The following is a 288,358-nucleotide window of genomic DNA, read 5'->3' on the forward strand; positions in this document are numbered from 1 at the left end:
TTTTACCACACCCCTTTTTCTATGTAATATATACGGATTGTGCATGTATTGAGTTAGAGACTCCTTGGACGATTATGTTTTGTAAGCGGTTGACGCATCTCTCTTATTTGCAAATAAATAATCAATAAACTGTTAATTGTGCCGAGAGTATTTCATCTCTGTACTTCCTTCTTAAAGAGTTCTGATCGATAAAATTACCATCACACCCATTCTAATGTTTTGTATTTATTAAGATATGTCTGATATCGTCTACTAGCTTATGTAATCCAATCGTCAATGTAGTTGGTAAAGTTACAGTAGCTAGCTAGCAAATTTGCAGAGGAAGTAGCTTGTAGTTAGCTGCCATCATTGCCGTGTAATGCTTGTCCTGATAGCTAGCTAGCAAAGGGGCATTTAACAATGTTGATGTAGCTTGGTATGGCTAATTAAATTGTTAATTTGATATGTGGAGTAAGTTAAGGTTGATCTACTACAGTAATTTTAAATTAGACTCTGGACATCTCTATAACATCAACAAAATGTGATGGGTGGTCATACTGTATGTGATTAACATTTGTAATTTAAATATTGTTTGTATATTATTTAGTGTTTGTGTATTTCAAGGAATTCCTTTTCAGGATGCATTGATTTATGCTTCTGCACTAGGCAGAATAATATAAACAGTGTCTCAAAGTAAAATATTGCATCTTTTCCCTCAATTTTTAAGTTGCATAATATAATACTTAGGGAAATTCCAACACTCATCGAGATTTTGCAAACTCAAAAGACTTGTACCAAACTTTCAACACATAAACATCAAAGTGTAAAAAATATATGATATTTATTAGCAAAACATTACACCATCCGTTTTCAGTAGCTGATTTTGTATAAATAAAGTGGACATAACCAACTTGCCACCTTTCTGCCACCCCATGTAAAAAGTTCTAGAAATGCCACTGGCCCGTTCAGGACAACACTGCCCCTTTAACCCAGTTGAAATCTGCTGCTTAAACCTAGGTCAGTACTATACCGCTAACCTGGGCCAACACTGCAACTCCAACCTGGGCCAACACTGTCCCTCTAACCTGGGCCAACACTGCCCCTCCAACATGGGCCAACAATGCCCCTCTAACCTGGGCCAACAATGCCCCTCCAACCTGGGCCAACACTGCCCCTCTAACCTGGGCCAACACTGCCCCTCTAACCGAGAGCTAAGGTGGTTGCAGTACCCAATTTGATACAGTTTTTAACCTAGGACAATAGGCTCTGTGCACAAGCGTATGGACGAAGTTCAGCTTTAGCCAGATGTCGGCATATAAGTTTCCAGTTTACTTAAGGCGATCACCTGCGTCGCCCAAAATTTCAGTTTTTAGTTGATGTCTCCAAGACCTGCCTAAAATAAGCATTAGTGATGTCCATCGAATTGTTGATGCCTGGTCCCTTGCTCTAACAAGCAAGCGGAACAAGGGATTCAAACTCTACATATCGAGTTATCTGCACAACTACGAGGGTAAGTAGTTTACTATGGCGTAAGCTAGTTAGCGATTTGTTCCTTTTTAGTGTAGTATTAGGCAAAAAAAAATCGCATTTTCTGACTATTTCTAGTCTAGCGTTTGAAGCCATTGAATGGCGCAAGCCATATTTTATTAAAAAGAGGGCATTCTTCTGATTAAAATGATGCCCCACTTGTACCTTGAAACTTAAATGAGTCACGTACATTGTATTTCTTTTTTTTCGTACAACAGCATCATTCATCTTGTTGTGAGTTTAGGTGTTTACTAATGCGGATGAGTATTAGTAAGTAAACCGGAAACTGCAATGCAGAATTCTAGACAAAAGCGGAAGTTCGTTACTGCTGGTGCACAGAGCCTATACTGGGTTACATGACAACAATGTTTCACTATTCCCGTTTGATAATGACTATTTAACATAGGGTTAGTGGGACAATGTTGTACTATGTGATGCAATCAATTTACCCCAGAAACACAATGTTCAATGAATACAGTCTGATACTGACTATTTATGCTCCGACCATATTGACATTTTACTACAGACAACACCAATTTAACTTGTGAAAACACCGTCCCTCTACCCCAGTCTAATACTGATTGTTTAACCTAGCGCAATAATGATTTACAAAAAAAAAACATTGACGTTTTACCAGTGGTTTACTAAGTCTACTTTTAGTCAAACAACGTTCCGGTTCGTATTTTAGGGCATGCCTTATTAACACATACATTTTCATGAACATAGTTTAGTGTGCGATTTGTCCGTTCCTGCCCTTATTTTATCTCAAGTCAAGCACTGCTATTTACCCCAAATAACACTGCCACTTTAACTCAGGACAATGCTGACCATTTAACCCAGCCCACATTTCAAAACAGCACAGTCAAAGCATTGCGGTCTGGATTTGGAATGCAACAAGGATCACACCACATCTCCTTCCAGCCCCTGTAGGCAGAGGGCAGTAACCTACTGTGTATATCTGAAAGAGACCAGATTGATTGAGCGATTTGAGATCTGAAGAAAATGAAAAATCAAGTGGATTCTATTTCGGTTAGTGATGTTGTGGTAGAGTGGCAGAGGTTGCTAGCAATGCCCTATTAAAAACAAACAGGAAATATTTAAATGGTTGTGTATCAGCTCCCAAAGGTTTTCTTCTGGACAGATGAACTATGCTCTCACTGTTTGACGAGTGTTTTTGTGTTCCTCAACGACTTACTTCTAACTGCAAACACAGTGAAAAACATGTGCGCCTTCTGACCAGAGATTTAGGAGTAGTTACCATCTTTTAACTTGTTTTCTTCACAAACACCTTACTCGAAGTATAACATCAGAACGTTCTAGAAAGATTATTCTGATTAGTTCGCTTGATTACATGACTAGGCATGATAATTAGTCAACAGTATTCACTACTTTAAACAGGTATCGTTATTGCCCAAGACATTGCACAATCCACATTAACATTTGCTACATGTTATATATAAAAAATATATATAATAATAATATATATGTTATTACACAACACCTGTTACAGCACATTTTTCTGCGACCGCTAAAGGTTGGGTATTTAGAGATTTTAGAGCAGGCTAATGATATGGCACGGAGGATTAATATCAAACTTCTGATTATCAACATAGTGTAAACACTGTAAAAAAATATTCAGCAATTATTATGTAACACATTTATCAAACAGGTTATATGCACTGATATAGACTACTGTTGCATTGAATTGCTATTATCAAGGCCTACTGGTAGTGAAATCCCCCGGGCAAATGTTTTAATGACTCATCGACGGTGGGACTTTTCTTAGAGACTTGCCACCACACACTTGTTGCAGCAATAGTCCCGCGAGAGGGATGGATGACCCTACTGCTCCCAGTCCCAGCTGTCAGCTGCGCTCGCGCACCGTTTCTGATTTTCCTACTCTGTCCACGGTACCATGGCGTCCACGGAGGAGGACGGCTCGGTTGAGGAGAAGGAAAACAACAACAAGAAAAGAACAAAAAGTGCCATTGCTGTCGCATGGCTAACATTTTACAACATCGCCATGACGGCCGGGTATGTGGATTATTTAGCCCTATCGCTGATTATAAAGTTGCCACTCCCTGAAAATTTCGCTATGCACCGGAGTGAGCAAGCATGTGTTGCTGTTTATAGGTCTGTGGCGACTCTGACAGTGCCCATTCTTTTGCCGAATTTAGTGAGAGACAGCACCCGGACAATTTCAAGAGCGCTACAAATAAAATGAAGGGGCTTGATGGAAAGGGTGGCCAAGCGGTGACAATCATTCTTTCATAATTTTCCAAATTTTTGTTAGAATAATGTGGTGGAAGTGCGGCCCCCGGAGCAAGTCCAGCCTTTCCAAATACGGTCGATTACACGGTGTCAGCGTCATGCCCACCACTACTTTGATAGTTGCAGTGATAAGTATAGCCGGCGCGCTGACACTGGAGCTCGGGTCTGTGGGATTGAAATGCTAAATTGGCAGATTTTAATAACTGGAAGTTTGTGTGTTACCAAGCGCCCGGGTGCAATTAACAATTATTTTACTCATGTTAACCTATTTTTTTATTACTTCTTATTTACTGTAATAAGTTCGACGATTTATTAGGCTGACATGTCTTACTTATTTTTTATTGGTCTTGGTTTAACCAAAATGTAACTTTTAATATGAGTTTTTGAAGGTGCCAAAATTACACTTTTATGGAGATCACTTGCACTTATTGAAGGCCCTTTCATTATTTGTCTGCTCCAAACTAAATTGATATTTTGGTTATTAGATTTCCAATTGGGGTTGTTGGCTACCAAATTGCCCCCATAATGTAGGCAGAAAGCAAGCTTTTAGTTCAGATATATTCAAAGAATTATTAATATACTGACCCCATATTGATCTAGTTGAAACTATACATTGACATTTTAAACATATACATATTTCATATGTAATATATATATCTACATATACAGATACATTATACATTTTTGTTATTGAATAGTAACTGTTTGTAATTGAAAACCTAACCCAGTTAAACTAAATAACTTCAAATAAACCCTAATCAATCATTGTCAAGAGAGAAATGTGTAATATACTGCTCATTAACAACATACTCTCAGTTAATTAATGGGACTGGTAAAGCACTGTTTCTTTTTAAAATAGATTGTGTTTTTGCTGAAATTCAATTAGAGTTATGCAACCATTGGCAATATAGACAAATTATTTCTACATAAGTTGAGCACCTGATTGATCTAGCACTTGAGGTGAAACAGTGAACAAAACAGTAACCACTAGGCTTCAGTGGTCACTACAACAGCTATACCTGGTCAACCTGATTTAACAGGAGCACATTCCTTTACAACAGACAGTAGCAATAGTGTATGGAGCAGTAACCCTGGTCAATATTGAACATTATCGGTGGAGTGACTGATTCACTCACTTCAACGAGACTGTTCACCCATGCATACTGTATCAAAGGACTCAAATGTATCTAAATCAGTGATATCAAAATGTAAGTGCGTTATCAAAATTTTTGACCATTTGAGGAAAGTTGTGACTTTGTTTTTCCTCTTTGCAAATGTTTATCCAAATTAGTATCCTATGACACACATTATGTTTAGCCCACAGCCTAATTGCAAGTAATGTTTTGAACATAATTTCACCCTTTTTTCTACATTTATGTTTTCTACATAATTTCACCCTGTTTTCTTTTGTAGGTAGGGCTGTCACAATTATGACATTTTAGTTGATGATTAATTGTTGCACAAATAATTGTGATTAACAATTTAATTGTTTATATTGTAAATTGTATGCCACTATTATAGTGTAAGCCAAATATATATTTTTCTGCATACATTTTAACTCACATTTTCTAATTAGGAAATATCAATGGAAATGACAAAAATATTTTACACAGGCTTAAGTGTTTTTTCGATCAGAGTTAATGCGACAAATAAGCAACTATTAAATAATAATGTTGCGAAATTGGTACAAAACTAAACTAGGTTTAATCATACTGATTACTGAAATTAACATACTGAAATTAAGAATGAAATACGTTTCAGTAAATTATTTGTGCCTGTAACTTCCCACATAGTTCTTCAGCACCCATGTGTTAGACATCCTAACTGATGGAAATGCGACAGCCCTATTTTGAGGTCTATATTCTGTAATAATTATTTGGCCTATAGAACATGTGAATGCTGACAATTAAATGTAAATACATAACCCCTTCACAGACGTCATCACAGACAATAATTCTGGAAACATAGGGACTGAACCATCTATCTACAGCAGGGGTGTCCAAACCACAGCAGGCTGTGTGTTTGCAGGTTTTTGGTTTTTCCTATAAATTGGTTCCCAGTTCACACTTACTCAACCAGATGAGGGTAGAAACTAACCAATTAGTAACCTAATTAGTCAATCAAGTACAAGGAGAGTGCGAAAACCTGCAGACACACGGCCCTCCGTGGAATAGATTGGACACCCCTGATCTACAGTCATGGCCAAATGTATTGGCACCCTTGCAATTCTTCAAATAAGTAACAATTGTCTCCACGATTTTTATTTCACTGTTAATATTATATAACCTTTGTTTATTCGTTTATTCACAACCTAGTATACTGTATATACATTAAAATCAGATAATGAACAGAATTGGCATTGACAAAATTGACACCCTAGACTATATTAAGTAGCACAGCTTTTGGCCAAAATAACTACAATCAAGGATTTGCTATAGCCATGGATGAGCCTCTTGCACCTCTCTACACTTTGTCCCAGTATTTTTGTGCAAACTGCCCTAGTAGTTCCAGATTTGTGGATGCCTCCCTAATGATGTTTTTAGGTCTCAACACAAATGTTCAATAGTACCTAGAAGTGGAGTACTGGCCACTTCATAACAGTTCAGCATTGTGGCTTCAACCACTCCTGGTTGCTTTCTAATGTGTGTTTGGATCACTGTCACCTATGAACTTTAACAGAGACCCACCTTGCTGACTGACACTTGGTTCGACATTGCACTTCAAAATCCCTTGGTATAACTGAACCTCCTCCATGTTTGACTCTGAGGAAGGAGTTCTATATTTTGAAGGCTCAATTGTTTTCTGTAAACACGGAATGAGAGATTAGAGATTTTTGTCTCATTTGTAAAACAGGAGATGATCTCTGTAGGATTGTGGCATGTTCAGGTGTGCTTTGACAGATTGCAGTCAGGCTTTCTTATGTCTCTCAGCAATGGGGTCCTCCTGGGTCTCCTACAATACAACCCTGTTTTTTTTGTGTCTGTGACATATGATGTGAGTTTAAACTGTTGTACCTTTTTTTCTGAAGGTCAGCTTGAATCTTTGTGGAAGTTGATCAAGGTGCTTTCTGTACCATTCGAACAATACTTTGCTGCAATCTTCCATCAAGTTTTCTCATGTGGCCATGTCCGTGGAGGTTGGCTACAGTGGGATGGGCCCCCATTAAACCTCTTGATAACTGTACTTCCTGTGGAAATAGGAACACCAAGGTCTCTCACAATAGACTTGAAGCCTTGAGATTGTTCATACATTGCTGCAATGTGTCTGACATACAGACAAATATCAGTTTTTCTTTTCTCCAAGCACCTTGCGGTAAAGTCAGTGTCACAAAAAACAAGATGTCCTTTCTTCTATTCAGACTTTCTTTGCCAATATGGGACAACCTACCAGGACAACAATCTCTGCAGCACTCCACCAATCAGGCCTTTATGGTAGAGTGGCTAGAGTAACTCTTAATTAAAAGGCAGATGACATGCCACCTGGAGTTTGCGAGACGGCACAAAATTGTGTCCGACAAGACCAAAGTCAAACTTAAGCTTTAATGCCAAGAGCTGCGTTTGTCGAAAACAGGGTACTGCTCATCACCTAGAGACATCCCCAAAAAGATTTTAAGCTGGGATCACTGCCAAAGGGGCTTCAACAAAGTACTTAATTAAGGGTCTATAGATATGTTAGTTACTTTATTGACAATAAATTGGCAAATATTTCAAAAAAAAAATTTTTTCACTTTGTCGTTATGGAATGGGGTGTACATTGATTATTTTTGATTAAAAATAATTAAAAGAATGTATATATTCCAAATGCGCTTTATGTGGATGCTAAAAGATTATTTTATTTTAACAGCTTTCTAGAAGAAATTGTGAATTATTTGGATTAAGTGCAAGGGTGTCAATACTTTTAGCCACAACTATATACATTGTTACACCGAACTGGTCCTGTGAACCTCAGTTGGTAGAGAATGGTGTTTGCAATGTCAGGGTTGTGGGTTCGGATTCCACAGGGGTCCAGTAAAAAATAAGCATGGAAATGCATGCACTTAGTTATAAGTCGCTCTGCCTATAAGCTCCTGCCAAAAGCCTTGAATGTAAATGGTATATATTAAGTAATATATCTCATGCAAACTTCTCTATTGCAAAAATACATTTGTTCAGATGTTGATGGGTGTACTTTCCCAGGTGGCTGGTTTTGGCTATGGCAATGATACGCTTCTACATCCAGAGAGGCACACACAAGGGGCTGTACAAAAGTATAGCAAGGACACTCAAGTTTTTCCAGACGATTGCATTACTTGAGGTGAGTTTGTCTGTCTTCATAGTTCATTAGGAGCCATATTGACTTAAAAAGATATTTGTATTCTGTGAAAACATAATATCCAAAGTAGAAACTATTGAAAAGTTTTGAATGCTTAACTTTTTTCACCAAATTCTGGCAGAATGCTTACCACACATTAGCTATGAAGTGGAGAAGTGAGGAGTGATATACAGTGGGGAGAACAAGTATTTGATACACTGCTGAATTTGCAGGTTTTCCTACTTACAAAGCATGTAGAGGTCTGTACATTTTTATCATAGGTACACTTCAACTGTGAGAGACGGAATCTAAAACAAAATTTCAGAAAATCACATTGTATGATTTTTTTATTATTATTTTGCATTTTATTGCATGACATAAGTATTTGATCACCTACGAATCAGTAAGAATTCCGGCTCTCACAGACATATTCGTTTTTCTTTAAGAAGCCCTCCTGTTTTCCACTCATTACCTGTATTAACTGCACCCGTTTGAACTCATTACCTGTATAAAAGACACCTGTCCACACACTCAATCAAACAGACTGAAACCTCCCCACAATGGCCAAGACCAAAGAACTGTGTAAGGACGTCAGGGATAAAATTGTAGTCCTGGGATGGGCTACAGGACAATAGGCAAGCAGCTTGGTGAGAAGGCAACAACTGTTGGCGCAATTATTAGAAAATAGAAGAAGTTCAAGATGACGGTCAATTTCCCTCGATCTGGGGCTCCATGCAAGATCTCACCTCGTGGGGCATCATTGATCATGAGGAAGGTGAGGGATCAGCCCAGAACTACACGACAGGACCTGGTCAATGACCTGAAGAGAGCTGGGACCACAGTCTCAAAGAAAACCATTAGTAACACTACGCTGTCATGGATTAAAATCCTGCAGCGCATGCAAGGTCCCCCTTGCTCAAGCCAGCGCATGTCCAGGCCCGTCTGAAGTTTGCCAATGACCATCTGGATGACCCAGAGGAGGAATGGGAGAAGGTCATGTCTAAACTCCACTCGCCATGTTTGGAGGAAGAAGAAGGATGAGTACAACCCCATGAACACCATCCCAACTGTGAAGCATGGAGGTTGAAACATCATTCTTTGGGGATGCTTTTCTGCAAAGGGGACAGGACGACTGCACCGTATTGATGGGAGGATGGATGGGTCCATGTATCGCGAGATCTTGGCCAACAACCTCCTACCCATCTTCTCAGTAAGTGCATTGAAGATGGGTCGTGGCTGGGTCTTCCAGCATGACAACGACCTCAAACACACAGCCTGGGCAACTAAGGAGTGGCTCCGTAAGAAGCATCTCAAGGTCTCAAGGTCCTAGAGTGGCCTAGCCAGTCTCCAGACCTGAACCCAATAGAAAATCTTTGGAGGGAACTTAAAGTCTGTATTGCCCAGCGACAGCCCCGAAACCTGAAGGATCTGGAGAATGCAAAATCCCTGCTGCAGTGTGTGCAAACCTGGTCAAGAACTACAGGAAACGTATGATCTCTGTAATTGCAAAGAAAGGTTTCTGTACCAAATATTAAGTTCTGCTTTTCTGATGTATCAAATACTTATGTCATGCAATAAAATGCAAATTAATTACTTAAAAATCATACAATGTGATTTTCTGGATTTTTGTTTTAGATTCCATCACTCAAAGTTGAAGAGTACCTATGATACTAATTACAGACTTCAACATGCTTTGTAAGTGGGAAAACCTGCAAAATCGGCAGTGTATCAAATACTTGTTTTCCCCCACTGTATGTTAGTTAGGTATCAACGTCCCAAATGAAATTGGAATACATAACTACTTTAATGATTTTATGTTTTACCCCTTTATCTCCCTTTCACAATTTCATTGTATCTTCAATGCCTTCTTCTCTGAAGAACTTTCAACGGATTTGGGACAGTTGAAGATTGTAGCAAGCCTTCCTAGGCACCGGTGGAAAGTAATTTAGCTTTTTTCACACTACTCACCCAACCAGGAAGTCTCACACAAATAAACATATACACTTACTCATGTGATAACCTGAGTTAGCTTTGCAGTGGCCTGAGCTGTCTGAGGGAGTTGCTAGAGCATAATGAGACCAGGAAATCCCTGCTGACAGTGCCCTGAAAATGTTCATCTCCCATAGAGCATCCCAGCTATTCATCCACCCAGCTACAGGCAATATCAAGGCTTGAACCTGTACTCTGATGGTCAGCTAGGTCCTACAAAAGAATGCCTTGGACACAGGGCCGGCTCCAGGCATAAGCGACATAAGCAGTTGCTTAGGGCCCCTGACCACTAGGGGGCCCCCAAAAGCTAGGGGGACTCCGACCGCTAGGGAGCCCTCAACCGACAGGGGAGAATGGGCCCCAAATCTAATTTTGCTTAGGGCCACCAAAAGGCTAGAGCTGGTACAGCTTAGACACCTCCGCAACCTGAATGACTCCTTTACTCAACTGATTTCGCTGAAATCCTTGGTTACTACCTTAAAGTGAGGAGAGGCGATTCATTGATTCTTGTTTTTTTTACTATCTTTTTTTCCAGGTGGTGCATTGTGCCATCGGTATGTAGAATACATCTTTAATATCTTTAATAAGAATATAATGTGAATATAACAATATCAGTGGGTATGGAAAGTCACCATCCCTTTCACCTTTAGTTGCCATAAACCCTGAAAAGAAAACACATTAACTCAAACTGATTTGCTGCTTTCATTTTAAATAATTTTAAATAATAAGTGAACATCCCCCTAGTTGTTCTTAGACTCCACTGCTTAGTAATGCAATTAAAGGTACTTCATAAGGGGAAGATAATAAGATTTGTCTATCCTTTGGAGCACAGTGAAGACCATTATAAAGACATGGAAGGTGTGTGGCTCCTCCCAGACCTTGCATAGATCAGGCGGTCTTTCCAAACTGGATGATCTAGCAAGGAGGAGGCTGATCTGAGATGGCTACCGAGAGACTATAGCGCTCCACAAATCTGTTGTCTATGGTAGGGTGGCTAGAATAAAAACACTTCTCTAACAGGCAACATCAACATCACTGTATAGTTGCTGTAGGATAAGAAACTAAATGTCCTTGAGTAACCTAGTCAGAGCACTGATAAAAATCGTATTGAAAATGTGTGGAATGACTTGAGTGCAGTCCATAAGCATTCACTATGCAATTTGACTAAACTAGAAAAAATCTCCAAGAATGAATCGGCAAATATTGCACAGTGTAGGTATTCAGAGTTAGGAGAGACATATTCAAAGACACTGATGGCTGTAATTCAAGCAAAAGTTGGTGCCACCAAGTATTAATTATTTTCACTAGGATATTGTGGGTTGCTTTGTATAAATGAAGCTGAAAAGTGAGATTTTATGTGATTGCATTTCAGGCTTTAAGGAAACAAAAGGTGAACATTTTGAACGTGATGACTTTCTATACCCACTGTATGACCATGATGTTGACATCTCAATTTCCCGTCCTACAGGAATTGTGAGAACGTCTGTCATTGTGACTGGTGTCCAAGTGTGTTCACGAATCTTCATGGTGTGGTTCATTACCAACAGCATCAAACAGGTACTATTTCACATTTATAACCAACAAGGTGCCCTGTAACCCATTTAGAGAAAGAGGACTTGGAGTTAATTTGAGTGAATATCCCCTTGACCCTGATCCTGGGGTCAGTTTAGCATTTCTCCCCACTAATTGTTTATTTTTTGATTGGTTGAGGAGAAACTGGTCCAAGATCTGTATCTAGGGAAATCCTCATGCTGGAGGCTAACTGTGGAACTGCCCCTTAATTGTCCAAAATCTTCACGCTCGTTCTGTCCATTTCACTTGACTTTTTTTCTGGATAGATCCAGAATGAAGAAAGTGTCATCCTCTTCCTGGTCGTGTGGACCGTGACAGAGATTACCAGATATTCCTTCTATACATTCAATCTGCTCAACCACCTGCCATACTTCATCAAATGGGCCAGGTGAAGATGGGGACAGGAGGCCTGGGTTTGGGTAGCTCTGGTCCAGGGCGTTCGCCCGTGTAGCGTTCTCAGTATCAGCGAGTAGAACATAAATGCCTTGGACCAGAGCTGGGCTTGGGATGCTGTTGCGGTGCTGTTGGTCTGGTTGGATTGTCCCCTCCCCCCAGGCATGCTTCCCGCCGCTATGGATAAATGGGTTGTACGTCTGTCTTGTGATGTCACAGTGTATAAAGTAGAAGCCATGTGTGAAGCCAGACAGCATGTGATTAGCATGAGCGTGTTGTTTTAAATGATTAGCACCTTGTTAGCCTTCTTTGCAGATGTTGGCTGACCTAACGGCTAACACTTAGTACTGGTTCTGGTTTATCAGTCGGGTAAGTAACCCCGGTGTTGGAGTAGACTGTGGGATTTCATGTTTGTTTTATCTAACCAATCTGAAAGAGCAGGTGTGTTGAATTTAGTCAGTCACTCTTCTGATCAGTTAGCTCAGTAGGTCTGGGCCGGTGGCTATTTTGCACGGAATACTGGAGTACCCGTGTCACTCTTGAAACTGTTGTTTTGCTGTGCGCTAGGAGGCTGTTGGATGTAATGGATGGATTTCAGTCATGCTCTGTGGCCCGTGATCAACTAAACGCTGTTTCTGGCAAGCAGGAGCTCTGGTTTTCAGGGGAAATGGAAAGACGCCTGTGACGCAATTTCCGATTTTTGACGTTAAAAACATCAAACTCCTTAATTCATCCTCCACAATTACTGGATTGGTGGAAAGGTGTAGGTGAGAACACCCACCTCCATTTCTTTCTCATCAAAACCCCGATATGGGAGATGTAGTTGTACCCGCTTTATTTGTTTTTTTATGCAGACTTCTACATTAGGTTAACACAAACATGTCTCAATATCTCATAGTATAATATTTTTTTGCTAGTACGGTTTGTCCTCATATTCAGCTCAGAGTTGTTGTCTTTCCAGATGTGCATGACATAAGGATGTTGGAACCCTTTTGACATCCCTTCATGCCTTTGATTCAGCATGTATAGAATGTAGCACTGCTGGTTTTTAGTCTAATACTCTGCAGTGCGTGTACAATTTGAAATAATTTCATCTGTGCTTTAGTAATAGCCTTGTTGGACCCTATCACTCTTTAAAGAATGAAATCTATGATAATAATAAGAGTTTTGTGTAAAGAATTGTGTGGTATTTTCAGTCTGTTTGGGTGAATTGGTACTGTGCTTTTGGCCAACTGCTTGATGTCACAGGGCTTATTTGATTTTTATTTAAATAAGTAGTGGGCTATAGACCTCTAGAACTATCTGCCAATGAGGTGTTCATCAAAATCTTAAAATATGTTTCCTAATGCCCTCAGAATCAGACTCTCAGGCTAAGTATCAGGCTTAGTGCCATAGGATGCTCATAGAAAACCTTTGATCCGTGCTGACTTGTTGGCAGAATCGCTGCAAATTTGACATCATTCTGTCAGTTTATTCCAAGCTGTGAATAGCCCATTCCTCAGCTCTATATGCTGTTTTAGGTCTGGCCAGTACTGTAAACTGAACTCACTTTCATGTTCCTGGAAAGACTCCAGGACAATACATGCTTTATGAAATAACACATTTTCCTTTTGGAAGTATCCATGGGATAAAGGGTAGTTTATATATGGCTTGGTTGGTATCAGGGGACCTAATGTGCCAGGGAAACATGCCCCTCACCACAACCCCACCACCATCAGGCTGTAATGATGAGAGGCAGGATTAGTCTGAGGTACTGGAACCAGTGAGTTTGGTACAACGGATCATGTCACACACCAAGTCGCTTAAAATCTCTCTTTGCCTGCTTTATATAGCTAGCCATGGCTACGCAACTCTCGCCATCCATTTTCATGAACACGGTGGTAAACCTTTTACAAACCGGCCCCTGAGGATAAACACAATGATTTTTAATAGTTATTGAATATTGCCTGTAGTGGACTGAATCATCCTAAAACCTGTGAACCTGTTGACGGTCCACAGTAAACGCTCAAGGAGTATTTGGACTCCGGTCCATACCTCACAATGTCCTACTGTACATACTGCTGTCCCAGATGGGCCATGTGACGGTTAGCAGGTAGTGACCCTGTGTTATCTCCCAGTGTGGCGGTACTGTGAATAAAATAAAATCTAGAGTCTAAAAATCCCATCTCTGAATCACTACACATCAATTCTACGTTTCTGTAAAAAGAAATATGTTTTACCCATTTACCTCTGTCAGCAAATGGGTGACATCACGTTTGGCCTATCAGGAGCACGGATGCGGTGTCGCTGTCGGCTCTCCTATCAAAAGTCCCGCAGGTGAAATGTGAGCACTGTGGTCAAAACGGCTTACTACACAGAGAATTCTGACTGACCCGGGGCACTGGTGTCCTATGGCCAAGCGCCCGCTGCTTTCTCACATAATAGGAATGTCTACAAATCCGATTAGAGGCCGGCTCCAAATGATTGCATGACTGTGGGGGCAGCAGCAAGTGACGACGAGGCTGAAGTATCCCCCGGTGACTTTGACTGTGGGTTTGCGTGCATGCACGACAGGTCTCCTGTCATTGATCAGTGAGGCACTTGTTTCCCCCCTCTCTCACTCCGACACCCCCCCACCCACCAACCCCCGCCGCCTGCCCACCCCCCGACCGAATGTTTTCAGGGGTTCCTTTAAGTAGGGTGGGTAGCAGCTAGACCCCTTAGAGGGAGGGGAGAGGGGCTCATGTTCAGCTGCTTCTGTTTTTAAAGAGCCATCTGTTTTGGGCATGGAATGCTAGGCCAACATTACTCTCATCCACCAAGACGCTGCCACGTTCTTGAGTAAATACGGAATTCTTATGCCCCGCCGTCACCACAAGTATGACTAACTCGTTTTAATCCCCTTCCATTTTTCCCCTCTGCATAAATACAATGGGCGTATTTAGTGGTGTATTAGCCCTTACATTCTGGGTTGGTTAGCCGAGATTAAAAATGTGTTGCTGTATCCCAAACTCTGTTGGAGACCTTGTCCTGGACTTATCAACAAGACGATTTTGCAGAAACAAATCAAGCCTAAAAACGATTCTCAATTTGTCCGAATCCAAAGCTAGCCCCAGGATGTCTTTTTAGCCTGTGACTGCATCCTTAATCGGTGTCTGAAACCTTCCATGTACATGCTGATGCTGTGAAAATATCCTCCAATGTTAAAACATTATTAAAGCGCTAATTGTTTGAGGGCTTTCAGGCCGGCTCTAGAGTGCATGCCAAAATACCCCCTATTCTCTAGGGCCCTAAATAATCTCTTGTTGATGCTGGAAATAGGTCCCTTTTTGTTCACTGTTTATGTTGCATTGAATTAGGGGAGGAAAAGTTGATTGTGATGGCTGCAGCAGCATGTTATTCTGGTGTTGGTGTGTTAAGACATTAAAAATGACAGCTCTTAGAATGCTAATCAGCCATTTAGTGGCCAAGTTCACAGGCTAAGCAAGACTTTATTTCAAGATGGCATCCTTTTTTATCTGCTTCATTTTGCAGTGCATGTATTCAACCTGAGAGTGACATTTTTCTTCTTTCAAATGGTGTGCGTGTTGAAGAGTGTTAATGATGACTGTACTCTCCCTGTCAGATACAACATGTTTATCATCATGTATCCTCTTGGAGTGGTCGGAGAACTCATGACCATTTATGCTGCTCTGCCATACGTCCGCAAAACCGGAATGTTGTCCATGAGGCTGCCCAACAAGTATAATGTCTCCTTCGACTACTACTACTTCCTCATCATCGTCATGCTCTCATATATCCCACGTAAGAAGCTATGTACATGGCATGTTTGTATTTCCATCCGATGGGAAGTTAGTTTCTCATGGGTCTTGATTATTTTGACATGAAGAAATGTTCAGGAGTTCTTAGAGTTTTCTTTTGTGTAATTTCAGGTTGTTTTGGATTGTTTCTCTTAATTAGTATGCTGTATTTTTCACCTGAAAGCTGAAGCTCAATTTCCTTATTAGTATCAGTATTAGTATCAGCTACTGGGGATGGACTAAGCGTGATAACTACCAATAAGACAAACAGTTAATATCATGGTCAGATTTTTAGATTGTTCGGTAAAAACGTTCTCTCACTTCTCATTCTTTCTGTCTCTCTATCTCTCTCTCTCTTGCTGTCTTCCCATCTCTTTCTCCCTACCTCCTTTTCTCTCATTGTGTTTTCTCACTCTGTTCTCTCTGTCTGTTACCTCCCTTTGTCTCTGTCGCTTTCTGGCCTAGTGTTCCCTCAGCTCTACTTCCACATGCTCCGTCAGAGGAGAAAGGTGCTCCTTGGGGAGATCATAGTGGAGAAGGACGAATAAAACTGCCTCACGGTCCTCCACCTGGCTTTCGTTTTGGGATGGCAAGTCAGCACCCCCCACATCCATTCATCTTTGGTACTGCGCTATAGCGCAAGGGACCGGGACAGTCACACAACTTAGCGTCACGGGAATAACCATGTAATAATCAAAGAAAACAGGACAAAACTTCTCATTCACCCCAACTGGATTAAATGCAGACCTGCAGGCGAAACCATTAACCGACAGGGATAACCGTTCTCGGAATTACCACTGAACCTAAGTCACCAATCCAAACAGAGAAATCAATACAGAACAGGAGTAGTCAGCAGAATAGTCATCGTTGTGGAAAAAGGAATCAGAACACTCTCTAGTGGAATAATTGCCATGGTCACATAACCGGAACATGTTGTGTGTTTTTTCTTCTGGGTTCTGCTCTGTCTCCACTGTCATTGCAAATAGCTAGATATGGTTCGATTTTTTAATGATATTTATCCACCTGCCTTTCACCCGATCTGATTCGAACAACTGCAAAGAAATACAATAGAATGAATAGAGCGTTCAATGATGAGTCACACACTGTACCCGCTCTCAGTGCAGCATGGTGGGAGTCCAGTGGACCCGGGGAAGGTTGAAACCAAGGGAAATAGGAGGTGAGATCATACTCCTGTTCCCTGAGCTGTTTTTTTTTTTTAAATTGGCAGTTTCTTTTTTAAGCGTTTTCCACCACTGTGATTTTATTGCTAAATAGCATGTGGCAGCAATCACTAGAAATACGTTGAAAAGGAGAAATTCGCCGTAGTATTTTACCTCAAAAATAAACCGACATTTTGGCAATATGTTGTTTCCTCTGCGTATGTGTATTATAACTTATTTGTAAACAGTGCAATGTGAAACAGTACCATGACTTGGTTATTTTTGTTCTGCACTGATCGGATCATTTACAGACTGACTTGATGTATTCACTTGGTTGGCAGTATAACCTTGTTGTTGAAGGTAGACTCAGCAAAATGACATACGTGCAGAAAATAAACCGTAAAGTGGGTCAACTTCCGCAACAGCCAAGTGCATTTAAATGCGATGCGCAACTTAGCTTTTTTGGTGCAGTTGCTGCCATGCTGTGACGGCGTGAAGCGAATCTGTGGACATTCACAGACACTGTGTGCAACTCCTCTTGGTATATGCTGAGTATTTTTGCTGAGTCTACATTTTAAGCAGCCAAACACTTGGATTAACTGTCAGGGACTTTATTCAATCTGTATCACTGAAAATGCACAAGATTATTTCAAGCACTGCATAAAGCTGAATTTCAGAGAGATGTATTGAATCCAGCCCCGAGTGAAGCTGAGACTGCTCTAATTTGTTCCGCCCTTTTTTTTTTGCTTTAGCTTGGGCTCTTCTCTAATGTTCTCTCCACATCACTTCAATGTTTACCAAGAGCCCAGTCAAATGTGTATGTGTGCATCTTAAACAAGGTTGAATCTTTTAAAGTGAAGCGCTTGTAGACACAGGAAACAATTATGAGATACATTATTTTGGAGCACTCACAGTCTTCAGTTAGTAGTCAATGTTTTGTCCATTATGTTTAAAAATCTGCGTTTGTTGATCTATTGTCCTAATGGTAGTGTGTTGTTAGGTTTAGCTTCCCTCTATTAAAAGGTGCTAATTTCAGATCGGTTCAATCTTCTGTGCAGCTGAAGAAGTGACTGGGATTTGGGGTTGAGATTGGATACAGAAAATAGAATGTGAAATAGAATGTGTTTGGGGAAAAATGTGACGACTTGAGAAGCATACATCGAATAGTACACACTGGAATACCCAGCCCTGTGCTACAGTGTACTAAATGAAATTGACGTCATGGTATGAATCAGGGCTGGACAAGAAAGAAAGAAACAATAAAACTCAATGTCAAAAATCACTGGACTGCTACAATTCTTTCAGCCACAAATATACTTGCAAGAGTACGAGCCTGGTGTCTGTTAAAATACTCTGGGTAAAATATGCATAGCATTCAGGTTGACTACATTACAGACACATTTATACAGTCGATGACAGTGTTTGTTTGCAATCTACCTGGCACGTGACCACAATCTACCTGGCACGTGACCGCAATCTACCTGGCACGTGACCACAATCTACCTGGCACGTGACCGCAGATTTGCAACCAAAAATACAAATAAACGATACAGTCATAAGGAAAAAAAAGAAATGGAAACACACAAACAGAAATACATGTACATTTAGTGTCTTTTCATACAACCAAGCCAACTTTCTGACTTATGTGTAAATACTTCATTTATTCAGATTCATGTGTACAATAACATATTTCTATATATTTAGACTGTTCTTGAGGTTTGAGAAAGGACTGGTGATAGCATATCAGCGCCATTTCTTAGCTTTTTTTGCGCATCATTTTGCACCTCAAATAATTATAAAGGAAGTAAACTTTCAACTGTAGAAAGGCACTGTGGAACCCCATTGGCACTGCTAAAATAATGATCTACAAAAAAAAACTGCATAAAGATCTGCATCAGACAAAAAAAGCATTATAAAAATATACATTCAGATAATCAGATATTAATGGACTTAAGTTGTAAAAATAAAATAAAGAAAAGCATTAAAAACAGTTAAATGAGACAATTCTATATGAGTCAATTAATTTGGTCATAAAAAAATACAAAAACTATAGATCTTTTCAACTCTTGATTGTCATGTTTCTGGAATGTAAAGGCTTGAAGTTGTGGGCTGGATTTACTTTGGAAGAGAGCTGAATCTGTCCACCAATGGAGAAAAGATCAGTGAATGCAGCCATAGTCCTGATTCAGGCCTGTGCAGTTTGTCCCATTTCTCTCTCCATACAGCATGTCTATGAATAGCGTGTCGTAGCGCTCTTGACACTTGTGGGTGGAGCCTAATGTTGCTCACCACACCGCCTCTGAATCAAGCATTTTTTTCCCCCTTCTCTCCCAGCAGGTGCTATAATCCTGGTGTTTTTGCTGCAGAAAATTATTTATGAATTACACTTTACTAAAAAAGTATGCATAAGTATGAAAAAACTATGGGGATTGATAACTTGAAAAACAGAAAACCATAGATGCATGGATACTCACATATCTCCATGGGTGTCTCGCAGATGTAGCTGATGCGATCTTCACAGAAGAAATCATTCCACATTCCCATGTGGATGAAGCCTGCGCAGTCTTCTCCGCTCTCGTGACCGTGAGTCCAGTTGTCTGGCTGGCCCGGCTTCCATTTCCTACAGTTACACAACAGAGGGCGCTCAAACACTGAAATCATTGGTACCAGCGCCAGACATTCAGTAAGAGATTAATCCTAAATTGAGACACTTTCTGTACAGTCACATATGGATGCCAATGGTAGGTCTCATATCGATTGGTCTTGCTACTATACTCACGTAAAAGCAGGTTCTGTTCCGTCTAACCAGCGCCAGACATTTTCCTCCTCCTTGTCTGTCAGACCTATCCAGAAGAAGCCCTTTCCAGAGGTCTGCTTCTGCAGCCATTTCTGAGGAAAACAAGGAAACACATTGCCAGTAATGTCACTCATTTTGTGACTGTTCAAAGAGGTGTGCTTTGCATTCACAAAAGGTTTATATGAGGACTTACCTGTTCATCCATAGTCTCGATGATCACCATTGAAGCATTCTGGGCATTGCAGTATTTCTTTGAGTCATCAAAGTTCTGAGTCTCTTTAGAGAAGTAGTAGCATGTTCCTTTAAAACCAACCCACTCTTGAGCACAACCTGTAGTGGATTCACATTGCATTTACAGTCATTTAGCAGATGGTCTTTTCCAAGGTGAATTACAATACCTTGCATACATTTTCATACAGGCCTTCCATAGGAATTGGACCCACAAATACCTTGGCATTGCGAGAACCATTTTCACTAACAGAGCTATATGGGCTAGTTATATTGTTATACTAAAATTGTCAGAGTGATACAAAAACATGGTTTTTAAGATTTCAGTGAGCCTTACCTCGGACCCACACAGTTGGAACAGGGGAGTCACTGTGAAGAGAGAAAGGGACCAAAGGCTCTGTTGCTTGTGGTCGGGTAGGGAGTCCTGGCAGTCCAGGTGGCCCTGGGGGCCCCACAGGCCCGACCGGTCCCCTAGGTCCCTGTGCCCCAGTCGGCCCAATCAATCCTGGCTCTCCAGGCAGACCCTGTGGCCCATGAGGACCGGGCTGTCCGTCTCTCCCAGGAAGTCCAGCAGCGCCTGGCTCACCTTTCGGTCCCGGGGGTCCAGCCCTGCCCCCTGATCCTCTGGAGCCCTTTGACCCTGGGCTGCCCCGTGAGCCTGGTGGACCTTTGAACCCTGGAACTCCCGGTGGTCCTGGAGACCCCTTCTCTCCACGGAGACCCTGCACCCCAGGCCCACCCTTTTCCCCTTTCTCGCCCTTCTGGCCGGGCTGACCAGCCACTCCCTGGGGTCCTTTATCTCCCCTGGGGCCTCGGGGGCCAGGTGGACCTGAAAGAATTAACAAGAAAAACATCTGTTTAGACTGAACTGAATAAAAAGCTACTAGTGCAGGTATGCTTGTGTATGTGCCCATACCCTTTAGGATGGTGAAGTTGGTGATAAGCTGTGAGTGCTTGCTGTCTACCAGCTTCATCTCCTCCATTACTATAGAGAGGCTGGTGACCTCCTTGTCCAGACGGGCTGCCAGGTCATCCTGCTGTGACCTCAGCGTGGTGGCGTCTGACCTCACATTTGAAACCGTGGTGTTCAGGTCAGTCAGATAATCAGAATGGCGCCCCACCACCTCAGTGCAGGTACGCAGCTCATTGAGTTCCAGGTTAATTGTGCCCAGGAGTTGGGTGGTAAAGCTGATGTTGCCTGTCACGCGGTCGATGTTCCCCTCTGACTCATCCAGTCGTATCTCCAGTCGATCAAACTTCGAGGAGGTAAGGTTGTCGTGGTCCCTCTGTTGGTCCATAATCTCCCTGAGTGTCTGGTCGTGGCTCTCCGTGAGGCTGGATGTGTTTTGGAGCTGTCCGGACAGCGTCGCCAGCTGAGATCCCATGTCCTCCAGGCTATCGTTGTTAGACTTGGCAATGGCGGATGCGTTGGAGGCCAACGCCTGGAGGTTTTGTACCTTCTCCCGCAACCAGTCGGTGTCTGACTTTGTTTGCCTCGCCGTCTGTTCCAGGCTCTGGAAGTCATTGCGAATTTTCTGGATGGCCTGGCTGGTGTCGTCCACAGACCTCTGCAAAGCTGAGATCAGTCCCCTCTGTTGAGCCTGGGTGAGGTTGAGATTGCTGATGCTGAGCAATGCTTGGCTCTGCTTCCGGACCTGCTCCTGGAGCTCCGTCTGCAGCCGAGCTGTGTCCCCCTGAAGACCGTCCAAGGTGCCGCCGTAGGCCTGCAGGGTACCATTGATGTACCTCAGCGTGGCTGTGTTGGCATCCAGCAGAACCTGGATGGAGGCTTGGCTACCTTGCATGTCCTGATCAGCATCTTGCAGACGACCCAGGGCCGCCCGGTTACTGCTGCTCCTCTCAGCCACCTCGGACAGCTGTCTCTGCAGAGCCCGGATGTTGTTCTTAAAGGCCTGGATCTCCGTGGTGGTGTTCTCCGACTTCTCGCCAGTCTGGTCATCTGGGGACATGGAATTAAATTTACTCAGACTTTGTCATCGAGAGTTAGATGGATTTGCACTTCTCTCAAACGCTGAACATTTTATATATATATTTTTGTCATATTTAATATAATGCATAGACATATAATTGAAAGGAAACTGTATGGTCTACTGGCAAACATAGGTGCTCTATAAAGCTGTGAAAATGTAATAAGGGTGAAACTCACCTAGCTTTTTCAAGTCCGTTTCCACAGCATTGATCTTCCCCCCATAGCTTTCGATACCTTCAGACACATTGTCAACCTTTTGGACCACTGCGACAAACAGAACAAAACACAAAGAAGCTCAGTTAGTTCTCTGGCATAGTGATAGGCTCCATTATATATAAACAGTCTGAGAAATACGGGATGAATAGCCTGCAACCACAGACAACACACTCAAAAGGGTTTTATTAAGAATGCGTATGAGAACTCACTCAGACACAGTCTATAAGATGTCATACATAATGGTTTTAAATCTGGTGGGTATGTAATAACTGTAGCATCAGCAACCACAAGCTCTAGGATTAGGAAAATGTCATGCTGTTGACCCTAATAATATCTTAATGATTAGTTGTGTCCAAGAAACCGTAGCCCTGTTCATACATGCCTTCAAACATACATCCTTCCTCCTGATCTTATCTTGACCAAGTCTGTTTACACTTATTAGATCCAATTATAGCCAGACCACAGTTCATCTTTTTATTGTTCAAAGGAGTCAAAAATGTTTATACTCCATCAGATTGTGAACAATATTAGGACTAAGGACACTTGTTAGAACCAGGTATGGGGCCATAGATCCATTGGAAGATGAGTGAAGTGGGTGAACAGGCAGGAAACGAGGGCAGTGGGACAGAGAAACCCTTGGAGGACAGGAAGGGGGGTTGTGCCCCCAGTAAACAGGGCCTCATCAAAGGGCACCCCGAGGAGACAGACGCTGTGTCAGGCTGGGTATTAACGCCCTCACAAGCGACAAGACAGGACCATTCATTTCCTCTGGAATGTGTCTGGGATTCCATAGAATCATCCCACCACCACAAGCTAGGGAGGCATCTCAAACAATCTAAATGGAGACCACAGGGATTCCCACCAGTGATGAAAATGATCCTTCATTCATGCCTAAGGATTGATAAAAATATATTTACAGTGCTAATTGAACGTATGCGAAACCCTTGTGCAATTAGCTTTTTTGTGTTCACCATGAAAACAGAACCAGTCTTTTTTGTCTTGCATAACAGGTTTATAGTTACCAATTCCATATATTGGTTTAGACGAAATCATGCATGTAGTAAAAAAATATATATATATTTTTTTCTTAATGAAGATGCAAAAGTAAGTGAAGCACAAGTTGCATTGGTAAATTAGGTACGTAAGTACAAACAGGTGGGTAAATAATTGTGTAACAACTGAGCTAATCATAGTGGGGATCTTTAGGAAAGGGTTTGGGTGTGTCTTTGATAAATAAAGACAAGAAACCTGGTCTGTTTGGTGTTACCCATACAAGTGAATACAAAGCACATCACGCAGAGAGGAAAGGAGATCTCAGAGCACATCAGTCTGGTGAAGAATATACAACCATCTTAAATGGATTTCAGCTCTTTCAGTCCACTGTGATGCAAATAATTTACAAATGGAGAGCATTTAACATGACAGCCACACGGCGTAGAAGTGGACCACCTTCCAAAATTTCCAGAAGAAAAATTATAAATCAGGTAAATGCCAACCCAAACATAGCATCTGGAGATTGGCAGACCTACCTTGCTGCATCTAAGGTTACAGTTCCCTGTTCAACAATAAGAACAACATTGAATCAAAATGGAATTTGTGTTAGGTTTGCTAGGAAGAAGCCTCTGCTGTCAAAAAAGAACCAAACTGCCCGTGTTAACTTTGCCAGCCTGGACAAACATGAAGTAGTTTTCCATTTTCTGGACAGATGAGTTCAAAATTAAAATGTTTGGTTGCAATCAAAACACCTGCAAAAAACCAACACTGCCTACCACCGAAATAACTTTCCCAACAGTCAAGCATGGTGTGGGAATGTCAAGATATGGGGCTGGTAGACTGTACATCATCAAGGAAACCATGAATTCTGACGTATACCAAGAGATTCTTGAACAGAACATCAGGTAATCACTAAAGGTGGGCCAAAAATGGGTGTTCCAATAAGACAAGTACCCAAATCTACCAAAGAATGGCTCAGGAGAAAGAAGATTGTGTTTTGGAATGGCCAAGTGAAAGTCCTGACCTTAATCCAATCAATATGCTGTGGCAGGACCTGAAAGCAGAACATTCCAGACACCACTCAAACCTCACTCAATTGGTTGAGTTCTGTAAGGAAGTGGTTCCCTAGCCTCTCCTGGGGCCCCCCCCAGCCATTCCATCTATTAGATGTATCCCAGAGCAAGCACACCTGAATCAACTTATTAACTAATTAACAAACCCTGTTGAATCAGGTGAGCTAGTTCAGGGCAAAAACTAAACTGTGAGATGGCTGGGGGGGCCCCAGGAGAGGTTTAGGAAGCACTTCTGTAAGGAAGACTGGGCAAAAATCCCTCAAAAAGATGTCATAAAATAGTTTAGATTAGTGGCTAATGTAGACTTTGTTCCAGGTTATCACTGCTGATGGAGGTGCCACAAGCTATTGAATGAAGGAGTTCCCATTTTTGCACACATGAAATCTGACTTTTGATAAACAATGAAAATATATCATAGGTTTTTGTTAGTGTCCTTTATGTGGAATGTCTTTATTACAAAAGTTTATTTTAATATTTTATAAAAAGATAATTACCAATACTTTCAAGCAGCACTGTACATAGATGCATAAAGTGTCTTAGGAAGGTGTTGGGCCATCACGTGCAGCCAGCACAGCTTCAATGCACCTGGGAATAGATTCTCCAAGTCTCTGAAAAGTTTACTGGAGTGATGGAACACCTTTCTTCCAAAAGATATTCCCCCATTTGGTGTTTTAATGATGATGGAGAGCACTGTAACACGTCAGTCCAAAATCTGGCATAGGTGTCCAGTTGGGTTGAGATATGTTGACTGCAAAGGCCTTAGCATATGATTCACATTATTTTCATACTCCTCAAACCATTCAGTAAACACTCATGCCCTGTGGATGGATCATTGTCATCCTGGAAGAGACCACCCCAACAAGATAGAAATGTTTCACCATAGGATAAAGGTGATCATTCAGAATAGCTTGTAATGATTTGCAGTGACCTCACCCACAAAGGAGACAAGTGGACTCAAACCATTCTACCAAAATGTCCCACCACAGCGCATTCAACCACAATTCCGGAAACGTATTTACTGATGTGTTTCCTATAGATCTGAATACAGATCTAACTTTATTCACTGTTCCCATTGAAACTATAGCCAGTTGAGCATTCTTTGCGACAGAAGCTCTGGCCATCCATGCCCCAATAATGAACCCTCTTTCAAAGTCACTTAGATCGTTTTCTCTTGCCATCTTGATCCATAATCGAGGTCAGCTGGGCCCGCTCAGCATTTGTGTCACAGAACATGATAGAATGCTAATTGCTTAACTGTACCATGCCAAACACCAGTTTGGATTCATTTGGATTTGTTAAGTCTCTCCACTTATTTATTTAGATTTAACTTTTTTATTAACTTTTCATTTTAATGGTCTTCCTATTAAATTTCTTCAGTTTGTGCTGGAAAGAGAACTGTTAATACCAAAGAGAAAATAATTTCCAATCTGAATTTTTCTTTGGTGGTCTCTGAGTAAGACATTGATTAGATTGATTTGATAAATTGATTACAGCAGCATTTTGGGACGACAGTAGAATCAACCAATCAGAATTAGACTTGCTTTGGATGGGACTGTTATAGAAGAGGTAAATGAGGTATTGTACCTTCTAGAAGGCCTGGACATTTTTTTATTAAGAACAAATAGCTAACATTTGCATTGCCTTGTTTTGTGCATGCTTTTTCAGTTGACCTACTGCTCCAACAAGTGCTTTAAACAATTATGTGGGCTAATTTGTTAACACCTTCCTTTTCAAAGATGAACATTCATCAGGGACCAGACACACTCCATATAGGCTAGGTACATTTTGTAAATAGAAAAACAAGTATAAGTATCAGCCAGTAGCACCCTTCATGAAAATACAAAGATATTTCTTCACTATTACTTCCCATTGCAAAGATTCCGGAAGAGGATTAGTGCCAAGCAATAATTCGAAATTCGATCTTGAGAATAAACTCATTAAATATCGAGAATAAAGTTTAATAATCCGTTTTATGGTATCCTGGGAAACCACGAAACCTCAATGAATCGCGCGTAGGTGAAGCCAGCGATAACCTTGCATTTGTCCACTGGTTGTCAATTCATGTTGGACAAAAGCGAATACATCGCGCGAATTGGACTGATTTTTTTCTGCAAATTCTCTTTAAAGTTCGTATGCTAATTATAATTCTGTCATAATTAGCTCAAGTTAATAGTATTTCTTTGTTACTGAAATAAAGTCTATAATATAGCTTGACTAATTGATCCAGCTCTGCCATGTCCTCTATCAGTACGCTATGCAATGCACACTGATCGAATGCGTTATTCTCAAGATTGTATTTCGGCTTTTTTCTTGAAATATAACGATTTTTTTCTAGAAACACAACGACTTTATTCTCGATATTTAATGAGTTTATTCTCAAGATTGTATTTCGACTTTTTTTCTCGAAATTTAACTAGTTTAATCTCACATTATAATGACTTTAATGTCGAGATATTTATTTTTATTTTTTATAATTGCTTGGCACTAATCCTCTTCCGTAAAAGATAGCTAACAGCAAGCTGCAAAAAAACACCAGACGATGATAATTTGAAATGTAACCTGTCGGGGCTAGCTGTCGCATCCTTTATGTACTGGTGGGTGTGCCTTTAGGGCTGTGGTGACTGACAAAAAGCATTGATTCACTTGCTTCAATGATTTGATGTTGTGCACCTTAAAGACAAGAGTGATCCTGAGATTTTGTGACTTTCCTTGATTATTTCTGTTGGGTACAACATTTTTAAGGATTTCTCCTCACAGAAGGCCAATGTCCAATAGCCACGAAAACACCATGGTATTAGAACCTAGATGAATCATCAAAAATATTATTGAAACATAAGATGAAAAAGATGAACCACCAAATCTCTCAAACTAAGAGTTTAAGAGGACATAAATAACTAGGTCCTATTGTTATGAGTTGGTTTATACAGTCTGGACACAGTATATGTACTCATGGTTGCCACTCTTTCCATTGTATAATGTGTCCTTGTTTAATTGAAGAGTTTTTAAATGTACCACAGCAACTGACAGCGAGGGCTGAGGAAATGTACAAGTTTCAATGCCGCGGTCGTAAGAAAGGACAAATAAATACTAAAAAAACATTGCAAGTTAATCGTTGCAATAGCCACATTGATGTTGACGAACTGACAATGAAGGTCTTGGAAATGAGAGACAAGAGATAGAGAAACAACAGTGACTCATTCTTTAAACCAACGAGGATGAGTGCACTTTCCTCATTGTCAACAAACAATGGGGGAAAAAAACGCCTTCAGAAAATAGAAACCCTGAAGTTCATGCAAGCTTTTAATGACTTGCATGTGTGCCGTCTGTAATTGTGCTCAACCAAACTGAGGCTAGGCTGAATCGTTTGATTTGTGCATGAAAGGGATTTCATCCCAAATGTAGCCAAATGTGCTACATTTAGAAGGCGTTTCTTTGAGGTGAGTGTGTTTTCAACCGTATAGCTTTGTTAGAAGCACTCCTACCGATTGACTAGGTACACATTTACAAAACATCAGGAGTGCTAATTTGGGATCTGACATTTTATTTGTAACGATTTTAAGGCATAACTCATCCTAGCTCAGCACTGCTTCTCTGAGACGTTTTGTGATTATGGCCCTGGTATTGAAAGCCTCATAAACGTTTAGTAGTGAGTGTGGGGACTCAGAAGTAAATGCTTTCACATGTTTGAGAAAGCGTTTACTACATAAATCACTGCACATTTAATTCTGTCAGCAACCAACTTCACTATGCAGGAAATTACTTCAAAACAACATTCCCAAACATTCCTAGAAATTGAAACAGAGAGAATTCATATAATTATAATGGGATATTGCTTTGTACATAGTAGACTGCCTAACTAATGTTTTCGGAAACTTAGGTTTCCTGTGCATTGCATTCGGAAAGTTTTATTGTTCTGTTCAAAAGTTTGCATACACTTGGAGAATTGGTAATATATGTACCATTTGTAAAGAAAACATGAGTGAGCAGGCAAAACAGATGTATTTTATTTCTTATGGGATTCACATTCAGCTGTAAGTCATAACAGAATGGCACAATCATAAAACAAAACATGGCAACAAAGAAAAAAATGAACTGACCCCTGTTCAAAAGTCTGCATACCCTTAGTTCTTAATACTGTGTTTTGCCCCCTTTAGCGTCATTGACAGCGTAATAGTTATAGTTGTCTATGAATCCCCGAATTCTTGCAGGTGGTATGGCTGCCCATATGTCTTGTGAGGCAAAATGCCTCATGCAAAGTCTTTGGTCATCTTGCATGAACTGCACGTTTGAGATCTCCCCAGAGTGGCTCGATAATATTAAGGTCAGGAGACTGTGTTGTCCACTCCAGAACTTTCACCTTTTTTTGTTGTAACCACTAGAGGATCAACTTGGCCTTGTGCTTAGGGTCATTGTTGTGCTGGAAAGTCCAAGAGCGTATCCATGCGCAGCTTTCGTGCAGAAAAATGCTCATTGTCTGCCAGTATTTTCTGATAACATGCTGCATTCATATTGCCATCAATTATCACAAGATTCCCCATGCCTTTAGAGCTCACACACCCCCAAAACATTAGTAAGCCCCCACCATGCTTCACAGTGGGGATGCTAGTCTGCTCACTATATGCCTTGTTGACCCCTCTCCAAACATAGTGCTTATGTTTGGGACCATAAATCTCTATTTTAGTCTTGTCACTCCAAATTGTCCCAGAAGCTGTGAGGCATGTCAATGTGATGTCGGGCGTATTGTAACCAGGCTTTCGTGTGGCATTGGCGCAGTAAAGGCTTCTTTCTGGCAACTCGACTATGCAGCTTTGTTCAAGTATCGTTGTATTGTGCTCCATTAAACAACCTTACTTTTCTAGAGCAGCCAGTATTTTTCCAGAGGTTACCAGTGGGTTTTCCTTTGTATCCCAAACAATTCTCCTGGCAGTTTTGGCTGAGACACTAATTGCCATTTAAAAAACCCACAGGTGTGGGAAATTCACCTTTAATTGCCATTTTCACCTGGGTGTGTCACCTTGTGTGTCTGTAACAAGGCCACACATTCAAGGGTATGTTAATGTTTGATCAGGGCCATTTGGGTCATTTCTGTTATCATTATGATTTAAAAAGGAGTCAAACAAATATTTGATAATAAATGGCTTCGTATGATCACTATCCTTAAATAAAAGAATATTTAGAACATTTCACAATTTCTGCCAGGGTATGCATACTTATCAGCACAACTGTAAGACCCTTGACATTTTTTATGTTATACACCTCATCCAAAAATGGATTAAATAGATATTTTTTCATCATGCATCCACACACAATACCTCATAATGACCAAGCAAAAACACATTTAAAAACATCTAATTTATCAAATTTATGAAAACAGAAATATTACATGTATTGTATCAGTCTTCAGACCCCTTTTTTCAGTGCTTTGTTGAAGCACCTTTGGCAGGGATTACTGTCTCAAGACCTCTTGGGTATAACGCTACAAGCTTACAAATACAGGCACACCTGTATTTGGGGAGTTTCTCCCATTCTTCTCTGCAGATCCTTTCAAGCAGAAGATGAAAAACCGAAGGGGTATGAATACTTTCCGAATGCACTGTATGTTATGTCAACTTACACAACTACTAACTTAATAGGTGTCTATCCACACCAAATAATCTTGAAATACAAAAACAACAATGACAGTTTGGAAAACTATTTTAAAAAAAGCCCCTTCGGTTGTAAGTGTAGTATTACTTTAAAGTGGTTGTGACTGGTTAGTCTGAAATTAAAATGTTCCACTGCAAACAAATGAGACACCGTGCAGTACAAAAATGTCCAGACACTGAGCAGTACTCTAGCACACAGAGGACAAAAGACTCATTGAAGTTGGTAGACCAAAGGATTGGTGCACAATTTCTGCCTAAAGGGATAGTTAATATAATTCACGAAATTACACATTGGTTGACTTATCCTGCAAGCAGTCAATAATCAGTTTAGGCTTTATTGTATTTCCCCTGCACTGTTTTGAAATATTTTTTCGGGCACAAATCCCAGCCACCAAGTCCAGTTGCATTTGGAAACCTTGTCTACAGACTGCTTATTTAGTCATTTTGTAAAATTGACGGGACGAAATGGTCTCTGGGTGTCATCCTTTTCTCACACACAAAACACACAAATGGACATGCCTGCACACACAGCAACACACACGCATACGCGCACACCCTCTCTCACATATATACTCTGTCAGGTCGCATTCACACATTTTGATCGTATGAACAGGTAAAAACAGAAGGGGAGGATGCAATTGAATGTGCAGGCTGAGGACGGCTGAGGACAGTGGGCCGTCCTCTCTTTGTCCGATCCCTGCTGGTGTAACCTGTCTATATTGACATCCCTTTTCCTATATGGTGTGCATTCTGTTTGACCAGTGAACACATAGCGGACACAGCTAGCACACATAGTGACAGATAGTCATTTCATGCCAGGACATTGCCAGAAAGCAGAACGAGAGGGTTCACATACAGTTAATAGAGGACTACTTGCAAAAAAAATTGTTATGGGTGTCGAAATTGAATTTTAAGACTTCTGGCCACACTTCATTATACCTGTATATTATGGTACAGAATACAGATGTGTTTAAGTTCAAATAAAAGCTTATTGAACCGGCAGAAAGTGCAGTACCATAACGTTTACACACACACACACAAAAATGTGTGGGTCTAGAGTACAGATGTGGAGCGAGCATTGGGGTCTCACACCGCACACCATCTGGACCGACTGTATGTTTAGGCTGTGGAGATGTGGTTCCCTGGACAGCCTGGTACTACAGCTCCGCCAGTAAAAACCAATTTCTGTGGGTTCTGCTAGAGCTGCGGGGAGTTCTCCACTCATCTGGTCAAAATTAAGGCAGAATGAAAATGTGCAGTGTGGAACAAGAACGAGGGTTGACTGATGACTGACTGAACCCAAATTTCTGCACAAAGGACATGACTCTTAATTCAGTTGAGAATCACCAATACGTTTGAGAGATGTTAAACCGATGTCACTTTGAGATGTTGTAAATAGAAAGAAACACGTGGGCAGACGTATGGCAGTGGTTAGCATAATTATCACAGGAAAAGTCTAAGTTTGGCCTTCCGACTGTGACAGTTTTTCCAAAGCTGGAAAAAATGGAACACAAACCAGGAAGTGCAGGTCCGCAAAGCCGCGGGTCAGTTCCTAGAGGCGTTAGCTGGGGAGTTGGTAAAATAAACAGAGGCTGGATCACGAGACAGGGTGAATGGGGGGACATGTGCTGGGGTACAGGAGAGGTATTTGAAGAAAAGCAACAAAAAAGGATAGGCGGTCTACAGGACTGTGAGCTGATGTTACACTGGAGAGAACAGGGCTTGTTTCGGAGAGTTTTCATTTCAGAGAGTTTGATGCTCTTGCAGTTGGTCGTGGCATCGCCCAGAGTTTCCATGACTCTTCCACCACTAGACTCAACAACAACAGTTGTTGCCCAACAGCGCCTATGTAGAATGGTCTGACCATAAAGGGGTACTGTTCACGATTGCCCACAAAAACACATACAGTATATATAAAAAATATCAATACACATGCACACACACACACACACACAAATATACACTCCAATCCAAACAAACACAGTGTCCTCATAGTGATCAAATCGGGGTGACCTTATTTCTTGGCAGGATGTGTAGAAGGACCCCATGCACAGTTTGGATGCTGTCTTTCTCAATGAACCACATGACTTCAGTGAAATATGTCAAGTACCAAAACCTAAGGGCTTAATGAGGTTTGGTTGAGCAATGCCGACCACCATGGTCCAAGTCGGGTTGGTGACATCAACTTTCCATTCTGTCTTTAAAGTAGCATGCACTATGACAGACACATAATCGTGAAGAGCTATATCTCCCTAAAGGCATTATTGAGTCGTTGTGCATTTTTAGCCTGGAGAATTTCATTGCGAAATACTGAACATATTTAACTAAGAAGCTGTGGTGGAGAACATATCTGCAATCAGAAATGAGGGTTACTGAAGCACTTAAGCTACCAAATACAATGAAATGTAACAGGTGTTCCCGCTTACCTTTATACCCAAGGACAGCCACAGCAATGGTGAGTAGAGTACATAGCACGTAGAGTAGTGCTATGGAGGTCTTCAGTGCCCATTCATTCTTACACTTGGTGCACTGCGTACCCTCCTGGATGCCTAAGGCAGAGAAACACAGACAAATACATCTGTAAACATTTGTATATAAGGAAGTGTGCTTTCCTTCCCATGTTAATTATTCATTCTGTAATCATACTGTTGAAACAAAGGGCTTTTTACTACCAAAACTAGGGACAATTGAGCGGCCACCAACCTGAAAGAGATGGTAACGTGTCCTTATGGTTGAAAGACATCCTGAGAGGTTTTTGACATTACATGGTGGGTTGAAAAACCACTCGGTCAAATTGTGTAGGGGGTTCACCATCATAAAGGTAATTATATTCTATTTCAATAGAGAATTGCATCCGAAAGACGAAAAGTCCAAACCCGGTTTAACAAAAGTTCAAAAGCTACATACAATATTACTATGATCATTTAGCACGTTTAGAGTGAAAACTATTTAAAAAGTGGTAACCACTTAACATAATTCTGAAGCACTTGTCCTCATCAGAATGGAGCTAATTTAGAATGTTCACAGAAAAGCTAATTAGAAAATGACAATGAAAAATGTTAACTAGTTGATCGTGATTGGTCCAACCGAAGGTCATTACTCCAAATAGGGAAGAGATACTACAAAGACAGCCTAAGTCTAAACGAGCAACAGTTACAGCAAACAAACATTGTTATCCATGCGGATCACAGAGACATAGTCATGATTTCCAAATAATGCACAGAGGCTTAGCAGCACTGATCTGAAGTCAGTGTGAAATCAATGTGTCTGGTGGATATCCATGGTGGTTCCGTTAACTGAACATATTGGTAAATTGGCATGACGTAAACATTCAATAGGCCTGTGTGGAATGACCTGATATTCTCAAAGACAGAACTCTATTAACAGTCTACAGAGGGCTGTGTCCAGGGTTTTACGGTGGCTCAGAGGATTGCAGTGTCAGGCTATCTGAAGACAGCGGAGACTGAGTGTGGCCTGGATGGGGGCGGTCCGGGCCCAGGGTCTGAATCTCCAGGTCCCCACATCTGGACAAACAACCTGAAGACCACATTAAAGGGCCCAGTTGTCCTCTGAGGCCACAGTTGGTGAGGGGGAGAGACAACATAAGAAGCCCCCCCCCCCCCCCCCCCAGTCAGACTGTTTACACAGTGCCACAAGCTTATTTTCTTGAGGTAGTCCTCACTCTGCAAACTCTTACAAACACACACACAAATGCACGTGACATGCATACATGGGCAAACATACCTACATGCCCCCCACAATGAAACATAAACAGACAATTTTTCCTGGATTCAATAAGCATTATGAGAGTATGTTGGAGCATGTATGCACAGTATAAAATCCATAAAGTAGGTTAATAAGTCGTCTGGACTGGGGTGTATGGGTGTGTGATTTTAAGGTACTTATTTAAGATGTAAGCGATACCATATCCACCACCTCCGATTCAAGCCATGGACTTTCAAGTCACGGAAAATCACTGAGCAAAGCAGGCATTCTCTTACATTTTCCTGGACTATTTCTTTCCGAGGATATCTTTCCTGACAGACGAGGGCTGAGATCTGCAGTGCTGATGGGAAAACAGCTGTATTTCGTTAGAATTCAGGAAGCGGGCGAAATAAAGGTTCTGCTTTTCATGTACCTGAAATAATACTCCTTTGCATGCCCAGCGTAAGGGAAGCCACTTACAAGACATGGACATTACCGTTGCAACACAAAGAGTGCCTGTGCTGAAAAGTATTTGTCTTAACACTAGTAACCTATGGATAAGGCATATAAGGCTTCCTGTCTTATGTAATGTGATTATGATAATGAATTAAAGCCTTGTCATATCCATTATGGAAAAGCAGTGAACTTGCAATGGTGTGGATTTGCCTTCCAGTTTAGTCTACTCGAACAAACAGTTGCCAATGAACGTTCACACCACCCATACAGTGGAAGACTAGTGTAGCTAGCCAGAGGTAACTTTAGCCAATTAGAAAATAATGAAATGATCAGTTAGTCCGGTTGTTCTGCTGTTTTAGGACCGCAATGAGACTTTGGCCAGGATACCGGGGTTAGCAGGCCTCCTCTTTCTATAGCTGTCCTGGGACCTGCAAGGATCATTATAGGGCAGAACAAAGTTTAACACCCCTTCCAGCAGAATGAGGGATTCTGTCCACTCAGCCAAGTTGAGGTGAAAATGACATTTACCGGATAGAGTGCTGAAACACCAGTAAGGCATACACGCACCCAGCTTGTCACATCCAAGTTTTCACTAGCTCCTAGGCAACACTGAGTCATCCAGGCTGACTCCACTCCCTGGCTTTCCGAGTGAACGGCTCTTCACCTACAGTGTACTGAGGCCAAGCATCCCCATGGAAGACCAAATGGAGAGCTTCAGCGGTCAGTGCGGCCCCATATTACTCAACATGTTGAGATAACGCAAGAGCTGTTCCTTTTGATTACTGTTTCCTTTAAACAACATGTCACCATAATCACAGCTAAACAAGGTCATTAACCAAGAGAGAACAAGAGAGAATCTGAATAGAGAGAGAGAGACGAAGAGCAATGCCAGATGGGACACAGCAAGCAAGAGGAGGGACAAAGAATACATAAAGAGGACAAGACAAACGGTGAGGAAAGAAGGAAAAAGGAGTAGAGAAATAGAAAGAGCGGGAAACAGATCAAGAAAGTTGCAAGATAAGAAAGAGACTGAGTGTGAAGAAAATGTAAAGAAAAACAGAATTCAGTGATGTGCAAATCATTTAAACCCTATATTCAATTGAAAATAATACAAAGACAACATATCAAATGTTAATACTGAGAAATGTTATTGTTTCTTGAAAAATATATGCACACTTTGAATTTGATGCCAGCAACAAAAATGCTGGGACAGGGGACACTAAAGACTGGAAATGTTGTATAATGCAAATAAAAACCTGGGGGAACATCTGATAACTAATTAGGTTAATTAGCAACAGGTCTGTAGCATGACTGGGTATAAAAAGAGCATCCAGAGAGGATGAGTCTTTCTGAAATAAAGATGGGGAGGGGTTCACCACTCAGTGAAAGACTGCGTAGGCAAATAGTGCAACAATTTATGAATAACGTTACTCAACATATAATTGCAACGAGTTTGGGGATCTCATAATTTACATTACATAATATCATTAAAAGATTCAGAGAATCCGGAGAAATCTCTGTACGCAAGGGAAAAGTCTGAAATCCAATATTGGATGGATATGATCTTTGGGCCCTCAGACGGCACTGCATTAAAAACAGACCCGATTCTGTAGTGGAAAACACTGCAGGGGCTCAGGAACACTTCTGAAAACCTTTGTCTGTGAACACAGTACATCGCTGCATCCACAAATGCAAGTTAAACATATTTCTAAAATCTACTGTAATGTAAAGACCGTTTTCCGGTTAAATCTAATTGAAATTGAATTAAGAGAGAAAGAGACAGAAAAATTTATAATAATAATAATTATAATAATAATAGCACCTGTCTTGACCCCATTATTTTTCCTTTTGTGGCTGAGGTACCTAGTCCTCCTCTCAGGGAGTCCCTCTCCACTCCCTCAGTCCAGCCCCTAGCACTTGGCATGAATTATTATGCCATTATTTAGCCCCTTTTAAAGACCCTGGTGGCACCCTTCAAATCCCTTAACAAGGACCAGCACCTGCCAAGAATATCTCTTAAAAGAACTGTGCAAGTTCTTAGTGTGCAGCCAGTTTTACAGGATCACCTTCAAGACCAATAGCAATGAACACATGACTTGGTGGTGAGGTGTATTGGTCATAGAAAATATCTGATACAATCACTGATTTCCCTGCAGTTTATGCATGGATAATTGTAGATCATGGCAACGGTGGTTCAGTATGTTGCCGTTTGTTGCCTTTTTTTTTTCCTTAATCATGACATTTTTATTCAATGAAAGAAATGTATTTGTTTAATATTTATAATATGATGGTTTAATCAAATTAAGTAGCACTGCCAGCAGGTCATATATCATATATATATATATACAATATGCCCGACAACACCTGGCAGACAATATATATATATATATATATATATATATATATATATATCTTTAAAAATGAAAGAAAATACGTAAACCGATAATAAAAGAAATGATATCTTAATGATTTTTTTCCTGAAGCTGACTGTTACGCCTACACCATCTCCTCTCCCTCTGCAATGCTCTGATTCGCCTGGCTCTTAATTGGCCTCAGTACATTCACAGATCTGATCTCTTCATCTTATTGCACACACCTGGTCCTCATCAACCACCATCATTCACCTATATCTAACCCCCTGTTTCACACGCCCCTGTCGCTTATTGACCCTGTATCACTCACTCTGTGTCTTCCAGGTTTTGCTCATTGTTTCTTGTTTTGCGCTTGCATCGCACCCTTTAATTTACTAAGTAACGTATTGCTCAGAACCACACCTGCTTCCCGTACTTCTTTTGTCAACAGACCCTGACCCATGTAACTCAGCAATTAGCTCAACGGCACACTTAATACACATCTAAAGTCTGAGAACAGTCATATTTTATACGTACAAAATGCCATCAATTAATTTCTGAGGGAAAACACTAAATAGGAACCAGATCTGGAAATTGTGTTTTCGAAGGAGACTTTTCTTGAGCATGTATACCGACAGGCATGTATTTTGGAGTACAAACCCCAATGTCAGCTTCCACTACTTAGCAAAAACATGAGAACATCACTCCTAAGTAATCAAAAAGTCTTGGGCCAGAAACCGCAGGCCTGTCTAAATATGTTGACAGAGTTCATATAAATATATTCCTACAATAAGAAATCAAAACACCATAAAATGAATGTTTTTCAATACACAGACAAGACATTCCAACTCTTATGTCGTTAGAGAATGTTGACAGGATCAACTAAGCTCTCAGGGTTAGCTGGTCAAGTTTCCAAAATGGAGGACAGCTGTCAAAACACAAACATGGCCGCTGCCGACAACAAACAACAACAAAGCAACCCGCAACCCCCTCTGTTTCCCAGCCCCTACGCCCCCCCCCCCCCCCCCCCCACACCCCATTTAGAGTAAAAGGGGCAGACTAGGTCGGCAGTTTCAGATGAAGCAGCTGTGTTCTGTTGGACTCTTTTTCCAGGGTCGTGAGCCAATGGTCACAGTTTGGTTGTTTGTCTCCCAGTGGCTTAATTCCTGGACAGGACCTGCATGCTGACAACAGCACAACAATGAGGATTCTGGTAAAACTAGTTCACTATATAGGTAATGGTGTTCCATTTGGGATGGTGACTTCTGACTGCATCACATCAAAGTCAGGTCAACAAATATGGCTGCTCACTTGCAAAGCATCTGTATACCATAGCCACCTGGGATATGTAGAAGTTATCCAGATACTCTTGTTGTCATCTGACAAATAGACACTGGGCAAATAAAACATACCTAGTGAAACATAAACTGTTTGTTCTCTTTTCAGATCTCAGAACCAACTTCAAAACAGGCCATAACACCAAGGACAGAACCTCTTAGTGGTTAATACTTTGTAGACATTGCGGTTAGGACATACTGTGTCTTCAGGTAGCCTGATGGCAGCTACATGTCTTGTAGTCTATGTTCATCTGGACTAAAGACTTAATATGAGCTGACTATGTCCTCAGAATCATTCACAGGCTGCTCTGTGACTACGAACATTTCTGAGGAACGATCATAGAAAAACAAGAGAAGACTTCAGAGAAATGGAGATGAGTGATCACAGCACTTCCTTGTTCACAGTTTAACGACCATGTGTTGTCTATCTGTGGAGTGTCATGGGTCTGTCAGACTTATGTCTATGTGTGGAGTGTCATGGGTCTGTCAGACTCATGTCTATGTGTGGAGTGTCATGGGTCTGTCAGACTCATGTCTATGTGTGGAGTGTCATGGGTCTGTCAGACTTATGTCTATGTGTGGAGTGTCATGGGTCCGTCAGTCTCATGTCTATGTGGGGAGTGTCATGGGTCTGTCAGTCTCATGTCTATGTGTGTGGTGTCATGGGTCCGTCAGGCTCATGTCTATCTATGGAGTGTCATGGGTCCATCAGGCTCATGTCTATCTGTGGAGTGTCATGTGTCTGTCAGACCCATGTCTATGTGTGGAGTGTCAATGGATCCGTCAGTCTCATGTCTATGTGTGGAGTGTCATGGGTCCGTCAGGCTCATGTCTATGTGTGGAGTGTCATGGGTCTGTCAGACCCATGTCTATGTGTGGAGTGTCATGGGTCCGTCAGGCTCATGTCTATGTGTGGAGTGTCATGGGTCTGTCAGACCCATGTCTATGTGTGGAGTGTCATGGGTCCGTCAGGCTCATGTCTATCTATGGAGTGTCATGGGTCCGTCAGGCTCATGTCTATCTATGGAGTGTCATGGGTCCGTCAGTCTCATGTCTATGTGTGGAGTGTCATGGGTCTGTCAGACTCATGTCTATGTGTGGAGTGTCATGGGTCCGTCAGGCTCATGTCTATCTGTGGAGTGTCATGGGTCTGTCAGTCTCATGTCTATGTGTGGAGTGTCATGGGTCTGTCAGACCCATGTCTATGTGTGGAGTGTCATGGGTCTGTCAGTCTCATGTCTCTGTGTGGAGTGTCATGGGTCTGTCAGACTCATGTCTATGTGTGGAGTGTCATGGGTCTGTCAGTCTCATGTCTATCTATGGAGTGTCATGGGTCCATCAGGCTCATGTCTATCTGTGGAGTGTCATGGGTCTGTCAGTCTCATGTCTATGTATGGAGTGTCATGGGTCTGTCAGACCCATGTCTATGTGTGGAGTGTCATGGGTCTGTCAGTCTCATGTCTCTGTGTGGAGTGTCATGGGTCTGTCAGACTCAGGTCTATGTGTGGAGTGTCATGGGACTGTCAGTCTCATGTCTATCTATAGAGTGTCATGGGTCCATCAGGCTCATGTCTATCTGTGGAGTGTCATGGGTCTGTCAGACTCATGTCTATGTGTGGAGTGTCATGGGTCCGTCAGGCTCATGTCTATCTATGGAGTGTCATGGGTCCATCAGGCTCATGTCTATCTGTGGAGTGTCATGGGTCTGTCAGACCCATGTCTATGTGTGGAGTGTCATGGGTCCGTCAGTCTCATGTCTATCTGTGGAGTGTCATGGGTCCGTCAGTCTCATGTCTATGTGTGGAGTGTCATGGGTCTGTCAGTCTCATGTCTATCTATGGAGTGTCATGGGTCCATCAGGCCCATGTCTATCTGTGGAGTGTCATGGGTCTGTCAGACTCATGTCTATGTGTGGAGTGTCATGGGTCCGTCAGGCTCATGTCTATCCATGGAGTGTCATGGGTCCATCAGGCTCATGTCTATCTGTGGAGTGTCATGGGTCTGTCAGACCCATGTCTATGTGTGGAGTGTCATGGGTCCGTCAGGCTCATGTCTATCTATGAAGTGTCATGGGTCCGTCAGTCTCATGTCTATGTGTGGAGTGTCATGGGTCTGTCAGTCTCATGTCTATCTATGGAGTGTCATGGGTCCATCAGGCTCATGTCTATCTGTGGAGTGTCATGGGTCTGTCAGTCTCATGTCTATGTGTGGAGTGTCATGGGTCTGTCAGACCCATGTCTATGTGTGGAGTGTCATGGGTCTGTCAGTCTCATGTCTCTGTGTGGAGTGTCATGGGTCTGTCAGACTCATGTCTATGTGTGGAGTGTCATGGGTCCGTCAGTCTCATGTCTATCTATGGAGTGTCATGGGTCCATCAGGCTCATGTCTATCTGTGGAGTGTCATGGGTCTGTCAGTCTCATGTCTATCTATGGAGTGTCATGGGTCCATCAGGCCCATGTCTATCTGTGGAGTGTCATGGGTCTGTCAGACTCATGTCTATGTGTGGAGTGTCATGGGTCCGTCAGGCTCATGTCTATCCATGGAGTGTCATGGGTCCATCAGGCTCATGTCTATCTATGGAGTGTCATGGGTCTGTCAGACCCATGTCTATGTGTGGAGTGTCATGGGTCCGTCAGGCTCATGTCTATCTATGGAGTGTCATGGGTCCGTCAGGCTCATGTCTATCTATGGAGTGTCATGGGTCCGTCAGTCTCATGTCTATGTGTGGAGTGTCATGGGTCTGTCAGACTCATGTCTATGTGTGGAGTGTCATGGGTCCGTCAGGCTCATGTCTATCTGTGGAGTGTCATGGGTCTGTCAGTCTCATGTCTATGTGTGGAGTGTCATGGGTCTGTCAGTCTCATGTCTATCTATGGAGTGTCATGGGTCCATCAGGCTCATGTCTATCTGTGGAGTGTCATGGGTCTGTCAGTCTCATGTCTATGTATGGAGTGTCATGGGTCTGTCAGACCCATGTCTATGTGTGGAGTGTCATGGGTCTGTCAGTCTCATGTCTCTGTGTGGAGTGTCATGGGTCTGTCAGACTCATGTCTATGTGTGGAGTGTCATGGGACTGTCAGTCTCATGTCTATCTATGGAGTGTCATGGGTCCATCAGGCTCATGTCTATCTGTGGAGTGTCATGGGTCTGTCAGACTCATGTCTATGTGTGGAGTGTCATGGGTCCGTCAGGCTCATGTCTATCTGTGGAGTGTCATGGGTCTGTCAGACCCATGTCTATGTGTGGAGTGTCATGGGTCCATCAGGCTCATGTCTATCTGTGGAGTGTCATGGGTCTGTCAGACCCATGTCTATGTGTGGAGTGTCATGGGTCCGTCAGTCTCATGTCTATCTGTGGAGTGTCATGGGTCCGTCAGTCTCATGTCTATGTGTGGAGTGTCATGGGTCTGTCAGTCTCATGTCTATCTATGGAGTGTCATGGGTCCATCAGGCCCATGTCTATCTGTGGAGTGTCATGGGTCTGTCAGACTCATGTCTATGTGTGGAGTGTCATGGGTCCGTCAGGCTCATGTCTATCCATGGAGTGTCATGGGTCCATCAGGCTCATGTCTGTCTGTGGAGTGTCATGGGTCTGTCAGACCCATGTCTATGTGTGGTGTGTCATGGGTCCGTCAGGCTCATGTCTATCTATGGAGTGTCATGGGTCCGTCAGTCTCATGTCTATGTGTGGAGTGTCATGGGTCTGTCAGTCTCATGTCTATCTATGGAGTGTCATGGGTCCATCAGGCTCATGTCTATCTGTGGAGTGTCATGGGTCTGTCAGTCTCATGTCTATGTGTGGAGTGTCATGGGTCTGTCAGACCCATGTCTATGTGTGGAGTGTCATGGGTCTGTCAGTCTCATGTCTCTGTGTGGAGTGTCATGGGTCTGTCAGACTCATGTCTATGTGTGGAGTGTCATGGGTCCGTCAGTCTCATGTCTATCTATGGAGTGTCATGGGTCCATCAGGCTCATGTCTATCTGTGGAGTGTCATGGGTCTGTCAGACTCATGTCTATGTGTGGAGTGTCATGGGTCCGTCAGGCTCATGTCTATCTATGGAGTGTCATGGGTCCGTCAGTCTCATGTCTATGTGTGGAGTGTCATGGGTCTGTCAGTCTCATGTCTATCTATGGAGTGTCATGGGTCCATCAGGCTCATGTCTATCTGTGGAGTGTCATGGGTCTGTCAGTCTCATGTCTATCTATGGAGTGTCATGGGTCCATCAGGCCCATGTCTATCTGTGGAGTGTCATGGGTCTGTCAGACTCATGTCTATGTGTGGAGTGTCATGGGTCCGTCAGGCTCATGTCTATCCATGGAGTGTCATGGGTCCATCAGGCTCATGTCTATCTATGGAGTGTCATGGGTCTGTCAGACTCATGTCTATGTGTGGAGTGTCATGGGTCCGTCAGGCTCATGTCTAAGTGTGGAGTGTCATGGGTCTGTCAGTCTCATGTCTCTGTGTGGAGTGTCATGGGTCCGTCAGTCTCATGTCTATGTGTGGAGTGTCATGGGTCTGTCAGTCTCATGTCTATCTATGGAGTGTCATGGGTCCATCAGGCCAATGTCTATGTGTGGAGTGTCATGGGTCCGTCAGGCTCATGTCTATCTGTGGAGTGTCATGGGTCTGTCAGTCTCATGTCTATGTGTGGAGTGTCATGGGTCTGTCAGACCCATGTCTATGTGTGGAGTGTCATGGGTCTGTCAGTCTCATGTCTCTGTGTGGAGTGTCATGGGTCTGTCAGTCTCATGTCTATGTGTGGAGTGTCATGGGTCTGTCAGACCCATGTCTATGTGTGGAGTGTCATGGGTCTGTCAGTCTCATGTCTCTTTGTGGAGTGTCATGGGTCTGTCAGACTCATGTCTATGTGTGGAGTGTCATGGGTCTGTCAGTCTCATGTCTATCTATGGAGTGTCATGGGTCCATCAGGCTCATGTCTATCTGTGGAGTGTCATGGGTCTGTCAGACCCATGTCTATGTGTGGAGTGTCATGGGTCTGTCAGTCTCATGTCTCTGTGTGGAGTGTCATGGGTCTGTCAGTCTCATGTCTATGTGTGGAGTGTCATGGGTCTGTCAGTCTCATGTCTATCTATGGAGTGTCATGGGTCCATCAGGCTCATGTCTATCTGTGGAGTGTCATGGGTCTGTCAGACTCATGTCTATGTGTGGAGTGTCATGGGTCCGTCAGGCTCATGTCTATCTATGGAGTGTCATGGGTCCGTCAGTCTCATGTCTATGTGTGGAGTGTCATGGGTCTGTCAGTCTCATGTCTATCTATGGAGTGTCATGGGTCCGTCAGGCTCATGTCTATCTATGGAGTGTCATGGGTCCGTCAGTCTCATGTCTATGTGTGGAGTGTCATGGGTCTGTCAGTCTCATGTCTATCTATGGAGTGTCATGGGTCCATCAGGCTCATGTCTATCTGTGGAGTGTCATGGGTCTGTCAGTCTCATGTCTATGTGTGGAGTGTCATGGGTCTGTCAGACCCATGTCTATGTGTGGAGTGTCATGGGTCTGTCAGACTCACGTAACTGACGGTGGTTTGTAGTCATTCCCCTCGGCTGCACGGTCAAAACAAAGTTAAGCCTGTGACCAAAACGACCACAAAAAAACCAACATCCATGATTGAGACAGACAGACTAAAAACACTTTTACTGCTCGCAGCAAGACATGCTCCGATGCTCCAAACACAGATAAGAAAAAACCAGGGTGTCTGAGATGATCAATGTTACTGTTCTTCTAATGCCATACATTTGTTTAAAAGTGGACACTTCACCAGGTTAACTGACACATTTGCAGCAATGACCTAGGAGAAATTAGGATTAAGCTCCTCGCTCAGGGAAAGAACAACAGATTTTTTTACTTTCCAGGTCACTGGCCAGTTGAATTAACCAAAAGGCTACCAGCAGACTGATATGACATCTACCTTGATTACATTGGAGTACCCAGTTATGTAACAGATCTCTGATTATTGTCTGACTTCCCATTTTATTATTGGCTAGAAGAGCAAATTAAACATCCAGGGGGCAATTGGTCAAGCAGAACCAATACAGCCTTGCTCATCTGAACACAGTGTTTATTTACAATAAATACAGGAAGAAAGCTATAGTAACCAATGACTAGACTAGACTAGACTAAATGTCCTGGATCTAGCCTATGACTTGCCTGACACCCACTGAACCTTTCCAGGAATCAGTGCTTTATGTGGAAGTGAAACTCAAGCGTCAGGATTATTTTAAAATATTTTTGATTACTCAGTATTCCACTAGTAGAACGTAGAGCTCTGGTAAGGGCATACGAATGCAATGCACAGTCACGGATATTGTGGCTGTGCGAAAATTGCCACACAGGACAATGTGGTACGATATTTACATTTGCTTTGTACAGCGTGCTAAACTCTGGACTTGTTTACAGATGGTTGAAAATAGCTTAAATCTTGCGGCCCAGCTGTGGCTCGTTATTCCAAACAGAAATGTGAAGTTTAATAAGATTGTTTGATATACTGTAAGCCAAGCCAAGTTCCTTTTAACGTCGGGAGGGAGAGAAAATGGTTCAATGGATGAGTCATACGCAGCTCTGATTCCCTCAATGGCATGAAGTAGTACAAAGTATTCAACAAAGTGTGTCTGTGTGTTTGTGTGTGTTTATGTGCGTGTATGTACACAGGTTTTACTATCCTGGTGGGTAAAAAAGGGTTGTGAAGGAGGAACATTTGTACTACATTTTACCAGTCCACATGAGAAAAAAAAGCCTTTTTTCAGAGTAATGGTTAACTTTAGGATAAAAGGTATGTTAGGGCTAAGAGAAAGTAGGATTTTCAATAGCAACAACTTTTTGGGTTCCCCAGAAGAGTAGTAAAACATAAAGCATATGTGTGTGTGTGTGTGCGTGTGTGTGTGTGCGTGCAATCATGTGACCACCATTGTCCCTATACTGAAGAAACCTTCCATCACCTGCCTGAATGACTACTGCCCTGTAGCACTGACCGCCATCATCATAAAAGTGCTTAGAGCGGCTGGTCAGAACCCACATCTGCTCCACCCTTCCTGACACCTTGGACCCCCTTCAATTTGCATACCATGCCAACAGATCTACAGACAACGCCATCGCCCTGACGACACACTCCGCCCTCTCCCACCCTCTCCCAAGGGCAACACATACATTATTGTTCTCACTGTATATGCTGCCTCTGGGTGATGTCACTGGGTGCCTCTGGGTGATATACTGTAAGCTTGGCTTACAGTATATCAAACAATCTTATTAAACTTCACATTTCTGTTTAGAATAATGAGCCACAGCTGGGCCGCAAGATTTCAGCTATTTTCAACCATCTGTAAACAAGTCCAGAGTTCAGCACGCTGTACAAAGCAAATGTAAATATCGTACCACATTGTCCTGTGTGGCAATTTTCGCACAGCCACAATATCCGTGACTGTCCATTGCATTCGTATGCCCTTACCAGAACTCTATGTTCTACTAGTGGAATACTGAGTAATAAAAAAATATTTTAAAATAATCCTGACCTATCCTTAACCTATAAAGCAATACATGGACTTGCTCTTACTTACCTCGCTCAAATGATCCAGCCATACATATCTACACGTAACCTACGATTGCAAGATGCAGGCCTTTTAATTGTACCTAGAATTTTTAAACTCTCTCATATAGCTCCACGACTGTGGAATGATCTGCTAATTAAGGTAAGAAATGCAGACTCAGTGAAAACTCATTGAAAAGTGTCTACTAAAGACTAATCTCTTCAGCGTAGTCTATGATTAAGTGCATTCGGGCCCAGGGGTGTGAAGGTGAACGGAAAGACTTGATACTGTCCACCCTGTTTTGCCAGGTGGGCTCTCCTAGCCACTGGGATGCCCTCTCTCAACTGCCATTTTGGGGGCGGAGTCACTGGCTTGTTGTCTCTCCGTTGCGCCCATTGTGCAATTGGGGTGAGCTCTGCTGGCAATACTCTGCCCTCATTTCAGGGAGGTTGCGGTTGGTTGGTGTCCCTTTGGTTGATGCTTGGCAATGTGGGTGGATTGACTTCCTGCCTGTCGGGCCCTGTCCGGGGCCTCCCCTGGATAGGGCCACAGTGTCACTGGACCCCCCTGTCTCAGCCCCAAGGTCTTACGCTGCTATATTATTGTGCTGGGGGAGTAGGGTCATTTATCCCTCTCCACTGTAAATCCTTGTAAGTCTAAGGAATGCATTCTCAAAATGTTCCTTGTCTCCTGAACCCCCCACCACCCCCGGGTTGTCCCTGTCCTTGTCCATCTGGTTATGTTTCTGACCTGGATTATGTTTTATAGACTCTGGACACAGTCCACATGCATTTTTTTATTATTACAAATTGTACTCTTAAAAGGTTCACCCAGCACAGCCAGAAGATGACTGGTCACAGCTCCAAGCCTGATTCTTCTCTAGGTTTCTTCCTAAAAACACAGTTGTTGCATGCTCCTTGTGGTTTCAAGCTGGATTTTGTAAAAACACTTAGTGACAACTGCTGATGTAAAAAGGGCTTCGTAAATACATTTGATTGATTGATGATAAGTGAGGATGCTGTTTGTGGGCTTCAGCTCAGCATTCGACACTATTGGGCCTGCTAAGTTTGTTCCCAAGCTCAGGACCCTGGGTCTTAACACCTCCATTTGCAATTGGATCCTGGACTCCTCTGCACTGACCCTGAGCATTGGAGCCTCCAGGGCTGCGTACTCAGTCCACTCCTGTACTCCCTGTTCACACATGACTGTGTGGCCACACACAGCTCCAATGTCTTCCTTAAGTATACAGAGAGGAGGTAAGTGACTTGGCTACATGGTGCCAGGACAATGCTCTCAACACAAGACTAAGGACATTATCGTGGACTTCAGGAAGTGGCAGGGGTGGGGTCATGCCCTCATACACATGGAGCTGAAGTGGAGAGATTCTCTGACTTCAAGTTCCTCTGTGTGTTCATCAAAGATGCACCTGGTCCAGACAAGGTGGTAAAAACTGCACAAAAGCACCTATATTTCCTGAGGATACTCAAGAAGTTTGGCATGTCTGCAAAAACTCTCACCAACTTCTACAGGTGCACCACTGACAACATCCTCTCAGGCTGCATTACTGCCTGGTATGGCAGCTGCTACGCTGCTGATTGCATGGCCCTCCAGAGGTTGGTGAAGAGAGCAGAGCGCATCATCGGCTGCCATCTCTCTTCCGTGCAAGGCATCTACCATACACGATGCCTTAGGAAAGCACGGAACATCATAAAAGACTACAGCCACCCAGGTTATGGTCTGTTCACATTGCTGCCGTCTGGTAGATGTTACCAGAGCATCAAGGCATGTACCTCCAGACTCACAAAACTGTTTTTACCCCCAGACCATAAGGCTCCTCAACCAACAACGCTGATCTATTGATCAAATGAACGCTTCATATGCTATGGTCACTTTCTATGTAAAAATGGTTACAATTCCTAAACGTTTTATGAAACATTTTATAAAAATTGTGTCAGTTTCCAATTATTTACAGACCTAAGGGTTCCGCTAATTTCCTTATCATATATAATGTGTTAAAAGTTCAAAATGGAGAGGAAAAATTAATGGTAATGCAATAACGGATTTATCAAGTGGTGCCAAGGGAAGCCACGCTCTTGTTTTGTCTCTGTTGTTCGTAATATTCCAATCATCTGAATCACTGAAAAGGGTACCATCCATCCCGTTATGAATAGACCAAGTATCTGATCCCTTCGGGCCAAAAAGATTGCAACATGTTCTTGCCTATACAATTTGATTGATTGACCCCGCTAGCATTTGGCTACCACTGATAAAACATTAAAAAAGAATTAACCAGTTGGTACTGAGCTGAGCTCAACCGTGGCGCCAGAAAACCAGCCCTCAAGGGAAGCCAGGATTTGGCATCACTTATCGCATTACAATTAAAATGTTGCAGACAAAAAACATTTTAATGTAATTGTTTTTGTTGCAAAGACCTCCCAACCCCAAGCTGTAATAGGGGAGCACTTGTTTAGTTTTTTTCAACTTGCTGTAACTCCTTTTGGTTTTAAATCCACAGGCCGAGTGTGTTTAAAAATCTGTTTAGAAGTTCCAAAATCAGATGAACATGCTTGGTCACGCCGTAGATCCTGAATCAGTTTGTTGCATGCATTATCATTAATGGACTTTCACTGGACAGACTCTCCGGTTTTGCAGTCAATGTCTTTTTGTTGTCTCGGCATTCTGGTGGCAAAATAATAATTAGGTTGTTTGCGGTATAGCCAATTATCACTGGGTTTAATATGGTATTTTTCCTGCCCATTGATTTTACCATGCACCGCCTCTGCTTCCCATAACTAAGAAGATGCTCTGTGGGAAGTGGAACCACTTGGGCTTGGTTCAACTTCATGCCCATGTTCCAAACTGGGCCTCCAAGCTAAATAATCTAAATGTTCTGACTGCTAACAGTGGGGGTCCTGGTTGTATATGCTGCCTAATGACGGACTGTTTAACAGCTTGGATTGAATTGGATCCAAAACATGCTCCCTGTGCTCGTTTAGTTTCTACCTGCGAATGACGTAATACATACGGTGTGGTGAAACCGACCGGGCCAGAGGGCTCTGAGTTCATGGGATGGCTCTTTGGGGCCCCAGGAAACTGACACCATCTCTGCTGCATGTGTGGTCTGATTTAGACTCCATCTCTTTTATTACATGTGATGAAAACCATACGCCTTCACCACACAAGACAGGCGGGTGTGATGCGAGTGGTTTAAAGTCAGGAGGGAGGGGAATGTTGTATGGAGAGAAATCAGGAATGGGATATGTGAAGAGGGAGACAGAGAGGAACAGAGACATAAGAGAGAACATAGAGAGAGGATGGAGATGGACAGAAAGAGAGAGGATGGAGAACAGGGAAAAAGACATTAGAGAAGAACCGAGAGAGAGAGGATGGAGAGGAAAAGAGAGCGAGAGAAAGCTGATAAAAACCAAGAGAAAATCTGAGAGGAGAACAGAGGGATGGGCTCAGGGAAAAGGAACAGAAAGAGAAGTGCTGGTGCAGTAGAGCCAGTAGAGAATACAGGCCGTAACTCTTGCTACAGACAGTATGTGGTGCCAGACAGGAAGTGTGACAGTGTGTAAAAGAGAACTCAGGAGACAGGATTCTCTCACATCCCCATATATTCTATCACATATATACTGGTCTCAACTGGTCTTTACAAATGTGACTGGTATGTACTGGTCTCCACTGGTCTAATAGTGCTTACCTTGTTTCAACTGGTCAGATGGTGTAACTGGTTTGCTGGTTTCTACTGGTCTCATAATGCTCTGTACTGTTCACATAACTCGTTTACTGGTTTCCATTGGTCACATTCTGGTTTACGGACCTGTACTGTTCTAGTGGTCATAATATTTTTACTGGTTTCTACTAGTCACATGCTGCTCTACTGGTCACATAACTGGTTTATTGGTTCCTACTGGTCACATAACTGGTTTACTGGGTACTTCTGGTCACATAGTGATCTCTACTGGTCACATAACAGGTTTACTGGGTTCTTCTGGTCACAAAGTAATCTCTACTGGTCACATAACTGGTTTACTGGTTCCTACTGGTCACATAGTGGTCTCTACTGGTCACTGTTCACAACTGGTTTACTGGGTTCTGCTGGTCATGCAAGAGTTCTTCAATAATAGAGCATCCGAGTATATCTTAAAGAAAGCAAAAATTCTAATTTCAACATTCCAACCCCATGTTCCTGTAATGCAAGATTAGATGGTCCATTAGCTATTTCCCCAGCTCTGTTCTCATAAAAGGACTTAGGTAGATGTCTTCTACATGTTGTAATAAACTCTACATTTCCCAGACACCCCTCTAATCTCATGAGAAATGTCTGACACAAAGGGAGTTGTGGGGGAGAGGGAAGTATCTGGGCTGCTCAAACTCCCTAACAATTGAGAAAGAAAGACAAAATCTAGATGGTGCCGAGATGGTGCCTCTACAGTAGATGCAGCCAAACATATCACTCTTCACTGGGCCTAGAGAATTTGCAGAGGTACAAAAAAGAAACCCCCTCAAAATATTTATTTGATAAGAAGCACCCAAACTTCACAGCATGTTAAGAGGAAGAGAGACAGACAGACAGACAGAAAGAAAGACAGGCAGGCAGCAGTGTTCCATCTCAGCCAACCTCACTCAGAGGCCCCACCTAGATCTGTACAGACTCAGCTTTTTTGCAGAAGTTACACAAGCAAGTCGTATCTCCAGAAAACTACACTAACAATGGCGTGGAGTGAGGGGGTGGAAAGGCCCCTTTCAGTTTGCGGATTTGAGGCCCAAGGAATGAGTTGGGTTTTAGTTACAAAGCAAAACAAGACACTAACTCCCAGTGTGTAGTGTATATGTGTGTGTGTACACGTATGTGTGCATGAATTTGTGTGTGGCCCAAATGTGACTGACCACCATTAGGGACAGGAGATTAATATCATACTCTGCGAGAAAGGAAAAATAAATAACACTAGCAGAAAAACGCCAGTACTCAGCTGAATATAACACAGACCGAAACACAGAAGCTCTACATATATTTGAACAGAAAAGTTCAAGAAGTCATTGGCATAGGATTCGATTCAATCAGTTCGAGCCATAACATGCTTTGGCAGACATCTGCATTGCGGATGTTTTGGCGTTGTCAAAGCTGCAAGCGCTGTACGAGCTGTCAAATAGTTAGAAGTTCAAAACGCAGAAAGAAAGTATATGATGATTCATGTTTACATTTTAATTGGGTTGGAGGGGACAATCTAATCAAACTCTTAGCATAAAAAACAGTATATCACACATTTGGTGTTCAAACTAATAATTTGTCTGCATGAGATATGTTGGATCATAAACACACAAAAATGGATATGCTCACTAAATTGCTTTGGATAGAAATGACTGCTAAATTAAATATTTTTAAATAATTTGATATTTTGTTGCATCCAGTGGCCAGGATGAAGATAAGCTTGTGGATTTCACAGCTTTAAATGCAGATCCACCTCTGCAAGTGCCGGCTAGCAGCGATCTAGCCCTTAGCCTACAAAAAAAACTGCCCCACAACTGTGGAGATTTAAAATATAGTTTTAATGTCAACATATCCACACTCAGCTAAACATCTTAAAAGGTCAAGAAAGAAAAGAGTAAAACAGAAAAACACCAGTCATGGATTCATTTCAACAGAAATGGCTCTCTTGGCAGAAATTGGTATTTTTCCTCTTTTTTTTCCTCCTCATCATCATCATCCTCATCCCACAGGGTTTCAGAACCATCCATGAAGTTGCTCTATGCTCTACCCTCTACTGACATTTGTACTTCAGCTGTCTGTAAAATTAACTCATCTCATTTGTCCTCTGTCCCCCTGGGTCTCATCTACTACTGGATCCTTGGGGTGCCAATCAAAAATAGCCAGATGCCACAAAGGCCCCCAGTGACGATAGAGCCAAGGTAGAATGTCAAAGAGAAACAAACCAGCTAAATGTAACTAGTTGGGGAAAAGGAACAAAAACAAACATGAAGACATTCTTCCTCTGATGCACCCAGCTGGAAAAATAAGCCTTGACCTGACATTTGACCCATGACCCTTTCTGACAGGCTCCGTTGGTTGCAGACGCTGGACCTTCTGTAATGGCCACACTGGGAGTAAGATCTTCCACTGTGACCTCTTTCCTTATCCCTATTTTGTTCTCTTTATCTCTCTCTCCTGCTTTCATTCTCCCCAACTCCTCTCTATCTCTCTCTCTTTCTCCCTTACTATTTCTCTGATTTTCTCTGCTCTTAACTAACAGTAATCGTGCAGTATCCAGAGCTCCATGTCCAAAGGTCCACTTCCACCATAAACAGAATGCCGGTGGTTGTGTTTCATTGAGCGGTGCAAATGAACTCCATCCTGTGCAACATGACAGTCAAGCCAGAGCTCATACCTTATTAAAAGGAAACACATGCTAGTATATTCTGAAGACCCACTGATCAAACCCCAATCAATCTTAGCAATGACCCAACCCCTGTCAGTCTTAGTCCTGATCCAACCCCACTCAATCTTGTCGTGACCCAAACTCTGCCTAATCTTAGTCGTGATCCAGTCTCACTCAATCTTAGTGCTGGTCCAATTGTGGATCCACTGTGACACCCTGTCTATCTAGCATGCAGTTCCTTAGCAGCACCTTTAAAAAGAAGTGTTATACACAGACAAGAAACACAAACTTTGACAGGGATATGACATACATGTGTAGAAGTAAATTAAATGAGGGGACTACAAAGGGAATGGTGCCTGCTGGGATTCACCCGCATGACAAAGGCAGTGACTGACAGTCCAGATCCCAAAACAGATTGTATTATTGAAGCTAGCTTGGAGCAGCCCGGTCCAATTGATCACATGATTAACTGCTCACGTGTTTGAATTCATATTTGATTACACAATGCGCACGGCATAGTCCATGTGTGTGAGTGTTACAGCAAGATGGATGGAGAATAAACTCCTAACATAAAGTGCCATGAGGTTCTACTTAAGGTTCTACTTAAATCACCCTGTCACCCACACGCTCTCGCACACACACACACACACACGCACACATACTGTCACCCATGGATACAGACACACATGGTGCACACAGAAATATCCATTGGTAACAAAGTGTGAGGTTTCGAGTACACTGCCTGGGCTAAAAGCTTGTTACACTCCAGTAAAAAAAATCTCCAACAATATAATATCACCATTCACAGGCGCTTTGTATTGTACAGTGGAGGCATTTGGTCTGCATGACTGAGACACTGAGCAGAAACACACCGGTTCCTATTAGGAGAAGCATGTTTAGGGGCCAGGTGAAACCTCGAGCAACCGCAACGCCATAAAACTTAGGAGCAGATTCTTGGGCTAGTTGAAGGGAAGCGAAAACTCTTTTATTGCCTAGGCCGACGCAAATCTGCCAAACTCATCACACCCCGCGACCGCATTGCTCAGGAACAGGCCGTACGGAAGACTGACCTGATATTGCTCTTCTACTATGGCAGCGCTGCAGTCGTGTCCTCACAGCTAATCAATTACATCCTGTGTCTTCTGTGTCCCAAATGGCACCCTATTATGTTTATGGTGCATTACTTTAGAACAGGACCTGAGCAGAGGCCAGTTTTGCTACTGAACTCCCCCATTACGGTGTCGCTTGTGGTTTGTTTGTCATGGTCAGTAAATACAGTGAATAGTTTAGAAAGATAGTCGACTCAGGCTGTTTAGGCCATCATCGTCTACTTCAGGTCTACTTAAGGTTAGGCTCTCCTATAGACACCAGTGCCATAGCAGCTGGGACTAGCTCTACTTAGTTCAATGTCTTCCATTGAAACAGATGAAAATGAATGAGCTGGAGGTCTCTGCTTCCTCTTTGTTCTCTGGTTTCTGGTCAATCTGGAAGAAACCACTCACTGATTTGGGGGTTTTAAGGTTAGGCTGTAATAAGTAGCTCTCTCATTCAGTAGAATAATGATTTGTACAGAACATTGTGGTAACATGGTTTAAAAAAGGTTTGCATAGTGACATTTATCCCAGTGTGGTCTGTTTTTTTTTTGGTTGTATCAATGGCTTCTCAAGTGGTTTGTGTTGCTCTTATTCATGGTTTCCTTAGTCATTGCCTAACCAGAGACAAGTTGACAAATCTCTCTATTAATGGCAATGCAGAGAGGCAAAAAAACCTATAAACCATTGAAATCCAGCTTCACTGTGCCCACAAGTTGTATCTCAAGGATTAAAAATAAGATTAGAATTATTCTTGTCAACTGAGAACGGAAGCACAATTCCACATGGACACATTTTTATAAATGGCTCATGATGTATCACCAAAATCAATGTTTGTCTCCCAAAACCTGAGAAATTGCCAACATCAACAGATCAAAAAGCTAAGGAAAGCTGGGCTGACCATAAATGCCATGGGCTGCATTCGGAGGGCTATAACAATGAAGTCAGTCTCCTGTCTGTCTTGTTGCATCGTGGGTGATGGAGTTTGATGAAGTTCACCATGGGTGGCCAACCACATCTGTGGCTGGATGCGGGGGAGTGGCCAGTCAGACGCCATGACAACGGGCCAACCGGTACAACTGGACAGGAAGAGTGTCTAAGCGAATGGAGATGCATGCAGACAGACATCAGACTAGAAAGGGTCCTGCTCTCCAACGTCAAACCTAGGTTTAGCCAATTAGAGGCAAGGGATTCAGGGCAGACATCTGACTGTCAGACATCTGGGCTTGCATTCACGCCAAGTAAATACCATGCACTGGAACAAACCTTAATGAAGAACAGACCGGACAGTCTTCAGATTAAGTCTCTCACTATGAAGTAGTTTGGTGTTTGTAAGGAAGTTGAAATATACAGGAAACCCTACTCTCTTAACTTTCTAAAAACAACGTTCAACTCAAGTAAAAAATCCTCCAACCCCTATATATACAGGCTGTCAGGGCACTGACCTTTCAGGTTTACATATTTAGAACAAGATAGAACCAAACTGAGCTCCTGAAGTAGAAAGCTGTCCTACATGCAAAAGTGGTTTTTTCTAGCCAATTACAGCATTGATGAGGGCCTGGGCTCTCATGTTGTTAAAGCTGGCATGGTTGATTTATGGTCAGAGACTTACAAGTGGTTGACCATAATAGTGTGAGGTCCAGATGTTGGGAGCCTCTAACTAATATGAGGATAACATTTAATAGTTTTGATTTTGGAAAAACAATGCCAAGTCATGCCAAAGAAATATGTGCCAAAAATAATTATGAAAATTAAGTTTCCTGCCATCAGTACCAAAAAGCCACGCCTTTGCATTTACAGTGGTGAAATAAGCAGAGTCAGTAGGTATACTGAGTTAAGAAAAATGCCGTAGAAAAGAAAATATAACAGCAAATTCTCTCCGTCTCAGTTTTGGCCACATCTGAAAATGTGATAGTCATTATGGATTTGACTGGGATTTGGCCCAGAATACATATTTTCTCCACTACGGCTCAGTTTTTGTAAACCAGGAAGCAGTAGGTTGATCTTGGCAGCTGGTTGGGTCTATTTCTTTCTTTAATTAAGGTTTCAGACTCCTAAAAACAGGATTCATTGCTATGCTAAACAAGTAGAAATTACAAATCCCAGAATTCATCATTAATTTGTTGCATTTTGGGGAGCCTGAGGGTTCTTTCCAAACAAACACACACATACATACATATATACATACTCTATACAGGCTAGCACTCACAACCCCAACACTCCATTTGCATTAAATAATTGTATAATAGGTTGAGTATGTGTTTTCAATACAACATGCATGATCTCTGGAACAAAAGACTGCCTGCCTGCCAAATACAACAGACATCTTAAAGGTGCACAGGTGTCCTGGCGCAGTCTACATATTAAAGGGCCAGACCCCCTGCTTGGAAAACCTCTATAATATCACTCCTCGGGCTCATAGGTGAACCAGATTCAATGACATTGTAGACTGCAGAAGGAAATAAAAGTTTAAGAACCAGTGCGTTACCCTGGGAAAAAACACTGCTGTTCACAGACAGTCCTAAATCTCTACTTTGACACCCCAATTCACACCGCCTACAGTTAAATTTCAATAATGCATATTTGGGTGCCCTTTTAGTTGGACCAAACATAAAGAGTAAAACTCCACGACAACCTTTCCAACCTTGTTTTTGCCAAAATGATCATGTCTGGTATTTCTCAAGAAATATGGTTTCCAGTTTCTACCTTTCTACATTTCTACTGAAAATATTTTGAGATCTGTTTTGATGTAAGGCTCAGTAAAATCCCTCTATGAAGTGCACTACCTTTCACCTGCTTACATACGTTGAGGCTCTGGTGAAAGGTAGTGCACTATATGAAATACCCTCTAAATGATGTCTCTGATCTGGTGAAAGGTAGTGCACTATATGAAATACCCTCTAAATGATGTCTCTGATCTGGTGAAAGGTAGTGCACTATATGAACTACGCTCTAAATTATGTCTCTGATCTGGTGATGGGCCCAGGGGTGGGGGTCTCTCTGTAAATAAAATATGAATATTCTCTATGATCCATTTTCCACTTGGCACTGTTTACTGGGTCAGCTTGTTCCAGGAGATTCCAAATCGATAAGAGTTACGACTGTCTGAGATGTCTGGAGTCAACGCCTGAGGAAAGAGTTCACCCAAGATCAACGAGTATATTAGACGGAGAACATCTAGTATGTGAAGTGAAAATTGTCCTCCAAAATCGTTTTTTAGCCATTGAAGGGATGCAATCACTACGTAAATGTACACACCATTGCTTTGATAAGTCTGTCAGAGCTGTTATGTAGCAGGTGCAACATGGTAATGGCCAGACCTGAAGGGTCTTCACATCTGCATAAACACTTTTTTTTTTTTGGTCTGAGTCAATCTATTCTCCATCTCCCCCAGTAGCAATGAACACACATACACACAATGACACACAGAGTGTAACTAGATCTTGGGCATTCTCATCTCTCCAAAAAGTACTCCCCCTGAGCCGCTCCAGACCCATCCATCCTCCCTGCTCCTGTCTTTCATCAGCCTTGTTTTTCTCCCCCCGTCTTCTCCTCCTATTCACTCCTTTCCTCTCTGCCAGCAGGAGCCCCCGACTCTTTGTTAGCACCTCATTTTCTCATCGCTCGTACTCTTTATCAGTGTTATCTAGTTCCCCATCTTCTTCCTCCTCCCTTACTTCCCCATTCTTCTGTTCATTCAGAAGTGTCTGATTCAGCGGAAATGTTCACACTAAGATGGTTTCAATCAGATTATCTAGATGTGTTGCTGGATTTGCATCAGCTATAGCATTTTTATGACAACCCCGTTTCCAAAAGAGTTGGGACGCTGTGCAGAATGCCATGATGTGCAAGTCATTTAAACCCTGTATTCAATAGAAATGGCTCATTCCTTTCCAAAAAAGTTGAAAAGCAAGGTTTTGAGTGAGGGTTATAATTAAGAGACGACTGGTCTGGAAAGGAAAGAAAAAGGTGCCGTGGTCTCTTAATTCTTTCCAGAGCTGTATATGCCAACTTTTAATTTGATGCCAGCGACACTTTTCCAAAAAGCTGGGACGGGGGCAACAAAAGACTGGAAAAGTTGTATAATGCAAAAGAAAACTGGTGGAACATCTCACAACTAATTAGGTTAATTGGCAACAGATCGGTAACATGATTGGGTATAAAAAGAGCATCCCAGAAAGGATTTTTCTCTCAGAAGTAAAGATGGGCAGGGGTTCACCACTCTGTGAAAGACTGCGCAGGAAAATAGTGTAACAATTTAAGAAAAACATTTCCCAACATAAAATTGCAAAGAGTTTAGGGATCTCGTCCTCAAAGGTACATAATATCATTAAAAGATTCAGAGAATCCAGAGAAATCTCCGTACACAAGGGACAAGGCCGAAAACTAATATTGGATGGCCGTGATCATCAGACTGCATTAAAAACATAAATGACTTCGTAGTGGAAATCCCTGCAGGGGCTCAGGAACATTTCCGAAAACAATTGTCTGTAAACACAGTATCCTGCAACATCCACAAATGCAAATTAAAACTCTACCATGCAAAGAAGAAACCATGTATAAACACTGTCACCTTCTCTGAGCCCGAGCTCATTTAAGATGAACAGAGGCGAAGTGGAAAACTGCCCTGTGGTATGACAAATCAAAATGAGAAATTATTTTTGGGAATCATGGATGCCGCATACTCTGGACTAAAGAGGAGAGGGACCATCCGGCTTCTTATCAGCGCACAGTTCAAACCCAGCATCCGTGATGGTATTGGGACGCATTAGTGCACATGGCATGGGTGACTTGCACATCTGTGAAGGCACCATTAATGCTGAACAATATATACAGGTTTTGGAGCAACATATGCTGCCATCCAGATGACATATTTTTCAGGGAAGGACTTGCTAATTTAAGCAAGACAATGCCAAACCACATCCTGTATGTATTACAACAGCATGACTCTGTAGTAAAAGTGTCTGCAGTCCACACCTGTCTACAGCAATTGGTCTCCTCAGTTCCCAAACGCTTACAGAGTATTGTCAAAAGAACAGGTGATGCAACACAGTGGGAAACATGTCCCTGTCTCAACTTTTTTGAAATGTGTTGCTGACATCAAATTCAAAATGTGTTTTCCATAAACAATAACACTTCTCAGTTTCAACATTTGATATATTGTCTTTGTACTATTTTCAATTAAATACAGGGATAAATGATTTGTACGTCTTTGCATTCTGTTTTTATTTGCATTATATGCATTTTTGGAAAAAAGGATGTATGTGAAGAGGCATTAATACCAGGTCATCACCTCCAGAGCTAATATAGGACACGTTCTGTACAGATACCCCCATCACTGCAATGTGAACACCTAGCTAACTGGCTGAATCTAGCTGGGATACAAATAGCATACTAAAAGTTGTGAACATACTGCCCCAACATTATCAAAAGTTGTCTGTCTGTCAGCATGTTTTCTCAACAATAGCTCCTTCTGAGTAGCTGTGCAAGGGACGAGGCAACTGCTGTTTTCAGCAAAATTGTGTTAACTAGCTAGTTATAAATTAGCAATAGTCACTCGCTTTTGGTGAAACATATTACCATTTTTGTGTGCTGCACTAGTAAGTAGAATCCCTAACCCTAATCCTCGATATGAAGATTGAATGGCTCGCTTAGCTACATCATTAGCTAGCATGTTACTTTTTATTATTGACAAAGTTAGGAAATGCAGTGCATTGATCCACAGTAGCTATGGAACACTATTTCGTTTGAGTCGTTGCATTAACGAAGTCAAACAAGAAAACAACATTACAACAGTTATAGAATGATGCGTGTTGAATTTGGGTTAGCTTGTTTAAGCTTTGACTTTGTACCAAGCTGGCAATTAACCTGAAAACATTAAACAATAACTGCAGTAAATTCAATATTCTTAAGATTTATTTAGTAATCCATGTGACTATATTCACTTGCTTTACTTTAATCAAACTTTCGTTGATGAAAATTACTTGAAAGATAATAAATCTAATGGACAAGCCAAATAGCTAGCACTACTGCTAAAGTGACATATAATATTTTGTCAGGCCAAACCATGCGCATAATTTTCTAGGGCTGTCACTAATGACTATTTTGGTAATCAAGTATTCTATCAATTATTCTGACGATTAATAGATATATTCCAATAAAAATCAACACTGCTTTCTAAAAATGGCAGGTAGGCTATAGCCTTTGCAACTTAAAATTGCTGACAATACACTTAATGCTAAAACATTTTATTCCAACATACACTTTGTCACTTTGTCACACTTTGAAACCTCTCATCCTCCTCTGTTGAAACTGTGTGTGGGTCTGTGATGATCATGTTTATAACATTATCTGCAGAATGTTTGCTTACTGAGGTAAACATGACCAAGCTCTATGCACGAACATGTCCATGACACTGGTTTACTGAAAAAGTAAACCAAGTTAGGTAACATTTTGAGAGTCCCAGTGTTTCTGCAGATGCTCCACGGATTATCTACTGATTACGAGTATCAGAAATATTTTTACTATCTACTAAAACTAACCTTAACCTTTATTCAAACCCTAACCTTAACACTTACTGTAAACCTTATTTTAAACCTAACCCTAACATTAGCAAGCAGTTGCTTATCCAAAGATAGTCTTTTGGAAGTTTGTTGATAGTACTACTATCTATAGAACCTCTAAAGAGGGAAACTTTGACTCTCAAAATAAAATGTAACCCCATATCATTACAACAATCTGACATTATACAAAAACATAACTCCTCAAGGTTACTTTCTTACAACTGAATTGACCCCATATTTAGCACATTGCATTGCTCCTCCGTTCAAAATAGGACTGTCACTGCCTGAACAAGGGCATTTATAGAAAATAAATGGTCAGTAGAGCTACTGTAGAGCTACATTGTTTTGAAACTATATTTTTAATCTATAAAAGATATATTGTTTCGAATATGAAACTTGAAACCAACATTATTACCAAATGTAATATAAAAATAAACATTATCTAGTACTTTAGCTAGTCGGTTCCACAAGCTGATGTTTCACCCCCTGTCCTTTCTAACGGGAGGCAGCATTAGCAAGGCCGCCATATACCTCCGTAAACCTGAAAGGGAGAGGATTGAGGCACAAGCAGCTCCCTTTGATTCAAAGAACTCCTGCTTCGTAACTGATCCCAAGGAGCTGTACCTTAAGGGTTTGGTCACAGCCAGGAAAGATATCACCAATGTCAACCTCACCTTGCAAGCTAGTTAGCTTTCCTAGCTAATGTAACATCTGCTGCTGAAAAGTGTGGACAGTTTGCAGTACTGGCAGGCACCCTAAGTATGTGCTTTTAGAGTGAAATGCTCCTGCACTTTGGTCATTTCTAGCATTTTCCTCCTGGGCCACTAGAACCGTCCTCAATGTTTTCAGGCTTCACTGCCATGATGACCAGAAGCCTCAAGGCAGTAAATTCTAATTGTGGATTTTTTGTAATCAAATTATTGAAATTAGTCAATTAATCATGACTGCCTTAATATCTTCCTCTCAAGATGCTTTGTCAGCACAATGCATTCCTGTTGCAAATGTGAACAGAAAAGTGTATCTACAGTACATATTATTTAAATAGAAATATCATTCCAATAACAGTTGAGGGCCTCATTATAGTATTGTCTGGGGTGCGAAATTAAGAACTTCCTTCTGTTTTCTTTAATTGCCGGAATCATTATTTTACATAGGCTTCTGTTTTCTGACTGGAGATGACTAAATATTAAATCATTTTTTCTCTTGTTTTTCTCCCTTTTTTCTTTCTTCATCCTCTGGCATTCTCTCGTTCTACTTTTTCCTTCTGCTACTTTGTTCTTCTGTCCTCTCTATTCTCTTAGGTCTGCAGGAACGTTTTACAAAGTTGAACTTCAGGTTTGTAGCCATGTGTGACTTCCAAAAGTACTTTCCTTCCCTGCTTCCACCACGGCTTAGCATGAGGTGGTTGTCCGTGTCTGGCCACAAGGTCAACCAGTTAGGTCAGGTGTGTGTCCACATGTGTATCCTTAATGTCATCCCAGGTCAAATCCCAGGTCCTAGATTCATATTTCTAGAGACTCACAGACTGACAATGCAAAATGGATGTGTTGTGAAAATGGTTGGTTTATAATGTGTGCAATATTGAGGGTTTTGAATATAACAATCAAATTGAAACATTGGTCACTACCTTTGCTGTCTGATAGGGTTGTCCTCATGTGATCTAACCATAAATAATATTCACAGAGACATTTGTCATAAGGAAAGTGTCAAAAGGGGCATGATGAGGCATTATTTTGTTAAGGAAATGAGCGTGAACTGGATAAAGCTATCTCCACGTTGTCTGAAAGCAAAGTCAAATCTAAAATGTATGAAATCATGCAAATCAAAAAATGCAGGGAAACACAATGGGGGAAACATGCCTTGAATATTAAGTGATTTGTCTTGTTCCATTGGTAGATTATTTCACTTATTTCAAGCAAATCTCCTCAAATATAGTGTAATTTTCTTTTTTTTTCAATATTTTTTTTCACTGTATAGTTTTACAGCCCAAATGGAGCCTCCAATGCAGAGAGTGTGGTGTAAGACATTGCTTCACAACAACTTGATAAATGAAAACCAACCACTGGTTTTTAACATGGAGAGAGTGTGACAATGTGGGGAGCGGGTAGCGTTTCTGCAACACCACAACCTCAGAAAGAGAAAAACCACATCAAACCTTCTACGCCTTTTTAGTGCAGCCTTTTAGTGAAGACTACGTAGTGCCAGCAGATTGACTACAACACTTAATTTGTTGGGATAACTTGGAAAGATATAGTGGCATGCTACGCGTCATCCAAGATAAATGTCATTTGATATTGACTTTTAACAAATGTTTCCACCTTCGCGAGCATAGAGCATGAACAATCACGTGGCAGTGGGTTAGGGTAAGACTAGGCGGAGGGTTGCATGTAGTGCATCCCATGCTAGCCAAACCCGCTCCGACGAAACCATCGGTATGGTTGCTTATGCTGCCGTTGTTGACACAGCCAGGCCAGGGAAAAGCCTCCAGCACCAAACCACACCGCTCTCCTAGAATGTACCAGAATGTGCCAACCGCGAGGGAAACCATAACAAGTGCAGGAAACTGATCAGCACACTTTACGAGTTTAACGCCATCCACTGGATGCCTTGCCCGACTCCACAACCCCAGATGTGTGGGAGAAGAACAACAAGTCTGCAGAGGGATCTGGTCAAAAGTAGTGGGCTGATAGCATGGCTGTATTTACATAATCATTTAGCAGACCCTCTTACCCACAGCAACCTACAGTAGGTAAATAACTGTTCATAACCCACAACCCTTTCAAGCTCCATGCGGAATCAATTTAGCTTCACAAGACAATGTCATTTGGGAGTAATCTGAAGAGAAACCTTCTATACCTCAGAACTCCAACTGGCCCAAATACACTGTAAAATATGTCTTATCAAGTTTGTTCATCTTGTTTTCAGGTTAAAAATCAGGCTAAAGTTGTATTAGATAACACAGCTTGGTTTTAGAAAATATGCCTTGAAGATCATGTCATATTTGTCTTTTTCCATTTGCAGATTATTTCACTTATTTAAAATAAATATCTCCTCAAACATAGTTACATTTTCTGCAGTGTATCCAGCTTGTACATGGGCCAACTGTTCCCGTCATGTACCTGGACCGACTGATACCAGCTTCTCCTTGGTTTATCAGCACGAGGCTTAAACCTTGACAAACTTGACAACAGATTGTACCTGCACTGAATGTTTCCAGCCACTACCTGGTCTTACTGAACACAGCTTCTACCTGGACTGACTGTTCTCAGCTTTGACTGTTCTCGGCTTCTACCTTTACTGACATATCACAGCTTCTACCAAGGCTGGTGAAACACATGAAAGCCTTCCATTGAAAAGTTATACTGAGCTCCCTCATTCACATCACTAGCTGAAAGCAGAACATCTGAAGGTTTAATGGTAGTTGATGTCCAAAATGGCTGATGATTCTTAAGGCCCATGACATATCCTTTTTAGCCCAGTATTAAAAGGGGCAGTGGGGGTTTGGCCAAAAACATTTTGTTCTCCTTCAAATGGCCTCTTCCTATGTCACCCCCCAAACACACATACACACACGCACAGAAAAATAAATATGTCTGAAACCTTGAGGACAAGGGAGGTAATTTTGAGCTGGTTTCAATTTGGCTGAGGAGAGATTGATGGAAATACCATATGAATTCACTCAGCCATATGTGTGTGTCTGTGTGTGTGAGAGAGTGAGAGAGGGTTAGAGAGTGAGGAAGGCAGACAGGAAACAAGAGAAATACTGAAACTGTTGAATATGTATCTGTGTGTAAACCCAAGGCCATATCCGCTTGGCTTCTTCTAACACTCAGAGAGAATGAAAGTTAAATGGTTATCCGGGTGAATCTGCACATATGTCAGCAATTGGGTGGAGACTCCACCAAAAGCACATAAACACATTTCAACATGTGGTCAGAAAGTGTTAGTGGAAAAAGTGTGTTGATATTACACCTTCTAACTTTTAATACAATGATCCCAAGGTCTTTGTGCTGGGGGGAAAAGCCTGTGGTAAGTCTGAGTTCACTCTACTCCCTCTCACCCTAAAATACAGCCATCCTGTCCCGATGGAGCTGGGATACTGCTGAAAAAAGTAGGTAAAGCGTTTGGCTCAGTAGTCTGCGAATTCTCTACCTGCCTTCCGCATCAGCCTGGTTTTTATAAGAACATTGAGGCTACAAGCGCCAGGTCTCAGTCCAACAATATCTGGAATTCCCCAAAAGAGGTTAAACGGAAGGACATACTGGACGATTAACAGGGAGTAAAGTCTGATAAACAACTTGACATGGAGGAGGCATACAAAAAGAATGGAATTGCATCTGTAACTGTCCTTTTTACACAATGGACATTCTTTCAGGACTTTCTTGAGTGTTAACACATACTTTTGGAATGCTCCTTACTGCTTCCTGTTTGTTCAGCTTTTTATGTTGTTTGTATTGATGTTGCAATTTTAAAATGCACGACTGCTGTCTGAGCCATTGAGAGATTGTACTGACTATTACTGTCCCACCTATCTATCTTAAGATTAATGCACTAACTGTATGTCACTCTGCTGTTTTCGAGTGAGTTCAATAAACACTTCTTAAAATAAAATAAAATAAAATAATTTTCAAATCATCCATAACTTTCACATAACAGGGTTAAGTCTATGGTAAATGGCTTAAAGATAGTATCAATCAATCAATCAATCAAATTTATTATAAAGCCCTGACAACAGCAGTTGTCACAAAGTGCTTTACAGAGACACCCGGCCTAAAACCCCAAGGAGCAAACAACAGTAGGGTTGAATTTCAGTGGCTAGGAAAAACTCCCTAAGAAGGCCGAGTTTTAAGAAGAAACCTAGAGAGGACCCAGGCTCAGAGGGGTGACCAGTCCTCTTCTGGCTGTGCCGGGTGAGATATTAAGAGTCCAATTGGAATAATTAATAAATGTATCTGGGTTAAATCCAGAGTCTATTTAAATTTAAACTAGGTCAGAAGTATTACCAGATGGACAAGGACAGGGACAGCAACGGGCCCCCCAAACCAGGTGCTCTGCAGGTGTGGACCAGGACCTCATGTCCTCCTAAAGTTTAAAACGGGAGGAGACTGGGAAAATTCAGAAAATGCATTCCTCATATAGTAACATGGTTGACCAGGCTGCCAGGCTCCGTTCCAGGTCCGATCAAACATATTGCACAATCAAATCCTTCCGGTAGTTAAGCAGTACCAGCCTTCTAGCTAGCTTTAGTTGATGACTTTCAAACTGCTTTGGAAAGGACATGGCTGATACAACACTTTCACAACTTTCCTGATTTTGGGCAACCACAGCGCCAACTGCAGAGCATGAAGCATCTCTTTTAGAGGTAGAATGGCCCTGTGAAGTCTGGAAAGGCAACTATTGGAGGCCCTGACAAGGCATGCTTTAGGTGGACGAATGCAGCTTGGCATGCCGAGGTCCACAGGAAAAAAATATCTTCAATCAGCGTGTGCATGGTGTGCAAAGTTCTGAATGAACTTCCAGTGATATCCACAGACCCCCAGGAAGGCTGCCACTTCGGTGGCTATACGTGGAGTAGTCCAGTCTTTCACACTTTCCACATTACTTGGGTCTGGCTGAGTTACATCTTTGGACACGATGAATCCTACAAACCACACCGGGTCCTGGGTAAGACAACACTTGGAAGGGTTCCGCTTCAGGCCACAGAGATGGAATCTGGAGAGGATTTCTCTCAGGCGCTGCAGATGCTCTTCAAAAGTGAGGCTGTACATGACAACATCATCCAGATACACCAGGCATGTTTTCCACAGAAGGTCTCGCAGTACCATGTCCATTACCCTCTGGAATGTCACAGGAGCATTTGTTAGTTCCATTGGCATCAGAGCATTGAGCTCTCTGTAATCCACATAGAAATGCCAGGACCCATCCTTCTTGTGGACCAGAGCTACTGGTGCTGCCCAAGGACTGAAGCCTTCTTCAGTGATATCCACCGTTAAGAGCAGCTTTCACACAGAATAATGCAAATTGTCTGCCAGTATTTCCTGATAACATGCTGCATTCATCTTGCCGTCAGTTTTCACATGATTCCCCGTGCCTTTAGAGCTCACACCCCCCCAAAACATCAGTGAGCCGCCATGCTTCACAGTGGGGATGGTATTCTGTTCATTATAGACCTTGTTAACCCCTCTCCAAACATAGCGCTTGTGGTTGTGACCATGAAGCTCTATTTTGGTCTCGTCACTTCATATTACAGTGTGCCAGAAGCTGTGAGCCGTGTCAAGGTGTTGTTGGGCATATTGTAACCAGGCTTTTTTGTGGCATTGGTGCAGTAAAGGCGCAACTTGGTGCAGCTAATTTCTGTTCAAGTATCGTCGTATTGTGCTCCTTGAAACAACCACACCGTCTTTTTCCAGAGCAGCCTGTATTTATCCTGAGGTTACCTGTGGGTTTTTCTTCTGTATCACGAACAATTCTTCTGGCAGTTATGGCTGAAATCTTTCTTGGTCTCCCTGACAAAGAGTTCCACGAATTTCCACGTCTTTTGACAGTTCATTTCTGCACCCCATGGCTCAGTATCTAGCCTGCTCAGTGCATCCACGTGAGAGCTATCAAATTCATTAATTATTTATACACAGACACTAATTGCAATTAAAAAAGACAGGTGTAGGAAATTAAACTTGAATTGCCATTTTCACCTGTGTGTGTCACATTGTGTGTCTGTAACAAAGTTTGGCGCCAAAAACTATGTGATAATAAATGGCTTCATATGATCACTATCCTTAAATAAAAGACAGTTTTTATGCATGATCAGTCATATTTTCAAAATCAATGCCATAATTTCACATTTCTGCCAGGGTATGCAAACCTATGAGCACAACTTTATGTAAAACATTTTGGTGGAACAGGATACTATTTAAAATACGAAATTCCTCTTGCCATTACACTATACAGTATTTGACTGGGTACATTTATATTTTATCACGCGCAAGCACTAGGACTCAAGCATCAGAACTCAGACTTCAGCATTAGAGACTCTGGTGGTCAGATTCGACTATTGACTCAACTCGGACTCAAGCACAAGGAACTTGGGACTTGACTCTGACTTCAGTGACTTGACTACATCTCTGGTCAGTACTACATGCCTCAGTAGAGGAATAATACTTTGCCGTGTACTTTGAGCTCAATTCACTATAAGTATTTTATTTTAGTTAAAATACCATGGGGTTTACAGACTTAGCTTGCCAATGGGAAGTGCACCCAGTGTATTATTTGCACTTCATATTGGCAGGCTTAGACTTGATGTGTGCATGTGACCAAAATTCTGGGGCTGAATGTATCAGGTCAGGAACTACACTTAACATGAGGTAAACGTTTCTCCATGGATCACAGTTGGGGAATTGCAGAAGTTTAAATATTGAGAGAATTACAAGTAGATGTCAGAAAGCTCTTTTAACTTCTTGGCAGAAAAAAATACTACACATTTACGGCAATCCCTGTGGAGAAATTGGAGTTAACTGCTTTGCTCTGCGACAGAAGAACCTTTCCAGCACAGGTATCTAGCAACCTTTTAGTTAATGATCAGGTGCATTAACTGCGGGCTGGCCAGTTAGCCCTATAAACTATTGGCTTGCGAAGATGAGAGGAGGAGCTTAGCCATTAAAGTTTCTCCATAGCACACTCGGCGGTTAGCTTGGAATTCAATCATACCATTTCCATCATCTCCAGACATTGATTTATATATTTCCATATTTTACACAGACTACATTATTCCAAAACCAAAGGGACATTGGATCTTCCGTGGTGACCCTCTTTTATGCGACTAATGTCAAGCTGCAGAGGGTACACTGCACCACTGCTTTGCCCGGTGTCCTAGTCTACACTGCTAATGCTGTAGTATCTCTGAGATCCTCTCGTATGTCCTTGAGACTCTTGTTTGACCCAGACCTGCTGCTGATTATCCTGGGAGTTTCAGAGGCCCTGAAAAGTTTCCCCAAACCACTGCAGCAACACATTTCTTAATGTGCAAAAAAAGTGGGTGAGAGAACTAAAAAGTGGGTGAGAGAGAAGGGGGGTGTTTGTTTTGCGGGGAAAATGTTTGAGAGGAAGGGGAATGGGGTCATGTCTGACTCAGACGAGGGCTAAATTGGGATCTTCTCTGTTTGTTTGTGTTTTTCACTTCTTTCCATATTTCCGTTGCTGAAAGAAAAATATATATTTGATTTAATAAAAAAATCATATCCTCCCTAGTTATTTTTGTAAAATGTCTTGTTTGAGTATAACTAAATATTTGAAACAGAATTTGGGATTTCATACCCTGTAATTGACATTTCAGGCAGATAAACATGTCTACATAAAAACAAGCATGTACTGTACAGTATATTCAAGATTTAGTGACACCGTTCATGAAATTGAGTAAAAGTGAATTCAAAAAATAAACAACAAAAAATATTTTATATTTTGGGCTCAGGCACAAGAGGGAGCTGTATGCTTTCATTTCAACAAAACCATTTCTTAAACAAAAAACATATTGAGTAGTATGATTTCTTCTACAGAACATAATTTTCTATTAATATTTTCTAAGTACTGGCACCCCTAAAGAATATTTAAAATAATACCAAACAACTCAATAACTCAACTGTTAAGTAGTTGGTCTCAATCTCCAGAAACTGTATTAATGCCTTTCACCTCATCCTGTTTCTCTGGTGTGTAAATATGTTGTCAAACACAGTGAAAATGTTTTGCCATCCATCATCATGAGTAAAAAAAAAAAAAGCTGTCAGTTGAAAAGAGACAGATGTTTTTTGAACTACACAGATCAGGTAAAGGAAAAGTCAGGAAAACAATCTAAGAATTTCAGAAGTCTGGAACAGTTGCAAATTTGCCAAGAAGAGGACATGCATATTGCCTCATGCACGATTAGGAAGATGGTGATGGCAAATCAACTGTTAGAACCAGTGATGGTCACTAGCATTAGGCAAAGTAGGCAGCCTCCTGTGGTCCCAGAAGGCCTAGGGCCCCATGAAAATTCAAACTGAATTTTCAGTCAGCCTGAGCCTGCTACTCAACACAAGAGATGTTTTTAAAATACAAAATGCTCATTTCTGCAGGGCAGAAAAAAGAAGGAAGGAGGAAAATAACATGTGTCCATAACAATAATAGCTTAGCTGTGATTATTGAATATGACGGTTCGACAGTCACATAAGAAAGAACTATCACGAATGGCCACCAGACAGGTTAAGAAGACATAGATTAAGTTCCATTCTTTTAACATCACACATTTGAATTATAATGACACCAATGTTGATTATGATGGTGATAGCGATAGCGACAGAGCCCACCCCTGGCACCCCAAGAAAGCTCTGACAGTGTAGTGACACAGAACATAATGTCGGATCCAGGTATATGCGGCCCTCCCAGCTGACAGAGAAGGAAAGATGCCAAAAGGTGAGAGAAGGAAGGTTTATGAATGCACTTGACTGATCATGAAGAAGAAACTGTACACTTGAAGAAAGTGGCTAAGTGCTTGTGCATCACTGTAGTTGTAGCTTATAAGGCAGCATGTACACTTCAGGGCAAGTGTCTTTGAAAGTACAAGTTCTAAAGAAAGAAGGTATGTTCAAAATGTTGGTATGTTCAAAAAACAAGGCAGTGAACCAAGGATCTTGCTATGTGCTGCATGGAGCACTGGTCCAATATTTCCTCAATATTTCTTCAATATTTCCCCATCTTGTTAAAGGAAGAGTCTCAGTGCTGTTAACCACTCCAGGAGAGGCATCACAAAATATTGACTGTAGCTGTGCTAATATTTTCGAAAACTATGTTTTGCAGAATTTCTTCACTAGGCCTACTTAATGTTTTGTTTGAGAAATTATTCTGTTGTAATGAAATAATAGGACTCCTCCTATGTATGCTTGAGTCCAAAATATGACTTATTATTTTGTGTTTATTTTTTGCATTTACATTTTGTGAGGTTTTCATGAAGGGTGCCAATATTTCTTGAATTGAATTTGGTAACTTTAGACATAATAATATACGAGATGAGTGAACATTTCATTCTGAAGTTATTTTCTCTAATTTCAGTTCAAAGAATCTGTTCAAAATTATACTGATTTTACAAAACATTGAATAGTTTTTATGTGGATGCATATTTATGTGCATACATTGTTTAGAAGTTTGCAATGATGAATGATTTCTTTCAAGTATACATTTTAATCAGTTATCAGACACCCTTATCCAGACTGACTTACAGTTAGATATGTATAAAATGAAGTATGCATCTGAGAAGTGCCCTCTTGCCTCTGTTTCTTTGATATGGACTGAAGACACAACTTCTTGCTTGGTCAAACCACAGCAAAATGCGTATTGAGAAAAAAAACATTATAAAATGTACACTTCTACATAAAATTAAAAGAGCAAGAATGTCCTAAAACAACGTTTCCAATATTTACAATAACACCTAATCCCAACCTCTGGTCCTACAATCTTCAGAACAGTTTTTCCAGTATTACCAATGGAAACATTATATTTAGGTATTTTCTCGGAGCCAGTAAAGACAGTTTTAGACAGTCTTGACCAGCCAGGTATCATAGCTGGAAACAGAAAAGGTCTGTGTGTTTCAGCCAAAAAACATATTTTCCACTGTGGCCACCTTATCCTGTCATAAGCTGCGTCCACGTCCACACCTCCCTGATGTTTTTGAAAGCAAACTGTTGCTCAATCTTGTTTTAATAGCCTGAATCATTTGTTTTAATTCTTTCTATATCTCTTTCACACTGTCCATGTAACTCCTCAGAAATTACAGTTGTTTTTCATATTTCATATTTATTCTCAACGTTTCATGTAATACAAGGTGATATTGGGAAGCACTTCATTGCTCTCTGAAGAACAGTGTTGTCGATGTAGCCAGCCAAAGTTAGATATGTCAGGCATCAATTAATGCATTCCACTTGGTAACCTCAAAGAATCCCTGCAGACTTTTACAACTATCTTGTGCCCATTTCACATACCATGATGGTTTTAGGCTTCTGACTCTGTTCTGTACTAGGGTATGAGCTGAATCAGGTTGCAATCAGACTGCCTCAAATCCCTTATATTAGCATACAACAAGACAAATTTCATGAAAGTCTTATCATTGCCATGTGGACTTTTTTATGTCCAGGTCCTATGCGCAATGAGACACCTCGCCAACCACCTCTATTTAGCCTTTGTGCTGGCATTTCTTCACATTTCATGTAGCAGTGTATTAAAACGTACAGTAAATACGAAAGGCTGTGAGAAAAGAAGTGTTCATTTCCACTGTGGTTGGAAGGTTATATGCACTGCACTCAGAGACTACACACTTGGTCATATTTCTCACACAGATGAATTGTATTGCACAATAATTACTCCGGAGCAACAACTGCGACGTCCACGAGCAGAGGAAGCCAGGCAAAGTGCTGCCATTTTATGCGTTCCCAATGGAACCCCATGAATTACATTTGATCAGGGCCCCTCTCAAGACAGTCTTCCCAAGAACAGAAAGAACCCCATTCCTGGCTGGACAGCAGTGTTTAGCAGCTCCTCGCTGGGATTTTCTCTGTTCCTACACTGCCTCCCACATGTCCAGAGTTCATTTGAATAAACTTAAAAGCAAAGCTGGACTTGGCTGGTTTGCCTTGTTCCCTCAGAACTTTAATCTAGTCCATATGCGTCCAAAATGACAATTTCTCCTTCTATAGAGCTATGGTCAAAGGCAGGGCACTATGTAAGGAATAGGATGCCATTTGAGATGCTTTAATTGAATGGAGGGCTCGCGACTCAGCACACTCACACAAAGACAAACAGGATGCTTCCTCTCGGGGGGACACTTTGATGTGAGAGATTGCATTCGAGCACAGTTTGAGTGTGTCCCCGCTGGTGGCGGGGTAAACACGGGCTCCACCCCCCCAAATCCCTCCATCCCTCGATCAAGACGGGACCGAGTTGTTCAGGACTGGAGTGAACCTCCACAGAGAGGCGGGGTGGCTCCCAGGTCACTCCTGGGACCAGCACAACACTGACGGAGCACTCTCCCCCTCACTATCGCTCTCTTTTCTCCTATCTCTTCTGGGAGCGTCCTCGAGTTTGAGAGTGAGATTAAACGTGCAAGACGTGTGTTTCGCCTATCTAGTGTGTGACTGAGGGTATGTGTGTTTATGAAGCGGTGACCTCCTGACAGAAGCAAGCTGCGAGTAGTGGGCTGGACCGCACAGGCTGTCAGCCAGAATAAGCTGTTGTGTTTAACCCTGCGCGGTCCATAGAGGAATGCATTACTGACCGCCTGACCCAGGGGGTGGGGAGACGGAACTCACACTGCCTTGCATCTGTCCTGAGAAGTACACGTCTCAAACACCACCCTATTCCTTGTATAGATAAGCTACTTTTAATCAGATTATAAAGCAAAGAGGATGCCATTTGGAACGCAGGCTAAGTATCAACTTGGTAATAATAAAGAAGATGAATATCGATCTTAGTAAGGAAAAGGGGTAGAGACAGAGTTATGTACTCACCAAACCTCTTGTATCCAAAAGACTGTACTTCCTCCTCGTCAGCAAAATCGTCTGTGGGCAAGACACCAGGGAAAATACAGTCTGAGTTAGCATGAGGTCCGAGAGAGGTCAGACACACACAGCAACAAATGAACAGGGTATACACAGTTGACTCCATTGTTTCCAGAATGAAAACATTGCGTCCAAAATGTGGTATGGTATGGCTACGTCAACCAAAGAAAGCAAAGGAGTTTTCATTCATTAAACCTTCCTAAACTGTTATTTTGCATCCCAGAAGGCACCATCCCAAATGGCAGCCTATTCCCTAAGTGCAGCTACTATGACCCTACGGTCTAGGATCAAATGTTGTGCAGTATAAGGAAATAGGGGGCTATTTGTGATACCCTGTCCTTACACCTCATAGTACTGTTGGAGAAACGAGTATCCCAACCTCAGCAGAGGTCAGGACAAAATGTTTTCCCCACAGAACATTCTCCACCCGGTGGTTCTCTCTAGCTGAAAGACCTTATGATAAATCATGTTCAGGCTCAACTATCACACAAATGATCCTGGAGGGACAATTATATCCCACACACTTTAGCACCTCTCATTTTAGCCTCACAGTGAATCCTGTATACGTGACGAAAGTAAAGCATTTATAATATCATACATCCTATGTCTGAAGAATAAGCTCTGTATTCCAAACGGCACCCTACACATTGTAGTATGCTACTTTCAACCCACGGCCACACTGAATAAACAGGGTGCCATTTATGATCCAGGGTAGGTAACCAAAGGAATACAAAATGCAGACAAGAGGGGGCCCGGGATCCAAAAAATGCCTTTCTCCCCAAGGAGCATGAATAAGCCTTACTCAGCACATAGCTTAATCATCACGGTATGTCATGGAGGCTATAACTCCCAATCAACTGCCTATTTCCGTATGGAAAGGAGACAGGAGGACTCAGGGCCGTAAAAGTCACAGGCTGTGGTTTCTCTGGGTTGTTGACTGTAAACCCTAATTACACCTCGCTACACTACACTAGAACCCAGAGCAGGGAGGCGGCAGAGAGAGAAGAACATCACAGATAATAGCTAGCAGATGTAGGGGGGGGGGTACAGTGTTGACTGGGGTAGCAGGAGGGGGAAGGGGTGAGATATGCAGGGGGGAAATTATAATTAGCAAAATGACTTAGCCCAAACTGTTAAATGATGCTAGTGCTTTCGATGAGATAAACAATGCTCAATGACCGTATACATGACTGTATTTTAAACTCTATTGCATAGACCAGGTGCATTCATTCTGACAAGAGCTCGAAGAGCTGAGCCTGGTAAAGAGGAGTGCACTTTATAGGGAATTTGGAACTCTGTTTTTGAAAGAAAGCTCCATAGGAATTTGAGATGGCAGACAGATCTGACCAGTGTGGTGTCTAGTGCAGAGTCGTGATGTAGGTGTAAAACTCTCCAACACAAGTCACATATGACTACCCAGGTGAGCCCGGGGTTTGGTCGCTGCATCCAGGCTTCACGCTGTTTCATGTCTTACTTGCCTTGTTACTCCTCTGACTTAAAAAAATAATACAGTCCGATGTCGCCGAAAAAACTAAGTTTTGTGTCCCTGCCTTAGTCTGGCTTCACACACCAAACAAAAGGCTAGTGTGACATGGGAAAATGACATATGCATGTAACAAACCAAAAGTAATACGCACCAGGCAATTGGTCTATGCTGTCATGTGTAAAATATGGTAAAAATGTCCCTTCAGTACTGCAGCCTACAATCAAAACATGTCTGATTTAATTCACATGTAGGCTATCACTAACGGCCAAATAACCAACCGAAAAACGAAAGCCACTCTTTAAGTGTACAACTATTAAGAATAATGCAACGAGAGGAGAAAGAACTTGTAATTTCATAACGCAGTTGAAGTATACACACCACAGGCACTTAATCTCATCCAGATGTTCAACACAGCCGGGCGCTGGCAGCGCACAAAATACGCATGCATTCAACATTGTGAAATATTTTAAATCATTGTTTGGCTATGACTTCGAAGTCTGAAAACCATATTAATGAAAAGCGTCATGTTTCATAACAGAAGCTTACCTTTCATGGCGTTGTATAAATCTGTAAGGAGCGTAGAAGAGATGAGATTCCCTATGTCACTTTCTGCGCATCTCAAAGTTCAGTCCAAACGAGCAGATTTGAATACTCTGCTGACCTGGGAGAACAGCAAAATAAAAGTGCACACAAATTCAGATTTTCCAACTTCAAAACATGAGAGTTGCGGACAGACCGCTCCGTTATATGTTCATCTTGAACATCCCATAGAATCCCATTGTTCCGTAATATGCGCACTGTTTTAATACAATGTGGATGTTATGAGAGAGAAAGTTACATTTCCCGTATTCGCAATATTTTGCGTAGCGCTGTAAATAAACCACTGTCTGTAGTGTTAGGTTATTGATGTCTTCTTTCCAGTCCGCTGTTCTGGCCACAACCACACACCCACAACAAAATCAAAGCCAAAGAAAGTCCCGCGTCTTTAGCCTTGTTCCAGCAGTAAACCACGTGTTTTCCACATCTGTCCGATTCCCCCGGCACTCCTCGCGCTCCTTTAAGGGGAAAAGGTGAGGATGCCTTTCAGCGCAAACCCTGGGACGCCTTGTGGAGCTGCTGGCCGGAGATGAGATTAGATTACTGGCTTGATGTCTATTGAGTCCTCCCTCCGGGTGAAAAACCTGGTACCCATTAAAGACCATTTCAAAGGGGTTGTGGGGCCTGGGGGAGGTCAACATGGGACAGTGCATTGGATTTTTATCATTTTGCTTTTTTCTCACATTAACCAGGCCTATCATTTAAGTAGTTTTAGGAGGGTCAATTTTCATCCATCAACTCTGTAAGAGTTGTAAGACATCTCCACTTCCACCAAACCTACCAGTCAGAAAAGTGACTTATACTCGTGGCTGGATATGTTGTTTGTAATGCCAGACAATTTCATTCAGATAAAAAGGAAACAAAACAAAGAACATGCCTCTCGTTTGTTAAACCTGACATGTATCCGGTTTGCAGATGCAACCTACTGATCAAAGGCACATAATCTTCTCAAGCTAATTAGGGCATCAAGGTTATTAGTTTGACCCCCTTTATCTAATCTTAAAGACACATGTTTGACTGGGTGTGAATAGGACATTACGCACACACCATCCCTGGTTGTTGTCCAAAATTACAGACAGCCTCCAACAATTCTTGGTTCTTTACTCTAGAAGCTTGGATTTGAAATCAAACAATTACTATTTGGTCAAAGTATAGGTCTCAGCTTTTATTTGAAGGTATTTGAGGACACATTCGGAAATGGCAAGGTATTTCATAAATATTACCCCTTTTTCTAGGCATCAAAAGTTAAGAGACAGTTGGTTTCTGTGGTGTTTCTGGTTCATCAGATGTGTATCTTCCTACTCTCAACAGCATGTCCCCCCGTAAGTCTTTTCCACATTTTATTGTGTTACAACATGGATCAAAGAAACATTCAAATCTGGAGAAAGGTTCTTCCAAAGTACCAATAAGTGGTAAGAAATAAGAACATTTCCAAGGTATTGAATATCTCCGGAGCACAATAAAGCCCATTATTAAGAGAGATCATTGCACAACTTTGAATCTGTCTCGAACAGGCTGTACTCAAAAACTGAGTATCCGGGCAATAAAGGATAGTAGTCAGGGAGGCCACCAAGAGGCCTATGGCTACTCTACAGGAGTTACAGTCTTCCACAGCTTAGTTATGAGACACTGTTCATACTTCAACAATAGGCTGGGGGCTTCTCAAAAGTGGCCTTTATTAGAGAGTGGCAAGCCATTGTTGAAAAATCATCAAATCTTGGCAACAGTTTGACAGGAGGAATCTTGGAGAGTAGTTGAATATTCTAGGGTATGATGAGACCAAAACTGATCTTTTTGGCCTCAATGCTATGCACTATATTTGGTGTAAGCGACCTTATTTGGGGACGCTTCTCTGCATTAAGGCTTGGACAGCTCGTGAAAATTGAGGGCAAAATGGATTCAGTAAAATGCTGAGGAGTCCTTAAAAAAAACCTGCTGAAGACAGAGAGACCTAGGACTTAAGAGAAGATTCATCTTCCAGTATGTCAGTGATCTCAAACAAACAGCTAAAGCCACAATGAAGTGGCTTAAAAACAAAAATGTCAGACCTTGTTTATTTTACTTTGACATTACAGACTATTTTGTGTTGGTCAGTGTATAAAACACCTGATTAAATCCATTTTCATTTCATGTTGTAATACCACAAAATGTGGATAAGTCCAAGGGAGTAATAGATTTGAGAGCCAATGTAATTTGTTTGGGCATCTGTTCTTCACTCTTCATTCATGAGTTTGCCTTTGGAGTCTTCAATTGGTGTCTGTTATGAGGGTGATAGTCACTGAAAGTCAAAAGCACCATCATGAAGCTGAAAAATCTATCAAATGCCTAACAAAAACCTTCAATGAAAATGAACAAAGAAATGGCCTGACAGATCAGCATTGGAGCTATGCGTGAGTGTGTCAGCCATTGCCATCCACAAAACAGAGACGGGTGCAGTGGCTTAAGTCACTGTACCAGCTGTGGAGTTGCCACATTGGAACAAGGCCACCAGGCACGTGCACAGGTAGACCCCAGGGGGTGCCTGGGCCCTTGTCCTTTTTCCTCATACTCAATAAGCGCCCCTTTTTGCCCCATCAGTGCCAGCACAGTGTTTGCGGGACACACGCCATTTGCTCAGACGGCGTGTGTCGTCCATCAGTGAGATGCACAAAACCGACGGATGTGTGGATATTAAGCATAAGTGCTTAATTGGGACATTATATTAATCTGTCCCAATAATTTTGGTGCCTTGAAATGAGATGGACAATGTCTAACGTGTTGTCTTTTGTCAACAGTTAAACTGATACTCAGATACACTCAAATTAAATAAAGGAATCTACACTTGAACCTAATAGTAATTGTTTGATGTTTAATCAACCGTTTTGGAGTATAGTGTCCAAAAATATTTACTGTCTCAATAATTACGGCGAGCACTGTATGTTTTGCTCTTAAGCCACACTAAACAAAGCTTGCGTGTGTACACACCCTTGGCATTTGTTCTTAGGCTGATCTTTTGGCATGAGCTCAGTCACAATCTGATTCCGATCAACTTCAGGGAAAAAACATACAAGGCTCAGAATAACATGGTATGGCACCACCAAATTCTAAAGAGACGACCTGAGTTGAGATATGCCGGAATTTTCTTCCAATTCCTGCATGTGAAATAGGAAAACCGTCATCCAACATTCACACAGGCTCTGATCTCCCGGTAACTCAGACTTCTTGTTTAGGACTTGGGTTTTAACGCGGTCTGAGATGTATCAAGTACCAGCCCTGTCTGAAATTATTCCAGGGTGGTCATCCAGTGTCTGCCTTGGGGCTGCAAAACTGTTGTTTAACTGTTGGCCATGAGTGGAGCAGCCGGCTGGTATGAGGGCCAGGTAGAGATCAGGCCTGGGCTGACGGACAGCAGCTGAGGCGTATGTAGGCTATGGAGTCTCCCGCAGGGCCACATTCAGAGGTTGGGACCTCATTTACTGGGTCATCGCTTTTAGCAGTACAGAGGGTCCATATTAACCAGACTCGAAAAAGATGCTACTTGGCCCTTCCCATCAGCTCCACATTCTTCACAGTGTTAGCTGTGGAACTTGCACAAACCCTTGACCAGGGCTAGATGCTCATCACACGATCCGGATGATGTTAACGCGGCTGGACGGCGACGGGGAAACTACCTGAAACACCCATATCACACAGAAACACACACACACACACACACACAGAAAGAAAGACATGCTCTCACACAAAGCACAGTCATTTTTCAACCATGCAGAAGTGAAACGCAGCAGTGCATGCATAGTGAATACGATGGGGCCCTAGGTGAAGGAAAGCTTCGTGCCATGGGGTCCAGCTCTAGCCATCTCGAGGCCTAGAATTGTTTGCGTGTGTTTGTGTTGTAGAGTATTTGCCTGCCCATGTGTTTGTACAGGTGTGCGTGCGTGCGTGCGCGTGTGTGGTGTCGGTTCATGGTAGAAAGATTTGATTAAGAGTAGAGCAAAGACTCGGATTACATTGCCAATGTCTTCCATGTGTCTCTCTTCCTCTCTGCACTGTGAATAAGGGGATTCATGTAGATTCTCTAAGACATGATGTCCGGGATTCATTCAAACCAGCCCAAGGCAGATTTATGCTGTGTCTTTATCTGAGAACTAAAAGCATACCCGTGAGGTCGCTCCAGTAGTAGGTTAGGTTTCTTTTTCACATCATAGACCTGTCTGAGTTTATTTGACCATGAGAAAATGAGCTACTGCTTAAACCCTGCAAAGTGGGTTTTCTTGAAAGGCTTAAATGTGGCATGCTCTGAATCTGTATTTGCTTGTCATTTACGCAGGTAAGGATGAAGCTGGCTTAATAGTCGATTCTGCAAACAGGCTAATTGGATCTGGCTGACTTCTGCGTACACCCAACATAAATAGAAGGATCCTTGTTAAGGTGAAAAGCTCACCATCGAATGCAGGTCAACAACAAGTCTAGTGCTTCTGTTTAGAAAGTTTGATGTTCTCTCTTCAAAGGTAAATGTGAGTTTGCGACATTCGTCCTTTAGCAGGTCTCCGTTGTGTTTTGTAGCTTTGCCCTCTAACTTGTTCCTGGCATGTATGCAGGTATGTTGCTCGAGTGGTAGTGCATTCGCTGATGTGTTCTCTGATAATGCAGTGTGAGAATGTCTCTGTGCTTTTCTAATGTGTTTTGCTCTTATTAAAAAACAATAATGTCAGCGACTTCATAAAAATATGCTTTCATCGTTTTATTGAGTTCCTATTTTGCTTTCTATGTAGTTTTTCTGCCACTGTGTAGTATTTTCATTATCATTTTAGTGGTGTAGGCAGTAGTTCTTTTTTGGAATTGGACATTCATTATTTTATATTATAAGCTTTCTATAAATCAATTGATTAGCATCATGGCCTATCTAATTTTGCTATGTTTTGTGGCAAACAAATGAAATGTTTTTGAATCAGTTGTTTTCATGACTGTGAACGCTTAAGATACGGCACCCCCTTGTGTCAGAAAAGAGAATCACTACCGCGTCATTTCAGGTGTCTTTTTAAATCCTTTTATCGGTCAAGATCAGACAACATCAAGCGTTCTATATGAATCTATAACTTCCAGGAAGCTGAGATGCCATCACTGTCCCAATAATCCCAATTTAGATGTGATAGCTGCAATTAATTCGGCAGCCCTTTGTGACATAACTAACGGTGTTCTGTGTCATATTTCATATAGTACGTTTTTACCAATAACGTAGTGTTTCAGAGCAGGAAACGTAGGCCAGCGAATATGAGTGTGCTGCTGATTGTCACACTGTACGCGTCATCCCTTGGGATCCTGCGCTGTGACCCTGACCCTTCTCCTACTGGACTGAGTGAGAGTGTTCTCCAAGGTGAGGACTTTGTCATATCATACACTACATTCAACTTTCATCACTGTTATCTAACAAATTAAAAACCGGCTGCTGCGAATCCTGAAAACTGATAGCCGTGGTGCATGACACGATATACCGTGGGCAGGGGTTCAACTGGGAGGGAGCTGAGCTCCTGTTCATATGGTAGAAATGGGACCTGGGGCGAGCTGAGCTCTCGTAGTTCCTCAGGCCAGCAGTTTATCATTTTTAGATACAACTGGAAATAGGAAAGTAGGGCCCCCCCACTTCCCAAATCCCAATTTAACACCTGACCACCGATAGGACATCACTAACTGCTCAAATTGGGTTGGTAACTGGTTTATAATTTCAATAAGGCATGTTGGGGGTTTGTGGTATATTGCAAACATACCACAGCTGCGCGTTGTGTTGAGATACTCTGAAATGCATCATGCCTAAGAAAAGCTCTTAGCCATGATATATTGACCACCTCCATGCCTTGAGTAAATATGCCATTGGGTATTGCTTACTTTGTAGTGCATACAACGGCAGGGTTACGGGTTGGGTCCCCATGGGGGTCCAGTATCAAAAAATTATTAAAATATATGCCCTCACCCAGCATCACTCAAACCCATTACCCTGGCACTGCAAGCATTTTGCAGAACCAACTGCGCCATAAAAGATAAATCATAGCCTAAACAAGTGAACAAATGTTGGTGTAGTGTCTGTAGAGGACAAGAAAGCTGCACACACTGGTATGCCAGGATGAAATAATTTAATACCAACGTTTCGACAAACAAGCTGTGTTCTTCAGGGTATCATGATACCCTGAAGATACCCTGAAGAAGACGGCTTGTCTGTCAAAACGTTGGTATTAAATGATTGCATTCGAGCATAGTCCTGAATTCGTAGATAAATTATGCAAAAGTATACATTTTAATATATTGTCATAGTTGACACATGTATTTAAGAATTTAACATTGGGATAGCTTAATCATGTGAAAGAATGTTGGTTTGGAGTTGCTATCTTAAATGGGGCAAAACTTACTATGGTGCTGCTTGAACATAATGTATATGTATATGCACCCTTGGGAAATTATAGATTTTGTTATTTAATGTTGTTATTCATATTTAATGTTTACCATTAAATATTTATGTAATGATATAAGGTTGGATATTGCAGCTTATTTGACCAAGAAGCATTAAAATGTAAAATAAATCACAATATTCCTGTCATCTCATTTAAATCCAGGTTTATCCACATTTTGAAAGCTTATTATAGTAAAAATAGTATAGAAAGTAACTTGAAGGAGATCTATATGACTTCTATCCTCTAGCATCTAAGAGGAATAGCAGAAACCATCACTAGATAGCTTTAGCAGCTAACTTCATATCATCTTGTTAGTAAGCTGCTAGCCAAATGAGGAATGAACCGCACGTTTGAGATCTGCCCAGAGTGGCTCGATGATATTAAGGTCAGGATACTGTGATGGCCTCTCCAGAACCTTCACCTTTTTCTGCTGTAAACACTGGAGGGTCAACCTGGCCTTGTGCTTAGGGTCATTGTCATGCTGGAAAGTCCAAGAGCATCCCATGCACAGCTTTTTTGCTGAAGAATGCAAATTGTCTGCCAGTATTTTCTGATTTCATCTTGCTGAATTCATCTTGCCATACATTTTCACAAGATTTTCCATGCCTTTAGAGCTCACACACCCCCAAAACATCAGTGAGCCACCACCATGCTTCACAGTGGGGATGGTATTCTGTTCACTATAGGCCTTGTTTACCACTCTCCAAACATAGCGCTTATGGTTGTGACCATAAAGCTCTATTTTGGTCTCGTCACTCCAAATCACAATGTGCCAGAAGTTGTGAAGCGTGTCAAGGTGTTTTGTGGCATTGGCACAGTAAAGGCTTATTTCTGGCAACTCGACCATGCAGCTCATTTTTGTCAAAGTATTGTCGTATTGTGCTCCTTGAAACAACCACACCGCTGAACATTATTGATTGAGTTTTGGTTATCTTTTTATATCCTTTTCCATCTTTATAAAGTTCCATTACATTGTTACACAGGTCTTTTAACAGTTCTTTTTTGCTCTCTATGGCTCAGTATCTAGCCTGCTCAGTGCATCCACGTGAAAGCTAACAAACTCATTGAGTATTTGTATACAGACAGTAATTGCAATTTAAAAAGCCACAAGTGTGGGTAATTCACCTTTAATTGCCATTTTCACCTGTGTATCTCACCTTGTGTGTCACCTTGTGTGTCTGTAACATAGACTGTATATAAAATGGACGACGCCCTTTCGCTCTTTTCCATTGGTGAAAAATGAAGCCGCCAGTGTCCCGATACGGCGCTGACATCTTGGACTTGCGTCTGCGCAGATAGCGATCTTGGGACCAGTTCTGCGCAGTAGTTATGCGCAGTAGCGAGCAGGAAGTAAAGCCGTAAAGCCGCGAAATCAACGGCCCCTCCCCTGTGCCCCGCCCTCACTCTCCCTCGCAGAATGCGCATACCGTAATCAATCGCAAGTCCAAGTACAGTACAACCTTTGCTTGTTAAACCTAGACGATATGTTATAGCCTAACTTACATCATGTTTAACCTTAATTTAGAATAGGCCTAATACAAAAATTATTGGTAACTTCTAGCTAACAATCACCTGCTAGCTATTAACGAGGCTTGTTGTCTTTTAGCTAACGTTAGCTAGCCCATTACATTTATTTACTAATTAAATAGCTTATAAATTTAACTTACCGAAAAAAATTCAAAGATCGATTGGAAATGCCAGATCGGTTAGCACAATGTACTGCAGAACAACCCATTATGTCCGTGTGAAATTATATCAATTATAGAAATTTTGAGATTAAATGTAAAGCTCCAATCTCCTCAGTCCTCCGAAGGAGGATGGCGCTTCAGTGGCTCCTTGGCTCAGATAGCTGTCAATCAAAGCTGTGAATCACGACATCACACCACCGTTTTTAGAGCATTAAATAACTAACTAAAAACCAACTTATTTTAAAAACAAACTCTTGAATTTACATTAGCGTGATACAAACTACAGTAAATGACAGAAACCAGCTTCGGAAAAAAGATAATTGAAGGGTAATTTAATTGTTTAGTTGGTCTCGCGTCCCATTGAATAACATGGGGAGGGTGGGGTTTATGACCTATACTGGGACCACTCACCAGGGGGCGATCGAGACGTTTTGGCTTCACTTTTCAGGGCTTGTGTGGAACGCTTGGTCTGTAACAAGGCCAAACATTCAAGGGAATGTAAACTTTTGATCATGGCCATTTGGGTGATTTCTGTTATAATCATAATTTAATAAGGAGCCAAACAACTATGTGATAATAAATGGCTTCATATGATCACTATCCTTAAATAAAAGACTGAATGATCATATCATATCAGTCACATTTTCAAAATCAATGTCAATATTTCACAATTTCTGCCAGGGTATGCAAACTTATGAGTACAACTGTAATTTGCTACTTCTTAATTTGCTAATTTTGTTACTTTATAGATAGTTGATTACCCCTCAAAGAGAAATATGGCCAACTCTGTATTGCTTTTTAGGTCTGTATCAGCCTATGAATTCCCACACTGCTTGAAAGCAATGCCTACGTTTGTTTGAGATTCTTTCAGTGCTTTATCCAAGTACTTTGGGACTGGTAACACTCAGTGGGAAATGTGGTTGAGGTTTCTATACATTGACATGGGCATAAATGACTAGGAATCAAGAAAAAAATTGTAGCAGCAGCATGTATGATGAGTGTAAAAGTGTGTGATCTCTATTTGACCTGGCACCAGGGCTATCAAAGGATGGTGAGAATTATATTGACGAGGAGATGAAGAGAGCATTGTTTGGGGTGAAGAGGATGAAGGAGATAATGGAGAAGAACCAAGAGAAGCATGAATACCTCTTGAAGACCCTCAAAGAAAGCAAGAATAAGAGGAAGGTCAGCCATTTCACAGAAAAAACACACTAACATACCATCTTTCTCACAAATCAGGATTAACCCTTGCACATAGTTCTAATAACTCACATTTGTCTCAAAAAAGATGTGGACATTGATTAAAGTGTTTGTACTAAATTCCTTAATCTATTAATCTTTTGATTCAGAAAATAAACAAAAATGACATTGACAAAACAATTGACACGCTAGATTAGATATTTGGTAGCACAGCCATTGGCCAAAATAACTTAAATGAAGTGTTGATTAAAGTGCTTTCTCCACAATTCAGTCAATCCTTTGCTGCAATCTTTCATCAAGCTGTCTCTTGTGGCAACGTCCAGGAGTTTGTTCTACAGTGGCATGGCCCTTAAACCTCTTGACAACGTTATGTATGGTGGAAACAGGAACATCAAGGTCTATGGAAATAGACTTGTAGCCTTGAGATTATCCATGCTTGGCTACAGTCTTGTGTCTGACCTTCTCAGACAATTCTCTGGTCTTCTTTCGTTTCTTCATTAACAGTGAAGTGCACATAGTGACGCAAAACATGATAATATGTCCTTTTCTGTATTCAAACAAAAACTAGCGAGTTCAATTCCAAAGTAAAGGACAATCACATGCTTCAAATGTCATTTGTCATTTCTAGAAGGTGCCAAAAATATGGTCTGGGACATTTTAGGATTTATTCCTGGATTAAGCTAAATCATGCAAACTATAAAACTTATGTGGATACCAAAGGATTTTAGAATTTCAGATATATTTTTGTGCAAGGGTGTCAACGCCTTTGGCCATGACTGTATATCAAACAAAGGCAGCAAATCATTTATCACTGTGTGTATTTGTTTTATAATTTTTTTGCAGCTTATACTGTAGTAAGGTAGTAACACATAATAGATTAGTATCTGCATATGATTTGAGCTGTGTGTAGCACTTGGTAGAATACACCACAGACTTTTAAGGCACGAGCCAATATGAGTTACAGCCAACTATTTTAAGACTAACATCTACAAATATGTTACGTTATGCATCAAAATAACTCAAATTGCCCTCCAATTAAATAAACGATCTCATATTAAATTATATCAACAATAAAACAAAATGCACTGCGTGAAATGAATCCACAGTGAAACATTAGAGCCCCAAACCGCATAAATAGTCTAGAATTGTTCATGAGGTGCACTGCTTGTACAACTTTAACCAGATGCCTATCGGCCTGCTCAAAGGTAGGGCACTACAGAAAGATTAGGGTCCCATTTGGAAAGTAGACAGGATGTCTGCTTGGCACATCAACACCCTTCCTCATGTTCTTTTATATACACTGACACCCATCATCTGATTACTTTATACACAGACACACAGTCGCCCACCACATATTTTCTACCTCATAAATAAAGGCCCCTGCAGATACCACAAAGCAGACAGTTAGCTGAGGATGTGGAAGTAGCGAGGGAGTAGATTTACAACCCAGTTTGGATTAATAGTCCAAGGATAGATTTATGTAGGTGTTCTGCATGCGTCAGAAGATAGAGGCCTGTACGATGCGGCATGGCCTAGGTGGAAAGTTGAGTTGAAGGGGCCTCAAAACCACATCCTCCATTTTCTCTCCTTGTTGACATTGACCAAAAATTTGCCAGTACACACTATTGGAGGGCTGTCCACTATTGGAGGGTCGTTATTGAGGGGGAAATGGAAGTGTATAAAGACCTTTGGCATTGCTATGTTACGGTACAGCAAAATAATTTGTCTTTGTTATGTTCATGGAAATGTGTTTCTACTCAGGTGATTTTGCGTGTAAGAACCTCTAAAGAAAACCCTGGTCTGATTTCAAATTTTCCATCTACCAGTTTTGGACAAATTTTTCCCCAATATGTTATATTCTGGAGAGACATTTCATCAAGGTACAGATCTAGAGTCTGATTCCTCTCTGTATCCTACTTTTAACCATTTTGCTGGTGGATACTTTACATAGATAAGAAAACTCAGGCCATTTACTTCAGGTCTACTTATGGGGAATATCATGGAGAAAATGTTGGCTAAAACAGAAAAACATTGTAACCATTGGACTTTGCTCTTTTGAAACTACTAGGAATTCTATATCATCCTAAACATCTAGAAAGGTCCTCGGGATTCCAGGACCTATATTTCTAATGTAGGTTACATTTCATTGGATGTTACACATAGCAGCAGATACCCCAAAAGATAGGGGTGTTTGGCCATGAGCCAAAATCATAGTAAATTGACAAGCATGACTTTTGCAAGTTTGTTTTGTCATCCAGTAAGGGTAATGGCTTCCAGTTAAGGTAAACCTTGCCACACCAATCAAATATACCTCAAAGGCTGCAAAAATAAGGTTCAATAACATTTTAGGGGAAACAAATCATTCAGTACAAACAGTTCCACACCATAGGAAATGTTGAAGCGAACTGAACACACCTCAAGATCTAGGTGAGGGTATCAGCAAGGGAAAAAAACATCACCCTCCTTATTTTCCTGAAGGGGGCAGTCCAGCTGGCCAACGAGGCGGAGCTAAAGCTTCAGGTGGCAGAAGAGCAGTGCATTGATTCACTGAGGACATCCTTTATGGAGTGCCGACCTTGCCTGGAGGACTCCTGTAAGACGTTCTATACCTCCACCTGCCGAAGAGGGTTCTCCTCTTTTTCTTTAAAGGTAACTCCCTCTCCCTCTGAACAGCTTCGTATCAAGTAGGCCAAAGATTAGTAAGAATTCAAGCTCATTTAAGTATTTGGTTTTCTTTGGCAACACAGGTTGAGGAGTTCTTTCAGAAGTTATCCTCCCAACTGGAAACTCCAGACCAGGTTGTCAATCAGAACCAGTTGAACTTAAACCAGACGGAGAAATCAGATGGTCCGGATCTGGAGCTGGTGCAGCTGAATGACTCCTTTGGTCAGCTGGTATGGAAAATGGGCAGCCTGTACAACCGGAGCACAGAGCTGGTCAACAAGATGCACCAAAAGCTTGGCCATGGATTCTGGACAGCTTTCAATACCAAGCTGAAGCCCAAGCCCCTCTCTCCCACACTTGAGTCCCCTGGTGGAATCTTCTTTCAAAGCGTAAGCCGCCTGGGCAGCATAGGGCTGGACGATGTGCTGGAGGAGGTGTATGACTTTGGCCGGGCAGTGATGGAAGACTTCAGTGACCTGATAACAGATGTCATGGACGGGGTGCAGGAAACTGTCAGTGATGAACCTCGGCTTCAGAGAGGTATCAGTGATAAAATCCACAAAGTCAGACTACTGGAAAATGTGATTGTTGTCTGATTTTTCCTTTAGAAATCTCCTTCATATACTGTTATAAAATGTTATGATGTCCCAATCTATATGCTACAAATATCACATTGTATTCTGTTGTGTTCGTCATCCTCATAATAAACTGTAAACTGTTACTGGTTTGATTATGTTCTATTCTGTTCTCTCTACCACAGACACATTTCGGGTCCCATTCCCCTTCCCAGACATGTACCTATGCAGACAGCTCCGTAGGCAGGCCGGAGAGTGTTGGCAGCTTCAAAGGTTGTGCGAGTCCTGTCAGAATACATTGGTGAAAGGTACATAAAAATGATTGGGAATTACAGACCGATTGGTGGTTTAATGTTCATAATGAGATGCCTTTTTGTTATATTTTCTTATGATTTGTCCAGTATATATTATATAGGGAACTACCTCCCACCATAGCTCCCAGGGCCTGCACCACATAAGGTGCCATTTGTAAGGAGTGTTTGAACCATGTTCCCACAGAGTGTCCCGGTGTTAGGGAGCTTCACTCTGAGTTGGAGAGGACCTACCTGCTGCTCAACGAGTCTCGTCTGCAGTATGAGGAGTTGTTACAAATGGTCCAGAAGCACGCTGGTGACACCAACGCCTGGTTCAGCGACATGGAGGCCAAGTATGGCTGGGTGACGCACCTTCCCAGTAGCACACAGTACACTTTTGGTGTGAGCTTGGTAAGTTCAGAGTAACCACAAAGATGATGGAAGGATGGTGATAATGATTTGATGAGAGAAGATGAAAACGAATATTGTTTGAAGGACAGTGTTGTTATCTGTTTTCAGGTGGTTCCTCAGGTGAGAGGTGACGGGTCTAAGGGTGACACTAGAATTGTAGTGAGCATCCTGGACTCACCACCGCTGACCCTCTCTGTCCCAGCAGAGGTGCCAGACGATGCATTCATTCAGTATGTGGCCCAGGAAGCACTGGCCCACTACAAACAGACAATCAAAGGTAGAGTATAAAGTCCTGCATTTACTCAAGTGCAGGGGCGTCGGACTGGGGGTAAAACCGATATTGATTACTAGGGCCCAAGGCGAGAGAGGGCCCTTGAAAAGTCTGGAATATATTTTATTTCACCTGAATATTTTCATTTCCTAATAACATTTCATAATGCATGTCAGATGAAATGTAAAGTGTATTGGCTGAATAACTCGGTTGATTGACTGACTAAATTTTGTATACAAAAAAGATGATCTAAGGTCTCACCCACCCCTTGCTAATGCGCCAAATGGTTTAGTCCACCTGCAAGCATTTTGTTTAGTTCAGTTGAGCATCTGGTGAAGATTGGAGCGGAGCGCAAACTTCCACTATAGAAATGTCTTTCTCAAAGAAAGCCAAATCAGGCTGCCAGAAAAGAAAGGCAGGATAAAATAGAGAAAACTAAATGAGGGAAAGCAATTGCTGACTGACTTCTTTTCAAAGAAAGGTGAGCACAAACTAGAAAACGAAATGGTGCTAAACTACTTGAATATCTCTGCGACCGTTAGTGCTAAAAACAGACTGAGACAACCCATATGAAGAGCAGAACATACACTTTCAAATTATAATTTGGTTATACGTGTAATCTGAGGTAAAGCCTAAATAAATAATCTACACCAACAATGCTGTTTGCATACAACACACCATTATAATAGCCTAATGTGAAACATGTTTAATTTTAAATTAATAGGCTATAATGTCTATAATTAGCAATAATAGGCTAATCAGTGTCATAGGTAGCTTGGTAGCTAATCAGTACATACATAGCATGTCAGCATTATAGTTATGTCAGATTCAGTAGAAGCAGATGTTAACATTGTGAAACACATGGCCCTCAGTTTCAGAAACTGTCACAGCAGGGACTGGAGTAGCAACAGACCCCTCAGCCTCCTCTTTGGATTTGATACAAGGTGAGCATATATCAATATTAAAACAAACCATGTTTAGCCATTTTGACTGAAATATGTTTAGTAACACTAATATCTTAATGTATTTGATTATATAACATTAGAATTAGGATAAGAGGTTAATATCAAATGTATCCTTCATAGAGAAAGATGATAGAGAAGATGTGATTGAGGATGATGGGAGTGAAGACAGCAGGGAGCATGTGTACAGAGGCCTGATTATTATTATTATTATTTGAAAATAATGGGGGGGGGGGGGGCATCAGGACTGTCTGTGCATAGGGCCCAGGATCTTGTGCTAAGCCCCTGCTCAAGTGTGATAAAAACTGTGCTCAGTATAGATTGCACTGGGTATCCAGACAACATCTGTAATGCCTTAAATGTCTCATGCTACAGGCGCGTGCTGAATGTCAAAGTAATGGGATGCCTCGCATTGTTTCTGATTTTTTTCACAGGTTTTGAGTAATCACGGGATGTTGAAAGCTGTTCTGTTTTTATATCTCGATTAGACATTGTGTTTTTGGCTGGACAACTATTTAAGAATGGATGTGGACGAATTATGAAGGTCTATATAAGGTATTTATTTTTAGAGTGATGCTATTGAAATAAAAATATATAGACTTATAGTGGCATCTTAACTTTTTAATTTAACAACTGTGATTAAACTATGAATGTGAACGTATCCGATTAGTGTTTCCATTTTATTTATGTTAATTAATCAATGTATTATCAATAAAATGCACAAAGGTCTTATTCAAACCGAACAAATGTTAGCGGGAGAAATTGAGGCGGGGATTAAAGTGTGCGCGTTTTTTGTGAATCTCCGATTTGTCCAGTTCTAAATACCAGAAGTGATCTCAGTCCCAACTTTTAGTGATTGGATGAAAACTGTAGGTAGGCGTCTCTTCAAGAACGGCGGGTAGAGTTTGACACCAGAAAAATAAAACAGCTAGAATTGTCATTGTATTCTTACACCAACCAACATACAAAATGCCTGCTACTTCGGACATACACACAACAGAGCCTCTTAACAACGAAGAGACAAAGAAAGACGGTAGACCGCTCGGAACCACGTCATTCTGTCATTTCTGTGATGAACGCGGTTATCTTAATCAATGTGAATATATTCTGCAACACGGCCACAGAAAGGGAGACCGAACAGGAACGGGGGTCATTTCTGTTTTTGGATCACAAGCGAGATACAGTCTACGGGGTAAGTCATGTACAATAATCAAACATTTTGCCTGCTGACCCAGTCAATATACTGCATGGTCACACGTTTCTCGTAATTGTGGGAATTGCATGCATGAACATAGCTAGAAACACTTATTTTCTCCTGTGACTGAACGTTTGGCCGCATAGGCTAACCCCTAAAATATCCAAGAAGTGACCTATGTTCGTCCAGAACGCGAATTGCAGAAAATCATCAGCAGTCCTAACCGAACGAGTTTTAGCACGGTCGGTGACACGAAAGGGTTTTCCACACGCTTCGGCGGGACGGTAAATTCAGTGTGGACAAAATAATGCCATGGTACATACTGTATCTCCTGAAGAGTACAGGAAATACACATGAACAAAGCAATTCCTTCAGCTTGGCGTGGGACCTTTGCTCAAATTATCTGCAGCAATTTGTCATTGTTTATAATTACAGATCAGTTTCCATTGCTGACGACAAAAAGGGTTTTCTGGAAAGGAATTCTCGAGGAACTTCTGTGGTTTATCAAAGTGAGAATAACGACATACACACACAATTGTTACAATGCATCGAAGATTCTGTCTACACACACGTAAATCCCATTTCCACTAGATGGCGTTCCATACCCACACATTGGGCAGAGAAGTTGACAGGTCTTGATTTCGTATATGTTGACTGTAGGGCTCAACAAACGCAAAGGAGCTCTCTGAGAAAGGTGTAAAGATTTGGGATGCAAATGGGTCACGAGATTTCCTGGACAAGATGGGCTTCACAGATCGGGAGGAAGGGGACCTGGGGCCTGTATATGGTTTCCAGTGGCGGCACTTCGGTGCTGAGTACAGCAATATGCACACAGGTACGTCATTCACTGATATGGGGTTCAGCAGGGTACATTTATCTGATCAGATACATTTTTCGGGACATTTCATGCTTTCTAAATATGACAATGGGGAAAGTTGGTCATGGACCGTTTTGCTGAAAGTTGGTCATGGACTGGATTTGGACCCATGCTGGAACCACTGGTCCACCCTTGTCGACAAGCATATCATTTATTACTCCTCTCATTTAGTACTCCTTTTAATTCCAATGATTGATACTTTCAATTCAGATTACACTGGAAAGGGTGTGGATCAACTACAGAATGTTATTGACACAATCAAGACCAACCCAGAAGACAGGAGAATCATTATGTGTGCTTGGAACCCCAAAGGTATTTGTGTTCCAGCTCAGGGTTTTTGTGTAATCTTAAGGGGGGAGTCTTTTTATTTTTTATTGCTCACACAACCTGCTTCTGTATTTCTAGACCTGCCACATATGGCTCTGCCACCGTGCCATGCCTTGTGCCAGTTCTACGTCATCGACGGGGAGCTGTCATGCCAACTGTACCAACGCTCCGGGGACATGGGCCTGGGTGTGCCCTTCAACATCGCAAGCTACGCCCTCCTCACCTACATGATCGCCCATATTACAGGACTCAAGGTGGGCCGGATTCACATTCAAATGCCTTAGACTTGAAAGATGCCTCAAACAGTGTAGTTAAATTAGGTATTCACTTGTTGCTTTTCTTCCTCCAGCCTGGCGACTTTGTGCATACTCTAGGAGACGCTCACATCTACATCAACCACGTTGAACCTCTTAAAGTGCAGGTATGCTCTTGACTGACAAAAAAACTTGGACTTTAAGCAGGTTTCTATCCACCTGTTTCATAGTGATGGTAACTTATGGACCAGGCCATGAGACTTCTAGTGAAACTATTGAAAAAGGGGATGGAACTGAATGTGAATGATGCCCCACGACGCGTTAATCCAAAGAAAAGCCTTGCCTGGGTGGAGCTCCAACCTGAAGGTGCTGGTGTTATAGTATAAATTCCTCCACTCTAAACGACGAACCGGTTGTCCCCCGAGCACACTGATGGTCACTCACAATGTTTCATTATGATCGTCACAGTTGTTTCCCAAGCTCCGCTAACTGGCCAGCCGTTTTCCAGCGGCTCAGATCATGACATAGCTAGCTACACACGTTATGCCCCACATTGTTGCGAAAAAATGTCATCCCTCTCCCACATAGCCATGCCCAGTCTCCTGACATCCCTTAGGGCATTTTAGTAAACTTTGCTTTAAAAAAAATAGACACATTTCACCATTAAAAACCGTGGTATGGACCTCATCGACTGCCGTTCCAATGTAATGTAACTTTTACCATTTCCTATATGTTGACATACAAAATTATATTTTCTTCTGTGTTTAAGGAGTGGCGTTGTAATGGCCTCTCCCAAAACAGAATGCAATTCAATTTCAGCTTTCTTCTATTTGATGCTGTTGACTAGAATAAGGAACAAAGAACTCATGTTGTTTTTTTTTTTGTTCCGTTTAGAAAAGTCACAAACAAACCACTCCTTCCACAGAATTCCACAGAACATTCCATAAAATATCTTAACGATCAGCGCCCTTGCAGAATTTGAACTGTTTTTAAAATACAAACAATGTCTGACCTCCGGAGTGTGATAATAGTTGAAGGTATTGCCTTGCCTAGCAGATGAGTGAAACATTACACAATGAAACAGAAAATGCTTTTATGTGCACATATTGGAAGAATAACAATCCATTAATTATTGGGAGGTACGTGATAGAATGGTGTTGCTTACAGCATGAAAATCTGTCAACAATTGGGTACAGTGATAGGTGTGTAAGGATCATTACCCAATGTCACCATTGTTTTTGCCAATGAAAATGTGAACTATTTTGTACAAGTAGAAAATAGAGACCTACACTTTCAGTTTACAGGTGACTCACTTTTTATCTTTCTATAACCTTTGGACTCTGCTTTCCCCCGCCCACACATTGTGTTCCTTCCCTTGCAGCTCCAGAGAGAGATCCGTCCCTTCCCCAAGCTGAAGATCCTGAGGACTGTGGAGAAAATAGATGACTTCCGTGCGGAGGACTTTGAGATCGTTGACTACAATCCTCACCCCACCATCAAAATGCAGATGGCAGTTTAAATTTCCATAAATTAAGAGTGGAGGTTGACATTTTATTTTAATATTCAGGTTACGTTGGTTATTCCTTATTCAACTGTGCATTTTGTAGTATAAGTAATTTGGAGAAAGTCAATGCTCTCTTTAGACAGGTTGGCAGGCACATTTACACAACGATACCAGAGTATCAACATGGGATGTAATAAAATAGCTTAAACTGAACTTTCAATTCAGGAGTCAGAAACTTCATTCAACCTTAACGTGTTTCTTCGTTTAACCTTTAAAGGTGTTCATCAGATTGCTGTGGCCGTGCTTGCCTCCTGGCAGGGATGCAACATGCTTTACATTATGGCAGTTGGAAGGATGTGAATCTGATGGTGCATTGTGTACTTTGTCTTGGCAGTAAAGAGTTTTCTTTTCCCTAGACCAACTGTCTATCCAAAGTACTGACTGATTTGGTAATTTGGAGTATTGGAAGATGAATTGTTTCAGGAGGGTGTTCCACTTTAATATTTAATAATTGGCACACACACTTTAGTTAACCCTTTATTGCTATAGATTATAGAAACACTAGTTCAATTCCTTAGAAAAATACAAAAGTAACATTTTCATTTTGTGCAATGATCTCTTGAAATGCACAGATCAACAGGAAGATATGACAATTAGGCCCAGTCCATTGTGAAAAATTAAATGCCCTGGCTTCTCCCAACAAAAATGATTAGAACCACAGTTTTTAATAACCTTGTTGTGTGACATTGAAGGACTTAAATTGATGAATCCATTGTCATTAAATGGCAAGTGAGTGCCATTCCCTAATGGGCTAAATCTCCACAAGCTGAAATGATTCTGTTGTGCAGATAAGATGGTCTTGATATCTTCAGTCCTTCAGGCTCTGCTTTTTAAACTGCTTCCACACTTCCCCCTGAGGGTACTGGTATCTCTGCACCGATGACTCCAACATCTCACAGGAGTAGCCGGGATCCTGGTACGACAAAAATATCTAGAACATGCATCGCACGTCATCAAACCAAAACCCATCATTATTAAAACGTACCTTGGGAGGCATGTAGTGGGCATTCTTAATCACCACCGGACTTATAAAGTGCTCGTGGAGATGGTCAACGAATTCACACATCCTGAGAATGAGACCAGAATTTCAGCTAGAGAGCACTGGTCAAAGAGAAGAAATCCACAGAGTGACATAGAAATGAAGTAATTTTGGGTATTATAGTTATGTAGCGACCTTGGTAGGGCTACTCGCCCCTTCAAATGGGATATCCCTATTTGGAGCAGTGGGTAGTGTGGGTAGCCGAAGGTCGCGGGTTCGAGACACTGCCCTGCCAGACGCTACAGTTATATAGTACATTGATCAGCCATAACATGACCACCTGCCAAATATAAGCCCTGTCGTGTCAAGGCATGGACTCCACTAGACCTCTGAAGGTATGCTGTGGTATCTGGCACCAAGACGTTAGCAGCAGATCCTTTAAATCCTGTAAGTTGTGAGGTGGGTCCTCCATGGATCAAACCTGTTTGTCCAGCACATCCCAGATGATGCTCGATTGGATTGAGATCTGGGGAATTTGGAGTTCAAGTCAACACCTCGTTTTCCTCAAACCATTTCTGAACCATTTTTGCTTTGTGGCAGGGCGCACTATTCTGCTGAAAGAGGCCAATGCCATCAGGAAATACCACGCACATGGTCTATAACAATGCTTAGGTAGGTGGTACGTGTCGAAGTAACATCCACATGAATGACAGGACCCAAGATTTCCCAGAAGAACATTGCCCAAACATCACACTGCCTCCACCGGCTTGTATTTTTCCCATAGTGCATCCTGGTACCATGTATTCTAAAAGTAAGTGACCTGGCCATCCACGTGATGTAAAAGAAAACGTGATTCATCAGACCAGGCCACCTTCTTCCATTGCTCCATGGTCCAGTTGTGATGCTCACATGCCCATTGTAGGCCCTTTCAGCAGTGGACAGGGGTCAGCATGGGCACCCTGACTGGTCTTCGGCTACGCAGCACCATATGCAACAAACTGCGATGCACAGTTTTTCCTTTTCCTTCCTTGGACCACTTTCGATAGATACTGACCCCTGCTGACTGGGAACACCCCACAAGGGCTGTAGTTTTGGTGATGCTCTGACCCAGTCATTTAAGCCATCACAGTTTGGCCCTTTTCAAAGTCGCTTTGATCCTTACTCTTTCCCATTTCCTGCTTCTAACATCAACTTTGAGGACAGAATGTTCACTTGCTGCCTAATATATCCCACCCACTGAAAGGTGCCATGATAATGACATTATCAGTGTTATTCAATTCACCTGTCAGTGGTCATAATGTTAAAGCTGATCGGTGTATATTTATTAAATGTTTCAAACACTATACAAATGTTTTAGTTTTTTTATAGTGGACTGGGTCCATTTCTACTCACCGATCATCGAGACTGGCAGACACAGATATGTAGTCAAAGAGGATCAGGTGCTGAACCAGTTCACACAGTCCAACACCCCCAGCATGAGGACACACAGGCACTACGGAAAGAGATTAAAACAAACACACTATGGCATGGGCTCGTAACCATTAGGCGTCTGTGGACCCTTGGTAAGTAGAAAGTACATTTCAAAACGGACCCCTAAGTAAGCACCTTTACCAGGGTTGGGGCCAGTTCCAGTTAAAAGGAGTCAATTCAGAAGAGAAAATAGAAATATGAAAATAATGTAGTTTTCAAATTAAGTTAATTAAGAATGAGTCTCCTTTTAAATTATGGGATCGGAATTGCAACACACTTTCCAAATTCAACACCAGCCCACCGCCCGGGCAAATGTACCCTTGAACTTGTGGGCCATTAGCAGTACAGCTAGGTTCTCATTGACGCTGCCCATCCTACAGCTGTCAATCTGGATGAACTGCAGCGCTTCCGCCTGGAGGAACTGTTTGAACATCACTCTGTTGTGACACTGGAGGGCCCACAAGAACAACATGCATAACATCAGTAATAACCGACTTGACAAACATTGGTGGAAAAACTTGAGGAGGGAGTCAGCTCTAACCTGTTCTCCTGAGGCTACTCCAATGCCAAGCGGAGCCAAGGCCTGCAAAAGGCAGAACAGAGATTTGAAATTAAGCGGAAAAGTGCAGTTAACCTGGTAGATGTGATGAAAAGCTCTTTGCCAACTGGCCTGTGACCCATTGCATCCCAACTGCCTTACAAAAACCATTGGAGGAAAGGGTGTGAAGAGAAGTGGGCATCAGACATCCAACAGATTTATAGAAGAGTTGTAACGAAAAAGTATTTGAACCCTTGCACTTATACAATTGTCTCTAAAATTAAATTGAATATTTTTTATCGTACAAATTTTATTTTACTTTTAACATTACAGTATCATTGTTTTTGATCCAGAACTCTTGAGAAAATTCAGTGTCCAAGGCTGTCATCAAGACAAAGGGTGGCTACTTTGAAGCATCTAAAATACGAAATGCATTTTCATCTGTTAAGCACATTTTTGGTTGCACATGATTCTGTGTGTTATTCCATTGTTTTGAGGTCTTCACCATCATTCTACAATGTGGAAAATAGTAAAACTAAAGTAATATCCTTGCATATGTATCCTGGTACTGTAACATTTCAAATAAGAAAATGAATAGAAATAGCATTGAAAGAATTGACACCCTAGACTTAATATTTGGTAGCACAGCCATTGGCCAAAATAACTGCAATCAAACGCTTTCTATAGCCATGGATGAGCCTCCCATCTGCTGTTTTCAGATCTGTCCATGTTTTCAATACGATTCAGATCTGCACTCATTGCCGGCCACTTTAGAACACTCCAGCATTGTCTTGAACCATCCCTTGGTGCTTGGGGAAAAGTATGGTGTCGTTGTCCTGCTGGACATATGACCTTTGACAGAGACTCAGCTTTCTGACACTGGTTTTGACATTGGTTCCAAAACAACCTGATATTCTCCTTATTTCATGCTATGCACACGTTCATGGCAACCAGTACCAGGGAAAGCAACTCAACCCCAAAACATGAGTGAACCTCCTCCATGTCTGACTGTGGGGAAGATGTTTTCTTTGATAGCTTAAATTTTGTTTTCTGTAAACATTAAGACTGTGTGATAACCGAAAAAAACAAAAATGTGGTCTCATTTGTCTCTAGGACATTGTGGCATGTTCAAGTGTGGGGAATTGCTTCCTGGGTGTCCTACCATACAACCCTGTTTCATGAAGCTGGAAACAGATGGTGAGTACCCTGTCGTACCTTGTGTGCACATCCTATAAATGAGACAAAATTGATAGATCACTTCAATTTCCCTGGGTTTATTGGGGTCCTCAAAAATATGTGGAAGGATTTCAGCTGCATAACTTTGATATTAAAAAGCTGTGCAATATAATATAGCAATGCGTTGTTCACCAACCTTCAGTGTAGACCATGAAGTTAAAATGCAGGCAGAGAAGTTAATAATAAATAATAATTCCAACATTATAAATGTTCCATAGCAGGGAAGATTGGTTATAGGCCAAAGCCCAATAGGTTATAACAAAATACGCTCAGTGCTTGAATTCTTGATGTCAGTTGTTGATGTTTGTAAATTTATATTTAAAACCTGAGATACCTGATGCCACTAGTTATCAAGCCATCGATACATTTTGCTATTCATGAAGCTGCGTGCAATTTATTCATAGCGTATGTAAGTGTTGACATTGCTGAATAACTTCTCTTTTCTGTATTTGTTGACAGTAAGAATAACTGCCATGCACAGGGAAAGGCTGACAGTTCTCACATTTCTGGCTTCGATCTAGCCCCATTCTTGTTTCTGAGTCGAGGACAAAGGACAAGCAAACCTGAAAGACAAACTGAGCAAGAGCCCATGCCTCAGATCCTTCTCTTTGGCAACATCACCTTGGAGATGGCAGCATGTCCCAGGATATCATCGGGGCAAGTGGGCTCTTCAATCCACAGGGGTTTGTACTCAGCCAGTTTGGTCACCCAGGTTATGGCCTCACCTACATCCCACCTTTGGTTGGCATCAATCATCTAAAAAAAAGAGAAGATTGGCTGAAGGAAGAATTGGTCCAATCAAATGCATTGAGGTATACCATGCCCAATGGTATGACAAATATAGATTTACCAGTGTGTTGTTGGGCCCAATCATCTGCCGGATGAGACTGCACCGACGAATGTCATCCTCTAGGTCAGCCCCCACCTTCACTTTGAACTTGGTCCATCCTTCACTGAGCGCGTCAGTGCACAGCTACGATAACAGCGCAAGTTGGCAAGATAAACAGCAAGATGAATACCCTTCCTGTCTGGCCTAGATATCACCACAGAGCCAGGCACGCATATGTGTGGCAGTGTACCTGTTTGAGCAGCTGGTCAGAGTATCCTAGCCAGGCGCAAGACGTGGTGTAAGCAGGATAACCCTCCTTCAGCATCTGGTCCACTGAGAGGTCAAACATTCACACCCCCACACATTCCCAAAGTGTTTCAATAGAGGAGAAAATATTGCAATATTGATTGAGCCCACTGTGTAAAACGCAGGCAATTTTGTCCACTTAACTCCACTTATTACCTCTCTGCTGTTTACCCGCCTCAGCTTTCTCAAGTATTTCTGTGAGAGAAAGGAAAATGTCAGAATTCCTTGTGGTTTTTGTTGGCAGCCCGTAAAACCTGTCTGAAAAAAAACCTGTCCGTAGAAAGTTTCAAGCCGTAGTCTAGACATAGGTGCTCAGGTTAAGTGTGTTCATCACCGAACTGATCCCTTTCTCAGTTTGACAGGTGTGGAACTTAATTTCATGGAGGTATGCAAAAGTTGTCATATTTTGCGTAGCGTGTCCTCTAAGACTTACCAAGAGCTTCCTGTTCTGTAAGGGCGTCTGTAATATATCTGAAGTCAATACACGAGATTAGCTTTCTTGGTTCCTGAGGCAAAAAAAACAACCATGTAGAGGCATGTAGTTATCAAACATACCAAGAGCCATACAAATTCAGTTTATTAAAAAAAGTTTCACCATAGTTAAGTTCAATCTTTCATTCTGATCAAACTAAACGGTACACTTCCAAAGAATGTCAGAATGCTTGCCAGATCAATTTCTTACCATGTCCACAAGCAGCTTCCACAGTGGCTGTGGAAAGAAAGAAAACAAAAGACAGAGGCTGTCATTTTAGCAGTACAAAAAGTTCTTTGCTCGATTGCCAGGCACGTCTTTTTCTAGAACATCCACATGCAATCAGTCAATGAACACAACCCAAGTGGCATGTATCCTATTGTCTACACGGGACTAGATTAAAAGCAGATATTATGCCAGCCAGATATTCAAAGCATACTCACTTGGCTTCTATTTTGCAACGCCAGTATAATTATTGGGACGCAACCAATGCCTCACCTTGCCCTCCATTCGTGCCCAGAGATCCCATACTGAATTCAGGACAGCAGCCGTGGCTAACTGAATAACTCCTTTTTCAGGTCCAATCTAACACAGGATGGGGAAAGAACTGCTTACACACAATTCAGAGAAGTCGTTTTTGATTTCTGAAGACTGTGGTGGAGTTGCCTTGTGTTCTCACCCATCGCATCTGCCCGTCGCTGGAAAGGAGGCGGTAAAATCCACGGAAGTCACTCACAATCTCCTCTAAAGATTTCCCCACAACTAGGGCTGAAAGAGCTTCTACAGCACAAACCACTGCACACAATTGGAAGGGACAAAGGGTACTCGTTGGTAGACAGTTTTAACAAGTGGAGAGGTACACCTGTGTTAAAACAGCATGTAAAGCACAGGTGTCAAACCGGTTCCGTGGTGGGCCAAATGTCTGCAGGTTTTTTTGCTCTCACCTTCATTCGATTGATTAATTAGGTCAGCAGTTAGGATCTCCGCTCACCTGGTTGTTAGGCCTCAATAGGGCATCAAAATTTAAAGGAAAAAACAAAAACCAGCATACCCTAGACCCTCAGTGGATCAGTTTGACACCTGTGATCTAAAGCATAATCATAGAGACCTGGAAAATAATCAGTTTGGCTTGCAACAGTTATGGTGCCTATGTTAAAGCCCGTCTTTACATTTCTTTTTAAAAGTATTCCCATAACATGACACTGTGGACAACATTTGTAGATAAGCAACACAAAGTTGACAAAATAAATAATACTAAATAATTAACATTAACTGCATCCGTTTCACAGACGCTTTTCTCCTGACTGAATTAAAGAAACAATTAAGAGTTTAGTTCAATAGTACAACACAATTCACAAGTAGTCAAAATCCACTTAAGTGAGCTTTGTCAATGATGAGTCTTACCAATTTCTGTGCCTCTGCCCACAGTAAAAGTCAATCCATATCCTCGCATTCCTTGATCGGTTTCAATGACAACATAGGCAACAGAATAATCGGGGTCAGTGTGCTGAAAAAAACAAAAAGGATAAACTGTTTGTATTGTGCAATATCTAAGTATAGCCTAGGTGGTTATTATGTTTTCCCTTAGGTGTGCTACAGGTAGCGAGGAGAAAAAAATAAACATTAAACTCTGAAGTCATTTACGATGGATACCAATTAGTAAAACACCAATTAGTGGAATTTATCAGTTAGGAAATGTGACATTAACATTAAAATACAATACCTAATAGACAACAGTATTATTTATCAAACATCGTTCTTTAAACTGGACGTACCATTGCGTCTGAACCATGTAGCTCCAAAGACGTTGGAAATCTGATATCGCGTACCGTCAACTTAATTATTTTCTGAGTCATTTTGCTCCAATGTTTACAGCAGACAGGGATTCGTGCTATTTAGTTTACTTATTTTATTCTTCCGCTTTACAAAGATCCAGCTTGCAGCTACAGGTCACTAATATTCTGCCAAAATCAAAAATGATGACGTCGCAGTCTTATGGTAATTACAAAACCTTCAAAATAAAAGCACACATGTGTATAATTCATTCTTGCTGAACTGTAACCAAAGGCAGAGTATTTCTTCAATGTTCCAGTTCACATAGTCAACATTTCTGGCACTATACATATGCCACTTTTGCTTTGTTATGTATTGCAGGTGGACTCAACTCTTACCCTACTATGTCCAGAGCATGCTGGTTTTCTGTTCTACATCATCATTAATTGCACCTACCTGGTGTCCCAGATAGGTCCCCGATTAGAGGGTTGCAATGGAAAAAACGGAGTGGAACTAGCTCCAGTTGAGTTTGAGGGGTGTATTGCATTGAATTGTGCATCTATACTCTGTATTTTGCCCCATTAATTTACACTTTATATGGATTCTACAATTCCTAGTTTGAGTAATTCTCAAATGCCATGTTTCACGTCACATAGTTGTTTTATATGAAAATACTGTTAACAATTCGGTCTGTATATTGTATGTTTAATGTTTCGATATGGTTCTTCAAAACATATTAATGTGTGTATTAGATTAGATTCAACTTTATTGTAATCGAACAGTACAGAACAACGAAATGCGGTTAGCATCTAACCAGAAGTGCACAAAGCGGAGGGCAGAAGATTTACAAATATTTACACGTTTTAAGTACATTTACAGTTGTGCTCAAACTACAATTAATTGTCTTTTGAATAAATTAAAAACGTTGCTATGTATTTCAATTGTCTTTTATTTTTTATAAAATTCCTGCTGCTAGCTGATATCCTGCTGCTAGCAAAACGGAAATCTACAGGGTCTACATACATGGATGACGTTATAATGCACGAGACAACTTCTGCAATCGTCACCTGACTTGACAAACTGACAAAGAGCCCCTCCCACTGCGATTAAAATTTGAACTACATTGGCTGATATGGCTCTTCACCGCTCTTCACGCAGGGATAACGTGATTGACACATGACTTTATTGGAAGCCGCTGGACTACAATGTAACTAGATAACAATGAATTAAACCCAAGAAAGTATGAAACATTGTTCCTAACACCCGTGACTTAATTGATATACTGCAGAGTTTTTCAAACGTTTTATTCCATGGACCGGAAAATCATGGATTTATTCCTCTGACTACATAAGAAAAATATTGGCTATCGCTTTTTTATTCTATTTTTAAATGTTTTATTATATATCATATCTACTACCCTAACAGTTAATTTCTTTAACATTACCCACAACATAGTTCAGTTTAATTCTCCATGTTAGACACATTGTGGCTTGACAAATAACAATCGTGATTAAATAAAGTGTAATTGCCTTACAGCAGTTGCAACAAAGTGCTTATACAGATACCGATCCATGTATACCCAATACATCGAAATAGTATTGGCAAGTTCATCAAAACGTTAGGGAAGATGAAGTAATCATTGAGTTATGATAAAACATACATGGCTTTCAATAGCGATTTTGCCACAGACCATGTTAAACTTGCCCTATGAAGCATAGAGGAAAATGTGTTCCTGAGAGTCATCTACAAAGGAATCCTCAATCCAATCAATAAGACTTTTTCATGCCACTACGGACCCGAAGTTCAGAAACACTGATATACAGGATTGGCAATGATGACTGTAGAAATGAATCTTAGAATTAAAACAAAGCATACCACAAATTAAAATCAGAATTGTTTTATTTTCCAACTGTACAAATTCTACAGATTAGTATCTAAACCATCATTATTTATTTCCCCCAACTTTATAACTTGTACTCTACTCTTTATTGTCAATGTTTATAAAATGAGGATTTCAAGACTTGGTACAAAGCCCTTCTTTAAAACCCGAGTTGACAACCAGTGTTTTTACCCCATCTATGCAACTATGCATAATCAAATGTAACACTGAACCAAATCAACTTAAACAAAAACAATGGAGTAAAATGACAGCTGTGGATGTGCCATAACATTAATAACACCTTAGTGTCCCCATTTACAGTCTTGAAATGTACTTTTCACTGGTTTTGACTACCGCTTTAAAACTTAAGATATCAGAATCGAAACTCATCCTCTTTGTATCTAGGCTGAAACCATAGACTGAATAAAAGTGTATTCACACGATAAAATCACATGTAGGTAAAACGATTTCAGGTGCTTTGGCAATCATTTCCCACAAAGTTTCCTTTTCGACCATGCGCCGGTGTGACAATGAACCGAGCAGTGAGGAGGAGTCTAAAATCCAACAGAACATGTGTTAAAGGAGTTCCCCATGTAAGTGAAGGACAAGGCTAAGCCCCCTTTAACAGATGTGTAGATGGTTTTGCTGTCATGTCGTAGCCAGATCAGGTGATTAACTCCAAATATTAAAATTCTGACTCATTCAGATCCTAGGTAAATTTTGCCCATAATACCAAATCCTTCAACATTGGCCCCAGTAGTGTAGACAAGCTGCATTGGCATGTTGCTTAGTGTTTTACAGAGCTGTGGGCTCTGCCAGCTGATAGGTGAATTATTCCCCATCTCACAGTGATTCAAGGCATCGGGAGGGGGCAGGGTTTATCTATCTAGGACCAGCTTTCCACCCTTATACCTCAATATAAGAATTAGTGGGGAAAAAGAAAAACTGACTTGGCAACCTTCGCTTCGTCCAACATAGGGTATGCAGACATGGTTCATTCGTACTCTGTAATGATCGTTAGAGAGGTTATGCAACTTGGCATAGCACAGTACCTATAACACAATGGCCATAGTGTATTTCTCAGTTGTAATTGAAGGACTCAAGCAAGAGCTTCACATGAATCCTGTCCATGATATGAATAATTAATTAACCACATAACAAAAAGTAACAAACAGAAATGAAATTTAAAAAATGAGCAGACAAGACAGACCCACTCAACTGCTCCTGGTCCGTACCACTCAAGTCAATCATTCAGAAAAACAGAAAAGGAGAAAAAAAGCATTTTCCGATTGAACTGATTAAATGTACTGAACACAGTACGGAAACATCTTATGTGAAGTTTTTCCACAGTGCACAACAAATATGCCTGTTCTTTGCATCCTTCCCTATCATCCTCCATTTCGAAGAGTTCTCATTCCGAGGGCCCCTATCTAATGGGCTAGCTTTCTCTCTCTCTCCCTCACCAATGTGCCATTTTCACAGTTCAACAAAGATATTTAAAACAACAACAGAATGATTGGTCACTTAAAAAAGAAAGAAAATTACCATTATAACCACATGAAAAAACTGAGGAATAAGAGAAAACACAAAGAAACAAATGGAGTAAAGTCATACAAACGAATACCTGTAGTACCTGAAATAAAAACAAAATAAACATGAAAATTAGTGTCTGAAATAAAAACAAGGAAATAAAACAAATATTCATTTTTATCATCAAGGATAGCAGTGGTTTGTGCAACTCGATAACCAAGCTTCCAATTGGCTTTTCTGAAGCACATTGTTCAAAGTATTTCATCTCCATGCTACTGTATCCGAGTCTGCTCCCCCCTGGGCGGAGGGATACGTTTGCACGGTGAAGCGGTCTAGCCAGGGCTGCGCAGCGGTCAGGCCTGACTATAGGTTATCCCCCGGCTGGTACTGTGGCTCTGTGGCTGTGAAGTAGTCCTCCAGGAAGGATTGGATGTACTCGAAGGTGGGTCTCTCGTCTGGGTCCTTTTTCCAGCACAGCTTCATCATTTCGTGGAGGGACTCGGGACAGCCCTGTGGGCACGGCATACGGTAACCCCGCTCCACCTGCTCCAGTACCTCCCTGTTCACCATGCCTGAGAGGAGGGAAAAGAGAATGACCACGTGATAAAGAGAGAGGCCGAGGGTGGATAATAGCTTCTGTTTTCTTGTAAAATACCCTGAGGAACCTTCCCAACTAGAGCAAGAGAGGGCATTTCAGGCTGTAGGCAAAGGGCAGGCAACCTTACTCTTGGACCCAAAGGGTTTAATGTTTACGGTCTAATGTGGAACACCGGATGTGGTCAGGCCTTATGTTAGTTAGTTAAGGAACTTATGCGGAACCAATCGGGGCAGAGTAAAATAGAGAATAAAAGCGGGGAACTGTAACGACTGTGCAGTCGACCATGTGAGTTGGGTCACGTCAGACATCGAGATTATCCGCAAAAACCAGGTCTGCCCTTTAATTCCATTGTCGCGGTAATAACTGAGGCCAAGCATAGTGGCGTCGCTCCGATCGCACCACCGGATTCTATTACGGAATAAAAAAAGCCAGGAGGTTAGTATGTGTCAGCGTTTCAGAACACCCCCCCCCCCCACCCCACCCCCCCCCCCCCCCCAAGTGCCCCCCCCGTCCCCACTTCTTGAACAGATGGTTATAAACAAGAGTGGTTCAATCTCTAGATCAGCCCCCACCAGATGGTCTCCTTTAATCTAAGCCAGTGTGTGTGTGTGTGTGTGTGTGTGTATATGTGTGTGTTTACCCAGCAGACAAGAAACAGCCTTTACAGACAGTGTCACTTCCTAGGACACCATTAGCTAGTCCAGGCTATAAGTGGTGATGGATCGCCTTTCGCCAAATGACATGCTTGCCCACACTGCGCCGGCTTGCTTCTGCCACTACATCCACACTTCCGAGTTCCACAAGAAACCTGCCTACAGGCATCGTACAATTGACATGTCGTAACGGGACAGACCGTCTTGTGGACTGCCATTGCTGCTGAGGGATTACGTCCCTACATTAATCCCTACATGGTGCCCATTACATACAGGCGCTGGCTGGAGGACGGAGGACGGGGGGGGGGGCAGTACATTTGAAAGGTCATCTGCTCTCTCACCTGGGTATGGCACCCTGCCCTTGGTCACCAGTTCGGTCAGCAAGATGCCGAAGGACCAGACGTCTGATTTGATGGTAAAGCGGCCGTACAGGGCAGCCTCGGGGGCAGTCCACTTGATGGGAAATTTGGCTCCTGCAACCCAGCGGAGGACGGGAACGAGATTACGGAGGAGGGGCAGAAAGGAAGATGGAAAGAGGGGGGAGGGGGAGGGAAAGAAAGAAAGGACCAAGAGAGGGAGGAGGGGAAAACAAGTTCAGGGCGTTATTTACCACTAGAGGCCGCCAGGGAGTCTTGAGCTGTGCTTGACCCCCTGGAAAATGACCAATATCACTGTCCGTGCTCAACTGAGGGCAGCTGCCTTGTTAATTAATTCAAGCTTTTTATGTTTTTTGAAAGGTTATAATTGGTCTTTTAATGTTTTAAATCCGACATCATTAAAAAGTCACCTACAGAATGAAATATTACATTGTCAATACAGAATCTTGCAGAGTTCTCAGTCAAAGAGAACTCTGCAAAAAATTATGATACCACAATCCAAGTCACATTCCAAAAAATGCAGAGTGTTTAAAAGTGTTGAGTGAGAAAAACTGTTCTACGCTGTTTCACTGCTCAACCCACAGGGCTTAAATGGTTAAGCAGACGGAGGCTTGACAGAGAGTTTGCCCACTGAGGCTAATCACAGGGACTACAAGCATCTGCTTTCCGCCATTAATTTACCATGGTCTGAGGAAAAAAAATAAAACAGGGTTTCATCTACGCCAGTAAGATGACTCTTCCATGTATTTCCCTGTCTCTTTCCAGCCCCGTGGTCCACGTATATCCGCCCCAAACCACGGCCATACTTAAGCGGTACGTCATTGGCTGCTTCCCCACAATCTTTCCTTTTTTGTGAAGTGTGCACTCGCTCCTTAATCCCCAACAGTATTTGGCTGATGCAGGCATGGGCTGGTCAGAGGAATGTAAAGGTGAGAGTACATGGCCTCCACCAAGGATAAAGGTTTATTTATTTATCAATATGATGTGGTCACAAAAAGGGGTGGGGGGGGGGGGGTCCTCAAAGAGTCTGCCTGTGTGTCAGCAGCCTTGAACTCATGTTTAATTGGTTGTTTGGGCGCTATACAGACCTCATTTGGCCTCTTTCCACCCAGACACACCTTGGCTGATTGGGAAGTCCAAAGTCCCTACAGCCATTGTTGTGCCTCCTTTTTTTTTTCCATCAAATATAGACTGGACAGGGAAGTGTTGACACACGGGGGGGAGAGTTGTTTCTGAAATGGGATTCAAACCCACACCACAGTGAAGTAGACAGGGAAGTGGTGACACACGGGGGGGAGAGTTGTTTCTGAAATGGGATTCAAACCCACACAACAGTGAAGTAGACAGAGAAGTGGTGACACACGGGGGGGAGAATTGTTTCTGAAATGGGATTCAAACCCACACCACAGTGAAGTGGACAGAGAAGTGGTGACACACGGGGGAGAGAGTTGTTTCTGAAATGGGATTCAAACCCACACCACAGTGAAGTAGACAGAGAAGTGGTGACACACGGGGGAGAGAGTTGTTTCTGAAATGGGATTCAAACCCACACCACAGTGAAGTGGACAGAGAAGTGTTGACACACGGGGGAGAGAGTTGTTTCTGAAATGGGATTCAAACCCACGCCACAGTGAAGTAGACAGGGAAGTGTTGACACACGGGGGAGAGAGTTGTTTCTGAAATGGGATTCAAACCCACACCACAGTGAAGTAGACAGGGAAGTGGTGACACACAGGGGAGAGAGTTGTTTCTGAAATGGGATTCAAACCCACACCACAGTGAAGTGGACAGAGAAGTGGTGACACATGGTTCGAATGCCCGGCCATTTTGGAATCCGTGCTCCCACCAACCTTGTCTGGCCGTGTACTCGTTATCCTCGATTAGCCTGGCAAGGCCAAAGTCGGCGATCTTGCAGACCAGGTTGTCCCCGACCAGGATGTTAGCGGCGCGCAGATCCCGGTGTATGTAGTTCATCCTCTCGATAAAAGCCATACCGTCTGCGATCTGGCCAACACAGAGCAGGGCTTTTAACATGCTGCTTGAAAGGCATTAATCATTGATGGGTCACACTCCGAGCAGCCGCCTGAGATTCAATCCTAAATGACGCCCTGTTCCCTGTTTAGTGCACTACTTTAGATCAGAGCCCTACAGAGCAGTAGTATTAAAAGTGTGCCAAACAGGGAAGAGTGTAATTTAGGACACACACACACACTTGCACGCAGCATGTAATCCGGTGGTAGAGATAAATCCTGATGGGATATGTGTTTGTTGTTCTACAGGCGCTGAATTCAAAATACGTTAATCCTATCCTCAGTGGAAAGACAATGGGAAAATACAGAGGCATTAACTGAGAGGATGATGTTTGACTTACCTGGGCTGCCATATCCACCAGTAGCGGAAGCTTAAGAAATTTACCATCTCCCTCCTTTAGGAAATCCAGAAGACTTCCTACAAAAACAACACCATTGTCAACACATGTTACTATGCCGGGGAACGAGCGACAAAATGTAGCCAGCGCACCGCCATGAAAGTTTTTCTTTGCCCGAAATGAAAGGCAATAGCGTGACATTGACATTTTAGAACAACACTCAGAGGCTACAACATTCAGGTGTGATTCATTCCCTTACTGGCCATAAACTCAAACACCAAGGCTTTCTGCCGTTAGCCGCTTGTGTCTATGTTTTGTGCACGGATCATAGGCAGGCTCTTAGACAGCCAGATTCTTGGTACCAATTGGTCTTCTGAGGACTCATCCGATTCGTTTCAGCACGGATTTGATTGGTCATACAACCAATTAGTGTCAAACACATCAGAATTAGGCAGTTTGTATACATGTATCCAAATTACCGTTGAGATGTGTGCCTAAATGGCAGAGCATTCCCGCTAAAGCAATGTTCATTTAGGCAGCCATTTAGTCTTTCTACTCTTTTCTTGGTATAAACAGTTCGCTAAAACAAGCCTACTGTGGTTGGACAGGGTTGAATGTGCCTCACTGTGTATAACGTCAAAATTCTGAATGTGCACAGGATGGATCAAACTAAGTAAGACTACAACAGCTGATGAAGTTAGCACCGCAATATGGTGCTCTACTTTTGACACAGAGGGGAATAGGATGCCATTTGGAACACAGATATTTACTTTACCTCAGTGTGATAGGGAGGCATTGTTCTATTAACTGAAACAGGGGAATACATTGGAACACACACAAACCCAAAAGTTTGAACAGCTACCCTCATGGGGACCAGAAAATAGAAATTGCATGCTCCATTGCCCTAATCTTAACCCTAACCTCAATAAAGTAACATTTATGCCTAAACATTACCTAGATGTAATGCCTAACCTTGACCAACAACACCTGGACCTTAAAGAAACCCCAACTCTTACTATGAAATAAATTGTAAGTTTGACCCTAAACCGGAAATTGACTTTTGCCTCATGGGGACCGGCAAAAGGTCCCAATGAGTCAAATATTTTTCTGGTTTTACTATACTCATGGGCACATTTGGTCCCCATGAGTTCAGTAAGACCCCCCCAACCCCCACCCCTCCACCCCCCCCCCACACACACACACACACACACACACATACATACACACACACACACACACACCCACCCCCACACACACCTTAACAGGTTATGCTGGTCAAGACACACAGGAGCACATACATAAGTGTACACACGGGGTCATTGCACTCGATCGCTAATAAAAAGAAACAGGAAGACGCATTGCAGAGAAGATGAAAGCTCGCCACAGAACTGCTGCAGTTTTCAATTAAACATCTCCGCTTTGGGCCTCCAAAACCCACATTGGGAATTCCACAGACTTTCAAACTGCTGGGTACGTTAATTAAAACGTCCATAAAAACATGTTTCCTTTGAGGAAATTGTCCACATTACTTCTGATAGTTTAATACGTGGTGTAATAGCAGAAAGGTTGCGCTGCCAACATTCTCAAATTCCACTTCTGAAGAGCTTTTGGAGGAGTGCAAGAACTAATGTCCAAATCTCTTGCATGGTGCCAACATATACTTTAAAAATAAATAAGACTCTTCAACTCCAATGCACACAAACTGAGCATGCCTGCCCCGATGTGTTCAAGGAACCTTCTGGAAAGCTATAATGTTTTAATTACCAATCTGATCAGTTGTAGATCGCCATCAACATCACACCAGTCATTTGCACACACATTGACCACTGGTTGTGCAGATGACTTACACAACACATGTACTGTACATGTATGTGCGTCTGTGTGTCATGAACATGGCTGGCTTTATATGACAAATACATCTACTTTAGCGACAAAGTAGATGGATTTCTGGGTCATGTGTATGTGCTTGCCTGTCGACTCCCAAAACGTTTCAGAAATTGGTTCATATGAAACCAACTGGTGGTTGAATTGTCTGAAACCAACCAGAGAATCAAAGCCAATAAGTGTTTTCAAATGGCGACTCCACTAACGTGCGTTCTGACCCTGACACAAGCCGTCAGACCAGAGCACCTGAATGTGTACCCTGACAGGCATAGGTTCAGACCCCTCGTGGAGAAGACAGAACCCTTGTGGAGAAGACAGAGTGGTGTAGGGACTGAGTAACCAGGCAACACACATGCATTTGTAGGTGTGGAGGGGGTGTATTGTTTTTAAAAACAAGTGTGCGATGGTACGTACCTTTGGCCATGTATTCTGTGACGATGTAGATGGGTTCCTCGGAGACCACGGCGTAGAGGGGCACCAGTTTGTCGTGCCTCAGCTTCTTCATGATCTGGGCCTCCTGGAGGAAGGCCTCCGGGGACATGGTTCCGGGTTTTAGGGTCTTTATCGCCACCTTGGTCGTGCCGTTCCACGTGCCTGCACAGAGACGGGATTGTTATTACGGAGCCTTGCCATGGCACCACCTGCTTATTGGAGCAGAAAGAGTAGAAAGTTAACCGTGGCGTGCAGAAACATCGCTGGTATGCCCCTGAGTAGGTCTAATGCCAATGGTGGAAAAATGGTCAATAGGAGGTCACTACAAATGGAATAAAACGCCATTTTACATAGTGAATAATGTATAGTGGGGAGAACAAGTATTTGATAACCTGCCGATTTTGCAGGTTTTCCTACTTACAAAGCATTTAGAGGTCTGTAATTTTTATCATAGGTACACTTCAACTGTGAGAGACATCTTGGTGTGCCCAGGGCCAGGATTGGTAAACACTGCTCTACATGTGTTTTCGTTTTTGCAAACACACTTAAAAGGTGTTTGCAGCCTTTAAATGTGCCGTGCACTGTTACTTACTTGCCACCAGTCAAACTTTTTCATAAACTAACAAATTATTGCAGGTTTTACCAATAATTTGTAGAGGTCTGTAATTTTTATCATAGGTACACTTCAACTGTGAGAGACAGAATCTAAAACAAAAATCCAGAAAATCACATTGTATGATTTTTAAATAATAAATTTGCATTTTATTGCATGACATAAGTATTTGATCACCTACCAACCAGTTAGAATTCCGGCTCTCACAGACCTGTTAGTTTTTCTTTAAGAAGCCCACCTGTTTGAACTTGTTACCTGTATAAAAGACACCTGTCCACACACTCAGACTCCAACCTCTCCACAATGGCCAAGACCAGAGAGCTGTGTAAGGACATCAGGGATAAAATTGTAGACCTGCACAAGGCTAGGATGGGCTACAGGACAATAGGCAAGCAGCTTGGTGAGAAGGAAACAACTGCTGGAGCAAATATTAGAAAATGGAAGAAGTTCAAGATGACTCCTTCAAGACTACACCGTCATGGATTAAAATCCTGCAGCGCACGCAAGGTCCCCCTGCTCAAGCCAGCGCATGTCCAGGGCCGTCTGAAGTTTTCCAATGACCACCTGGATGATCCAGAGGAGGAATGGGAAAAGGTCATGTGGTCTGATGAGACAAAAATAGAGCCTTTTGATCTAAACTCCACTCGCTGTGTTTGGAGGAAGAAGAAAGAAGAGTACAACCCCAAGAACACCATCCCAACCATGAAGCATGGAGGTGGAAACATAATTCTTTGGGGATGCTTTTCTGCAAAGGGGACAGGACGACTGCACCAAATTGAGGGGAGGATGGATGGGGACATGTATCGCGAGATCTTGGCCAACAACCTCCTTCCCTCAGTAAGAGCATTGAAGATGGGTCGTGGCTGGGTCTTCCAGCATGACAACGACTCGAAACACACAACTAAGGAGTGGCTCTGTAAGAAGCATCTCAAGGTCCTGGAGTGGCCTAGCCAGTCTCCAGACCTGAACCCAATAGAAAATCTTTGGAGGGAGCTGAAAGCCCAGCGACAGCCCAAAACCTGAAGGATCTGGAGAAGGTCTGTATGGACGAGTGGGCCAAAATCCCTGCTGCAGTGTTTGCAAACCTGGTGAAGAACTACAGGAAACGTATGATCTCTGTAATTGCCAAATATTAGGTTCCGCTTTTCTGATGTATCAAATACTTATGTCATGCAATAAAATGCAAATTAATTACTTAATCATACAATGTGATTTTCTGGATTTCTGTTTTAGATTACGTCACTCACAGTTGAAGAGTACCTATGATAAAAATGACAGACTTCTACATGCTTTATAAGTGGGAAAATCTGCAGTGTAACAAATTCTTGTTCTCCCCACTGAACATAGAATGGAGATCTCTCCGAAGACGACGCTACTTCCTCTAGAGATAATGAAAATACAACAAACGGGGGAAAGCATCTGCAGGAAGCAAAAGACTCCCTGGCTGGGGACGAAAATAGCCTTGATAAATATGTGGGACTTCGAATTCCCTTTCCGCCACGTCCGTCCTGAAGGTTCCGGCAGCAGAGTACGTTTGTGCACATTGTTGTCCTGATCGTCCGTGATCCTAACCTTTGGTGATCAGTGCACCCGTCCATCTGTCTTGTCCGACCCCCTGCATGTCTGTCCAGGTCTAAACGGTCATGTTCACTTACCCATCCAGACCTCTCCGAAGCAGCCCTGGCCCAGTTTAAGCTCCAGGCGGAGGGACTCCCGGGGAATCTCCCAGGCATCCTTGGCCAGGCCCTGGGTCTGGGGTTTCACCGTGGGGCAAACTGTGGTCAGCCGGTGACACAGCCCGTCTGCGTGCTCTGAGGAGGGGAAAGGGGGTGGGGGGGGGGGGGGCAAAAACACACAGCGATGTGAATTCCAGACAACAACAAAAAAAAGTTACAAGGAAACCTCTCACGGCTTAAGAAAAATCGTAGCATAATCGGGGCATTTCACGCTTCACTAGACGTTTGCCCTGTTGGCTACGCGATACTGAGGAATTTAGACGAGCTTACGATAACACCGATTAAATATGAATGAGACTGTTTAACACAGCTTGGACCTCCTGCCTTTAAAATGCACTCGAGAAAAGTAACCGTACCACAAATGGCACCCTTTCTCCCTATATAGTACGCTAGCCTTTCAGCGGGGTCCATTAGGCTCTGGCTGAAAGTAGTGCTCTGCACTGAAAACAGGGTCCCAATTGGGATGCCGCTATGAAGAGGGCTTCTGCCAGAGAGATTCAAGCTCTCTCCCTCAGTTAAGATGGAGGCACTTAGGGGTCTACGGAAAGCCTCCATTAAATATTAATTGAAAGCTATTAATCTAGCTGGGAACACCGCAGGGTCAATTACAGGTAACCCACAATACTACAGAACAGAAAGAAAAGGAGAATGACACTGGGAAATCACACTAGTGTGCTTTTTTTGCTGGCATGAGCAGACAGTTTATTTAAGTGTCCTGTGTCTTTAGCCGTGTGTCAGATTCACCAAACAGAAAATAAAAATAGGTACGCCGGGCGGTCGGAAAGCTCTGATGAACCAGTGTCTTTATTAACGGCCAGGTTTCATTGAAACGAATAGGAGCGGCGGATTCCCGGTTTTCACAGTAGCAAGTCTGTCAAAAGGGCAGGTTAGCGAGCAAGGACGTACCGGTGTAGTGTTTGACCAGTTTCTGCAAGGTGTCAAACTGGGCCCGCGTGGTGATGTAGTAGCCTCCGTTGTCAAGTTTGCGGATCTTGTAGTGTTTCACATTGTCGCCCTTGGCGTCGTCCCAGTCTCGTATGGAGAGAGAATAGGCACCTGCAGGAAATATTGACCACATTCTTCGTCAGTCCAAACAACAGTATAAAGATCTAGGCTTTTATTTGTCTGCTAGGTCTCAAATTACACCCACTTCATTTTCTTGCAATATTCAAGCTAAATTTGACAACGCCGCTGACCGAGGATTAGTTCCCACCAGTCAATGTAGTGTTATCTTAATCTAAAAAGGGCCAGACCTTTGTTAGGAGTCATACGTGGAACATGCTGGTGAAAACAAAAGACTGCTCTAAACCAGAGATGGTGTTGTTGGGGCACGATTTCATGCCAATCGTCTTCACCTTTAGTGGTTTCACTTTCTCGCACAAGGAAGGTGCCTCGGTTGTTGCCTGGATTCAACAGCAGCCTCTCAGTATCTTTACGTCCCATTTTGCCAAAGTACCACCTGAGGGAGGGAACAGAGTCAGAAAGAGAACAGCCTTTGGTAAAACACTGTTCATGGTCGACGGTGCTTCTCAGATCAGTCACGGAGAATCCGCAGCTATCCCATGCACTTCATGTGTTCCAGAAGGGGTGGTATTCCACTTTTTGATTTTTATGAACCTTAAATAACTCAATACTAAATGGGATCGTCTGTTCAGTATAATCAAACATTAAAACATAGTAAGGAAATGCAGCATAAATAAAGTGCGGTCATCTAATGTGTCTAACATGATTTGTGGCTGAAGGGAGTGCCTCAGAGTGCAGATTTAGAATCAGGTTGACCTCTTCCATCACTCTGAACACAATTACATGGACGGGGGCAAGAAGGGGGTAACTGATCCTGGATCTGCGGTCTGAAATGCCTTATGAGCGGAGGAGTGATGGAAGTGAATAGGCCTCGGGTGATCGGAGACATGTGACTGTGGCCAGTCACCCTGCTGCCGTTAGCCTAGCTCTATTGCCGCTTGGGCAGCCGACGGTCCTAACCGGGTGAGGGCTTAGGAGACGGGTGGGACGAGGGGCCTTACTCTTCAGCCTGGATGGAGTCAGCCGGAGCCACGTAGTTACTGGGGATGTAACCCTTCTTCCCTGTGTTAATGGAGCGGGCCTCCCACCAGTCCCCCTCCCTGTAAGACCAACAGAGCAAAGAGAGAATTGTAGGGAAAAAGTGAGATGGTGGAGGGCGTGTAGAGCCATCAGAACCAACCAGATTATAAATATACTTAGAAATACACACATATACCAACATGCACACATAAACGTATACACACACACATTCTGGATTCAAATCAATGCTTCAGTGACGTGTGTATACCAGAGAAACTCAGACCGCGGGACCCCCTGGGGCCATTCTGAAGCATCACTAGTTTGTCTGCGCATTCCAACACTCTGTGGTTATCATAACAGTAGTCTGATTATGTTGAGGATTTCCACATGCTGGTTTTTCCGTGTGGGTCAGATAGTTGCCATATTAAGGCATGCAAAAAAATCTGCATTCAGTTTAACAAGAACAAAGATAACTATGACTGCATTACAGAACCGATAGTTGTGTGACCTATAGCACATCTGTGTTGAAAGGGATTCAGTTAAATAAATGAAAGTCTCCAGTGATCTGGGTGGAAACACAGATTTAGGTGGGAGAACAATCTTGCAGATGGGCGAAAAACATGTAGAAAACCGGCGTCATCTCGGTTTACTGATCTGAACATCCTCAACACGCCGCTACTTGTAATTAGATCCTGTTCACGATAAATGAAGCTCTCAAAAAACAGAGGATGCATCAAAAAACACACCATTTCCTGTTTAGTGTGCTGGTTGTCACCAGGGGAACTCACGTGTTATTGATGATCTGGAAGCGGTCCCCCTTTTTGAATGACAGATCGTCCGAGGTTCTAGCTTCATAGTCGTACAAGGCCACAAAGAACGTGACCCCACCTAAAAAAGAACATAACACAGAACTGAATAAAGTCCAAATCAATTTCAGGACAGTATGTACATTTACTTCAAAACATTCCTTTTGATTCCTTAAAGGAGGTGACATATGGGTGGAGGTAAGTTTTAATATAATTGCACATGATATCTCCCCGAGCAAACAAATAGTTTGTATAAATGTCGACCATCCGTGACAAGTTTTTTTGTGACTGTCGACATTTCGCAACATTAACAGTAACAAAGTCTGCCAATAGGAGATCAGTCCCAGATTCATTTGATCTTTAGGCGCTTCAATGGTTGTGTTTGGTGTGAGCGGCTAGTAGCAATAAATACGTGTTGTCCGTGTATTTACTTGCTGGTAATTCTACTCCATTAAAATGTTCAGCATACAAAACTAAGATCAAAGCAGGCCATGTAAGGGGATAGGTCAATTTGAGAAACATGGGCTCATCCCTCATTAGACCAGCAGAACGGTAACATTTATTTTGGTTTTGAGCAAAACTATAATGTTGGCTATAAGTTGATGCATTAAAGGAGGAAAACAATTGGAAGCATGTTAGAAATGACCGGCTGGTTTCTGACTGTAGTATGATCCTGTGAAGGGCATCCCTGTGGGAGAAAGACTCAAACTGTGTCGGCTGATTTGTCTGGCAGACTAAACCAGTGGGGGCGGGGATTTAATTGTCTGGCAAAGGTTGTTGTTTCGCCAAGCATGTTCCGCCTGGGAAATGCTTAACTCTGTTCAAAGCTAACAGCATAAGAAGACAAGAATCAAAGCGTAGCACAGGTGGTCTAATCTCCCAGCTGTAATATCGATAGGGAATCCACTATGGTGTAAAACCATTCTGCGTACTGGACCGAGGTTATGGAGGAGGAACTATCTGTGGCACTGCCCCATAGGGCTATTGCCAAAAGTAGTGCACCTCATCGGCGGCCATTTCAAAGGCATTCTATGACACACGTCATACTAGGAGCTCATATTCATCGTACCCACACCACTGAACAACGCAAAGCTGCCAACGCTAATCCCATTATCTGGTCCAGGAACTCAATACCGTGCCATGCTACTGTGCCCCCCAACCCCTCCCTGAAGACCAGATAATCCATCAGAGAGAGGGATTACAAGACTAATCCCGCCTAAACGGGAGGACACAATCTCTTCTTCCCTTCTCTTTGGGACCTTTTCAGACCCTGTCAGGGCACCCTTGAAATAGACCTTTGTCGATTTGTTTAAAATGCCACCTGTGGTCAGTGTGGCAGACTTGAGTGACACGTTTCAGAGGTCTTTTGCGGTATTGCGTTGTTGTTGGGAGAAAAAGTATGTGAGGATACCCACATACCAAAATAAATCCGCTGTGCCAAATATCCGTTGACGGCATGGATGACTTGCACGAGCTGATCTTAAACCAGGATTCCGTAAACAGTAAGGCAAGATTAAAAAGCTACGCTTGAAGGTCTTGAGTTAGGATTATGTGGACGGCGGGCGAGTGTCTTACCAGAGACGACGCCGGGGAACGTGCCGGGGAGAGCGCCAGAGAAGGAGGTCGATGCCCCTCCGAATGGGGTCATGATGGAGGAGGCTCCTCCGAACGGGGTGATGGCGTGGGGGTTGAAACCTGTGGCGGGACCCGAGGGGGGCGACTGGTTCTGCTGCAGCTGGGTGGGGTCAGGGCCGTAATGGCCAACGTGGGGGCCGACGACATCAGAGGGTGGAGCATTATCTGGCCGATACTTCATGGTGGGGCCTTTTTCCTCTTTGCTCTTGATGCAGCCCATGGTCACTTCTGGAGAGAAATATGTAGACAACATTAGTTAGCTTGAGCTCAGTTTTCAAGATAGAATGGCTAAATGACAAATTCTACCACAATTGTGTTCCCCTCCCGATTTTGAGATGTCATGTTCCCCTTAACTGCCTTGCCTTTGTCATGGCAGCTTTACTGCAGGTTCAGGATGGTGTACAATTGTCCAATCCGTTGCGGAACTAGACTGAGAGACTAGGACATACACTGTATAGACATACATTGCGAATGAGGCTTTAGACCATTGCCACGTAGTGTACAGCATCATTCTTCCCAAGAAGACTGTGGGACACTTCCAGTGGATATAAAAAGTCTACACACTACTGTTAAAATGCCAGGTTTTTGTGATGTAAAAGAACGAGACAAAGAAATCATGTCAGAACTTTTTTAGCTTTTAATGTAACCTATAATGCGAACAATTAAATTGAAAAACTGAAATCTTCCAGGGGTAATTTTTTTAAATAATTACCTTACAATAACCTTGTTGCATAAGTGTGCACACCCTCTTATAACTGGGATGTGGCTGTGTTCCGAATTAACCAATCATGGAATTAAGATATTTCATGGAACACAGTGGAAACAGACATCATCAAGTGGAGAAACAGAGACATGACCTAGAACTGGACGTCCCTCCAAAACTTATGAAAAGACGAGAAGAAAACTGGTCAGGGAGGCGTCCAAGAGGCCTACAGCAACATTAAAGGAACTGCAGGAAAACAATCACCCGTATTCTTCATATGAATGGGCTATGGGGTAGGATGGGTATAAGTTTTTTCTTTTCCAAAAGGTATGTTTGGTGCAAAAACAACACTGCACATTACCCAAAGATCACCATACCCACAGTGAAGCGTGGTGGTGGCAGCATCATGCTTTGGGGCTGTTTTTCTTCAGCTGGAACCGGGGCCTTAGTCAGGATGGAGGGAATTATGAACAGTTCGAAATACCAGGCAATTTTGGCACAAAATCTTCAGGTGTCCGTTAGAAAGCTGAAGATGAAGTTCACCTTTCAGCACGACAACGACACAAAGCACACATCCAAATCCACAAAAGCATGGCTTCACCAGAAGAAGATTAACATTTTGGAATGGCCCAAAGCCCAGACCTGAATCCAACTAAACATCTGTGAGGTGATCTGAAAAGGGCTGTGCAAAGGAGATGTCCTCACAATTTGACAGATTTGGAGCGCTTTTGCAAAGAAGAGTGGAAAAATATTGCCTTGTCAAGATGTGCCATGCTAATAGACTCCTACCCAAAAGTACGGAGTACTGTAATAAAATCAAAAGGTGCTTCAACAAAGTATTAGTTGAAGGGTTTTCACACTCATGCAACCAGGTTATTATTTTCGATGTTTTATTTTTCCCCCTCAAAGATTTCAGTTTGTTTTCCAATTGAATTGTTCACCTTGTCCCATGTATGCCAACAAAGTGTATCCAATAACTACATACATGTTGTGTTGAAGCTCTAAATATGCTTGTTATATGTTTAACAATTAAAATGCTGTTCTATACTAGGTTCATGAAATCATTCTGAGAAATGTTGAAGCTTTTTGGGTCTCAAATGTCACAATGTGTATCAAAACATTGCCAACAGCCAAATTTTGCACCCCCTCCTTAAGTACGCACACTGCCCATCATGCTGTATCAATTGGCAGAAGTGAAATTCCATTACTGCAACAAAAAAAAAACATGCAAGAATGTGTGCACTTAAATCATCAGCAACCTTGTGCAAAACCATTTGTCGAAAGATCAACAGATCTACGTTTGCATGATCACCATCTGCATGAGTGTCATTCTATCCTCCAACAGAATTGAACAATGTTATGTCTAGGCATTCCTTGGTGATAAGGCCCAGTAAAGTAAATCAGCTACACTCAGACTCCAGTCAGGGAAGTCTTGACTTATCTGAAAACAACGGTCTCAATAGAAAGATTTTATATTGTTTTAACAGGAGATCCAAAAATATCTGAAGCTTGCTCGCTCGGCTTGTTTCTTATTATGAAACTTACTTGTAGATGGGCAACATGCTGATGGGCACCTTACTCTTTATAACTTTGATTTACATCAATCAAATGGTTAAATCAGTATAAAACTGACTATGCTGTCAGACAGCAGCAACAACTCAGATGATAGATACCATGCAGTTAGCCACATTTTCCAGGTTAATTTCCTTAATGTTCAGCTTATTCCCTCTACAAGAATATACCTACTGGGATTTTTGGAAAACCTGTATTATTCCAGTATTTGTCTCCCCTATGATTCAGAAATACTTGTGCAGAAGACAGGAAGAGAACGACAAGTTCACAGAGTTCGTAAGCTGCCGACTTGCCAAGTAAACCAACAAAAACGGGCAAACCACAGGAGCTTGTCGAAAGAATTGGGGCACTTCACTCAAAATGTAACACAATAAATGGTATGCTATGGTTCGCAATGTGCATCAGTAGCTCTCTAGAAATATACAAGTGCTCAGTGGAAGCCGATACATTGACATTAAGCAAGTGCAGATATGCAAATAAAAAGATCCATATTAATCTCAGATGTTCAGGTCGGAGGCAAAGACATTCTGTCAGCTGCACAAGTAAGGAACCAGCCATCCCTTTAAGAGTGTCTAACATATCCCCTTTAACTTGAGACGGCCTGCTGGTCTCGGTTGGTTGGACTGTGGTCGGTTTGAAGTTCACCATGTCCACCAGAGACTCAGTGTCAGCATTTAACTTGCCACACCATAAAGGCGCAGTTCCAGGCCAGCTATATAGTGGCAGCCTTAAAACATCTGTATCCAACAAAGGCCAAATGGTGCAGCACTCTTCTCAAAACAGCTAGCCAACTGACAATTTCGCCATTAGATCACATTAAGTCACCTAGACAGGCAGAGACTGCAAGCACAAATAGGAAACTGACTGTATTTGTTTTAGGACTGGCACGGACCCCAATATGTAAAGGCTCTGTATATAAGGACACCGCTGGAGAGGCTCTGTATATAAGGACACCACTGGAGAGGCTCTGTATATAAAGGACACCACTGGAGAGGCTCTGTATATAAAGGACACCACTGGAGAGGCTCTGTATATAAAGGACACCACTGGAAAGGCTCTGTATATAAACGACACCACTGGAGAGGCTCTGTATATAAACGACACCACTCAGGTTTGTAAACCCAACTGGGGAAAAAACAGCAGGAAGGAAACATGATATTTGGCACCAAGCAATTCATTTTTAAAAGCCTCTCCCCTAACCCATAGCCTAAGAGACACACTTATCATTTTCCAAGTAAATGGGCCCAGAGAGTGGCAGGTTCACACTGCCATGGCCATAAACAGACCCAGTACAGCATTCAAAAGTGATTGTTTTTTCCTCCATATCTCATGTCATGCTTTTACGTATTAATCCCACCATCTCCTCAACACAAATGCTAAGCCAAGCAAAATACCCATTGCGTGGCAAACAGAGAGGCAGATTTGCCCTGAATGTAGAGATAAAAAAAAGACATTAGTATTTGAGTCAGAGAAAAGGCTGGGACACTGTGCCAAACTCTGCTCACATGGGTTACTGTAAGCCTAGAAAAGGGTCTGGCGAGAGAAACCAGAGACATAAGCGAGTGACTCCCCTGAACAACAGCATGCTGGATTACGAGGAAGCCTTTGAGGATGACGGCACCAAAATATCAGCCCACTGCCATATATGAACAGACCTGGCTGGTGTGTGTGGGTCTGTGCCTGGTTGAGAGAGGTTGGGGGGATGGAAGCATCTGAAAAACAGATAAGGCCTCGACGACTGGGGGGCTTACAGCGTCAGCCCATCCGCATTCTGCTTCAGGGGTTCTCCTTCGACCTCCACTATGCTAATGTTTACTGCGACGATCCACCAACGTAAAAGAAGCTTGTTATTCCCCTTGCTCCACCGGTTTGAATCAGATCCTCCATTGCTGTTAGTAGCGATCCAATAACAGTCTCCCAGGGATCTAACTGATTCTGCCCCTGACAGTGGGATCTCTTTCAGATCTCTTTTCCTTCTTTCCTAGTTTTGGCTTGGATGACCTGATCTGGGGTGGCTGGGCAGGCTCTGGCTATCAGCACAGGCCACAGTCAAAGCAGCCCACATGCGTAATTATATGATAGGTTTAGACCATAAGCTTTATACTATTCGACACCAACCAGAGTTGCTCACAGAGAGGATTAGCAGAAAAAACAAATAAGGCAGGGCACGATGCACTGGAGTCTCCTCTGCATATATCAGTCTAGAGACCATTCTGACAATAATGATCAACTCAGAGCAGGGATAACGACAGGTAAAGCAGAAGTGTATTTGAAAAACATTATCCTTGCTCTAGGTTAAATGGCAGTCACCTCTCATGTTTCTCAATGTTTACTCACTGTACGTGTACTTGCATGTTATGGTTTTCAAGATTACAAGTCGAGAGTTGAATAGCCTAGGCCTACACCTTCAGAAAGAATGTTATTTTAGTCTGACCAGACCACCGTGTTGAGACTCTCTCCCCCTCGATTTCTTTAAAGGCCCTATGATTTCAGCTCTGAAGTTTGACTAGCTTTGACAGAGATACCAATGGATTTGACAAAAATTAAAGGTATATGAAAACAATATGATTTTTGGACATTGTTGTGGATATAATCGCAGTAAAAAATGTTTTAAAAGGTTACAACGTTGTTTGGAGCATGGGCCAGTTAAAGCAAGTTTCAAAGGAGCCAGCATGCTTGTAAATAAGCACCGCATGCTCTCATATAGGCAATCACCAAATTAACTAACAAAGAGAAAGTGAAAAATGCTGCCTAAACTGAAAGGCATTGGTGATGCTCTCATGATTTTCCAAGAACCTGAGGTCAAAAATTTGCTTCAAGTAACCATCAACTCCAAGGATCTAAAATGCTCAGAGGCTCTGATTATTCGTACATTACAGAGCCAAAAATAGTAAATAACACTGCCAATATGTTCGTTGACTTAGAGCCAAATTTAGTAACATGTTCTAATTACTGACAGCATATTGTTGCCCTCAGCATGTAACCTATAATAGCACTCATACATGAAAGTATTTCCAGTAGTCTCAACCAGTTTAGCAAGCAGTTAAAATCCACCAGGAAATATTACTGTAAATGGGTGAGGCGCAGAGCTGAAATAGCAAAACATACAACCATCAAACATTCCCCCTTCTGATCAGAAAGGCAGTTTGTAGAAATGAAGACCACAGATGAGTTGCCTTGTAAAACCCTAAGTTGGTGTTGAAATAATTCTGTTAGATGCTGCTGAAAATTGTCCTTCCTAATCTATGTCAAAGTGAACTTTCTTCTGTCTGAATAAAAACATTCTGATTGCAAACCGCAAAAGTTTTAGGAATAGCTTGCTTCAGAAGATTGCAAAAATGTCAATTTAGCAAGCTGAAGAAAGCGCTATACATTTTGTCCTCAAGTGTAGTCCTGATTGGATCGATCTTGTAGCCCAAATAACACCCTAGTATGTTTGGAATGCATTGGCTAGTTTGAAGTGAAGTTGCCTCAGGCCGCTGACTTTGGGTCAGTTTCATATTTCCCCCCGAGAAGTGGAGAGGGATAGCTAAAGCTGTACCTAGTGGAAAATTCCACTAGAGCTAATAGCATAAGGGCCGGGATTTATACCTCCACCTGAGGCCACTTGACCTTCTCACCTCTGGTGTGCCCATCTCACCTAGGGCTTAGACCTCACAGAACACACAAGAGTTAAAGGCTCCTGTGGGACCTAATGGCGCTTTTCCATTGCATGGTACCGGCTCGACTCAACTCGCCTCGACTGTACCTGATTTGGGAGCTTTTCCACTGCATGGTACCAGCTCGACTCGGCTCGCCTTTTTTGCTTTTCCACTGGCCAAAAGTTGGGATAGTATCTGGTAACAGATACTTTTTTTAGTACCTGCCTCGTGGAGGGTCCAAGCGAGCTGAGACGACACCAAAAGTGATGTAGAAACGCAGGATATATCTGATTTGACAAGAGTGACTCAAAGTGTGCAGCAAAGCAAAACAAGCCGTTCTACTCTTAGCCATCCAGTGTCAGATATGAGAACGGCGCGTCTTTGAGGGTCTGTCCCAGGAATCCTTGCATTGAGATGGGTTAATTTCAGTGCCAGTGCATAGGACCAGACTCACGAATTTGAGCCATCGTATTTCCCACGTACTGGCGTTGAAATCAACTCATTATCCCCGTGAGAGACCCATAAATACGCACTGTTTTGTAGCCAACAAAAATACCTCGTCTTTTTCCTCCTGGGGTTTTCTACAGACTATCTGGGACACATTGGACTGGTCAAAATAGTAATGTCAAGCCAAACAGAAGCAGCCTACCAATCTTTCTTGCAATGTATTAAGATTAAAGTTACTGCTCAAGCGTGCTTCCTCGCTACTACCAGTTTAAACGTTGCCTTGTGTACAGTAGGCTACTCTTTAGTCAGTCGACGTGGTATTATAGACAGCAATTAATAAGGCAATTATATATACTTTTTAACCGAGATGTAACATTGCAGTTACGTCATATTTTTTTACTGCAGGGCAATAATTCTATTCTGCGTTTTCACAGATTTTCAAACAGGGTATGCGACCATGTTATCCAGATTTAGTTTACTTTTGATTTGCCACTTTACGTTCAAAGTTTGTCAATTTAAAATTAAATTAATGGAGTTATATAGATTTTTCTGTTCACTGCAGGGTTTACGTTAACCAGGAAATGCTGGCTTTTCGCCGGTATCAGATGTACGATATCTCCGTTAATGTTCCGGTGTGTGTCGTGTTGGAGGAGGCGCTACTGCACTTTTCCAGTGATGGGCGGGTACAGGGTACTATCTGCAGTGGAAAACCAACCGAGGCAAGCCTTGACGAGCTGGTACAGTGCAGTGGTTAAGCTCCCAAAGCGGGTAGAGGCGAGGCAAATTGAGCCAGTAACATTCAGTGGAAAAGCGCAATAAGTTATCCTGGTCAGCCCAGATTGAACAGTCGGGCTGGTAAGGAGCAAATGACAGCTAGGAGTTATTATTTAAAGCTCTATTTTAAGCCACAAATTACTTCAGTTGTGTTTGGATGCGTACCAACAGAGGTTACAGTCACTCAATGAAAGTTTTAATCGTAGAGGATTGAAAATAGTCACCTTAAATCCACATGAAAACAGAGGAGAATCCGCTTGTCATCAGTTAGTGTAAAAGGGATTTTGTGTTTACTGTAAATCTCAGATCACTGAAACACATAATCTGAAAAATTATGTAGAGATATTGGAGTACAAAAACCCACACTGAAACTAAATGACATAATATCTTCGCCAATTCTGCTGAAATTGGCAAAACTGAACTGTAGTTTACTGTACACAGCTGAGGAATTCAGATTCTTTCTATTGTCTCCTTCAGCCGGCCCATTCTTCTCCTGACTCTGGGAGACAAGTGGGAATTCCACACAAGCTTCACAAAAGCCCCTGGCCTGATAACACATATGTGCAGATATGTGTCCACCATTAAACAGCATGTAGACCTTTTGCTCAAAATGACAGGTTTGAGCGAATGGTAGAGATATTTGAGGATAGGATGATGGGTTTCAGATCAGTGTGTATTATTGCTCTCATTGTCTCGAATGACAGGAGTTGGCAAGAGAGCAAAAACTCAGTCAGCCAGGCTGAAGCCCACTGCAAAGAGAGACTCGAATACCATGTTGTCTTACACTCAAATGAAAGGAACACTGGGATGGTCAGTGAGAAACGGACAGATCACTGTGGCCCCGGACTTCCTTCCGCCGGGCCTTTGTGCTCCAGGCCACCTGCTGTGGCTTTCACTGAGAGGAACGAGGGTAAAAACACACACACACTGCTGAATACACACATTCAGTACAGCCAAAAGATCATCTGAATGATACTTCTATGCATCCTGAGGACTTCAAGCAATTGATGGAGAAGTGAAAAAAACAACACTTATTTGGTTTGTTAAATATATTATGAAGACAAATGAACTCACTACTGTGAGTTGCTCAGGATGGGAGTGTCTACTAAATAACAAAAAGTACTTAAGTGGATGCCTGACATACTACAAATGAATGGTCTGGGTTTAATCACATACATCACTGATTTTTATTGATGACGAAGACATTAACTGACTTGTTATGCATTGTGTACTATCCCAAAGGCTTGAAAGGATAGTACACAATGGAGTTAGCGGCGTGTACATGGGCCATTCGCAGCAACTGGGTGTGTGTGAGAAAGGATCCTTACCCTCTGCGGACTGCTGTTAACAGCTTATACAACAACTGTAGACCGGTAGGTTCCAGAGAGATTTATCATGCTTTACTGTACCTCAAACCGCCAACAGATGCCATGGCTTCCTCCACATTCCTCCAATGCCAGGGTTTAAAGTGGTCATGTGAAACTGCAGTGGTACTTAGCAACAAGCGTATATGCGTACTATAGCTTTGATAAATATTTAATGGGAAGAAGATGGATCGCCTTTGATGACAATATTCTATCAGCTTGAATAAAGAAATAGGACTAATGTATTCCTCTTATATATGGGGCACGCGAAACCAGGCCCAACATGAATTTGGAAGCAGAAGTAGCTTACTATAAATACTGCTGTGATTATTAAGGATGTGGTTTTTATGGCTGTTCAAAAACCACCTACCCTACTCTTGGCAAAGACAGTATAAAATCCCCTCTACGCTTCTGAAACTGTGCCAGTCTGCCAACCCTGCAGAATACCTGTATGCCTTTGCCAATTCTAGGTCAGCTACAGCTTACTCATGGTCTCATCACTGAAAGGACAGTAGAAAGGCCTAATTCTATAGGCCGGCATTGGTGGACTTCCTGAGGACAGGAGTTCACTCTTTAAAGTTCATGCTTTTAGAAGCTGGAGGTGACTCAAATTATTTTATTTTATACAATGAAAGCCGGAAACAGGCAGTCATAGCCACCAATGCCTCCTTAAAATTGGCCCTGAGGGCCAATGTGTGTTATTAGGATGTGAGTTACAACACCATTACTTTCCTTACACAGTGCGTTTGGTTACGCCAATGTACACAAGTGCACCTTGACGCCACCCACGGACTAAACGTTGTTGAAGGAGCGATAAGGCTTAAGAACATCCTATGCTACTTTCTCCAGCAATAGGCACGCTGGTGTAAAGAAGAATTCCCTCAATTTCCATGGTTCCACATGTGACAATTATCTCTCTGCTAAGCCTTAGGACACAGACAAACAACATCAACTCCCTTAGCATAACCAAGGCATCAGGGTCATATTCAATGGTGTTCCCAGTAGCAGACAAAAATGAGGGCATCTAATTGAAGTTTGGGTAGTAATTACTTTAGTCCGTTTTCTATCCATGGTGCCTGGGGCCCTGCTCTCCCATCTTCCAGCTTGAACAGCCTACCGAAAGAACAGCTCATAATGGAGAAAGGCCAGAACATTCAGGCTTTTCCAACAGCTTCAAACCCTAAATTTATATTCAAATAATTTAGCAGACGTTATTTTACAGAAGTGTGTGCATATATGTACCATCCTTTTTCGTAGTGGTGTACCAAGCACCATGCTCTTAGCAAGTCAGCGACAATACATTGGTCCCAGATCTAACCGATATACTCACTACAAGGCACAGGAATAGGGTGGGAATTGTCACTCACTTATGCTGACTGTATAGAGTATGAGCCAAGCCTTTCCACCAATGAACCCACTGTAAGCGACATTCTCAACCACTCTGGTTGAGTGTAACGCCTATTAGCGTGCGGTTAACATTTTATTTCCTAGTAACCCAAAAACGTGGTTGTTAGTGTGGTGTGGCATTAAGTGCAACTGATATCACATGGAATATGGGGACACAAATCTTACTCAACAATTTCCGAAGCCTGTCAGGGTTTATTCATTCCACAACACCAAACGCTGTGGCTGCTAAAGGTTTTTTGTTTCTACCTGATCCTTGCACACCCCTGATGTTTAGAGGGGAATAATGAATAAACTGTGGAACAAGCTTAGAAGTGAAAATCAACTACATTGAATGCTAAAGAGCTGATAAATAGGCTAATGCTGGTATAAAAACATGACCCCACTCAGCTAATGCATCAAAGGTCAGTCATGGCTGTTGATTCATCCAACAGGGTGCATCATAGTGTCTTTGTAAAGACTAGGGGTTAACAATTGGGGCTTTGGTAATATGTAGGTTGCTCTGAATCCAAAGGCCAAAAGCAGACATAACAATGCTTAAAGGCCTTGGACCTTTCAGACATAGTATTTTACCTGTATCCTAGTTCTTTGTATCCGTAGCTCTCTCAAATGAACTCACTTCGCTCAAAACATCCTCTTTCTCCTTAGATTTGGAAAGCTATTTGGCCATTTAACAAGCTGAAGTGTAGGCCTCAGATATTTTTAACATAGGGTGGAGTTGGTAGCTAGTCTTAGTATTCAATACCTTCTAGCAAATTGACCTATATTCATTAAGGGATGACTACCAGAGGATCATAAGTAAATCGAATTAGAGGTAATTCATGCCTCTATTCGCCATACTGGAGATTATATTAGAGTGTGCTACATGTAGCCTGCAGATGCACATTATTTAGCCTAACCACTTTAGCCTTAATTTAATTAACTATTAGCAACTTTCGCGGGACAGTACAACCAGGAATAAGATTTGTTATAATTACCATGGCAATGTGGTCATAGAGTCAAGACAATGCTACATTGTTGCTTGAGTTAGCAGTTCCATGTGTTTGGAATTGGAACAGCTGTTTCGCGACGTCGGACACTACCGTCCAGCAAAATGGACAACCGTGATTATCCACCAGGAACTGATTGTCGGTGTTTGAGAAATTACTTGAACAAGCTATTTCCTGAAACGTCCGTTTTTCGTATCAAACATGCAGGCTTTAAGGAGCTACAAAAAAAATCTACAAAAAAACTTAAATTACAGGCTAAGACGATATACAAATAATGAACTAGGTAGCCAAACCTATAGACCTACCCAAGACAGGTTTTAACGTTTACTACTGTGTATTTAACAATAGGTTATAGGCCTATGGAAGGCCATTCTTAAGGTCAAAAGAAAAAAATGCAAACAATGCTCTGAAAAATCGATCATAAAAGGCTGTTGGGCCCACAAGCCTCGATCGAAAACTTGCTATTTATTTTTCTCTCATTGTAAACACTCTTACCTTTTAGAAATCCAACCGTGTCACATGCGCCTGGGTTTATATTTCCAATTTATTTATGGGATCGACGTAAAATCGGCTAGTATTCCAACATTGAAATCACAGTCGCCCCCATCCCGACTCCCTCCAACACAGCAGTCTTTCTCAATCGTTTTTGTGCTCGGTGAATCAAATAAGTTAAATCAAAGCAACACGAATGTCGAAGCACATAAATTAACGGAATGACACCGACCAAAAACCTCAAATAATAAAAACCCAGCAAAATGTATCCAGCAACATGATGACAAAAGAAGTCGCCAAAAGTAACGCTGTGCCTGTAGCCACACTTCCTACCTCTAAACTTGCATCAACCCCCTCTACAACATGGCCGACCCGACTCCAGGGAATGACGCCGCAGCTGGAGATACCAACCCTGCAAGACACGCGTCTACAAAGGCTAGATCATCATCACAGTCCCAACGAATAAAATAAAAACATTAAAACGGAGATGTAATTGTTTCTACCAGAAATGCGTCTGTATACCGTGTGAGTGTGGCTTTCATTGATTTGTTTATTAATGATTGATACAATTATCAATTTAAAGATGTCCCCAAAACTGGTATTCTATCGCCTTCTACTGGCCAATCTTTACTATTTGTGTAGAGCAGTTAGCCTAAATCTTTTGTGTTAGATAAGCCGCAAGGTTAGCCAAGGGCTAAACTTCTCAAACTCAACTGAGCTCCCCTGCGGACTCTCCCTGTATGCTCCTGTTGAGACACTAATATTCTACCCAATTTAGTTTAAGTCCTTTTGAGCATCGGGATTACGAAAGTAGCTGACAATGTGGTTACGCATTAATCACACCTTTATGTAATTACAGTTCAACTCACTGCAATTGCTTACTGTTACAATGACTTGCCCGGTAGGCCTACATGTTACTCTAAATTTAAACCTAACCCGATTTTTCACCCTAACTTTAACTAACCCTGTACCAGTAGGAGAGAGTGGGGTAAACCATTATTTCCCCAGCATCATTCCGTCAAAGGAAATGTAATATAAAAATCTACATTCTAGGAGTTTTTTTTACCTCTGTAAGCAATCAGAATTCATGTTAATATTACAGTTTTGAAAAGTCTTTGTAAAACCATGTTTAATTTTATTTGCCCCTTGAAAGCAATTACATTTATATAATTTAATAGTAATTTTAAATATCTTTGAACACCTAAATAACAATTGAGAAAAGGAGTATTTAGTCTAGACCTTCTTATCACATTTTATCTTGTGATAACGCCCTCAAGTATGCCTGTAAAGAAAATGTTTCAATATTTTCCACTTGTCTTTGGGTTAACCATTTGCCTAGCCTACTACAATTAACTCCATACATCATTGCTCTCCAATTAACATGCATTTTTAACCTCACACTAGATTGTAATGAATCAGTTGTGGAAATCAGCTTTCTTCTTACCTCTGTTGAAAGCATGGGATTCCACTGGTGCATAGCTATCATCCCATTTCTAAATTGTCTTTTTTTTTATTGTCTTTTTTTTAACAATAAACAAATGCAAGTCTGGATAGAAACTGGTTTGAATATCAGTGTTCATTGGCTTGTCAAATGCCTTTGATACTATGGACCATACTGTACTGCTGCAGAATCTGAAAAATATTGGGGAGAAGTGGTGATGCTCTGCAATAGTTTGTCAACTACCTGTCAAATAAAACCCAGTGTGTTAAAGCAAATGGCTTAAAGTAAGCCACCAAAGAGCATTAAGGTGTGCCTCAACATTTAATTTTAGGTTGTTTATTATTTATATCCACAACATCAGAAGACATTGAGACAGCTGATATACATTTTTATTTGTTCTCAGGAACAAATGCCTGATATTATCAAATGCTTAACCCCTTAATAACATAGTCATTACCATCTTGGAAGGACATTGCATGAAGCAAGTCTAAACATAAATATCTGGGAGTTTGTGTGAATGTCAAGTTAACCTTTACTAATCACATTGTGAACATGGTCAAAAACCTTTAGATGAGAATACATTTTTACTATTGACATAAAGCTTGTTTTTCCCCAGAGGACAGACAAGATCTGATACAGTGTACATTCCTGTCTGATATCATTTATGTGCAGGACTCAGACATAACCCTAAAGGCAAATTATTCCATTTGTCATATCGCCCTAAGGTTTATCACCAACTAAAGTGTCTGTCACTGAACTCTATAGTGCAGTTGGTTTTTCATTTTGGAAATGCTGCCACTCACTGTTCTTTTTTAAAAAGGTCAGAAAGAAATACTGGTTAAGTTCTTATTCCTACTTACTTATAGTAGTTCCTAAAAAAATAACAGAAAATGTAAAAATATGTTTTACTCAGGTCTGTGGTCTTGGAATTGGAGGCACATGTTAATGAGAAATGCACTAGGTACAAATATATATTCATAATATATATTGATAAATATGATATGTACAGTGGATATAAAAAGTCTACACACCCCTGTTAAAATGCCAGGTTTTTGTGATGTAAAAGAATGAAACAAATATAAATCATGTCAGAACTTTTCCCACAAATTTTCAAGGGGGAAAAAAACTTTACAATAACCTGGTTGCATAAGTGTGAACACCCTCTTATAACTAGGGATGTGGCTGTGTTCAGAATTAACAAATCACATTCAACCTCATGTTGAATAGAAGTCATTACACACCTGCCAACATAAAAATGTGACTCTGATAAATCACAAATAAAGTTCAGCTGTTCTAGTAGGATTTTCCTGACATTTTCTTAGTTGCATCTCAGAGCAAAAGTAATGGTCCGCAGAGAGCTTCCAGAGCATCAGAGGGATCTCATTGTTGAAAGATATCAGTCAGGAGAAGGGTACAAAAGAATTTCCAAAGCATTAATATACCATGGAACACAGTGAAGACATTCATCATCAAGTGGAGAAAATATGGCACAACAGAGATACTACCAAGAACTGGATGTCCCTCCAGAATTTACGAAAAGACAAGAAGAGAACTGATCAGGGAAGCTTCCAAGAGGCCTACAGCAACATTAAAGGAACGGCAGGAATTTCTGGCAAGTACTGGCTGGGTGCCACATGTGACAACAATCTCCCGTATTCTTCATATGAATGGACTATGGGGTAGGGTGGGAAGACGGAAGCCTTTTCTTACAGAGAAAAACATCCAAGTCCCCCAAAAGCAAGTAGGAAAATGTGTTATGTTCTGAAACCAAGGTTTAACTTTTTGGCCATGATTCCAAAAGGTATGTTTGGTGCAAAAAACACTGCACATCACCCAAAGAACACCATACCCACAGTGAAGCATGGTGGTGGCAGCATCATGCTTTGGGGCTGTTTTTTTTCAGCTGGAAACAGGGCCTTAGGGTGGAGGGAATTATGAACAGTTCCAAATACCAGGCAATTTTGGCACAAAACCTTCAGGTGTCCGTTAGAAAGCTAAAGATGAAGAGGAAGTTAACCTTTCAGCACGACAATGACCCAAAGCACACATCCAAATCCACAAAAGCATGGCTTCACCAGAAGAAGATTAACATTTTGGGGAAAAAGACAGTGCTGTAATAAAATCAAAAGGTGCTTCAACAAAGTATTAGTTAAAGGGTGTGTCCACTTATGCAACCACGTTATTGTGAGTATTTATACTATTTTGTCACATTAAATGTGAAAAATTTTCTAACATGATTTCTTTTTGTCTCATTCTTTTTAACAGGGATGCGTAGACTTTTTATATCCACTGTATATATACACTACTGTTCAAAGGTTTGGGGTCATTTAGAAATGTCCTTGTTTTGAAATGAAAAGCAAATTTGTCCATTAGAATTACATGAAATTGATCAGAAATACAGCGTAGACATTGTAAATGTTGTAAATGACTATTGTAGCTAGAAACAGCTGATTTTAAATTAAATATCTATATAGGCGTTCTGAGGCCCATTATCAGCAACTATCAATCTTGTGTTCCATTGGCACGTTGTTTGCTAATCCAAGTTTATAATTTTAAAAAGCTAATTGATCTTTAGAAAACCTTGTTGTGATTATGTTAGCACTGCTGATGTGCTTATTACAGAAGCAATGGATCTGGCCTTCTTTAGACTAGTTGAACATCAGTGTCTGTGCGTTCGAGAAAAGGCTCAAAATGGTCAGAAACAAATAACTTTCTTCCAAAACGTACGTTTATTATTTTTCTGAGAAATAAAGGTTATTCCAAGCGAGAAATTGCCAAGAAACGAAAGACCTTGTACAATGATGTGTACTATTTCCTTTACAGAACAGCACAAACTGTCTCTAACCAGAATAATAAGAGGAGTGTCAACCCAGAGCTATGAGGATGGACATTCATGCTAGGTTTAGGACCTCATATTGAAGCTTTCAGAGCCCAACTGATGGTGTATACAGATACAAATCTTAAAAGTACTACTCTGTTTTAGATTCAAGTCTGGTCAAATTATTCATTTTGTGTACCCCTTTTCCACAAGCCAACTATGCAAGTACAACATAATGATGGCTATAATGATCATCATAATTTCCTAGTTTTAGAGAAATGGCTTCCTTAACTGTTTGTTGATGGTCCCCATTAGATAATAATTTTGGTTTCCAGGTAGAAAGTTTTTTAGAGTTTCACCAGAAACATAAGCGTTATTCTTAGAACTTTAATGGTTTTACCAGGAACCCGGTTAAAAGGTTCAAAGCTTTCTCCCACCTTTTTTCTGGGTGTGTAACCCAATTGTTACGCTGTTTCCGGATCATCCGAATAATTACACAGTAATAATTGCATTGTAATATATGGTGTAAGTGACTGTTTCGATGCTTTGCATGTAATGTCTGTATTTCCGATCTGTTGGCCCTAATGACCATTAGCCCAACTGTTAACTACTGTTTAGGCCATCTGCAAAATGACTAAAATTAATGATGAAATTAACTGTAAGTGTGATGTTCCGCTCTGTGGGAAAACGCATTACAGCAGTAGGGTAACATTTCAGTGAATACTGAAATGTGTTGCTTGTGCAGTTATTTTTTTTATGAATGTTGGATATTTGGAGGCTGTGCTGCTCTATAATTTATTCATCATTGATGTTTTTGGCTTTAATCTAAACGTTTTATCATTAATGTGTGTACTGTTTTGATATTTTCATTAAAACAGATCAAACCAATAGTCCATCAGTAGAAAATAGTCTTATTTACTCTTTTCACAACTAGAATTCCAGATAGATGATCAAAATCTTATTAAAACCTGCTGCTGTAAAGAATTCAAACATAAATCCAGTTGATTATAACAGCTTTAATTGTGGCCTACGTTTTGAACCTTATGTAAATGGAACTTGGTATTGTAAACAGTAGAGGTTCTAATTTTTACAGTCAGGTCAGGTGTGCATTTACACTCCTGTTTGCCTATTCAACATGATAAGAGGGGACCTATGGTCTAGTTTAATTTATTCTAAACCGAGATGTGGGTGGTAAAGTAATTAACAGATTAAGATTGAGCAGAAACAATGTTTGTGTAAGCATTCGGTTAAACAGTGAACATGGAGCTTTAGGGGTGTATTTTGAAGAACCAATTATGAATTCTGTAGCTAATATCCCACTACACTCAAATGACTGGACAGGTTGGGTTTATACAAGGTACAGATGTTCTGAAGGCTGTATAAACTCTTATCCTATCAGAAGGCCGGAACCAATCTGACTCACCCTGTGAAACATGAGTCAGTTCCACATCAAACAAAGCCTCAAAAGTGTTTAGCTTTATTATGTCCCTAATAGCACTCTATTACCTATATAGAGCACTACATTTGACCAAAGCCCTATGGGGTATATAGGGAAAAGAGTGTATTTTGGGATGGACCCTTGAAACCCTTAAGTGAGGGCCCAGTCATTGTACAAGCAGACCACAGTCTTTGTTCCAAACAAAAGAGGAAGCTGATGCTCTCAGTTGCGGTCAGGGCTCTGGTTTTCTGATAAGAGTTTACTTTGCAGTGAAAGCTTATGTGGTTGTAACAACCAGCTGCAGCCTCAATTATCCCTCTCATCTGGGATTGACTCTAATGTTCATTAGCTTCACTTAACGATTCAGCTGACATATTCCAAACAAACACATACATGTTAATCATTTAGCGGACACTCCCATCCAGGACAGCTTACAGTAAGCCTTCTTTGTCAACAGGCTGGGAAAGCATGAGTTTAAGAGTAGCCACATATTATGACAGGAAGTAACCAAAGCACTCTGTGTAAACACTTTATGGTGTGACTCAGAAATGATGGGATATAAATAGCCTTATCAATCTTCCTGACCGATATGACATCACATTCTTTTTTATGTCTATGCACTTTGCAAATGATGATGGGTTATTGATTGTCTTCTTGTTATTAGATTCCATCCAGCCCCAAATGGGACAATATTTCAGGAGCAATGTCTTGTATAGTGTTTGCATCGTTCATCTGTAATTGTGGCTGTTATAGTGTCGCTGTCATTTTTATCTTAAAGAAATATTCTGTTGTATTGCATTTAGTTATATATTTGTTCCCTTCATGTGTTTCTAAATCTGTGTAGTTGAAGTGTATTTATTATAACTACAGTACTATGTATTAACAAATAAAACATTGCATTAACAGGGCAATCTGTCTCAACAGATATTCAAAAATGTGTAACTCAAAAATGTATGCGTCAATATTCAAATGTTTGCATAGTTCATGAGCTTCCTTTCTTATGCACTTACTCCACATCACCACTTGGTTGCAGTGCTCGCTCAGAACTTAGAGCCATTGCTTCATGAAAGGGGCGTTTTTCAGAGCTATTTTTTCGTATCATGCTTGGTATGAAAAAGACAAGAAGTACACCAGTTTCTGAAAGCGGTTCTTTAATGTTCGTCACATGACGTCAGAGTGCTGGAGTCTGAATCATTCACAAAAGATTAGGCCTACACACATTATCCAGAAATGTGCATGAAAGGGACTCCACAGAAATTCAGTTAGAATATACATTGTTATCGTTGAAAGCGTATTTTAACAGGTTAACAAACATGTGGGGTTAAATTTAAAGAAAGCAACGTTTCTGCCTTCTCCATTATTTCCAATTATTGCTGGTTCGTATTATAAATCTCAGCTCAGCCCTCATGGAAAATATTGCAAAACTGGTTCATTTTGCATTTAACATTGTAAAGTAAATCTTGTATTACTTGCGAGACATAATTGAGACAGTTGTGGATGCTACAATTTAGTAACCCCAGAAATGATCAAATCCGTTATACTTCATAATGATAGAAACTTTCTACGTCTCAGGCTTGTTGAGTCACCCTATCGCTTCACCGTGTGCAAAACACAGAGTAGCCTATATGCTGTAGGCCTATTCGTTTAAGGTTTGGTGGCTATAAATGTTGTAACACATTTTAGGGTAGCATCCAATAGCCAGAATTGAACTGTGGTTTTCCTCTTTCAAATAAACTGAGTGCAACAAGCAACTCATGCATTTCAAGCTTTCTTGCCGAAACGCGCCCATTCAATTACTGCCTGTTCCAGGTTTGCGGCGTTTCGGCGCTCGAGCAATAGACAGCTCCTGCTCGTCGCCTGACGAGTAACGCACATTGCACGCCCTTGACCTTGATAGTTTTTGCCATTTTTGCCATATTATTGATGTAAAATGGGTCAAGTAGCCTCTGGTATGAAAATCTGATTGAGGCAATCTGACTTTAGTAATTTGATGAGGTACTACAATTAACCAAATACAACGATCTAATTTGGCATGCCATATATCACGCTGATAAATATTAGCATTCATCAATTGTCCCAGAATTTGACTGCGTGGTTGAACTAAACATGCATATGCACTTTGACATGGTCCATCCCATTGCCCGGAAAGGAAAAGTACTACATTAAGCCTACATTCCGAGTGGATGGGGGTGATGACGTAGATAGTATCCCCTAATGAGACTAGTGAAAAAGGCAAGCGATTGGATTCAGGGATAAAAAAGCCGAGGGAAGCAGGTCTTCAGAACAAAAAGTTTCCTCGGTGAAGACAAATGTTTGCGCTCTTTCTCTCGGGGTTGTGTGCATACAGAGATCCGAGAATCGCGTTTTATGAGTGAGCGCACGGAGGGTTGGACACATTGAAGGAGCACCAGGAGGCGGCTGAGACGCTTTACAAGAAGAAGCAAGGAAAGAGAGAGAGAAGGAGAGATAGGGAGAGAGAGAGAGATAATCTCACTCTCCCAGTCGCAGTCGCAACCGGATCGCATCCAGCGTCTCTCTCCACACTGCTATAGGTACGTAAATGCTTTCTGAACTTTTACGCAAAAAAATCGAGAATACAGCAACAGGCTAGGAGGGTACTTTAGACATTTTGAAGGTAATGTTTGGAGGTTCACACTGTACATTGTTTAGAGCAACGCACTGTAGATTGTTTAGAGCAACGCGTTGAAGATTTGTTTCTCTAGCAAGCCCGGAGGAATAGATCAGGAGTTTGGAACGCTTATTAATAGAATATTACATTGTTCTCAAAGATTAACAATTTATTTCGTTATTCCCTCACTCTGACTGTGGAAATGTTAGATATCCTTCACACATCTAACTGTATAATAATTTCTTTCGCAGCAGGACAATGTCTAGTAAAGCGACATTAGCCTTACTCATCTATGGAATCATAATGCACTACAGCGTCCATTGCTCACCTCTCGGGCTTAGCTATCCTAACCTTAGGTAGGTATCTGTTCACTTCTACTAGTATCTGTGCATGTTAAGGATTAACTGAACATTGGCAAATGTATTGTTTCTGGTCCTCAGCGCCTGTGACAGATGTTATTTATTAAATACACCTGCGAACACTTATCGTTATGCCATTTATTGCTATGAAACTAAATTTCGTGGATCAATGTTTGGCAAGAAAAAAGGAAAGAAAGATTAATGAATAAAGAAATAAATACGATTTTGTAATTTTAGAGCATCGTATCAATTTCAGTATAAACTGAATGCTATGCATAAAAAATAATTGTATATATGTTAATTTTTTTTGAGTGAATATGCTACAATATTTTGCAATCAATGGCTTTAGAGTGCATGAAATCATAGCTGGAAGAGAGAGTTATACCTGTGATATAGAATTGTAGCTCTGGGTGTACGCGTCCCATGGGAATGACAGAGAGGCGTAATTTGCTGAGGCGTGAGGCAAACGAGGTAGCCACTAATTCGCAGAATAGCAGGATCGATGTCTTTGGTTGTTCTCTTAATTTAGCCGACAAAATCTGAATCAATTTTATAGTTGAAACTATACATTTTAAATGTTTTTGTTATCTGATGTTATTGTATTCACAACGGTAATTATTTTAAATTAACATGTTTTTTTCTGTTGTTTCCGGTTGGCTTGTTGCCCTTTTGAGGTTATAATATGCTCCCACAATTTTTTTCTGTACGGGTTTGTAGTCTAATTTGAATTGGCAAATAGCAACTACAAATATTAGGAAAAAATCAGATACATTTTGGCTATTTTATCAAATATATTTACATTTTTCTCCTGGACTATAATAATTATAATTAACTAATCGTGATACATTTATTTCAATGTTTTTTTGCACTTTACAATTGGTTAAATTATAATTCTGCAAAAGTAAGCGTATATATCAAAATCCATGTAATATTAAAATGCATTTCCGATTTCAGACTTGAAAATGAGGTTTATGACGAGGATGGGAATTCGTTACCGGACTTGGCTTTTGACAGTGATCAAATTGCTATAAGAAGTCCCCCGTCTGTGGCTGACGACGTGTATACTTTGTACTACCCACCCGAGAAAAGGTGACTATGACTATCACTATTCAACCTATTATTTGTTAATGTCATTGACATTCATGCTAGACATTTCATTATCGGGCTCGTATTTCTGTTCATCTATGTTACATGTTTTTTGTTAGTAAGTGTACTGTACTGTCAATTACCACATTTCGTTATAGATTCTTCAAATGGAAGTGCCCAAAGAAAAATCTCCTTTAAACTAACAAACGCAGGAAATTGTAATTGGTGGCCCCCAAGTATCACAATGAAGCTGATCCGAAAGCTTTGCATAGTAGGCTATAATCAATTTAGCAAGAAAACTAAATCAGAACGAAATACTTAATCTGAAAGGGCCATGATCAAAGTCATAAAAGTAACCAGAGCAGGATCTCCATTATCAAGTATTTCAGATGACATTTAAGGAAGCAGCCCATATCACGCTTTGGATGGTAGGTTATAGTATGTTGCCACACTGCGTGTGTTGAGTGTGATCATTTATTGTTTGGCGTTTTATCATCCCAGAACGGAAAGGCATGCAGACGGAATGTTTAATAAAGCCTACAGGAAAGCGCTGGGTCAGTTATCAGCAAGAAAATATCTCCATTCTCTGATGGCAAAGCGTGTAGGGTAAGGACATCTTCTTGGTTGTCGTCAATTATTTTGTGATCGAAGTTATTTTTGTGTCCGTTTTTCTTTTAACTGTGACCCTCCAAATACTCACTATTCGTTCTATGTTCCCTTTTATTTTCCGTGTGTCTTTGTGTGTGTGGTCTTCTCGAATTTTGTCATCTTTACGCAGAGAGTAGGTAGACTTGATAAAATCTTCGAGACCGTAAATCCGGGTGTGGCATTGTAAAGATCGAATCGGTGGATCTCTATGCTGATATTGTCTCTTTAAGGAGCATAGCCCAGAATCCACGTGGCTGAATAAATTACATTTCCTTTATGAATAATTTATGGTGGGCTTAGTCCCTTGGGTTGAAGATAAATATAATTTAAAATTATTCCCTGGCTCCTCGGCCATCCAGCTTAACAATGATGACATTAAAACAATAATAAAAAAGAGATATATGTATTTGGGAGGCTTGATGAAAAGTTTAAGTGATGGAAAAATATTTTAAAGCTGTGAAGCTACGGGCTGCATTCCGACGCAGGGTAGGCGTTTCCTAACGGTGAAAACTCTTCTGCGCTCTCCCTTTCCAGTGGAGGGAGCACCATGGAAGACGACTCGGAGCCTCTGTCAAAGCGACACTCGGATGGGATCTTCACAGACAGCTACAGTCGCTACCGAAAGCAAATGGCAGTCAAGAAATACCTGGCGGCAGTCCTTGGGAAAAGGTATAGACAGAGATACAAAAACAAAGGACGCCGGCTAGCGTATTTGTAGCGTAACCAAACCTCCATGTGTGTACAGCCCAGATCAAGTCATTTTCAGATAACTGAACAATCAGTGGATCGCTCTTGTGTTCTTTAAACATGTATTTATGTATGAAGTAAAGCCATTAAAATGAATATTTTGATAATAATATTGTTTTTCTTTTGTACTTAAGCACTTGAGAACGCACAGATCTACTTTGTGGACCAATCTTTTGTTCAACCTAAATATAGATTCTATTTATTTATTTTTAGATCTACCTAGAAAGGAGGAATGAATTATGTGCACATGATCAATTCTCTTTACCCTGTCTTTTAAACATTTAAATCTAAAGATATGAATGCGGGAGAAAATAAATAGTTTAAAAGACAATCAATGTATTGAATGTTACTTTTTGGCAACTGAAATTAAGAGCTTAGTGTCTTTATTTACAACAGCCCTGAAGACATAAGTTTTCACCATATTCTACAAGACATAGACTTTGATGCCCTCTCGGATGGGGATGAGATTCAGGCTATATTGGGAGAATGGCTGAAACAGTTCTCTCCCGAATTTCCGGTGAGTTCCAGGTTTATTCCTGAGGCCTTGTCCTGAGGGAAGTCTCCTGTCCCTTCTTTTTTTTCTCACCTAAACTTTACCCTGTTCTACTTCAGATACTGTATAACCCAATATCCTTCTTTCCTCATTTGTGCTCCTGTCTCTCGAGAGAAGCCGTGCAACTGTATATATATATTCACACCAATATATACTGCATGTCAAGCATGCATGTACAGTATATGTATGACCGTGAATATAGATACATAGATATGTCATACATAATATGTATGGAAATATTGTAAATCTTCAATTCCCCATACATGTACTACCGGAGGAAAAGAATGTGATGCTAAATAGTATTATCAAGAAAATACCTTAAAGGCCAAAACAGATATGACCCAACTGGCACAGGAAGCCTCAAATAGTTATGATGGTAATACATTTACTACAGTTATCCCTGTCAACCCCTGTAAGACGAGGACCAGAGTGCTTTTGAGCTTTTTTCTTTTACTTCTTGTTCTTCTTCGGTGTTAACAAAAATGAGCGTACACTTTTGAACTTTGTGCAAAATATCTATCTTGTGTTCCTCTCCAGTGCTATCCATGTGTTTGAAAAGCTCTTGAAAACCTGGAATGCTGTTAAAGGTTTTCCATGTGTCTCCTCGCCACATAAGAAGTATCACTGAATGCAAAATAACAGACAAAAAAAAAAGTCAAACAAGAAAAAATTAGCCCGTTTCAACTAACATGATACTTTTTATGTGGCTTCACTTAATTTCACAAATGTTGTTATTTTTCATGAGGGAACATTTCCGAGGCAGTTTGAATACTTATGTGTTGCACCTTCCCGGTCTGCTGTGCTTCCTTCCCCTCTCTTGTCATGTGAACCAATGTAAAGCTAGATCGCATGATTAAAGTAATTGCACTAGCCACCAAATCTGTGCAAACTACTGCAGTTGGATGGTTTTGTTTGCTCAATGATTGACGTGTACATATCTGTGTTTTCTAGATGTTGTTTTGTTTTTGGTTCTCTCCCCAACATTAATGCACAACGTGTTTGATTGAACGTCACACCCCTATCCTCTGTAGAGGATAGCTCAGATAAATGTACTCCGGGGGAGAAGCTCTTAGAAAGAGTATCGTCGTGTTTTCCTTTTCTCAAAGTGGACAATATTTTGTTACATTCCAATGTATTATATGCCCACAACAATGCTTGAATGATCGTTGTTTTGAATTACCAATACTTATCCTGGCAGCCCAAGCACAGCACACTGAAACTTCCACCTAATTGACAGTTTGCTAAAGCCTTAAACATAATGCACCGTGCCTGTACCATTGCCAACACCCCCAATGTCAAACTAGCGCCTCCATTTACTGGCCTCTTTTCTCTTGATGTATATGATCACAAGAAGAGGAAACCTGTTGAGTGTTAGATGGACCCCAGGATGAGAGGAGTGGGAGGATGAGAGCGCATGGAGGATATAGTGGGTGAGAGAAAGGAAAACAGAGAAAAACGGAAACGGAGAAAGAGGCAAAGTCCGCGACCAATCAATTCGACAGACAAACAGGGCGCATTTTACCAGTTAAAGGGACAAAGCAGGCAAAGGTTGTCACACCTCGTTAGGAGAATGCGGCCTCTCGTTTCACTTGTGCCCAACACTAAACAGATAGGCAAGGGTTGCCCAGACAGAACGAGACACGATTCTTCAAACTAGAGGAATGACTGGGTCTGCAACTTCTGTAATAGCCATCATAGGGTTTGGCATCATTAAAAAAGGATAAGATATAACAAATATAACTATATAACTTCAGAATCTCTACACTAGGCTATACTTCCGTATCCCGGCCCCAACATGGTATATGCGCACATCCTAAAACTACGAAAAGATTCTCCCAACAGTACCTTAGGCAGATTCTACAGACGCTGTAGATTAGGTTTGAGATTTGTGATACTGAGCACTAGGGCAAAGTTCTACGGTCTGTGCCTGTGTGTATGAAATCAATCTTCTTTAATTCTGCATTCCCCTCCAGGCTTTGTGACGCAGGAGGCAGCTTGCGGCTGTGGTGCCTTGCTTCGACTTTAAAAATCGCCACGAATCACAGATGGCTATTTAGTAGCCCTACAATGCTGCACATCATCAGCTTACATTTCACCCTTTGGTTGTTGTTTTTGTGTTGCGCAGACATTTGATTGGATCTTTAGTGCCATTAGGTGTAGTTTTCCGAGCACTCTTGCTCGCGACAATTTCTTTTTGGCGATTGTTTTAAGAGCACTTAGAGATTTGTGAGAGATAGTTGCAAGCATCATGATTACCCTCTCTCCATAATGTGTATAATTTTTAAAGCGCCAACAGCCTTACTAAACGTGAAGATTAAACTTAGAATATATATATTTATTGTGTAGAAAATGGATATTAGAGAGTACTATTATAATGACCAATGGCGATCCACAAGGGTCAAGTCTATAAATGTTTAAAAAAAAAGGTGTTGTAAGATTTGTATGAATAAATTTTTGTAAACAACACAATTTCGTCTAATCTTTGAACCCCTTTAATTAGTTATCCTAAGCATATAGGTGAGGATTGTAGAACAGATGGCTCTACAGTAGCCTACCATTTCTATACTGCAATACACAGTAACTGTCAAATCATCCTAGTCCTACTTCACACATTACAGTGCATCTGTTGGTAGGTGTTCTTTCTCACTTTCTCACTAGACACCAAAACGCCTAAATCGAGACGATCACAGAGAACACGAGATAATATGAAGAAAATAACGTTTTTGTTGGGTATCCAGCCAACTAAAGAATAACACATAATTAAAAAGGGGTCTAAGTAAATATAAATAGGAGCTTGTCTCTTTGAATTATTAATAAAAACGTGTTAAAATCCATGGTGAGGAAGTGAGGGCTGTCAATGTTTTGACCCCTAGCTGGCATTACACCTCTCAAAATAAATGTTATTCCTTTCGGTATGACATCATCAAAATGTGTTTATGTTGTCATTTTATGTCCCTTTTGTCCACTGCTATTTTGGCCAGGTGCATCTTGAAAAATGAGACTTGAAAAGACTGTTAAAAAAAGAGAGAATCTTAAACAATCAACAAACAAAAACAACAACAAATGGAACCTAGTGTCCTTAACTCCATGCTTCTCAAAACTCTGAGTTCATTTTGTACTTCTAAAAGCACGATGTAAAACACAAATGCCTCTGGTGTCCCTAAATGCCTTACATAACATAGAACCTCAATATTCAAATACATGTACAATAAATCAACATCGAGGTGCTAAAATATCCGCTACCCATCAGGCACTGTAGAAAAGGGCAGATTTCTGCCTCAACTTCTAGTCTCAGACAATCAGACAGCACAAAATTGCTCTTCAGTTTGAAATCTGTGAAACTCTTTGCTTGGCGGCGTGTCAGGAACTCCCAGAACCCCTTGGGGCAGCGCTGGTGGAGGGACAGACATGGGAGGGATCACCGGACCAATACCACCCACTTCTTTTCCGCCACAACCCCTGTGTAGGACTTGGACGTCACGGACAAAGAACAAAAAGCGTGGGCGTGGCATCTCTAACAAGCGTCCAGTGAGACCTCCTGTTTTCAATTACACATGCTTCACCCTTCTAGCCAAAGGAAAGCACGATGGCGTTTATCAAGCAATATGCAAGGATTGAGGAGCAAATATAATTAAAGAGATACAGTATCTCACCAAAGTGAGTACACCCATCAAATTTTTGTAAATATTTGAGTATATCTTTTCATGTGACAACACTGAAGAAATGACACTTCAATGTAAAGTATTGAGTGTACAGCTTATATAACAGTGTTAATCTGCTCTCCCCTCAAAATAACACAACACACAGCCATTAATGTCTAAACCGTTGGCAACAAAAGTGAGTACAACCCTAAGTGAACATTTCCAAATCAAGCCCAATTAGCCATTTTCCCTCATGTGACTCATTAGTGTTACAAGGTCTCAGGTGTGAATGGGGAGCAGGTGTCTTAAATTTGGTGTCATCGCTCTCACACTCCCTCATACTGGTCACTGGAAGTTCAACATGGCACCTCATGACAAAGAACTCTATGAGGATCTGAAAAAAATAATTGTTGCTCTACATAAATATGGCATAGGCTATAAGAAGATTGCCAAGACCCTGAACTGCAACACGGTGGCCAAGACCATACAGAGGTTTAACAGGACAGGTTCCACTCAGAACAGGCCTCGCCATGGTCAACCAAAGAAGTTGAGTGCATGTGCTCAGCGTCATATCCAGAGGTTGTCTTTGAGAAATAGACATATGAGTGCTGCCAGCATTGCTGCAGAGAAGGGGGGGTGGGGTCAGCGTGCCGGTACTCAGACCATACGCTGCATGGCTGTCATTCCAGAAGGAAGTCTCTTCTAAAGATGATGCACAGGAAAGCCCGCAAACAGTTTGCTGAAGACAAGCAGACTAAGGACATGGATTACTGGATCCATGTCCTGTGGTCTGATGAGACCAAGATAAACCTATTTGGTTTAGATGGTGTCAAGCGTGTGTGGCGGCAACCAGGTGAGGAGTACAAAAACAAGTGTGTCTTGCCTGCAGTCAAGCATGGTGGTGGGAGTGTCATGGTCTGGGGCTGCATGAGTGCTGCCGGCTCTGGGGAGCTACTGTTCTTTGAGGGAACCATGAATGCCAACATGTACTGTGACATACTGTAGCAGAGCATGATCCCCTCCCTTCGGAGACTGGGCCGCAGAGCAGTATTCCAACATGATAATGACCCCAAACACACCTTCAAGATGACCACTGCCTTACTAAAAAAGCTGAGGGTAAAGGTGATGGACTGGCCAAGCATGTCTCCAGACCTAAACCCTATTGAGCATATGTGGGGCATCCTCAAACGGAAGGTGGAGGAGCGCAAGGTCTCTAACATCCACCAGCTCCGTGATGTCGTCATGGAGGAGTGGAAGAGGACTTAAGGCAGTGCTAGAAAAAGATGTTGGCCACACAAAATATTGTGCCCAATTTGGACATTTTCACTAAGGGGTGTACTCACTTTTGTTGCCAGCGGTTTCGACATTAATGGCTGTGTGTTGTGTTTTTTTGAGGGGACAGCAGATTTATAATGTTATACAAGCTGTACACTCACTACTTTACATTGTAGCAAAGGGTCATTTCTTCAGTGTTGTCAATGAAAAGATATACTCAAATATTTACAGACATTTGAGGGGTGTACTCACTTTTGTGAGATACTGTATCCCTGCGTTATTACACCTAATTTCAAAACTCCAAATGAATTCAACGTGCAAAACAGTAACTCAAAAGGTTAGAAGCCAATGCACTATTCAGAATTGATGCAAACACAAGCAGTATATGGTATTCTGTTGCTGTGGTCTGAATTAGTGTGTACCAACCTAGCAAAAGGGTTTGAAGCTGAATATCCACAGAGAGCGCTCAATATGACCATGCTCAACACAAATCAATACCTTCATGTTGCTTAGTATCATGGTGTGAGGTCATAGATGGGGCAGACATTTACTCATTTGTACATTTTTCTTTTGACACTCGACTCAGTGCATGCTCACACACACACACACACACACACACACGCAATTAAACACAGGCTGGTTGGACATGTTATTTAACAAGATGTTTGTGGGTTGGAGCCTTGTCCTACAATAGCTACAAAAAACAGCCTGGGCCTCTGTCCCCATAGAAACAGAACGGAAAACAACAGAAAACAGACCGTCACGTCCGTTTTAAAAAGCGCAGGTGACTTTGCGGTGACAACCAGACCATAGAGCTGATCATACCATATTAGAAATGATCACATCCTTTAGGAAAGAGGCAGTAACACTTAAGGAGGGACAGAATAAAGTACATGATGCGCTATCGCTCTGACGTATCCGGTTCTACACTGTTGACTTACTGCTCTGGGGAGTGGCATTTCTTGTATCTGTGTATTCCAGTGCGGATGTGATATTAATCTGAACTGCATCCCGCCCTGGGCTATTGCCTCGGTGCCCTCTGGGGTTATCACCATCTACTGGAGGGTTGGGGGGACGAGGGTGTCCCCGCCGGGCGGCGAGCCCTGGACACGCCTGGAATACCAGCCGTGGTGAACCTTTTAATGCCCGTCGCACCGGATTAGAGCTAATGACCTCAAGCAGAGCGCCCTCTGGGTCGTTTGGGACCAGCCCCATCGCCGACGCCGCAGACCCGACCCACCCGAGCGCGCCGGGTGACTCCCTTCACGGCTGGAGCCGGCGGCGCGCAGGCTGGGGTCGCCGGCCGAGAGCTTTGCGGAGACCGATCGTTTCCTGTACGTGTGTAATAACATCCCTCCCCCGTTCGCCTCCCTCCCCTCGTGTCAGACACAAAGCCGAGGGGCTTTTGATTTCGCAGACCACGTCCCCGGGCCTTGGTGGAGTGCGGTGGGAGGATGATCAATGGGAGTGATCTGATTCCTCCAGTCCTGTTCGCCAGACCCTTCCTTAACCCTGGTAACCCAATCAGCACTGCGTTTCCAGGCAACGGGGCCCCTGGAGGAAGCGCTGGGAAAAAGCGGTAGAGCTGGGCGGGCCGGAATGGCCTCCCTGAACACCCGAACATGCCTACTGGATATATATTTCACTCAAATGGCTTTGGTCGGTGGACTCGGCGCTGGTGGAGCTCTGTTCTACTAGCCCTGATGGCAGCAAGGAGGGGCTGAATGATGAATGGGTCCTCTGAGAGGGAGAGAGCGAGAAAGACCTCAGTGTCATGTTCATACAGCACACACACAGACACACACACACACACACAGACACACACACACGCACGCACACACCACAGAGCGCAAAATCACTGAAATCCAAACAGACAAACACAGTAGACAGTCAAGCACAGCCATGTCCTGTTTAAGAAGGTGAGGCAATAGCAACCAACCTCGAACACGAACAGGCACAGACCGGCTTCAGAGACACATGCCTTAGTACACCAGGCCTGCTGTGCAGCCAAAGTGTTTCATATCATCTTTGTTGTTTAATGAAAGACCCATGTGCAGGAGAATGCGTGGACTTTTATTATGGCATTTATAAAATGTTACAATAAAACAACAGCTGTGACACAACAGGCATATCAGTCGAATGTTCCCAGCCTCCTTGTCTCTCCGTCTCCCACAGTGTTTCTCACCTCCCTCTATCTGCCTATCTACCGCTCCCTCTCTCTGTCTCTGTCATCCTTTCATATCCATTGTTCCTACGTACAGCTCTGTAACAGATATATCTATCCCGCTGGCTAATCAAGCATGGATCAATTCCTGGGTGTGGCTAGAAAACATGCCTCCAATTATTGAACATCTTCATAAATGTAGATAGAAAAATAGAGTTGGTGAAAGATAGAGATGGACAAAAAGAGATGGAAATAGATTGAGAGATATAGATATACAGTGGATATAAAAAGTCTACACACCCCTGTTAAAATGGCAGGTTCTTGTGATGTAAAAGAATGCGAGAAAGATAAATCATGTCAGAACGTACTCCACCTTTAATGTGACCTAATGTGAACAATTCAATTGAAAAACAAACCGGAATCTTTGAGAAAAATAAATAAACAAAAAACCTCACAATAAACTGGTTGCATAAGTGTTCACACCCTTCAACTAATACTTTGTTGAAGCACCTTTTGATTTAATTACAGCGCTCAGTCTTTTTGGGTAGGAGTCTATTAGCATGGCACATCTTGCCGTGACAATATTTGCCCACTCTTCTTTGCAAAAGTGCTCCAAATCTGTCAGATTGCGAGGACATCTCCTGTGCACAGCCCACTTCAGATCACCTCACAGATGTTCAATTGGATTCAAGTCTGGGCTCTGGCTGGACCATTCCAAAATCTGCTTCTAGTGAAGCCATGCTTTTGTGGATTTGGATGTGTGCTTTGTGTCGTTGTTGTGCTGAAAGGTGAAGTTCCTCTTCATCTTCAGCTTTCTAACAGACACCTGAAGGTTTTGTGCCAAAATTGCCTAGTATTTGCCATATTTTCTCCATTTGATGATGACTGTCTTCACTGTGTTCCATGGTATATCTAATGCTTTGGAAATTATTATGTACCCTTCTTCTGACTGATATCTTTCAACAATGAGATCCCTCTGATGCTTTGGAAGCTCTCTGCGGACCATGGCTTTTGCTCTGAGATGCAACTAAGAAAATGTCAGGAGAATCCTACTAGAACAGCTGAACTTTATTTGTGATTTATCAGAGTCTCATTAAATGATGCCAGGTATGTAATGACTTCTATTCAACATGAGTTTGAATGTGATTGGTTAATTCTGAACACAGCCACATCCCCAGTTATAAGAGGGTGTGCACACTTATGCAACCAGGTTTTTTAGATTGAGATGGACAGGGATAAAGTGACTGATAAATACAGATGTAGTTATAGATATACGTAGTGTAGAAAAATAGCATGAAAGATAAAAAGGTGAAGATAGCTCAGCCAAAGGAGAAATAGGAGAGACAAAAAGACTGAGATGGATATAGATAGAAAGATCCATATACTTACAAAGGTAGAGATACACAGAGATAGAGATGGATATAGATAGAAAGGCAGAGATGAATATAAATAGAAAGATCGATATAGAATGGAAAGATAAAGATTGACATAGATAGAAAGTGAGAGATACATAGAGATAGATAGAAAGATAAAGATGGATATAGACAGAAAGATAAGGATATGTAGAGACAGACAGATAGATGGAAAGATGGCGATAGCTCGGCCAGAACTAGGGATTCAAATGAGAGTGTGAGACAGAGCTGAGCTCAACAAAGCTTTTCAGCACCGTGTTGTTGCAGCGTGGCTGTATACACTCTACCTAGGCCCTCTGGCCCCGCCTCCCCACTCCACACACCCAACCCCTGGAACCCCCCAGTCCCTGTGGGGGCCAGCTGAGTGACAGCTTTCTGTAGGGAAATCCACACGCCGCAACCCATTCATCAGCACCTCCCTCTGGGCCATGTCTGACTGCTCAACAATAACCTGCATGGATGGAAGTATCGTGGAACTAGGAGCTCACGAACCTCTCGTGGATAGACTATGTAAACATTAACGGTAGCACAAGTTGGTCATGAAACCACAGGCTGGGCGAGATAACGAGCAGAATTAATGCCAGGGATTTGGAGACATCTCGATCTCGCAGGTGTTTGTGTCTTCCAGAATTTTGGAAAAGAGTGAACATTTGGTCTGTAGACTTGCTCTGGTATTTTTCCAAGAGAGGGACAGAGCTCTTTGTTCTGATTCCGATCTCTTCTCTTAACACATACGGGCCAAGAACTTAATTGAGCGTCGGACCAGTTATGATAGAATCGTTTGGGTTAACTGAGACTAAGAGTTTCTGGGAGTGCATGTGTCTCCCCCCCGTCTCAGTTTCCAAGGTGTTACGCTGCTATATTATTGTGCTGGGGGACATGAGGGATGTACTACTAACTTTTCTCCGTTACCTCCAATTTTAAATTTTAGAAGGAGATGAGGTCCTGGTCCACACCGGCGGATTACCTGGTTTGGGGGGACCGTTGCTGTTCCTGTCCTTGTCCACCTGGTCATACTTCTGACCTAGTCTAAAATCGAATATACTCTGGATTTAGCCAAGAGAAATTTATTTATTATTCCAATTGGACTCTTAATATCTCACCCGGCACAGCCAGAAGAGGACTGGTCACCCCTCTGAGCCTGGGTCCTCTCTAGGTTTCTTCCTAAAATTCGACCTTCTTAGGGAGTTTTTCCTAGCCACTGAAATTCAACACTGCTGTTGTTTGCTCCTTGGGGTTTAAGGCCGGGTGTCTCTGTAAAGCACTTTGTGACAACTGCTGTTGTAAAAAGCGCTTTATAAATACATTTTTGATTGATTGATGTGTGTGTTTGTGAGAGGGTGGGTGTTTAGTGAGGGGGTGGGTGTTGGTGAGTGGGTGTGTGTGTTGGTGAGTGGGTGTGTGTTCAGTGAGTGGGTGTGTGTTGGTGAGTGGGTGTGTGTGCTGATGAGTGAGTGTGTGTGTTGGTGAGTGGGTGAGTGTGTTGGTGAGCGGGTGTGTGTTCAGTGAGTGGGTGTGTGTTGGTGAGTCTGTGTGTGTTTAGTGAGTGGGTGTGTTGGTGAGTGGCTGTGTGTTCAGTGAGTGGGTGTGTGTTGGTGAGTGGGTGTGTGTGTTGTGGGTGTGTGTTCAGTGAGTGGGTGTGTGTTTAGTGAGTGTGTGTGTGTATGTTGGTGAGTGTGTGTGTGTTTAGTGAGTGGGTGTGTGTGTGTTGGTGAGTGGGTGTGTGTGTTGGTGAGTGTGTGTGTGTGTTGGTGAGTGTGTGTGTGTTTAGTGAGTGGGTGTGTGTGTGTATAGTGAGTGTGTGTGTGTTGGTGAGTGTGTGTGTGTGTTTGTGAGTGTGTGTGTTGGTGAGTGGGTGTGTGTGTTGGTGAGTGGGTGTGTGTGTTGGTGAGTGCGTGTGTGTTTAGTGAGTGGGTGTGTGTGTTGATGAGTGTGTGTGTGTGTTTAGTGAGGTTGTTTGTGTTTTGTCAGTGTGTGTGTGTTTACTGAGTGTGTGTGTTTAGTGAGTGTGTGTGTTTAGTGAGTGTGTGTAGTGAGTGAGCTTCCATAAGGGCTTTGTTTTTGGGAGGCAGCGAGTGTTGGTCGTGTGGTGAGCCTGTGTTGCACGCCTCCACTCGAGTATGTCCTTGGATGCTGATTGGCTGCTGAGATCCCAGTCATCCTCAGACACACGGTAAGCCTTGTTAGTAGTCCTCTGTGAAAAGAGAAGTGGGAGAGATGTCTCGCCAGGGGTCTGTGTTGTGAATCTTCAGGTGAAGGAGAGGTGTTGGCAAATGTTTCTTTCTTTGTGAAAAGGGTTCAATGCTCAGCCTTGCCACTAAATTATAGAATTATGTCTTTTACAACACCTCGACTAAAATCTCTCTCTTGCTCTCTCTCTCCCTTTCTCTTTCTCACTCTTTTTCTCTCTTTCTTTTTCTCCCTCATTTTCATTTGCACTTTCTGTCTCTCAGCTGTTACCCTAGAGAACAGTGGCTCAATTAACATTCTCCTGGCTGGAATGTCATGGCAGCCAAGGGTCATAGGTTATGAATACAGGAACATGTTCCTGGTTTGGGACTGAACCGTGTACTCATTACCCAGCTGTCAGCTGCCCCCACGTCACCTTCTCACATCATTAGGGACCATGTCTACACTCACAACTCTAACTAACACACACACACGCACTAACAATAACATATGATTCACATACAAAAGTATATCATGAACACACAAACACCCACAGACACACACACACCAAAACATTTAGACATGCAGAGGCGAGCAGACACACCCTTAAACACATTAACGCGAGTGCACACGCATGTGTGAACAATCACTCACGCACACACTCACGCACACACACACACACACACACACACACACACACACACACACACACACACACACAGTCTAAATATGTCTTTAGTTTAGTTATGTCTACATGAAACCAGAACATGTTGTTTAATATCACCAACACTCAATTTCTTGCAGGTACCATTGATGTGAATTTGCTCTGTTGCAAAAAGGAAGTACAGATTGGGTGTAAATAAATCATGGATGAAAGACAGTTTTTTACAATCACTTTGGCACTAATTTCAGAACCTTGATGTCATATTTCAAAACTCTAGACACAAAACTCAAAACGGTCATCACTTGTAACACAGGCTGTCCAGTGTTCAAAACACTGCATTGTGCATTCATATTTTTAAGAAATCTTGCACTTGCACAATCATTGGTTCACAAATTTTTTTAATGTGAAATACCATTGAAACGTTAATTTAAATCACCCACACACAAGCAACTGATAGTTTCACTGTGTCATTGTTCGTACAATTATTAAATATTGTAGTACAAAATAGGTGATACATGTTTCATTACGGTACTACATGTAAATACATTCCTGTAAAATTACTGCAGTAGTAGAGAGAATACTACAGACACAGTGGAATCATTGAATAAAATCTGAAATATATTGATGAAAAACAATACAGTACAATCACAACATAGGTTTTTTTTTTATCAAAGCAAAATAATTAGCTACGAAATAGAAAAGACAGTACTGTAAAACATCAAATGCAGTGTTCCTCAACTTGCTTGCTTGTACTGTAAAAAGTAAAACATAGCAGTGATTACTGTACTTCTACATTTTCATCAACTCTGTCTTGTGGATTTAAAATGAACAGACACTCATCTGAAATGTAATGTGTGAATTGCCTTTTGAAATAGTAGTACTTTGATGTTAATTTGTGTCATATTGAATAGGTGATTTTTGTTAAATGAACAAATAATCTTAGTTTTATTTGTATTTTATCCAAGCAATTGAAAAAACTGTTAGTGTCTTTTTTGATTGTGAGTTTTGTGTCTAGAGTTTTGAAAAATGACATCAAGGTTCTGAAATTAGTGCCAAAGTGATTGTAAAAAACTTTAGTTGCTCTGGTAATATCATCAATAGTACGGTGCAGTGTTTCAAAACTCTTTATACAAAACTCCAAACTGATAATAGCATTCAAAAGAACAGAATTTGCTTTATTTTGATTTGTAAACATACTTCAACACAAAATCAGTGATTCACCCACTATGTTTTTGTTAAGTCGTCAAAACATAACACGGTTCATTTATTTCAGTTTAGTCATTGAAACACTCAGTTAGTAAGACCAAACAATGTAAGACGTGTTTCAAAATGACGTGAAGTACTGAAGGTAATCTGTTACAGAAGTTACTTTTATTGCAATTGATCAGAAAAAAAAGTTATGTTTTCTTTCTTTCTGATATTCTTTCTTTCTGATATTTCTTTCTGTCTTTGGCATTTGGCCATGATATCTTTTCCACATTATAATGAATATCTTCATTTTTCATGCACAGCGAGAAGAATGTTTTGGCATGACAAATCCAAACCTGACATTGGTCACCAGTGATGTCATGACATGGGCTGTAGGAGGGTGACATGGTCATGGGGATGGCAGTCATTGACCTTCCAACATAATGAAAAGGAGGTTATGAGGCCAGGTCAAGGGTCAGGAATCAGTGATTGCCCTGAAACCAACATAATCACTAGGGTGACCAGACCCGTTTTTTCCAGGGACAATGCCGTATTTCAGTCCATTTTCAGGTGTCCTGACTTATTTACAAAAAATATTGTTTTGTCCTGTATTTTCACTTGATTCTGTTTTTTGATTGGTCCGACCTACTGCCCATTCGAATGTGACAGGTTGTCAAGATTGCCTCGCCTGTCAGTCTTAAAGTTCCTTATTTATTACAGACAATGATCCAATCACATTATCATTGTCACCAGCTGCCAAGCCCAAGCACCTGGGCGCACGAAATCCCACCATGCTGTAACAACCATCCATGAAGGAAATGTTATTTGTTTGAGTGAATTTTGGATTAAAGGGCACAGCTTTCTATGACAAACTCAGAAGACATGCGGACTCAAAGATTGGCTCATGCGAAAAGTACAACAGGCCACTGGACTCCACACCTGTGAATCAAATTAGCAAAACTGAGTAGGCATAATTCTGTTACGTTTTTACAGTTGTTGCTGTGTACACCTGAAACGTAGGCAGTGTAAATGTTTCAGAGCAAAATGTGTTCATAATGTGCAAACACTCTTTTGTTGTTGTTTCAATCCAATTAATTAATTTGTCATGTGTGTAATACTTTGGTATAATATAGCTTTTTAGATGTTTTTTGTACTCAATATCAGATGTACTTACAGTTTTTGATGATCTGTTGTGTTTTCTGTACCAAGAGTGGTAAAATATTACCACATGCTAGTGTGAATAGTCCCAAAGTGTAAAAAAAAGTTCTTAATCTCTTGGTAAAATCCAGTCATCTATTTTTTCATAAATCAATGTCAGATGATTTTAGTGGTACCCAATGAGATTCTATTCCTACAGTGATTTCTCATTAATGCTGTGATTGTCTAAAGATTACCTTTATCCTGAGAAAAAGCTCTTAATTTGGTCTGTCAGGTATTGAAGAACTGAGCTCATTACATTTGTCCTTTAAGTAATATACTCCTTGCTAGTATGTTTACAAAGTCCCTGCTCTGTGGTTGCCATGGCACCGGGAGATATCCTAAGTAAAGTTTCTATACATTTTTTAAATATTCTATATTTTAACATTAATATAACATTGTTTTTGTTCTGAGTAATCAAAGTGTATAGCTTAACATCTACTGATGTTTTTCTTGGTGTCAAAAATCTTCCACACCACACAAATGTTCTGGGTTTAGGCGGGCCAAACTCTTTATTCTAACAAAATAAAGCTGGGCCAACAGGTCCACTGGCAGACTACAACTATCTTTACATTCCAAGGAGGGAGCAGCCACAAACAGAGGTGAGGGGTGATAGGATCAGGGCCGGTTCTAGGCATAAGTGACCGCTAGGTGGCCCTCAACAGCTAGAGAGCCCTGACCCCTAGTGGAGAGGGGGCCCCAAATCAAATTTTGCTTAGGGCACCGAAAAAGGCTAAAGCCGGCACTGGCTGGTTTGGATGATTCAGTTCCGCCTGAGAGTAGAAGAAGGAAAGGCCATGACCCCTGAAGAGCCTAATGACCCCAGGATATGTCCACCCTCACCCCCTGTCTCCTGACTAAATGGCCCCATTCAGGAATTTCATTGAAAAAATGGGGAAGGTCTTAAGAGGAATAGGTCAAAAGTCATGACTGACAGACGCCACCAAGCTCGTTAGCTATTGCGTTCCGATTTAAATAGGCGTGCCTAATTGCTGTTTTAACACTGCCCCGACATGACTCAATGAGGAGAACCAAATTGACAACTGGAACTGGCGATTTCATCGCTCTGGATGGTTTCCGAAAAGCAATATGAGGGCTGTCATGATTACCCAGAGTAAGTGAAGAGCTCAGAAAAAAGGAACTGAGAGTCAACGGCTATGGAGAGCTTGCAGTCAGACGACGGGGACGGGGAGGCGACGATGAGACACCTTCGGCGGATGGTGCCCCGCGTTCCCCGCCTGCATCCGGAGGACCGGCTCATCATCCCCGTCGACCACATCCATCCTCCCTCTGCTCAGTCCACGTGCTTTCCTCTTGACCGTCATCCAATCCGCTGGAGGCTGACTAAAGAGATACCGCTCAGAAAACCGCAGTCCGTTCCATCACAGCCGGTTCATTCATTTTTTCCCCAGCACTTCAGGGTTCTTGCTTGAACAAGTGTGTAGAGTGGACTGAAAACTACCACCGCTAATCCTAATGATAATGATGATAAGAAACAATAAGGCACTCTCAAATTCTTGATTGCACTGGGCGCTGAATGAGTCATCAGGTATGTTGCAGGAATTGCCCTGGTCTTTTGGTATATAAGAATGGAGTCTGTGCCGGAGCATGCAGCTCACCATTTAAGACACTCACCCACTGTGAGCACACAGAGATTTGAGTTGAGACGCCTCATGGTCGTCGGATAAGATAGCCCCCCCCTGCACTACCGAGGACCCTGTGATTTAAAACCCCTCGTCTCTGTGGGACGGGAGAGTCTCATGTCAATGGGGGGCTATCACCGAGGCGATGGCGCCGACGACTGTGAGCCCATCTCATCTGGTGTCAGTCATCAGGGAAGGCGCCCAAATAGCCCCCTGTGCCCGTCGTCTGGCTCTACTTTTGAATGGGGCCCTGGTGAAAAGCAGTGCGCTATGAAAGACTTAGGGTGCCATTTGGTACGCAACCCTGGTTACCCGGCAGCTGCAGGAGAACAGGGCTTTAACACCTCACCTTCAATTTATCTCTCTTCACACCCCTCCCCTCGCTCCGAGAGAGAATTAAAGAAGAGGAGTGGGTGGGTATTCCCAGGGTGGCGCGTCTCTCTCCAGTCCATCGTTCCTGGCAGACGACATTACCTCACTCGCTATGAGAGCAGAGCTGCAGCCAGACTAGACAGAGCCTCTTCCTTAAAGCCCCCCAAGCAAGGTTGTTTGCTGAGAGGCGAAGGTAAGGATGTACTTCCTTATTTGTTTTAGATTGACATACCGTGGGACCCCTTAGGGAAAGACATATCATGAAGAGACGAGTCTCTGAGTGAGGTTGCTTCCCCCCCAACCTGCACTGCCTGTCCCTCCTCACGCCCACAGCAGATGTCTTTCACCACACAACCGTGATTCAAAACCTTTTATTTGCCCCTCCCGCACCAATATATTCTCAGATGGAATGTCAAGCAATGAATTCTGGGCTGATGTGGAATGGCAACGAGGCTTTTGATTGGTGCATGAGAACCGTGGCAAATGCTCAAATGACGTGCGTACTCTACGACGTGACGACGTAAACATTTACGAATGCAAGGCTTTGGCATTCTAGTATTGCGAACAGGCTTTAACCGCAGATTCCACAAATTAAATACCAATGGCCTGTGTTGCACGGGTTCAAAGAGAGCCGCTGTCTGTTGCCATGGGGTGCTGCACCACCCTGTTCTGATTCTGTTACTGCTTTTGCTTCAGTGGTGCTGAATATCTGCTCACCGGCTGTTTGTTGTATTGAGTCTCATTCTGATTATTTTCAGCTGGTGATCCCAGCATGGTCTTGAAGCATGCAGTCATTCTACTTGTCTACCCTTCTAAGTTGGAAAGCCTGTAAGCTCAACCCAAAGTACAATTCAATTATATTCATTCTGTTTTTATGATTCAACCACAGGTAGGGGGTCATATTTCTCGAGAGTGTGGAGAGAAACGTACTTGCCCGGCTATCTGAGCAAACGGACGTGGGTGTCGTCATCGCTCTTGTTCAGGTGTCAGTCAGCAGTGTTTCATTCACTTGCCAGAGCCAGAGAATGAATGGAAATGTCAACAGCTTAAGACGTATGTACGGTGAATGCCATTTCAGCGGTTTTGGTGAAGGCTGATCCATGTATTCATAATGTACCCCTAAACATCCCTGCACGCATCACTGTGACCTTTACACCCTGGTTAATTTCCACCCCCTTCAAACTCAACGCCTGATTCGCTGGTACCATCTTTATTTATTATTATTTATTTAAGTCACTTGTAGGCAAGTGCCCTGTCTACCTCAGCTCAGTTCTTAACATCTGCTGCTATAAAAGTAATAACAGATATCTCAGTCTGGTTACTCCTGGAGCCTATTCTTCGGTCGATACTCATTTCAGTTTGCTGCTGCTAATGACTGGAATGAGTCGCAAAAGACCTTTAAGCTCAATACATTAATCTCACTTTAAACCTTAAAAAAAACACACTGTTATCTGACAGCTGCGCCTCCTGAGTCTGCCATGTCCTGTGTCTGAACATGTCCTGCTGTATTTTATTTTATATTATATATGTTGCTTTGTGTACCATCTTCTCGTGCATTTGAATGCATTTCATCCTTGAAAAGGAGAATTGGTTCTGTACTGACTTACATGGTTAAGTAGAGATGAAATAAAAAAACAGTATCTATGAGCCAAAAGTGCGATGAGAATCCATTTATTTAAATTTCACTTGACGGCAGCGCAGCCTAAAGCAACCACACAACGTCCTGTTTTAATAGTTCAGTGGCTGCATGACTGAGGCGAGTGGCTGTTTGCACAAAGTGGCACCTTGAAATGAGAAACCATCCATTTTCTCAACCAAAAGGTTGAGAAAAGGGTCAATTTCATATGGTATATTGGGTGGTATATTTAGGTCACAGAAACATAGCGAGTGGGTGACGTTTACCTGTTGTAACCTTTACTCCCCCTCCAGGTGACAGGATACAAGTCTGTGGGCGAGCTTCATGGTGGGGCCCTGATTAAAGCTTCGAGGGGGAACCAGGTGCTGTGTTCAGGTTCCACCGTCGGAGACATCAAACAGCCAGACAGGTACGTAACAACCAGATGGAAATAAGAGTGACTCAAAACCTCTCCGCACTGTCTGGGCAGTGATCTCTGACTGTAGGCTTACCTGCCTGTGTGAGTGTGTGGGTGCAGGACTGAGGGAGAAACATAGATAGATGAGAGGGAAAGAGAGATAGAGAGAGAGTGAGAGAGGGAAAAGAGAGGTGAAGCATTTAATAAATGTGTAAATGAACAAAATTAATGAAATCTACACTGGTGAACTAATTTACACCTTTTTCACATATCTCAGAGACACTTCACTGATTCATTAAGCACTTAGAGCAAAAATAGTTGAATTGAGATTTTGAAAGGGTGAGAAAAAGATTTCATGGACTTTCACAGGTGTCACTGTACAAACCTCTTATCTTTAAACAAATATTGGATGTTTGAATTGTTTTATATTCCAAGAGTGAACTGACTAGGCACAATGATGACTCACTGCTCTGATTTCAGTCTGTCCATATGGAACTGTGTTGAGAACAGCGTTGGTTGGTATGGTCAGATGATTATTGACTGAATGAGAGACAAGAAACTTTTGAAATGTTCATGTCTTATTTTTACTTCGGATTTCTGTATTTCATCAATAATATTTCCCACTTGTTTTGGCACCGTAAACAAATGTTTCCTATGCTAATGAAACCCTCTAAACCAAAACTGACAAGGCAAAGCACGATGTCTGAATTCCACTGTACCCATTACTGACTGATACTAGAAGCAAAACCAAAAGTCAAAATGATGTAGACGGAGGGAGAAGAAAAACACCAAATGCTGATCCATCTATGAAACAAAGGGTGAGAGAGAGGGAAAGACTGAATGAGGGCGAGGCCCAAATAGTGCCCTACTCCCTACATAACAGACCTCTTTTAACCAGGGTCTTACTGGAATAGGCTGCAGACTGGAACACAGAGAGACGTGTGAGATGAGAGCCCTGGCACGGATAAAAACTCATTATTCATTCGCACATGTAAATCTTAGCAGATTGCTGTTCAGCACCCAGGGTCGAGGAAACTCATTTACAGACAGACAGTGACAGGCAAGGCTGTTCCTTTGTCTGTCCGCAAACCCCATAAGGGCACGTGCCGGGAACTTTGTTGAGCGAGTGTGCGTGCTCGCGCGTGCGTGCGCACACGCGCACACGTTTTCCCAACCGGCAGTGAGTGTTATGCCAGAGCTGTCAGTCGAAGGGGAGACTGGAAGATCGTCTCTCAGCGGAACATCTGCTCATGCAGTTGAGCTGTGAGGTCGTGAGGCTGACGCTAGCCTAGCGGTCATGTGTGGCAAGTTTTCAACCCAGTTTTACTGTGTGCAGCGCTGTTTTAAAAGACACAGAGGACTGTAGCGACAACTGCAGCCTGATCTAATAATTCCATAATAAAGAGTTTGGCGCTAGAGCGTCCCAGAGTGGGAGCGCTGATGTAGAGTTTTGCCTTACAACGATGAGCATTAGAGGCCAAATTATTATGGTCACGGCGCCTGTTATGTCAGGTGACGTCAGGCCCCTTCCAGACCAGGCCATTCTCCTGGGAGAGGCCCTATTGACTGATTCTCCACTACAGAGTGAAGGTGATCACATTTATAGCACAACACTCGAGTGAACTTGACAACATGTATCTGATTTATAAGGCCTGTCCCCATGGGGTCAAGATATGACTCGAAATGAGCTGCGTAATCAATCGAAGATTCAGAGGGATCCAATTATTGCAGTCCCAGGAGGAAGAGAAAGGGATGGACCTATTACTGGATGTTTTGAATAATTAATTAATTCATGATGTATGATGTTTGATCATGCTTGTGCTACCAACAAAGAAAATAGGGAAGATGACCACAGACAGAACTAAGAGCCGTACACACAGTCTTTACACTTTGCTGGTGTTGGACTCGCTCTTTTTGTAAATCTTCAGCCTTTGTGTCTCCTACCGTAGTTTCAGTTGCAACTGTTTTTGGTTTTACAAGGCACAGGCAGCAGGACCAAATCTACGCAGGAACTTCGGAGTTTGAGGGAAAGAGATTCAGGTATACAGCCATATGCAGTTACAATGACATGCCTGCATGGGAACACAACCTCCTATCCTGTCATCAAGGCTTCCAATACCTTTTTGGCCCATGACCCGAACAAATAATGTTTACTTTCTTAGAGTGATGGCAGTTAGTTTTGCTTTTTGACCTAACCATTCCACAGTCTTATCAGACATTTGGGTCATCATGGGTTTTTTCGCTTAAATCGTTAAAAATGCAAAAACGTACGTTTGTAGAAGGATACACAGATCCCTCATTTACATCCATATCAAAATCAGGTGTCTCAACATGCGGTCTCAACCCTTAATTTAGGAAACACCATTATGCATTACGTTATATATCAGTGACATCTACGAAAAGCACCTGTTCAGAATGAACTCAGCAATGCCCCGTGACCACTGCACCAGCATAACGAACAGAATGTTTGTACTGTCTAATGAGAGGAGACCTTGGGGGTTCCACTGATCACATGAGGCCAGCTGAGGCTCTCTAGTCAATCTGATGGGGGGAGAAAGGGTGAGGAGAGTTGCCTTAGCCCTGCGTCCTGCAGGGGATCTGCTCCCGGCCTTTCTCCCTCCTCATTATCCTCTCCGTGGGTGGAGGGGAGCCGCGTGGGTGGGGGGGGGGGGGGGTCGAAAAGCACAATGGTAGGGGGGCAACCCAACACCCTGAACAAACAGATGGGACTCCTCTCCCTCTCACACTCCATCCCCACACGGATCGCTGCCGCTAAAAAGTAATCCCCCCACTGTCCTCCCCGACCGCTACCCAATCGCAAACGCTGTTCTTTGCTCCCGGGAGAGATGAGTGTCACGGGAGAGCTAGAGGACTGAAGGGGGGGAGAGAGAGGTGGATGAACTGGAGTGACTCTGTGGACGCGCGCTACACACGGAGACACAAAGGCAACGCAGAGGGCACAAACCCTACGGAGGACTGAGTAACAGATGATGCGGCATCATCTCTTCGGCCTGGTTTGGCTCCGTGTCACGTCACGGAGACACCGGTGTGAGCAAGCAAAGGTTAGCCCAAGTTCATTGGTGAGCGTGAGACTATGAACCCGTCGTGGCTACGGTGTCGCCTGGCATCACAAACAAGGACCATCACACCCAGAAGATAATCTGTGGGAGACCGGACATTGAATTTATAGAACAGTGTGGAGCTTGACAGTAGCTTCAGCTATTTTTATTAGAGTCAGCTCTGCTATTCCAATAAATAATTTTTGTTCTTACAGTCAATGACTGACATTTCAAATATGTATGAATTAATTACACAGTGTGACCTTTATGGTTACTATTAAATCAACCATTATCTTACCTACTACTAGGTGCAAACATATCCGAAAATATCAACTTTAGACACAGATGAAACTGTTAGAACAAAAAAACTGTTATAAGAATAGTTGTTAGCCACTTCTCTCTCCCCAATGGATCATCTTGATGAGGAAACTATTCATTAAGATTGTCATTTACCAGAGACAAGCCGCACCATCCGCCCACTCGGCTGTCAGTGGGCCAGGAATCATGGGAAATGTAGTTATCCAACAGGGAGGTAATTAGAGAGCCGCCACCTGCACCTCCTCTTCTCCTTGTCTCCTCTCCTCCACCTCTCCTCTCCCCCTCCAGGCCTCGGACAAGCCTTGTTAGAACGCAGTGAGCTTGTCTCCGTGTGGGGGGGAATGGGGGATGGGAGGCTCTAAATAAATCTACAATGGAAATCTGACACTAATTAGTATTTTTGGCCAAAACCCCTTGGAGGTCCACAGAGACAATGCTTATTGATTCACTGACTACATTTTAATTGTGCTCGTTAGATCCAGAAAACAAAAACAGATCAAAACACCTCAACGATTGCATTTTAATGAACAGCCATTAACGAGGCTAAATTGCCAGATTGGCAAACCTATCCGAAGGATGCTCACAGGAGGACAGAAAGAGGAAATATGAATAGATCCACTGGAGTCAATGGTCAGTGTACAATAAGACTTCTTTGCCGGTCCACAAAAAAGAAGAGATCCACAATCAATGAGTTCAGGTTTCTATTTCGACTGTAATTATAGCAGTGACTGAATGGACCTTGGGGACCTGAGAGCCTGAGGGACATGTCTCAGATGGTCCCCAGAGTGGGTGTCTGTCTGTGACAGCTGACAGGAGGGGGGGGGGGGGCTAGTTAGGGGATGTTGTTAGATCGCTGTTCACTGGATTCCCAGGAGAAAACCATGGCTGTTTGACGATTCAGACCAGTGATCCACAGAGAGACCAGTGACCCTAATCAAAAACAACGACCCTCTGTGGTGTTTGAAATTCGAATTTATCGTTGACCCCGTCACAGCTTAAAGATGCATGAGCCTCGCAAGTGAAGCTGTCTACCGTAACATTGAGCCCCCTCCCCGTTCAATTATTGTCATTTAAGTGTGTTCTGCATACAGTTATCAATCCGGGTCGAACTTAGAGGCGTGTTACCTTGTCAATAATTCCTTTGGGTGGTATATTTGCTTTGCTAACAAGGCCTGTGAAGAGTATACTGTATGAAGAATACTGTACATAACATACATATATACTACTGTTCAAAAGTCAGGGGTCACTTAGAAATGTCCTTGTTTTCGAAAGAAAAGCATTTCTTTTGTTGACTAAAATAACATCAAATTGATCAGAAATACAGACATTGTTAACGTTGAAAATGACTATTGCAGCTGGAAACGGCTGATTTTTTATAAATATCTACATAGGCATACAGAGGCCCATTATCAGCAACCATCAGTCCTGTGTTCCAATGGCAAATTGGGTTTGCTAATCCCATTTTATAATTTTTTTAAATAATCTTTGATTTATTTATATCCAATTAATCATTACAAAACTATTTTTCAATTATGTTCGCACAGCTGAAAACAGCAAAAAAGCAAAAAAAACTGGCCTTTGGACTAGTTGAGTATCTGGAGCATCAGCAATTGTGGATTCGATAACAGGCTCAAAATGGGCAGAAAAAAAAGACTTTTCTGAAAACTGGTGGCTATTCCATGAGAGAAATAGCCAAGAAATTGAAGAACACGTATTATTCCCTTCACAGAACAGCTGAAACTGTCTCCAACCAGAATAGAAATAGAAGTGGGAGGCCCCGGTGCACAACTGAGAAAGAGGACAAATACATCAGTGTCTAGTGTCAAGAAAGAGGCACCTCACAGTTCCTCAACTGGCAGCTTCATTAAATAGCACCCACAAAATACCGGTCTCAACGTCATCAGTGCAGAAGCAACTCCAGGATGCTGGCCTTCAAGGCAGAGATGCAAAGAAAAGTCTTCTGGTGTTCTGTCTATAATGGAGTGGCCGGCATAGTCATCAGATCTCAACCCCATTGAGCTCTTCTGGGGACAGCTTGACCGTATGGTACATAAGAAGTGCCCATCCAGCCAATCCAACTTGTGGCAAGTGCTTCAGGAAGCATGGGGTGAAATCACTTCAAATTACCTCAACAAACTGACAACTAGAATGCCAAAGGTCTGCAAAGCTATAAATTCTGCAAATGGAGGACTCTTGAATGACAGCAAAGGACACAATTATTATTTTCATTTCATATTTCTAACCTTGTCAATTAATATATTTTCTATTAATTTAGCTATATTTCCTATTCAAACTCATTTCATATACACTCACCTAAAGCATTATTAGGAACACCTGTTCAATTTGTCATTAATGCAATTATCTAATCAACCAATCACATGGCAGTTGCTTCAATGCATTTAGGGGTGTGGTCCTGGTCAAGACAATCTCCTGAACTTCAAACTGAATGTCAGAATGGGAAAGAAAGGTGATTTAAGCAATTTTGAGCGTGGAATGGTTGTTGGTGCCAGACGGGCCGGTCTGAGTATTTCACAATCTACTCAGTTACTGGGATTTTCACACACAACCATTTCTAGGGTTTACAAAGAATGGTGTGAAAAGGGAAAAACATCCAGTATGCGGCAGTCCTGTGGGCGAAAATGCCTTGTTGATTCTAGAGGTCAGAGGAGAATGGGCCGACTGATTCAAGCTGATAGAAGAGCAACTTTGACTGAAATAACCAATCGTTACAACCGAGGTATGCGGCAAAGCATGTGTGAAGCCACAACACGCACAACCTTGAGGCGGATGGGCTACAACAGCAGAAGACCCCACCGGGTACCACTCATCTCCACTACAAATAGGGAAAAGAGGCTACAATTTGCACGAGCTCACCAAAATTGGACAGTTGAAGACTGGAAGAATGTTGCCTGGTCTGATGAGTCTTGATTTCTGTTGAGACATTCAGATGGTAGAGTCAGAATTTGGCGTAAACAGAATGAGAACATGGATCCATCATGCCTTGTTACCACTGTGCAGGCTGGTGGTGGTGGTGTAATGGTGTGGAGGATGTTTTCTTGGCACACTTTAGGCCCCTTAGTGCCAATTGGGCATTGTTTAAATGCCACAGCCAACCTGAGCATTGTTTCTGACCATGTCCATCCCTTTATGACCACCATGTACCCATCCTCTGATGGCTACTTCCAGCAGGATAATGCACCATGTCACAAAGCTCGAATCATTTCAAATTGGTTTCTTGAACATGACAATGAGTTCACTGTACTGAAATGGCCCCCACTGTCACCAGATCTCAACCCAATAGAGCATCTTTGGGATGTGGTGGAACGGGAGCTTCGTGCCCTGGATGTGCATCCCACAAATCTCCATCAACTGCAAGATGCTATCTTATCAATATGGGTCAACATTTCTAAAGAATGCTTTCAACACCTTGTTGAATCAATGCCACGTAGAATTAAGGCAGTTCTGAAGGCGAAAGGGGGGTCAAACACAGAATTAGTATGGTGTTCCTAATAATCCTTTAGGTGAGTGTATGTTGTCATAAAAAACAAGGAAAGTTCTAAATTACCCCAAACTTTTGGAGTGTGTGTATGTATATATATATATATATATATACATACATATATATATATATATATAGCCCAGCCAATCTTCTTGAAGTTAAGTAATAAGAAGGGAATAAAACCGTGGCGTAGTCAGTGGGAGGTATTTCCGACACCTTCTAAAAATAGACTCAGTAAAACTCTGGTAAACTCACATCTCACTTCCCACACCGATGAACCGCCTCCTCGGTTTCTGACATGGAAACCGGATCGTTTCAACACTGACTGATTCTCTGTGCTTCTCTAAGCATGAGAAAAGAGTGAAGCATTTCAGAAACAAACCCCTGACCAAAGCTGACCGAATTGGCTGCAGTCCTGAGTGACTAATCTGTGTGATCATTTAGACCCTAGTTTATGATGATGAGGGAGCTCTTTGGGGTGGCCAGATCTGTCATCGATACAGGGCTGGCAGGACTATTTAGGGTTGCCAGATTTGTAGATTTGTTGTCGATACAGTGCAGTTGAGGTGCATTTATTCATGAGCGGTTTGTGCTTTAGCCAGTAAGCTGCCTCTGATGGAACAGATGCCGCCGTGTGTACACTGAGATATGAAACAGACGTTGTAATAGCTGGCCGCTGTCACCTCAAAGAGGGGAAGCAATCCAATGATGATAAAGCACATCACTCACTAAGCCATTTCATATCACGTTACTGAGTCATGTAATCAGAGAATAAGATAAGTAACATCACACTGACAGACACTAAAAGGTAGACGCCAACAGTGAGCCGCTGAGGGGCCTCCTGAGGGGCCCAAAGCACAATACCTGAGGGTGACAGAGCTGAACTACAGCCGAGAAGGAGATTAAAGCACACCCATCGTGTGTAACTTTTTACAGTAAAAGCAACTGTCGTTCAAGTAGGTTAGTTCTATTCCAGAGACTGAAGCTCCCCTTAAGAATGAAGTCCTTAAGATTTGCTATGTAGAATCTATTGTGTGCGGATGGATATTGATGTAACACCAAGGCAGTTTCGATGGATTGTCTGAGAGAATAGGGAGAAAAAGCACCAGTGAATACAACTCTCTGACAAGGACTAAATATAGACTTCAGTTCCATTGTCACGAATAGATCTATTACCCCACTGTCTGTTTTCTTGCTTACTAAATGCTGGGATGCCATGATGCCAGCACGGTGGCGACACGGGATCCACTGACTGACAAGACAACAGATGGCCGCGACACACTGTTGCTATGCAACCACTAATCAAACACCCTCGGCACGCTACAGCGTTATATTTTTTTTCCAATTGAGCTTCGAATTCAAATTAATATTGTTTAACTTTGTTGTTGTTTAACGCAGCAAGGAGCTGCAGTGCTCACGAGAAGAAATATGAGAGGGGCTGAAATGAAATTACACACAGCTTGTGAGGAGAGTGATGCCGAAATATGAAATAGTCTAAGCTGATCTTTTCCAACCTGCCATGTTGGAGTTGGCACAAAAAGTCTTCAGGTGGTTTAAAAGGTCACCTTTCTCATCAAGGGCACCAATGAACTATCATGAATAATTTAAGAATGAGTTTGGGGTTGGGGATGAGGAGAGACCCACGAAAGCAATTTATCTACAGTGGGTGATAAATTATTGACACTTTCTAATTAATCCAAAAGAAAGGACTGTATAAAACAGTTCGATTTTCATGTCACGTTGTATTCTTCCAGTGGCCCTGGAACACTTGTTAATGTGTTAAACGTTAAGCTTTATATGCTTGAAAAAGGTACTAATAAGATATTTTAGCCCAGAATATGGTTGTCTCGTCCAGGTGCCAGACACCTGGCCACATGTGGATCTTCCCCCTAGTTAATAACCCCAAGCACACATCAAAATCCACAAAGCCAGGAGTATCTCTGGTACTAGATTGACGTGACACCAAGGCAGTTTTGATAGATTGTCTGAGAGAATAGGGAGAAAAAGCACCAGTGAATACAACTCCCTGACAAGGACTAAATATAGACTTCAGTTCCATTGTCACAAATAGATTTATTACCCCACTGTCAGTCTCAAATGCGTGTGCGATAACTGCTGTTTTTCCACTGAATTTCTGAGGTGAAGTTTCTGCAGGATATTCTTATATACACACACATCAACCGATATATTGCCCTTCTGGAAGTCAGGGAGTCACAGCCAACTAAAGTGTATAAATGTGTACAAAAGTTTGGATCAGTAATTAAACCCAGAGCTGCAGTACTGATGCTGAGCCGTGCTAACAGTGCCTTTGGAAAGTATATGCACTGTGAAATGTGGGACCTTAAATAGACCGGTGTGGGCCTTTGTAAAACATGTCAAATCAACTGAATTTGCCACGGACTGACTAAGGTTCTAGAGACATCTCAAGGATATTAAAATGGCACAGGATGAATACTTAAGTAAATTACATATTTCTTGTTGTCATTTTCTGTAACTTAGCAAAGATGTCTAAAAATTGGTTTGCTTTGTATTGTAATGGGGTATTGTGTAATGGTTGATGGAAGAAATATATTTAATCAATTGTAAATTAACTTTAATAACACAACAAAATGTGGAGAAAATGAAGGGGTCTCAATACTTTCTGAAGGTACCGTATATCAGTGGGGAACTGTCAGGGCCCTCTAAGCCCTCAGAGAGGGCCTAAGAATAGATACACATCTGTATTTTATCAATTATAACTTGGAATTTTGTTTTCATAGATTTTATATATTTTTTTGTCTTAATTGTATTGATCTTCCTATTGAATTTCTTCAGTTTGGTTTGGGAAAATGATTAATATCCAAGAGAAAAGATTTTTCTTTGGTAGTCTCTTGGTAAAAATTATCTAGCTGGCCTCAATGCTCATTGGCTAGGCCCTCAGGCTTTGAATAGAAGGCACCAGCCAACGCCATTGACATTGACTTAGTGCAGCATTTTGGAATGACAGTAGAGTCAATGAATCACAAATTGTTTTGTAATTGGTGGGACAATTGTATAATGCCTCAAGGCCCTCTAGAGGGCGTAAGTATACGTCACTAATTCAGAGCCAATTGCGAGTCTTGTCTTGTTTTCTCATGCTTGAGCCTAGCTAGGTCTTGCTAGCTGGCTAGATTTTTGCAGTGAGTGTACATAAGGAAGGCGATGAACCAGCTGTCAGCCCTGACTTTGATCTCAATCGAAAAATTCGATTTAAAATCAAAAGAGAAACTATATGAACCTGCCATTGCCCATTTCCTAAACAAGGACAGGAGAATGGACTGCATTTTTAAATGATTTTCGTAATGATAAGTGGACTTTTCATCTACAGCTTGCTATTTGTTGCTGTCTTGTTCAAATCATTCTGAATGCAAAGTGCAAATTATTATTTCAACATATGTGGTTATGTGGTAAAAACAAAGGTAATAATCTTACAATTGGAAGTACTGGGTACACGACATTTCGTGATGCCATGCATTTTTTTATTGTTGCATGCTGGTGATTGAACATTGAATACAGCGCAACTTTTTTCTTTCTGACAGTATTTACTGTCCATGGTCTTGAAACAATGTGAGTAGTTTTTTTGAATTTATTGTGCCACTTTTTGAGTGACTGTTTTGGCAAATATTTCTTTGAAATGACGGTGTTTTCTTCTAACGTGGTTCCTGCTATCGATATTTGCAACCATTGTGTATGTCTGCTGCTTTTGTGATCCACAGCCGAGGCCCGGCTTAGGACGGTTTGACTCTGTCATCAAATAATTGCTACTCCTACACTGGTCTGCAAAAGAAAGTTCTCAAGTCATGCCCTGTTTACACAGGCATCCGAGTTCTCTATCTGTATGTATGACGTCAGATCTTTTTCCGCCACTGAAGGCCAAGCTCCAATAGTCACGGTTAGCCATTGCAATATATAGCAAATCACAATCATGTTTTGTTTTTAAAACAACACTGTCACAGCAGCATCTAATAAACCAGACACAAACCGACAACAGCAGCACTGTCGACCTGTTTGCTTGTGTAACTCTCTATTCAGCAGTGTGGAGTAAACACTCGTGAATGCGGTTTTCAGACTTAACACCATGTGGTCTTTAACTTAATGGTCTTTGGACACATTTCTGTCAAAGGCCAAATACACTGAATCGTGCAAACCTGAATATTACAATGTGGCAGGGTATGTTTGTCCAGGTATACAAGAAACAGTAGAAAGCAAAAAAGGTTAGAGGGAGGAAAGCTAGATGACACAAATGGACCTGCATGGACTACAGTGGAGAAGTGAGAGCGCTGTTAATTAGCACTCTAAATATAGATTGATCTCAAGCATACACACAATGCTATGGCTGGCACATATTCCCTACCCTTGTCAAAAGATGTGAATCGAGCGAAATGGTAACAGTCACGTAAACAGAGCACAGGGCAAATTACTGAATTTTCTTTTATTCTCTGTGTTTTGGAGAATTAAAACAGCTTTTTTTCCCTTCTCTACACTCCCTCTTTTCCAGTGAAACCCACTGAAAATAGGAAATGCCTCTTCTCAGGCTACAGTTTCCGGACCAAATCACTGGGTGATGGAAGAAATACTGTTTTCCTTTTCCGCCCGAGGGGAGAGGAGGAAGAGGATGTTGGGTAATCGAGTCTTCCCAGAGGCATTCCGGGAGGTGCGCTGCGCTACAATGTGACAACCTTAAATAAGAGGTGGAGCCAACAAGAGGGGGGAGCTGAATCGAGACGCCTTCAGATGTCCATGCATCCCTTGACAGAGCGTTCAAAGAGCGTGTCATAAAGCATCAATCCCCCTCCATAATATGACTTACCCTGGAGGCAGCTGGGAGGCTGATCATCTCAACAGTGTGGAAAGAAAGGAAAAGAAAGAAAAAGAAGACAGACTGACAGACAGAAAGAAAGAAAGAGGAAGAAAGAAAAACGAAAGAAAGAGAAAAATGCAGACAGACAGACAGATGGAAAGAAAGAAGGAAAGAGAAAATGACAGACAGAAAGATTGAAAGAAAAAAGGAAAGAAGAAAAGAAAAAGTAAAGATAGAGGAAATTTTAATTAAAACGACTGGGGAATAAGGCAAAGAACTAGACAACCCACAATCTAACATTTCTTTAACAACACATATAGCATAATTATAACAGTCACAACACATCTGAACCCTCTGCCTCACTGTTTGATTCAAGCCACTGCGTTTATTCGTAGCCTCTAGGCAAAGTGGAAAAGTGAAAGCTTTGATAATTACTTTATCTGACTGGTACATTTGTTTTGATCTCTGCACCTGTAGCTCGGTGCCCATTGACTGAGTTGGATTGCAATGTTATTTCATGCTGTTTGAATTAGGACTTGGGTGAGTGATTTGAAGAGCTCTGGTTTAGGTTGGCATTATGTAGCCCCAGCTCAGTAATCTGAAGTGTATCCTGGTTGTTTCCCAACAGGGCATTTCGGCTGACCAGAACCCTGAGGGAAATAAAGTGAAACTTTGGGGTGCTGGCAGTGTGTGTAAGGTCAGTAATTGTCTGAATTTGTAAGGGTCAGGGTATACGATGTTGGTTGGAAATTACTGACTGAAAGGGGCATGACTGAAACACAGAGGTTTACAATAGTGACAAACTGAGCCACTCAAATTATTTGCTTAAAGAAATTGTAATCAAAATAATTTCACCTCAGTGAGATCAATTACAAAAGGCTTGGAAGGTTTTTATTTTATATTTATATTTGTCAAGTGCTTCTTGTTTGTGGTTGTGGCTGGTGTTAAATCCCAGCATATGTGTGTCTGTTCGTAGCTGTGTGTTTGTGTGCACGCGCGTGTGTGCTTTGAGCCCTACCCTAGCAACAACACACATCGACGCTGATGTGCGTGTTTACACCTCCGCCCACACACTGCCTCGTGGGGAATTAGCACGTTGAAGAAAAAAAAAGAAAAAAGCTCACAGTAGCACAGATTCTGCAATTAAACACAAAACAGAGAAAAAGAAAGAAATGAAAAAAGTGAGATAAAATTGAATATAACTTTACAATTGTAGTGTAAATTAAATGTCAGTCGAGAAAATCGAATGCAAGGCAAATGTAATATTCCCTCTCTTGAGACTTGCTAAGTTGAAGAAGAAATATGATGAATGATTAATGTGCGAATGGCTATCAATATTCTAGGAGCTGAGATCTGATTAATTCTTGATGGGTCTGTGGTTCTACTTCCTGACTGTGAATGGGCTGGCTGCATTCGTGGGCTGACATGTTCTGGAACCATGTAAGAAAGGCTATGCATTAAGGATAGAAAGAAAAGAAGAGAGCACAGAGCTTTGATTCCTATAATTTAGTAACTTAAGACTCAATCGAAACCAATACCGTCACGGCATCTCCATAATGTGAGACGTGATTTGACATCAGATGGCTTCAATGTTTAATTGATATCGTCACACAATATATTGAACATCAGTCCTGTATATCGCTTCAATAATGTGACACTTGTATTGTCCATTTAGTGACACGTCTCTTTACTGTGCATGGTTGGGGAGGTGGAACCACCAAAGAAAAACAGACGTGATAGTAGGTCACTTGTCCTTTTGTTTATACAATGTTTTGAGGGCATACAGTGAGCACAACAAGTCTTTATGACCAGAATAAGGACTCCAGACAAAATGAAAGTAACAGTCACTTTGACATGAAGAAATATATCTTCCGGAGGCAACTCGCAGCCCAACAATCCAGGGAATTAACAACACAGTCCACTCTAAGGTGGGAAAAAACAGATGACTGAGAAAACAACAAAGGTAGCTTACGGTATCAGAGACCAAAAGTCCATCAAACGATCTAATTCTACAGAATTAACTCAGACTCTAACGAACACACAAGACCAGAGACTAGGACTGGAAGCACACGGGTGAACAGGTGTCTCGTCAGGGCTCCGGGTGATCCCCTCTGTAGTGCGTGTAGCTCCTCTTTACACGGAGGACTGTACATCCAGGCAGGAAGGGCCTCCGGTAGTTCCACCTCCAGTGCCCTGACTGGCCTGGTTTTACAGGCAGAGACACAAGCACATCTAACAACAACAGGTGGTGCAATCAATTGTTCCCCGCCTGTACTCACCGGCCGGGCTGAGGTTGTCCTCCGGGTCCCAGAGTCTCCAGGCCCCCCCAGATGCTCACAGTCCTTTTAACTGTGCAGCCGCTCGTAATCCGTCTAATTGTGTTCCGTCTAACTGCGTTCCCCGTGGCGCTAGTTACACTTGTCTTGTCAGACATTTTAAAGTTTGACTCTCAATGTATTGTAAAGCACTGATGATGTGTTTTTTTTTTGGTTTTGTTTCGTCACCTGTTTGCGTCTTTGCATCTTTTGAGCATTGATTTCACCTAGGCCTATTTGGATTATTATCTATGGTTCTGAGTGTGAGTATTTTAGTAACTCACCAGATTTTACAAATCACATGACCTATGACACATTCCATACCGCATGAGGAAGAGTCACGTCAGCGAAAAGCAAGGCCCACTTAAAGCAGCTTGTCACTGTTTTACACTTCTGGTCTATATTCCTCAGCAGAAAGTGTCGCTGTGAGGAGCGGAAGGAAGAGACATTAGCATTTCATAAAAATTGCCAATAACTCTAAAACGAAGTAAGAAAATAACAGAAGTCACCCTTTGCTGGCGCTTGACTTGGGATGGAATAGATGCTGGAGTGGCCTTTTTTTTAGTCGCTCCATTAGACCGAGGTATTTCCACCAATGAAATGAGCTCTATTGGAAACCTGTGTAAAAGTAAGTAGAAGGTTGTTGGCCTCCCGTAGTCCCACAATCTCCTGCCGCGATTGCTCTTGATCAAGGCATTCAACCCCCCACCAACAACAATAAGCGCACAGTGAGCCTACTATACAATACACATCAGGCTCTGTGTCTGGAGAGCTGCTGGGTGTGTAGCCATTATATCCACCCCTGAATCACATCTAAGCATTTATTAAGTTAATGTCCCGTAGCAGATGTTTTGGCTACAATGCAGATAGAGTAGGGGCATGGGCCTGCAAACCCAATAACTCTCCTGGTGGAAGAACGGCCACCCTTAATTGAAACATTAAAACCATATAATGAATTAGCAAAATAACTAGCCATGACACAGGCCACATCTAGTTAGTCGGTTGTCTAGCCTAACTTTATAGGCCAGTTGTCTCTCTATAACTTGTGGGAAACCTTAGGCTTTTCACCAGCATATAGGTCCCGAAAGGGCTGTTGTACTCAATTAATGAGGATGTAGATTGGGTGTTGTTTTTTAAACAACATGTTTAATCATGCATGTTTTATCTGAATAATTGCTAACTGAACTGTGGGGTCTCTGACCCAATAAAAGGTTATTAAAACTCGAAACTCCTCGATCAATGGCACGCTCGCTCACTGACATACAGTATGCAGCCACTAACACACACACACACACACACACACAGAGCACATCTCAACTGTGTGGTCAACCTTGTCTTCTTTTGGAAGAGAGAAAATTAGGGAGACATTTCCCAAAACTTGAATTGTGTATCCTAATCTCAGTGTACCCTATGCACATACGGAAAAACACATTCATGTCTTCTCTCCGGATCTCTCCTGAAGTGGAAGCCTACACATTTCCACAAAAAGGTACTGGTAAAATGCCCTGGACTCTGCCCTGCCCACAATTAAATGATGGATATCGCGATAAACTTCAAAAGGGATACTTGGGCACTCTGGATAATTACTTACTTATCCATGTCAGACAAATTCATGCATCCTGTTCTTTTGTTTCTACCTGCTGTTTGGTAGAAAGTTATAGGTAGTATTTTGGTAAGCTTAGAATCATTGCTATAATTGGAAATACCAGCTCCTCTCTAAACCAGGGAAAAGTGATAACCATACTGGATAAGCAATAGTATTTCTTCAGTGTCTAATCACACTTTCCTGGGCTAGCAAGCTCATTGATAATGTAAACTAGCGAACAGCTTTAAATGACTTCCAGCAGTGTCAACCATCTTCAGTAATGGCTGCAAGCTAAGGCTGCCTCTCAGCTGTTTAGTTTACAATTCTTGTGTAAAGAGAGCCTGAGCAGAACTCAGTGTCCTGAGTCAATAGAGAAGTAAAGGGTGATTGGCAATCTTCTATGGGACAAAGATTCTCAATTCCGAAACCTGAGGACCAGAGGTAGTCCTAGTTTCTATTGTACCTTGTTAATTGCATTGGACTGGTGTTGCAGTTCTACTGGGATACTCCTATTATTTTGACAGATTTTTTATAACCATATATAAATGGTCTATAATGCCTTTACAAGTGCTTTAAAGAAAACAGCACTAGCCAAATTATAAAGCCTGTACAGACCCCTTACAAATATTAGATAATTGGTCACGGGTTTGAACACTTTTGCAAGGCACTGCACAATAAGTGCTATGTTGATTTTTCTGAAGGCCCTGTCGAGAACCGCTGCACTAGAGGTTTTGAAAAAAAAAAAAAAAATCACCCTGACCTTTTAATCAAATGTAAACATGCTGATACTCTCCTCAACATTACCCCCCTTGAAGCAGGGAAATGTAAAAACAGAACTGCGTCATTCAGCCCGTTGCAGTATAAATGGTAATAGCAGAGCAATGTTTTTTAAACAGCTGAAATCCGTAGACATCTTCTTATTTGAGACTTTTATATTGAGAGATTTGCATAACACGCTGCTACATTCGGAAATTGTAGGTGGCTGCAGTGAGCCGAAAAGAACTATGAAAGTTAATCCCTGCCACCAAAAATAATGTTATGTTGATGGCAGATCGAACAAATAAGATTTTTTATGTACAGTATTATATGTCTATTTTTTAACATTGTGTAGTGATTTCTGAGGAAAGAACCACAGTCCTCAAAGAAGGGGGGTAAATGTTTTCCCAGGCTAACCTAAGTATCGGTGGACCCTAGTTGTAGTGACTGATATTTATCAGTTTGTGCACTAGGTCCAACCAAGAAGTTGATTCCACACTAAACCCAATTCCTCTGAATTGTATAGGTGCAGAGACCTGATACGCAGGAGAAATTACGGTTAACTTAAATTTTCAGAGACAGAATGACAGGATTTCTTCACCTAACATACTTAGGAATTTGATTTAGCCATGTTTTGGTTACGGGACAGATGCTCTAACCACAAAGCCACCTGCCTACTAGGTTTAATGTTAGTTTTTCTACAAATCATTTCATAACATTCACATTTTCTCAGAATACGTTCTAGTAAGCATGCATTCTTTTGGTAGACTTATTAAAATACTTATAAAAATACTTTTTCATAAACTATATTCTACTAATATGTAGTTAGGAGATCATTGGCACGCTGGGAATTTGCCGCAGTCTCAGAATAGGATCCGAATAGAATGTTGATCCATGGCCTATACATAAGTCACGTAAAACTGTACAAATCACCGTAGGTATTCTAACTACATATGCTAGACATAAGCAAACACTATCTTCCCAATGTCTCATGCATAGGCTACATTATTACTTTGTTGGGTGCCATGTGCTATCTGGGAAATAAATGAACCATGAACAGGCTATACATACATATCTTACAGCTCTATACATACATAATGTTACAGTTGATCAGACTGAATCACATTAATCGTACCCAATAAGCTGTGCTATAAGCATTTTGTCTTTCAGCTAAAATGTAATAGGTGGAGCTTACAGATGGATAATAATCCCGGTCTTTAATTGTTTGTACTTGCTTGTGAATTGTAACATTATTCATCAGTATAATGTTGTTTGGTTCAATTGAATTTTGTCCAGTGCATGCTTATTCTAACATTGAAAGAAAAGCTGTTTGAGAGCCAAAATAAATGAATAAACAGTATGTGTAAACTCTTCCAATCATTAAGTTGTTGGAATTATTGCAAGCGGTACTATAATTATTGTTCCAGTTCACATGGTTTTGGTAGTATTGTTTGTAAAGTTCATCAACATAGGATTTGGAACACCATCTATCATTTTAAGATCTCAATGTCAAAGATTATTACAAAATAACAAAAACCTTTTGAATTTAATGAAATGTGTCCATAACTTCTAGTCTACAGAAGTTGCAATCATATTGATGTTCAAAAGCTGAATGAGGCAAATTACTTTAAACGGGACTAGTACTCTGACATTGCCATAGTAGTATGTAATTGAAAACAACACTGCCACCATCATGCCATCCATTTATTTTAGGCACAAGCTAATGTTAGCTAGCTCAAATTCAGTGTTCAGTTTCAGCTAGCTAGCTAACATTCTACTGCATCTAAGTCAATCGGGTGACATTAAAATGGTAACAAAGGGTTTAACTACAAATTCAGTTGTTCCAAAGGCCAAAACCAAAACATTGTTGAGGCTGACTTCAGCCAGTATGGTCCTGAGCTCTGGAACTGTCAGCTGGAGGATCTGAGGACCTAAGAAACAGCTTACATTTTGAAGAAAGATCTTAAGATGCATCTTTATAGCTTGGCATTTACTTAGGTGCTTTTAACCAAATAGTGATTGTCTTTCTGGTGCAGTACTATTTCATTATTGCTTTACTATTTAAATTTTTTTTAATAATAATTGCAATTTCTCATCTTTTCTTTCACCTTTATGCGCTGCAATTATTTTTGTGTAACAAATGTTCTCTAAACAGTTTGAATTGTATTGTTACTAAGATCGTTTTTTGGATAGCCTCTACAAGCAAATTGTGGCTTTCCAGTGGTGTATATACACTAACAGAAATGTCTACTGCATCCTGCTTACAGTATCAATGATTAATAGAGATGTCAGAGAGCTGGGTGGAATTCATCGCTTTATTGATTGACCTTCCTGATGGACTCAGTCTTTTGTACCCAAAACCAAATGTGTGAAACAGTAATGGCAGATCATTCAGCTCTAGGCTAAACACAGAATGTTTTACCAGACACTGAGTTAACTGTCCGGGGAGCACAAACTTCCATTTGAGTGATTTATGTGACTTAAAAGATGGGATGTTGTATAAAAGAAAGCAGTCTGTGGTTGGATCACCTCTAACCAATCAGCATATATAAGCCATGCCAAAAAAATTATAATTAAGAACTAAAAACAGTTAAACAATTGTTCATCATTTCCAGATTGATCTTCTGTACCAAAATGCAATGGCATGAGTTCAGATCCAAGGAGCTTGAGTAGTCAGACAGGGAAAAACAGCTCAATGTGCACTCAAAGAGAATAAACAGTCATGAATGTCCCTCACAGGATGACATATCTAAAGCTGCCAAGTCAATATACCAGGGCCTGGATGTAACAATAAAATATAATATTAAAATAAAAAATGTCAAATGTTCAATGTTCATTTAAATTAGCCCCAACAAGGCCTATACATCTGGTTAAATCTCTGAACTGAAATACTCGGACTGTTTTCTCAATAGCTCAAAATGCTGTTTGAAATGTTGGTAACACAATAACATACAGATATCGTTTTCAACCAATTTTTCAGCACTGACAAGGCAAATTGAAAGAGTAAGGTAGCATGTGCTACTGAAATGCCAGGATTGCAGCAATGAGGTTCCCGAGGTAGACTTGTGTATGTAACAATTGAAAATTCAAGTATAGTGGAAGTTCTAAATGTGCAATGTGCAATGAGGGCAAGTTTAAGGTGCATGTCGGCATGTGCAAATGAAATACAGGAATAGCAGCAATGATATGTTAACTGAAAAGTCTTATCAGACTTATTCAGTAGTGCAGAGGGTGGGCATAGTTAGTGATGGGAGGTCACAGAGTTCAGCAGGGTTACAGCAGATGGAAAGAAACTGTTCCTGAGCCTGCTGGTGCGAGAACGGAGAGACCTGTAATACCAGAACTAACCTAGTCTCAACAGCACAAAGTCAGGATATGATTATGGCTTTCTCTATCATTTTGAAGGGGTGCAAAACATTAAAAAAAAATTTGTGCAGGATGTAACAATAAAAAATTTGCTCATGTTTTGAGGATAAATGCCACCAGTGACAATCGTCCCTTTTTGTGATGCTGCAGTTTGTGTTGAACTGGCGTGTTGATATGTTGCCAGAAACAACGCTTCTGTCTAGAAAGATTAGACCAGAAGTGCTTCTCATTCAATCAAATCCTTTATTTCCCGTGTTAGATTCCACCTCTATGGTTACTTTAATCATGCCTTTTCCTAGCATCAAAGAAGCACACTCTACTAGAGAGTGATCTGATCCTAAATTGGTTTGTGACTGACTCATATGGACAATCAATGGATTCTCAGTCACCCGTCCCTCTTGGTTGGCTAGAGACGTGCTCACACATGCAAACAGCGGAATTATGACATTTGAGACAACTTGTCGACTTGTATGAAAAGAGAGTACTTCAGAGGCTGAAGACAGATTGGGGAGATGGCGTAGCAGATGATGAGCAGGGGAGCCCTGAGCAGTCCACCGAGGAAGGCCTGTGCTGATGAAAAAAACAAATGTTTGTGTGTATTATTGAAGAGATTTAGAATTGAGGATATTTAAATAAGCACCCTGGGATTATATGCACACCAATTGTTTATGAAAATGTAAATATACAGTACATTCTGAAACTATTTACACCACCACTTTTTCCACATTTTGTAACTACAGCCGTATTCTAAAATGGATTGAATTTGTTTTTTAACCTCTGCAGCATCCCACCATTCAGCCCTTCATGGTAGAGAGGCCAGATGGAAGCCAGTCCTTAGTAAATGGCACATGACAGCATGCATGGAGTTTGCCAAAAAGTACATAAAGGACACTCAAACCTTGAGAAACAAGGTTGTCTGATGAAACCAAGTTATAAATCTTTGGCATGAACCCTAAGCGTCAAGTCTGGAGGAAACCAGGCACACCTCATCACCTGGGGAATACCATCCCTACAGTGAATCATGGTGGTGGCAGCATAATGCTGTGGAGATGTTTTTCTGGGACTGGGAGAATAGTTAGGATTGAGGGAAAGATGAAAGAATGAACCTTGATGAAAATCTGCTCCAGAGCGCTTATAACCTCAGACTTGGGCGAGGGTTTAACTTCCAGTGGGATAACGACTGTAAGCACACTGCCAAGACAACGCAGGAGTGGCTTTGGGACAAGTCTGTGAATGCCCATGAGTGGCTCACCCAGAGCCCAGACTTTAACCGGATCTAACAGATCTGGAGTGATCCGAAAATGGCTGTGCAGTGACGTTCCCCATCCAATCTGTTCATGCTTGAGAGGATCTGCAGAGAAGAATGGGAAAGTATTCACCATTACAAGCTTGTAGCGTCATATCGAAGACGACTCATGGCTGTAATCACTGCCAAAGTTTTCTCAAATACACACTGAGTAAAGGGGTTTGAATACTTGTGTAAATATGATATTTCTGTATTTGTCTAATAGAAATAATAAAAACAACTGTTTTTGCTTGGTCATTATGAATTGTGTGTAGACTGATGAGGAAAATGATCAATTAAATCCATTTTAGGGCTGTAGCCTGTGGAAAAAGCGGTCTGAATGATTTCCAAATGCACCTTATTATACATATAAAACATCTGGACTGCATCTTTAAAGAATACATCTCTATCATCCAGATTTCTTGCTTTGCATTAACTCGGACCTAATGATGTCTCGTTGAAGATAACCCTGGAACACACTGTGTGCATGTGTGAGAAACGGACAGGACAAGTACTAAATGTAAGTCCCCCACAATAAAAGCATCTGCTAAATGGCTAATATGTAAATGTCTGCATGTGTGTGTTCGGGGATCTCCCTCCAGTATTCAGCTTAACCATACAGGCATCACTGTTGTCCCAGAATAACAGGCTACCAGCGTAGGTGGTTCTTTTGAAACCGAGATGAGACTTTCCCAGAGTTGTATTTATATCTACTGCAGGGCGCATTAGCATCTCTTTGAATCTTACACCTATGCAGAAGTAATAAGTTAGTGCAATCCAAGTTTAACAAAGACGACGCTTGCAATTAAAAACACTGTGTTGAGTCACATCCCCATGGGTGCACCCCCAAACCCTGACATGAAAGTAAGTGAAAAGTGAAAACAAACAACAGTAAAACTCCACTAACCTCGTTCTGGTCCAAGTGCTTCCTTGTTCATATAACGGAAGTTCAAAATAAACAGTCCACCTCCACTTGACCTCAATTGGCCTTAAAAGGGATCTTCTAATAGGGTGACTCTAGGAATAAAAAAACGATGTTTCTTTGAGATTCCCTTAATGCGTGAAATAATGTAGTTTTTATATAGCTTTTTTCTGTTTACTAAATGTGGGCCAACATGAGCCTAGCCGGTATAGCCAGATTAGTGTCTCATTTTGGTGGTTTTATTTTTGATGAGGCTGATTGATTGAATCCTCAGTGTGGACTCAGCGGTAATGGGAAGCTGTTGCAGAAGTCTGAGGTTGGCTAGCCTGTCTGTGAACTCTGGACATAGCAGGGCTCCTTTCCTTTAGCTCCATTCTCTACACCATTCCGCCCACCGTTCCCCAGGGACAGGATTGGCAATCAATGGCAGGTTTAGTCCTCTGCAATACCGCGCAATAACTCATTAGCCCAAAATGCACTGTGTATACACATTTTGAAGTAGATTTACTACATTTGCACAGTGACCCTATGAAATAATGATGACGTTATCACAAAACGTGAGACATTTGATGTTGTAGGAGGAGGACATTTAAAATGATTCTAGGCACTTCTGCAATATCACTCAAGAACAACCCACAGTCCCGCCCACAGTAAAATCTTTAAAACACATTGTTAGATATGTCAAATGTATGCAAGGCGGCCCTATGAAATAATGACGATGATGCGATTCTTAAACCAAGGGATAATGTGTTTTGTAGGAGGAATACATTATAAACTGTGGGTCTGTTCTTGTGAATAAATTAGCAACGTCAATCTATTAGGACAGCCTTTAGAGGATTCATTTCACTCTCTACAAGAGCGCATGCATGCATTTTTAGGTTTCTGCTGACATTTTCCTGTATACTTTCTATAGAGGCTGAGCATTTGGAAGTTGACTATACAGCGCATAACAACACTGGTGGCCCATCATGACATCGAATAAATAAGTCATCAGAACACCATAAAAGGGAGAGGGATTCACCATCACCCACTCATCTTCCACTCATCGTCTCCGCTGAGTCTACTTCAATCCATACTTTATTGAGTAGTAAATTAAAAAAGTATCCGTTTACTCTACCGAGATCACATCCCACTCTCCTTCACTGAGCACAGATCAGATAATTATCACCCTGTGCTACTGCATTCACATCTAACCAGCTTATTGGCTTTTATAAAAAGGCGGTAGTTCTTTAAGATATCCTAACACACCAATTAACCCCCTTAGGCTGCAGGCGTTCTGACTTTCTATGAAATATGAACCCTGACCCGCAACTGGTTTTAGAGCAAAGACCAATGAGGCCAATTTGACAATGATCCTTCAAAAGAAACCAATAGAAATTATATTTTGTAACTGTCTTGTTGCTGCACACTTTAATAATTTCCGCTGCCATTTCATAGTGTTCACTACCTCTGAGACAGTCCCACTGATCTACACCATGGCATAAAAAGCATGGAAGGAAGAGACAGAAGACAAATATCGTTAACACGTGCTGAAGAAACAAGCACATGTAATCCTACTGAGTCGTCAAAGGTGGGAATCAATACCTGGCAAAGCAATGGCGGAATGGATCCCTTGAATAAGTGAAGGCTAGAGAGTGCACTGATTTGATATGTAGGGGGAAACCCCTATGGCAGTTGTGTGGGCTTCACAGATGCGAAGTTGTGATGTCTACCGATGTTCAAACCCTGACTGTGTGGAGAGAGAGAAGAACCCAAGGGGTTTCCACAAACAACAACTTCAGCGGCGTCAACCTGCTACAAAAAAACCACAACACCGACAAGAAGCCAGGCCGTTCTTCAGGTTTCTGTCGCTTGGCTCAACCCCACCCAAATTCCTCATTTTATCACAATAAAAGTGAAGAGGCTTTTGATATGGAAATCAGTCATGCTAATTTGGTTCTGATTTGGTCTCACGAGGAATGCACAACGTTTTTCAGTGGTCACGTCAAAGAGATGGAATATTTATCAAATTGAACACTAACTAGCATTCGACTATTGTGTGCCTCTTTTATGGCTTTGGAAATGCCAGAGGAATCAAAGAAAACGATCACCCCGCTATCTGATCTAATTGAATCAGTTAAGATCAACGATTTAAACTGAATATTTAATGAGACATTGGTTTAATAGTTTCGGGCCACACAAGAAATCAAAAATGTGCATCTAAAAAAAATGCTGCCATTTTGAGTCATGTCAAAGCTGTTGCCAGTGAAAAGCAACTGGCCTGGTTACTCTACCGTACATTTGGAAATCTGAAGGTTGACTTTTCGCCCCTAATGTAGCCTGAGCCCACACAAGCAACACATGTCCTCCTGTCCACCCACTCATTCTCTCTCCCAGCTGGCCATAAACATTGGGACTAGTACATGTCCATTTACTGAGGCTGAAGATGGACCACAGCTATCTGTTATTTACAACATTTTAGACAGCCTGTGATATGCGTTTGTTTTACCTCAGCATAGCTGAAAGCATGTTTGGTGCATAAGTCACTCTAGATAACAGCCTCTGCTAAATGGTCATGTATTTCTTGGGCACAACTACGCCTGCTCTATGTGTCACTTCGACTCGATAAGAATGCCATCATGTTAATGTCGCTGTCTAGATCATCAGTTGTATTTATTTACACTCACAGATGATTTTCAATTACTTTTAAGCTTTGCATTTAGAATTGTACAGCAGTGGTCAATATGGGCCAAGCTATCGTTACCTGTCCAACCCTGGAAACAATGCCTTGCCGAAGGCAAAAGATTTGTCAATAGCGTTGGAATTAAAGGACCTTGGCCTATGGTTAAGTGTGTGTTGACACTTAGACATTCTTAAAAATATAAAATAATTTAGCCTTGCCTCGTTGCAGCAACTTCCAACAGGCTCAAGAGAGTAACAAATTGGGACAATTATCTGAGGCACATCCTGACAGGTCATTTTGCTTCTAATCACACTGACTCAACCAGGAACTAGGTTTGAACCAACTACGCTTGGAGCACTGCTCCGGCACAACAACAAATGGATAAATGTGCCCAAACTGCCACAACGAATCACAAGAGTTATGTGCGAAAGGAAACCTTATTTGGTGGGACTGTAGTGTTTGATATGCAACAGAAAGTAAAATAATCTGTTAAAAAATCTTTGCTATATTATATATTTCCCTGAACATTTATATATTTACAAATGAAGAACTATGTTTTGCTGTACCTACTACTTAGACATAGACCTTGTTTATTTTTACTCTTTCCCCCCAAATCTGATGTACAAACAAACAACTCCTAAAAGGCTTAGGAGAGTCAAAGACGGGAAAATGCATTCTCAGAGATGGCCCAGCCGTCCCGCTTTCTCAGAAGTTATTCTTGATCAAAGCACGTATAGGACAACAGTCGCTAGAGGATGAAGGTTGTCCCCTCCCCCCTACCCTGAGGTAATGCAAAGATGTGACACACAACAGTGTGTGCCTCAACATTATGATGTAGTGCCTTAGACAGCTATGCGTCACGTGTAAGGGGTAATTCTAAAATATATTCTGACTGTCTTCAGTCAAATGAGCAAGAAGTTATGTCAAAGTGCGTAAAAAAAAGTGTATGTCCCAATTGTTATTTTCCTGGGCAAGGTTCCCAAACCCCACCCCTCCTTATTTTTTCCTCTAACTGTCTGACTGACTGTTTCGCCCTTGACACACACACACACACACACACACACTGTAGCAACATGGTGAGTTTGTAATCATTATTAATGTTAGCTGGTTCGTGTTTTGTTTCAAAATAAGTTTCAGGCTTTGTCTGGGAGTACAAACACAGCAGGCCTACAATCAATGTAAACAAACAACATTAAGTAATTTGCAAATGTTGTCTTTGCTATTTTCTATTTGGGAAAAGCAAAGCCCCACTATGAAGCCTGAAGACCCTGCATGATTATGCATAGAATTACTTTTCCCACTTTCTTTTTGTGTCCACCTAACTCTATCAAAGACTTACTGTAAGTCTCTTGAGTGAAACGTTCCCACTGGCTAGGGAGCAATAAGGCACTCAAGGCCAAATGTGCACAGTCACAGATAAAGGGGTAATATTTGCTTTGCGCCATTCTGAACAACGCCATTTGCCTGTATACTGTATCTTTGTCGCTCGTACATTATTGTCTAATTGTAAAATGTACCACTAGACAATCTTACCCTTCAGCAGTATCAGTTACAACATCATGGCTGCACTTTATGGTGATGCTTGGAGAAGTTATTACATTTACTCACACAAATATTTACCAAAGGCAATATAACATGTTATACCCTATGTCCACAGATAACAAAAATTAATTTCCTGTATGGAAAATAAATCTTGGCTTGTGTGTGTAGGAAAGGCACTATAAATATACAATTAGTTTTCCGACAATAAACATGAATCATAGACATTTTGATTAGAATGTAATTAATGTGTTGACTGAACCCTATAATGTCAATTTAGTACTTCAATCTCCAAAGTGAAACGAATGTGTTGTTTTAAATTGAACATTATTAAAAAACAACGAGCATGTTAAATTATTGATGTCTCAATTTATTGTTATTCATCTCTGTGTTATAAAGTACGTTCAGATCATTCAGAATAGATTATAATCTATTAACACAAATTGTTGGAGCATGGAGAAATACAAGCCCATATAATACCCAAGTCTATTTCCTCTGTGGTAAATTGCAAAATTTTAATTCGGAAAATTGAGCGAGGGAGAAGATGACGGTTAGATCATTTATACAATAATGTAATTAAAGCCTAAAGTATAAGGATAATCCCTACTTGCAGGGAGACGGATGTTAATGTCTCAACCGTGATTTGATGCTTAACCTTTTTGGGGTTATTATGATCAAATAAAATCTCTCCGGCAAATTTCTCTCATTAAATATGTACAGGTGTGATACAGGCAGTACTTTCAATACCAACGTTGTGAGCATTGGCTCAGACACATGGTGAGGGTGGTGGCAAGTCAATCAAATCCAGATAAAGGGAAAGATGTTGTTTCCATTTTTGTATTATTAGAAATGTTGGGTATTACACAAATTCTCCTTGATTGCTAGAGAATTTTTCTCCAAGTAGATTTCACATTTTCTGAACTGTTAACATGCAGGTCCAAACTGAAACACAGCTGGCTAAAATTACTAAATTTATTTACATAATGCATTAAGAAACTCAAAACATACACAACAAATGAAGTACCTGCAACAAAACATACAACTTGTTCTCATAAAATGTTTTTTAAATCAATCATTACACAATGGCCCAGGAAATATTAACTCAATATACCCTAGCATGGTCACTAAATGTCACTAAAGGGTGCAAAGATCCAGAAACAGTGTTTGACCTTTTTCAATTTTGTCCTATACATGTACAGTACATACAGTGACTCTCAAAAGTATTCACCCAATTGGACATTGGATTTAATTTAAATAATACCATGTCAAATTTAAAATTGTAATCTTTTTGGGAAAATGTTTTCCAAAAATAAGTCAAATATTGCACATATTGACACCCTTTAGTCAATATCTGTTAGAAATGCCTTTTGTGGGTCTAATTGGACGATGTAAAGTCTTTGAAACTCTGGACACAAACTTCTTTGCAAAACTGCTCAAACTCCAACAAGTTGGAGGGGCCATTTGGTGGACAGTAATTTTCAACTTATTCTCTACTGGATGTATACCGGTTTTGGAGCAACATATGCTGCCATCCAGATTACACCTTTTTCAGTGAAGGCCTTGCTTTATTTCAGCAAGACAATGTCAAACCACATTCAGCACGTATTACAAGAGTCCGGGTGCTAAACTGGCCTGCCTGCAGTCCTGACCTGTCACCCACTGAAAATATTTGGCGCATTATTGAACAAAAAATATGACAAAGGAGATCCCTAACCGTTGAACAGCTGATATCCTATAACAAGCAAGAATGGGAAAACATTTCATTGTCTAAACTACAGCAATTGGCCTCAGTTCCAAAACGCTTACAGAGTATTGTTAAAAGAAGAGGTGATGCAACACAGTGGTAAACATGCCCCTGTCCCAAACTTTTTTAAACATTTTGCTGGCACCAAAATCAAAATGGACATCTATTTTTCCAATACAATACAATTTCTCAGTTTCAACATTTGATATGTTATCTTTGCACTATGTGCAATAAAATTTAGGGTTTAAATTATTTGCACATCATTGCATTCTGTTTTTATTTGCATTTTACGCAGTGTCACAACTTTTTGGAAACGGGGTTGTAGCAAAAATGCCTTTATTGTGTTTTTGCAGCAGTGAAAAACTGAAAAGCTTTTAGTCACAGCTGATACAAACTACTGCTTTAATTGGCAAACTTTTCTGTACGTGTACAAAACATCGTTGCTCAATAACTAAATCAGCAATAACTTCTCATTCATGCATAGAACAGGTCACCTCTGAGTAATTTACAAGAATGGACCAAGTAAGCTTCAATGTATATACAGCCTCATTGAATTTATATGGAGACAAAAAGGAAAACACCATAACCATTAGCAATGTTTTGGTATATCATTAGATAAACATGAATATGGGTGGAAAATCAGTGGGTGGAAAATGTGACCAGTCCTTTAAGATCCGGATTGAGCAGTGGATTAGAGACCAATCCAAAAAGTCATTTAATAAGGCATGGTTCAGATTCAGCCATCCCCTTTCAAAATACAAGACAGTGCTTGTACTGGTACATGTCATTCTGTTGGTCTACATGAACCCATTCAAACTCAAACCACACATATAAACCAGAAAGGAACACAAACAGAAGAACAGATAGCGATGTAGTCCAGGAGGCAGGTACCTACTATAAAGCATTTTACATGGTCAAAGTCATCCAACCTAACAAAGCTACTACAGGATCCTCCATATGCCTCTAGACTGCATCCCTTCCTGTGGGTGGCAGCCTTAAACAGAGCGCAAACTGAACTTGAACACAATCAGATGGACTTTTTCAACTTGTACGTTACATTGTTCTTCACTAATCAGACAATTATTCACACCTGAGGATGTGAAAATACCCTCTTTTTCAGTATGCTGTGACACAAAGCAATCTCTCTATATGCATATCAAGGTTTGAGAGTGGGATGTTTACTAGTTTTAAAATGATGTGTCACATTTGAGTTGTAGGCAACGAGCTGGTGATTTGTATATAATATATAATATAATATATAATATATTGGCAGATATCTCCTGAAGACCTGCTAAGAGTTGTGATCACATGACCAGAAAGGATCAGAATTACTTTAAATTGCTAAGTACATTTACACACACTCACCTAAAGGATTATTAGGAACACCTGTTCAATTTCTCATTAATGCAATTATCTAATCAACCAATCACATGGCAGTTGCTTCAATGCATTTAGGGGTGTGGTCCTGGTCAGGACAATCTCCTGAACTTCAAACTGAATGTCAGAATGGGAAAGAAAGGTGATTTAAGCAATTTTGAGCGTGGAATGGTTGTTGGTGCCAGACGGGCCGGTCTGAGTATTTCACAATCTACTCAGTTACTGGGATTTTCACACACAACCATTTCTAGGGTTTACAAAGAATGGTGTGAAAAGGGAAAAACATCCAGTATGCGGCAGTCCTGTGGGCGAAAATGCCTTGTTGATGCTAGAGGTCAGAGGAGAATGGGCCGACTGATTCAAGCTGATAGAAGAGCAACTTTGACTGAAATAAACACTTGTTACAACCGAGGTATGCAGCAAAGCATTTGTGAAGCCACAACACGCACAACCTTGAGGCGGATGGGCTACAACAGCAGAAGACCCCACCGGGTACCACTCATCTCCACTACAAATAGGGAAAAGAGGCTACAATTTGCACAAGCTCACCAAAATTGGACAGTTGAAGACTGGAAGAATGTTGCCTGGTCTGATGAGTCTTGATTTCTGTTGAGACATTCAGATGGTAGAGTCAGAATTTGGGGTAAACATAATGAGAACATGGATCCATCATGCCTTGTTACCACTGTGCAGGCTGGTGGTGGTGGTGTAATGGTGTGGGGGATGTTTTCTTGGCACACTTTAGGCCCCTTAGTGGCAATTGGGCATCGTTTAAATGCCACGGCCTACCTGAGCATTGTTTCTGACCATGTCCATCCATTTATGACCACCATATACCCATCCTCTGATGGCTACTTCCAGCAGGATAATGCACCATGTCACAAAGCTCGAATCATTTCAAATTGGTTTCTTGAACATGACAATGAGTTCACTGTACTGAAATGGCCCCCACAGTCACCAGATCTCAACCCAATAGAGCATCTTTGGGATGTGGTGGAACGGGAGCTTCGTGCCCTGGATGTGCATCTCATGAATCTCCATCAACTGCAAGATGCTATCCTATCAATATGGGCCAACATTTCTAAAGAATGCTTTCAGCACCTTGTTGAATCAATGCCATGTAGAATTAAGGCAGTTTTGAAGGCGAAAGGGGGGTCAAACACAGTATTAGTATGGTGTTCCTAATAATCCTTTAGGTGAGTGTATAATCCCAATTTTTCTTGTTGTAATAATGCTGTTAAGGTAAACAACAGGATACACATGCATGCAATGTTGCATTGAATTAATATACAGTGTGGTGAGCATATGAATAAATGGGACTATACCATGTAAGTTATATTACATATGAGTTTTACAGTATTATGCAGTTTCGGCTTTCTTGATGTGGTGAGCCTAGTTTCAGTGGTGTAGTGGTGCCCGGAGAAGTGGGTGTACTGTAATTTTGTCATTTCTTCCCCCAAATGGCTCATTCATCAATGGAAATGTGCCTGTGTGTGACAGATTCTATGAGAAACCATGACATGGATGATGAATACCAATTGGTCTTTTAGTCAAAGTCAACCCAAGCTGTACTACGTTGGCCTGGGAATTTTTGCAAGGGCGAGTCAATTGTTTCCTGATCGTCAGTAGTAAAGCTAGCTAGAAAACGTTAGCTAGCTAGGTAAGGCAGTTACAGAGAGAGTACTGCCAAACTGCACCACATTTTGTACCCTGGGTAAAAAGCCTACACCTGTGAATACCCTCCACTTAACCACTGGTAAGAAGTGACTATAAGCTAGGGCAGCTGAAAGAAAAGTGCGTATACAGTGTATACCTGCTTATACCCTCCACTACATCACTGCAAAGTTCTCTTAACCTCTGTTGAACAGATGGCTGGTCATTAAAAACCCCAGCACAGGGAGAGAAACTGTTCAGGTAGCAAGATTATTTGGTCATAATTGACCTCTGCGGCAGAACATAGCCTTCACTACCATAAGCTCTTGGCATTTCTGGAGCCCCTGTGTAATATCTTACTGCCTCATTTCCCATGTCAAATATATATGCATAGAATACTGTTTTTGCCAGACCGCGTAAGCAGAGTGACTGAGTGACTGACCGAGAGACCAACCAACCGTTGTTAAATAGCATAGTGGTTAGAGACACAACGCAGTCTGCCACACAAGAGATTGGGTATCGAATCCAGCCAGGGACAGAACAAATTTGGATTAGTTGAGGATAAACTAAAACTTCAGTAGCTACATAGTAGTGTATAGTAAGCCAAAAGTGAAACAGTTCATGGTTATATTGCAATGGATGAACATTGCAATATGTTCTATATCATAAATATGATCTAACCTCATAAATCGCTTGAAGTGTTGGACTATGTGTCTTGAAACATGCTGCTCTTTCACCCAGGAAGAGCAGTTTAAAGTGAGGGCAGCAAAACATATTTCTCTCTCCCAACTAAGCCACTTGACAGAACTTTGTGAAGAAATAAGTTAATGTTTACTGACAAATGTATAAGTAGTATAGATATTTTTTCTACCACCGATATTCATGGAGTTGTATAGAGACAATTCTTTTTTGATTCTGTTCCTCTTCTGTCTATTTTGAACTGTTTTAATAGAGCAAGTGAATATAGTTACCTGAAACCAAATCATTATTTTCGTTTTCATTATTGGTAGTCTACTGAATAACTATTAGATTGCCATCTACAGTAATCATAGATTTTTTATTCACAAATTCCATTCCATACACTAGGTTTTGGATTAACATAGAAAAGAGCTTTGGACACTTCTCACAACAAAGCTGGCATTGACCCATAAATAGCTGCTCTTCAAACCTACTCCTTTCTTCACCACAATCACTTCTACTTGTGGTCCAGCTGAACTAGGATTACCTAGTTTTCTTCCTTGTTTAATAAAATTTTTTAAGGATGTTTTATCTGAACTTAACCAAAATATAACCACATGTAAAGTGTCAAAACCATGTTTCACAAGCTGTTATGAAAGATACCAGAAATGCTCCATGAGTACACATTTCGGCTGTTTACCAAAACAAGTTACAGTTATATAATGATTATAGGCATAAAGCGCAGTTTCTCAGTTTTAATTTGAGGGTATTCACATGCAAATTGGAGGAATGGTTTAGCCTGTTAATATGTAGCCCCCTGCTGGCCATGGAAACCCATTTTGGGAATCTCCCGAAGCACAGTTCTTATACTGACGTTGCTTCCAGAGGCAGTTTGGAATTCTTTGGTGAGTGATGTAACAGCCGAGTTTTAGGCGCTTCAGCACTCTGCAGCGCCGCTCTGTGAGTTTGCGTGGTCTACCACTTTGTGGCTGGGCTGTTGTTGCTCCAAGAAGCTTCCACTTCACAATTATAGCACTTACAGTTTACCAGGGTAGATCTAGTAGGACAGACATTTCACAAACTGACTTGTGGCAAAGGTGGCGTCCTATGACAGTGCCACGTTTAAAGTCACTGAGCTCTTCAGTGCAACCCATTGAACTGCCAGACTTCTTCTATGGAGATTTCATGGCTAAAGTTCATGGAATACTACAAACTGATCAAGGTTCATATTTCCTTTCTAAGCATTTCAAACAATTGTTAAAGTCCTTGAAATAACGCATTGTGTGTCAAGTGCATATCACCCACAGTCAGAGGTCCTATGAGAGTCCTTAAGGATCAGTATTTATCAGAAGGATTGTGTGCAAATGTATTAGACAATGTATTAGACTACGTGAGTCGGTTTTGTGTGCGCCCTGATGTAGCCAAGGTCTCAGCTAATACTACCTTCCCAGCACCTACTACCAGACGAGAGCTACGCCATCTTTTAGGTACGGTTGGCTACTACCGTAGTTTCTGTAAGAAATTCTCTGCAGTAGTCTCTCCGCTAATGGATTTGCTCAGTCCGGCGAGAACATTTGTATGGACTACAGATTGTCAAGCTGCTTTCAACACTGCCAAAGCACTCCTATGTAGTAGCCCTGTTCTTGCTGCTCCGGATTTCAAGCAACCTTTTAAACTGGAGGTAGATGCTAGTACCAGAGGTGCTGGTGCTGTTCTGCTGCAGGCAGACCAAAGTGGAGTAGACCATCCTGTCTGGTATGTTTCTTGAAAATGTAACAAGCGTCAGACTAACTATTCAACCATTGAGCAAGAAGCTCTTGCTTTGTTGTTGCTCTGCAGTACTTCCAAGTCTATGTTGGTTCCAGTGCACTACCAGTGATGGTGTATACGGACCCTGACACTTTAGTTTTTCTCCACCGTATGTACAACCAGAACCAACGCCTTATGCCTTGGGCACTTGTTGTGCAAAATTATAATTTGGAGATCCGTCACAAAAAGGGGTCTGATAATGTACTGGCAGATGATTGCCTCATGTTTAGAGTTGTATGATTTATTTTCTATCCTGTGTGGATGCCTTTGTATGTTGAATAGTGTTCTGTATACTTTTTATGTCTTGTGTCGCAAACCACAGTAGGTTTGCTCTTTTAAGGGTCGTAGTGTTACTCATGCAGGTACCCTGTATGTACGTTTGTGTTTTTCCCCTCCTGCCTTTTCCCCAGGTTTTCTCTTATTTTCCTGATGGTGCTCGTTGGTGTTTCCCACCTGGCAGTCATGAGTGCCTGACTGCTGGGGTGGACAAATCTGCACCACCTGTTCCCTTTTTCCTGTACCCAATCACATCACACATCCCTGGTTTAAAAACCCATTCAGGTGGTTCTCCCAGAGAGACTCTTTTGCTTTACCCCACATGGACATAGACACTCTTGAGATACATACCCTTTTTGATAGTCAGACACTTTGTTCTTACACACATCACTTAGTTTAGCACATACATCTCACTTTGTCCTGTTTCATGTGAGTATGTATTGCTGTGGTGTTTTGTTTGGTGTTGTCTAGTCAATTGTTTGCTGTTTTGTCCTTGTTCAACCTGTTTTTGTTTGTCCCTGTGTCCCTGGGAAAAGGGGTTTTATAGCAAGTCGCCCTTGGGCATACACAACCCGTAGGAAAAATGTCTAAAAACAATAGTTAGAACTGAACGAACCATCCACTGTTTTATTCATATTGGTTAGTAGTCAGCTAAGCGGTTCCTGAGGCAGGCAAGTTCAGTTTAGGGGTGTTTGGACTATATTATTTCATTTATTGTGTTCAGCTCAGCCCCTTTTCTCTACCCCTTTATCATGTGTTTATAATAAATGTTTTATGTTTGACGGTGGTTGTCTATCGTTTGTTCTCACTCGTTTGTTTTATGTTACGGGTCTCCAGACGATCCACCCTAGACTGCTAGAGCCACAGGGTTCGTAACAGGCTATGTGTTGCATTTTATGCACCTGCGAGCAAAGGGTGTGGCTAAAAAACCTGATCTCAATAATTAGTTGGGGTGTCCACATACTTTTGGACATATAGTGTATTTGTTAACATCCTGTTCATGAGCATTTCCCCTTTGTCATGAGAATCCACCCAGTTGAAAGGTATGTCAGAAATTGTTGCATTTTGTTTATTTTTGGTAATTGTACAGTAATTACCTGCTTTCATAAGACAGCGCTGCTTGCTGTGGTCAGACCTTGATCATCAATATCTTCCCTTCTTACCTCATTTGACGCTGACATGCTGCTGTCTCTGTTAGAATTACAAATGTTAAGGCAATCAATCTTCTCATGCTGCTGCTCAACATGCATTTTTCAAAAGCGGCTTTTTTAGAAAGTCTTTTTATGATTTTGTTTTTTTATTTATTTTTAAGTTCTTTCATTAAATGTTTGACTTCAAGGCAGCTGTGTCCCGGTCATTTGTTGTGCAGTTATCTTCCCCCTCTCACGGAGATGTAACACCAACACCCCATATCAGCCTTTGATAATGTTCATTGAACATTCACCAAAATCAAATATGGTGCAATGTGACCAAATTAAATGAAAATTTTATTGAAATAAATAATACATTCTACTTTTAAGCACCTATTTGATATGCCAAGATTTTAATTTCTCTATATTGCTTTTAGGCTCATCAAATATGTAAACAATCCACAACAGAATGATGTAAACAGTTTTTCATCACATTCATTATAATACAATTACTCCTGTAATTACTGTTAAAGGCTGGTTATTGGCATTGATCTCCCAATTTGATTTCGATTCACAAGGTCCTGATTTGATTTTGATTTAATATTTGGATGTACTGATAATTACACAACCAATATTACTTAAGAGAAATACTTTGAGACTGAAGGCTATAAACTGCTCAGATAACCCTCTAATCAGGGGTTTCGAGATTCAAGTCTGGGGACCTAGACTACAGCTTGTTTTCTATTCTACTGTACCTGATAGTTAATTGCATTCACCTGGTGTCTCAGGTCTAAATGAGTCAATATGTAGAAGAACAGAATGAAAACCAGCAGTACATTGGGTCCAGAGGCCTGGAGTTGAAAACCACTCTAGTTGAAATAACATGGTAGATACTAAAGATTAATGATAAACAACTGACGACCAGACTCAAAACATCACATTGAATAACATTTTAATTAACAAAAATAAATAACCCAAAAGCTTTAAAAAAAAAAAATGTTACTGCCTCAATTGATAAACTACTATTTATATAATGACAAATTAGCTAAGGCTCTGAAGTTGTTCCAGAAAAGAATGTGTGATATTGTAGAAGTCTGCTGCTGTCTTTATAATGCCACTTGCTTGATCTATTTTTCTTTGCGAATGTAAAATAAACAGTTGTTGGATGTACAGCAGCACCAGAGGCGGCGATACCATTAGGCAAATTGCCACCTGCCCAAAGGTTACCACTTTATTTTCTTCTGCCAACAATGTTAGCAATAGTAGTATTAGTTTAGCGGCTGCGGCTAGTACTACTAATGTGAATAGCTTAGCGGCTGCAACTATTCCTGAAGACATTTTGGCATTGACAGGCCATGAAGAAAGCACTATGGACCATCATCACGAACGGACAACACCAGAGACAAGACATTAAAGAGGGAGAGAGAGAAATAAACACAGCCAGAAACAAGACATTGAAGAGGGAAAGAGAAAAACAGAACCAGGACATTAAATAGGGAGAGAGAAAATGAACAGAACCAGGACATTAAAGAGGGAGAGAGAAAATGAACAGAATCAGGATCAGGACATTAATGAGGGGAAGAGAGAGAGAGAGAAATAAGCACAACCAGAACAAGGACATTAAAGAGGGAGAAAAATCTACAAGAGAGCAAGGTGTATGAATGCATTGATCATAATTTAGAAACATTACACTTGAACAACATGGCTGGGTGCTTCACTGTAGTTGAACAATATGACTTTCTGTTGTCATTGCTGATATGGCAGCATATATCCTTAATTTAATAATTTTTCAACTTGTTGATTTACTCTGTTCAGAAAGGGGCAGCAATGCAAGTGTCTTAGGAAAGAAAGAAGAACCATAAAGAAAGGTGTGTTCAATTTGTTGTCGGTATGGCTCAGAATGTAAAGAAATATATTATTTAAGGGCCTCAACCAGTCTCTGCCTAGGGCCCCCAAATCTCTTTAACCGCCTCTGAGTAGCACTGAGCAGGAGAACAGCGAATGAATCATGCATGTGACGATGTGTAGAACTCTTGCTGGCAGCCGCCTTTTTTAACAAAAGTTATTTATGTTTTTATACAGGTGTCAATCATCACAATAAATAATCAATTATCTGGATTAATTACTGCAACCTGTATCCACTTATAATTTATAAATGTATTTATAATTCTACCTGGCTTGATCTATTTTTCTCGGCGAATGTAAACAGCCGTTGCTCGGCTGAAGGACCGCATATGAAATCGTGTGGAAATACCCCGTGTACTGTTCGACTGCACAATGCTGTAGAACGAGTCGCTAAAAAGGACTAGTCACTCCTGAGTCGGTAAAAAGTTGTTAAAAAAGAACACATATTTCGCGAACTACATATCACTACTGAGATCAGAACTGCGGAGCTTGCTGGCTGCTTCTTCAGGAACCTTGTGAGGATCTCCACCACATTATTTCGCCGGGTCACCACGTCAATCCACAGCTTGTGTAAAGGCAGTTCCAGCAGCTCTTCTCTTTAAGCATATGGTTGGCCGTGGCGCTACGGTGAAATGAAGTTTGCAATGTACCCCACCCAAACAAGCAACGACGCAATCGCTGGAAGTTTGAGAGCAGTCTGCCGAGGGTAAGTTTACTGTGTCAGTGCGATACAACCAATGTAAAGCAGCTCCATCAATGCCGCAACACGTATCATATTAGCAGCATTGTCCTTCACGATGGCTGGTTCTCTCTCTTCAACATCCCACTTATTTAGCACCGCCAAAGAGAAAATCCATAACTTTTTAAAAATTTATTTCTGGATTTTGAGAATCAATTTCAGGTCGTCCAATGAAGATTTCCAATTAATGAGAGATTGAAAAAAAAAAAATGTTTTAATACTATCCCTAGATAGTGGTGTTCAAAAACCATTAAGTCACAAGAACTTATTTTCAAAAATAAAATGTTTTAAAATGGTTAACAACAGATTCTTGATAATTTAAAGGAAAACCCAACATAGTGTCCCAGTAAGGTGTTGGCCCAACAGAATATCTTCAATGCACCATGGCATAGATGCTATGGGTCTCTGGAACTATGGATGGATGGAACACTATTTTTCATTTTGTGTTTTGATGATTGTAGTGGAGACCCCTGTACTTCCCAGTCGGTCCGATCTCCCATATGTGTTCAATAGGGTTGAGATCTGGTGACTGCGAAGGCCATAGCATATGATTTGGATCGTTTTCATACTCATCAAACCATTCAGTGATCCGTCGTGCCCTTTGGATGGGGGCATTGTCATCCTGGAAGAGACTACTTCCCATCAGGATAGAAATGTTTCCCCATAGGACAGGAATCATCAACACTTTCCCTACGAGGGCCGGAGCCTCTTGGTTTTCTGTTCTACCTCATCGTTAATTGGACCCACCTTGTGTCTCAGGTCTGAATAAGTCCCTGGTTAGAGGGACTAAAAACATTTTGTGGAACTGGCTTTGAGGTCCAGAGTTGATGAACCCTGCCATAGGATAAAGGTGATAACTTAGAATAACTTTGTAATAATTTGCAGTGACCCTTCTAAGAGCACCAAAACCATGCCAGGAAAATGCCCCCTACAGTATCACAGAGCTTCCAGACCCCCTCCAGTACTGGAGTGGATTATTGAAAGATTAAGTTCCAGCGCAATATATATTTAATAAAAAAAATCTCCTGACACCAGGGTTTCGGTTTATTTCACCGTTTGAGTTTTGCACAGTTGCAGGGACAGTTAAAAGAAGTAGAGTTGGCTGACTAAATGAGTGGATGGTAGATTTTTAACATGCCTGGCACATTTGCTTGTGAACCAAAAAGTTAACTTGATGCTCTGCTTAGAAGAATTTGGTGTTTTTAAGTCTGCAAACTATATCAAAGCACTTAATGAACTTCAGAAACACAGCTGATATAAACACATTACCCCTCAGCAAATGACTCCCTATCCAAAGACAAATAATTGCACTTGTTAAAGCAGTTTTGAGAGTTAAATACCTTACTTACCTTATTTACTACAGTACATTAATATCCAGAAATTGTATGATGTATAATTACTGAAAGGGAATGTGTACTTACATAATTTATTTTCCATTCATTATCAGACTTATATTGAAGAGTCTTTTGTTATTAAGATATATAGAAAGATAACGTTTTTGTATGATTTATTAAACATTTGTTGAAATAAGAAGCATCATCGGATGCATTTTTTTAAAATGATAAAAATCCGTCTTGGTCGATTGTGGTTAATGAATATCGGCTATGGTTATCGGCCGATACTTTTCTTATTGGTACATCCTTAATAATAACAAAGTGTCCTTAGTGTGGGAAAACATCCTGATTTAAATGCATGGAAAGAGATTATGACAAGAATGTGTGTGTTTCTGAAGTATTGACTTCAGCTGGAAGATGGCCAACCACTCAGAGGATGTCAAGAAGACTATTCTAAATAATCATGTTGGATATGGAGTTGTTCCTCAACCCCCATTGGAAGCCCGCTTACATCAAGAGCAACAAGATGGACTATATAAAGATGAAAGCTGCAGCCGAAGTTCAGGGACTCCTGCCAGAGCAGTTGCCATCCATGGGAGACAGATGGATCACAAACAGCAGAAGAACAAACAGGAACCAAAGAGAGGAGCAGCTGCACCCAGCCTAGTGGAATCAAAGAAGACGAGGAGGACACTGAAGGTTTTGCGGGAAGAACAAACAGGCACCCCCGGCTGGCCTGTCTGACAGAGGAGCCACTGAGGCCATGCTGAAGAGCTAACCGCAGACTGTCGATACTGATGCAGTCCGTGAAGTTCACTTCTTAGGAGTGTCCGAGTTAGCCAATAAATTCTTCTGCATTCCTGCCACATGTGCTCCTTCAGAAAGAGCCCTGGAGGGAATGTGGTGACAGGTCACAGTGGAACACTGAAGACTGTGGATGGGCATTATGTCCTTGCCCATAACCTGTGAAACAATGGGTAGGACAGTATTGTGTTCCTTTTTTTACTTAGTTCAAAATACTATTTGAGAACCTGTGATCTGGCCCTACTTGACTTGAACATGTTCAATATAGTTGGTTGAATATTTCACTAGAAGGAGTTAATTTTGGATTTTCTACATGTTGTTTGAAACTCAACTAGTTATTTATTTATAATGTGACAGTGTGCTGTAAAGCCAGATACTGCATATTAATCTGTTTTCAATGTGTTTAACCTGTGATAAAAGGAAGAATAAAAAAACTGTTCACAGCTTTATTTGGTCTTTATATTCAGTTGGAAGAAAGTTCAACAAGTACTACTACTTGGTGAACATACACTTGCAGAACAGTATGAAACCATACAATGCCTAATTGTGTTTCCTTTGTGTTTTGAGAGTAATGTCAGCGATCAGCAGGTGCTGTTTGCAGTTTGAGTCAGAAAGCAGGGGATTTGAAAATCAGGTGTTTTGTGCATATAAATATACTATCTCCCATTGAAATACCTTTTCCTTATTCTGCTATGACAGATGATTGTGTTGCAGGGGTTACAGTACTGGTAGTGTGGGCTGTTAAGTGCTGCAACATGTGAATTATTTATTGGATATAGAATGTGTTAGTGTTTGCTTGATTTTTGGTTGTTTTACATTGTAATTATAGTGGGTTACCACTGCTGGAGGTGGTGCTGTTCCTTTTCCTGGTCAGTGTGAAACATACAGTTCTATGGGCCACAAAAAAAATAGAAAAAATGTCAAGCACATGGTAGTGGTGGAAATGGTTTGTGTTTGAAGGTTATGTGTGTGCAGTAGCATTTTGTTTGATTGTGAAAAGAGAGTACTTAAAGGAAAGGTTTGCTATTTTTTATCCTGAGGCCTCTTTACAGAAACTTCCTAAGTCTGGAATCCTATCTTATCTCCCTTTAGGATGACATTTAGGATTTTTGCTATCGCAGAAACATGTTTCCTAACTGCATTTAGGGAAAAACCTTATCTTAGGATAGGAATGTAGCTATTACAGAACAATCCTAACTGAAGAATTTCCTAAGTTTGGGAATCCTAAGTTAGGATGGCATAGACTCCGTCCTATATTCAAAAGACCTGCCGAAAATGGAGGCACCACTGTGGTTGAGACTTTATGACAACGAAAATGAAGATGAACACAGAAATATTATGATGGAAAGGCTACGCAAACCACATGATGACGGTTTAAACTTTCTGGACAATGTATTAATGAGTGTATATTGACTGCCAAGACAATTAATTTAGAATTTGATTGACATGCTATGTCCGGCTCTGGAGATGCCTACAAGGAGGCTTGGGGCTCTACCAGTGGTCATACAGATCACAAATGCTCTTAGATTTTTTTGCTACTGTTTACTTCTAGACTGAGGTTGCTGGTCTGTCTCTAACATCACAACCTTGCTTGTCACGCAACAGCGTACTCTGGTGCCACGATATATACATTTTCCACAAGGAGAAGTCCTATAAATCAAGGAGGAGTTTTTCAGACAGAGCGGGAGGCCTGGAGTTATTGGTCTTGTTGATGTTTTGCTCTTCCCGATTAAAGCACCAAGTGGACCTGATGAGCCAGCTTTTGTTAGCCGCAAAGACTTTCATTCGATTAATGTGCAGGCCATCGAGGACCAAAACATGGTCATATGGCATTTGGTATCAAATTGGCCTGGATCCACCCATGTTTCTTTCATCTTCAACACCAGGTAGGCCCTATAGACCCTAATAGGAAATATTGCTTAACCTAGATAGCATCATGGCATTCCTAGGACACCGCATAAGCTGCATGCACTCAGGAGTCATTACTTGCAGAGCCAGACTAATGCGTTGTGTGTTACCTTGTTTACAGTGACATCAACACTTATCTAAGTGAGGGTAGGGCAAGCGGTTGGCGTTTATGGGATTCAGGATACCCTCTGAAACCTTATCTGATGATACCAATTGTTAATGGGCAGACAGAGGCAGAGAGGAAATATAATGTCGCTCATAAGAAGTGTCGTAGCAGGCAGGAAAGGCTGTATGGCATCTGGAAAGGAAGGTGAGGCAAATACTGAAAATAAACCCCCAGAAACATTGGTTATGTTCTAATCTTAATTTTAGAAGAGGTGTACATCCTGCCTCTTGTGTTGTGTACATTGTCCTATATATTTCAGTAGCAATTAAGCCAATATGTCAGTGTAAGGCCCAGAGAAAGGGGTATACACGGTATACCATAACCCCAAGATTACACAAATAATTTCAGATATGCCCTGAAAGTACTACTACTAATTCTTGTTATTGTAAATGCCATGATATGAGTGGTGGCTATCTGCATTATGCCCCAGAGAAGGTGGTAATGTTCATTAAAGCCACTGCAGTCTTGCACAATATTTGCAGGATGGGAAATGTTCCAGTCCCAGAAAACAGGAAGTCAATGATGGCGCACGGACTGGCAGGAACACCGGAAACGACTTAATAGAAACACATTTCACTAGATAGAATAATTACCTAGCAATAATAAACTAGAAAATAAATGTACATTGTCACACCCTTTGGCTTACAGTCTTTTACAGTGTTCCTTCATAAATTAAAATGTTGTCATGTTTAATTTCAACCTTTCCTTTTCTATTGCCAGTTGTTCTTTCATCAGCTGCACTTCTCGCTCTCGCTCTCTCTCTCTCTCTCTCTCTCTCTCTCTCTCTCTCTCTCTCTCTCTCTCTCTCTCTCTCTCTCTCTTGTGATACACACATGGCATTGAATTAACAACTCACAGCTAGCTACAATGTATCAACAACAGACATCCTTTAACGTCAGCTAGTTGGCAGTTTCATCAGAATGCCCATGTTCGCTTACCTTTGGTGTAAACCTTTCCCATCAAGGCAAGGATCCTTTCTTCGTGGGCAGTTAATGGTTTTATCTGTAACCGGCCTCTGCCTGTCATGACTTTCTCCATGACTTGCCCCTCTTCTTTGCTTCGCTGGCGATGGTCCTCACAACTCCGCAAACTAAAGTAACTGCATCCGCCACTTCTTGCCACTTAACATCTTTATCTCTTTATATTCTAATCAAGGATAGAACTGGTCTCGTGTACGTTCTAAACAAACAGTGTGGTGCTGTTTCAAAACAGCTGAACTACGGTTCTGACCTCATTGGAGTTTACGAGCTAGCTACAAGCATATTTCACGGCATTTATCAAAATGTTTTGAGACTGTGCAGTCACTTATTGTGTTAATAAAACAAAATCTAGCTAATTGTCTAAAAGACAGGCCATCATTCTGGAATGTTATCAGTCAGGGAGAATAACTGACATGGCTGTTCCCAACAGTATGAAAATTGTGCCAATGCTCCGTAGTAGTAATAATTTCTCTCCATACTATTCATGGATAACGGGACTTAGGACATAATTGCGTGCTTAGAATTGAGAGTTGTCTGTTTGGTCCCCCCAGCCTGTTAGTGCTATACATTTGTGCAGTGTCAGTACAGCATCTCGACATTAGATAATTTTGTCACGCATTAACATCACGCCAGGTTTGAATATTTCTATATATTTTCTTACTACTTGGAATACTCATGAGATTTGAGCAATTGCTAGTGAGACTGAATATGAACTTTCCAATGCCAAAGCTATTTAATTTCATGGCACAAAAAAGTTAGTTTTTCTTTCCTTTGTGGATTACATTCATAGAATATCTATATAGGTGATGATAACAGTTTTTTCCGTCAGTTGAAAAGATGAGAATCGTGGAAACCCCTACTCTGTTACTGCACACAGGGTTTTGATCTAGCCTATATTCCCCCAAAAAGCATGCACGAATGCGTACTTCAAAAATACGCCAGAAATAATCACAATGTAACCATAAACAGTTTGAGTTTAGGCTTACTATAATGTAACTACTGAAGGTTGTATCCAGCGAAGTGTTTGTCCATCTGGAACAAATCCTAATGCATAATTTGTTTTGACTCTGACAACATTTGAATGCGGGACCTACTGTTTACAGGAGTCTCTAACCACCACGCTGTTTAACAAGGTGTGGTTAGTCACTCACTCAGTCAGTAAGAGACATTCGCTCAATATTGGGACATATTGTGGGATTAATTAAATTAAGGTGAAGACTACACTAGACACAGGTGAGACCAATCAAAGAACATAGAACAGAACAAACAGAACCAAAAGACATTGAATATAGAAATGTTACAACTGTCATGGCAAAGGCTGGCTGAAACAGTAGTTTTGTCCAAAATGTATACAAATCAGCCTACTTCATATCTCCTTTCTAACATCTGATTTGATTTTTATTTATTTGAAGATATTGTCTGGAAGGCAATCTTCCAGCCTGGCCTCAGGGGGCATGCCTACCTATTTTTCGGAAATCTTTGACAGACAAATTTGTGAGCTATATTAGGTTATAAGTTAAGTAACGTTAGAGGTTAGACCAGCCTTTTGAGACAGTGGTGAGTGCAGTAAGAGTTGACAGGATTTGTGGTTAGGGATGGGAGATGGGCTGAAACATCCCTGATCTTCACTCCAATGATTATGAGTTCAAATGCAAATGATTTCTTTTTATTTATTCTTTTTATTTCCAAACCATAGCACAAACCTCTCCGGGAGCCATCACCTTATCGTGGTGGAGAGGTTTGTGTGTTCCTATGAACCTGAGGTCTGTGTTGTCTGGGCCTTAGTGCTCCTGGTAGGGTTTGCCATGGCAAAGTGGTCTCAGGGGAGGAGCCAGACTAAGAATGGTTCAAAACAACCCTATGTATAACCAAGGAAGAGGAGGAGTTACCCTGCCTGGAGGAAGCCTGGGGCCCCCGTCTGGAGCCAGGCTCAGAGGGAGGGCTTGCCGGCGAGTGCCTGGTGGCTGTGTTTGCCACGGAGCCCGGTCGGACATAGCCCGAAAAAGCAACGTGGCACCCCCCTCTCCATCCTATGGGCCCACCACTCATGGGAGGAACCGCTGGGGTTGGGTGCGCTGCCATATGGGTGGCAGTGAAGGCCAGGGGCCTCGACGGACCAGACCCGGGCGGCAGGGGCTGGCTCTGGGGACGTGGAACGTCACCTCTCTGTGGGGGAAGGAGCCGGAACTTGTGAGGGAGGTGGAGCGCTATCAGTTAGATCTGGTGGGGCTTACATCCACTCACAGTCTTGGTTCTGGAACCGTACTCCTGGATAGGGAATGGACTTTATTCTTCTCTGGAGTTGCCCAGGGTGTGAGGCGCTGGGCGGGGGTTGGGATACTCACAAGCCCCCGGCTGAGTGCCGCTATGTTGGAGTTTTCCCCAGTGGATGAGAGGGTCGCCTCCCTACGCCTACGGGTTGTGGGGGGGGGGGAATCTTTGACTGTTGTTGGTGCAAATGCCCCGAACAGCAGTTCGGAGTATTTGGCCTTCTTGGAGACCCTGAATGGAATCCTGTATGTGGCTCCAGTAGGGGACTCCATAATTCTGCTGGGGGACTTCAACGCACACGTGGGCAATGATGGAGACACCTGGAGAGCCGTGATAGGGAGGAACGGCCTCCCTGATCTGAACTCGAGTGGTCGTTTGTTGTTAGAGTTCTGTGCTAGTCATGGATTATCTATAACGAACACCATGTTTGAACATAAGGATGCTCATAAGTGCACGTGGAACCAGAGCACCCTAGGCCGAAGGTTGATGATTGATTTTGTGATCGTGTCATCGGATCTGAGACCGCATGTCTTGGACACTCGGGTTAAGAGAGGGGCGGAGCTGTCAACCGATCACCATCTGGTGGTGAGTTGGGTCAGGGGGTGGGGGGAGACTGGACAGACCGGGAAAACCCAAACGGGTAGTGCGGGTCAACTGGGAACGTCTGGAGGAGGCCCCGTCCGAAAGATCTTCAACTCACACCTCCAGCGGAGCTTTTCTGGCATCCCTGTGGAGGTTGGGGGCATTGAACCTGAGTGGTCGATGTTCAAAGCCTCCATTGCCAAAGCTGCGGCGGGGAGCTGTTGTCTAAAGGTCTTAGGTGCATCAAGGGGCGGTAACCCTCGAACACCCTGGTGGACACCGGTGGTCAGGGAAGCCATCCGACTGAAAAAGGAGGCCTTCCGGGAAATGTTATCCCGGAGGACTTCGGAGACGGTTGCAGTGTACCGACAGACCCGAAGGGCTGTGATCTCTGCTGTGAAAGAGGCAAAACAGCGGGTGTGGGAGGAGTTTGGGGAAGCCATGGAGAAGGACTTTCGGTCGGCACCAAGGGGTTTCTGGAAAACCGTCCGCCACCTCAGGAGGGGAAAACGGGGATCCAAGCTGTGTACAGTAAGGGTGGGACACTGTTGACCTCAACTGAGGAGGTAATTGGGTGATGGAAGGAACACTTTTGAGGAACTCCTAAATCCCACTAATACGCCCTCTATAGTGGAGGGAAAGCTGGAGGCTGATGGGGAAGCATCGTCAATCTCCATGGCAGATGTCACTGAGGTAGTCAAACAACTCCACAGTGGCAAAGCTCCAGGGATTGACGAGATCCGTCCAGAAATGTTGAAAGCTTTGGGTGTGGATGACACGCCTCTTCAACATTGCGTGGGAGTCGGGGAAAGTGCCTAAGGAGTGGCGGACTGGGGTGGTGGTTCCTCTGTTCAAAAAGGGGAACCAGAGGGTGTGTGCCAATTACAGGGGTATCACACTTCTCAGCCTCCCTGGGAAAGTCTACTCAAAGGTACTGGAAAGGAGGGTTTGGCAGATAGTCAAACCTCCGATTGAAGAGGCACAATGCGGATTCCGTCCTGGTCGCGGAACAACCGACCAGCTCTTTACTCTTGCAAGGATCCTGGAGGGGGCCTGGGAATATGCCCATCCTGTCTACATGTGTTTTGTGGATCTGGAGAAGGCGTATGACCGGGTCCCCCGGGAGATACTGTGGGAGGTGCTGGTGGAGTATGGGGTGAGGAGGTCCCTTCTGAGGGCTATCAAATCCCTGTACGTCCAAAGTGAGAGCTGTGTTCGGGTTCTCGGTAGTAAGTCGGACTTGTTCCAGGTGGGGGTTGGCCTTTGTCACCAATCCTGTTTGTAACTTTTATGGACAGGATATCGAGGCATAGTCGGTGTGGGGGAGGGGTTGCAGTTCGGTGGGCTGGGGATCTCATCACTGCTTTTTGCGGATGATGTGGTCCTAATGGCATCAACGGTCTGTGACCTTCAGCATTCACTGGACCGGTTCGCAGCTGAGTGCGAAGCGGTTGGGATGAGGATTAGCACCTCTAAATCTGAGGCCATGGTTCTCAGCAGGAAACCGATGGAGTGCCTCCTCCGGGTAGGGAATGAGGCGTTACCCCAAGTAAAGGAGTTCAAGTATCTTGGGGTCTTGTTCGCGAGTGAGGGGACAATGGAGCGGGAGATTGGCCGGAACAGTGGGGGCGGTATTGCAATCGCTTTACCGCACCGTTGTGACGAAAAAAGAGCTGAGCCGGAAGGCAAAGCTCTTGATATACCGGTCAATTTTCCTTCCTACCCTCACCTATGGTCATGAAGGCTGGGTCATGACCGAAACAACAAGATCGCGAGTACAAGCAGCTGAAATGGGTTTTCTCAGAAGGGTGGCTGGCTTCTCCCTCAGGGATAGGGTGAGAAGCTCAGCCACGTCATGCAAAGTCTTTGGTTGTCTTGCATGAACCACACGTTTGAGATCTCCCCAGAGTGGCTCGAAGATATTAAGGTCAGGAGACTGTGATGGCCACTCCCAGAACCTTCACCTTTTTCTGCTGTAAACACTGGAGGGTCAACTTGGCCTTGTGCTTAGGGTCATTGTCATGCTGGAAAGTCCAAGAGCATCCCATGCGCAGCTTTCATGCTGAAGAGTGGAGATAGTATTCACAGTGGGGATAGTATTCTGTTCAATATAGGCCTTGTTGACCCCTCTCCAAACATAGCGCTTATGGATGTGACTATAAAGCTCTATTTTGGTCTCGTCACTTCAAATGACATTGTGCCAGAAGCTGTGGGGCGTGTCATAGTGTTGTCGGGCATATTGTAACTGGGCTTTTTTGTGTCACTTGCAATGTAAAGGCTTCTTTCTGAACACTCCTCAAACAACAAAAGCGAAGTAGAAAAAAAAAAAACCTTGCTTTTGTGGGCTGGCCATACCCCTGATTGGTCAGTTGTGGAGGGGGTCCAGATAAACGTGATAATGTGTGCAGTGTTGTATGGGCCTAGGATTGCATGATGGTGAAGGATGCCATTTTGACTAATTGCTGCATACATTATGTTGCCACCACGTTGTCCCGGGATGTTGATTCCGGGACGACATGGTGTCCGCTGATGTTTCCGACACTGCCCCTTGTTTTTGCAAGGTTGAAACCTGCCTCATCCACATATTAGCTCACGCTGCACTGCATCTGCTTCTAATTCCATGACTCTGAAAGAGACACGACAACAATGTAACACTGTACGAAAAGTCTGATCAGTCAACATGATGTAGCCCCATACACATCCAGTAACAATGATAGGAGAGTATAGCTTACCTGCACATATTCCTATCTCAGTTTTACAGTGTTTGTCTTTTGAAAGGTACTCTGTACTGCTGCTTCTTCCTAATTCTATTGTTTCAGTAGACTATAGTGCAGAGAGACTCACATTGTTGGCGTTTTGGAATTTTGCTTTATTTGCCATTATGTTAGCCTGCAGTTCTCTGAGTCTGATGCAGTTAGGCTTTTTGCAATTACCATATTTACAATGTGGGTCTCCTGCTCTGGGGTGAACAGTCAACCTCTTCCACCAAATACTGTTTTTTTGCAGTTCTGTAAATACCTTTGAATGGTTTTAGTGATACATCCTCCTCATTATGAAAGTACAGTACATTTTACCATACCAGGAAGACAACAGCACTTGTTTACTTACCTGTTTTGATATTTCAAAATATCCAGATGATGCCTCAGCGGTCCATATTTGCTTGAATCTGTTACCCAGCCTCCCTCATGCTCATCCCATGGTTGACAACATGATCCACCACAGTCACTCTGATTTCATCAGTTATTGTGTTCCTGACTCCCATTCCTCATCCCTGTCCTACATCTCCTCCACCTTTTCCTCCAATCCTCACTCTTACTCTGCCCAATATTGGCCCCCATTGTAGTCCAAACAAAATATTTACCTATTTATAGTAAACAAAGTGGTGTATTTATAGTGCTCAAGCTCTAATTTGTTAGTAGACTCAATATTTAATTGTTTCCCCATGTGTCAATGTGGAAAGGCAGTTGGTGAAATAGTGTAGCAATGTAGAGACTAATGTTTACAGTTTTGCCAAAAGTGTGATATAAAAGTACAAACTGAGTGTTTGTAAGCCGAGAACATGCATTCAATTTGGTACACTTGGTGAAGGCATTAGTTAGAGGTGTTAATGGTTTCTGAGAGAGTACTTCAATAATCACTGTTAGTGTTTAAGCATTCAGAAACACTAAAATTACAGATCTGGTGGATACCATCTATTCAGCTTGCATTGACATTTATAGACAACCCAGCACAGTTGTTTGTTGTCAGTGATGTAAGGTCTAAAAACACATTACATATCAGCTAAAAAACTACCCAAAAACTACTCTCCATTCACCAATGTTTGTTTAAGGACTAGTACTAATCTAGGTTAGGGAAGATCTAGCTGTGGTAGTCTCATCACAACCAAGGATTTCTCATCTGGAGACTTTTTTCAGCACAAATGTTATCCCTATTCTGTTTTCTACATGTGGTACACAAATCTCTTTAGTAAATCAAATGGAAATGATTTGATGTTGGCTGCTATTGTCTGAATGCACCTTTTGGAATGCACATTTATAATGCTAACATTCACGGATGTAGCAAAAAATTCTGGGCGGTCTCTGAGGGCCCCTCCCCCTTTATTCAAGATTCAAACGTTTTCGAGGGCCCCTCTACACGCTAGAGCCCTATATACACTTTGTACCCCTTTGCCATCACTCGTAACAATACGTAACAATACCATCATTTTAAATCATTATATTATCCTGACAAAATCTTCTGCTTTGTCATCTAACCATTCAAAACAAAAGCGAATGTATGATTTTTTTTTACATTTGTTATTTGTTCCAGAAAGCAGGAGCAATGGTCAAAAAACTAATCTTTTGAGACCAGTGTCACTCTGCAAAAGTACTCTGCTTTCAACAATGGAATAGATTGCCAACTAGCTACATAGGGCAGCTTTAACATGTCAGCAAAATTTCATTATGTGGTAGCAGTTCATACACATTTTGGATATGATTATATTAAAATATAGGAAAATGGGATATTTATTCTTATTCTGTTACTCCCCATCCCCTGCCAAGTGTATCTTAGGATCAAAAGAAATATGAAGTGAGCAAAGCCCATTTAAAACTCTAGCCCTACATAGCTTTTTTTTTATTTCCATTGGACAATTACACACATGAAAAGATTCACCAGAATGACTCAGGCTCAAATAATCTGAGACATTAAATATTGCTGTCCAACAATGATTCCTGACCAAATTTACTAAGCACGAGCAATTATTATAAAAACAGTCGATTGATGTTGCCCTAAGAATTTACCAAAGTGCCTCCACTAAGTATTTACATGGGGTGTGAATACATGCTTGTTTATTAATTTGTAGACTGTTTCGTAACTTTCACTGTAGGGGAACATTTAATTGAATGCCTTTTCTTTTAAAATGAATAGTTATGATTGTGAATAATGAGATTGCAACCTGACTTTCTCTGAAGCTGTTATAGCTGTGAGAAATTTGAAAGCATGGAATATGGGACTAAAGTTGGTGATGCAGAAGCTCTTTAATTTGGAAACTTTAAAGTGGATGGAATGTTTTCTACAGAATGATTCTGGCATGGGTGCAAAATATTTACATGTGACACATTTTCTGTCAGCTCCTAATTCTGGGCATTGTTATGAACAAAATGATTTAGATCATTAGTGAATCATTATCTGCTTGTGTTTTAATGGTGTGAGAACTGTTATTGAAGTTGACATTTGATTTGTTTGTCCTGTATCATGACTTAGATACATCTTTTTGCTCAGTATTTATTTCATTGCAGCACAATTCACAGCTTTGACATTCATCACCAGAAATTATATTTTTTGGAGAATGACAATGTGTTTGTTCTTACAATATTTTCCTGTACTTTTACAGCTTCGAACTGGCGACTGTGCTGCCAGACTTTTTACCAGATTTTAACTATATAATTGTACAGTAAATAAACATGAATTCATTTTTATCCTTTGTAAATCAGTGGCTAACATCCAAATTTAGTAAATGGAAATTTACTAAGGTTAGGGTTAAAATCCATGTTTTAACAGGACAATTCACGGTTTTTGCCATTCAATACCACTTAAATAGATAGGATTTTATGATAGTATAACAATTGAAGTCTGTAACAATACAGTCCTAAATAAAAAATAATAATAATCCTGGTATTGTCCTACAAAATATTTGTTATTTAACAGTTTAAGTACATTAATTTAAAGTAAATAAACATTCAACATTTTACTTTGTAAATGTATGGCAAATGTCTTTATTTTAGCGATGATTTGTTATCTGTTAATGAGTTTCGTCTGTTTTTTAACAGGACAATTCACTTTTTATTACAGTCAATACCACATTAATATATTGGATTTTTGGATTGAATAACAATGAAAGTCTGTAAAAACACAGTCATGAATTACTGAATATCCTGTAATATTACGGCTCTTTACTGGTGACTGTGCTGCCAGACTTTTTACTGTATTTCTAAAGGATTTTTCTTTACAGTGCACCAAAACAATAAGGACTTATTTGCCTCGTTTATAGTAAACCTAGACATACTCCTAATTGTGCTGTGATCCGTTGATGACATTTCCCAGGAACTTTTGTGTCCAACTCCATAGTTTGTCCTGAATAATTGCCCCAATGGAAGACCATTGAAAAGTAGAGGGATTGATGTCCAGATGGATGACAAGAACATGATCCACAACAGGCTTTGTGATGCTTTTGTCAGTGTATCGTGTATATAGAGTGGAGTATCTCAAATATCTGTGAAAAACATTGATGTTTTGTAAGGCTTCTTGTTAAAGATGCCAATTACTGTGCCGGCACTATGCAAAAACTGTGAGAAGCTGTCAACGTGGGTGGCTGTTTGGGAGATTTTTTTCTATTTAGTTGTTGTTTCCATATGAATTTAGTAATTAAAGTTATGTAAGTTACTGTTACTGTTGAAGTGTGTCCGTATGTACAGAGAGGTGACAAATTAAAGGAAAAACCTGAATGAATGAGTGGAGGAACATAAATCCAGATGCTTCCATGCAGATATACTGCATGATATGATTAAGCAATTAATATCCGATCATGGTTATTCTACTCAGGCCCAGCTAACCTTGATTTTGGATCAAGGTGGCAAGAGGTAAGGCTCTAAATGACCTTGAAAGATGTTTCATTATTGGGTCTCTTCCAGGAGAACAATGCACCCATCCACAGGGCATGAGAAGTAATTGAAGGGTTTGTGAATGGAAATTATGTGAATCATATGCTATGGCCTTTACAGTCTCTAGTTATCAACCCAATTGAATACCTATGGAAGATTTTTGGACCAACGTGTTTGATAAAACTCTTCCACCGTCATGAGAATATGTTTTGGAAGCATGCTGTTCATCCCAGTGGAGTTCCACAGAATCCTAAAATCTGTGAGAAGGCACATTGAAGCTATTCTGGTAGCCCGTGGCCCAATACCTTACTGAGATACTTGCATTGGGTTTTCCTTTGTCAAACGTCTGTATATTTTTGTTGGCCATCTACCTTAAATTCATTTTTAAAAAGCTAATAAGATGAAAAAGAACAAAATTCTACAAGGAATATTGTGGAAACTGCGGAGGAATTATGAAAACCACTGTAACTAAAATGTAATGTATGAATAACCATTACACACAGGTTCCATTGAGAACTGATATAAGCTCTACAAAGAAACATTGTCAATGAGGTCTCACACAAACCAATGTGGGATCTGATAAGAACCTTCAAAATTAAGGTCTGCAAAGAACCAATATGGAATCACATGAGAACCATTTATAAAAGTTTATCCTAGTGTCCAATTTGGCATCTCACTAGAACCATTTCATTTTGATCTCAGATTAAAACCTGGATCTTTTTTTAAAAAGGTTTCATAGAGAATTGTTCTTAATGAACAGTCATGAAGAACCAAAAATGGAACCATTTCTGCTGGTTCTTGGTGACTGCAAATATGGTCTTCTAATGGCACTTTTCCACTGGATGGTACTGGCTTAACTCGCCCCGACTCTACTCGCTTTGGGAGATTTCCACCACTTAGTACCAGTTCGACTCGGCTCTACACGCTTTGCCTGGGTTCGTTTTCCACTGCAGATAGTACCTTGTACCCGCCCAACTACACCTCATACCAGTGTATACTGCATACTAATACTTATGTAATACTGCAGTGAACAGAAGAATCTACTGAATGAACTCCTTCAATTTTCTTTTAAATTGACAAACTTTGAAAGTAAAGTGGCAAATTAAAAGTAAGGAAACCACAGATTGAAAAACAGATTTAAGTGTATACACTTAACAACTCAACACCATCACATTTAAAACAATCTAGATAAACCCCCCAACATGATTAAAAGGTATAAGTAATTGTCTTATTAATTGCCGGCTATGATACCACACCGTCTGACTCGAGTAGCCTACTACACAAGGCAGTGTTTATACCGTTAGTAGCGAGGAACTTTTGTCTTAATACATTGCCGACTGCAAAAATGGTTAGAAAGCTTGGTAGGCTGCTTCTGTTTGGCTTGACATTACTACTTTGACCAGTGAAGAACCTAGAGGAGGAAAAAGACGAGGTCCTTTTGTAGGGTACAAAAACGGCGCGTCAGTGCCGGTCTCTCACAGGGATAACAAGTTGATTTCAACGACAGTGGGTAGGTTCAAACCCAGAGGAGTTTTGGGAAAATACGATCGCTTAAATTACGAGTGTGGTCCTATTCACTGGCATTGAAATCAACCCATTTCAATGCAAGGACTCCTGGGACAGACCTAAAAAGACGCGTCATTCTCATCTCAAAACCGTTCTGACACTGGACAGCTAACAGCAGAACAGCTTGTTTTGCTTTGCTGCACGCTTTGAGTCACTCTTGTCCAATCAGAAGTCTTCCGTGTTTACACCTTTTGGTATCGCCTCAGCTCGCTTCGAACCTCGACGGAGCAGGTAGTAAAAAAGTATCTGGTACCAGGTACTATCCTAACTTTGGGCCAGTGGAAAAGCAAAAAAGGTGAGGTGATTAGAATCGAGCCAGTACAAGGGCTGTCTCGATATACCGGTATTGACGATAACTGTGGTATTTAAAGCATGTAATATTGATATATTAATTATACACATGATAATATTGTATTAACTAGGCTAAACTGAAGCCGATTTTGCAGGTTTTCCCAATTACAAAGCATGTAGAAGTCAAATTTTTATCATAGGTACTCTTCAACTGTGAGTGACGGAATCTAAAACAAAAATCCAGAAAATCACATTGTATATGCAATTAATTAGCATTTTATTGACATAAGTATTTGATACATCAGAAAAGCAGAACTTAATATTTGGTACGGAAACCTTTGTCTGTTATTACAGAGATCATACGTTTCCTGTAGTTCTTGACCAGGTTTGCACACACTGCAGCAGGAATTTTGGCCCACTCCTCCATACAGACCTTCTCCAGATCCTTCAGGTTTCAGGCTGTCACTGGGCAATACAGACTTTCAACTCCCTCCAAAGATTTTCTATTGGGTTCAGGTCTGGAGACTGGCTTGGGTTCAGGTCCGGAGCCACTCCTTAGTTGCCCTGGCTGAGTGTTTCAGGTCGTTGTCATGCTGGAAGACCCAGCCATGACCCATCTTCAATGCTCTTACTGAGGGAAGGAGGTTGTTGGCCAATATCTCACGATACATGGCCCCATCCATCCTCCTTTTTCCATTTTCTAATAATTGTGCCAACAGTTATAGCCTTCTCACCAAGCTGCTTGCCTATTGTCTTGTAGCCCATCCCAGCCTTGTTCAGGTCTAGAATTTTATCCCTGATGTCCTTACACAGCTCTCTGGTCTTGGCCATTGTGGAGAGGTTGGAGTCTGTTTGAGTGTGTGGACAGGTGTCTTTTATACAGGTAATGAGTTCAAACAGGTTCAGTTAATACAGGTAACGAGTGGAGAACAGGAGGGCATCTTAAACAAAAACGAACAGGTCTGTGAGAGCCGGAATTCTTACTGATTGGTAGGTGATCAAATACTTATGTCATACTTAAATTAATTAGAAAATATCATAGAATGTGATTTTCTGGATTTTTGTTTTAGATTCCGTCTCTCACAGTTGAAGTGTACCTATGATAAAAATGACAGACCTCTACATGCTTTGTAAGTAGGCAAACCTGCAAAATTGCAAATGTATCAAATACTTGTTCTCCCCACTGTATATACAGCTCTGGAAAAGAATAACAGAACCACTGCACCTTTTTCTTTCCTTTCCAAAGAAGTTGAAAAGGAAAGTTTTGAGTGAGGAACAGAAAGGTTAAAATTAAGAGACCATTGCAAATTAAACGCTTCTGTTCCTCACTCAAAACTTTTCATTTCAACTTTTTGGGAAAGGAAAGAAAAAGGTGCAGTGATCTAAATTTTTTCCGGACCTGTATATACAGTGGGGAGAACAAGTGTTTGATACAATGCCGATTTTGCAGGTTTTCCCATGAAGGGTCAGAAACTAAGAGTTAGTTTTGTCAGGGGATGCTGAGACTCTGTCAGGGGTGTTGAAGCACCTCCAGCACTCCTACTTCCTGTGTCCATGGCCTGGTCATACTCTGGCCAAAAGGAGCTACATCAAAACTCAATTCCAAACCAGTTTTTTGATCTGTATAGTCAAATATTTCTCATTATAAGAAATGCCAGCTAACTGTAAAATCCCCAAAAATGTATCCAGTGCTGGTGAAGGGATGTCATTGAAGCTCATTATTCTGTTAAGTTAATACCTCAAAAAAATAAAAGCTTCCGAAACAACTTGACACTGTGACATATGGATGTAGCAGGACACAGGTGCCTAGGTATTTAAATCAAATATAATTAGCTCAGCGGGATTGAGGCAAGGCACCGGGGGTGGATGAGATCCGCCCTGAGTACCTCAAGTCTCTGGATGTTGTGGGGCTGTCTTGGTTGACACGCCTGTGCAACATCGCGTGGCGGTCGGGGACAGTGCCTCTGGGATGGCAGACCGGGGTGGTGGTCCCTCTTTTTAAGAAGGGGGACCGGAGGGTGTGTTCCAACTACAGGGGGATCACACTTCTCAGCCTGCCCGGGAAAGTCTATGCCAGGGTTCTAGAGAGGAGAATACGGCCGATAGTAGAACCTCGGATTCAGGAGGAACAGTGTGGTTTTCGTCCGGGCCGTGGAACACTGGACCAGCTCTATACCCTCTACGGGGTGTTGGAGGGTTCATGGGAGTTTGCCCAACCAATCCACATGTGTTTTGTGGATTTGGGGAAGGCATTCGACTGTGTCCCTCGCGGCATCTTGTGGAGGGTGCTTGGGGAATATGGGGTCCTGGGTCCTTTGCTAAGGGCTGTCAGGTCCCTATACAACCGAAGCAGGAGCTTGGTCCGCATTGCCGGCAGTAAGTCAGACTTGTTCCCAGTGCATGTTGGACTCCGGCAGGGCTGCCCTTTGTCACCGGTTCTGTTTGTAATTTTTATGGACAGAATTTCTAGGCGCAGCCAGGGGCCGGAGGGTGTCAGGTTTGGGGACCACACGATTTCGTCTCTGCTCTTTGCAGATGATGTTGTCGTGTTGGCCCCTTCTAACCAGGACCTTCAGCATGCACTTGGACGGTTTGCAGCCGAGTGTGAAGCGGTAGGGATGAAAATCAGTACCTCCAAATCCGAGGCCATGGTCCTCAGTCGGAAAAGGGTGGCTTGCCCACTTCAGGTTGGTGGAGAGTGCCTGCCTCAAGTGGAGGAGTTTAAGTATCTAGGGGTCTTGTTCACGAGTGAGGGAAGGATGGAACGGGAGATTGACAGACGGATCGGTGCAGCTTCTGCAGTAATGCAGTCGATGTATCGGTCTGTCGTGGTGAAGAAAGAGCTGAGCCGCAAGGCGAAGCTCTCGATTTACCAGTCAATCTACGTTCCTACTCTCACCTATGGTCATGAGCTTTGGGTCATGACCGAAAGGACAAGATCCCGGATACAGGTGGCCGAAATGAGTTTTCTCCGCAGGGTGGCTGGGCGATCCCTTAGAGATAGGGTGAGAAGCTCGGTCACCCGGGAGGAGCTCAGAGTAGAGCCACTGCTCCTCCACATCGAGAGGGGTCAGCTGAGGTGGCTTGGGCATCTTTTTCGGATGCCTCCGGAACGCCTTCCTGGGAAGGTGTTCCGGTCCCGTCCCACCGGGAGGAGACCCCGGGGAAGACCTAGGACACGCTGGAGGGACTATGTCTCCCGGCTGGCCTGGGAACGCCTCGGTGTCCCCCCGGAAGAGCTAGAGGAAGTGTCTGGGGAGAGGGAGGTCTGGGCATCCCTGCTTAGACTGCTGCCCCCGCGACCCGGCCCCGGATAAGCGGGAGAAGATGGATGGATGGATAATTAGCTCACACGATAACCTAGGAACATGACACGTAACTAAGCAACATCCAACAATGACAGGCACTTAAATAACGATGCACAGGAGAAACCAATTACTATAATAGAACAAAAACAGAACATAGAAATGGGGAAACAAGAACTGAACTACATGGAACATAGAAATGTAACAACAGCACAGACTGTGACCGGCCGATACATACTCAAGTTAAGAGCCAACATGGACACCTCTGCCTGGCTTTGGCTTCATCCGAGTCAGTGGACTTGTGGCAAAGCAAAAAGGAAACTGATATCATGAAGGCATCTCATCCAGTAAGCCAGAATCTGACTACTTGAATGGGTTACCTCCAAGGCAGTTTATTGACCCATCCCGCAGGGACAGACAGCTAGGAGTGTGCGGAGTACTCAAACAAAACTAGTATTATTGCGGATGTGAAGAATTTGCAGGATATGAATATAATACAATTATTCAATGTCATTATGTGTAATCAGAGAAAGTTATTGAAATCTAAGATATTCTTATGTTATATGGCGTGGAATACTAAGTGCTTAACTGGCTGATTTTGCTGTCAGTAAAGACAGAGGCGGGGGTGTTCGTTGAGCCTTCTGCTACAGTATGATTGGATTCTAGCATTAATAAGAATGGCCCTCCTCATTTTCCCAGAGAAGCACTATCACAGACACACCACACACACACACGGCTCCAGCATTCGCTTTCACCTGTTTGTCTGTCAGTGCTAAACTCTCTCCATTTCCTACAAGTATATTTTGAATTTGATGCCAGCAACGCGTTTCAAAAAGTTGGGACATGGGCATGTTTACCTCCATATTACATTACCTCTTCTTTCAACAATACTCTGTAAGCATTTGGGAACTTAGGAGAACAATTGCTGTAGTTTTGAAAGTGAAATGTACTCCCATTCTTGTTTGATATAGGATTCAAGCTGCTCAACAGTTTGGGTTCTCCTTTGTCGTATTTTTCGTTTCATGATGCACCAAATGTTTTCAATGGGTGACTAAGGCAGACCAGTTTAGCACCCAGACTCTTACTGCAGAGCCATGTTGTTGTAATACATGCAGAATGTGGTTTAGCATTGTCTTGCTGAAATAAGCAATGCCTTTCCTGAAAAACATGTAGTCTGAATGTCAGAATATGTTGCTCCAAGACCTGTATATAATGATGCCTTCACAGATGTGCAAGTCACTCATTCCAATGTGCACTTATGCACCCCCATACCATCACAGATGCTGGATTTTTAATTGTGCATTATTACAAGCCAGATGGCCCCTTTCCTTTTTTGTTGCAATTGATCTAATTAGTTGTGTGATATTTAGATGATGTTAATTTTTTCGGCATTACGCAGCTTTACCAATCTTGTTGCCTCTGTCCCAGCTTTTTGGAAACGTGTTGCTGGCATCAAATTCAAAGTGTGCATATATTTTACCAGGAAGAGTAAATTTTCTCAGTTTCAACATTTGATTTGTTGTCATTGTACTATTTTCTATTGAATATAGAGATTGAATGATCCTTGCATTCTGTTTTTGTTTACATTTTACTCGGCCTCCCAACTTCTTGAAGGGTTGTATATATTGTAACGTATGGAGGTAGCAGGACAGGTGCAGAGGTTCGAATGCAAACTGACTTTACTTATGAAGCACAGGAACATGAAACACCACATGGAACAAAACAGACAAACACTAGGTTAGGTGAAACTGAAACAGGGATGTAATGAGGGGACAAACATAATGACACAATGGCATTGTGTTATACACTCACCTAAAGGATTATTAGGAACATCATACTAATACTGTGTTTGACCCCCTTTCGCCTTCAGAATTGCCTTAATTCTACGTGGCATTGATTCAACAAGGTGCTGAAAGCATTCTTTAGAAATGTTGGCCCATATTGATAGGATAGCATCTTGCAGTTGATGGAGATTTGTGGGATGCACATCCAGGGCACAAAGCTCCCGTTCCACCACATCCCAAAGATGCTCTATTGGGTTGAGATCTGGCGGCTGTGGGGGCCATTTCAGTACAGTGAACTCATTGTCATGTTCAAAAAACCAATTTGAAATGATTCGAGCTTTGTGACATGGTGCTTTATCCTGCTGGAAGTAGCCAACAGAGGATGGGTACATGGTGGTCATAAAGGGATGGACATGGTCAGAAACAATGCTCAGGTAGGCCGTGGCATTTAAACAATGCCCAATTGGCACTAGGGGGCCTAAAGTGTGCCAAGAAAACATCCCCCACACCATTACACCACCACCACCAGCCTGCACAGTGGTAACAAGGCATGATGGATCCATGTTCTCATTCTGTTTACGCCAAATTCTGACTCTACCATCTGAATGTCTCAACAGAAATCGAGATTCATCAGACCAGGCAACATTCTTCCGGTCTTCAACTGTCTAATTTTGGTGAGCTCGTGCATATTGTATCCTCTTTTTTCCTTTTTGTAGTGGAGATGAGTGGTACCCGGTGGGGTCTTCTGCTGTTGTAGCCCATCCGCCTCAAGGTTGTGCGTGTTGTGGCTTCACAAATGCTTTGCAGCGTACCTTGGTTGTAACGAGTGGTTATTTCAGTTGCTCTTCTATCAGCTTGAATCAGTCGGCCCATTCTCCTCTGACCTCTAGCATCAACAAGGCATTTTCACCCACAGGACTGCTGCATACTGGATGTTTTTCCCTTTTCACACCATTCTTTGTAAACCCTAGAAATGGTTGTGCGTTTGTGATTGTGAAGTACTCAGACCAGCCCGTCTGGCACCAACAACCATGCCATGCTCAAAATTGCTTAAATCACCTTTCTTTCCCATTCTGACATTCAGTTTGGAGTTCAGGAGATTGTCTTGACCAGGACCACACCCCTAAATGCATTGAAGCAACTGCCATGTGATTGGTTGATTAGATAATTGCATTAATGAGAAATTGAACAGGTGTTCCTAGTAATCCTTTAGGTGAGTGTAAGTGTCCTTTTGTGTTTGTGCTTACGGCAAACAAAAATTCACCATCTTTTACTGTGTTCAGCAAAATCTTGCAAACAAGGCCATATAAGCCATTACAGTAAATGCAATGCCAGAATGCATCATTTGTGAAAGTGGGCTTCCCAAACAAGAAAGGCATCACTAAGACGTCTGTAAATATTGAACAGTTTTTGACAAATGTGTGGTATACATAGAAGTGGAGCCAGGGGCAGAAGCTGGTTGCTATTTTCCTCAGAGACACAGGGCCTTAGATGTCGTCGAATCCATCCAGAGTCATCAGTGGTGGTTGTCTTGTCACATATGTTCTCCTCTTTTTTTGCAGGTCGTTTACACATTATGACACACGTTAACAAAAGTTGTAGCCAAATGCTTGAATATCGGCTGCAACAAAGGCAGTTAGCTAAATAAATTAACATTTAAGCTAAAATATTTATGGAAAAAGTGAATGTGCAACATTCAACACTGTACATTGAACAGCAGTGTGGATTGAAAGTGTGTATACGTGTGGGTGAATGTTTGTGTATATGTTGAGTGTGTGAAAGTGAGTCAAACATGAAGCCTTCTATTCAGGGCACAGTGATGAGGTGCGAGTATGATGCCCATTTGGGATGGATCAAGTCTCCCAAGTTGGGAGTTATACAACTCCAATCCAAGTAAATCAAGTCTAAGTCCTGTGCAAGTGTTATTTCTCTTTGCCATCATTTGCAACCTTTGATTGACTTAGGGTTATACTGTGTTGATTACGTGTTGCCTTAATTTTTTTTTGCATTAAATATATATACACAGTGTATACACACACACACACACACAACTGTTCAAATGTTTGGTGTCACTTAGTAATTTGTGTTTTCAGAAAAGCTAAAAAGGCCAGTTTAATTGCTTCTTTAATTGGAATGACAGTTTTCGGCAGTGCTAACAATCGCAAATGGGTTTTGTAATGATCAATTAGCTTTTTAAAATAATAAACTTAGATTAGCAAACAATTCCATTGGATTATAGGAGTGATGGTTGCTGATAATGGCCCTCTGTACACCTATGTACAGTGGGGAGAACAAGAATTTGATACACTCCCGATTTTGCAGGTTTTCCCACTTCCAAAGCATATAGAGGAGCATGTAGCATGTAAGCATCTGATTTTCTGGTTTTTTGTTTCAGAGAGATTCCATCTCTCACCGTTGAAGTGTACCTTTGATAAAAATTACAGACCTCTATATGCTTTGGAAGTAGGAAAACCTGCTTAATCGGCAGTGTATCAAATACTCGTTCTCCCCAATGTAGATAAGCCATTACAAATCAACCGTTTCCAGATACAATAGTCATTTACAACATTAACAATGTCTACACAGTATGTCATCAATTCTGTGTTATTTTAATGTCTTTTCAAAAACAAGGACAAACTTCTGAACTGTAGTGTATATGTATATTTAATATTTAAGATTTAAGGAAGTAACTAAACAGTGTCAGCAGAAAATGTTGCATGTCTGTGCACAGAACCTAAAATATATGTAGTAATACAAACATGCTCAAGAGTGAGGCAGAAATTAGACCAGTGATAGTTTCACTGTAGGCCATTGCAGAGCAGTGATGCACTGAGAGTGAGAGTCGGACCATTTCTCCAGACGCTCGAGAGCTTGGTGAGGTGCAAGGAACAGATTCTATTGTTCATTTGACACTCAACAGAACTGAAATTACCATAATGTAGAGCATTGGCAGATCCTCAGGAAAGAGTTCAACTTAGAATTCTCACACTTTCTAAAGAGTCTTTTGTCCTGTGAATAATCTACTTTTCTCTTTAAGGCAAGAGAACTGCTATTGTTTTGATATAACATTGTGCCTTTTACAATGTTGTATACTCAAGCGATGAAGCAAGAGGGATTGTGGTGTATGGCCAATATACCATGACTAATTGCTGTTATTAGGCACAATGCATCACGGAGTGCATTGATACAGCACTTAACAGCAACATAACTGGCAATAAACCAACCCCTCCAGGTGCGTTATTGTTACAATGATCCAGTTACCAATGCAATTACACAGTAAGAAAATACATGGTTTTTGTCTCCACATCCATGGTATACGGTTTCATATACCTTGGCTTTTAACCAATAAGCGTTCAGGTTTCACCACAATATTAATAATTACAATTTTGGCTGGATATATTGTGTTATTGACGGAAGCAGCATGTCTGTGTCTTTACTCTCCGTGTCCAGAACATCTCTCTCAACTCATCCTCTCCACAGGTACCTTGTCTTTGAAGTTTGCTTACTCTGTTAAAATCCAATCTGTCAGGTTTGTCCCTTTCATTTTTTCCCCCACCTCAGTGCTGCTAAATGTCAGACCGAAATCACCTGCAATTCCTCTTTGTACGAGTCAATCAATAAGAAAGTTCAGAACAACTATGAGAAAAAATATGTAGGACTATGAGATTTGTGTTATTTTCATTTATCCTGTCATCATAATGTCTTAATGTCTTAAGTAGTATTGATTGGCTGCACCACTATATAAAATAAATATACAACTATTATATAAACGAGAGTTATAAATATATAAAAAATATTTGTTGGTATTGTTAGGTGAAGGTTAATCACAGAATGACAGTGGTTCTCCATCTGTCGCCTTAAGTTGATTTAGTTCAGAGTAAAAGAGAATGTTATTTAAGGTATTATGTTTGACAATGCCCTTTAATACTTAGGGAGATTTGACTTAAATGTTAATGATGCAGTCATAATGAAACAATGATCACTGCCCTTCAATTGAATAGCACCATTTGTTGAATTTACAGAAAAAACTTATGAGCAGATTAAATGGATGTAGGGTTCAATAATATATTTTTGATTAGGTCCTAAAAATTCAGAAACATTGAACACTGTAAACAGACTAGAGAGAAGAGTTTTGGATATAAGAAATACACTCACCTAAAGGATTATTAGGAACACCTGTTAAATTTCTCATTAATGCAATTATCTAATCAACCAATCACATGGCAGTTGCTTCAATGTATTTAGGGGTGTGGTCCTGGTCAAGACAATCTCCTGAACTCCAAACTGAATGTCAGAATGGGAAAGAAAGGTGATTTAAGCAATTTTGAGCGTGGAATGGTTGTTGGTGCCAGACGGCCGGTCTGAGTATTTCACAATCTGCTCAGTTACTGGGATTTTCACGCACAACCATTTCTAGGGTTTACAAAGAATGGTGTGAAAAGGGAAAAATATCCAGTATGCGGCAGTCCTGTGGGCGAAAATGCCTTGTTGATGCTAGAGGTCAGAGGAGAATGGGCCGACTTTGACTGAAATAATGCAAAGCATGTGTGAAGCCACAACACGCACAACCTTGAAGCGGATGGGCTAAAACAGCAATTTGCATGAGCTCACCAAAATTGGACAGTTGAAGACTGGAAGAATGTTGCCTGGTCTGATGAGTCTCGATTTCTGTTGAGACCTTCAGATGGTAGCATCAGAATTTGGTGTAAACAGAATGAGAACATGGATCCATCATGCCTTGTTACCACTGTGCAGGCTGGTGGTGGTGGTGTAATGGTGTGGGGGATGTTTTCTTGGCACACTTTAGGCCCCCTAGTGCCAATTGGGCATTGTTTAAATGCCACGGCCTACCTGAGCATTGTTTCTGACCATGTCCATCCCTTTATGACCACCATGTACCCATCCTCTGTTGGCTACTTCCAGCAGGATAAAGCACCATGTCACAAAGCTCGAATCATTTCAAATTGGTTTTTTGAACATGACAATGAGTTCACTGTACTGAAATGGCCCCCACAGCCGCCAGATCTCAACCCAATAGAGCATCTTTGGGATGTGGTGGAACGGGAGCTTCGTGCCCTGGATGTGCATCCCACAAATCTCCATCAACTGCAAGATGCTATCCTATCAATATGGGCCAACATTTCTACAGAATGCTTTCAGCACCTTGATGAATCAATGCCACATAGAATTAAGACAGTTCTGAAGGGGGTCAAACACAGTATCAGTATGGTGTTCCTAATAATCCTTTAGGTGAGTGTATACTACATAGATCTACATTAGTAAATATTGTTACTACGGTAATAAGGCCACAGTGTTAAAAACATAAGAATACATTCAACCTCATCTATATTGACTACTTTATAGTCAACAGTTGAAATGCAGGTCTGTACAAGTTACAAAGTTCTGATTAAAAACCTAAAAATGTCTGTAAGTGACTCGTGCACTTTAACCTGCCTTCAACCACTTTCAACTGCTTTGTTCCTCTTGACTGTGCTCTGGTGAGACAACTTTTGTTCACCCGAATATTTAGCGCTTATATCGGCTTTCACGCAGAGTTAAAAATAAAATATAAATCCCCTTACAAATTTTTCACATGGCAAGCTCCCCATCGATTCAGCTGCTGTTTCATCTCAGCAGTGGGTAGCACGACATTTCTCCCGCATCAAAGTCACTGTGGCTGTCTCACCCCCCCACCCCCCCAGCTCGGGCCGTCGCTTACCATTTGCAGTACTTGCTCTGCTGTCTCAACTTCTATGATCTATGTCACTACTGATCCAGGACCTGCCACGCAAACACAGATGCTTTCGTATGACAGCTAGTACATGTATTTTGTGCGTTTTTAATACCTGTAATATATTTCTCTGATACGTAGGTAAACATACCAAATCAAATCTAAAATGGATTACTATTATTCATCGTTATAAAGGGATTTTCTAATCTAATCAAGTGTCTTTTCTTAGAAGGCCTTTGGTAAATGTTATCGTTCTAGACTGATGTTTGCCCTTGAGTGTAGTGTAAGCGGAGGCTGGGCGCCAGCATAGAGGGTCATTTGTTCAATTGCCTTTTCAACGGTGATCCCCCTGGCCATTCAGGACACTGTGCTCATTCATTTCACTGCTGCTGGATTCAATCATGGTGGGAGATATGATCTGGACCAGATAGCCCCTGCTCTGAGCAGATTATGCTTGTAGTATGGGTGGTTAGTTAAGTGAGTATTCATACACCCTCAGCAATAGCCGTACTATTACAACAGCTACAACTACAACTACTACTACTACTACTACTACTACTACTACTACTCAGAGATAACTTGAACTCAGGTTGCAAAGAGAACGCTTGCACAAAACTTAGACTTGATTTAACTTGGATTTGAGTTGTATAACTCCTAACTTGGGATGGGAAAATCAAATGAAGTGGGCATCATCCTCATACTCTCACCTCATCCCTTCACCAAGCAGGTGAAGGGCCCTAACATATGCAATGCAGGAAACACTGACTAAACCAGAAATCCAGACATTATACAGAATTCACTAATATAGAAAACCTATTTGTACTTAGTTGGAGGTCAAAAAATATATTGATACTGGTTGTATCTGAATACCCATTCCTGTGTCTTGAATAGTAGGTTTCGTGTTTGACTCACTTTCACACACTCATCTTATACACAAACATTCACCCACACTGCTATTCAATGTGCAGTACACTGTTGAAAGTGGTTGTGAACACAGGTCATTTGCATCATTGCATCATCATTTGCATGTTTACTTGTGGATTTGGGCAAAGCATTACTTTTACTTGCACATTGACTTTTTCATTTTTGTTTTAGCTTAAATGTTAATTATTTTATTTAGCTAACTGCCTTTGTAGCAGCCGATATTCAAGCATTTGGCTACAACTATTGTTAACGTGTGTCATAATGTATAAACGACCTCTTGAAGTTTGAAACGTGGATAACGTGTGACAAGACAACCACCACTGATGACTCTGGATGGATTCGACGACATCTAAGGCTCTGTGTCTCTGAGGAAAATAGCAACCAGCTTCTGCCCCTGGCTCCACTTTTCTATGTATACCACACATTTGTCAAAAACTGTTACATATTTACAGACGTCATAGTGATGTCTGTCTCATTAGGGAAGCCCACCTCCACAAATGACAAATTCTGGTATTGCATTGAACGTATGCCATTGTGTCATTGTTTGGACACGTCTGTGTATGGGGGCTCTTGATGCACTGACTCCAGCCTCAGTGCACTCCTTGTGAATCTGCTTTGCTTTAGAATCCTCTCAAGGCTGCGGTCATCTTTGTTGCTTGTGCACCTTCCTACCACACTTTTTCCTTCCATTCAACTTTCCATGAATATGATTTGATACAGCACCATTGTAACAGCCTGCCATTTCAGCAATGACCTTCTGTGGCTTACCCTTCTCATGGAGGGTGTCAATGAGTGTCTCCTGGACAACTGTTGGAGTCGGGAGTCTTCCCCATGATTGTGGTTGTGCGTACTGAACCAGACTGAGAGATTGAAGACCCAGGTCGTTAATTAGCTGATTAGCGCTCTTCTCAGGTCGACATTTCTGTATTGTAAATAGTTTTTCTAATAATTTGAGATACTGGATTATAGATTTCTATGAGCTGTAAGCCGTAGTCATCAAGATTGAAACAAAAGTGGCTTGAAATGTTTCACTTTGTGTAATGAATCTAGAATTTATGAATGTCTCTTCATTTGAGTTATGGAAAAAAATCAACTTTTCCACGATATTTGATTTTTCACGATGCAGCCGTATATACACACACACACACACGTGTATACAGCTGTGGAAAAAAATCTGTTTCTCTGGTTTTACTATTCATAGGTATGTGTTCGAGTAAAATGAACAGTTTTTTGTTTTATTCTATAAACTAGTGACAACATTAGTCCCAAATTCCAAATAAAAATAGTCATTTACAGTATTTATTTGTAGAAAATAACAACTAGTCAAAATAACCAAAAAAATATGCATGAATTTCAGACCTCAAATAATGCAAAGAAAACAAATTCATATTCATTTTTCATCAACAAAATACTAATGTTTTAACTTAGGAAGAGTTCAGAAATGTGTATTTGGTGGAATAACCTTGATTTCTAATCAACGCTTTCATGCGTCTTGGCATGCTCTCCACCAGTCTGTCACATTGCTGCTGGGTGACTTTATGCCACTCCTGGCACAAAAATTAAAGTAGCACTGCTTTGTTTGATGGCTTGTGACCATCCATCTTCCTCTTGATCAAATTCCAGAGGTTTTCAATGGGGTTCAGGTCTGGAGATTGGGCTGGCCATGACAGGGTCTTGATCTGGTGGTCCTCCATCCACACCTTGATTGAGCTGACTGTTTGTCATGGAGTATTTCCCTGCTGCAAAAACCAATTCTCAGAGTTGGGAAACATTGTCAGAGCAGAAGGAAGCAGATGTTCTTCCAGGATAACCTTGTACTTGGCTTGATTCATGCGTCCTTCACAAAGAAAAATCTGCCAGATTCCAGCCTTGCTGAAGCATCCCCAGATCATCACCGATCCTCCACCAAATTTCACAGTGGGTATGAGAAACCGTGGCTTGTAGGCCTTTCCAGGTTTCTGTCTAACCATTAGATGACCAGGTGTTGGGCAAAGCTGAACATTTGAATGGTCAAAGAAGATTACCTCCATTCCTCTATGGTCCAATCCTTATGGTCTTTTGCAAACTTCAGCCTGGCTCTTCTTTGCTTCTCATTGATGCTGGGCTTTTTTCTTGCTTTGCACGACTTCAGCCCTGTCCCTAGGAGCCTGTTTCATACCGTCCTCGCCGTGCACTTCACTCCAGTTGCTCTTTGCCATTCTTTTTGTAGGTCACTTGATGTCATCCTACGATTGTTGAGTGACATTCGAATGTGTTGACGGTCATCTCGGTCAGTGGATAGTCGTTTTTGCCCTCTGCCAGTCTGTAGCTTTGTTGTCCGCAATGTCTGTTGCTTGACCCTGTTCTTATGAACCGCCGTCTTTGAAATTTTCCGGATGGAAGCAACCTGACGCTCACTGTATCCCTCTGCCAGTAAAGCCAGAATTGAACCCTTCTTTTCCTCCACTCAAAGCTTTTCTTTTCAACTATTTTGTCATTCTGAATAGTTGTTTTTTTATCAAAATTACCTTTTAGGTACTACTTGCAATGTTTTTGCCATCCAGCTGGTCCTATTGCAGGAGGATAGTGATGACCACAGCAGGGGTTTTATACTTTTCATTGTTAAATTAGATTTGGTTCAGGTAATCGCCTAATCAATACCTCATTAAGTAAAATGTTTGCCTGTGTTGGAATTTTACAGACCCTGGAATTGAATGGCTGCCATAAATTTAGAGATGCTGTTTTAAGAACAATTAGGAGTGGTCTCTTAATTTTTTCCATAGCTGTGTGTGTGTGTGTGTGTGTGTGTGTGTGTGTGTGTGTGTGTGTGTGTGTGTGTGTGTGTGTGTGTGTGTGTGTGTGTGTGTGTGTGTGTGTGTGTGTGTGTGTGTGTGTGTGTGTGTGTGTGTGTGTGTGTGTGAAATATGCTGTATACAGTTTATTTACTTACATTCTAAAATGTGCTTGTTCCCGGTAATTGTTAGCTAGTTAATCACCTAAGGCTTTATTGCTTATCTAGTTATTCGCTTGACTCCTTAGATTTCATCTGTGCTGGTTGCTTCATTAGCCAGTTTTTCTTTTACCTGTTTAGCCCTAGCTGATATTTAACAGCTGGAAGCAATGTCGTTTAGTTGGTATTGAGAGACCCAAGAGAGCAAAACCTTAAGTTTATCTCTTCCTCTTCGACTCCAAATCCACAAAGCCTGAAATCTGTTTTCTCTTCATTTTGCTTTACTTTAGAATTTACTCCTGAATTGGTGGCCTTGTTGTTGTTTGGACTTTGTCTATTGGGGATTTTTAGTGGATGCTCTCTGGATCCCAGTTTTTCTTCCCTTGCTGTTTTTGTTTTGGTTGTCAGTCAGTGATTTCCTGTTGTTAGTTCCCTTTTATATGAACAACATATTTTAGTTTGCTTGATAGGAAAGATAGTCCTGCTCCTCTGGTGAATTTTCTACCTGTGAAGACACCTGTTTATTGTCGTTATTGCCCTCATCTGTGTTCCTGATCACCATCCCTAGTTAAGTTGGTCTTCCCTCATGTTTCCTTTGTCATCATTTGTATTTCATTGCTTTGGGAAGTTGTTTTGTTCATCTCCTGTTTGTGGTTTCTGTCTGTTATGTTTTAGTTCTGTTATATGTTCGTTTGGTTATTAAAGTCTGTTGTCCCGACCCCTGTCCTGCATCCATGGATGTTACACTACCCAGACCAGTTTGAGATACATTTTTGTATTCTACATGAAGACATTTTGGAATTTCTTCTTTGCATGTTTACTGTTCACCACCAATGTGCATAGTGAGTTTTTAGATAGAAAGGATTGCTATCCTGCCCCCCAGGTGGGGTTGTGACTTCTCTCGTCTCCATCCTGGTTGCTAGGGTCACACAAGGAGAAACAGGAGCAGAGCAAATACTGTTATGCAGACATCAGGCCTACTGTAAGACCAAAGCCATAGTTCTAGCAGTCACACAAATACTTTTCAAACTTGAGGGGATTTACTTCTCCAACCACTAGAAACGTTAGCTACTATTTACAGATACAGCTGGCTTCAGATTATCGAGTTACATTCAAAGCATTAAACTCAACCAAACATGCTGCCAAATGAACACGTTTCTATACAATTTTTAAGAAGTTTAGATGTGATGGAAAGGTTTACAAAAAAAGAAATGAAGAAGAAAATATATTGACTGATATATTGATTTATTTAGGGTGGCTAATTAATATTATAGGGGGGGTCTAAAGCCGGGGGGTGGGGGGGGATACAATATGTGATAGGTGCCAAAAAATTATTGTTTACACAAACCAGAAGAAAGCAAGTTTTGGGAAGCAAACCCGCACTTTCCCATTGTCAATCCGCACACTCAATGCACACACAAAGTATTTTTAACATGACGGGAAAATGTGTCAAGATAAACATACAGTGGGGAGAACGAGTATTTGATGAACTGCCGATTTTCCTACTTACAAAGCATGTAGAGGTCTGTAATTTTATCATAGGTACACATCAACTGTGAGTGATGGAATCTAAAACAAAAATCTAGAAAATCACATTGATTTTTAAATAATTAAGTATGATTTTTAAATAATTAATTAGCATTTTATTGCGGTTTCACATCCAGGCTTTGGTTGCCTATAACTAGTCGCCAAGCTCACACGACTGTTGTGGGCGTGGTCTGGGTGGCTGTCATCGTTATAGCCAGGGGAAGTTGGGGTGCGGGTGGTGCTGCAGTCCCCCCTTGATGGAGTATCAACAACCTCTGCGGATATTCTGAAATGTAGGAATTAGCATGCGTAGTTCATTTGTCGGTCGTCAAGACACGCATCTCTTTTCCCAACAGAAATGTAATCCGCAAGGGTAATGTGCGTCATTTTGATATCTGTTTGATAACACCATGCGCTCAACCATTGTTAAATGGTTCATCTTCTATGCTGGTCGTCTCTATCTGGCGGTGAAGTGAGAGAGACAAACAGTCAATCTTGCGACTACTCTTTTGACTTTTACCACATTGGAAGCAGCCAGTCTGGGCACTGACTGGCCCATAGGCATAGGAGACATGCATTGCTGGGGCTGACAATACGAGCTGCGTTCAAGGTCCCCATCCCTGCTGCAAGCAGCTCTGATGAGCGTGCTCTCCATGGTCCTGGACCTCCTTTGTCAGTGCAAGGCAGAGATGCAATGCTGTTAGGACAGCCTGCCTACACCTGTCATACTGAAGGTACTGGATTTCAACCCATTATATATACAATTTATTTTCCTAATGCATTGTCCCACACTCAGTATTGAGTGCTGTACATGCTCATACTTTTCATGTTCATACTTTTCACTTTTCAGCCAACATTTCTATAACATTTCCTTTTTTGTATTGGTCTTCAGTAATATTCAAATTTTCTGAGATACTGAATTTGGGATTTTCATTAGTTGTCAGTTATAATCATCACAAAAAAATAAATAAACATTTGAAATACACTCACCTAAAGGATTCTTAGGAACACCATACTGATACTGTGTTTGACCCCCTTCAGAACTGCCTTAATTCTACGTGGCATTGATTCAACAAGGTGCTGAAAGCATTCTTTAGAAATGTTGACCCATATTGATAGGATGGCATCTTGCAGTTGATGGAGATTTGTGGGATGCACCCGTTCCACCACATCCCAAAGATGCTCTATTGGGTTGAGATCTGGTGACTGTGGGGGCCATTTCAGTACAGTGAACTCATTTTCATGTTCAAGAAACCAGTTTCAAATGATTCGAGCTTTGTGACATGGTGCATTATCCTGCTGGAAGTAGCCATCAGAGGATGGGTACATGGTGGTCATAAAGGGATGGACATGGTCAGAAACAATGCTCAGGTAGGCCGTGGCATTTAAACGATGCCCAATTAGCACTAGGGGGCCTAAAGTGTGCCAAGAAAACATCCCCCACACCATTACACCACCACCACCAGCCTGCACAGTGGTAACAAGGCATGATGGATCCATGTTCTCATTCTGTTTACACCAAATTCTGACTCTACCATCTGAATGTCTCAACAGAAATCAAGACTCATCAGACCAGGCAACATTCTTCCAGTCTTCAACTGTCCAATTTTGGTGAGCTCATGCAAATTGCCGTTGTAGCCCATCCGCCTCAAGGTTGTGCGTGTTGTGGCTTCACAAATGCTTTGCAGCATACCTCGGTTGTAACGAGTGGTTATTTCAGTCAAAGTTGCTCTTCTATCAGCTTGAATCAGTCGGCCCATTCTCCTCTGACCTCTAGCATCAACAAGGCATTTTCGCCCACAGGACTGCCGCATACTGGATGTTTTTCCCTTTTCACACCATTCTTTGTAAACCCTAGAAATGGTTGTGCGTGAAAATCCCAGTAACTGAGCAGATTGTGAAATACTCAGACCGGCCGTCTGGCACCAACAACCATGCCACGCTCAAAATTGCTTAAATCACCCTTCTTTCCCATTCTGACATTCAGTTTGGAGTTCAGGAGATTGTCTTGACCAGGACCACACCCCTAAATGCATTGAAGCAACTGCCATGTGATTGGTTGATTAGATAATTGCATTAATGAGAAATTGAACAGGTGTTCCTAATAATCCTTTAGGTGAGTGTATATCAGTCTGTGTGTAATGAATGAATATAATATACAAGTTTCACTTTTTGAATGGTATAACTGAAATAAATCAACTTTTTGATTATATTCTATTTGTATGACCAGCACCTGTATATAGAAATTAGTTATTCACTTGGTTACAATATATTTTTTTAAAGTGAAACATCTCTGAAAGGATTCGTCTTGATTTCAGGCTCTACATTAAACATGCATTTTCAATATGGCTGTTTAGAATTGATACCCACCATATATCAGACTTTTTTTTTTCCTTATTCGGCCCAGATGATAAGCAGTAGTTAGTTAACCAACTACATGAACATGTTGAGCCATCTTGCAACATCGAAGCTTTAGCAGTTTACTTCTGTAGTTATGGCTGTAGTTATGGATGTCTTAAACTTACACTGTAGTTATGGCTGTAGTTACGGCTGTCTTAAACACAAACACTATGTATTTCATGTTTAACTTATTACCTCAGTACTTCCCAGACATTGTAAACTGTAATGCTATTACTGTAATGTGCTTTCAGAATGCATCAGCTGTGCCCCAACTTATAAATGGTGTGTGAATAATAGTTATGTGACATGTTAACACATTAGTTTGGACACTGCTGATAATTTTTCAGTCTCCCTTTTTATAGTCGTGCATTGGTAGCACCGTATACTGAAATCTTACAACATGGATCTCATTAAATCCAAAGATCTATGTGATTTTATGCCTACGTTTATATTGATTTATATTTCTGTTTACTTTAGATACATCCCAGACATTACAGCCCTGATGATGGATTCAATGTTGCGTGGTTACCAGATACATTAGATGACTAGATTAAATACTAATAGGTTGTTTTGTATTATTGTGTTGTACAAAAGCTGAACGGAATCTAAAACAAAAATCCAGAAAATCACATTGTATGATTTTTAAATAATTAATTAGCATTTTATTGCGGTTTCACATCTAGGCTTTGGTTGCCTATAACTAGTTGCCAAGCTCACACGACTGTTGTGGGCGTGGTCTGGGTGGCTGTCATCGTTATAGCCAGGGGAAGTTGGGGTGCGGGTGGTGCTGCAGTCCCCCCTTGATGGAGTATCAACAACCTCTGCGGATATTCTGAAATGCCTTTTACCACATTGGATGCAGCCAGTCTGGGCACTGACTGGCCCATAGGGATGGCAGACATGCATTGCTGGGGCTGACAATGTGAGCTGCGTTCAAGGTCCCCATCCCTGCTGCAAGCAGATCTGATGAGCGTGCTCTCCATGGTCCTGGACCTCCTTTGTCAGTGCAAGGCAGAGATGCAATGCTGTCAGGACAGCCTGCCTACACCTGTCTAACTGAAGGTACTGGATTTCAACCCATTATATATATAAAAAAAAAAAAATACTAATGCATCGTCCCACACTCAGTCACACAAGCTCACAAACAAACAGACAAGCACAACACCATCCAAGTAGTGCGCCATCCCTTGCTTCATATCCGTGGACTGTGATTGATTGGAGCCAATTTCTTCCTACAACAGGACAAAACACAGCACCAAACTATGCAAGAACTATTTAGGGAAGAAGCAGTCAGATGGTATTCTGTATAGTGTGGTGCTGTCAGCACAGTCACCAGATCTCAACTGCAATTGCTGCAAATGGGGGATTATTTGATGAAAGCAACATTTGAAGGATACAAAATGTTTTCAAAAAGAATTCCAGAAAGAAAGCCAGAAGAGAGCATTTCCAAAACCGTTTCACTGTTATAACCTAATGTGGGTTTGGGGGATGTTTACGACCGCTTAGACCATTGGGTTATCAGTGAACATTCCAATCTATAGCTTCCTGGGTGGTGTCTGTTTAAAGCATTTACCTAACCTAAACAACTAATGCATTGCTTTTGAACCAGGACAAAGAAACAGAGGCCAGTGTATAAATAGAACAGCAGCAACAAATTGTATTCAAATGATATAAGACACATACGGTACATATCATAGGATTTATATGATACACAGGGCAAACATATGAATGGCGGTAACACAAAATGAAGGCTCATTGAATGGGTAATAAATAATCTTTTTTTTCGGTTCCTTCAATAAGTCTTTGCAATGTCCTGGTGGTGCCAGCTTGCCTTCATTTTTTAACGATTTTTATCATAGGTACACTTCAACTGTGAGAGACGGAATCTAAAACAAAAATCCAGGAAATCACATAGTATGATTTTTTTCATAATTAATTAGCATTTTATTGCATGACATAAGTATTTGATTACCTACCAACCAATAAGAATTCCGGCTCTCACAGACCTGTTCTAGCTAGCTGCTGTCTTGGTACAACAAAATACATTCATTGATGTGAATATGCTGCTTGGCTGATAACGATCTCTTATTAGCTAATAAGGCTTGTTCCCTTTCAGCCGGTCAGTACAAGAACACTTCTAAGTTATTACCCATTTTATGTTTTGTGTGATTTGCCGTGGCTTTAACAGTGCTTCTACCATTCCTAAAAATATTTTACTTGTGTGTCTCGACTTATTCTGCCCTTCTCCATCCCAGTTCATTTTGCATGTTACCTAATGCTCCCCGTTGTTCTCTAGAGGCAGGTCTTGTCACAGGTTGAGTCCACGGTATCATAACCCTGTTGTGCCTTAAACTCTGTCAAAGGTGGTGATTCCCAGGTGAAATAAGATAAATATAAGCTCCTAACAAAAATCATTTCTCTCTGTGCTTGGGCGCTAAAGGCAAATTCACCTCCAAATGGCCAGGCCAATTGGGGCTTGTTACTGTTTCAAGTTGGATCACACTGTCCCCACTCAAGGATCCACAGTGTTCCCAAATGTGGGAAGGGTTTTGCTGGAGTAATACTTTTTTAAGGCATTTTCTGCTCTCACATTATTTCCTGTCCGGTTCCCTTTCAGGTGGGTTGTTTGTGTAAACACCACTGCTGTTAGAGTAGCTCTTTCTGCCAAAGCGCTTGGCTCTTTTAAAGTCCTGCATAGGCAGGCTAGGAGATTCTGCGCAAATGGGGATCTGTGTGTTTAGTGGCAAAAATCGAAGTTGTGTTGCGAAGACAAAAGAAGGGTTCCTTTTCAGAGCAAGATTGAAGATATTTTAATGGCTGCGGTCTGCTGTCTGGTACAATCTTGGAGCCAGGTCCCCTGTTGTTAGTGTTTCTGAAGGGCATGCATCAGTTTTTTTGTGTTTTTTTAACCTCTTCTCTGGTTCTGGATACCCTATGGGGGTCACATTTTGGACCATTGGATTCAGCCCTGTTCATTGCTTTGGTTTTGTGGATTGTGGAGGCTTTCCTTTGCTTCCTGGGTGGGACCGCAAAGGGCCAGTGGTGCTTAATGGGTTGCATGCTCTCCAGCAGGAGTGTGGGTGGGGTCTTGGGTGTGGTGGAAAGGGTTGACTCCGGTGATCATTTGATTTCCTTCATATGAGAGCCGCATCAAGAACAATTGATAATAACAGTAGATGTTTCAGCGAAGAATAGGCAAGGAAATATACATTGCTACAATCTGTTGATAGTTTAAATGTACTCATGAATGTAAGCATTGTAGCCTACCTTTAAAGGTACCTTTCCACATAAAGGTCCAACCAATGTAGAACATTAACATTTCACATGCTGTCTCCTGTTTGTTGTGTTATAAACACAGAACAGTAGGTAACACGCAACCTTGGTTTAAATGTCTTTTCTTAGAAAGGGAAAAGATGAAAAAGCAGTATGTTTTGTCTCAGATATTTGTTTTAGGCAAGGCGAAAACATCAACATATGTTTGAGTGGCATATCTTACATACAAAACTGAATATTATAATAGAACACATCATGTAATCAGGATCCTATTTAAATTCTAAAGATTTTCTTTTTTTATGCATTCTTGGATGTCTGCAATTAACACAGTACTCCCTAGTAACTGGATATTACATTATTTTTGGTGCAGCATTTTTTTGTTGCTCTCATTATTTTCATATATTTACAATGTGTATTTTGTAGCCAGTGAATGACAGCTAGCTGTAACGTCACCAGTCATGATTAATAGAATGGAAACCGCAGAGATTTATTTGTAAAAATGAAGGCCGCTAGAAACAGTTGGCATCATTAACAAGGTAATACTGCATAAAATATATAAATCTGCTGAGGGAATGTCCGCTGTGTTGGTTGGACTGTCTTTAATTGATTCATTTAGCAGAGAGTCTCAGCCTGAGGCAGTCTGCTGTCAGAGGGATGTGAGGGACGGCAGGTTGTGATAAGAGACATTATAGAATACCGTCTAAATCTGTTAAGTGTAATGTGTATTAACAATGTTGTGGAGGATTGTTAATACATATTAACAATGAGTGGAGGACTTTTTGGCAGCTTGTCCAAATAGCTTTTTGGCATGTATCTTGTTGGCATGGATATATGATGTTCTGGAGACTTGGTGGTGACCCCAAGATCAACCAACGTCTGCATTAATCCAAGATAAAAAAAAATGTATCCCTCAATCTATCCTGTTTACTGTCCATTTCCAGGCAGGTGTCTTGTTTTTCGTAAGACTCCACACATGGGGGAATCGACTGCAATGGCCGCCGGTGCCACCATGAAATCCAGTCTCTTCTTAGTACACCATATTCAGGGTCCCTTTTTGGCTCGACTATGTCACTTTTTTACAACCGAGGGGCCAAAAACCATGGGACACATATTTATCAAGGTGTATGGCATACTCATAATTTATCACTTTCATTTAAACTTGAGTATAAACCAAATTAAACAGACACAGAATACCTAGATAACATAATTCTCTCTGTTAATTTCCTCTTATTTGTAAAACAGGCCTGAAAAAATACTGCTCCCTTTGGTAGTGAAGTCATTTGAGGAAATTAATAAGGCCTACTCAGCCGACTTTCACCACTATTTGCCAAGCACCTCAGTTTGATTGCCTTGGCTTGTTGTTTCAGCGCTACAAAACCATCCAGCAATAAAAACACAGTGGTAACAGTTTAAGTTAAAAGTCCATCTTTTATTTAGGCATGGCTTATCATAGGCATGGCTTATCATTGACTGACCAAACTGCCTGAGGGTAGTTTGGTCAGAGGTTTTTTGGCCAGTCTAACACCTCCTGTGGCCTCCTCTGCGATGCCATGACACCATTTGGCAGTAGTGCCTGTGGGCAGGGGGGCTGGTGGATGCTCGGCATCGTCTGGGCATTGTGATTGATGAATAAGGCTATGCAACCCTTTCTACAGGACTAGAGGGGCTTCTAGTTACATGGTGATTTTTATCGATGCGTTTTACTGAGTCAACATGTATTTTACAGGAAGTTGCTTTATAGAGTTTTATATAATTTTTTTGTTGGCCAAACTTGTAATTGTAAGAACGAGCATTTCTGAGCATGGAGAAAACGTTGAAATTAATAAAATGAAAACATTTTCATTTGAATATAATTTTCCAAGGAAAACAATGCAAAAGAATAATTTTATAGTAATTACCTGGTGGAGAGTTTGTTATTTTAGTGTTATCAAACTTGAAGGTTTGATTACAGGTTTAATGTTGTTCCACTATAATTACTGTTTCCCAGAAAATCAATGAAGAGAAGAGGTCCATTGATTGGCATGTTCAAGCTGCTTTAACCTACCACAAGGGTGTCCAACATTTCCCCCCGTCGGCGGTATCTGGTATTCACTGAAGTCCTAAGAGCAAGACTGGAAATAGGTTGTTTCCTTGCTGTTGTGAGTTGTTAAAAATAAGGATCTATTCATAGTTTGTAAACATTTTGAAGTTTTCTGTCTAGCATTCATTTTGTAAATCATTAGCGAGTTGAACACAATCGAATAACTGCCGGTCCATTGTGATTTCTTTAGTTATGATTTGGTTTTTAGTCATTTAAAAAACTCACCTCCCCTTTTGTGGATTTTTTTCTGCTGACACCTTGTCATAATATTGTCGTAACATCGCCATTAGACATACATTTAGACCTTTTGTGACAAGCATGACTTAGTGCTCATAATTCTATCAATGTTCCTTTATGCAATAAACCTTTAGCAGGGATAAAGACTGCCTGCTCTCTTGCGTCCTTGGGGAGAATTGTTTTCATTTTCTTTTGAAAGTAATGACTAGTTTCTATGGAAACGTGTCAATACTTGAGAACAGCATGGAGCTGTTATACTCTGAGACCTTCCTCCCCGAACGCAACAGGTTCTTTGTTTTAATTGTGAAAAGGAGCACTAACAAGCAGGCTGCCAATCAAAACTAATTCCAATTATTCTTGGTGACTGCTCTCTGGAACTTTCTGTCCCTTTCCTATTAAAAGCAGTGTTACTGTTTAAACCTAAGAAACTCCCCTCTTAGACAAACTCACTTTCTGCAACCCCGTTTCCAAAAACGTTAGGACACTGTGTAAAATGTAAAGAAAACAGAATGCAATGATGTGCAAATCATTTAAACCCTATTTTCAATTGAAAATGGTACAAAGGCAACATATTAAATGTTGAAGCTTAGACATCTTGTTTCTTAAAATATATGCCCACTTTGAATTTGATGCAACATGTTTAAAAAATGAGGGGACAGGGACAACAAAAGACCAGAAGAGTTGTGTAATGCTAAAAAATAAACCTGGAGGAACATCACACAACTAATTAATTGGTTAATCGGCAACAAATTAGTAACATGATTGGATATCTTTTTTAAAGCATCCCAGAGAGGATTAATCTTTCAGAAGATGGGTTCACCACTCTGTGAAAAACTGCGCAGGGCAAATAGTGCAACAGTTTAAGAACATTGTTTCTCAATGTGAAATTGCAAAGAGGTTGGATCTCATCATCTACGGTACATCCAGTGAAATCTCTGTACACAAGGGACAAGGCTGAAAACCAATTTTGGATGGCCATGATCTTCAGGTCCTCATTTCCACTACATTCTGTAGTGGAAATCATGGGCTCAGGAACACTTCCGAAAACCATTGTCTAAGAACACAGTACATCACTGCACCCACAAATGCAAACGCAAAAGCCTTCTCTGGGCCCAAACTAATTTAAGATGGACTGAGGCAACGTGCAAAACTGTCCTGTGTTCTGACAAATCAAGATTGTAAATAGTTGTTTGGAATCATGGACGCTGCGTCCTCCAGACTAAAGAGAGGGACCATCCAGCTTGTTATCAGCACACAGTTCAATAGCCGGCTTCGTATGGGGGTGCATTAGTGCACATGGCATGGGAGACTTGCCCATCTGTGAAGGCACTTATAATGAAGATATACAGATTTTGGAGCAACATATGCTACCATCCAGACAAGGTATTTTTCAGGCCTTGCTCATTTCAGCAAGACGATACCAAAAACTGTTTTCCAAAAACATTTTTTTTTTCAGTTTCAACATTTGATATGTTTTCTTTGTAGTATTTTCAATTAAATACAGGGATAAATGATTTGCACATCATTGCATTCTGTTTTTATTAGCAACTTTTTGGGAAATAGGTTGTAAATTTGATTTAGGCCTAAACACCATACTTCTGTCTGTCAAAATAGGGAAATTCATGGCCATTATGTTACAGAATTTAATTCACATGTCCAGTGAGGGTTTTTCAATTAATTAACTGGTTATGGAGTATTGCATATGGATTTGACCTCAATCCTACTTCTCATGTGTTACTGCCCTTTGATTTTTACAGTGTACAAGCAGTGTAAGTATCTGAACCAGTTTAATAGCAGCAGAAACTGTAAGATTCATTGGCATGGAGAAGCACCTTTGAAACAGTTTTTTTTATAGCGTGCTTGATTGCGCTGTGCCCTCTGAAAATCCCTCCTCAATATTCGTCTGTCCTCAAAGAGTGCAGGCAGTCAGGGTGTAGAAAGGATAGTTGTGATTTACACAGTAAACACCTGCCGCATGATGGCTACGATCTCCTCTCCGTCTGACTCGGAGAACGATATTAATTACAGCAGATGGTGATATCATATATCACGCTCCCTTTGTTTTGGGTTATTGCTTGTAATTGAAATGTGGAAAAAAGAAGGTTTCAACTGAAAACCCTCCAAATCCTTTGAGTCTAAACAGAGCCAGTGCAGTTTTGGCTAAGAGTCTGCATATGCAAATTGTAATAGATTAAATCATCTTAGTGCTGGTTATTGAACTCCTAAAACATAAGGAAGGTTTTCTGATCATATACTGCCAGCAAAGAACTCCTGTACAATCGGATCTATCCCATTACCGGTAAGCAGACAAAGTACAAGGTAACAACACTGTAAATCATTTATTTTTGTTTTTTCTGCAGTAAATTTCAGTGTCACTATGCAAAAAGGGGCCACTGAATATGAAAAAAAAATAAGAATTTTGGTGGCTCTTACATTTGTTCAGGATTTTATAATGCACAAGGAAAAACGTAAAATAAATACTGTAGTGTAACTAAGAAGAAGCAGGTGAATGTGAAGTAGATACGTTTTCATATTGTTTTACAAGTTGTTGCCAACCTTGAGCAGTTCAAGAAACAACCCACCATCTGTGTGAACTTTTTTTTTTAATTATACTGAGTATGAGACAAACACGGTGTCCATTCTAGAACAGACTCAGTCTCAGCAGAACTTCTTTCAAAATCAGCAAGTCCTAATATGCACACTGCAGACAAGAGTGTTTAACATTTTGGACATCCAGATGAATAAGCAACATATGCTGGTTTAAATAATGCTTTGTCTGCATAAGAACATCTGTGTGAAAGATCTAATTACTTTTGACGAGGAACGGGTGAAAGACAAACAGGCTTTGAAAAGACAAAAGTACACAGTGTCAGCATTTTTAATTAATGAAAATGTCAACAGAATACCTCACTCTCCGGGGATATCTGTATGTGATGTTACAAGCGTAATAATGTAGGCTTGTCCACACAAACCGCATCACAAAATAACACTTTAAGGCAATTTCTTTAAAAAAAAGAGATCCAAATAATGGATGTAACCAATAAGTTCACCACAAAAGGCTGTCTCAATCTCATTCTATGCAAGAACACCCTCATCCTGCCCAATTATCTCATAAAAAATTTAGAAGACGATGGACGCTGACATCTGAGAGGTAGCATCAAATGCCACTATTCCTAGAGTCGTAATAACATACTGTATATAATATGTTGTATGCATGTTGCTTGGATACTTTAGCGACCTTGGTAAGGCCACTTCTCACCCCTCCAAATGGAGCTGTGGCTAGTGCATCTGGCTAGGGAGCCAAAGGTCGTGGTTTCTATACATTGCCTGCCAAACACAACAATGAATTTCCATTTACAACTTAAAAAATTCTGATTGGCAAATTGAACAACCTGTCAGCCACACAAAAATAAATAAATCATATTGTACATTTTTTAAATAATTTGATAGATTTTTGGAAATTTTTAAGCAGTGATTAAGCAGTGTTTTGTTATATTAAAATGCCAGAAATGCTGTCATTGACATCTATTTCTGAGTATACTCTGCAGAATTCAACATTTTGGACAACTCATGTACAACCCCATTTCCAAAAACGTTGGGACGATGTGTAAAATGTAAAAAAAAAAAAACAGAATGCAATGATGTGCAAATCATTTAAACCCTATATTCTATAGTACAAAGACATCATATCAAGCTTTGAAAATGTTGAGAAATTTGGTATGACAACTCAAAATTAAATAAATGTTTGGGAATCATGGACGCCGCATCCTCCGGACTAAAGAAGAGAGGGTCCATCCAGGTTCTTATCAGCACACATTTCAAAAGCCAACATCTGTGATGGTATGACTTGCACATCTGTGAAGGTGCTATTAATGCTGAACAGTGTATACAGGTTTTGGAGCAACATATGCTACCATCCAGACAACTTATTTTTCAGGGAAGGCTTGTTTATTTCAGCAAGACAATGCCAAACCATATTCTGCATATATTACAACAGCATGGCTCCATAGTAAAAGAGTCTGGGTGCTAAACTGGTCTGCCTGCAGTCCAGACCTGTCATTTGGCGCATTATGAAACAAATTACAACAAAGGAAACCCCGAAATGTTATCAAGTCCTATATCAAGTAAGAATGGGAAAACATTTAGCTTTCAAAACTATAGTAATTGGTCTCCTCAGTTCCCAAACTGTGATGTTAAAAGAAGAGGCGATGCAACGCATAAAAAAAAAAGCCCCTTTCCCAACTTTTTTGAAATGTGTTGTTAGCATCAAATTCAAAATGGGCAACTTTTTTGTAAACCAGGTTGAATGATACACAAAGTTTCCACTAATAATTAGCACTAAGCGTGTCAATCGAGTGGATTTTAAGTTTGTATTTTTATATGTCCTCTTCCCACTTGGTTATGAACACAGCTTTAGTCACCCTGTCCTACGTACCTACTGCTAGACCAGGTCAAAGGCCCAAATGGGTGCAGTAGGGGCATTGGAGGATTGTTTAGACACCCAAAGCCCTGCTGTCCTGACAGGGTCCTGCCCTGTCGATATTCATCGACAGCTTTTCTGTCCTAAGTTAGGCTTAGCTGCCCACACCAAAATCAATCAATCAAATTTATTTATAAAGCCCTTTTTAAAACAGCAGTTGTCACAAAGTGCTTTTACTGAAACACACAGCCTTAAACCCCAAGGAGCAAACAACAGTTGAATATCAGTGGCTAGGAAAAACTCCCTAAGAAGGCCGAATTTTAGGAAGAAACCTAGAGAGGACCCAGGCTCAGAGGGATGACCTGTCCTCTTCTGGCTGTGCCCGGGTGAGATATTAAGAGTCCAATTGGAATAATTAATAAATGCATGTGGACTAAATCCAGAGTCTATTTAAATTTAGACTAGGTCAGAAATATGACCAGATGGACAAGGACAGGGAGAGCAACAGGCCCCCGAAACCAGGTACTCCGCAGGTGTAGACCATGACCTCATGTTCTCCTAAAGTTTAAAATGGGAGGAGACTAGGAAAATTCAGAAAATGCATTCCTTATATCAACAACGATTTATAGTGGAGAAGGAGAACTTAGTGGGGAAGGAGAACTGACCCAATCCCCCAGCACAATAGTATAGCCGCGTAAGACCTTGGAACTGAGACGGGGGGGTCCAGCGACACTGTGGTCCTACCCGGGGGAGGCCCTGGACAGGGCCCAACAGGCAGGAAATCAATCCACCCACATTGCCAGGCATCAACCAAAGGGACACCCACCAACCACAACCACCCTGAATGAGGGCAGAGTACAGCCCAATTGCACAAGTGCGCAAGAGAGCGATGATAAGCCAGTGACTCTTCCCCCAAAAGGCATTGGAGGGAGGGCATCCCAGTGGCGACGAGAGCCCACCTGGCAAGACAGCAAGGGTGGACAGTATCAAGCCTTCTGGTCACCTTCATGCCCCCGGGCCAGGCTACACCTAATCATAAACCGTGCTGTAGAGGGGAGTTTTTAGTAGACACTTTCTAACCTTTATTGGCAGATCATTCCACAGTATTGGAGTTCTATGAGAAAAGGCCCTCCCTCGGCTGTTTGTTTAGAAATTCTAGGTACAATTAAAAGGCCTGCATCTTGTGATCGTAGGTTACGTGTAGGTATGTATGGCTGGATCATTTCAGCAAGGTAAGTAGGAGCAAGTCCATGTATTGATTTATAGGTTAACAGTAAAACCTTAAAATAAATAAACCTTAAAACTCCCAAACAGGCAGCCAGTGTAAGGACGCTAGTACAGGAGTAATGTGTTAAACATTTTTTGTTCTAGTTAGGATTCTAGCAGCCGTGTGCAGCACTAATTTAAGTTTATTTATTGATTTGTCAGGGTAACCGGAAAGAAGAGCATTGCAGTAATCTAGTCTAGAAGTAACGAAAGCATGGATTAGTTTTTCTGCAACAGTTTTTGATAGAAAGTTTCTGATTTTTTCAATGTTTCGAAGATGAAAATAAGCAACTCTTGAGACATAGTTTATATGTTCTTCAAAGGAGAGGTCAGGGTCAAGGGGAACGCCAAGGTTTTTTATTTTTTTGGGATACGACCATGCAGCCGTCTAAGTTCAAAGTGAGATCTGCTAACAACGCTCTTTGTTTCTTGGGTCCTAAAACGAGCATTTCTGTTTTTCTTGAGTTTAAGAGCAAGAAGTTCATCCACTTCCTAATATCTGAAACGCATGCTTCCAAAGTAGCTATTTTTGGGGCTTCTCCATGCTTCATTGAAATATATAAATGTGTGTCATCAGCATAACAGTGAAAATGTACATTGTGATTTGGGATTACATCGCCCAGAGGCAGAATATATAGTGAGAACAATAATGGGCCCAGAACCGAGCCTTGAGGAACACCAAAGCATACCTTTGACTTGTCAAAGGATATGCCATCCACACTAACAAACTGATATCTTTCAGATAAATAAGATTTAAACCAGGCTAGAACATGTCCACGTAGCCCAATGTGGGTTTCCATTCTCTCTAAGAGAAGGGAGTGATAAATAGTGTCAAAAGCAGCACTAAGATCAAGAAGCAACAGAACGGATGCGGAACCTTTGTCTGAGGCCATTGGAAGGTCATTTGTTACCTTCACGAGTGCAGTCTCAGTACTATGATGGGATCTGAAACCGGACTGGAGCATGTTATTTGTCTTCAGGAAGGCATTAAGTTGTTGGGAAACAAATTTTTCAAAGATCTTTGAGAGGAACATTCGATATTGGCCTATAATTATTTAATATGTCGGGATCCAGATTAGATTTGTTTTGTGAGTTTGATACACATCTGGAGGAAAGGGAGCAATTTATTATGTTCAACATTGGCTGACCTAGCACAGGAAATAGCTCCTTAAGTAATTTTGTTGGGTTTAGAAGTCATTAAAAAATGTTTGTGAATGTATCAAGGTATCAAAAAATTCAAGTGTCCCCATTGACACCTGGTCAGGGAGGTTCAGGAAATTTTTAGGACAACTGAGATTTTGAGGACCATAACTATTTAAGGAGGAGTCCTTTTCATCAAAGTAGTTCATGTATTCATTCCAACTAAAGTGAAGACCCACTTCACTTGTTGAGCTTTGCTTTTTTGTTATGTTTGCAACTGTATCGAAGATACATTTTGGATTGTTTTTGTTTACCTCAATCAGGTTGGAGAAATAAGCAGATTTTTGGTATTGTAGTGTACTGTCTATCCAGGCTAGTCTGAATACTTCCAACTTGGTGGAGCGCCACTTTCATTCCAATTTTCTGGAGGCTTGCTTAAGTGCTCTAGTATTGTCTGTGTATCAGGGAGCAAGTTTCTTGTTGCGTATTTCTTTGGTTTTTAGTGGTGCAACTGTGTCTAATGTATTTTGTAGTGTTGAGTTTAGATCCTCGATTTGATCGTTTACAGATTTATTTACTCGATAATGATTAAGCAGTACCTTTAGTGAGGACAGGAAATTATACAAAGATTCAATAGTACAAACTTTGGTGCTTAGGAATAAAGGTTTTGTTAAAGACTACCCGAAAACATTATCAGGAATACACTTCTGATAAAAATATCCCCTCCCCCCGTCTGCCTGACTATTCAAGGCTGGTCTGAAAATATCCTCACATGAATGGCCTTTTGGAGGAACAGATGTCACCAGTCAAGACTATACAGACATCAATCTCAGTGCTAATCTGTGTTTTCAATAACTAATGCATTTCGATGTGCTTTGTTTATTTCATTCGTGCTAGACTGAAGAAATAATAAATAAATTGTGGATGGATTTAGGCAACCAGTATAGGTTTAGACACGATTTTACATCTAACCATGCTTGAAAGGTCTTTGTGGTGTCTGTACTGATTCTTGATGCGAAGACTAAAATAGGAAGCTTTAGGAATCAGACAGAAGCCAATGCATTTTTAATCTCCCTATTACTGTTCCTGACCCAACCCCACACAAACACACAAACCCTTACCTAGCGTCAGTCACAGTTACTGAATACAACAGTTTCTAGCTTCTCTGAAAACCTATTAATACTCAATTTTACATTTGAATTTATATGTTCACAAAGATTCCATACACCACTTTAAGTTTCTTTCAATAAAATGTTTTAATATGTCAATCCTGTTAATGTTGACTACATTATTTACTGCATATTTTGAACATGGTTTAGAGAAAATGTGTGCCACAGTCGATACACCTAAATTCCTGCTTGGCACAACAGACAGGATATTCAATTGAATGCATGTGAATGACAGTTTACACTGAAATGAACACAACCATCACAATTAATAGGGATCGATGGACAAGCTAATGAATAATACTATCTTTCCCACTGAACCTAGACATATTCATCTGAAGACATGTTTGCATCTATAAGCAGTGAACATCAGTGCTTAGTTATTGGCCCTACCAACTGTTGGTAGAGCGTGGTGTTTAAATGCTAGGGTTGTGGGTTTGATTCCACAGCCAGTATGAAGAAATATACACACTCCCTAATGTTGTAAGTAATGTCTCTGGATAAGGGTGTCGGATGAATGCCTAATGTAATTATTATGCGGACAAAGATGGCAAAATTTCATGATTTACCAATGTGTCCACAGAATATTTAGGAATATATGTTTTTATTACAACCCTAAACCTTTTGATACCAGAACCTCGAACAGCTGGGGCTGAGTGAATGATCAGTTTATGTCATGACAACAGCATCAAGGTCATCTATATGAAGCACACAAGTAGCATTACGGATGTTTTTACTACATTTAAATTGTCTCAGTCAACCACTCATTTGTCTTTGGAGGTTGAGTACTTTTAAAACACCCTTGTTGTTCTTCTTTGATAATGGTTCTCAATTAGCAATTAACAATCTGGCTGCTTTATAATTCCATGAAACACAACACAAGGCTGAGAATATTAACTCTAATTGAGTGCCTTAGGGGCTGATTTAAGTTGTGTATAATAAAATACATTGAGTACATTGTTTGAATGGTAAACTGGTTCATTATTTCTATTAAACTATTTATACTCATATACTACCTGATAGTACTATACTCATATACTACTATTTACAACCCCGTTTCCAAAAAAGTTGGGATGCTGAGTAAAATTTAAATAATAGAATCATTCATCATCAAATATAAATCCTGTATTCAATAGAAAATAGTACAAATACAAAATGTCTTGAAAAATATATGCCCACTTTGAATTTGATGCCAGCAAAACGTTAAACATCTTTTGTGACAGAGGCAACCAAAGACTGGAAAACTAAAATACTAAACCTGGTGGAATATCACACAACTAATTAGGTAAATTGGCAAAAGGTCAGTGACACGATTGGGTATTAAAAGATCACCCCAAGGAGGATGGGGAGGGGTTCACCACGCTGTGAAAGACTGCAGGCAAATAGGGCAAAAATTTAAAAATAATGTTTCTCTACATAAAATTGCAATGAGTTTGGGGATCTCATCATCTACGGTACATAATATCAATAAAAGATTCAGAGAATCTGGAGAAATCTCTGTATGCAAGGGACAAGGCTGAAAACCAATATTGGATGGCCGTGATCTTCAGGCCCTCTGGCCCACTGATTCTTTCGTGGAAATCACTATATGGGCACATCCACAAATGCAAGTTAAAACTCTACCATGCAAAGAAGAAACCATATATAAACAAGATGTGCCATCTAATGTTAGTGTGAATGGCATTGGCTGGTGCCTTCTATTCAAAGCCTGAGGGCCTAGCCAATAAGCATTGAGCCCAGCTAAATTATTTCTACCAAGAGTCTACCAAAGAGAAACTCTGACTGGATATTTTTTTTTCTTGGATATTAACCCTATACTTTTTCTGACACAAAATGAAGAAATTCAATAGGAAGATTATAACAATTAAGAGAAAAAAATATTAAATCAATGAAAACAATGGCCATGTTTAAACTCAGGTCCAGTTTGGGTTAAATGATGCTGGCAATAAAAAAAAGTTTTTGTGGAATCCAGGTTAGAGCAGTGTTTCTTAAACACACGTTTGTGACCGTTGCCGGGCCTTGGATAAATGAGTGCCAGTCCATGGCATATATCATAGTAAAAAAAGGCCTGTTGATTGCATTGACTTTTCCTTCATATATATCTTTTGGTTATTAAGTTCTAGAACCAGAACCAGTGTCTTTTGCTTTCTCTACATTATTATGGCAGTTAATGTTTTGCTCCACGCTTTACTATTGCCGTCAATGTTTTAATATTTCATCTATCCACAATATCCTTTTCCAGAATACTGCAGGCTCTACTAGCAATTGTTTCTTGTTTTTAAAGAGAACTAGTGTTTTTGGCAGTTCTGGTGCAGCCTGTGTAGTTCAGCTGCCTGCTAGGTGTGGACCGATTGAGGCGTTCCGACGGTCCTTACCCAGCAGTCAGCCGAACTACACAGGCTGCACCAGAACTGCCAAAAACACGTGCAAAACAGGAACAGGCGTTGCAAAACAGGAACAGGCGTCCCCTGAGAGTAACGGCCGCACAGAATCAGGGAATCTAGCAGACAGACACACTCCTGAAAACAAAGGCTTAAATAATGCTATTTGAAATTGTCAGTCAACCACTCACTTGTCTTTCCGCGTTGTGTAATTTTATGACACCCTTGTTGTTCTTCTTTGATAATGGTTTTGAATTAACAAACAATGATTTGACTACTTAATAATTCCATGAAACACAACGCGAGGCTGAGAATATAACGTCTAAATGGAGTGCCTTAGGGGCTGACTTATTATAAAATAAACTACATAATATGGAAGTGGACATTGCTTGAATGGTAAACTGGTTCATCATGTCAGTCGGAGTATTAACACTCCTATTCATTATCTACCTGATAGCTATGGGTCAAAGATCACATTGTTGAAACTTGGCTCTATTTTGGGTTAAACGATGCTGATAACTTACAAAATATTAGTTTTTTTTTAAAAAAATCCAAATTAGAGCAGCGTTTCTCAAACCTAGGTCTGCAATTAGTGTCAGTCCGTGCAGAAATTGCTGATGGTCGGTGGCATACCCCATAATAAAAAGTCCTATTGAAGGCACAGACGTTAAAGGTATCAGGTGCCAGTACCACAACACATAGTTTTGCTTAATCTGTTACTATGCCAGTTCCATTCTTTGCTCCACTTTCCTCTTGCCGTCACTCTGGTCAGGCCTGGCGCTAGTCAGGCCCTTTCTTTGATATGGTCTTCTTTGTTCTAACAGGTTATCTGTCAGAGAGAAACAGAGCTTACATTCTTCTTAATGTCCCAAACCTAGGCGTACAGGTGCAGCTAAAAAATTGTGGAAAAGTAATTCAAATTAAAAAGTGACACCTTCATATATTCTAGATTCACTACACAACAACTTTCAAGCCTTTTTTGTTCCAATCTTGATGATTATGGCTTACAGCTCATGGAAATCTAAAATCCAGTATCTCAAAATACTTGAATAAACATTTACAATACAGAAATGTCGACCTGAGAAGAGTTCTAATTAGCTAATTAACTCCCTGAGCCTTCAGTACACACAACCACAATCATGGGGAAGACTGCGATCTTGACAGTTGTCCAGAAGACACTCATTGAGGAGAAAGCCACAGAAGGTCATTGCTGAAAGGGCTGGCTGTTAGCAGAGTGCTGTATCAATGCATATTCATGGAAAGTTGACTGGAAGGGAAAAGTGTGGAAGGAAAAGGTGCACAAGCAACAGGGATGACCGCAGCCTTGAGAGGATTGACAAGCAAAGCTGATTCAAGAAATTGGTGGAGCTTTACATGGAGTGCACTGAGGCTAGAGTCAGTGCATCATGAGCCGCCATGCAGGAAATGGGCTACAAATGTCGCATTCGTAGTGTCAAGCCACTCCTCAACCAGAGACAACGTCAGAAGCAATTTACTTGGGCGAAGGGGGGAGAAAGAACTGCTCAGTGGTCCAAAGTCCTCTCTTCAGATGAAAGTACATTTTGCATTTCATTAGGAGGTCCCAGAGTCTGGAAGAAGAAGAGTGGAGAGGCACAGAATCCAAGTTACACGTGTGAAGTTTCCACAGTCAGTGATGATTTGGGGTGCCTTGTCGTCTGCTTGTTTGTCCGCTGTGTTTTATCAAGTCCAGAGTCAATGTAGCCATCTACTAGGAGATTTTAGAGCTCTTCATGCTTCCATCTGCTGACGAGCTTTATGGAGATGCTGATTTCCTTTACCAGCAGGACTTGGCACCTGCCCACGGTGCCAAAACGACTGGCAACTGGTTTGCTGCCCATGGTATTACTGTGCTTGATTGCACAACTCACCTGACCTGAACCCCATTGAGAATCTATGGGGTATTGTTAAGAGGAAAATACACCAGACCCAACAACACTGACGAGCTGAAGGCCGCAATCAAAGCAACCTGGGCTTCCATAACATCTCAGCAGTCCCACAGGCTGATTGCCTCCATGCCACGTCACATTGATGTAGTAATTCGTTCAAAAGGAGTCCCTACCAAATATTGAGTGCATAAATGAAAATGCTTAGGAAACCTTTGCAGATGTGAGTTAATTAGCTAATTAGAGCTCTTCTCAGGTCGACATATCTCTATATATTTTTTTTTATCCTAATATTGAGATACTGGATTTTTTTTATTCCATGAGCTGTAAACCTTAATCATCTAAATGGAAAAAAAAAAGGCTTAATATTTCACTTTATGCGTAATGAATCTAGAATATATGAAGGTGCCATGTTTTGATATGAATTACAGAAAGAAATGAATTTGTCCACAATATATATATTTCTTTAGATGACCTCCTGAGACCCGGCCATTCATTTTTGTCTTCTGCAGAGATCTGATCTGATTATATCTTTAAAACTTCATAATATCATAGTAATTCCTGCTGTTCCCTTAAGAGTACATCATGGGCTTTAATATGATGTGACATGTTTGGGGGTGGGAATTCATTTTTTCTTCACGGGCGAGGGAAAAGTGTGTCTACACTCCTAATGTTATGTACATTTTTCAAAAGTATGTCTCAAATGTTATGTACATTTTTCAAAAGTTAGTAATTTTATGTTAACCTGTAGGTAAACACCTAGAGAACATTAATGTAAACATTCAATTAAAACATAGTAATGGCATGTACTCTGTAGAGGACATCAGGACTCATTGACTATATTTCTCTCCTGTAGCACATAGTAGCTCACTGACAGGGGCAGAGAGGATTTTTAATGAAATAGTTGAGGGTGACTTCCGAACTAGACCTATTAGATGAGGAATTTCCAGAGGCAGGGGTAGAGGCTGTATCAAGGTATATGGCACAGTGCATCTGCCATAGATGGTTGATTCCGTAAAAACATTCACAAGAAAAGGATTTACAGGGAAAATGTACATCAGATGTCTTGAATGTGACAATTTCCTATGCTTAAACAAAAGACACTTCTGGTCTTATAGTGTATGTGGACACCCCTACTAATTACTGAGTTCAGGTGTTTCAGCCACACTCATTGCTCACAGGTGCATAATATCCAGCAAATAGCCATGAAATCTCCATAGACAAACATTAATAGTGCAATGGGTTGTACTGAAGAGCTCAGTGACTTTAAATGTGGCACTGTCATAGGAAGCCACCGGTGCCATGTCAGTTTGTGAAATTTCTGCCCTACAAGATCTACCCTGCTCAACTGTAACTGCTATAATTGTGAAGTGGAAGCATCTTAGAGTAATAGCAATCCAGCTACAAACTCACAGAGAAGGGCCGCCGAGTGTTGAAGCACATAGAGCATAAAGATCGCCTATCACTTACCAGTTCCAAATTGCCTCTAGAAGCAACATCAGCACAAGAACTGTGCGTTGGGAGCTTCACAAAATGTTTCCATGGTTGAGCAGCTCTGGAGCAGTGAAAGCGTATTCTCTGGTGTGATGAATCTGGGTGTGACAGATGCCAAGAAAACAATACCAACTAGAATGCATCATGCCTACTGTAAAGTTTGATGGAGGAGGGATAATGGTCTGGGGCTGTTTTTGAGGATTTGGGCTAGGCCACTTCAGCAGTGAAGGTTCGCTTAATGCTACAGGATACTAAGAAATGTTCAACAGTTGGGTGCTTCCAACTTCCAACAACAGTTAGTGTGATTGTTACAAAGAGATATCTACTATACATGGATTGTGTGATGCAATCCATGTAAAATAGACAACATTTTTAAAGTTCTGGGTCCTGATGTCCTCTACAGAGGACATACTATATAAACCAAAAAAATGTAATGTTATTATAACTCCAAACAATTAGAATATGAAATAAAAAACACATTTGAGCAACATTTTCCTTCCTGGGTCTCAGGAAGAAAAATGTAATTCCCTAAGTGAAGGAATGAGTTGCCACAATGGTGAACTCTCAGGCGACAAGCATATTTGTGAAACAAATACAATCATGCCTGGTAAGGCCCTAGATGTGCGTAGCAGCCGGGGGTGCCACTATTGGGACAATACTCAGTGCTGCTAAGCCAGAGAGGCGGTATACTAATGTGAGGGGCCAAGGCAATCTACCCAAAATGAAGGGGACCAGAAAAATAACTGCTGGTCTGTCCGTCCCCCTATGTTGAAAGCACCAAATTGGCCAGACTGGGGGCAGTACAATTGAGGAGGTAGAGGTGTGTGGGGGGGGCACACTGCTGCCACGTAAATGCCAGCCATAGTAGCAGCACTGTGCACGTCAGACTGACAAGTTTTATTTATAATACATTTTTGTTTCTAATAACCGACTATTGACTATGGTCCTATTTTTTACTATCATATCAGCACTATTCATATAAATGCATGACAGCTTTTGTAATATATTTCTGCAATCTCCATTTGACCATAGATTGTAGCATTTTCAGTTTTTTTATTAGAAAACTCAGCATAACATTATGACCACCTGCCTAATATTGTGTAGGTCCCACTTTTGCAACCAAAACAGCCTTGACCCATCGAGGCATGGACTCCACTAAACCTCTGAAGGTGGGCTGTGGTATTTGGCACCATATTTGACATGTTAGCAGCAGATCCTTTAACTCCTATAAGTTGCAAGTTGGGGCCTCCATGGATCGGGCTTGTTTGTCCAGCACATCCCACATATGCTCAATTGGATTGAAATCTGGGGAATTTGGAGGCCAAGTCAACACCTTGAAATCGTTGTTGTTCCTCAAACCATTCCTGAACCGTTTTTGCTTTGTGGCAGGGTGCATTATCCTGCTGAAAGAGGCCAATGCCATCAGGGAATACTGTTGCCATGAAAGGGTGCACATGGTCTGCAACAATGCTTAGTTAGGTGGTACGTGTCAGAGTAACATCCACATGACTGTCAGGACCCAAAGTTTCCCAGCAGAACATAACCCAAAGCATCACACTGCCTCCGCCGGGTTCCCTTCTTCCCATAGTGCATCCTGGTGCCATGTGTTCTCCAGGAAAGCAACACACACGTACCCGGCCATCCATGTGATATAAAAGGAAACGTGATTCATCCGACCAGGCCACCTTCTTCCATTGCTCCGTGGTCCAGTTCTGATGCTCACGTGCCCATTGCAGGCACTTTTGGCAGTGGACAGGGGTCAGCATGGGCACCCTGACTGGTCTGCGGCTACGCAGCCCCATATGCAACAAACTGTGATGCACTGTGTGTTCTGACACCTTTCTATCTGTACCAGCATTAACTTTTTTGCAATTTGAGCTACAGGATCTTGTCTGTTGGATCGGACCAAACGGGCCAGCCTTGGTGCATCAATTAGCCTGTCGCCGGTTCATCGCTTTTCCTTCCTTGGACCACATTTGATAGGTACTGACCACTACAGATCAAGAAAACCCACAAGGGCTGCAGTTTTGGAGATGCTCTGACCCAGTCGTCTGGCCATCACAATTTGGCCATCACAATTTGTCACTCAGATCCTTATGCTTGCCAATTTTTCCTGCTTCTAACACATCAGCTTGTGTGAGAGAATGTTCACTTGCTGCCTAATGTATCCCACCCACTGACAGGTGCCATGTTAATCACTTCACCTGTCAATGGTCATAATGTTATGGCTGATCGGTATAAGCTTTGTTTTCCAGCACATGCTTACAAATTTTGATATTTCACTCAAAAGCCTTTTTTTTGTTTTGTGTTACATTTACCATTACAAATAACATAAAATGATCAAACAAGGCCTTAACTATACAAGTGTCTAGGCTATTCTTCTGATAGGAAAGACCTGCTCTGAGACTATTATCACTCACATAATTGCATCCAAACTGAACCTTAACAACAGAGGAAATGTTAACAACAAGGACATGTCCTTGATGGTGGAGAATTGGTTATTGCATAAAATGCTAAAAATGTATTTGCATTTTATTGCATGAAATAAGTATTTGATCACCTACCAACCAGTAAGAATTCCGCCTTCCTGTTCTCCACTCTGTATTAACTGCACCTGTTTGAACTCGTTACCTCTATAAAAGACCCCTGTTCACACACTCAATCAACCAGACTCCAACCTCTCCACAGTGGCCAAGACCAGAGAACTGTGTAAGGACATCAGGGATAAAATTGTAGACCTGCACAAGGCTGGGATGGGCTACAGGACAATAGGCAAGCAGCTTGGTGAGAAAGCAGCAACTGTTGGTGCAATTATTAGAAAATGGAAGAAGTTCAATATGACGGTCAATCTCCCTCGGTCTGGGGCTCCATGCAAGATCTCACCTCGTGGGGCATCAATGATCATAAGAATGGTGAGGGATCAGCCCAGAACTACACGGCAGGACCTGGTCAATGACCTGAAGAGAGCTAGGTCCACAGTCTCAAAGAAAATCATTAGTAACACATTACGACGTCATGGATTAAAATCCTGGAGCACACGCAAGGTCCCCCTGCTCAAGCCACCGCATGTCCAGGCCCGTCTGAGGTTTGCCAATGACCATCTGGATGATCCAGAGGAGGAATGGGAGAAGGTCATGTGGTCTGATGAGACAAAAATAGAGCTTTTTGGTCTAAACTCCACTCGCCGTGTTTGGAGGAGGAAGGATGAGTTCAACCCCAAGAACACCATCCCAACCGTGAAGCATGAAGGTGGAAACATCATTCTTTGGGGATGCTTTTCTGTAAAGGGGACAGGACGACTGCACCGTATAGAGGGGAGGATGGATGGGGCCATGTATCGCAAGATCTTGGCCAACAACTTCCTTCCCTCAGTAAGAGCATTGAAGATGGGACGTGGCTGGGTCTTCCAGCATGACTACGACCCAAAACACACGCCAGGGCAACTAAGGAGTGGCTCTGTAAGAATCATCTCAAGGTCCTGGAGTGGCCTAGCCAGTCTCCAGAACTGAACCCAATAGAAAATCTTTGGAGGGAGCTGAAAGTCCATATTGCCCAGTGACAGCCCCGAAACCTGAAGGATCTGGAGAAGGTCTGTATGGAGGAGTGGGCCTAACCCTGGTCATGAACTACAGCAAACATATGATCTTTGTAATTGCAAACAAAGGTTTCTGTACCAAATATTTAGTTCTACTTTTCTGATGTATCAAATGCTTATGTAATGCAATAAAATGCAATTTAATAACTTACAAATCATAATGAGATTTTCCGGATTTTTGTTTTAGATTCCGTCACTCACTGGAAAGTTCTCCCCACTGTAAAGAATACAATTTTACTGATACTGGCACTCTTCGGGTACATGCTAAACAGTTTTTCATACCTACCCAAAGATCAGTTTTGGGCAGCAAATGAGTGCGCGTCAGAGAACATGGTGATGAGTGAAGCCTTTATTTGGCAGGTGTAGAAATGTCACCATATAATATTTTTTTTTCTAATCACTCTCATTGATGGACAAACTACTTGAAAAGAATACAACCCTAGTTGGAACTACAAATAAAGCGAGACGAGAGCTCCCCCCATCTGTGCAAAACAAGGCGCCTGCACAGCAGCTGTTTTCAAAATCAGTACTAAAGAATGGCAAGATGACATTCCCCCTTTAGAAATTCAAGGCAAGAAAGAGCGTGTACTTCAAGAGCACCATCCATCCTAATGATCATCGACACAGAAACAATGAAGAGAAAATCTGACAATTATGTGCAGTAGCCACACAATGGTATGTCAACACTACATCGTATGCATCCGCATGTAAATTAATGTACATAATAGTATAAAATAACTGGTTTCAGTGATTGTTTTCTAAAAGTAATCCTAATCCATTTCTGCTCTGTTTTATTCAGTCATTTGGCATGGATTATTTGGATCAGATGGAATGGTTGTACTGGGTGAGAGGAGGAACTTGACGCAGGACTGTGGCTACGTTGTACAACATGCTGGACACTGCTATCAATGAGCATGTATTGTTGAAGGTGAAGTAATGCATGAATAGCACCATGAGTAAGAGAGAATATCTTAACACTGCATATGGACTTCGCACGAGACATATAAGGGGCCAAGGGTGCAACATGACCCAAACAACTGGTTACAGGATTGGAAGCTCCTGGTCCGGTCCATATACAGGTGCCGGTCATATAATTAGAATATCATCAAAAAGTTGATTTATTTCAGTAATTCCATTCAAAAAGTGAAACTTGTATATTATATTCATTCATTACACACAGACTGTGTGCAGGTGCCAAGTCCTTTTGGAAAATGAAATCTGCATCTCCATAAAGTTGGTCAGCAGCAGGAAGCATGAAGTGCTCTAAAACTTCCTGGTAGACGGCTGCGTTGACCTTGGACCTCAGAAAACACAGTGGACCAACACCAGCAGATGACATGGCACCCCAAACCATCACTGACTGTGGAAACTTTACACTGGACTTCAAGCAACATGGATTCTGTGCCTCTCCTCTCTTCCTCCAGACTCTGGGACCTTGATTTCCAAAGGAAATGCAATATTTACTTTCATCAGAGAACATAAGTTTGGACCACTCAGCAGCAGTCCAGTCCTTTTTGTTTTTAGCCCAGACGAGACGCTTCTGACACTGTGTCTTGTTCAAGAGTGGCTTGACACGAGGAATGTGACAGCTGAAACCCATGTCTTGCATACGTCTGTGCGTGGTGGTTCTTGAAGCATTAACTCCAGCTGCAGTCCACTCTTTGTGAATCTCACCCACATTTTTGAATGGGTTTTGTTTCACAATCCTCTCCAGGGTGCGGTTATCCCTATTGTTAACACTCTAACAAAGGATCTAGACTGTAAAAACAACACAAGGGGGGATAACTGGAGCAACAGATTCAGGTGTATGTCTGGCAACCAGAGCTGTACCAACCGTATCCGTAACAGCCGAAAAGCGAAGATAGCCACCAGGGAATCCATCATCTCCAGGAGACAATGGCTGTCACAATGCTCGTTGCAAGACATAGAAAAGTCCAGAGTTGCAGAAGCATGATTTTGACCAAGAGACACCAAACACACCTTGACTGCCAATAGAACCCATATAACAAAGGAATCAGCCAAGAAGCTGGACTGCACCTGGATGTCTTCGTCGACTCATACTGAACAAATGCACAGCTCTACTCTGAAAAGAAATGTGGACCACGGGATGCAACTTCACTACTACAACTACTAACAACAATCCGACGGCATATGACTCAAAGGAATAGTTAAATGATTGCCAATGGCAGCGGAAGTAAGATACGATGAGTTAGGTAAGTGTATATTTTCTGTGCTATACCCAAAATCTCCCTGAAAAAAAAAACTGATGCACACATGAACATTGTTCAGTGAATGCAAGTGTTCGCTAGGTACTGTTAGGTCGAGAAATAAATGGACACTGACACAAGTTTGATTTTGGCTGTTTACCAAACATATTCAAGTTACAGTTGAATATGACTTTGAAGTGCAGTCTCTCAGCTTTAACCCATGGGTATTCACATCCAAATTGGAGGAAGGGTTTAGAAATTACAGCTCTCTAATATGTAGCCCTCTCTTTTTCAAGGGACCAAAAGTAATTGGACAATTGACTCAACAGCTGTTTCATGGACAGGTGTGGGATATTCCTTCATTATTTCTTCATCAATTAAGCAGGGAAAAGGTCTGGAGTTGATTCCAGGTGTGGCATTCACATTTGAAAGCTGTTGCTGTGAACCCACAACATGCAGTCAAAGGAGCTCTTAATGCAAGTGAAACAGGTAATCTTTTGGACTGCACTGGTGAACTCTGCAACACAAAAAGGCCTGGACATCCACGGAAGACAACTGTGGATGATCGTAGGATCCTTTCCATGGTAAAGAAAAATCCCTTCACAACATCCAGCCAAGTGAAGAACACTTTCCAGGAGGTAGGCATATCATTATCGAAGTCTACCATGAAGAGAAGACTTCACGTGAGGTAATACAGAGGGTTCATCACAAGATGCAAACCATTTATAAGCCTCAAGATTAGAGAGGCCACATTAGACTTGGCCAAAAAACATCTAAAATAGCCGCCCATTTCTGGATCAGTATTCTTTGGACAGATGAAACTAAGATCAACCTGTACCAGAATGATGGGGGGAAAAAAGTATGGAGGAGGTTTGGAACGGCACATGATCCTTTGCATACCACATCATCTGTAGAACACAGTTGATGTAGTGTGATGGCATGGACATGCATGGCTTCCAATGGTACTGGGTCACTGATGTTTATTGATGATGTGACAGAAGACAGAAGCAGCCGGATTAATTCTGAATTGTATAGGGATATATTGTCTGCTCGGATTCAACCAAATTCAGTTACGTTGATTGGACGGCATATCACTTTACAGATGGACAATGACCCAAAGCATACTGCGAAAGCAACCCAGGAGTTTTTTGTAAGGCAAAGAAGTGGAATATTCTGCAATGGCAGAGTCAATCACACGATCTCAACCCGATTGAGCACGCATTTCTCTTACTGAAGACGAAATTGAAGGCAGGGAGGATCCACGAGCCAACAACATCTGAAGACAACTGCAGTAAAGGCCTGGCAAAACATCACAAAGGAGGAAACCCAGCAAACCCAGTAAAAATTCCATCTTAGGTCAGATAGGATCTCCTCTTTATTTTAAGAATGTGAAATGTCTTAATAATAGCAGAGAGAATTATTTATTTGAACTTGTATTTGTTTCATCACATACCCAGTGGGTCGGAAGTTTACATAAACTCAATTAGTATTTGATAGCATTGCCTTTAAATTGTTTAACTTGGATCAAACTTTTCAGATTGTTTTCCACAAGATTCCCACAACAAGCGTGTTGAAGCCAGGCCGGGGTGCAAGCTGTTATAAAGGTCCCCCCGTTGTACATGGCAGTATATACGCTTTGTACAACGTTCTGGCAATCCTGCCATACATTAACAGCACAGCTGATGTCGCATTGCGATCTTCCCACTGAAACATATTACAAAAGTGAAAATACCAACAATAACTAATGACGGAAGCAGAGCACGGGCTCACTTGTTACCGCACCCCCCATAGCTACGTCAGTGGCTACCACCCTTGTGCTTTACGGTTGGGATGGTGTTCTTTGGCTTGCAAGCCTCCCTCTTTTTCCTCTAAAACATAACGATGGTCATTATGGGCAATTGCCTCTGAGAGGCAGACAAATCTAAATTTTTATGTTTTGCTCAGCCTCTGCCTCTTAGCTTCAGTATCAAGAGTAAAATCACTAAGGCTTGGAAATATCCTGCAATCATTTATTTTGTTGAAAACAACTTTGCCTTCATCATATCATCAAAACGATTTAGATGGACGACAGTGTTGTCATTACCTAGTAAAGTTAACGGTAGCTCAATCAGCGGACACACCAGCAAACTTTAGTTAGCTACCCACCCAACATTACACTGCATCTAAAACACTAATTTACCAGTACCAGGCTGTGTGTTTGCCAAAAGGCCATTAGCTGTATATGCAATTGTACGATTACATAATCCTTTCTACCCTATATGCACCCAGTTGGCCACCGTAAGGCATTCATCATTTGTATTAACTTGTATTTTACTGAACAGCAAAATACATAGCTAGGTAAAATGATTGAAAGGGAATTATTTGGCTATTGAGTGTTAAATTGGCATAATAAGCCTAACTTTCTGCAGTATTTTTGCTTCAGTACTGGTTCCCGTAGTCAACTTTCAGGTTACCATGTTAACATTTTTGCAAACTGATTTAAGATAATTTAACTAATGCCCAATTATAATTGTATGTGTCAAACGTCTTGTCAATAAACCCATGGTGTTTGCACGTCTGAGATAGAAGTCTGCGAGATGTACTGTACATCTAACTAATTTTTAAGCTGTAAGTATTTATTCTCTGCAATGCCGTTAGCTTGCCAGCTCAGATATGTAATTTGGTAATTAAGTAGCTGGAAAGTAGGGCAAATTTCCTTCTGGGCCATAAGTCATTGGGAATGTTTTTGCAAGTCCCTACCACAAGGCCGACTTTGAATGGAAGGTGTTCAAGGCTCATATGCACTGTGGTTGATGGTAGTTGAGTCTTACCTGCTGAGGAAGTAAGTACTCCACCTAAGCTGGAGTGGTTTTCTTCTTTTAGCCAGAAACATAGCATATCAATTTATATTAAAACTAATGACTAGGTTTTGGTCTTTGGAGATTTGCAGGCAACTCAATCACTTTTCATAGCTACAGGGGCACTGGCCACAGAGTTCCCCATTGAATTCTCAGAATTATTACTGGATCTTGTAATCATGCAAGATAATATTCTTATATGCAACAAGAAATTAGCTCCCTAGTAAACAAACAAGCCACCCAAATATTTGCGGCTCCATTATGTTAAGTTTTGACACTACCCTGAAAAGACAATACAATACTGGCAAGTGTTCACATCTGCAATTGAAAATGTATTTTTACACGGTTGTAAAGGTAAGTAAATCATTATCATTAGAAAAACAAATCTCTCTGAATAAGCCAGTCAGCTGTCCTGAGATTACAAAGAACTGCCAGGACCTTTGATCAATTAACTTTTTTATCCTGTTTCTCACTCATTAAAAAAGTAATGAGATTTAAACCCACCAGCTGGAGTCAACTGGACCCTATACCAACTAAATTGCTTAAAGAGCAACTTTTAAAGAGCATTTGTTGAACATAATACATTTCTCACAATCCCTCAGATGTGTACCATACCCTCAAAGTGTCAGTAGCCTAAAAAATCTAACCTTAAATTAAATAATTGCCAATTTCCCAGCAACTAACTCCCTTCCTGAAGTCAAATAATATTTACCAATTACTCCAGTACGATTTTAGACCCGGAACAACTCGCAGTATTTCCTTTATTTTCTATTTTCCACATTGTAGTAATGAAGGCATCATTAACATATGGAATCATGTAGTACCCAAACAATTATTTAAACAAAATAAAACTATTTTCAATTCTTCAAAAGTAGCCACTTTTGCATAGATTACAGGTTTGCACACTCTTGTCATTCTCTCACCAGCTTCATGAGGTTGTCACCTGGAATTATTTTCCAACAGTCTTGATGGATTTCCCGCAACTGCTGAAAACTTGCTAGCTGCTTTTCCTTCACTCTGCAGTCCTACTCGCCTCAAACCATCTTAATTGGATTGAGGTCAGGTGATTGTGGAGGTCAGGTCATCTGATACTGCACCATCACTCTCCTTCTTTGTCACAATGCAATTACGTAGCCCGGGGTTGTGTTTTGGGTCATTTTCCTGTTACGCCTAGATGAGATGGCGTATTTCTGATACATGTGGAGATCATGCGTTCACCCATTCAGCGTCTCAGAATGACATACACTATTTGGAACCAAAAAAAATTAAATTGACCCATTTGACCAAAGGACAGGTTTAAAGTCAATTTCAGGTGTATCTTGGCCCAAGCACGTCTCATCTTACTAATGTCCATCAGAAGCTCTTTCTTTGCAATTCAACCATGAAGGCCTAAACCACGCAGTCTCCTCTGAAATGTTGACGTGGGATGTGTGTGTTGAACTCTGTGATACGTTCATTTCCTCTGCAATTTGAGTTGCAGTTAACTGCTGATTTCTGAGTAACTATAATTAACTTATCATCTGCAGCAAAGGTAACTCTGGGTCTTCCTTTCATGTGGCAGTCTTCACGAGAGCCTGTTTCATCATTGCATTGGAGGGTTTTAGTGGCTGCATTTAAAGAAACTTTAAAGTTCTTGAGATTTTCTGAGTTTACTGACCTTCATGTCTTAAAGTGATGGACAGTCGTTTCTCTTTGCTTATTTTGAGCGGTTCTTGCCATATTATGGACTACTACAGTACAGACAATGATGGTCTTGTGTATGCCAAGCCTACCCTGTCACAACACAACTGATTGTCTCAAAGAAATCCATGAAATAACGTTTAACAAGGCAAACCTTTTAATTGGCATGCATTCCAGATGACTACCTCATTAAGCTTATTGAAAGAATGCAGCGTGTACACAGCAGACATCAAGGCAAAGTGTGGCTACTTTGCAGAATGTACAGTACCATATTAAATGTGTTGACCTGTTTAACACTCCAGGATTTCAAAGTTTTGATGTCTACACTATTATTCTACAATGTGGAAAATAGCAAAAATATAGAAAGACCCTTGTCCATACATTTGACTGGTACTGCATGTTTTCACTATATAGGCTGCCTCTTGTGGATGTCTCCTGAAACACAATGTCAATTTTTACTGCAATGCAGATGACAAACATGGTGCATCCCCAACATTTCCTTCCCTGGAAGCCTTAGTTTCAGACATAAGGAAGTGGATGACAGAAAATATTTTGCTTTTAAACTCAGAAACAAAATTAAATGCTCATTTTAGATCGCTAGCAACAAAGAGATTTGCTGTCAGATCTCACAATGATTCTAGACAGTTGTACAGTCCCTTCCCAAAAAACTGTGAGGTAAATCAACGATTTCGCTTTAGACAAGAGCAGCTTTTTATACTTCTTCAGAACATGACGAAATGTTTAAATCTTAAAAAATTTGGGGTCAGTCCGTCCTTTCTCAGTTGCAATGTTTTTTTTAAATTGCATAATTTTACGTGACGGGGGAATTGGGTCAGTCTGAATTATACAGTATCTTGAGGTATCCCTTTGGAAAGAAATGCTCCCTCTAATTTTCCTTAACAGTTGAATCTTACGTACCTGAGCCCTTGGACCTCCTGGTTGTTTTGCAGATCTAGCTTCTTCCTGATTATTTTTTTCTGCTATCACTTCCCACAGCCCACCTGGTCCTTCCTGTCCTTTTCCCTCTGGTTGTGTAGCTGATCTATGTTCTGCCTGAAGACTCTAAACACAGCCCATCTATATTTACTGACTCGCTGTGCATCTGAACACACAAAAATATTCATATGGCCAAAACCGGTCATGTACTCTTATAATCTTAACCTGGCACAGCCTGAAGAGGACTGGCCACGCCTAGGAGTTAGGCTCCTGTCTAAGTTGCTTCCAATGTACCTACCCTACTAGGGAGATATTTTCTAAATACTCTGCATGAATATTTTGTTGTTGCTAGCTCTTCAGGTTTTTAGGCTGAGTATATCTATAAACAATTTATGACAAATGGTACTGTAAAAAGGTCTTCATAAAATACATATTATTGATTGGTCCTAAGGCCTGACTTGAATTACATCATTTTACCCTGACTCAGTGATGATAGGAAACTTCTGTTGGACTGCAAGCTACAATATGCTGACTTACAAAGTTTTGTGTAATTTCTCTTGGTATCTGGCAAGAGTTAAGATATCCAACTGCATTTACAGGAAATGTATGAATAATATCGAAACCTTTTAAACTGAAACATCCATTACCTTTTTTTGTAGTGAAATATTAATCAATGCACTGGCAAATACACAGATTTAAATAAGAAAACGCAGAGCATGCTGGGAAACAAGGATAATAATGAGCATGGTTTTTAACACCATTTCTGGTTGTAAACACCATTTCAGATGTTTTATATCACTGAGTGATTGTTTTGTTGTTACAGATTTAAATTACTTTTGCGAATAAACAAAAAAAATGTAAACAGAAGAAAATGTACTGTCCAATTTGCTTTTTTCTGTAGTAATAGATATAAAGTACAATAGGTTTAAAATTATTTTCTTAAAAAGACCGCCTCAAACATTTACAAGGCTGAATTTAGGCAATAACACAACTTGTCTCCTCCTCATTTTGTCTTACCGAAAGAAACCAGAATAGTTTTAGCTAGTCCAGGATAGTTTAGGGCAGAAGGGATAGTACAGTGGGTGTCTAAAGTGAGAAGGAGGAGTCAACAAAGACTTACAGTGTGAAATTTTAAATGTGGAATATCTCAGGCACAATATTTGAAACACTTATTTAAAACATTAACCGCAGATGTCTACTGGTATTTTTTTTGCTTGGATTTATGCGAGCACTACAGAAAACATCTTAAAAATGTCCCCTTAATTAACATGATCCAAAGGTTGCTTCTTGATTTAGTAATTGGTTAATTGTTGTTACATTGATTATGTAATTGTGGTCTACCCAAATTGTTCTTAAGGAGTTATTGCTTTTGAGACCTGTATATCTCTTGACGGCAGATGTCTGCCAGTGAGTTACACGTTGATCCCTCGAGAGGGGATTCATCTTGATAGGCTCTGTGTCAATGGACATTATTGTATATTCTCTGACATACTGATGATTCACGTAAACACGCTTGCTTGCACGCACATACAAGAATCTGTATTTGCTTGCGTGCATGTACACACTTTTGTGGTTAAATTGCACACATCGGCCTACTGTATGCCTGGCCTTCTGTGTTAGTTCTTAATATCTACACGACATGGCTTCAGCAGAACAGATGGAGTGACAGTGCTTTGCAGCCCTCATGAACATTAATCTTATTTAACACTAGCCTGCCAATGACAGATTTATGCAGCAAAATGCCGGTAACACGCTAAATGGATTTCTGGTGGCCCCAGGCAATGTATCTTTAATGGCTCTGATCCCTGTGAATTGCTGTTGGGTGGATCAGGTGCTTCTAGTTGCATTAGTCATGTCCAGGTGGGTGGATGGGAGCAATTGTAGTACTACAAAGTTTAGTTGTGTTACTTAACTGTAGAAATATTGTTCAATAATGAGCAATTTTCCTTTGATAATAATCTGACATAATAATAACTGTAACCCTTGTAGGTCATTAAAGTAATAATCAACGGATTTACAACCTTATTGAATTACAGTTAGGGCATTTCCACATAATTAGTAGACAACACCCCCATGCACAAAAGCTATTTGGATGTCTTTGGATGCCAGAAGATAGTCCTTAATCTCATGAAGACAATCCTCAGCACCTGTAGTTTTGTTAAATGTTGATGAGAGTGACAGCTTACAGTCCGAATAGATTGTTGGCATTTAGTTGATAAATGCCAACAATAATAATGGATTTTGGTAACACAAAAAGATTTTTACAATTCTCCATCTGTGATTCTTGAACCATCCTCTTGGACCATCCAGCTCAGTGTGAGTGAGGGAAAAATACACTTGGGCTCTCTCCCAGTTAGGATTATCGAATGTTGTTTGAAACATATTGGTTATTAGTCATAATAGTGGAGATGGGAATGTTTGGGTGTGTATCTGTTTTCCTGATATATGAAGGTCAACAGTAATTTGTTTCATTTACTGTGTGTGTTCTCTGACCTTCCTTGTGGTGATAGGTGATAAATGGAGTTTGGCATGTGTCACATCATATTTATACCCCAGTGATATAGGAAGTCATTGATGATCACTTAAGAGTTCATAATGAATCAGATGTGTATATTTTAGTGGTATGTCTATTAGATTTGGTTCATAAGAATACTTTGAGGCACCAATAATCTTGCTACAGGTTTTTCGAGAAAGTTTTTTAGTTTAATATTCATTTAAGATGTCCCTCATGTTTTGTTTTAAATTAAGAAGATGAACAACATAAGTTTTTTTTTCTCCATCTTTTTATCTCATCTTTACCTAACTGTCCATTCATTCTGGAGGGCACTGTACAATGCAATAACATACAATATATCAAACCTTAAAGCTCTTTATGAGCAATCAAAAAATTCCAGACATGGTAATAAAAAAATTATTGAGATTAGTTTAATGCATGTTTTACACCTCAGACAGTGTGAAGGATTTATGATTCTACTGAAACATCCTGTCGGCAGAGATTATCCTTCTTCCCCGCAGTGTATATACATTTTGGCCTGTGTTTTTAAATTCAATACAATAGGACTTACACATTATGCCAGTTCCTTCCAGTCTATTTTCTTAAAGCCCTGCCCCCATGCAGTGTCTCTGCTTAAAGCCCTGCCCCCATGCTGTCCATTTCCTTAAAGCCCTGCCCCCATGGAGCTTCTTTCCTTAAAACCCTGCCCCCATGCAATGTCTCTGCTTAAAGCCCTGCCCCCATACTGTCCATTTCCTTAAAGCCCTGCCCCCATGGAGTCTCTTTCCTTTAAAGCCCTGCCCCCATGCAGTTTTTCTGCTTCAAGCCCTGCCCCCATGCAGTCTCTCTCATTAATGTCCTACCACATGCAGTCTCTCTCCTTAAAGCCCCGCCCTCATACAGTCTCTTTCCTTAAAGCCCTGCCTCATGCGGTCTTTCTCCTTAAAGACCTGCCCCCATGTAGTCTCTTACTTTAAAACCCAGCCCCCATGTAGTCTCTTACTTTAAAGCCCTGCCCACATGTAGTCTCTTACTTTAAAGCCCTGCCCCCATGTAGTCTCTTACTTTAAAGCCCTGCCCCCATGTAGTCTCTTACTTTAAAGCCCTGCCCCCATCCAGTCTCTTTCCTTAAAGCCCTTTCAACCATCATGTCTCTTTCCTTAAAGCCCTGCCCCCATGTAGTCTCTTTCCTTAAAGCCCTGCCACCATGCAGTTTTTGTAATTGTATGTCTCCCGGCTGGCCTGGGAACGCCTCGGTGTCCCCCCGGAAGAGCTGGAGGAAGTGTCTGGGGAGAGGGAAGTCTGGGCATCCCTGCTTAGACTGCTGCCCCCGTGACCCGGCCCCGGATAAGCGGAAGAAGATGGTATGGTATGGTATGGTATGGTATGGTATGGATTTATCTTTGTCTTATTCGTTTACATCACAAAAACCTGGCATTTTAACAGGGTTGTGTAGACTTTATATATCTACTGTATGTGGAGTGATAACTGGCTACTAAGCACTATCTAAATATTTCTATGAGAAGGTGACATTTGTAAAAAAATAATAATATCAATTCACTCTACTTTTCACCCCTATCATGATTACCAGACTTATTAGAAGGCTAATGGGTTAGCATGTAATAAAGCTTAACACCAGGACCACCAAATTCATACAGGAATAAAACTGCCATTTTGAAAGCTACACCCACCTCCTGTGTCTTTTCCTAAATAGGTGTATATTACATTGTTCCGTTATCAGAATTCTAAACTCACAAACTGAAAACTAGAGACTCATAACTTTTTTTTCTTTTACCCTTGTTTACGACTTAAGCGGCAATAGCCCACTGTAATTAGCGTTGGTACCCAAATGTGACCCAGATGCTAATCACCCCTCACTGAATGCATGACGTCAATGGATGAATGCGCGATACTCCAAGATGAATGATAGTCTTGGTTAAATTTGAATGAACTTACAAATGAAATGTTATTTCCATGAGCATTCAACAATTTCATTAGGCTATTATTGAAAAATAATACAAACGATATAGGCTACTTCAATGTACCGTTAGAAATTGGCTGTTACCTGTAGTGGTCAAATAATGTAGAACCCGTATCAAATCGAGGGAGAAGTTTGCTCAAGTTTATTGGAAAATTGCAGCACAGATGTCATTCGGTGAACGTTCCATTATCTTCTCACTGTAATGTTGGTTACAAGCTGATATATTCATTGACCTCTACATGCTTTGTAAGTAGGAAAACCTGCAAAATCGGCAGTGTATCAAATACTTGTTCTCCCCACTGTATGTTACAAATGACTAAGAAACAACAAAAGGAGTATCTAACCAGTCAGGTCTTATCATTCCTCTAATGAAAATGAATGTAAACAAGACAATTGACACACACCACACCACACCGACAATGTATGACAGCCAGCAATCCCGTCCCCACCTCAGATCATAAAGGCCAAGATAAATTTTGACATCAACAGGTTATTATCAGTGTTATAGGTGTTCAGCAGAAAATCTGACTCTACGTGACAACATGATTTTAAAAAATTCCCCAAAGTCCATTGAACAATCTAAACCCCCCTTGTCCGTATCATGATCCATGCTACAATATCATACAAAAGACTTATGCATATCCTGGTCTACATTTAAAATAGGGAAAACATCTACCTTTGACAGGGACCACCTATAATAGGGAATAATTCACTGTCCAAACATACCATGATAGCCATCATAATGTATAAACCCGATTCCAAAAAAGTTTGAACACTGTACAAATTGTGAGTTAAAAAGGAATGGAATAATCTTCAAATCTCAACTTATATTTAATTCACAATAGAATATAGATAACATATTGAATGTTGAAAGTGAGACATTTTGTAATGTCATGCCAAATATTGGCTCATTTTGGATTTCATGAGAGCTACACATTCCAAAAAAGTTGGGACAGGTAGCAATAAGAGGCCAGAAAAGTTAAATGTACAGATAAGGAACAGCTGGAGGACCAATTTGCAACTTATTATGTCAATTGGCAACATGATTGTGTATTAAAAGAGCCTCTCAGAGTGGCAGTGTCTCTCAGAAGTCAAGATGGGCAGAGGATCACCAATTCCCCCAATGCTGCGGTGAAAAATAGTGGAGCAATATTAGAAAGGAGTTTCACAGAGAAAAATTGCAAAGAGTTTGAAGTTATCATAATCTACAGTGCATAATATCATCCAAAGATTCAGAGAATCTGGAACAATCTCTTTGCGTAAGGGTCAAGGCCGGAAAACCATACTGGATGCCCGTGATCTTCGGGCCCTCAGACGGCACTGCATCACGTACAGGAATGATACTGTGATGGAAATCACAACATGGGCTCAGGAATACTTCCAGAAAACATTGTCGGTGAACACAATCCACCGTGCCATTCACCGTTGCCGGCTAAAACTCTATAGGTCAAAAAAGAAGCCATATCTAAACAGGATCCAGAAGCGCAGGCGTTTTCTCTGGGTCAAGGATCATTTAAAATGGACTGTGGCAAAGTGGAAAAGTGTTCTGTGGTCAGACGAATCAAAATTTGAAGTTAATTTTGGAAAACTAGGACGCCATGTCATCCGGACTAAAGAGGAAAAGGACAACCCAAGTTGTTATCAGCGCTCAGTTCAGAAGCCTGCATCTCTGATGGTATGGGGTTGCATGAGTGCGTGTGGCATGGGCAGCCTACACATCTGGAAAGGCACCATCAATGCTGACATTTATATCCAAGTTCTAGAACAACATATGCTCCCATCCAGACGTCGTCTCTTTCAGGGAAGACAATGCCAGACCACATACTGCATCAATTACAATGTCATGGCTGCATAGAAGAAGGATCCGGGTACTGAAATGGCCAGCCTGCAGTCCAGATCTTTCACCCATAGAAAACATTTGGCGCATCATAAAGAGGAAGGTGCGACAAAGAAGACCTAAGACAGTTGAGCAACTAGAAGCCTGTATTAAACAAGAATGGGACAACATTCCTATTCATAAACTTGAGCAATTTGTCTCCTCAGTCCCCAAGAAGAGGGGATGCCACACAGTGGTAAACATGGCCTTGTCCCAACTTTTGAGATGAAAATTTAAAATCAACTTATTTTTCCCACATGATTGCATTCTGTTTTTATTCACAATTGTACAGTGTTCCAACTTTTTTGGAATCGGGTTTGTAGATCATTAAGCATCATCACAAAATACACCAAAGTCCAATATTGGGATTGTCATCGTACAGAGTTTCCTACCTGTCTTGCGAGAAACAAACCGTCATACATATGAAATCACCATATCAGTTCATTTAGGAAAATCTTAGATTGTAAGGAAAGAAGTTAGTTTCCAATCAAGTGTCCTTCAGTTCTTGTCTTCAGTTTTCTTTGTTTTGCATTACTGATGAAAGTTATTGCAGTCCGTGTGATGTGGACCCAGCAAATTGCCTGGCTGTCCTAACCAGTGTGTAATGACTTCTATTCAACATGAGTTTGAATGTGATTGGTTAATTCTGAACACAGCCACATCCCCATTTATAAGAGGGTGTGCACACTTATGCAACCAGGTTATTGTAAGATTTTTCATTTTTCCCCCTCGAAGATTTTAGTTTGTTTTTCAATTGAATTGTTCACGTTATAGGTCACATTAAAAGTGGAAAATGTTCTGACATGATTTATCTTTGTCTCATTCTTTTACATCACAAAAAAACTGCATTTTCTCAGGGTTGTGTAGACTTTTTATATCCACTGTACATTCCACTTAATTCTTTGCACATATATATATTCCACGTAATATACATATACTTAATACTTGTAGATTCGCTGCTGTCTTCTTTTTGCATTTCTCCTTAAATAATAACTGTATTTCGTTGTACTGTAGTTCAATGACAATAAAGTTTAATCGAATCTAAAATGATTCCTATCTAGTATCCAAATACAAAAACTATTCAGTTTCAACAATTGATATGTTATCTTTGTACTATTTTCAATTAAATATAGGGATAAATGATTGGCACATCATTGCATTCGGTTTTTATTAGCATTTTACGCAGCATCCCATAATTTTTGGAAACAGGGTTGTACGTAAAATATATGGTGTTGATCACGTGGGTAAAACAAATATTTACTTGTAAAGCCCTAGTTGGCTGACTGGTCTAGAGCTGGACAAAATACTCCAGCCCCTTGAACAGGCTAAAAGTTCAGCTCAGAAAGTGCATTATCAACATTTTTACAGTGAATATATATTCTAGAAAACAAAGGAATCATGTTTTTAACTACACTGGGTCTTTAAGGTGCTCATCATCTCACACTACAGAATACAGCGAGGCGGGAAGGCTAATTTACTCATGTTCATTCATCACCTTCATTAAATGAGAGCTGGACACATGCTTGCTGCTCAGGCTTTCAATCATTTTCAGTTATTTCAATGATAAGCTTTGGTGGATTTAATTGGTCCTTTGCCAGAATCCCTTTGCCAGTAACAACCAAATACACGTTATCACTTACAAAAGTGTATTGTGTGCTGTGAGTGTGTGGTGTTGTGATGTTCCATAATTCATAGCATTAAGAATAGGGTACTTAGGACAACACATAATTAGTCCCTCAATTTCCTGGTTAATGAGAGTAAATGATCACGTTCCTAAAGAAACCATCAAAGGGAACATGATAGGGCTTTGGGTGATCTTAACAGGGAAAACAGAGAGTAAGGTGGTTACCACAATTGGGAGAATGACTATAGAAAAATGAATTAGGGTGCAAACAGAAAGTGGCTAGACAAGACAATTTGCCAAGTTTCCTGGATAACAGGAGTTGACATAAAAAATCCCGGTAAGAACGTTAGAACACATGATGAGGCCCCTTGAAAAACAAAGGTGTTTAGTTAGCAAAAAGATTAGATTAATTCACAAGATAAAGATGAATACATTTTCGACATTTCTTTGGAGGACCAGTTGTTCAAAAAACTGATTAGGAACAGTGCCAAACTGTATGCTGGATACTCCATTATGTGTTTTTTATGGTGTTTCTCCTCCTCCGGTCTAGAGTGAATAAGAAAATAATGGATGCAGAGATCTTTGGCCGCTGCAGTAGGGGTCGTATCTTTGGCCAGTGGAGTAGGGGTTGTATCTTTGGCCTCTGCAGTAGGGGTTGTATCTTTGGCCTCTGCAGTAGGGGTTGTATCTTTGGCCTCTGCAGTAGGGGTTGTATCTTTGGCCAGTGGAGTAGGGGTTGTATCTTTGGCCAGTGGAGTAGGGGTTGTATCTTTGGCCTCTGCAGTAGGGGTTGTATCTTTGGCCTCTGCAGTAGGGGTTGTATCTCTGGCCTCTGCAGTAGGGGTTGTATCTTTGGCCTCTGCAGTAGGGGTTGTATCTTTGGCCTCTGCAGTAGGGGTTGTATCTTTGGCCTCTGCAGTAGGGGTTGTATCTTTGGCCAGTGGAGTAGGGGTTGTATCTTTGGCCACTGCAGTAGGGGGTGTATCTTTGGCCACTGCAGTAGGGGGTGTATCTTTGGCTGCAGCAATATGATTTATATCTTTGGCCGCTGCAGTAGGGGGTGTATCTTTGGTCACTGCATTAGGGAGTGTAACTTTTGGGCACTGCAGTATGATTTGTATCTTTGGCCGCTGCAATATGGTTTGTATCTTTGGCCGCTGCAATATGGTGTGTATCTTTGGCCGCTGCAATATGGTTTGTATCTTTGGCCGCTGCAATATGATTTGTATCTTTGGCCGCTGCAGTAGGGGGTGTATCTTTGGCCGCTGCAGTAGGGGGTGTATCTTTGGCCTCTGCAGTAGGGGTTGTATCTTTGGCCGCTGCAGTAGGGGGTGTATCTTTGGCCACTGCAGTAGGGGGTGTATCTTTGGCTGCTGCAGTAGGGGGTGTTGACACAAGGAAGGCACATTCAACCCCTTCATAGAAGCACTTAATGAGTCCGGTAAGTGTGTGAGTGGAGGCACATGAAGAGGACAACCAAAGGCTGTGTTCTCACTATTGAAGGTGTTTTTAAAGTTCTTGAAGACATCCTCTGTGATTACTTTCCCTGTTCTCCTGATTCCGTAAAGAACAATGCAATATAACACATCATTCTCTTTCTTATATTGCTGATGGCAATTGTTGCATGTTTAATTTGTTAACCCACCATTGTGTGGCCCTAGCTTTTCACCATTCAAGTGCTTCCTGTATACTGTTGTGATGGATTAGCTTCCTGGACATCTGTACTGGCAGTTTGGCACACTTGTCTGATTGAAACTGTTCCAGTTCTTCAAGATTTGTAGAGTAACTTTTACCAATGGCTCTCAAATCTCTCCGCATGTTTTCACTTGTATTTAGATATGGACTCATTTCTGGTCATGTCAGAACAGTCCAGGTTGTTGTCTTGAAGGATTAAACAAACACAAATAGGAGAATTAGTTCTTCATTCAAACGGGTTGAATGAGTGATTTCCATATAGCAGGCACCTGTGACTCACTGCTGGTAAGTTCAATTCTAAGGAGAATAAACTGCTTGAAATTTTAATATTTCTACTAGCAGGTGACAATAATATTGTCTGTGGCATTTTAGGATTTCTTTGCGGAATAAGCTAATATTTAGTAAATTAAGTAAATGTTTTTATTTTGTTAAACTGGAACCCCTGTCTGCAGCATTGAAGGTCCCCAAGAACACCAAGTGGCCTCCATATCCTTATATTGAAAAGGTTTGGAACCACAAATACATTTCTTACAACTGGTCATCCAGCCAAACTGTTCAAAAACCCTGCTTGGAGTTGGCCAAAAGGCGCTTCAAGGACTCTCCAACCATTAAAGACAAGATTCTCTGGTCTGATTAAACCAAGATTTAAATCTTTGGCATGAATGCCAAATGCCACATCTGGAGGAAACCAAACACTGATCTCCTGACCAATACCAGGAGGCCAAACATGATGGTGGCAGCATCACACTGTGGGGATGTTTCTCAGTGACAGGTACAGGGAGACTAGTCAGGATAGAGGGAAAGGTGAATGGAATTAATACTTCTGAAAATCCATATTTAATTGTGATTGTTAACCTACAGTATAAATAAGGTACAAATAATTCAGGAGAGCCACTTGAAAATTCAGGTCAGGCAGGGCATTAAGTAGATCAATACAGAAAGACAAAATGCTGGGTCTCAGCCTATGGACTGCCTTTGAGGTTACCATTGTGGTAGATTTTTCCCTTTAAAGCAAATCCCGGTATTCTCATCATTCAAACCATTTGTTTGTGTGAGGAGAGAATCTGAAGAAATAGCCATGTTTATTTTCCCTACACAGCTACTACAATCTTGTCTCATTCTAGTGGAGTGCCACTATTGTATCACACAGCCATTAATCAGCAGATCTGTCTCCGGATCTCAACATGTGTCAAGGAACTGAAGCCCTAGCCGCTCCCTCCTTCCACCACTCTGTGGTGGGCCGTGGTGACTCATAGAGTCATCTGCATTTCTAATTCACATACATAAATTATGACTCCTATTACTGTCTTCCGATTTGTAACCACAATCTGTCAACTTAGACTTCTTCGTTTGGGAGGGTGAAAATGTGTCTAGAAAACCTGTCTAACAGTGTCTAATTTTATACTGTACCAGAGGCATGGGAATGATGAAAATACTGGTCTTGCGCTTTGTTTCCCGACCTATTTCAAAGTAGCAGTATATTCACAAATTATTTCATAGTAGTGGTATATTCATTAAACATTTCAGAGTTCTGACCTAAGGATCAGTTTTACCTTTTAGATTTTAATGAATGGAAAGTGGGGAACCAATCCCAGATAGATAAACGCTCCTACTCTGCTGGCTGGATAACAATGCATGTAGCTTAGGACACAGAGACGGCAGAAACCGATGTACAGTAGTGGAAATAATTACATTCCACCTCTGTTCCGTGTCAGACATGAGCAACCGCTAATAAGACATACAAGCACATCCACAGTGCAGTAAGGCCCTCTGAGCGAAAGTCAATAAAACAAGTAAAGATCTTTACAAAGAGGCTTATCTGTTTCCAATTCTGCCAAAAGTGATCTCCTTATAAGCACTGTCAATACAAAAGCAACCATCATACACTGTGTTATCTGGTACAGTAACTATATTTCTATGGTAAATATCTTACATTTATCACGATCAGTGTTCAATACTGATGTCAGACTCCATGATGCATTGTTTTATTTAGGATAATGCGATCAAGGTTCAAAAGTGATATCAGTGACATTTAGAACTTTAACAAGATGGCTGACAAGCTGAGGTTGCATTGAGAGGCTAGTGAAGGCGAGTGGGCAGAAGCTACAAAAGGAGGTTTGAAGAGCCAAGCACTGGCTAGCAATATATGGGGCAATATCGGTGTATTAACATGATTCAATACAGCAACCCTTTGAAGTGGAAGTGTGACTCAATTCGCCCCGTAATCCTGTTAACTAGGCAATTTTTTTCAACTTTGGCAATGAGTTCTGCACTTGCTAGCTCTTCTCTTATTGTATGTTTTATCTTTTACAGAGAACTCCATAGGCTTCCATTGCTTGGTCTCTGGTATTCTTCTCAATGGGTTGTGGAAATTACATCCAGACTTTTGTTGTAAACATTCAATGTCTATCTGGTGCACTGTACATCGGTTAGTATCAAATACAACATAAGTGATTTAGTAAACTTTTTTTTTGTGTGTGTAAATTCATGTTTCTTCGTGGTTTATTACTATAGTGTTTTTAGAACAAATAAACAATCACTGCCCAGATATATTACTTTAACTAATTTCTCAGGTGGCCTATGATTTTCACGCAGTACTTCATATGGCAAATGGGAAGATATCCTCACATTCTATATAAAACATGATAGCTTAATACCATGATACAATTGTGCCATCATTACAGATACATTTAGCAGAGGCTCTTATTTTGAACGGTATATCAGTAGGTATAGTAACACCAACAATGGAATTACAAAGAAGAGGCAATTTAAGTAATGAAAATGTTTCTGAGATTGAGTCAACATACCCACAAAGTGATATGATTGAACATTTTGCTCACAGTGCTATTTCCCATCATTTAAATTGACTAACACCAAGTGACCTGTCGGATTTCGTCACACACATATTACCAATGGAATCTTTAAATGTATGAGACACTAAAAGCTTTCCCTTAAATTCCCAAAACATGTTGCTCCACATCACCAGCAGTACAAACCAATTTAGTAGTAGTTTTTGAACTGAACACAAAGAGATTTATTTTTGACAGTACAAACAACTTTGTGTTACATAAAATTGTTTAAATTAAATATGGAAATATATTTTTCCTTGGAAAAAAAAAGAAAAATATATATGCCAATGTAAACTTCATTTACCACCATGATTCAAGAATGTCCCAAGAGATATATAAATTTAAAACATTAGAATAAAAATGTATTAACAGTGTAGATTCTCCACTGCTATGAGGCATAGTCTAGTTTCTCTTTTAAACAGTAATATGTATCCAAGAGACAAGAAATCCCCAAAATGAGGGAATGGTCTCACAGCCCGAGGCCTTGATGCAGCCGGGACGGCAGGGCAGAGGCTGCTGTCAGGCTGAGAAGGGGCTCCTTAAGCTTGATTTGTATGAGTGTCTGCTGGTGGAACACCCAGCAGTGAGGGCCACAGGAGGCTAATTGCTCTTTGGCATTTACCACATTGTCAGGAAAGCTAGATGAACACATTTCCCTGTGTGCCTTGAGCTCTATGTTGAAATTCATGAATGGAGCTTACGGAAAGAAAGAACATGCGTTAGTTAACACGTTCACCCAAACTAAGACATTTTAAAGAACATTTTATTGAATAAATGAAAATGAGAATGGCACATTTCGGGACATTTTGGATTCTAAGGCATTGAATTGCTCAAACTAAATAACAATAAATGTACTTAGTAAATTACTTCTAAAATATCAGTTACAGTGAAATTGTACTTGCAATGATGAGGGTGATGGAAGTTCAGAAGCGTGTGCACCATTGAGCATCCGAACATCACAAGTTTGTTGCACCTTTTCATGCCTGGCTAGTTATATTATCGACTGACCACTGAATTTTGAAGGAAAACTGACAGGAATGTGGCTTAAAACAGGTAATCAAATGAGAAATGTGAGAAAAGCTTGAGTCATGACAGCAACACAGACCAATGCATGCCATTCAAAATAAAACTTGCAACAAATACATAAATGCTCTTGGGTTTTCTGATTCCTTGTTTTTTGCGATGTCCCGAAGTGCCAGCTCAAAAGTTACACTGAATATGAGACAGTGAATTATGTTTGATGAGATGTGGTGTTCCAATCAACTTCAGGTTGTGTTCAAGAGCATGGTAGCCTGCTATGTTAGCTTGGCTCTCACTCAACAAAGCATTTTATGTAGTACACCGATCAGCCATAACATTATGACCACCTGTTTAAAATTGTGTAGATCCACCATTTGCTTCCAAAACAACCCTGACCATTAAAAAAAGCCCTGACCAACTCCTACAAATCCATTAGTTAGCAGCAGATACTTTTAGTCCGATCCTTGGAGGCAAGGTGGGGCCTCCATGGATCAGACTTGTTTGTCCAGCACATCCCACAGATGCTCAATTGGAATGAGATCTGGGAAATTTGGAGGCCAAGTCAACACCCTGACCTTGTTGTTGTGTTCCTCAAACTATTCCTGTACCATTTTTTCTTTGTGGCTAGGCACATTATTCTGCTGAAAGGAAAATACCATGCACATGGTCTGCAGCAATGCTTAGGTAGGTGGTACGTGTCGAAGTAACATCCACATGAATGGCATGACCCAAGGTTTCCCAGCAGAACATTGCTCAAAGCATCACACTGCCTCCACCGGATTGGCTTCTTCCCGTAGTGCATCCTGGTGTCATGTTTTCTCCAGGTAAGCGACGCACATGTACCTGGCCATCCATGTGATGTAAAAGAAAACGTGATTCATCAGACCGGGCCACCTTCCTCCATTGCTCCAGTTCTGATGCTCATGTTCCCATTGTAGGTCCCATTGTTCCCATTTTTGGCAGGGGATTGGGTTCAGCATAGGCACCCTGACTGGTCTGTGGCTACGCAAACCTTACGCAAAAAACTGTGATGCACACTGTGTTCTGAAACCATTCAGTACCAGCATTAACTTTTTCAGCAGTTAGAGCAACAGAAGCTTGTCTGTAGGATCGGAACACACACGGGCCAGCACTCCCCACGTGCATCAATGAGCCTTGGCCAATGACCCTGTCGACGGTTCACCACTTTTCCTTCCTTGGACCACTTTTGATAGGTACTGACCGCTGCAGACCGGGAACACCCCACAAGGGCTGCAATTTTGGAGGTGCTCTGACCCTGTCATCTAGCCATTACAATTTGGCCCTTACCAAAGTCACTCAGATCCTTACGCTTGCCCATTTTTCCTGCATCTAAAACATCAACTTTGAGGACAGAATGTTCATTTGCTGCCTAATATATCCCACACACTAACAGATGCCATGATAGCGAGATAATCAGTGTTATTCACTTCACCTGTCAGTGGTCATTATGTTATGGCTGATCAGTGTATTGTTGACCACGTGTCAATCGGTTTCTTAGCTTTTGTACAGAATAGAATGCAGGGGAATAACTTTTTTTCATACCAGGTCTACAATAAGTTACAAGTATTGCTTCCCTGTCACCATTTTATCTGGGCCCTATATTTATTTATGCTGTTTCAAATGGTGTTTTTCTTTACACTGTTTGGTGACAGAACTGCCACTGTGGCTGTTGCCATGATGACAGTCACTGACATGACTATTTTATTAGAAGTCATATAAATCGATAAAAGTAATCATCTTTAGTGACCAATTCCCTGTTATCTACACTTTCTGAAATAGTATAAACAGTCAATGAAATCAAAGTATTAATAAGCAAACAAATTTCCTGATAACAATTGGCAAACAATTTTTCTTCATGTCAATTCCATAACCAGTAGTAATCCACAGGACAAAGGTCCTGTCTGCTGCTCTGATGATTTGATTGGCCGATCAAAGGGCTTCCTGTCTGGGATCCTCATCCTCTGACAGACAGGGCCACCCCTTACAAAATGAAATAAACTTTCATAAATACATTAGTCTTTGTTCAAAACTGCTTTTTTTTTCAAATACAAGATAGCTTTCGTATAATTACAAGTCAGAATGGGTCCCATTTCTTTGTAAAGAGTAGTTAATGAATCTGTTATTCTTAAGATCCTGGAGTGCATCTTTAAGCCTGTACTCAATTAAACTAAAGCTGAGCCACAGTATCATAAGGTTCTTAAATAAGTCTAATCTAATCTAAAAACATTTGAAGAATATTACTATACAAAGATGTCGGTGTTTGAATTACACATTGAGTTCATACACCACTTTGGATTGAAAAACAAATTGGGATTAATTTAGAAGATGGCAGTAATTTTCAAACAATACTCACAGAAGGCAAAAAAGAACGAGGATGACATTTACACATGGCCTAGATTCAAACCCCTACTCATTTAATAAAGGTTATATTATCTTAAAAATAATTGCTGTTCAAAGTCCACACCACTATCGTCTTTATAGGCTAAAAGTTGAATGCCTCACAGTAACAGTAGGCATATTACAAATCTTTTCATTATCAGAAATTGGTGGCCTTTATACTATATCAGAAAAGTACAAGCAAACAAATATGACATAACAATAATTGCTGAAAATGGCTTGAAACGGCTCTTATTTATGTCCCCCCTGATAATCAGGAAATAATGACGTGTCACTCAGTCAGCCACACAATGGTGTGCTTTACAGTACACTAGTTAATTCATGTGTTTTCATGGCACACAGTGAAACCAAATAATATAGGCCTAAGTTCCTTCTTTCATATAGTTGGTTCTATCGACACCCACAGACGTTTGTCTTTAAGTCAGCTTTTTTACGAAGTTTAAAAGACAACACGAACTTCCTCGAAGCCCCCTGCTGTGTGATTGGAATCTCGCTGGTGAGTCATTTATGGAGCCTGTAATTGCCCTTACTGTCACATTTCTGACAGCAACTTCCACACACAGACAGGGCCATGTGTTTATTTATAGTTTCTCTCTGCTTTAATTCAGATGCAGTAGCATATGCTTTGTGACTGCAGCTGCTATGCATTTGCTGAGCTGTTTGATTACTGCATGAGGGGAGGGGGGGTGTCCAGTTCTATAGACAATATGCTAAATAGTAGATAATGTGTTGTGGTACACGCTTAATAAACATTCAGCAAAGAGGCCTCATGACCTGCTCCTCTTGTGAACTTTTAGCACGACTTGGCACTGAAGGAAGCATTTGCTAGTGCAGGTAAAACGTCTCTGGCAAGTCTAAGTTTCTATATTTAAGCACGTATTCACAGGGAGGTGTGATAAAGTATATGGCCAGTATAGCATAGCCAAGGGCTGCACCACGCAGAGATCATGAATGTACAATGTGTATTTTAGGCACGTAACAATTAGAGATGTGTTTTTGTATACCACGCTCTCACTGAGGAAGTCTCAGAGAGTGGGGTCTCAGCCAGGGAATCAGACAATGTTGACGGCGGTCGTGGAGCATTTGGGGTTTAAGTGCTTGCTCAAGGCCTGACGGGCAGATGTTTTCGGAGATTCCACCCAGCAACCCTTCGTTCGTTTACTGGACTACAACCCACTACACTAACTATCTTAATCTATGGTATATTGGCCGTAAACCATAAAACATTTGGTGCCTTATTGCCTTTATAACCCAGTTACCAGTGCAATAGAACATTAAAACATGAATCTGTTGACATTTCCATGGTTATGTTCTCATTTACCACACATTTGAGCCAGTCAGCATTCAGGGTTCAAACCACCCAGATTATAAACCAATATAAAGTAGGCGGTACGAACATCTTAAACCTTCTCAATAACCCTAGAAGGCTAAACAATAATATATTGTTCCAGCGAGAGAGGCTGTAGTGTATTCGTAATGGTTGTCAGTGTTTGTTAACTGCTCAGTAACTCGGAATACAAGCATTTTCTAAGTGCTGCTTTTCCTCTTCTGATATTGAGCTGCAGGAGCTTTGTAATTGTTTTGAGAGCTTGAAAGTGTCATACACACGTTGAGATACTGATATTAGGATTCAGATACGATAGATTCTCATTCTACTCAATCCCTTAGCCTCTGCGAATGAGCTGAGGTGAAAGGGTCTTTATTGCCTCACCAGGAAAGCCATCAGAGTTTCATCAGTGTCTGAGCACGGAAGTGGTAGCTCTCCTCTGCCCTCTCCAAGCAGCCAATGAGACAGGCACGGTGTCACAAAATCCGAATCGGATATCGTCTAATACATTAAACCTGGCAGGCCTTCAACCTAATCTCTCATACAAATTATTTCCAGTCTTTCACTAGACCATTTGCTTTAGAGCTGGACAGAAAACAAATTTGATGCAATGTGCAGCTATCCCTGGTCGAGGACATTTCCTCATTTCCACATTATTCCATTACCAAACAAACATTATTCAATATTCAATGATTTATAACCACAAATTTGATTTAGATTAAGGATGTCACTTCTTTCTCGTAGTGTTATTTACAAGTGATTTTGGTCTTGTTGTCATTCACCCACTACCTGAGATTAAAGGTCTTTGATTGATTTACGTCTGCTGACGTATTGGCTGGTGCAGATGGCACTTGTCTCCTTGGGAGGGGGACAGGGAGCAACCCCACTGCCAGAGCAAGGCCTCTTAAGACCATATCAGACCCCAGGGAGATATCAAAGAAATAAAGTCATCACATTCAGGTGTGTTCAGGAGAATGACACATCGTTAATCATCCACCGCAAGTCAGGCGGTCCCCCTGAATACAAAACACTAACAGAACGACATCCCAACTCCAAGCTCTAGGAACACCAATGAAATCTCGACAGGTACGCGCTTCATTCACAAAACACATACAAACCACATTTTGTGTCTTTTACAAAAAGGTTTAGTTTCCTTAGCTAAACTGTGAAAATGAATTATCTTGGCTTCCGTTCACGTCACACCATAAAAGCTGCCTCCTCGCTTTGTATGTAAATTTTTTATTAGCCAGAGAGGAACATTGGTAGCCATAGAAACAGGAATTTCATATTTACTTCAGTATCCCAGGTGTAATCGCAGAGGCCTGTAGACCTCTTGACATATATTTGTATTTCACTCTGCCAATATCTCCAAGTGCCCCAAAGGACACAGACCCCATCGTCACCCAGAACACATCAACACTACAGGCCTGCTTTATTGAAGGCCCCCTGCTGTCTTTGTAATTGTACTTGAAAGTAATCCTAGTATTTCTAATAAATCACTGTGTTTGTGTTTATTTAATTAAAATAATTCCAAATGTATTTTTTGTCTTATTTTTCAACCAGAGCCTCTTGAAAGGATCACTCAAACACTGTACAGAAAGCTAGACTGCCAATTCTAAGATATGCCTTCCATTATTTTTGAATGTGGTAGCCCCAGCTGAGAGACATTTCACTGGAAGTATTTTTTGCGGGGGCTGAGGTACTAGTCAGGGCTTGAATTCCTCTTGTTTGCCCCTCCTGCCCTAAAGAAAATAGCCAGTGAAATGTCTCGATATGGGGCATCCCTCCATGGAGTGGAGCCAATACACAGATAGAAAATGTTCATCTCAAAGTCCTCTTTGTACTGTATTTGGCTCAGTACTATTCTGTGAAAGTCATGGGTACATTGTCCAGGTACAAGGATGAAAGATTTAAAACAATGGCAGACGGCTGCTGACTCATCAACGCATCACCTTCCATTAGAAATAATGACCCTATATTATTTTTACATCAGTCAGTTAAATTTACCCGATTTATGATCCAATTAAACATGGCAATTCCCTGTACTGTATGTCATTGTTTAAAAAGTCACACAGCTACACAATATCTGGATATACACTTCTAGCGACGTTGCCCTGTCTTTGTGTTAGCAAATGACTGTTTTGTGGGTTGAAATACTTTGACTTTCCCAAAACATAGATACTTGCAACATTACCCTAAACCCTGTCAAAGTAGGCTAACCTGGCAGAAGCATATAATGAGTAAGTTTAGCATTTGTATCTATAAGTTGTTACTTGTATAAAATCGCTGTCTAAGACCTGTATAATCCTTTCTTACTAAACATACTTTTAGAGGAATAACACTCCAAAACATCTGATGTTATTTAACAATTCACATTGACTGAGATCATCAAGATTTATGAATAACTGTATAAATTGAATAAATCCTTAACCAGGCTAAATACAGCATTTGGAAAATCTGTATTATCCCAAAGAATGCTGGAGCAGACTGTCTTTTCCCTCTGCTTTTGGCATGAATGTTTTCCTAAGTGTTCATTTAGGATATATAAGATTGTATAGGGCCCAGTTAATACTAATGCAGTACTTGAACACTTAGGGGCGGCAGTATGCCTAAAGGTTAAAGGAGCTGATCAGCAACCAATTTTTTAATAAATTGAATCCCAAGCTGGGAAAGGAAGAGATCTGTTGTTCTGTCCTTGAGCAAGACGGTTAACCTGTAATTGCTCCCCGGACGCCAATCGTGGCAGCACCTCTTTTCAATAAATGTTTTATTAAAGTAGTTCTAATGCCTGAAAAGGTTGGAGACAGCCGGTTATGTCTATAAACACTGTTCCCTGAATGAGGAAAGACATGTATTTGGCTCTGCCTTGTCCATGAGCATTAAGTGGGTTGAAAGAGAAAAGGTTGAGACGTAATTTATAGCACCTGAAGGGCGGGGCCTCCTGTGGGCTTGAGGATTTCACTTGCTCTTTTAAAGGCGTGATTGTAATACGTTTCGGTTAATTAACTCGTTTGAGTGCCAAACCCATAGTGACATCCCACTTTCCCTCCCTTAAAGAACAGGGTTTAAAAACATAACCTAACTTACTCATAAATGTGCCTTGATGGTAAAACAATTTTTTATAACAAAAGCCCTATTAAAGCTTCGCAATATTTAATTCTGCAGTACTTTACAGACCTCAAGGTCATGTTTGCATGTTACGTTTTAAATGATTCCCATCCATCTCACAGAGTTAAATCTCATCACGTGTTTGATTGCGATTTGTATGCATCCCAAGCAGCGCCCTAATCCCTATAAAGTGCACAACCTTTCTCCTGGTAAACTGTTTTCCATTATTTAAGAAAAATTCTTTCATTTGGGATGCTGGAGTAGAGTATCTGCCAATATTGTCACACAGAGAAGTGAATCAGACGCACACAAATATTTAGCTGGTAAATCATTTACAGGACTCTTCTGTGTGCTAAAAATATCAGAATAGAATAAGATGTATACACAACAGGGAGTGGCGCTAATACCTCACACATACAGTGAAGGACTTACAATGGATATAAAAAGTCTACACACCCCTGTGAAAATGCCAGTTTTTTGTGATGTAAAAGAATGAGACAAACACACTCACCTAAAGGATTATTAGGAACACCTGTTCAATTTCTCATTAATGCAATTATCTAATCAACCAATCACATGGCAGTTGCATTTAGGGGTGTGGTCCTGGTCAAGACAATCTCCTGAACTCCAAACTGAATGTCAGAATGGGAAAGAAAGGTGATTTAAGCAATTTTGAGCGTGGCATGGTTGTTGTTGCCAGACGGGCCGGTCTGAGTATTTCACAATCTGCTCAGTTACTGCCATTTCTAGGGTTTACAAAGAATGGTGTGAAAAGGGAAAAACATCCAGTATGCGGCATTCCTGTGGGCGAAAATGCCTTGTTGATGCTAGAGGTCAGAGGAGAATGGGCCGACTGATTCAAGCTGATAGAAGAGCAACTTTGACTGAAATAACCACTCGTTACAACCGAGGTATGCAGCAAAGCATTTGTGAAGCCACAACACGCACAACCTTGAGGCAGATGGGCTACAACTGCAGAAGACCCCACCGGGTACCACTCATCTCCACTACAAATAGGAAAAAGAGGCTACAATTTGCATGAGCTCACCAAAATTGGACAGTTGAAGACTGGAATGTTGCCTGGTCTGATGAGTCTCGATTTCTGTTGAGACATTCAGATGGTAGAGTCAGAATTTGGCGTAAACAGAATGAGAGCAAGGATCCATCATGCCTTGTTACCACTGTGCAGGCTGGTGGGGGTGGTGTAATGGTGTGGGGGATGTTTTCTTGGCACACTTTAGGCCCCTTAGTGCCAATTGGGCATTGTTTAAATGCCACGGCGTACCTGAGCATTGTTTCTGACCATGTCCATCCTTTTATGACCACCATGTACCCATCCTTTGATGGCTACATGCAGCAGGATAATGCACCATGTCACAAAGCTCAAATAATTTCAAAATGGTTTCTTGAACATGACAATGAGTTCACTGTAGTGAAATGGCCCCCACAGTCACCAGATCTCAACCCAATAGAGCATCTTTGGGATGTGGTGGAACGGGAGCTTCGTGCCCTGGATGTGCATCCCACAAATCTCCATCAACTGCAAGATGCCATCCTATCAATATGGGCCAACATTTCTAAAGAATGCTTTCAGCACCTTGTTGAATCAATGCCACGTAGAATTAAGGCAGTTCTGAAGGCGAAAGGGGTCAAACACAGTATTAGTATGGTGTTCCTAATAATCCTTTAGGTGTGTGTATAAATCATGTCAGAACCTTTTCCACTTTTAATGTGAACAATTCAATTTAAAAACAAACTGAAATCTTTGAGAGATAAAAAAAAAACTATTTTAACTGGGGATGTGGCTGTGTTCAGAATTTACCAAATCACATTCAAACTCATGTTAAATAGAAGTCATTACACACCTGCCATCATTTAAAGTGACTCTGATTTATCACAAATAAAGTTCAGCTGTTCTTTTCCTGACATTTTCTTAGTTGCATCTCAGAGCAAAAGCCATGGCCCGCAGAGAGCTTCCAAAGCATCAGAGGGATCTCATTGTTGAACGATATCAGTCAGGAGAAGGGTACAAAAGAATTTCCAAAGCATTAGATGTACCATGGAACACAGTGAAGACAGTCATCATCATGTGGAGAAAATGTGGCACAACAGAGACATTACCAGCAACTTTAAAGGAACTGCAGGAATTTCAGGCAAGTACTGGTTGTGTGCTACATGTGACATCAATCCCCCGTATTCTTCATATGAATGGTCTATGGGGTAGGGTGGCAAGACAGAAGCCTTTTCTTACAAAGAGAAACATCTATGCCTGGCGGAAGTTTGCAAAAACAAACATCAAGTCCCACAAAAGCATGTGGGAAAATGTGTTATGGTTTGATGAAACCAAGGTTGAACTTTTTGGCTATAATTCCAAAAGGTATGTTTGGTGCAAAAACAACACTGCACATCACCCAAAGAACACCATACCCACAGTGAAGCATGGTGTTGGCAGCATCATGTTTTGGGACTGTTTTTCTTCAGCTGGAACTGGGGCCTTAGTCAGGGTGGAGGTAATTATGAACAGTTCCAAATACCAGGCAATTTTGGCACAAAACCTTAAGGTATCTGTTAGAAAGTTGAAGATGAAGAGAAAGTTCACCTTTCAGCATGACCCAAAGCACACATCCAAATCTGCAAAAGCGTGGCTTCAACAGAAGAAGATTAACATTTTGGAATGGCCCAGCCGGAGCCCAAACCTGAATCCAATATAATATCTGTGGGTTGATATGAAGAGGGCTGTGCACAGGAGATGTCCTCGCAATCTGACAGATTTGGAGCGCTTTTGCAAAGAAGAGTGGGCAAATATTGCCACGTCAAGATGTGCCTTGCTAATAGACTCATTCCCAAAAAGACTGAGTGCAGTAATAAAATCAAAATGTGCTTCAACAGAGTATTAGTTCAAGGGTGTGCACACTCATGCAAACATTTTTTTTTGTTTTTAGTTTTTTTCTCCAAGATAATTTAGTTTAATTGTTCACGTTATAGGTCACATTAAAGGTGGAAAAAGATCTGACATGATTTATCTTGCAACATCGCGTGGCAGTCGGGGACAGTGCCTCTGGGATGGCAGACCGGGGTGGTGGTCCCTCTTTTCGAGAAGGGGGACCGGAGTGTGTGTTCCAACTATAGGGGGATCACACTTCTCAGCCTCCCCGGGAAAGTCTATGCCAGGGTTCTGGAGAGGAGAATACGGCCGATAGTAGAATCTCGGATTCAGTGGTTTTCGTCCAGGCCGTGGAACACTGGACCAGCTCTATACCCTCTACAGGGTGATGGAGGGTTCATGGGAGTTTGCCCAACCAATCCATATGTGTTTTGTGGATTTGGAGAAGGCATTCGACTGTGTCCCTTGTGGCATCCTGTGGAGGGTGCTTCGGGAATATGGGGTCCTGGGTCCTTTGCTAAGGGCTGTCAGGTCCCTGTACGACCGAAGCAGGAGCTTGGTCCGCATTGCCGGCAGTAAGTCAGACTTGTTCCCTGTGCATGTTGGACTCCGGCAGGGCTGCCCTTTGTCGCCGGTTCTGTTCGTAATTTTTATGGACAGGATTTCTAGGCGCAGCCAGGGGCCGGAGGGTGTCAGGTTTTGGGACTACACGATTTCATCTCTGCTCTTTGCGGATGATGTTGTCGTGTTGGACCCTTCAAGCCAGGACCTTCAGCATGCACTTGGACGGTTTGCAGCCGAGTGTGAAGCGGTAGGGATGAAAATCAGTACCTCCAAATTCGAGGTCATGGTCCTCAGTCGGAAAAGGGTGGCTTGCCCACTTCAGGTTGGTGGAGAGTGCCTGCCTCAAGTGGAGGAGTTTAAGTATCTAAGGGTCTTGTTCACGAGTGAGGGAAGGATGGAACGGGAGATTGACAGACGGATCGGTGCAGCTTCTGGAGTAATGCGGTCGATGTATCGGTCTGTCGTGGTGAAGAAAGAGCTGAGCCGCAAGGCGAAGCTCTCGATTTACTGGTCAATCTACGTTCCTACTCTCACCTATGGTCATGAGCTTTGGGTCATGACCAAAAGTACAAGATCCCGGATACAGGCAGCCGAAATGAGCTTTCTCCGCAGGGTGGCTGGGCGATCCCTTAGAGATAGGGTGAGAAGCTCGGTCACCCGTGAGGAGCTCAGAGTAGAGCCACTGCTCCTCCACATCAAGAGGTGTCAGCTGAGGTGGCTTGGGCATCTTTTTCGGATGCCTCCGGAACGCCTTCCTGGGAAGGTGTTCCGGTCCCGTCCCACCGGGAGGAGACCCCGGGAAAGACCTAGGACACACTGGAGGGACTTTGTCTCCCGGCTGGCCTGGGAACGCCTCGGTGTCCCCCCGGAAGAGCTGGAGGGAAGTGTCTGGGGAGAGGGAAGTCTGGGCATCCCTGCTTAGACTGCTGCCCCCGCGACCCGGCCCTGGATAAGCGGAAGATGATGGATGGATGGAAGGATGATTTATCTTTGTCTCATTCTTTTACATCACAAGAACCAAGTATTTTAACAGGGGTGTGTAGACTTTTTATATCCACTGTATTTCATAAACGGATCATATCAGAGCCAAAACCATTAATTTCACATTGGGCATCATTTCCTGTCTAGTCCCGTATGCAGGCACATTACAGATTTAGTCTCCAAGTCCCACAGTGGAGCATGAGTGTATCATAAATCATATTTTGGATGCATGCTATAATTTGTCTTTGTGTGTGTGAGTGTCGGGGAGGAAGGGGGAAGGATGTACCTGCTTTGTAAAGTGTGTTCTGAACTTTTAGGATCTTCTGAGCTTACACTATTCAATGTTAGCTTTGTTTCTCTTGGCCTGGGGTTATACTGTAAATGCCTTTAAGTCATTCCAGTCAGATTTTCTAAGTTTTTCTAAAATGTAGCCTGATCCTTTTTAGCAGACGTGTCTTCTCTCTACATTACTGTATTCTTTGTTTGCCTCCTGGTAGTCAGACTGTGATTGATAATTAATAGTTTTTTTTGTTTTGTTTTTACAGAAAATGCCATCATTCCGTTTCTTTCAAGATTTGGTCATTGTGGTTGGTCCATTTTGTGTTGTGAATTTTTGGTGCCCAGAGCTTTTGAGGCACCATCAAAGTGGGTGCTAAACTGAGTAGAAAAAGAAACAACTAGCTGCATGATTGAGCTATCATGATTCATGGCTTGGTTAAGTTGAAATGCTTTGAGATTCCAAGAATTTTACTTAATTATTATTAGTATTAGTAATAATTTGAGCATAGTCATAGTGAGAAGAGCTTTATTTGGTTTTGATCCAGTTTTAATTAAAATTAAATTAACATAGCTAGTTCAGCCAGGAAACCCAAGTGGTAATTGGCCAGCTGACATTGAGTCACTCCTATCACAATATCAGATTTTATAATTGTCTATTTAATCGTGAGGTTAGTCATTCAGTTTGATATGCTGATGGTCATACTAACATGCAGGTGCAAATCCACCCACCACCCCTGCCTCCAACTGTTTGGTTCTGTATCTCATTTTGTTCAAGGAATGGTGCTGTGTAACTTGTGCATAGCCTATTAAGATTGCCATTAATAGTCTCATGGTGATGTTATTGTTTGTAGTACCGTATACACGATCATGTAATGGCAGTAACTTAGCCCAGAAGAGCAGAAGCTAATGCCAGGAAAATGTATGTATGATATATCATTTCTTCAATAACTTATTAAACCTAACCAGTGGCGTTTTTTCAGACTGGACTGCAATTAGTTGTTCACTCTAGGACTTTCAAATCATTTTAGTACTGCTTGAAAATGTTCACAGAATATGGTGTTTAATGACAGTGAGTGTCAATTACATTTATTTACATTTGTGGGGATAGTGTTATGGTTTCAGCAATACATTTAATTTCCAAGTATTTTGCCATTGTTTTTTTGGGGGATCATTGAGCGAAAATAGAAGGAATCTCTGGCAGGCAGCTGAACCTCAAAAAACATAGTGGAAATCCCTTAACCCATTAAAATGTGGATTCCCTCTGTTACCTTTGTAATATTACTGGAGGCTGTTTTTTTTTCAGATATGACATTGACCAGTGAAGGCTTCCAAACTGGGTACAAGGTATGGATGTATATACTTACTGTTAGTCAAAATAAATACATCCATACTTTGTACCCAGTATCGATCAATGTTTCAAGTATTCTTGGTTAGGAAGCTTATTGTGTATGAGTTTCACCCCCCTGGATTTGGGCAGTTTCTCCCATCTTTTCTCATATGGTAAGTGTACCTATGAAGCCCACTTACCCTTTAAACCCACTACCATCTTTGGATTGAAATCAGCAAGAGAAAAAATATATTTGTGTGACATTTAATGTCTCTACCAATATAAATGCATGTTACATCCTCGTAACTTTCTTTATGCCAATCAGATTTGCCATATATCTTTACTTGATGTGAAAGAATTGTTCGAGTTAATTCATAAGAAATTCAAAAGAGAGAAACTTTCATTTTTGTGGGGATGAAAAATACTGGTGGCGTTGGTGAATAAAACATTTAGGTTCCTTTATTAATGAAGGAATTGCATTCTGAACAGATTTCAATCTGGTTTTTAGGCCTGGGCACATTTCCATCTTAGCAGCTACACTGGTTGTAACTGATACTCTCAAAGCCTTAGATGAGGAATTAAACTGAGTTGCTCTGTTTGTTGACCTGTCTAAGGCATTCGATTGAGTAGATCAGTCAGTCTTATTGAAAAAGCTGTCTTCATTGGGCCTGGCCAAGAACAGTTGCCTCTGGTTTTAAAGTCACCTTAGTGACAGAACACAGTACCCAGTACATTGATGGAAGTAAATCTACATTTCTTGTAGTCCACAAAGGAGTTCCACAGAGTTAACGTTTGGCTCCTCTGTAACGCTTGAGTCCTCTGTAACTCTTTAAGAAATTGTGCATTTAATTTTCATGCTGCTGACATATTACCCTACGGTCCCCGCTCTTGAACAAGTAGTTGCACACCTCCAGTCTGATATCCTGTTACAAAAATCACTTATGGACCTTTTACAAAAAATCACTTTTGGACTTGTTTCCTGTTAAAGAAATCACGTATGGACTGTAGCTTGGTACTGAATGCAAATAAA

General features: G+C 41.4%; 7 protein-coding genes across 21 annotated transcripts; 4 read left to right on the forward strand and 3 right to left on the reverse strand.

The window, feature by feature from the left end:
- The first annotated feature begins 3,370 nt into the window (after positions 1–3,370).
- Positions 3,371–17,163, forward strand: hacd1 (3-hydroxyacyl-CoA dehydratase 1). The gene is made up of 7 exons (XM_010885458.4): positions 3,371–3,540; positions 7,953–8,070; positions 10,592–10,610; positions 11,525–11,613; positions 11,895–12,016; positions 15,626–15,804; positions 16,266–17,163. The coding sequence occupies exons 1-7, from the start codon at positions 3,422–3,424 to the stop codon at positions 16,346–16,348; spliced, it is 729 nt and encodes a 242-aa protein (XP_010883760.1). The 5' UTR covers positions 3,371–3,421; the 3' UTR covers positions 16,349–17,163.
- A 1,438-nt stretch (positions 17,164–18,601) lies between these two features.
- Positions 18,602–74,516, reverse strand: colec12 (collectin sub-family member 12). Of its 2 annotated transcripts, XM_010885456.4 has the most exons (11): positions 74,225–74,516; positions 73,933–74,047; positions 71,850–71,900; positions 32,329–32,451; positions 22,153–22,239; positions 20,902–21,945; positions 20,323–20,814; positions 19,951–20,087; positions 19,740–19,849; positions 19,435–19,580; positions 18,602–19,320 (listed from the first exon to the last, which is right to left on the reverse strand). In XM_010885456.4, exons 2-11 carry the CDS (start codon positions 73,937–73,939, stop codon positions 19,301–19,303), a joined length of 2,217 nt encoding a protein of 738 aa, XP_010883758.1. In that variant the 5' UTR covers positions 73,940–74,047; positions 74,225–74,516; the 3' UTR covers positions 18,602–19,300. The 2 variants fall into 2 exon arrangements, with proteins under 2 accessions (XP_010883758.1, XP_010883757.1); XM_010885455.4 differs by having other exon boundaries at positions 73,933–74,516.
- Positions 74,517–78,087: 3,571 nt separating this feature from the next.
- Positions 78,088–89,130, forward strand: LOC105019346 (clusterin-like protein 1). 6 transcript variants are annotated; one of them, XM_034289289.1, is made up of 11 exons: positions 78,088–78,142; positions 78,290–78,476; positions 79,215–79,336; positions 83,130–83,278; positions 85,772–85,942; positions 86,041–86,497; positions 86,718–86,840; positions 87,031–87,236; positions 87,345–87,513; positions 88,380–88,451; positions 88,904–89,130. In XM_034289289.1, coding segments are annotated over exons 2-11 (1,482 nt in total). In that variant the 5' UTR covers positions 78,088–78,142; positions 78,290–78,474; the 3' UTR covers positions 88,915–89,130. The 6 variants fall into 6 exon arrangements, with proteins under 6 accessions (XP_034145180.1, XP_034145182.1, XP_034145184.1 ...); XM_034289291.1 differs by having other exon boundaries at positions 78,095–78,142; positions 79,202–79,336; XM_034289293.1 differs by having other exon boundaries at positions 78,095–78,142; positions 79,210–79,336.
- Positions 89,131–89,399: 269 nt separating this feature from the next.
- Positions 89,400–92,844, forward strand: tyms (thymidylate synthetase). Its single transcript, NM_001304137.1, is given in 7 exon segments — positions 89,400–89,661; positions 90,100–90,173; positions 90,325–90,499; positions 90,752–90,853; positions 90,947–91,122; positions 91,218–91,289; positions 92,504–92,844. Coding segments are annotated over 7 exon segments (960 nt in total). The 5' UTR covers positions 89,400–89,438; the 3' UTR covers positions 92,642–92,844.
- A 306-nt stretch (positions 92,845–93,150) lies between these two features.
- enosf1 (enolase superfamily member 1) lies at positions 93,151–100,508 on the reverse strand. The gene is made up of 15 exons (XM_010885454.5): positions 100,292–100,508; positions 99,921–100,023; positions 99,196–99,311; positions 99,015–99,101; positions 98,727–98,753; positions 98,478–98,550; positions 98,201–98,239; positions 97,989–98,071; positions 97,760–97,882; positions 97,531–97,665; positions 95,677–95,718; positions 95,454–95,583; positions 95,058–95,157; positions 93,672–93,753; positions 93,151–93,599 (listed from the first exon to the last, which is right to left on the reverse strand). The coding sequence occupies exons 1-15, from the start codon at positions 100,370–100,372 to the stop codon at positions 93,495–93,497; spliced, it is 1,326 nt and encodes a 441-aa protein (XP_010883756.2). The 5' UTR covers positions 100,373–100,508; the 3' UTR covers positions 93,151–93,494.
- Positions 100,509–102,165: 1,657 nt separating this feature from the next.
- On the reverse strand, positions 102,166–128,747 carry yes1 (YES proto-oncogene 1, Src family tyrosine kinase). 4 transcript variants are annotated; one of them, XM_034289390.1, is made up of 12 exons: positions 128,563–128,747; positions 116,784–117,071; positions 115,191–115,290; positions 114,384–114,482; positions 113,715–113,818; positions 113,266–113,415; positions 112,279–112,434; positions 109,993–110,172; positions 107,698–107,774; positions 107,177–107,330; positions 105,291–105,422; positions 102,166–104,270 (listed from the first exon to the last, which is right to left on the reverse strand). In XM_034289390.1, the coding sequence occupies exons 2-12, from the start codon at positions 117,061–117,063 to the stop codon at positions 104,062–104,064; spliced, it is 1,641 nt and encodes a 546-aa protein (XP_034145281.1). In that variant the 5' UTR covers positions 117,064–117,071; positions 128,563–128,747; the 3' UTR covers positions 102,166–104,061. The 4 variants fall into 4 exon arrangements, with proteins under 4 accessions (XP_034145281.1, XP_010883752.1, XP_034145282.1 ...); XM_010885450.4 differs by lacking the exon at positions 128,563–128,747 and adding an exon at positions 128,233–128,556; XM_034289391.1 differs by lacking the exon at positions 128,563–128,747 and adding an exon at positions 127,726–127,811.
- A 7,411-nt stretch (positions 128,748–136,158) lies between these two features.
- On the forward strand, positions 136,159–142,402 carry adcyap1a (adenylate cyclase activating polypeptide 1a). 6 transcript variants are annotated; one of them, XM_010885445.4, is made up of 7 exons: positions 136,159–136,478; positions 136,807–136,911; positions 137,869–138,003; positions 138,502–138,606; positions 139,183–139,317; positions 139,792–139,912; positions 141,922–142,038. In XM_010885445.4, the coding sequence occupies exons 2-7, from the start codon at positions 136,814–136,816 to the stop codon at positions 141,928–141,930; spliced, it is 603 nt and encodes a 200-aa protein (XP_010883747.1). In that variant the 5' UTR covers positions 136,159–136,478; positions 136,807–136,813; the 3' UTR covers positions 141,931–142,038. The 6 variants fall into 6 exon arrangements, with proteins under 6 accessions (XP_010883747.1, XP_019897170.1, XP_019897171.1 ...); XM_020041611.3 differs by lacking the exon at positions 139,792–139,912 and having other exon boundaries at positions 141,922–142,401; XM_020041612.3 differs by lacking the exon at positions 139,792–139,912 and having other exon boundaries at positions 136,810–136,911; positions 141,922–142,401.
- Positions 142,403–288,358: the final 145,956 nt, after the last annotated feature.

The sequence above is a fragment of the Esox lucius genome, chromosome 21 (assembly GCF_011004845.1).
Source record: "Esox lucius isolate fEsoLuc1 chromosome 21, fEsoLuc1.pri, whole genome shotgun sequence".
NCBI lineage: Eukaryota > Metazoa > Chordata > Actinopteri > Esociformes > Esocidae > Esox > Esox lucius.

Excerpts from the sequence above, each read along its gene's own strand:
- hacd1 (XM_010885458.4), top strand. The coding sequence starts at position 3,422 with ATGGCGTCCACGGAGGAGGACGGCTCGGTTGAGGAGAAGGAAAACAAC. Across the intron at positions 12,017-15,625 it reads TACTTCATCAAATGGGCCAG|ATACAACATGTTTATCATCA; the intron begins GTGAAGATGGGG and ends TCTCCCTGTCAG. Across the intron at positions 15,805-16,265 it reads CATGCTCTCATATATCCCAC|TGTTCCCTCAGCTCTACTTC; the intron begins GTAAGAAGCTAT and ends TTTCTGGCCTAG.
- colec12 (XM_010885456.4), bottom strand. Across the intron at positions 20,815-20,901 it reads CAACTTCACCATCCTAAAGG|GTCCACCTGGCCCCCGAGGC; the intron begins GTATGGGCACAT and ends TAATTCTTTCAG. Across the intron at positions 19,321-19,434 it reads CGAGACACCCATGGAGATAT|CAAAAACACCAGGATTATAG; the intron begins GTGAGTATCCAT and ends AATTTTCTGCAG.
- LOC105019346 (XM_034289288.1), top strand. Across the intron at positions 79,337-83,129 it reads GAGTGAGAGTGTTCTCCAAG|GGCTATCAAAGGATGGTGAG; the intron begins GTGAGGACTTTG and ends ACCTGGCACCAG. Across the intron at positions 86,841-87,030 it reads TCAGAATACATTGGTGAAAG|AGTGTCCCGGTGTTAGGGAG; the intron begins GTACATAAAAAT and ends ATGTTCCCACAG.
- enosf1 (XM_010885454.5), bottom strand. The coding sequence starts at position 100,372 with ATGACTCAGAAAATAATTAAGTTGACGGTACGCGATATCAGATTTCCA. Across the intron at positions 100,024-100,291 it reads TACATGGTTCAGACGCAATG|CACACTGACCCCGATTATTC; the intron begins GTACGTCCAGTT and ends TGTTTTTTTCAG. Across the intron at positions 99,102-99,195 it reads GCGACGGGCAGATGCGATGG|ATTGGACCTGAAAAAGGAGT; the intron begins GTGAGAACACAA and ends ATCCTGTGTTAG.
- yes1 (XM_034289390.1), bottom strand. The coding sequence starts at position 117,063 with ATGGGCTGCATCAAGAGCAAAGAGGAAAAAGGCCCCACCATGAAGTAT. Across the intron at positions 113,416-113,714 it reads AGAAAGTGAAACCACTAAAG|GTGCCTATTCTCTCTCCATA; the intron begins GTGAAGACGATT and ends TATTTCCTGCAG. Across the intron at positions 107,775-109,992 it reads CACAGAATACATGGCCAAAG|GAAGTCTTCTGGATTTCCTA; the intron begins GTACGTACCATC and ends TTGTTTTTGTAG.
- adcyap1a (XM_020041611.3), top strand. The coding sequence starts at position 136,814 with ATGTCTAGTAAAGCGACATTAGCCTTACTCATCTATGGAATCATAATG. Across the intron at positions 138,607-139,182 it reads CTGATGGCAAAGCGTGTAGG|TGGAGGGAGCACCATGGAAG; the intron begins GTAAGGACATCT and ends CTCCCTTTCCAG. Across the intron at positions 139,318-141,921 it reads GCGGCAGTCCTTGGGAAAAG|GCTTTGTGACGCAGGAGGCA; the intron begins GTATAGACAGAG and ends ATTCCCCTCCAG.